This window comes from Lonchura striata, chromosome 1 (genome assembly GCF_046129695.1).
Source record: "Lonchura striata isolate bLonStr1 chromosome 1, bLonStr1.mat, whole genome shotgun sequence".
Classification (NCBI taxonomy): Eukaryota; Metazoa; Chordata; class Aves; order Passeriformes; family Estrildidae; genus Lonchura; species Lonchura striata.
The window spans coordinates 140,180,821-140,399,205 of record NC_134603.1 but is presented as its reverse complement, the minus strand read 5'-3'; the positions used below and the strand labels follow the sequence as shown (position 1 = coordinate 140,399,205).

At 39.6% G+C, this 218,385-nt stretch overlaps 2 protein-coding genes and 1 long non-coding RNA gene across 4 annotated transcripts; 1 reads left to right on the top strand and 2 right to left on the bottom strand.

Moving 5' to 3' along the window:
• Window positions 1–36,875: 36,875 nt before the first annotated feature.
• On the bottom strand, window positions 36,876–77,632 carry GAD2 (glutamate decarboxylase 2). Its single transcript, XM_021533111.3, has 16 exons — window positions 77,427–77,632; window positions 77,098–77,157; window positions 76,800–76,952; window positions 75,568–75,801; window positions 70,710–70,800; window positions 69,771–69,883; window positions 65,828–65,943; window positions 54,526–54,605; window positions 51,392–51,446; window positions 49,849–49,965; window positions 48,670–48,734; window positions 44,792–44,870; window positions 42,984–43,133; window positions 41,142–41,249; window positions 40,095–40,184; window positions 36,876–39,474 (listed from the first exon to the last, which is right to left on the bottom strand). Exons 1-16 carry the CDS (start codon window positions 77,500–77,502, stop codon window positions 39,301–39,303), a joined length of 1,761 nt encoding a protein of 586 aa, XP_021388786.1. The 5' UTR covers window positions 77,503–77,632; the 3' UTR covers window positions 36,876–39,300.
• Window positions 77,633–78,472: 840 nt separating this feature from the next.
• On the top strand, window positions 78,473–81,118 carry LOC144247564 (uncharacterized). 2 transcript variants are annotated; one of them, XR_013341204.1, is made up of 3 exons: window positions 78,473–78,687; window positions 78,790–78,889; window positions 80,893–81,118. It is a non-coding gene; the product is annotated as an uncharacterized LOC144247564 (long non-coding RNA). The 2 variants fall into 2 exon arrangements; XR_013341203.1 differs by having other exon boundaries at window positions 78,473–78,889.
• Window positions 80,306–217,713, bottom strand: MYO3A (myosin IIIA). Its single transcript, XM_031504179.2, has 35 exons — window positions 217,664–217,713; window positions 186,871–187,053; window positions 181,985–182,119; window positions 164,304–164,408; window positions 163,437–163,536; window positions 149,131–149,207; window positions 147,735–147,880; window positions 145,977–146,042; window positions 145,430–145,585; window positions 136,257–136,356; window positions 133,187–133,303; window positions 132,309–132,413; window positions 132,146–132,229; window positions 131,154–131,356; window positions 129,209–129,307; window positions 128,994–129,108; window positions 125,498–125,624; window positions 124,559–124,769; window positions 122,560–122,707; window positions 115,161–115,314; window positions 113,594–113,682; window positions 111,714–111,843; window positions 109,237–109,316; window positions 108,545–108,622; window positions 105,451–105,656; window positions 103,262–103,373; window positions 102,481–102,643; window positions 101,751–101,837; window positions 98,206–98,329; window positions 96,495–97,389; window positions 95,685–95,823; window positions 86,809–86,918; window positions 84,219–84,259; window positions 82,347–82,487; window positions 80,306–80,483 (listed from the first exon to the last, which is right to left on the bottom strand). The coding sequence occupies exons 2-35, from the start codon at window positions 187,036–187,038 to the stop codon at window positions 80,369–80,371; spliced, it is 4,926 nt and encodes a 1,641-aa protein (XP_031360039.2). The 5' UTR covers window positions 187,039–187,053; window positions 217,664–217,713; the 3' UTR covers window positions 80,306–80,368.
• Between the last annotated feature and the right edge of the window lie 672 nt (window positions 217,714–218,385).

Below are 218,385 nucleotides of genomic sequence, written 5' to 3'. Positions count from 1 at the left end.
CCTGGTATTCAGGCAACATGGTCTGTTGTGGACTGACCTAAATTTTGCAGTAAAGCACAACTGCAGGAACTTTTTGCAGCTTTCCTTAAAGCTTAATGGCAGTGAGGAAGACTATGAACTGAGTGGTGTTCGGATCGAGCAGCCAGAAGGAAAGTATTTCCAGAGCACTAGTTTAAGCAGTGCTGCTGAAGTGGAGCCCAGCCAAACTCTTTCTGTGTATTTGAGGAGCCCTAATCAATTCTGCAATCAAAGCAAAGACTTAAATATTTATGATCTTAATACCCCACTCAGTTTGTTTTGGTTGTCCCATGACACAGGTGCTGTAGCACTCAGTGCACAGATGTCAACAGCGATGCATTACCAAACCAACTATCGACCTACCTTTAAAATAATTTCTGTTTCTGACCCTTACATGCTAAGTTTATCTCATGATGGTAGAGCTATAAAGTTCACTGAAACTGGTGTTGTCAAATTTGTGTTTCATCAAGCATTGTATTCCATGGGTCATACGTGTGTCCGGGAGGGCTTCTCCTTAATTTCTTATATAAATAGGAATGGTACCAACAGAGAATTAATGAATGTATTCAAATCTGGGGTAAATTACAGAGACACATCGATATCTGCTTCTGGGGCCACAAAGGTTTGTGCTGGAGATCTGGTTAGCTTTGAGATACTTTCTCCTGCACAGTGTAATGTTCGGTATTTTGGAGATAATTCTGGAATTAGTATGTTCAGCCTCATCTGGATCCCTTCAGCAGTTTCTAGTGCTGTATCAGCCACAGTTTCTGTTACAGGTCTACCTACTGGAGCAGTGAGAAACAAACTGCTGGATTTCACCCAGGTCTCATCCAATGAGAAACAGATACAGCTGGTTTCTTCTGGACAACTTGCTCAGAAGTATTTTATTTTTACTGAAAAGGGAGTTGCCAGCGTTGCATTTAACTTAAAGCTAATCCATTCGTGCAGTGTGCTCAAAGTGACTCTCAATCAGTTGACCATGGATCACATGCAACCCACAGCAGTTGCTCAGCAGATCGGAGGTCAGATGCCAGAGGGAAGCATATGGACCAGTGTGTCCCTCCGTGCATCTTTTGAGGTACATAATGGAACATTGATATCAGTTTCTCTTGACTGTGTGCGTGGAAGGATCAACCAGATCACTCATGAACATGGAACCAGTATATCTATTTTATGGATTTCATCTTAATTTCTGCCAAGTGAAGTTAGCATGGAGTTGGAGTCTCAATTGTATTTGGATTCTGCTCTGGTTCTGACACTATACTGTGTTGATTTGAGCATATAATCCCACAAAATGCTCTCAAATTTAGGAATATTGAAATGTAATCTTAACTGAACGATCACTGTTTAAAGAAAACAAGAGCTTTCAGTCAAGATTTTAATTCTGTTTCTATCTACAGACAGGGGAATGTGGAATTCAGATTAAATTCCCTTATTTTAATAAAACCGTTTCTTAAAATTGATTATTTCTGGACCACAAAAAAAATTGCAGCTGGGGATAAACAACGTTTAGCACTGTAACTGAAAGCAGCACAGCCAAATAATTGAAACTTGCTTTCATTTTTTTCATGCAATGGACTAATAAAAAGACTAAATGTACTTTGGGGCTAATTTTTCTGCATCTTACAAAATGCTGTGCCTTCCATAAATTGAGAGAACATGTCTCATACATGTGATAATGTGGCAAGACTGGAATATACATTCTTAATATAGTGGAAAGGGACTGGGTCAAAAATAGAATATTTTTGCAACAAAAATAGTGGAACTAATGACTGCTCTAATTTCATTAAGAAGTAATCTGCATTTAAGTAATTTAGGAAGGTTTTTCTCTGTTTTTAGTTTTGGCAGTGAAAAGTTGCAGAATGAGAAGGATGGAAGTCTCTTCTAACAAGGAAGAATACATAGGCAAAAAGAAACATGTATTAAAAGAATGTATTGAAAATTAGACTTCTGAAAATTAAACAGATTTTTATTCTATTTCTTTTTAACAGCAAAATATTTTTCTGATCAAAACCCCCCATTATTCATAAGTCTATTTGTTTCACCAAACAGGTACTTACATTTAAAAGTTTTATTTTTTTGTCAAATTAGTCAATTCAATGAAATGTTGCATTCATCAACACTAATTTTTTTCTTCCAACTCTTCCATTGAACTAATTATTTCTTTTTCTAAACCATGTAGACTGTTTTATCCCATTTTATTATTTCTCCTCTACAAATGCTTTTTCACTCTCCTTTCTGATTTCTTTTTGTTAGGAGTAAAGGACATACCTTGTCACATCTCTTTCCAGCTTTTTTTCAGCATTCCTACAAAAGGATAGATGTTTGTGTCACAGATGTCACTACAGAAGAGGGACATTAACAGTGCACTTGCAGGCTGCCTTAAAGTAACCCTACTGAGAAGAAATTTTATGCACAATATAACTTTAATGTGTCTGCCTGAGTATGTATAGCCAAATATATGTACCTTGCTGTGTTTTAATCTTGTTTTGGGTTTGTTACACTATTTTTGCTGTATAATGGCCTCCTATAATTTTCTGTAATTGAATGAGTCCAAGTGCAAGACTTCTATCTGCTCATTGATTTAACTTGTTACATTATCATTGTATCTTTAACATCTGAAGTTATCTTTCCATCATTGCTTTTTTTCTTCAAGGATATGCTCAACGATTCAGGCTTTTGACAAACTGCTCTCCTGCTCCAAATAGAAAACAGTAGTTTTTCTTGCTTTCAGCTGCAAAATCTAAGCAGCCTGTCAGAGGGTACCTCATTGGACATTGTGTGGCAGCCAGTGTAAGTACACAAACCAGCAATCCTGGTGTCCCCAAATCTGTCAGTGACAGAGATCTTAGTGCCTGTGTGTAGCCAGTGTCTCATTCATTCTTGCAAGGTCATAAGGAAGCATGAATTAAAACTGCTATTGAAGGTGTTGAGCATTTGCACAATACTTCTGTCATTACAGAGGACATTTTGTGGTGGTAGAGAAGGACTTCTGGAATGAAAAGCATGTGTATGCAAGAGCTGTATTACCTGGGACCAGAGCAGTTTTTCTGAGAACTTCACTCTTGGAGTCTGCTAAGACTGAACAAAGATAAAATGGCACAGGAATGAAAGTTCTTCTGACATACCCATTCTGCTTTCTGTAGATGGGTGCATGTGATGTAGGAGAAGCTCTACAGAGAGCACACCTGGGTATTTTTATGTTAAGAGTTGAGGGAAAGACAGTGTTAGAGAAACGTAGACATTTTAGGTTTATGTTTTTATTTTAGAAGAAGTTAAGGAAGCCACTTTCTCACAAACAGAACCCCTTATTATCCTTTGCTGGTTTGTGCTGTGCAGTTCTGTTGAATGCTGTCACTTGCCAGAATGACAGCTTAAGACTCATTTAAACCTGTGTAGCAGAGATCAGAATCTGATGTTAGAAATAATCTGGTACATCTTTAGGAAAGTGCAGATGTTCCTTGAATATAATAAACATTTGTCTGCATATAGAAAATCTAATGGCATGATTAGTATGAGTATGCTTTATTTGAGTGGGATGGTGAGAGTAGTGGAGTTATACAGGGAAGAGAATGACACTACAATCCTGTATTATGCATGCTGGTGGTACTTGCATTTAAATGTACCATTATTAAAGGATACAGAAGCTACAAGGAAGGCACAAGTGAACATTATTACAATTGAGAGAAGTTCCAGAGTATAAATTCTTCAATGTAATAAAACTTTTTGGAGGATTCTGTGAGGAGTACCCATGATTTATCTTAAATTCAAAGTTTTTAGATGCACAATGGAAGAAACACAGTAGTTTGCATCCATCTGGTAGTGATAATGCATCTCATAATGTTTTACTCATGTCATCTGTGATAAGGCACTCAGAGAGTCGAAAAAAAGTCTTATCCAATATGTATTATTAACTGCAATTTACAGCAAGATTAGCTTTATTTCAAGCAAGAGAAGGGTGATCACTGAGCCTCTTTTAAAACTCTCCCTTTCAAAAAAAGAGAAGACTGGATCCGTCATTGAGGGCACTCACTGACCTTGGTTATAGCAACAGGAATTTGAGTATGTTGGAATCAGTATGGATTTATGATAGCCTAATTAATGGCATAGTATATAGCCTTTGCATCTATAAAAAAGATATATATTGCCTGATACCACACAACATTAAGTGGTGCACTATATCCTGAATAAGATAAGAGTTCAAGAGGAATCGAGGCACAGTGAATGCAAATCTTATGGCACTTACCCCATTTACTGTAATAAATTGCATGTTTTATTGACAAGTAGCTTATTAATTATATTTAAAAATTTAGAACTTTTTAATTATTATTTTTTTCCATATTTTCTTTTATTAATAGTACAATATAATTCTGTGAAGTATGGAATTAATTTAAAAACTTTTATTTTGCATCTTTTCATATATTCTCATTCATGAATATGGTTAAAATAGCTGGAGACGGGCTCTTCAATGTTTTCTGCCACAGAGTGTTTCCAAAGGAAGGATTCACAAAGTAACAGAGTATGAGGCTGGTAGAATCTACCTGTACAAAATGAGTTTAAGTTAATACATACAGGAAAGCAGGTGGTTATTTCACTGTGTTATGAAGATAATGGACAAGTTGTTGTTCTAGAAAACTTGACCATTACAAGAGGAAAATCATTTAGGTTGTATAGTGCTGCTCATACAAAAGAAAAAAATTGGCTTATAAAACCTGCATTGATTTGTGTTGGGAAACATTTTTCAAGTTCAGAGGTTTTACCTGAGTATGTTTATTACCTATGCAAATTTTTAATGCTTTCTGTCAAGTCAAAACTGGGCAGAATATATGAAGTCTATTTTAATATTGTGGATATTCCTCTGTTCTGTGGTCTCTGCAGATTGCAGTACACTGTGAAAACTGTACTATTTTCTAGTGGTGCTTTTTATGAAATTTCCTACTTTGAAATACTACCTTGTTTTAAAAATACTGTTTAGATACTTCCCTTTGTTAATATTTTATTGTAATAAATTTAAGAGAACTTCACTGAGAAAAAATAAAATAATAAAACTTCATTGGTATTCTTGTTCTGTTCTCAGGAAGACTAATGGTGGCTCTTGCGTTTTTTACCACTGACTCTCCTGGGGTCAGCATTTCACAGATGTTGTCTGAGTTAGTCGCCTGTGCCTGCTGAAGTGGCACTGAACAGGAACAGGAACAGTGGACATTTCTAGAGATCTGCTTGCCTTCTGTTCCTGTAGTTGAAACAGCAGATCTGAGAAAATGAAAATTGTCTTATGAGCAGTACAGGTTATCCTGGTCATTGCTAGTGCCTAGGTAACACAGAGAAGAAAGAAATTTGTCCTGCCTTGGTGCTCTATAGGCTTTCTGTTATATGTGAAAGCTTGTATGGTATCTGCTGCTCAGATCAGATGGTTGCAGTAGCACAGCCATGTTTCTGTCAGGGACTGGCCAAGTTAAAACTCATGTGTTCCCAGTAGAAACTTCACAAGTACTTTAGATTGTACATCCGTTTCTTCTTTTGGGGATGGTGTTGTTCATTGGATATGAACAGAAAGAGAGGTGCTGTCAGAAAGGGATTGCAGACATCATTAACATACTCTAAATTACCCAAAGATAGCATTCAGAGGAAGGAGAAAAGAAGTGTTTTTGAAATACTGTTGAAAGTAGGACCATCCTCCTCCAGGCTGGATCAAAACTGCCTCTTCTCTTGCCTTCAGCAGCTGACACTTTATGCCCTTTCCCTAACAGCCTGAACCATCTTGATGTTTGTCTGCTCCCCACGATGGCTCTCTCAGGGTCACCTTACATTTCTCTTTGGGGTTCTGTCATTCCCTTGTACAACATCCACATCTAGAAGGACACTGTGCCACCAAGCCTCGTGCCCCTTCCTCTGCTTGCAGGGTTTGCCTTACAGTATGGCTCTGAAGATATTAACTGTGTTACTGGCACTGCCTGGGCTGCTTTTGCTGTGCTGCCTGACAAAAATAAGTAGTGAACAGGCCCCAAAATAGCTGGGTTGCCCATCTGCTGGACCTCAGCATCTCCCTGTCTGTACCTGTCTTTCACTGTCTGGTTCTGCTTGTATGAAAGCCACATAACTGTAAAAGAGGGATCCAAGAAACTTGTTTGCATTAAATTATAGAATTGCTATTGCTAAAACAGTTTCTTGTCCAGCTGCAGTATGCACAGCTCTCCTCAGCCCTTGGAGCTCTGCAGGCAGATTGCATCTTTTGTTCACAGGCTCTTCAAAGGGAAATGAACTGCTCTCCAGACGTTTTAGTGCAATCCAGTTAAATGGCATCTCTTGAAAGTAGCCTAAAAAGGCTGGTTTTCCTCACTAGAAGGGTGTTGGTGCCTGGTTTTAGCAAAACCTTGAAGTAAAAGCCTGTCATGGTTATATGCATACATCCATACATACATAAATACATATCTACATATATATATATATATATATGTATATGCTTATATAATCATCTTGGTCTCAAATAGCATTTTCTCTAAAAGAAGAACTGTGAAAAAAACATTTTTGAAAGTTCCTGCATCGTCTTACAAAATCAATGTCTTCAACTTTCCCCTTTGCTGTTTTTTCACTGGAAACATAGAGGAAGGAAAGGGAAATTAAGAAGAGAAGATTGGGGGAATGGATGGAAGGGGAGAAAAGGGAAAGAAGGAAAAAGCAATCTCCAGTGTTTAGGTAACTCCATGTATAGGAATTTAAATTAGTTTTTGCCAGATCTTCTTGGGCTTTCAGTCAGTTGTATTTTAAACATTTGCTCAACTGAAAATTCGATCACATTTGGCTTCTTTTCTGTCTTTTCTTTGAAGCATTTCCCACTCACCAACTTTTGTAAACTAAAGTAGAGTATCCTGAATATGCTAAAGTACTTTGCACAGCTGGAACATTACATTGGGTAATTTGGTTAATTAAATGCCAGTTTATATTGGGAATTCTCTGGATATATTTGTGGGTTTTGGCATGGAAACCTCAGTTTTCATCATTACCTCTTAACTATGTTTATATTGGGAACTGCTGCTCATTAGATAAATGAGCCTTCTCTGGGCTTCACGTTAGCATCACTTGACTGCTAATGGTACCTTTAATTCTCCTTTGGGTATTTTTCTATTATATTGCAGTCAATAATCTAGACATGTACTAAGTGGCTTCAGGAGCTCTGTGCATGTGGAATGTTGACAGTGTCCTGATCACAGTTGGCTTTTCCTGACTTGCTTCATTGTTTTAAATCACAAGTTGTACTCAGTACAGAAGTCTGTATGATAGATAAGGGCTTTCAAAGCAAGTTTGGCCTTGTGAGTGATTTAAACTGGTAGTCACATCTGAGTTGCATGATTGCAGCTTTCTTTTGCAGAGTATAAAAAAACATCTGAGAATACTCAAGATTAAATGCATGTGTCTTGAGGAAAGAGCCAGAGGTACTTTACATCAAACTCAAATAAAAGCCTCATACTCTACTCAGGAGGTAAAAAAAATAAAAATATTTAGTATATACTGTAAAACACACTGTTTGTTCAAGGAGAAGTACATTTGTTGGTTTTATTAGGAGAGGAGAATGAAAATGTGTGCTTTATACCAAGTAAAGACGACAAATTGCTTAAGATGCCTTTATGCTCTATATTTCATTTCTTCTTGAACAAGTGTCTAGATTCATTTAAACCTTTGCTTCAAACTACTGCCACCTCAGTAACTTTAATACAGGCTTGATTCGTGCTAAAACCTTTGAGGATCTCTTTCCCCCATGTGCCAGACAAATGTAATACGTTTCAAACACCACTGAGCAGTCCTTGAAAAATAGTGTCCAATACTGCAAATCTCCCAAAAGTTACAAGCTCTGTGATGCTGTCTGAGGCAGCAGTTTTTATCCTCACCTGCCTCAGCCTCCTGAAGCCCTTGTCCCAGGGTGGTCAAGTTTTTCCCCACCTTTTGGCCTTGCTAGAGGTGTGCAGTGACAGCTGTATTGGGTGAGAAGCTGCAAATACTTAGGTTTGACTTGCCATAAATGTATTTTTCCCCTCTTATTTTATCCATTCTGCCTTTCATCCTCCTTTCATAGTTAGCCATAAGGCAAAAAGTCCACTGTTCCCACATCTCCACCCCTGATGTGCACCTGTACTTCTGCTCTCTCAGGTTTTGGTGTGTGACAGGGGTTTCTGTTCTTGGTTTGTTGTTGGCAGTCTTCCCTCTCATCTGTGAAGCACCACATAAACATCACATACCTCTGAAAGCTCAGATACTGCATAACCAAAGGGGATTTGTCCTGTGTGGACCTGTACAGCCCTAGGAGACAGGGAGGTGGCATTTTCATACCTAGAGATGACCTGTTTCCATGACAGTGCTCTTGCAGCATTTCACACTTTTGGTATCACCCCTTGCTCTTGAAGTACTTGAAAACTTCTTTCAGGTTCTGTGTTTGCATCTGCACTTGAGAGTTCACTTATATCCTGGGAGAAGAGGGAATACCTCTTTTTGTCTTACCTTTGCAATTACTCCCAAAGCCAACTGTATGGAAAAGATCTGCTTTCATCCAGGCTTCCTGGCATTTGGTTCCCAGAGGCCAGAATATAAAGTGTGTTTCCTATCTTGCATATAAGATAATAAATACCTACAGTATTATTGGTGTGGTGCTGATAAAATATATTTCAGAATTGACAAACTCAGAATTTGGCCAGCTCTACAGGCATATTTAAATTACAATGCAGGTATCAAAGTCTTTAAAGATTTATTTCTGTTCAGGTTGGGCACAATATTTCTTGAGAAGAAACAGCTTGGAAAGCACTGCTTAAACAGGCTAGGCTGGCTCTGGGAGAGGGACCCCTGCTGAAGCTCAGGAGGTGACATGACTGAGGGTCCTGCTACAGCCTGGCCCTCCCAGAAGCAGGAGTTTGTGGGACCTGAGCAGTCCCCAGCACATGCCAAGATTTTGGAATGGCTGCGGTGTGTTGAGATTATTTTGCTGTTATAACATTTTTGTTGCTCATTGCTGTACTCCTATGGGTGAATAATACTTTCCTTGGAAGGTTGCCTCTATTCAGTATCTAACAGCAGCTTAAGGGAAATTTGTTCCAGAAGCCCATCCTGGTTTGAATATCTGAACAAAATACCTAGAAATTGCAGATGATGAGACATGGATGTCTTCATGAAATGGGCTGAGTTTTCACAAATCAGTAGGAGCACAGGAAATGTCACTTGAATAGAGACTTAGGCTGGAACTGTAACAGATACCTTTTGTTTTTGTGCTTTCAAAACATGCTAAACCAAATGCAAGTATCCAGGCTAAGGTCTGTATTAGGGATTGGGGTATTCTTATGGGTAGTTCTTGGCTGATAAATAAAAACTATTTGACTTAACTCAAAGAAGACTTCATTCTGTCTGTGCTCTAGTTCACCTCATCTGTATCCATATCACAGTGCCTCCCAGGAAACCAGCAAATACAAATTCACTGGACTTGACACTGATGGTGAAGTGTTGAGGGCTCCTGGTCACATGTATCTGGATTTATGGAGTGAAATGTGAAAATCCTCTGCAATCATTCCTTCCAGCTATATGAAAGATCCATGTGGATCTGCTCTCTTCTAATAAATAACCACTGTGAAGCAGGAATTTTAATTACACTGGTTTTGGTAAATTGAAAATCCTCATTTCAGCAATGCTGTGGTTACTGAGAAGATACATCACTGAGGTCTGGATCATTGCTTCAGGGAGCAGATACTCAGTCTGTATTCAAGCTCCCAGTCCAGACTAAGACAAGGATACCCATACCCATCACTAAAATAGCACTGTAGCCCTGATTACAGCAGTGTCTTTGGAGCTGAACAGTGGCTGTTGCTACACCAGGAGGATGCTCCAGGACCATCTCCCACCCCAGAACACCTGGTGTCCCCATTCAAAAGCAGAAACTCACACACCCAACACTGACATTTCCTCTGCTACAGCAGCCCCAGCCCATGTGCAGGAACATGTCTCCAAACATCCTTTCAAACAAGCCAGGCCCTGCCTGCAGCATGTGCCCAGGCAGAGGGGTTCTCTATAAGCAGGAAAGGCTGTGGATGGGGGCTCCTGGAGCCTACTGAGGAACAGAGACAAGAAAGAATTTTTCTGGTTTCACTAAATGCTGATTGTGTTCATGTTGCCCTTGAGGTGTTTCTGTGCCCTTCAAGGCTGCTAGTAGAGGTTTGTCTGCTAGAGAGGACTTTTTATTTGTTCCAGTGAAATACTCTGAGCAGGGCAAGGTCTTATTTATCACTGCCTTGGCTGAGCACTCATAAAAGTGGCAATAATAGTTAGTGGATAAGAGCAGGAAAAAGGCAGGTCTCCAGCCCTGGGGAAGGTTTTGACAAATGACTGCTCACTGGACTGGAGGTGTTGCTGGCTGGGAGACAGATGGGCTCATCAGTTGTATCCAGGTAATGCTACAGGTAAATGAGAGAAATTACTGTAGGTGTGGTTGAGGTCATTACAGCACCTCTTTATCTGCCATTGGCATCTTTTGCCTTCATAACTAACTCATTTTTCTTTGAAGGAGATCAGGGAGTGAGGGATGAATGAACTCTCTAGGCACAAAGAAAAGTGTCTTGATTTTGGTGCCATGCATTAAACAGGTGTGTTTGTGACAAATTTTTGCCCCAAACTGTTTTGTTGCAAGTTACATGGGGTCCTGACTTGCAATCAGTTAATTACATATTTAGTCCTTTTAAAAATTTTTGTCTTTTCTATTTCCTTAAGTGTATCACAATAGGTATCAGCTGGTATTAACTATAATAATTTGTAATCATTAACTGTAACCATTAAAAATTTCTGTACAGATTTAGGTGAGTGATAATTGAGTGTTAAACCCCCATGAAGTCCCTTTCAAAAGGAGACAGACTGTAGCTTGCCTTGTACAAAATTTTGAGCAGTACAGATTTGTTATATTTCTCCTCTCATATTTTTGAATGAACAAATAATTGTAAAAAATGTAATGTTTCATGTATATTAGGGGCTTGAATCTATTTCTTAATGTGAGTATCTATGCTGATATGCTTTGGGTGCCCTGAGGTCAACAGTGAAGTCTTCAAAGATTAAGTTAATCTGACAAAAGAGAATACTCAGAGCAGAAGCTGTGAGAATGAAAACAGAGACGGTCAGTCACTCTCTTCCCTCATTTTTTGTGGATTCCAGCTAAACCTAAACTCTATTTGATGCAACAGGATGTGTTGATACTTTATTAGAAAGTAAAAGAGTGTGTGTGGGGGAAGAAATCTGAGAATTCCTACATCAAAGACCATGGAAATGTTTTTTGACTTAAGTTTTAAGGGTAGAAATATTTAAGAGTGTTTCTAAAGGCAGATTGGATGGGATCCTGTACTCTTCACACTCAATTATTTTGATTTCTTTTTGCAGCTTGTTCATATTTTAAATTTGAGGAAAAAATGAGAAAAAATATTTCTCATGAGCAGATGAAGAAGTTTCTGAAAAAAAGCAGGCAGTAGAGATCTTCAAAGATTTTTTTAGTACACTCGTATTTTTTCCTTTTTGAGAACTATTGAAATGAGGTGTGTATCACTAAAGACAAATGTGTCATCTTCAAAAATCTAAAAGTGAATTAATGGCCAGTTACCTATTTTGTCAGACCAGACAGTTAAAAGGGAAGCAGCACCTTTGACAACCCAAACAATGGCAGGACAGCCATTTCCCCTTGCCACTCCTCACCTGGTGCCATTGAGCCACAGTTTAGAGAACCCCCTGTTTTGGAGGAAGGCTGTTGCCAAGCTTTTTGAGGTTTTCAGAACAGTTTCTGACACTCAGAGCTCAGAACAGAGACACTGGACCCATCACACAGCCTGAAATCACTCTGGACTACTCTATGCACTGTGGGTGATTATGTGGCTCTTATTGGCGCTCTTTCTAGTAATCTCCAGATTTCTTAAAAAGGACTGAAAGCCCATTACCACAGCCTGTGTTTTCAGTGCATTCTCTGCCATCCACAGCATGCCCTGAGAGTCCCATGCTCTTTCTTCTTCTTTAGAAATCTAAAAAACTCATGTCTCAGCATAGCAATTTCTGCTATAAGAGTAATGAGTTCTAATTGTTTCTTTGTTTAAAGAAAACAGTATTTGCTGGACATGTGATAGACTAGGAAAGAAAATTGAAATACAGAGCAAGGAAAATATGGCCTGAGCACTGGGTAGATATCAGATAGCCTATTTCCATATAATGGGGCCATTCCTTCATCTTCCCTAAATTGAGAAGACTTTCCCCTTTCTTCTCTTCCAAGCTTACAGGGAGCTGTGCTGGTTTGAAGGCAGAAGTGAACAGAGCTTGATAAAATGTCAGACTTTTATGGGTAATGTCAGCTCATTTTGTTATCTCTACCTTTCCATTGAAATTTGAAATAAAACTGCTGATATGCAGATGAGAAGAGATTTTTCATGTACTGTTACTTGATTCTGAACTACAGAGCCTTGAACTGCATCCATGTTTCCCTGCTACATTCTGAGAAGGAAGTGTTGCAAATGCTTGGAAATGAACATGGAACCATTCCTTGGCAGTGGTCTGGTGGCCTGTAAGCTGGGGTTTTTGTTACTTTTACATTCTTCCCTAGCAGTTTATTTTTGACCCATCAAAGTTCACGGTGCTGGCTGGATCATGGCTACAAATGCTCTGTTCTTGTTTAGATTTCAGGGATTTTACTACAGACTGCTGGGGTGACTGGGCTGGTGGCTCAATCTATTTGCTTTTGATACTTTAAAAATGGGATAAAGGACCACTGCACCACTACAGGGGTGTTGTGAGGGTAAAATCTATTCCTAATGGCTGTGAGGTATTCAGATGCAGTGGTAATGAGGCTATATGGATGTCTGGAGTGTGTGCTTCACTGCACATCTGAAGCAAAACACGTCTGTTTCCTTGGCAACTCCTCTGCATCTGTACCATTGTAGCTGCTCTCCACTGGATGTGGAAATATCAGGCATCATTATTGAATTGTGCTCACATTTTGCTCCATCCACATTCTGCTATTAAAAAAATTCTGTTTCTTACATTGACACTGTGGGCTCTGAATGGTGCAGGCCTGTTCCCCCTCTCCCTTCCCTGTCTCCCTGCACCTCCCTCCCTCCAGCCCCCCTTTTCCTCAGCTTAGTGCTCTCTTCTGCTTACAGCAGAAGCCTTGAGATCACCCCACCTTTGGTGGAAAACAGCAGCACTGCTCTAAGCAGTGCACAAATAGGGTAATATGGAAACACATCATGTACATGTCCATGCACTGCCCTTGAGGAAATTAAAACAACATGAACTTCCTGAACAACAATTAGTGCTGCCATCTGTTACCGCCAGCAGATGTACACGATACCCTTGTGTTCGCTTTCTTGGAAAGGGCTTTGCGTATTTCACTTACGTGATCCACTAAATCTTTCCCTTTTTGCAAGGCAGAGATATGTGATATTATCTAGCAGTTTTAGCCTGATGTGTTGTGGTTGTATGAATACTTTTACATAAACCAAATATCACAGAGATCTGCAGCTCTGAGCTGTATGCAGTCACTGCTTCCAGACCAGTGGGAGTTTATATCCCATGGAAGTCCAAGGACTGCTCCTGTGCGGAGGTGCTCACCACAGCCTGGAAACTGTGCAGCCTCATCCTCCTCGTGCAGCCAGGGTCTCTGTCCTCCTTCCAGCTGCTGTGTGTGAAGATGAGTGGTGGAGGCCAAAGACCCAATCCTACATATGGAGAAAGGCAAATGCGTTGTGTTTAAACAGCTGTCATCAATTCAAAATAAAAACTTCAGGTTTTAGGGTTTCGGTTCTTCTCACTGTCAGTCTAGCCCAATTACCATGTAAAGATAAAAGGGAAATACAGGAAAAAAGAAGTGTTGAAAACACACCTAAGTCCAAATTCTTGTGCTCTGCTTATTCTCAGCACCTGCATCTCTTCCATTCAATTTCTCTGGGATCCATTGCTCTGAGCACTGCTTCACTTGCCTTCACCTCTGCTCATGAACAGGTTTGCAGCTCTGTACATTTGTGTTGGGTAATGTACCATGAAAAAATGCCTAAAAGGGTTAAGGTGTTGCAAGACTGAACATAAGAATCAATTTTTGTTTAAAAAATGGAAAATGAAGCACAGAATGTGGGCCACAAAGCCTGTTCTGTAAATCTGCCCAGTCATTCAGTGCTTATCTGAGCATGATATTACCACAATTATATCCTTAGTATGAGTGAGACCTCCATCCATTTTCTAAAACCTGGAATGTGAATAGATACAAAAGAAATGAGAATCTTCCTTATTTCTGGCAAGCACTGAAGACAGATAAAGGAGACTTTTCTCTGTCAGCTCTAGCAAGATTATCCTAACAGTTCCTCCTTACAGGTTAATGTTTATACATCTCCTTTTGCTTAAAATAGGTCACTGTCTACTAAACTCTGTTTTCTAGAGCAATATCTGCTGCAAATTAAGACATAAAGAATTGGTCTACAGTATCCTGAGATACCATTTTCCATTTTAAAATCAATGCTAATTAAGTTTACGTACTTTAATGTTGATATAAATCAGTTCCAAATTTACATGTTGCCAATACCTTACAAAACATCATTTACCTTGATTCTAATGAGCTCTTACCTCAGTGTATTTTGTGCAAGTAAATTAATTGCCTTTGTTTTTACATAAACATAGATACACACATATATAGTATCTACATATGAAGAGGAGATAAAAAATAATGGGGATTTAGGTCTTTTGGATGGATTTGATTGAAATTCCCCTTAGCTGTAAGAGTCCTCTGAAACCAAGTCTTCTAAAACATCCTAAGTAGGCTGTTGGGTAAAATCAGAAATCTCCTTATGTGTTTTTGTGAGAAGGCAGTGACATGGATGCCTAATTCTGGCAGAGTAATCAATTTCTGCAGCTCTCCTGTATGAATTCAAATTTCTGGAAGAAATAGAGCTCCTCCCCAATTCTTAATATTTCATGCAATCAGAAGTACTGATTTTTGTTAGGATGTTCTATTTCTCTGAAAAATATTAAAGGATTTGAGCATTTTCCCAGCAGGTAGTTTAAATAGCTGATCATGGACACAGCAGAAGAGCTGTACTATAGGAAGTGTACAGAGAACAGCAGAATGTTCTTTGCATTTGAGTAGGTAGCAAGAAAGGTTTGGCTATGTGACAAAGAGATTTTATGGTACACATGTCTACTTTAATGAGGGGCAGGGTAGGAGAACATATATACATATACATATGTGTGTATATATATACATACAAAAATATACCCCAGAAATATGGGAGCCATATGGGAGAACAGAGTAATTCCCTGTACTGGGAAAAAGGCTCAAGTGTGACAGAAATCTCAGTGAAAATAAACTTCAGGATACATTAGGCACTTCTGCATGGGATTAACAAAGCAAATGTAGACTTGCCTCTAACAAGAATCAGAGTCCCACATTCAATAAAAAGCAATTAGACCATTATATTTAGGTCATGGCAAAACTGTGAGAACCAAGGAAGCACACCCTTTCATATTATAGTTCATATTATAGCTGTGCACCACATTTCACATTGATTTGACTTCTAGATTGCCTCCAATCAAAAAAAAAAACAAAGCCCAGGCTTCTTGATTGTATGGTGCCTAATGGACTGAATTTCTGCAGGGAATCAAGTCAAGCCTGTGTGCTGCCTTCAGTGGGAAAGTTGGTTTGAGAAACTCCTTTCTTCCCTCATAACAGCCTTGAACAAGAATTGTAATGCTATGCCAAAGTTTACCACCTCCAAGGTGTGAAGTTATGGCTGGATTTGAGGCCACACTGTAAACCAGGTCACTGAGATGTTTAAAATAGTCACCAGAAGCTCCAGGGCAGACGGTTTTGAAGGCAGCTTTGTCATCACCACTAGCACTGCATAACTGCACAATAAATGTCATAGCTGAGTCCAAGTCCACAAAAGAAAAATGGAAATCCGTGGAAGCACAAAAAGAATTAAGAGTGCCGTCTACCCTTGCCTTCCAGCTGTATGGTGAACACCTACTGGGCACAGCTGCAAAGAGGAAAAGCAGCATCCAGACCTTGGTTTAGTTATATGCAGCACATCTGATCACACCACATTATTGGGAGCTACAGATTTGTTAGCAACCTGCAGTTGTTTCAGAATTTCATGTTGACTTTTAGAACTGTTGGTGGGAAAAGACCCTATGTGGTGGGAAAAGCCCCTATGTGATGTCTCAGGATACTCTTTTCTGATTATTCCTGCATGGAATGTTTAATTTTTATAAAAAGGTATTTTGATTAATTAAATTGCATTTTAATAAATTAAAATGTTTCTTTCAATTAATTTAAAATTAAGAAGAACCAGCAGATTTAAAATTATATCTAAATAGGTGTTTTATTTCATCCCAGCTCATCCTCATGCTTCTGCTGATAGGCTTTGGCAATTGTTTTGAGGAGTGGCTTAAAAACAGATGTAGAATCTTGTATGGACCCCAGTTTTCTTTCATAAAACTGCCTTCTTGCAAATACAGCAGTGATCTTTAATACATTGACTTAGACCTTGACCTATTGATGTATAAATTGACCTATGATTTCAGCATCTCCTAAACAATAATCTGGAATATCAGCCTTCTTGTTGGCAGCCCTCAAATGCTTCTGTAGGATTTAGGAATGTAGTCATAGTGTCCAGACCTCTGATTTTGCAGATTTTGACAAGCTGCTAGAAATGTACACTGGAAGCAGCTTTGGGACATTCTCACTTGAGTTCCTGCCCTACAAGCAGATCTGCAGCATGGAAGTTAAAAATCTCTATCCCCCTTCAGAACAAGGATCACTTAGTACAATCTCAGTGGGGACATGCCATAAGACACAACATTCAGTCTCGGTGTGTGGGCATTACCTTGCACCAGGCTTACTTTTAAAAGGTGCAATAATGCAGCAGTAACACAAGTGCTTTGCTGCTGGTGGGGCTACAAACCACTTCATGTGTCCAAGAGATTTCAGTGGGTGTGATGAAGGTGAGATATGGGCTGTTTATCTCACATGGTTACAATGCTGGGTCACCACAGGCACACTGAGAATGGAAATTTAACTATGTGCCAAGAGGCATTGCCTTCAGCTTTTGTTTTCCATAAGTTCATCTTTCTTTTTCAGTGACTGTCAAGTGTTATAATCTGTCAATTTGAAAAATATGATTCCTTTGAGTCTATTCTTAAAGAGAATATTCTTAAAGAGAATCTGTTCCAGCGGGCTAAAAGAGTTTAACACCATCATCTGCTCTATTCCTGGATCACTATGTGTGGGTAATTGCCTGGAATCCCAGCCTTTCCCATCTGTTTCCACTAAAGGAGAGTGTATCTCTGCCTTTAGGAGATTAAAACCAGACACTTACTATTTGAGCTGTGACCATCAGGCATCAGAAAGAGACAACACAAAAACTTAGTTTGAAACAAACTAAGTGTAACAGAAGCTTTCTTGGGTTGAGTTGCAGAGTCTGTGCATGTTTAACACATAAATGATGCTTTATGCTTCACCAAACCCAAACCTCCGAAATATTAATCATATTTGCACTGTTTGAAACTGTCTCTGGAGAAGTGCCCTAAAAAGTCTATTGAGAGGGTGGTAAATACTATTTTTTTCTTTACAGACAAAGATTGAGCTTTCCTGGGGACAAGTCTGAAAATAGACAGTCATGAAATTTTGGGTATTTCTTCAATCAATTTGTCTAAATTTGGCATAGAGCAGTAAGGAGGTTAAATGCCCAGTCATGTAGCATCCCAAACAATTCAGGACACACACATTCACAGATTCAAACACACAGAGCCTGAACAAGAGTGGTAACAGGGGAGAAAGCAAAATACACACGCAAAATATTACCTGCATGACTTGATGCACTGCTAGAGAATGTCCAGATTCCTTGGTATTACAGGAATACACAGCATATTATTTTAACTTTTTGTTCTGTTTTGCTTTTTAACCACACATGCTACATTTTTCTTGTATTTATGGATTTGTACTTATCCTTTATAGTCCAATTCTTCTTGCATTCAGATAAGGGCAACCATCTTCATTCACCTAAAAAGCAACTGCATCAGGGCACAGAAGATACCTGAAAGAACTACTAAAATCTTTGAGTCTGAAGACTTGCTGATAGTCCTGTGGATATCCTTGTGGATAGTCCTGTGTTCCCACCTGCCTTTGCTTCTGACTGGTCCTTTTCAGTCAGACCTGCAGGAGACACCCATGCCTCAGAGGCACAGCTGTGTTTGCCTGACTTTCACCTCACACTTGCATTTTCTGCTTCCCAAAGCTTCCTTGGGGTATGTTTGTAAAGTAGTGGATGGTGGTAGTTTCATAGACCTTAAAATACTGTGATGAGATATTTGTTTTTCTAAAAAAAAGATTTTAGTTTTGTTCAATAAGTTGTGAAAGAGGTGCTAAAACAAATTGGTAATTAGTTATTCACAAGCAAATAATGAAACACATAAAAATTTAATTCTGTTTCCAGCAAAACCAACGGCAAAGTTCCCGCTGACTACACTGGGGCAGAATCTGACATTGGGTACTTGACCTTCTCTCTTCTAAAAGCAAAGAATTTTTCCATGAATATAATGAACACAAAAATAACCACTAGAATAGCTGTACAACATCCAGGAACTAAGAAACTCAATACTCCTTGTACTTAATTAAGAACCAACCAGAAAAAAATTATGTGTCATTTGCTCTGCTCAAAGGAGGATCTGATTAAATTATATTTTCTCAAAGCTTTTTTTAGAATAATGACTTAAATGTCATTGTTCAATGAAATTGAATTACCAATACTGCTACTGTTTCTATTTGTTGTACTCCAAAGGGTACCATGGGTAAGCAAATGAAAGAAGGCTGTCAACACATGTATCTATTCAATACAGAACAAGCTCTATGTGCAGGTGTGTGTAGAGATGCAACATGTGTGTATATATATTAAAATAACATGTGAATGAAAAGACATAGACATTTGCTAATTCTCTTTAGGAAATGGGCACACTCATACAAATCACTCTGAACTAGAAGAAAGCATATTTCCCCCTAGGATAAATATACCTTTGTGGAGTGAGGCTCACTAACATTGTTTTACTCAAAACCCTTATATTTTTTACAGTGATAAAAAAAAAAAAGAGTAAAAAAAAGAAAAAGGGTCCAACAATAAGCACTTAAAAACTTATAGTGCAATGTACTTTTCCTTGAGGTATGAGATTGAATTAATTGAAGCAGAGAATGGAATGCTCTTGCCCCATCTCTGATGGAGGATGCCTGGATAAAAGACAGAACAGCATCTCCAAGACTCTGTCTGGCTTTTGCATGTGAAGGAAACCTATGGGAGGGGTCTATGGAAGAGATAGCAAGCAATCCAGTTTGTTGTCCAGAAAGGAGAATAGTAAACAATCCAGTTTGTTGTCCAGAAAGGACTGCACTGAGTGAAACCCTCCCCTGCACAGCCACACCAACATGCAGTTCCATGAGTTGTGCTCAGGACACCCCCTGGCAGCTCCTGCAGACTGGTCACACTGTGTGCCTCAAATTCCCTAATGTCTCAAAGTGGAGTTGTAGATTTTGAGGCTTTATTAATGATTTGATTTAGTTGCTTTTGCCCCATGCTTCAGTCCAAATTAAGCCTCTGGTTTGCAATGCTGAACTGGCCTCAGAAGTATTTCTGTTTAACTCTCTAGGCATTAGGAATCATACTGGTGTTTTGAGATACACATATTTCTAATGCTAATTGTTGTCACAACAACTAAATATACAAATATCACTGACACTTTTTCACAAAAAGTCCCCACCTCTTAGAGCTCTTGTCATAACTGTCTGGAGGTGATAGGTTTTTGCTTTATAAGTGATAAGAACAATATGGTTTTGCAGTGATTATCCAAGATACCCCCTTGAAGAAAAGCACAGTTTAAGCAGCTGTTGCTGGCAGGATTGTGGATGCATAGAGCAACTGGAATAAGCTCAATACAGCTTCTGGTGAGAAAGTAGAATATTTTATGTTGCCCTTTCTCACAGCTTTTCTTACCATACATTTTTTCTCTGGTGAGAATTTCTTGGTGCCCCTCTGACTCTGTCTTACTGCTGAAGCAGAACAGGAGCACAAGCAGCAATGTCCTTCCACATGCATCAATAGCAACATGAAAGAGGAAAAAGCTCAGACCAAAATATAATTTTCAGTCTAGTTTATTTAAGAAGAGTTTGCAGTGAATAATCACTTTGTTTTGTTTTTTTGGTTTGGTTTTTTTTTTTTTTTTTTGGGGTATAATTTTGGATTGATTTTTTTTTTTTTTAAAGAAACAATTACTTGCAAAATTTTCCAAACCAAAACCCATCAATTTTTCCCCAGGTAATTTTTTTTGTCAGTAGAAACGTATCATTACCTTTGGCAGAGTCTGAGTATGTTCACACTTGCCTTTGCACAGCTACTTGAGCTTTCTACAGCAGTAGCAGGTAAGATGAGGGTCAGTAACCAGAAATTGGGGTCAGTTTTCCAGATATCACATTACATAGCTCAATCACTCTCTCTAGAATGTTTCATCTAAAGACAATAAAGTTGATCTGCCTTTTAAAGCAAGGTCACTCAGTTTCTCCTGATTCAATCTCCATTCTGTGACTTTTTACACAAAGACCCAAGTAAGACTTGCTCACAGCTGTTTAGCATGTGAGTGGCTGTAGTTTGATGGGAGCTGATTTGACTATCTACAGAAAATGGAAACAAAGCTGAGTTAGTGCTCCAGTCCAGTCTCTTCTTAATTGAAAGGAAAGGGAATTAAACCTGAAAAAAATGCTACAATAGCACAGTGTGCTTTCTCCTGTGGGAATTTTGTGTACAAGTCACAATAAATGTGTGCAATTCAGAAAGCATATTTTCCTTCTGTCAGGTGCGAGAGATCAATACATGAAGTAATGGGATGATGAATAAAGAAACAGCAAAGAAACACTTGTTAAGTGTTGTGGAGCTACAGGGAGCACAGAACTTTCCCTGACATGTTGTAATGTTTGACTTTTCCCTGGGGGAATTCCCAAGCCCTGCTCTGACCCTCATGGAGGGTCCATCAAGAGCTGCTGCAGCCAGCCAGGGGTGAAGGGCACAGGCAGAAACAGGGCTGAAATAGGAATATCCCTGTGACTGACTCAGAGGGGACCCATGGAGCCAGCTCCTCTTCATTTGCATGCTATTCTTCAATGCTAGTCAGCATTTTTCACAGAAATTGTACAATGACAGAGCCCTGAAATATAGTCATTTGGTGACATCAGAGCAGTGAGATACAGCTCCTTGCCATTGCTGTCCAGATGATTTGTGCTTTTCATTACAGCAGTATAATAATAAAATCAGTGTCTGGAGAAGGAAAATGACAGACAAAAGCAGACGCTTGCTAGTAGTGTGGTATGACAAAGTCCCTTGTTCTGTCTGGAAATATAAGCCTTTTACATCAGTAGAAAGCTATTTAGTTCATTCTCATTAAATTTATTGGTAGGGTAACTTTATATGGGTCTGACAGAATGATTTGGTAAAGCTGGCAACTGCATTTTTCTAGGTGTCTTTTGCTCTAATGCTGAAATACCCACCAGGGAGTAAATCTGTCTTTAGTGGTCAACTTCAGCAATTAGTGGGAGAAAATAGCCAGAAGATGCTGAGGTTTGCAAAGCAATTCCTTTGTCATTTAATCATACCTTTATGGAAAGATCCTGAAAATCTGAGGATGTGCTACTCCAGGATCCAAGCTCCAGTACTTTTCTCTGTATGTTTAAGGATCTGTACTAGGGAAACAAGAAATGCAAGAAAAAAATGCCTCATCATTGAATGGTTTGGGTAGAGGGGAGAGGCTTGACCATTGCTCAAAACAGAATAGTAACAAATTGAAATTTAGAAAGGGTTTTTTTTTTTTTTTTCAGTGGAAAAAAGCTGATGTCCAGATCACAGCAATTTGTCACATTTGTTTGCAGGAAAACACAGGAATGAAAAACACAGTAGGGGTAAAACTGCAAGACATTTGAGAGGGATGTTTAATGAAACAGAAGCAGAAACAGAAGATAGGCCCCTTAGGTAAACTTTTGTAATGAAATAGAGTAATAACCCAGGAGCCAGGACAGACTGCTCATAGTGTGTAGCAGCAGCTCTCTGGCTACAGAGAGCAGGCACAGACCTTCCCAGGCATTTTCCTGGGGAAGGCTGTGAGAAAATCAGAGGAAAGAATGAGAAACAATTTATATCTCCACTTGTTGCACCTGCTGTTGCATTCATGTGGAATGTGCATGGAGATTTGTTTACCACAGGGTGATTTTTTAATTGGACACTGGATGGTGTTTGGATGGATTGACCAATTAAGACAAAGCTGTATGGGACTGGCTGTAGGGGTTACCGAGTTTCTTAATAAGTATAGTATCATATAGGATAAGATGATATAATAAGGCAATGGATCAGCCTTCTGCAATCATGGAGTCAATGCTAATTATTACTCAGCTGGGGGCCTGCAGCAACAATGGTGCTCATGGTTTTGTACTGCACGTGGTGGAAACAGACCTTACAGACTCTGCAGCACAGCAGGGACAACAGGGCTGCTCAAACCCTGTGGCACTTCAGCCCCAGCAGGGTGGCATTCCAGGGAGCAGTAAGATGGTCCACTGGCCTCACTCCAGCCCTTGGCTGTTCCCAGATATTGCTTTCCTTGCTCACTGATCTATGTCGTGCCCAGATCTTAAGGGACATTTGTTCCAACAGGAAAGGAAAGCCTGTTCTTTTGAGAAGAAATAGATTTTCTGCTTGGTATCCTGAAATGAGCAACAGTGCTGGTGACCATGCAAGGCTGAGAGAGGGAACACACATCTGAGCATGTGCCACAGCATCTTTTAGAGCATCCACAGACACTGCAGCAGTACCCAGAATAAGCCCAGAAGCAAAGACCGAGCTAAGTTAGTGCTGGATAACTTCTTGCTGCATTTAATTTAATGTTCAGTGTCTTGTGGTTTTAGGTAGAGGAAAGCTGGGAAAAGCATCAATAGTGCTCTAAGTTTGGGTTATGGTGCTGTTTGTTGTCCTTTATACATTTGGCCACTTGTACTGAAAGAAAAGTTACCTGCTTCCTGCAGAAGTTACCTGATTCCTTTTTGAAGAAGAATATTAAAGACTATGAAGCACCAACTAGAAAATGAGGACTAGTGAGTGCTCTGAACACACTAGGCATTATATAGCAAATACTCTAATGGCCACATGATTACTCAAGTGTTGAGTTTTGCAAGACTTTGTTTCTAGCACTTTATCCGAATAAGAAGCAGGGATAAAATACAGTAGGGTATGCTGTAAAATAGGGGTGGATCTGAAAATAAATACTTTTCTTGCACCATTTAATGACAGTTTAATTTACAAAGCATATTAAACAAACTGAAATCTATTAAAAAATAACAAGCATATGTCTAAGAAAATAATTGCCCATACTAGAATCAGACTAACAAAATAGTTTCCATTTGTAACTGCATATGCAGCCAAATCCTTGTAATTTTCATAGTAATCTGAAAACTGAATTATGACCACTTCAGAAATATCTTTGTCATCACTGAGTTTACAGAAAACTATAATGAGTTTAAAACCATCATTTAAAAACTGAAACACATGAGGGTTTTTTCAGAATACAGGAACTGGGAGGTAGTTAAAACTACGGTTCTTGTTTTTGTTTGGTTTTTCTCCCCCATTTCATGTCTGTGTAGCATGGCATGTTGCTTGCTTACTAAATATTATGACTAAAGACAGCTGTGTTTATTTTTTTAAGAAAGTAGCAGCTAGAAAAAAAAATCCTTGTTCTCTTTTAATTCACACTTAGAAAATGTAGTGATGTCCTTGTAATCTTAGTAGCTTATAAAGAGAAAGAAATCTACAGTATACTTCTAAGCACTTTCCAAGTTATTTTGATATAGAGAAAAGTAGCAGGTAATGCAGCTGACATACTGGAGCTTGTTTAAATACTAACAATCATTAGTGCCTGTTAAATAATAAGGCATACATGAATAATCCACTTTTTTCTAAACATGAAGACACATGGGCTAATGTGTATTCTGAAATTTTCATCATCCTAGTTAATCTTCTCTTTATCCCTGTCCTTCTGCTTAAAACATCTCAGGCACATTCCATCTAAAGTTCTTCTGACAGAAAACATCAGCTTAGGGTAGTGAATGAAAGATAGTGCTTCATTGACCCTGACAGAGTTACTTTACTTCAATTTGCTTTCAACAAACTCTTGATTTCTATATATATATATTTGTATATATATATACTAGGTTCTGAGCAGTGATGTTACCTATTCATGAAATATTTTCAAAAGACTTCTGTTACCCTTGCATTATGGAATTTTATAGGAAATAAACCACCTTCCAGAATTAACAGCAAATGTAATGCTGGACACAGAGGCCTTTATGGGGCTTAAAAAAACACAGGCAGGACCTCACAGTCTCCAATGAATGCTCCAGTTTCTATTTAGTTTTTAATATAGCAGTGCAGTGCTTCTATATTTACTAAATTTTCCAAATGCTTTTGAAAACATTAGAGAGTCATCATTTTATAAGTAATTTAAAGGCATTTCATGCACTCTTCTCATTTTCAGAAACACAAGCTTCCTCATTTAAATTTTGGTGAAGAATTATTTTGTCACAGTACACTCCACCCATAGTAAGAATAAGGGTAACAGCTCACTGTGCTGTCCAGGAGCTGGGTAAATTTACACAATTCAAATCCTTGTTTCTTTTTCTTGGAGCATAAATCAGCATTCAGCTTTTTGGAGAGTGGCTGGCAGGCTTCTCAGCCTTAGCCCTGGACAATGGACCTCCAATCTGTCCATCTCTGTGCTTGCCTGCAGATTTCAACCCATCACACTGCCTGGGAGCAGCAGGTTGGAAGCAGCTAATTTTACAACCTCAGCTCCTTTCTATCCTTCGTGCATGCCTTTAGCCAAAGGATGGCTTTAAAGTTGAGCTCTAAAAAGCCAAATTGCCATCCTGCAGCAAGCCTGTCCTCTTGGCAAGCACAGGGTCAGAGGTGGGTTCCACGTTACCCACTGCCAAAGGCAGCCACTCTGTCACTGGGGCTCGTGCCTGTGTGAAAACACCATCAGACCCAACCAGCTCCGGGGCCACCAAGCAGCAGAGGTTGGCCATTGGCTCCTGGGACTTCTGGAGTCAGCAGCACTTCTGTCTCTGACTTCAACACAGTCAGAATTACAACCACACATCAAATTAGACAAGTTGTAGGAACTTACTTGTCTGGAGTTAGTTTGAAAGCACCTCCTATACTTGTAACTTTTAATTTTAACATCATCTACTGACGTATACTGTCTTGATCTAGAGGAAAGCATTGCCCTAATAGCCAGCTCTGGGGTGTGCTGGGATGCTCACCTGTGCTGCAGCCCAGCCCCACGTTGCTGTCTGTAGTACTTGCAGCAGAAGCCTTGGCTGGAGGTGGTGGGACTGCACTCTCCTCATTCCAGCACAGCATCCTCACATCAGCTTGCCTTGACTTTTACAAAACTTTCTCACAGGCTTAAGTTTCATTGGAGCGGGATTGAGAAATAAAATGATGAGAAATGTCTCTTCTCTTTGTTGGTCTCCACCAAAATTAACACTCCTCCTCTGCTTCAGCCACTCCTTCTTAGCAGGCAATTAATGCCTGAAATGTGCAAGCTTGACTTCATGTCCTGCCTTAATCTCTCTGACTCACTCATCCTCAAACCCATCCACGTACTCATGCTTTGAGCTTTTCTTTTTTAAGCTTCATTATATAAAATATCTTCTACAGAAAAGAAAATGCTTCTGGGCAGAAAGTTAACTGCAAAGTTCAGCTAAGGTGTCTTTTATTAACAGCTTAGTATGTTTAATTGCTATTCATCTCTGTTGTGTGCCTCATTGATAAAAACATTGTAGACATATGATGGTAAAATATGAATGAAGTATAAGTATAAACATGAGAGGAAAAGAAATGCAAGAAAACCAGATACTGAGAATTGACACGTATTCATGCCTTAGAAATGTGAGAAAAAAAGAGAGAGGAACAGTTTTATTTAATTAGTTTATATATATTGTTTATTAAAATGCTTCCATGACAAAAATTAGGAATCACTGTAATCATATATAAAATAGTGTTTTATTGTACCAGCAGCTTTCTCCAGATAGCTAGCAATGAAGGGTGAAGTATATCTCAACTGCTAACAATATATTATTAGTCTGCTTACAAATGTAACAATTTAATTAGACAGTCCTGCATCAGCTCGTCTCTTTTAAAAATAGTGACATGAAGGTGAGAATGAAACAAAGAATTTCATGTTGCTATGGCAAAACTTTAAGGTCTCCTGAATGCAACAGAAATACCGAGGAATTGCAGGAAAGACTAATAAATAAACTCATCTTCTTAATCATGTCACATTTAGTGGCCCCCCTGCATGGGTACCAGTGTGTTTGGTAAATCCTTCAGGTCTTCTAGGCCAGTGGAGCTGTGCATGATTGATGTCAGGGGCTTACATCAGCTTTCTGTCCCTTCTGTAAGATTCAGGCTTCTATTAAGCAGTCAAACCTGCTACTCACTGAAGGTTCTTCTTGTGAGAACTAGATCACAGTCGTGTGATATAGAAAACAGCTACCTAGTCTGAAAACATTGTCCTTTCCATGGAGAAAAAGCCATCAAGCTCCAAAAGTCCAGCACATGATACCTTTCCTTTCCCTCTGCACCCAAGCGCTGCAAACACATGGCAATTGCTACCATTTGTCTCAGTGCACAGTTCAAAAATGCTTTACAGTCTGCAGTTGTGAGGGGTGGACATTTTTTGTCCATGGTTAATGACTGATCTCAGCATAATGTGATATTGCGGCATTTTTTATGCAATATGAGCTTTTCCTCCTTCTAATCCTTCAAACAAATTCTTAAAAAGGATTGTTGGGAGACACCTTCAGAATATTAGACATCTCCCCCCTTCAACCTTTTCCCAATTTAGAAGAAGCAAACTACAGTAAGTTAAAAACACATGTCCAAGTGGCAGTGGGTGTGCCTGTTGCCCTCCCTCCTGTCTCCTGCCATGGTTGTGTCTGTGCATTTCAGCTCTTACCTCTGATCTCTGCTACTGACTGATAAGATGTTTTGAAATTAACCAAGAGCATTTGCTCATCTTTCTCTCACTTCTTTTCAGGCACAGAAAACAGTGTCTGGTGTCCAGGGTGTGAGTGCAGGGAAGGCTGCGTGGTCACAGTGTACTTCACTGCTCCACCAAATCATCAGCGTGGTGCAGGGCAGCTGCCAGGCTGCCTCCACCTCTGCTAACACACCTCCAAGCAATCTGCCACACCAGGGTGAGAAATAGATTTATTACTTGATGAGACCGAAATGAGGGAATTTACCCTGAGGAAAAGCCACATCCAGTGCAGAGTTCTCCAGACTCAGCTTTAGTCACCGTGCAGTGGCTGATGGGTGGTCAGGTTTAAGCTGCCTACCCTCAGCAACTTGTCACAGGGAAAATGGCACAAAAAGGTAGAGCTGACTCTGCTTACCCAGTGCACAAATGAGGTCCCATCAGGAGGCAGTGTGAGAGAACCTCAATCTCCATCTGCCTCTTAGCTGGCTGTGATGGGCTCTTTCCCAGGGGCTTGGCAAGTGTCTGGGGCAAAGGAGGAACTCTTCTAGAAATGAAGTGAGGTATGAAGGGACAAAAAGGCCAAGTGGGCTCCAAATACAACTTGGATCAAACCAACTTCAACTGATCTTCTAGCTGTGATAGACAGAATTGTGGTTACAATCCCAACAAGTTTTGGATATGTTATTTCTGCATTTCTGAGATGAGTATGGGCCATTAATTCTTGAATAAATTTATGTTGAGAACCTTACCTGTGTAGAAAAATGGCAAGTTCAATAGACTAAATAGTCCCCAGAAAAAGCACATTAGTTTTAATATGATTTGGTTGATCAGAAATTAAACTGTGGAGAGACACATATATAGTTTTTGTTTCCTCAACACAAATTCATTCAAGTCAACTTGCATCGATTTTTAAAAAAACTTCTTTATCATATCATTGAACTGAAAATCCATTATTCCTTATCTAAGTTTCTTCGTTTTTTTTCTTATTTCTTTTCCTTTTCATTTTTTAATTAAGTAGATATATTTTCTTACTTGGACTGTCAGAACATAGTAGTTACCCAGTTTCTGGTGCCTCTTTTAATGTATGATAGTCGTATCTACAAATTAAAATTTGCCTCCAAAAATGTGTGCAGGTCAGGAACCCTTTAATTAGTCCCGTAGTAATTTGTAATTGTTTGGCAACACCTTATCTATCTAGAAAGCAGATGAACACCCAACACTGGGCACCACCTGCAACAGGGTGTGAGGACCTGGCAGGATACTGCAAGGATGGGCAGTAGCTGGTTCCTCCCAGTCCAGCTGACCCCAAAAGCAGCTCCCTGTTTGGGCAACCCCTTGGCTGGGAAGTGAAAAATGAACATGTGTGTCCTGCCCTGGGAGAGTTCCCAGAGAAATGGCTGGGGCTGAAGAGGTGTTTTGCAGTGACAATCCAGGTTTCTGTTTGACATTTTCCTGTCAGGACCTGCCTCGTCTCTGGGCTCAGCTGATTTGTTATGTGCCACAAATGGCACTGAAACAAATGGACATTAGCTCAGACAGCCAAGAGCTCCTGTAAATCGTGTCACTCATAAACTCTGTCCAAGTCCATTTGCAGTCAGTAGGAATTTTGTCATAGATTTGGGCAGGGCTGGAGGAAACTCAGCTTGTGTGGGTGGAGAGGGGTGAGATTTACAGTCAGTTTCCTTCAACACATATCTGTCAGTACCTAGGAATACAGGGGTATTTTATCACCTGTTCACAACTGCCGTGGGTTAATTTTCAAGGTGAGTCAGGCTGAGAGAGCATCCAAGATCATCCAGCTGGAAATATGAATTGGCATCATCACCAGGAGGATCTGGCTTCTGTATTTCATCCAAGACTAGACCAGGACTGTGCTTTGATGTGCAGCATCAGTGCCTGTCCCCCTTCTCCAGACCCAAGGGAAATGGTACCCCCTGTCCTGCTGCCTTGGTCCTACACCCATCCCTACTTTCTCCCTCCCAGTGCTCTGAAACCAGTGCAGGGAGACTGTCGACTCCATGACCTGTTTTATCTGCTTAAAATCTTACAGTAGCTATGTAAACAAATTATTACTGTGGTCAGAATACATGGACAAGACAAACAAACAAATTTGAAACAAATTCAGAAGGCTGAGATTGTTTCCCTACTCCCGTTTTTAAGGAATCAAGATGAACACCCAGGCTACTCCTCCAACCAGAACTGCTGGGAGTGAATTCAGACTCACCCCTTTCTTTCCCTCTTCCGCTTTTTATTTTGTTACATTCAAATTTCAGTCAAAATCTGGAGTTCTGGTTCTGACCTGTCTCACGGTACTGAAATTTGAGAATTTTTTAGGAAATTTCTGCTGCGTTTTGCAACAGTTAATGATCTAGGAGACAACCAACTCTATGGTTAAGGCAGGGTAGCAGCAGTCTGGGGAGCTGGCAGGTCAGCAGCCAGGTCAGCCTTTGCCAAAGGAGGGCAATAAATACAGCTCCTTCCATCTGTTATAACACTGTTTATCTGGGATCTCTACAGCTTTCTTGCTACAGTGGATTTCTGAAAAATTAACTTCATGCTGATCCACAGCACAGTCTTGAAAACTGTTGCTGAAAGTCACTGCAGGTAGTCACAGATCAACCCAGGGCTGCTGCCTTGAGGCACAGAAAAATGCAGCAGGAGGGTCTCAAAGAGAGTCCCTGGTCCATGCCTCTGCTTCAAGTGGGATCATCAGTTTCTTTGTTCTGAAGACCTCCAACATCCTGTGGTTTCCCAAGGTAATCTGTTTTCAGACTTTATTAGCTTTAACACTGAAAAGCTGTTTCTAATATTCATTTGCATCATTCCTGATGCAGTTTGAACACAATGTTTCTTTTCTGAGCCTTCATGACCACGAAGGAATAAAAATCCCTTCCTCTCTAAAGCAGTCTTCTAGATATTAGAGGTCTTCCATAATAAATTTGACAGGCAGTTTTTAGGCAGACCCTTCAAATTCCACTATTCCCTTGATGATTATGTGTTTTTAGATTGCTAATAATTATTGCTCTCTTCTTAGTATTTGCCTGGAAGTGTGATGCCTAAAACCGAGTATTATGTCCTCGTTGAGGCTGTACCAGTCCTCACTGTTGACTAGGTCTGAAGGATGACTCAGTCTGTGGTGCAAACCATTTTCCCACTCATATATTCCAGCCTGACTATGTACTTTTTCTCTCTGATAAAACATTGTTCAGCAATAATTGAGACCCTTTTTTGAAAGGCTGTTACATAAAGCACCTTCAATCTATGACTGTGATTACTGCCAAGGTCTTGGTAGCGGGGCATGCTACAGAAGTGGTTTCTGTGGGAAGCTGCTAGAAGCTTCCCCACATCTCACAGAGCCAATGCCAGCTGGCTCCAAGAGGAAAATCCACCACTGCCCAAGTGTGAGACCATCAGTGTGGTGGTAGGGCCTCTGGGATAAGATATTTAAGAAGGGGAAAAACAATGATGGAGGGAGGAGTGAGAATATGTGAGAGAACAGCTCTGCAGACACGAGGCCAGTGCAGGAGGAGGGGCAGGAGGTGGTGCAGGAGCCAGAGGAGAGATTCCCCTGCCCCGTGGTGAGACCATGGAGAGGAGCTGTGTCCCTGCAGCCCCTGGAGGGCCACGGAGGAGCAGAGATCCCCCCCCAGCTGTGGAGAACCACCCTGGAGCAGGGGGATGCAGCTGAAGGAGGCTGTGACCCTGTGGGAAGCCAGTGCTGGGCCAGACTCCTGCCAGAACCTGTTGACTTGTGGAGAGGAGCCCACAAGAGAGCAGGTTTGCTGGCAGGATTTATGATCCTGTGGGACACTCACCCTGGAGCAGCTTGTTCCTGAGGGACTGCAGCCCAGGGAAGGGACCCATGCTGGAGCACTTCATGAAGAGCTGTGGGAAGGACTCAGACTGGAGGAGCTGGCGGAGGACTGTGTCCTGTGAGTGCAGCCCCACCGTGGAGCAGGGGAAGAGTGTGAGGAATTCTCTCTCCCCTGAGAAGGAAGGAATGTAGAGACAATACAACAGACTGACTGAAGTTCCCCACCGACTGTGCTACTGCAGGGAGAAGGTAGAGCAAATCTGAAGTGAAACCCAGGAAGAAGGGAAGGGGGAGGGAAAGGTGTTTTAAGTGGTTTAAGATTAAGGTTTTATTTTCTCATTATCCTACTCTGATTTGATTGGTAATAGAGGTAATTAAGGCAATTTTTCTAAGATGTGTGTGTTTTGCCAGTGATAGCAACTGGGAGGGTGATCTCTCCCATCCTTATCTCAACCCATGAGCCTTTTGTTAAATTCTCTGTCCCCTGCTCACCTGAGGAGGGGAGTGCTAGAGTGGCTTTAGAGGCCAGTGTCCAGCGAGGGTCAACTGACCACAGTCCTGCTTGAAGTGGCACCCTTCACCTGCATTTACTGAAACCCAACCCATCTTTTCATCCTATCTTTCCAGGTTGTCAAGATTGGTTTGAAATCGGCTGGTACCTTTCCTCTGTTCTTCCCAGACTTCTGCCCCTCCTTGCACCACACCATCAAGTCTTGATAGACAGAGTCTGTATTTCAGTCTGAATCATTAGTGAGCAGCTGGATAAAATCAGGTCTGGGACAGACTTATGCAGAGCCATCTACAGAAAACTCTCGGGATACGTTTATTTACCACTTTTATGCCAACCCCATCACAGCTTCCTCGGATTATATGTCCACAAAAGGGATTAAGAGCATTTTTTGCCCCTATATGCACCAACTAACACTTTATTGGAGTGGGTTCAGATCTCATTTGACAAATTAGGTTTGGGCCCGAGACCTCATGATGTTATTTTTGAAAGTCCCAACCACCAAAACACCAAAAAAGAGAGAGGACTTTCCCTCTGGGCCTTTCTTGATCTTCAGACTATTTTTCCTGCTGTTCCTCTTATTGTATCTGTTCTTCATGAACATCAACTTTAAGTTAGTTCATGTTCAGTGACTACATAGTAATACAGCAGAGAATGATGGAGAGCACAGTGCTCTGTCTTGGAGTCATGGTCTAGTGGTGGACTTGGCTGTGTGAGGTGAATTGTTGGAATAAATGATCTTAAAGGTCTTTTCCAATCAAAAAAATTCTGTGATTCTATGAGTACCAAGAGGTCTCTGTTACAGCCTGCAGAATGTCATCTTTGTGCATGACTCCAGGGTATTTTTTGTGTACCCGAGAGAGAGCAGGAGTATTTTTAAATTGCAATGTCCTCTGTGATGCAGAAGTCCAACTTGGTGCAGCATTGGTGCTGTCTGCTTGGATTAGACTCTGCCAAATGTTTTCAGGTTTCCACAGAAGTGGTTTAATTGGTTCACTCTAAAAACAAGTGAGGCTGCCTACAATGTGAGCAAAGAGGAGGCTTTCTGTGCAGAAAATATGAAGGCTTGTGATCAATAGCTGCAATTAATTTAAGAGTTACTGCCCTTAAATTGTGTTCAAGGACTGTAATACATCAGTAATTTCAGCTGTGTTACAACTGAGGCATCTACAATCAGCTCCAATCACTGTAAGGCTTTTTGAGTTTGATCATTTTTGTCCCTTCTTTCATAATGATTGTAGCTAAACTAGCAGAAGAAAAGGAGAAAGTGATTGCAAATTGTAATCTGTAGAAGACAAAGTCTGTCACAGGGACAAAAAAAGGGCAGGATATTTCAGAACCAATGGCAAAATGGTGAGATGATCTGTGCATACCTCTTGGGGGCCAGTGTAATTTCAATAATACATTATTTACTTGTAGATTTTTCTGCAACACCAGCTCACAAAAACATGAAATAAGAGAAATGGCAATGGGAGAAATGAATCAATGCAAATTGAACTGTGATATGCACAAACAAGGCCCTAAGTGTGTGCCTTAACAGACAATTTTGACCACTACAGCAAATTGTAGGTATTTTGTATTTCACTTCAGTGTGATTATTTCTTTCAACTATTGAAATTTTAGTAAATGTGGTTAAGCAAGGAAAACACTTCTGTAGTAGTCAGTACTGCAATTCATTTGTATTGCAGGTAAAAGGACAGAGTGAGATATTGAGGCACTTGCACTATATCATAAAGCTGCCATTTGTCATTTGCTGTTGGATATGAATTCCTGAGGCAGCTTATTGGGTTTGCAGTCTTAAAACAGGAATTTATTTTTTTTTTTAATCCAAAGTTGTTACAGAAAATAGCACAATGATAAATGTCCTGTCTAAAAATTTCTATTAAAGCATCTATTCAGAATTGTCATGAATCTCACTTATGGCATTTTGCATTTTATTAATGTCCTGCTCATTAGTATCACTATTAATACAGTTTAATTCTCAATCTCCCAAATTTACTATAGATAGACTTATTTGGAGTAGCAGCCCAAAGTGTTGGCAAGTCAATAACCATAGGACAAGGGATGGGGATTCATAACTCATTTCTGTGTGTTCTGATCCCAGCAAGGATGTAAGTACCTGCTGCAGAAGGAAGGTGCACAGTCCCACCTGCCCCAGGAGTCCTCTCTGCAGGCACTGTGCAGAGCTGTTGTCCTTGTTTCTCTGAGCTTTCTGCAGCCAGAAGGGTTTATCATGCTGGTGGAAGTCATGCATTAACACTGTTGAGTCAGGGACAGTTCGGAATGACTCCAATGATCAGAAGGCAAAAAAGAGAGCCTTTATTAAGAAGTAGCAAGTCCTTTTGTGATCTGACTTGCTAAGGTGAAACCTGAGTGGTCTCAAAGTAAAAACCTTTCACACTATTTGCAACCTATGAATAGCACACTCTGGAGAATCATATCTATAAACAGCATGAATAGAAAGAGAGGTAATAATTGCTTTCATTCTTTCTCTCTAAGTTTCCCAGGCCTGAAGCCCGGGAGAATCTCTTTGACTGAACTGAGAGTCTCAACAATGCACCTGGGAACTGATGAAAAGAAACTACTTATGTCTCAAAGTCAGTTTCTTTGAAAGAGGAATCCAAACTTCACTTTTTTTTTTCCTAGAATCTCTATTGGTCAGACGGAAATACCGGTGAAAGAGAAAAATAATCATGTGAGACAAAGTCCTGGGAAAGTTCTGTGCCCCAAGTCCTTTCCATGCTTCTCAGTCTGGAGCTGACAATGTTACAGCTTTTACTGCTGCCAGGCTTGGGCTTCCACTGGCTACCAGTGCAATATGAAGAGCAGTGAGTGGCTCATCTGAATGGGGAAATTAGGTGGAGCTGTTTGGCAGGGACTGCTGTGGAGTGACTTTCCATGGTGGGCATTGCCCCCCAGCAAAGGAGCACCTGGGGAGCTCTGCTGGGCGGTCCTGGTGTGTGCAGTCCCCAACCACACGGCCCCATCCCTCTTTATAGATTGTCTTTAAAGAGCTGTGGGCTGCAGCTGACTCTTTCAATACAAGTAATTTCCTTTTAGCTTCTCAGAGCAACAAAAACATGTTTACATCAAGTCCCAACAATCTCTTCTTCCAGAACCACTTTCATTCCTGGGACAGAGGAGGATGGAGAGGAAAACAGAAATCCGTCATGCAGGGAGTGTAGAGGTGGGAGAAAAATGAACTTTAGTGATACAGGATTATATAAAATAATAACATTTTACAGGTTGATGGGACAAATTAAGTACACCTACTCTTACGCTCCCTGTCCCGCTTATTAGTTTAATGTTTGTATCTTTCTGTTGCTATATAATTAAAATCTGACATGGTTCTAATGTCCAGTGCAGGTCAGATGTCAGTAACACACTAGATCCTGTTACTTCTAATGGGAAATCTAGTGTTTTAGAAACAATTCCTTTCTATGGAAGGCGAGGACTCCTTTAGAAATTTCACATACTGCAAAGCAGTGCATTGAACTTACCCTTAATGATCATTGGTCACAGATCTATGGAAGATTATCCCTAGGGCATTACACATCACAGGCTAAAAGTGAGTACTCTACAGGACTGAGATTAAGCAATTTGGGTTAACATCATTTAAAGTTAGATATTTGAATGCTTTTGGAATTGTCAGCATCAGCTATTAGCTGGAGTGAGAACGTGTGCTGGGACAGCTGTTGAAGAGTATGGGAGAATAGAAGTTTCCATCCTTGCTTAACTTGCTACTTTTTTGTGCCTGGGGAAAACAGCCTTTCCTCTGTTCATGAAATGGGAATTTATAGAACAGGGTATTTTTCATCTTCACTTGCAATGCAAGAATTTCAGCAGCAAGGCTTTTATTCTATTACAAAAAGAGGTAAATATTCCTTTTCTTCTAATCTCAGACCCAATTTCTTGCTCCAAAGTACAGTGTAAAATCTATACACCTGCATCCTACAGTGCTGTAATGAACTGTGCCATGGCCTTTAGGTGTTCTATCTTTTCAGTGAAGAGCAAAGTCAGGTCTGTAATTCTTTCAGCTGCAGCACTTGGTTTTCCCTTGATGGCTGAATTAGTCCCTTTAGTTAGGTTGTCCAGGTAGAAACATGATAGTTAGACACTGTAGGACTCAGACATTAGCACATTAAAGACAGAGTTCTGTGGCTTTGTATGGGGCTTGCTTTCTGTCTAGAATGAATTTCTTCTTGGCAGTTAGCCTGGCTAAGTCAGATAAAAGGTACACATCTTGAGCTCTGTCTTGCTTTGTTCCTTCCTTAGCCATGCTGATACATGAGTCAAGTACAACTAACCTGATTCTTAAATCTGCCTTCCTTGGATATGTAGGCTGTTGGGTAGGCAAGGGGCTCTCCCTGGGTCCTGCCTGGAGGCCATCTGCAGAACCCACAAAGAGCCAAAGTCATCAAGAGGCAATGACCACATCAGCCACGTCCTTGGGTGGTCCATCTTGTCTTATCAGACTCAGCTGGGCTGACAACTTCCTCAGCCTCTTATCTGCCCCTCAGCCACTCTCATGGCTGACAATACAACACCAGAGCCAAGGATTTGCAGAAGCTGCACAAGAGCCCACCTACACTGTTTTTTTCTGCATTAAAGCCCAGCAACTATTAACTACTGGGTATTTTATTGCATAGGTATTCAGCAAGACAGTCACTTTTACAAGTCCAAGCTTCATCCAGTCCTGTGACGGTAGTGCTCAAAAAGGCTAAACCAGTGCTTCCCTTCCCAGTGCCAAATGGAGAATTTGACTGGGATGAGGACAGTAAATTATCCCCCTTTAACCTTAAATTCTGCTAGAGATTTAAAGAAAATATAGGAAAAAATCCCATTTCAGGCATGAGCTTCCAGACTGCTGTGGCTTTAACAGCATAGTTTAATTTCTGTGCTGCTGGTATTGCACTAGGCAGCATCGCAGAGGGTGGAAGAGAAATAGAGCAGATTGGTGGCAGACTTTGAAGGTAGGTTGCCTTGGGCTAAGAGAGACCTAAAGACTAAAATCTTAAGTTTTTGTATTGGCTGTTTTGTCTTTTTTACTTCATAGCCATTTTAAATTGTTGCCATTGTATAGTCTATGCTGTCATGGCAAGTGCCCTGACTGCTTTCACTTCTGTCCTGAAGGCTGATTTGAGTCTATGATTTATTTGGGGATAAGTACTTGTGAAATAAAAAGACAAAACAGAGCATAAAAAAAATTGAGGCTGTCTGAGGAGAAAAGAGCAACTAAATCCATCTTGTAAAGATAAGGTGCAGGAATACCAGATGGCAGATTTACCATTATATGCTGGTGCTGAGTATTGCCTCCAAAAAAGGTCTGGAGTACTGACTCAGAAAAGGTCTAGTGGTGGAGTTGTATTTTTATGTTACAGTATGAACAGAATGCATTTTGTAATGAAAAAATCCAGTAGGAGACATAAAAAGTTCCAATTAAACATTCTCTTTATTGGGGCCTTGCTCCGAAGTGGCACAAGTGATAAACGCTTAGAGTGCTCATCAGCTGCTAATGAAAAGACCCAGAGTCACATGTTACACTTTTATTTGGATTTAGATCAACACCACAGATAAGATACTTTGGTCAAACACAAGAACAGATTGCTATGCTGCTCCTTCCTGGCTGCAATAAGTACAGTAATGTTTTAAAAAAAATATGCTGGTTCTCCTGGAACACCAAATGTAAATCTTGGATTGGCACATACATCTAATAAATATGCTGTTTGCACTTAGCACTTTAAAACGTAATTGCACATGCAAGATGTAACCGGGCTACTGGTCACCTTTGTCATGGTCCCTGTCCTATTTTTACTTTATAAGTTCTTTGCTTGTCTTTTTCCCAGCAAGAAGAAGAATATAATTTGCTGCTCTACTCAGTATTTCAGTGATTAATCTGCTTATTTTGACACGTTTAGCAGAGGTCACATTGAGGCCTTTCTGACAGAATTGGTATCTCCTCTACAGCTTGGCTTCAAGCACAGTGCAGGCGGCAATGGAAGTCCACTGAGGTGAGGTGAGCGAGGGGCGTGCCCAGAAGCTGACGAGGAGAGGAGAACATCAAGCGGAGATACAGTAGAGGGACAGGCGTGAATGCAGTTCTTACAATATCAAGAGTCAATATCACTACCACACAAATAATGACATATCAATAATATATTGTACAAGCTTATACAGCAACACATGTTGGTTTGCAACATCATACAGTTTAAATCTAAAGTGCACAGCCTCAATCTGAGGTGACAAAACAGTACTATCAATATAATAAAGGCAACACAATTACAGACACTATTTATTTCCTCTTACTTTATGTCCTCATATTACATTGAATCAATACTCCATTTATCTATTTTAGATGAAATTAAACTCACATTGCACTTCTTTTTTTGTCTTCAAGTATTTTAGAGACAGCAAAACCATATTGCTTTACAAACACAAGTTGGCCATTTAGGCAAAGTTAAAACCAAAACTTTAGTAGGGTTATAAGTAGACAGGTCAAAGCTGCAGAACTCTTACCAACACTTCCAGATGTTGGGGGAGAAAGGATAAATTTAAGTTTCCATGCCAGAGACACCTCTAAAGCTAAGGAATGACGCAGCAAATAATTTCTGCAAGAGCTGTGCCCATGGTTTCTAAAGAGGTTGTGAGGCTCTGTAGGGGTTGTTCTTTGGCAGATAATATCTTGACTTCATTGTAGACAAGGATGGAGTCCAGCATTATGAAATCCTTTGACAAACCAGTCTGTACCTAGACCCCATCCCTGTCACTCAGATTACAGTCATATTTAATTTAGGCCTTGTCTTGCAGACCTGTATATAAGACCTATAAGAAGTCTTCACCTTCTTAATGTAGCTGTGAGGTTTTCAATGTAATTTGGGACTACCCACAGCAGCAATAGTTTTGAGATAAGAATTTACTCAGATGTGACCTTTTTTTTTTAAATAGGCTTTTTAAACACAGAACACAGAAACCATCCAAACACAACCTTATTTCAGTCTTGGTTAGCACTGTATATTGATTGTGCGTCTGCTTAGGCCACGTGGGAAACATAATTAGGAATAATAGCAAGCTATTGTTGTACTGTAATTGATCTTATTAAGTGGTTGTAAGAGCTGCAGTCCTCTTGAGGTTTTTCAGTAACCAACCCTGGAGATGTACAATCCATATGACATGGAGAAAGAATGTATTACGTGGGCTTGTCTTTTAAAATAAGCAGTAATAAATATTTGAGGCACCTCCATCAAAAGAAAAAGAATCCCAGTTAATTTTTAGCTTCTGTACTTGCAGTTTCATAACCCATATAAAATAAAAATATATAGTTTACAAAATAGGATTTTTTATATATATATATATTTCCTTTTGTAAAACTATACTTATTTAAATACATTTGAAATGTTGCTATAGGTAAATTAGAAATTCTGTTCTAATACTACGAAAAAGGCAAAATCCTTTCACTTTTAAACATACAGCATGTATATTCTGCATCTCACCACCCCCTCCCACTCCCCCCAATCTGATTTTGTCATAATTTTGGGCAACTTTGGCATCATTCAGTCTGATTGCTGTTAATTTAAAGGAATTATTATGTTAAAATTTGGGGTAAAATTTTAAGTATCTTCTGGTCTTCCTCATTTGTCTCAATGAAGCTTTTTTGTGCAGCTAATTATTAAGGAGGCATTCTAAAACTCAGGAAAGGACTTTAAAGGAGCCATGTTTCTTGATTTTAAACTGTACTCTACTCCGACGCCACAATATAGAAATAGATTTACTTTGGAACAAACTACAAATACATTCGCACAGTTTGTGACAACTTAATTGTCTACTTAGAGGTCCAGGAACAGACTTTCACACCCAGTTATTATAAATCTTGTCCCAGGCGTTCTATTTCGTCAATCAGGAAATCAATGTCTTGGTGAGTGGCCGCAGGGTTGGAGATGACCATCCGGAAGAAGTTCACTTTGTCTCCCAGGGGCTGATAGCTCACCATGGTCGTGCCATACTCCATCATCCTGGCTTTTATCACTGGTGCCACCTGCAGAGCAACAGAAAGTAGGGGATGATGATGATGACTATTATTATTGTCATTATTATAATTATTTTCATTACTGTCATCACCCTAATTGTTACTAAAACAGAATAGACTTCCTTTTTTTTCTTAATAGGAGAGCTACAAGCAGCTGAAATGAAATTACACCAATACTAATAAAAACATTAACCTCCAATAAGGAATAAATGTCACATTGAAAAGGCATTCAGTTTTTCCTGTTTCTTTGTCAGGCTCTTTAACTGATGGGGGAAATTTCCCTCTGCTACTTCCTCAATATTGCTGACAGGGACACAGTAGCTGTTTTTTGTACTGCTCATAACATGGCTACAATTGTTTTCTTATGCTCGGGTGCTGTAGTGTTGTTGAGCTTTTGCTGCCCTTGCTGTGTTCAGTGACTGCAGTGCTCAGTACCTTCTGTGCATAAACACGGAGCAAATACAGGCTCTGGACATCGGGAAAAGCCAGGAAACGCCCCACCTGGGGACCAGAGCAGATTGGCCTGCAGTAAAATGACCATGGAGCTGTCCTTTGCCAGAACCTCACTTGCCCTGTGCCCTGGGAGATCACTCTGGGGACTGCCTGCCTGCAAGGCTTTCACTGCTCACCTTCATCAGGCGGCTCGTTCTCTCTTCGCCGTCCTCCATTCCTCGCAAGCTGGGAGGTATGTACCAAAAGCAGACATTGGTGTGCTGAGGCTAAGCACAGAATAATAATGGTTTATGTTGTAAGAAATGCTCATAAGATCTCAATTGCAATTAAGTTCATGTCTTCTCTCCCTCTCATACATCATCTTGTGACAACAGTCAATGGTTTTCATTATTGTGGTCCACTGAGAGTCATCATCATTATTAATGGAGAAAAGATAATTCTAAGCAATTTATTCCCAGGGTGTCAGATGCAGAAACACATCATCCAGCTGGGCAAATATATTTACGCCTTTCTGAAAGGCATCTGGATTTTGCAGCTCCTATCCCCTCCAGGGGCTGAAGGGATTGTGTGGTTAAGGCAAGAGTCTATTACAGATAATTTAGAGGTGAGGACCGTGTCATTTACTCTTATTATGTGACAGAATAATACAGAATCTGATTGTGTAAACAGGAGCCACAGGTGTTGCATAAGATAGACTAAGATTTTCTTACATTTAATGAAATTTATTACTTCTCAATTTTATTCAGCTAGCTGCTGTATTAATATGCATGCACCACAGTATCTTATCTCATTTAATGTCTATGGGACCACTAAGCAGAAAGGCATAAAAAACTAGTTGACATTTTTTGCATTTTTTGTGCATTTTGTGGGGTACTGTACACCTACTCCTAACAGACCATGCTGTTAGCAAATTGCAACTTGTTTTTACAACATAAGAGCTGGTACTCATTGTACCTCTGTGTGCTGTGTTAGGCTGAGATACCGGTGTTTTGTTTTGTTTCAGCAGGGTTAAACTGAGCAAACTGAGCACTTATGCATAGCTGCCTCATCTCCCTTGTCCCTGCATTCCATGAGGAAGGGAGGAACTGGCACAACATGAGATTTTGTTACAAGGGTCCCTGCTTTCTGTCTCATGCAGCTTGATTTGACCTGTTGGTGGCATCCCAATAGGTAATGAAGCAAACACTGCTGGCCAACTGAGAAAAAGAAGTTGCACTACATACCTTTCCATCAAACACCATTTCATACCCTTCTCTGTTCTTTATTTTATTGTATAGGTATTCAGCAAGTTCCAAGCACTTATCAATTTGTGCTTCAAATCCTGTGGTTCCCTTTACAGAGAAATGAAGAAAAGAAGTTACATAAATATCTGTTCTATGAATTAAAAGGGCAAAAGGACCATGCAATACTTGCCAACACATCAGCAGAAGTCACCTCTCAGAAGTGTCTGTGAGATCAAGGATCTGATTCTATGTGATAAGGACACTTTGATAAGCAGAGCTCATTTGTCTCTAGCTCTTCCCACTGGCACCCCTATAGCAAACTCTGCAAAATAAGCATCAGATACTTGCTTGGTTCTCAGGAATATTTTGCTGAGAATCTGAATAGCACCTTGAAGGGTACCTTTGGCAGATTTTGCAGAGAGGCTGAGGATGGTTTTGGACAGCTTGGACTGGCATGGAGGGGGGTGGTCTTAAGGAGGTGTGTAGTTCCAGACGTGGGGAGTCTCCCATTATTTTCAGGATAGGGGATTTTCATCTTCCAGGAATGATATGCTGGGGACTTTCCAAAATTTTTTTTTCTTTTTTACTTAAGCACAGAATGAGTAGATAAACTTTTAGAGCCCTGTCTGATGCCTGTGGAAATACTCACTTTGTGTGTGCAATACCACCCTGCCTCTCTAGTGTTCTTTCTTCTTTTCTAACAGATACCATACAAACTCAGAAGCTGTGTTTTAAGAGCTGCAGAAAAGCCTGCTTTTTCTTCCCTGGCAGAAGTCGTAATCCTCTCAGTGACATCATAATTGTTTCTGCAATCCCCAGCTGTGATGCCTCAAACAAAGGACGCAGCTTCAAGAGGGAGGAAGGGGAATAAACAGCTGGAATAGACAAACTCTTTAAGAAACACACACCCTGTTTTGTAATGTTAATATTACAAGCAGAGTGTGAAAAGAGAAAAAGCCATACAAGGCATATTGAAAAAATGGGCTTTAGGAGAAATGTCTCTGAGTAATAGATGCATGTCCCTGCTAAATCTGTTCTGGCAGTGCAGAACTGGCTTAAAAGCCCATGTCATTATCCCACTGTGTATAAAGATTTCAAAACAGAGTAGAGGTAGCCCTGGGAGAAAGGCTTGGAGTAAAAGAAACATGTGGCTAAAATCGCCTGCCACTCTGCAGACCACAGTCAGCACTACAGCTATTGCATCCTCCTTTACAGACTCCCACACCTCATCAGAGGTTTAATGAAGCACATGAGAATCTTTAAGGCTTCCAGGAAATGAAAACAGTGACGTCATCTCCTCTGAACCAAACTTAGGCAACCTCACATAATAGATTAAATAAATACACACAAGAACTTATTTAGCAATATAGATAAAAGTAATCACGAGAGCTAGTGTTTACAGATTTCCCAGTGAAGTTTTCCTCTACTCCTTCAAAAGATTACTTCATATCTACTACATGCAATTAGATATTGCCTAGGTATTCCAGTCTTGATTTGCCATGTATAATTTCTGAATATAATTAAAACATCTTTTTATGTCCAGAAATCTTTGTAACAACATTCCTAGGCATATGATTTATGCTGTTAGACTCCTACAGTTACACAAGGCAAATGCTATGCAAAGCCATACAGTTCAAGTTTCAAAATCATGTGTGCTGCTTTGAAGCTCCATCCTTAAAAGTATAAAACCCCCAGAAAATAATAATGTTCTTTCTTTCATGTCATATATGTGAAATTCAGGTCAGGTATTTTCTAAAATTATGATTACAGAAAAAAATATCCCTCAAGTGTATCTGGTGTGCATTATTTTAATACAAACAAATGTGTAGCAGGCAGTCCTACCTTTGCCCTCCACATCAGCCATAGCTTGAAGACATCAACATGCCGTCCACACTGCAGAGCCTTGTCTCCCGTGTCGTAGGACAGGTCGTAGTGCTTGTCTTGTTGAAAGAGGTAGGAAGCATGCATCTGATTGCAACTCTGCATCAATCCCTTATGGACACAGAGACACAAGCACATGGACGTCAGCACAGATTTGACTACTGCTTTGAGGGTTGCTTTGGGTGAAAGAACACCCAAATTCAGTCGGATATATGTCCAAGCACAAAAAGAAGATCAAAAACAAGCACAAAATTACACTTAGTTGCTCAATGGATTAATCCCTATCAGTGCCTAAGATGCCTTGGTACCTGATCCAGCAATGTGTAATCTACTCCCAGACCCAAATAATTTTTTAAAAAAGCTGGACATTGTGCCTCCTAGCATTCTTATGCTTAACTTAATTTTTGGACCTTGCCTTTTATTCTGTATTCTGGTTCCTTTTCCTCCTTTCTTTTGAAGGCTTCTTTTCTGAGTCAGACCAAGACAACTGGTGACTAATCTAAATAATATCACAGCACTTTGCAATTGCTTTGGTCTCTAAAATTCTCATTTTTATTGTTTTCTTTCTTTGTAGGAACAGTTCTCTTCTGCAAAGCCCTCAGCTGTAGATTGGATGCTTCAGCAGTATAGAAAGCTTTGAACAGACAGAAAAGCATATGGCCTTTAAAAACCCAGCTAGACCTATTTCTGGGCTGCAACATACCATTTTAAGAGGTAACTTTGTGGGAGGGACAGAAGCCAACAAGGTGAGGAAGCCTGGCTCATGAAAGCACGAGGTTTCCTTTTTAGCTTTTTAAGTAAAAGGCAGAGAGCCACATTCTGGCTCTAGTTAAGATCTCAACCAAGTTTATGGTATACCTTAGGGCTGTTGCCTAAAATGGCTATTTCTAGTCCAAGAAGAATCATAACATGACTGTTTATCATCAAGTCTAATCTTTATGTGTAACTCAAAACTGAGATAGCAAAATGAGAGAGGGAAAATAATTGACTTTCTCCTAATCTGAACCATCTGTTCTCACTAGAAGTCAGGGATGGTAGACTTCAGCTGGGCAGGCTTTGTCTTGGTGAACTGACCCAGAGGGCAAATAAAAGACAGTTTCTCTCTTTCTAAGTGTGATCACTTTGTATACAATCTGTTGTACAGCTGTTAGCAAAACAGCAACCAGCTTTTTGATAGCTGATCTATTAAGTGGTGGCTGTATGACAGCTGTCCCAGTCAGCGATAGTTATATGAAAATTACAGGCTTGAAGGGTAATTCAAATTCTAGCACTAAATGAAACGTTTACTTTTTATTCCAAGTGCACTTAGTGTTCCATTTTTACTTCCATGTGCTCCCAAGTGGATATATAGATCAAAGCTGGGTAGGGATATCGTAAAAGTCTAGAAATGATGCCTCGATTCTGGACCAAATGTTGTGCTGTATGTAAACCATGACTTTCACCCCAGGAGGACCAGAGTTCACCTGCAGTTACATCTTGTGCTACACAGCAACTGGTGGGGTTACACAGTCATGCAGCCATAACTCATCCATGGACATTTAGAATGGAAAGTCACAAAACTCTGTACAGATATAGCCATTGAATGCCTCATTTTTTGCTAGGTATCTGCTTTAATTCTGCAGTCGTGGATGAGGTATTTTCTCAGTTCCTGTTATAATCCTCAACACATTAGCAAGTATTAGCTATGGCACAGTTAAGAAGAAAATATCCAGGATTTCCAGAAGTAAAATGCCAGAAAGAAGCAGAGAAACACGTATATTGTGACATACCTCTTCTCTTACCAGCAGGGCTGAACACTGCAGTGGGACACCCATCATCTTGTGAGGGTTCCAGGTTACTGAGTTAGCCCTGGGACAGAAAACCACATGAAGCTCAGACATTGTACTGAACATTGTACAGACACTCTCCATGTGATGAAACCCCAGAGGCATTTAGAAATAATTAGAATAATACCAAACATGTAGCAATACTCACTTTTTTTCCTTTTTCTGAGCAACCAAAGCTGAAAATATTCATGACTGATATTAGGAAAGTAATGCCTTCACAGGGGACCTAATCCACTCCAGTTGGCTTTTGGATGATAATCCTGGCAAATTACCACAGGATAATTGCTCTATCCACTAAATTTAATCAGCATTAACTTTCTGGGGAGCCATCTATACTTTACAAACATAGGGCAAACTTCCTAAACACACGCACTTGACTGATGAACTTTCTAAAATTGCACAGTCAATTAAAGATGCAGATAGGAGGCTGGCAACCTAGCAGATCTCCCTCCCTCTGATTCCAGTTTCAGCAAGATATTAGTAACTAGCTCACACAGGCATTTTGAAAAATTCTTTTTAATACTTCTGGGTATCACTAAGTCTCTGAGTACCCTGGAAAAGTTGGCCTGAAGTAATCTTTCTTGTTGCTCTGATGACGGCAGATTTTCACAGCTCCCTAATTTTTGCTTGGCTACAGCAATTCACACAACTACAGTAATAAGCATGGAACTGACCCATCTTGCCAGAAAAAAAGTCTGATTCTGCCTCCCTTCAGGACACGTGTTGGAAAAACAGCTGCCAGCCTAGGTTTTGGGAACAAACAGAGAACTGACACAATACAGTCTAGAGAAGAGACATTTGGGACTGTGGTGAGGGCTGAATGGAAGATTGTCCAGTTTTTTATTATTTTAATTTTGTATTATGCTTGACTGGCTATTTTATAATTACTATTGTTAATATATGATGAGTTAGCTGATAAATGTATGTATTTTCATCCTATTTGGCAAGCTGTCAAGGACACAGTGCATGTGATTTTATCTAGTGCAGTGATTTGTATTTTGATATTTTGATGGTGTAAATCAGTCACCTGAGGCATAGGAATACTTAAAGGACACAACACAGATGTGAACAGAGGTGAGCATGCTAAAATCTAGCAGTGTTTTCCTTTGTAAGACTTGGAGACAGTGCTACAGGTTTATGCACCTCCTGCTAAATTTCTTCCACTCCTTCAAAGCAAGTGACTTCAAAATTCACATGGACATCAGGCAGTCTTTCTTCTGTGCTTTCTTCTTTGCTATTTTAATGTGATTGTGCAAGTGCCTGGTGCAAAATCTGTAGGGAACAGTCTTCCACAGGCAACATCTGGCCACTTGGCTTGACTTTTTGGGTATTTGGCAGCTTTTAATCAGCTCAGTCAGTCATCTGATTACAACACCAAAACTAATGGTTCTGAACATCCACTCAGGTCTATGAGTTTCCCTTGATATGATAGTTTTTATTTTTATTTGTGTCTATGCAAAATCAGATGGAAACTCTTTAAGAGATCTCTAAGTAACAATAGTGGTATGCATTTTCTCAAGCAAAAGGGTTACTTACTGACAACAGCCAGATGGGAATTATATGTCTAAAACATTTAATTTACCCTACATTATTTACCTAATTACATACCAATTGCATACAGAAAAAAATAATTATGTAAAATAAAAATCCACCATTTTTCATGTGTTATCAGTTATTTTGGGCTTCTGTCATCAGTATGTGTTTGAAGAAATTGCTGACCAAGACAAACGGTGAAGTAAAAAAATCTACAGGAATCCACAGATGTTTTCCAAAACCATGTCATGTTTGCCCAAATAACCGAACACCAAGAACTTATGTGATTTTTTGGCTATGGGTCAAAGATAGAAAAAAAAAAAAAATTCCTTTACAGATTTCAGATTTCATCAAATGCATGATAGGATAGATTAATCACTGGCAGAATCTGGTCCTCAGCCATCATTAAATACAGACTGATGCAATTGTTGACCAGCCACAGCCCCGGGAAGGATGCCCAGACCCTCTAAGGGAGCACTCACCCACTGCACACATGTTTTTCTCATGTAGCTGTGACCCCCTGCCTGAGCCTCTGGACAGGGGACACCAGGCTGGAACTCTTGATGCTGGCCAGACCTATTTACTCCACACACTGGGGCTCGTGCTTCCTTCAGCACCTTGAAATGTGCCATGGGGAGACTGGAGGTCACGGTAGGGACAGTCCTGCAACTCATCCTCCTGTGACAGGAGTCTTTCTGCTGGGCTGACTGTTACCAGAAGGATGTGAGCACTCAGGGCACAGTGTGCTGCAGTAAATGTTCCCTCTCCCACCAAACATGAGTAACAGCTTCAGTTCTCTTCTACTCAGACCTGTGATGACTCCATTATTTACCATGAAACAGAAAGGTCCTTAGAAGGTCTACTCTATAGGTTCCCACACTTGAGATCTGGACAAACTAAAATGAGCTGTTGTGTCCAGCAAGGAGAGGAACAACATTCAAAATACCAAATTTCCTTAATTCACTGCCAAACATATTGAGATAGTACTTATCAAAGCATTTAATAAAATCCATTGGAATTCTGGATCTAAAGCTATTATGTGGAAAATGCTCCAAAATGTATTTAACCTGAACTTCTCATTCCAGCACAATTTGGACAGCAATTTGAGAGGCAAACCCTTTGTTTCATACTCTGCCCTCAAAGCAAATGAGGTAGATTTTTGCTTGCTGGATATTTGTCCTTTTAATGCATGATATATAAATCTGGAGTGCTGTAGGCAGTCGTAACTAAATGAAATCAAAGGATCATTGGCTACTTTCCAAATTTTGCATGAGAGATGTATGAGAAAATAACTGAATCATCAAGGTATCCTCCCAATCTCCAGGACCATGATTAGGAAGTTGTTTGTAATTTTAATTGGCAAGGAACAGCAATTTGATTTAGTGATAAAGAAGAAGGAAGGGAATAATGCTTTACTCTTAAACATCATGAGCTTCAGTAAGTACAGAAATGCAAGTGACTCTATCCAGCCCAGTATACTGTCTCTAGAAAGTGGACTAAATAGGTGACTGGGAAGAATACAGACCAAGGCAAGCAGCTCTGAAACTTCTCTAAATGCTCTCTGAGCTGCCACTCATTTGTGGTTCACAGAAATCCTGGATAATTGTTGTCTTTCCTTGAATGTAGATAAATCTTAACATCCTATAGAAAGGATTTCCACAGCTTAACTAAATGTTTCTGAGTAACCAGCTGGTTTTAAGTTCAAGCTCAGTCCTTCCAGCCTGGACTAGCGTCACTTACATTCATCTGCATTATCTGCAATGTTTATGAGCTCATGACTACAACTGTGTATATATCCAGGCACAGATTTACAGAAGACATCAATAACACAGTCTGGAGAGGTCTGTTCTCTCCAGAAGTGACAGAGCAGGACATCTGTCCTAACTGCACGTGCACTCACATTTTATACTTGAAGTTTTATACTTCAGTGTACAAGACCTACATGATTCACTTCTTAGAGAAATGAAATTGCTAATTCATGTTGGATGCTGAATCAGAGAATGCTGCAGAAACTACTCTGGACCTGTGAATGCATGGTGGGAGAAGCAAGGAACACAAAACAAGCAAGGAATGTCTGCTGTTCATACTTCAAAACAAGCTGCGACACTACTGCAGCACAAAGGCACTCTGCAATGCTGCTTCTACTGGAAGGGCAGTTTGTATGATTTCTCCCAACTGTATCTCAGAGATAACACTGATCCTTAATTTTTACAGGCATTGCTATGGTAATCACGAGTATGCTAAAATGCATTTAATAAATGTCTTTCATTGATACTAATAAACCTTACCTTTCGACGCCATTTAACTTCCATTTGTGTTTCCTCGACATCAGGAGCCCACCACCCCATGCTCCCTGGAAGACAAGACACATTATCTTAATGAGAGCTCTGCTTTCCTCCGTGATGACATCTGTGCCTTCCCATCAGTTTGAGACCCTTTTTATCCCACTGATGTGGCACATGCCAAAATGACCAGGCAGATGGGGCCTGAGACATGAGCTGTGCTAACAATTTTCTTCCAGTAGCTTGGAAGCAGCAGTTAATAGCCCCTAATCCAGGCTCCCACCCTCATCATCTGCAAACCCCTCACTCGTCCCCTCCTCTGACACTGGCACACGGGGCTGCCCCATTCTGTAATTAACGACTTGCAGATCTGCTCCTGGGTCAACTGCCTTTTGTCTTGTAGTCACTAAGTTATAACAACAAACCAAGCTGGGATCTCAGCTGCTCTGGGGGATTTTCATCATATTTTGGATGCACTACTGCTTGCCCTCTACTCATTTGCTTTCCTCACGGAGATCAGGGACAAGCAGGTATTTCATGTGACTGAGAAGTATTTAAGGTAAATACAAATTCTTCCTTTGAATGGACTGATTTTGGCTGACACAGTAATTCAAAATAAAGACTCCCAGACCTATGGGAAGTCAATTACCAAGCCTTTTGGAGAAAGGATTTGCAAAAATTACATAGAAGATATTCTAGGGCTGAAAGATGATCCTTCAGAAAGATTTCTTGGCAAGAGCCTGGATAAAGCTAAGAAGCCAATCTGATAAATTTCCCTAGCACTTGCATTAACCTGATCAGCAATTTGCAGTACTTTATTCCAGACAAATGTATCCTTTTCCTTATATATTTGTTTTGCAGCTGCTGCAGAAGCTGAGCCAGTGCTCAGTATAATTCTTACATATTTCTTTACTAATAGCATTTAAAGATAAAGCTGAAAACCAAAAGCACTAAAACTAGGTCAATTTAAGTGTCACAGTTGCTACAGGTACAACTTCAGTCCCAGTTCCTAAAATATCCCCCTGACCTGAGCCTTTCAGAGGAGTGGGAAATCAGTGCTTGAATGTTAGACTTAATTACAGGAACCAAATACAACGGGTTTTGATCAAGCTGACACTCTCTGAAATGAACAAACTAATGTTAATACACCTTGTAATCCAGCCGTCCACGTATGATGGTACTTACATCCACGTGCATCCAGATTTTGTATTTCTTGCAGATGTCTGCAATAGCTATGAGAGGATCAAATGCCCCATACACTGTTGTCCCAGCTGTGGCACTCACCAGAAAAGGAACAAATCCCTGCAAGAAAGCAAAGAGACATTATGCGTGGTCAGAGTGCTGCAGCCCCCTCATCCCATGGCAGACCCAGCTCTCCTTGTGCTGCCCCCACAGTGTCTGCCAGAGGCCATCCCTGCTGCGGTACACTGGTTTTCTCCACGTTTAGATGCCAGCGATATTATAGTTTCTACCTTAAGGTGGCAGCAAACTTCCAAACCAGTATCCTCCATTTATTACGCTGCATGAGATGGATAAGGGCTCAACAGAACGATTCTGCTTCACACCACCTGCCTGAAACAAAAAAGTCTGCACTGCAGGATGTCACATAAACAAACCTCAACCAGGCACCACGGTGAGAGAAGCATTTCTGGCGGGCTGTGCCCTGGGCTGCACTGCCATTATCCCAGCGAGCGTCTGGCCGTGTGGCGCCCCAGTTTTGTCAGGGAACATCGAGTCTGAGGGATGCTCCTGGGGCAGTGGGCAGGGGAGGTGTGGGGCTCCAGCCCTTCCCTCGGGCAGAGCAGCAGCTCCAAGGGAGCAGCCTCCACGGAGGCCAGGGAGCATCTCGAACTCCCTCTGCTAAATCCGTGCCTCACAGCACAGCGCTCACCAGCCATCACTTCTGCACTGGGAGAACTGGCGTCTGCTAGAATTTATAGCAGTGCTTCATTTTCATTTCATTTTTAGTTTTGTTGGTTTCATTAGGAGTATTTAGAGGTCAAGAGTGGCTACTTTTTTTTTTTTTTTTTTTTTTTTGCAGAACTGGGGTCCAAACCATCAAAAACTCCAAACTTCCTTCTGCGACAGTCAGCTGCTTTGAATGGCACTCTGTTACAATTTTGCCTTATTTTTTTAATCTACTGTATTGCTTTTATTGGAAAAAATGTGCTTTTAATGAAGATTTGTGTTATTAATCAGGTTTGGCTGCTGTGTGTCTAGTGAATATAAATTTTGAAAGCACTGAAGGGCTGAGTTCATTGCATACTTTAATCTGATGTTTTAATTCTAGTTTCTTCTAGTGAACAAGTACAAAAGTATGTGCATTTTTAAAAGGTACATAGATTTTAGTTCACCTTCCATTGATTTGGTGAGTCTATGAAAAGTATTTTCAAGGCATCAGAATAAAACAAATTTCCCAAAATGATGACTCAAGTTTTGACAATATTCAGCTGAGAACCTGCATCATTGTCTGACAATATAGAAGAGGAGGATGTTATGCAAAACATCATATAAAAAAGAAAGCCAAATAGCTCATGGATATTATAAAGTAGTTTTAAACCTATTTTATCAGCAACTCTTGCCTCATTAATTGGCAGGCTACATTTCTCAGAAATAAATCAAAACTTAATGGGCAAGCCTGTGTAGATTTACTAAGGAAAGCAAACAACTGGCTTTACCATTCTTCGGGGTTTTTCATCTTTGGAAGCAGAAAAGCTGGTAAACTTACTTTTTGTTTGGCTTCAACAATTCTTCTTTCAAGGTCTGATGGGATCATTTTCCCTCTGGAGCAAGAGAGAGTTATATCAGTAACTTGTTCCTGAAATCAACTTTTGCTGTTACTTCTTCACTTAACAGGAAACCCAAAGAAGGAGCAAAGTGACATTTTTTGGCCATGAGTTATGCTTCATTGAAGAGCAGAGAAAGACTCTGTCCATTAGGCTGAGTTTTTACCCTATTTATTTAGTCAATATTTGCATCAATATAGTGATGGTAACTGACAGAAAGTATCTTGTGGCCACCCCATTAAAGACTGATGCTACTCCTTGGAGCCTCTTGGTCCTGTCTGAAGTTACAGTCCTGGGAATAAGCTTCAGTCTCCCAGGGAGAGGCTCAGCCCAATGTCCCAAGAAGTTCACTGGGTGCCAAATCCCATGGTCCTCCCTCAGCAGGCACAGAAAATGCCAGCTGAGCTGCACAGCCTTGAGCAGTGCAGCTCAGTGGTGCTGTCAGCAGCTGTCTCTGTGATCCCTTCCCAGGGATGAACATGTTTCAGGGTGACTTTCCCACGGTTTAGTGAATTACATGTTTGCATTTGCTGGGAGCAGGGTGTGAGAAGCTGCCAGTCTATACTTGCTAAATGCACTGTCAGGCTCTTTGCACTGACTGTATTTGCAACACCTACAGTATGAACCATCCACTTCAGATTCAGTCAGGTAAGGCTTGAAGGCTAATTTAGGAAATCCTGTATATTAATTAGGTTCGAGATAAAACAGTGCTGATACTGAATATTAAGGCTATGGTTTTCTTTGCTTTAGACACAAGCAAGTCTGTAAAAGAAGAAGCAGTATGAATACCAGCAATACAAGCATGATAGTTTCCCGTGTTACAGAAATAAAATCTTCACTGGCTTTGAATGTTGTACATTTAGATTGCTATAAATTTTTAAAGACCTTTTAAAGACTGTCAGATTTTTCTTTCACTAGGCCCTCATTCCTGCTGCTATAAAAAAAAGAACCTTAATTAAAGCTCAAAATGAAGTGGAAACTAATAAACCCATTCGTTTTAGTTTTCTTTTGCATTAAACCCTTGAACTGTTTTCATGAAATTGGGATGCGTGTCCTTTTTTAAAAATTCTTAATTTATTGTAATAAAATACTATTGGTTTTGTAAGCTTCCATCCTCACATAGCTTACAGTAAGATGGCATTTTTTTAAGTAGAAATGGGTTTGTACTGCTGAGGTTTTTTTGCAAAATTTCTTCTGCACATTCAAAACAGTAAAATATGGAAAGAGGAACTAAAAATAAAAAGCTCTAAATCTAAAAATTAACCCAAATTTTTCTTGTAGAAGTGCAAGGAAGTTCTAAAGAGTAATCAATTCCTTGTGAGCTCCTCCCAGACACATCTACATGATCAGAGAAAAGCAGTAGTAGTCTAATGCTCAAAAAATATTCCTGGGATCATTAGAGGAATAAAGAAAATAAAACCATGTCAAAGGAGGGCAATGAGTTTCTCTTCAAAACATAATTTAGATGTTGATCTTTAATAGTTGCTGATTTAGTGAGCTTGTACATAGAAACATACGCAGAACTGAGCAGATGCTTTCACTGCCCAAATTTTTTTACCAAAACAAGAATTATCCAGCCCCATGTCACATCAAGTAGATGCAAAAAATACATGAGTGTCAGTGTCGAGCAGTGTCAAGGTTTACCAGCTAAACAAGGCAAACTTGGCAGGTGTGGGCCAGAATGGGATAGAGGCACCAGGAAGTGTGCTTGGTCACACGTTGAACAAGATACCAACGTGCTCCTTCCACAGACCCACATCTTCACAGAGGCTCTTCTCCACCACACCAGCCCACATCCTATGCAAACAATCTGCTCTGTCTCTGTGCTGTCTGTGGTGTCCCTGTGGTGTCTGAGACACACAGCAATCCTGCTGCTTACTTCAGCGTGGGCAGGCCAACCTTTGTGGTCTCCACAGAAAACCATGACGCTGAACTTGCACAAGGAGAAAAAGAAGGCAAGGCTTCATTGATCCACATCTATCTCTAGTGAATAGAAACAACTGGGGATTTATTTTGATATGTGTTGGTTGCTCTGACGTCATTAAATCCTCTTAAAGGTGTGTTCAGTCTTTTGTTAATAAAGAGATAATAGGACCATAAGTCAATATGCAGGCACTGTGATAAGCACTGTAAATTGCTTACTTGATGCTTGTTTTTTAATGTAGGAGTAGAGTACTTTGAGACCAGCAAAGCCTTCCATTTCTGTGAGAGATGTAATTAATTCAATACCTTATAACAGTGAGGGACTCAAATAGCATTTTTTATCAGAAAGACTATCAATAGAATCAGGAAGAATTGTTCTATTAATTTTTTGTAGCATAGAAACTGTTCTCCCTAAACCTGAAAATTTTTATCAGAACATGTTGATTTTGTTAATGTACTTTTTTCGCAAAATAGGTTTTCACAGAGAATTGAAATCTTTAAGTTGGGTGAATTAAGCAGTAAGTTATCTACCACCCTTTCTCAGAGGCTTTGTGAGCTGCAGATCAGCTGCCTCCTGAACTGTTGGTTGCCAGGGACCACCATCCTTCCTGGCCTATGCTTCCCACAATGCTGCCAAGATCCTTCTCTTCACATCCTATCACAAACACATCCCTACCAAGGGCACTGAGGGAAATGCAGTCCAGCTGAGAAAGATGAATTATGCTAGGAAATGTTCCTAAATATTTTATTCCTATAAAAGACCCACTGCAGCTCATTTTAATGGATCAAAATGTGAGAGTCTGACTTGACCAAAAGAAGCTTCCTCCTGGTTTCTTGGCACAAAACTAATATCAGTTACATTAGTTTGATATCCTGTTTCACATCAGAATGAAAGAAAAAAAACATATCAGTAACCTCTGAGGAAAGGAACTTTAAAGATATTTTATGAACTCTGAAAATGGACCAATAAAGAAGCTACTAACAGAGCCAGTTCCTCAAGTGGGATAAATTAGTGTAGAGCTGATGAAGATGACAGTGCTATGACAAATTATGCCAACTGCTGACCACATCCTGCATACTCTCTCTGAGATGAGCACCTGATGATCCTCTGTTTTGCACCACAATAAAAGGTGTATTTGACATCTTTACTTACCTTTCATCACATCTAATCAAAATCACACTATCTGTACCAATACCCAAGGCTGCAGCTCCTTTCTTCACAGAAAAGTGACTCTGAAAAAATAAATGTATTATTATTTATTTGTTTTATTATTTGTTTTTTAATCTAATATAAAACACTACACTGTTGCAAATCCTTCAGCAAAAAGTCCCACAAGGCATTCAAAGCCCTTTTGGAAACTGATCACTGTAATTTGAGGCTTCAAAGCAGGTCACTACCATCAGCTGGAGAAACAGTGATCACTCTAATCTGGGTTTGATCCTGGAATATTACATACACAACTGTGGTCCATGCTGGACCTTGATGCATACTTGCAGCTTCTATTACTTGTACAGATTCAGCTACGAGCTTGATTTAGTGAAACAAAATAGTCTTCCCTAGAGAATTAATTTACTTTGGGAAGTCCAGAATCATGTGCTACAATGTACCTTCTGCCCAGAAGAAAAGAGAGAAACGTATATAGGAAGCCTAATTGTGATGTCATGCCACTGAAAGCCAGAAATAACTCCTACTAATTAACAGAGCTACTGAAGTTTAAAATAAGAATAGGAGTATTATTATTATTATTATTATTATTATTATTATTATTATTATAGTAAGACTAAATAATCTGCATGTACAAAATAAAATGTGTACATTACATACTGGAGTGCATGTTGGCCTAATTTTCTCTTGCTCATAGGACTTAACTCCCAAGCCAGTGTTGGTGTATAATCCTAAATTGAAACCCAGTGACTACAATAATGTAACAGTTTTATATCAAATTATAGCCCAAATAATTTGATTTTGTATTAACTCAAACCCAGCTGTTAACAATATTGTCTAAAGTAATTTTAACTACAGTTTATTAAACATTTGAAAAATGGAAATTCTTTAGATACTACAGTATCATTAGCCTAGGATGCAACACTATAAAAAAGATCCAGAAGACAAAAACCTAATAAGGCTTTTTAAGTGTCCAGAGCATTAAAGAAGAAAGGAAGACCTGGTCTGCAGGTCACAAAGGAAAGAAGTAATCACTACTGCTTTGTGAAGGGAGTATTGGCAAGCAGCAGGGGGAGAGACTGGCACATGGTTACATGTGTGGACTTCACTTAAAGGCCATGAGGGCACAGATTCACTGCATGCTAAAGGACTCTATATATTATGAACACTTTGAAAATTACAGTAATTCTAAACCAACTTAATGAAAGAAGTATAAGAGTAGAAGAACTGCAACATGTACATCCAACTTCAGAAGTAAAAAACCTCTGTGTTTTAAAAATTGCTCAGGGAGTAGTTTTCATTGAGTCTTAAGTGCTATGGTTAAGATTGCTGTGGTTAAGAGTTTCCAGTACAAATTCCTTTTTTTAGTATGACTGTATTTTCACCATTTTGGCTGAAATTCTTAACATTTTCATGATGTCTGCTGATTTTTTCAATATCCAAAGATTTTTAAGAAGTTCAGATTGCTCTTAAGTCATGTTTCACTGATGATACATGAACAATTTGAAAATACTTTCTCAGGCAAATATTTTTAATACTAGATTTATTTTTTAAATGCACTGGGTTGGTACAGCTTTTGCCTGTGGCATATGGCTGCAGTATATGACCAATGTGTATTGAGCAGCCCTTGAACATGTTGCCTAGATGCAAAATCAGTTTTTGAAGTACTAGTACAGCAAACCACCCCAGTCCCTGAACTAAGCATGCTCTGAAAAGTAAGCATAGCACATTGGACCAACTCTCACATGAACTGATGATAAATGAAACACATACTCATCACTTAGATGAGCCACAGGGGATTTGTGCCTGTGCTTAAGTGTTCTGCTGTCCTAGACTTGGTCCCTTGCAGGTAGCCTAACCAAGCTAACATCACCAAGTAGGCTTCTTCTGGGGGGAAAAGACACCCCCAGACAAAGATTCATCTTTATAAGGGTGGCTGATTTGGAGTGGGTACTGAATGACATCAGGGGAAGAAGTTTCTACCCCTTCTCTCTGAACAAAGTCCTGTGATATCCGCTGTGGGAATGGGAAGTGTACAACATCTGCAGCCACCAGTGCTCCAGGCACTGCATATGTTTAACACCAGACATCATCCAGCCTATTAAAGCCACTGGCCACTTGTATGTTCACCTTGAAGTTTGCTTTGTTGTTTTTCTAAGCTGGGAGTCACAAGATGCTGGAAGTATTTACATACTGAACATCATAGCTCAGCCATCACACTGACATTTTTCATGGTATGTTATTTACTTCACAAAACTGAATTTTTGAACAAATGCATTTCTATGAGTTTCATCAGCTTCACTAAATTCAGTGGACTTTTTCCCAGCACAAATGCACTGTATATGAAGGCTTGGATTGTGACCAATCCAAAACCCTCTAAATATCAAAGATACAAAAGCCCTGTTCCCAGCCCTGTGGGCCTCCCTGAGCCCTATGGGGCAGCAGTGCAACTTTGTGAGAGCAGGAAGGAGAAGAGGCCATTAAATGCCTTTTGGCAGGAGGAGGCTTATAAAAAATTCCCAAGTTTAGGGAAGTATCTTAGAACTTTGCAAAAATTTAAAACAGAGCAAAAATACTGCCAGTATCATGACAGTTCACAGGTATGCTCTATGAAGATTGAATTGAATTAATATACTTAAAATTTTTCAATCTGTTTTTTATTCATGTACTACACAAACTGATGTGCACATACTGGTGGTGTAAATATATAATTGCAGGTAGAGATTTAGGATTGAAAAGTCACAGATATATTTCACTGGGGTTTCAGTTGATGACATTACATTCATTAATTTTGCTCCTTACTCCACACTAGTTAAAAAAGATTTACTGTTGCAATTTATTTTCCTACTAAAAACCAGAACTATTTAAAGTGCCTTAAAAAAAGAAAAGACAGATTTAAATGGTCTACTATGAGGAAAGAAATTAAACCCATGTGTTGAAAGGCATCTCATGGAATATGGCCAAGTACAGCTGCCTTGCTAAGAAGTCTCATGGCACTGTAAAAGAGCACTGGGGAAAAAAAATTAATGTAGTGCTGATAGCTCAGTTGCCTGAAGGCTTTTTACAGACTGAAGGGAATTCAGTGGTCAGGAACCAAGACTGGTTTACAGATAAATTGGGAAGAAATACAGAAGTCTATGCACAGAAGGGCAAATGCAATTACAATTTCTAAACAAACTGAATATGAAATCTGTGTACACAGTCACAGACATATGAATACTGTTCTTTCCATGTTTTAGGGCAACACCACAGGGATTACTCCAAGTGCTTGAGAGGCTCTGAAAGACCAAGAATGAAAGCAAAATAGAAAAAATATAGTTGTAGAAACAAAGAAAACTTTCACAATTATAAGTATTAAACTTTGGTTTAATATTCCTGTGATGGTGCTGAAAGTTTGGTTGCCTGTGTAATATAATGGCAAACACAGAAAACTATAAAGGTCAAAGAGACGAAAAGGTTTGCAGAAATAAACCTGATCAGACAGAACTATTCACAGATGATTTAACTGGGCTAACAAGGAAGGACATTAAATGTGACCCCTTTGCAAATACCAGGGCTACAGACTTTTCAGACACACCAAGAAGGGAGCTGGAACGCCGCCTTTCCCAACACAGCTGTGTAAGAGCTACATGGATCTGCAGCCTTATGGTGGGAGAACCAGGGAACAAAGGGAGGACAGGTACGGGCTGCCTGATGCCAGTCCTGATGGAAAAGCCAGGCCTGGGGACACTGGAAGGTCTGGAGGTCTGTCCTGGGCTGGCAGACAGAGGAGGACACACAGGTGAGAATGGGCTGTCACTTTGGCTTCCTGGTTTCCTCCCTCTCTCTCCTCATGCGTAGCAAAGAGTGCATGGAAGACTGCAAATACATCCCCAGTAGAGAGGAACTTAATTTCTATATGAAAAGAAATGTGGTAAAATTCAGTGGTGAAGAAGAAGGTATGGATATTAGTGACTAAGAGCGTACTGACAGTCAGAAAAAAAATCAGTGATTCTGAGCCAGGGGAATTTTCCCTTTATGTAAAATTTCAAATGCCGTTAGGTATAGGTTTGTTCCCCTGATAGCAATTTTTACATGGTTAGCTTTGTAAGGTAGAGACAATGTAAATGTATTACATGTGCAATAATGAATAGGCCTCCTGAAAAATGGAAGAATAATTAAAAATGCGATGATGCTGAAAAGTACAGCATTGTTATCTAAAGTGCTTCAATATACAGATGCTTCTATTTTTATAGCTTGCTAAATTACTTGCTCATCAGCTGGCATGGTTGAAGCTGTCACGAACAACCATCCTAATGCCATAAGCCCCACAGGGCATGGCTGTTTTTTCAGATTGCTGCTTCTCCTAGCTTACATAAATCCAGAGTGGCATGAGCTTTGTGGAGGTGGCTTATCAGTAACCAGCTCCCAAATGCTGAGAAAGCTAAGACAGACATCCTGCAGCTGAAACTCCCCCAAGGTCTGTCACTGGCAGCCTAGTGCCCAGAGACTGGGACCCTCAGCCTCACCTTATCACCTATTCACCAGCAAAGGAGAACACACTTTGCTATTTATTTCTCTTGGGCTTTAGGCATTGTGCAATCCCTGGATATGTAAGCTGGGCTATTTCTCTCTTAATAATCAAAAAATATGTTGCTAGTTCAGGCTTGTTGTTTGGGCTCCCACAAAGGTGGGGAAGAAAAGGTACCTCCAGAAGGCACTGATCTCTTAAGGCTTTGGCACCTGTTTTAGACTTAAGATGAGTTGCCTTCTGCAGATCTTGCTCTTTTTTTATTGGCCATAAAAAGTGTATAGACTAATTTAGATTAAATATTTACACTTCAGGTGATTAACATTAAGCAACATTAATCCTATCTTTATCATCTGATTTCAAGCCACAGCTTCTCCTTCAGTTACCTACAAAAAAAAGCATACTGTGTCCTATACAAATCTTAAATACACTGCAATGAGAGATATATTTGCTATGGTTTCATTTACCTACTGCTATTCATTTTTTAAAGTTACTTGTTTGTATCAGGTGAGAAATGAGGACATTAATGTTTCTGAAAATACTACTATGCACATCTTTGGCATTTTTCAAACACATAACTTCATGCTGCTTTTCTAATCAGAAAGAGTAATTTGTTTTTTTTCTAGTGCAGATAGTTTTGTAGCATTGTACATGATAAGAAACGTTGCGCTGAGTTCAGGAGGATATTGTAGCAGTGTAAAAGCCACAAGGTATTGACCAGATGAAGGATTAGACCCAAATGATGATTTTCTCCTTTAGGACTGACTACATTAGAACACTACTTTTCTAGAAAATGCTTTTACTTTGATTTGAATGGGATACCTGAATTAAGTTGTTTCTCAAATAAGACCAAATTTCCAGTTTCCCCCAGCTTCAAATACCACAAAAAATAATTTTCCAGTTATTATGCAGTAAGTAATGCAAAGAAAAAAATGTGTGACTCTATCAGTTTGATTTTAAATTTTCTTAGGTGGAAACAAATCTAATTCCTACTCACTCTGTATGCCGAGTGTAATTTACAGCTTTGTAGTCTATGCTACAAAATAGAAAACAGGACTTTCAGGCTCCTCAAAGCTTCCTCTGGAAGCAGCACCTCACACAACACCCCTTGGACTGCTTCTGGCAGGTGGCAGTTCTGCAGTGTCTCCTAACTTGCAGGGACAGAGGGCAACACTACGTATCATGGAAGTGGTAGACTAGAAATCAGATTTTCATTCATTGCACACAGAAACCAACCCAAAATCTTCCATAGCCTGTGTGAAATTGTCTATATCAAGCTACAGACACAGAAGTCACTTTTTAATTTCCTCCTGCATCAGCACCAAGAAGCTTCATAGTAAGCTTCTGGAACTGTTCAGATAAAAACTTCCTGAAGCCACTCTTCTCCCACAGATACTGGAATCATTTGACATACTCCCTACAACTAATGGGGTTTATTCACAAAGGGAAAGCAGCATGCATGAAGCTGAAGAGGTGATTTACTGCTAACTGCCTCCTCTGATCTAGCTGCTGTGTGGATGATGAGTGCACTGTTACTGGGAGGGTGCTCTGCTACCGCCCCAGACAAGCCACCTCTCCCAGTGCTCACCCATAGGATGAGGTTTCTCCAAGTGTGTCCAGCTCCAGCTGTCTACAATGCTGATACCTGGAGAGCCAACAGACCACCCTTTCCTTCAGCACATGCCAGAGCTGCACTCCTAGCGAAGACTTCAGCAGCAGTGCAGATGGAGAGATGCCAGAGGCAAGGAGAGCCCCCTCTGTGTCCTCTGTGGTCTCTAACTGGATGAAGGGGTCCCTTACTGTCAGATTAGACTGAATCACCTGCCAGTTCTTAGCTCTGCACTTTGTTTTCTAAACCTATGATAAGGAAGAGTGTTGCTATCCCCTCACTGAGCACCTGACAAGATGTTCCTTCTTAGGGGACTTCTAGATGAGCGGGAAAGTAAGAAAGCTGTTGTGAACTCCATGAGAATAGTCTTGCTGGGTTGGACAACAGAGAAGATGAAAAAAGATTCTGTCTTTCCAATTATGACCAGCCTTTTTTTCATTCTCTGAGCTATGGATTAAGCCCACACAATCCCCAATTAATCATGTCCACAGAAATTATGCAAGTCTCTTAAAGCCATTTTCCTACTATCAATGAAAAGGGACAAAGGCTGTTTTGTGACTTGAACCCACCTATCTCTCTACAGCTAAACTTCCCCTTTGCACACTTTTCCTCCTCAGGGCAGCATGACTGTCCTTTTGCCTCCTAATGCCTGCTCCATATAATTTCCATCTACTATTGGATACTCTTTAAGACAGTTCTGGTTGGGCAGGTCAAAATTACAGTAGGTAATTGGTTAAAATTTAATAGGCCTTCACAAATGGAACAACTAAAATATTCTGAGAAAGAGCCATCCCTTTCAGCAGCTTTCTCCATGCTGAAAAAGGGATGTACTCCTCTGAACAGTTACAGCAGCCTAAAGCTGATATGCTGGAACACAGTGGGAGGCCTCCACTTTAGATTTTTCACTGTATTTGAAATGATAGACTGAAATAGGTTTTTACAACTGGCATCCATCACTTTTCCCCCTCTGAGTCAAGGTCTCTTGCATCATGTGCAGTCCAGAACAGCTGCCCTGAAGGACATCACTGCTCCTGCAACAGTGCAAATGAAAGAAGACTGATGATGTCCTGATGAATACAGAGGACTGAATTAAATCCTGACTGCAAGTGTGTCTCAGTGAAATCAAACCTACCCAAGACCTACCCAAGTAGTTGCAGAGTACTTCACCATCACTAGTGAAACAGAAACAAACAGCAGCAGAGAGTGCTAAGTTATAGGCTGGGGAAAATTTGCTGTCTGGGAACATGCACAGTTGGAATAGTCACATAACCTATTTTAGGCACCAAATGTAGGTTGTGTTATATGAGGAGGCTCACTGGTCAGTGCACAGAAGTAGGTGAAGCCCTCCCAAAGGTGATTTAGAACATTGAAATCCATGAATATTTAGGTTCCTAATTTGGATGCTCTGAGTTTCTCTCCAGAGGTGCTTCTCTTCACTGGTTGTGCAGAGAGTGTAGCTCCTAATTTTGGAACATGATGCACTCCTAAATTAGGGAAGTAATTACTTAAAAGCTGTGAATTACTCCTCCCTTCCCTTCTTTCCAACTGGCAGCTGAACCTGTAATGGCATCAGACTAAGCCAGATTCTGATTACAGTAGTAGTGGTGGCAACTGTGACACAGCTTCATTCATTTATAGTACAGGAAGCTCTAGACATAGTAATGAAAATAAAGTCTCATCTGGGATGCTGAAATTCTTTGCTAAGAATTGCTGATATTAAAATCTTTGCATTTGACTGAAAATTTCAAAACCAAAATCTGAGTTTCTAAACACATACAGTTACTTTAAGTTTTGTTTACTATCACACCATGCATGCAGAGCATTGGGAAATGATACTATGGATCTGCTGCTCCAGCTAGATCCCTACAAATCTATGGGGCCTGATCTCTACAAATCTATGGGCCTGAATTCTCAAAGAGCTGGCTGAAGTAATCACAAAGCCTTTCTCACTGATTTTTGAGTGGTCTTGTGAATCTAGAGAGGTCCCAGCTGACTGGAAGCTGGAGAACATCATCCCAACTTCCAAGAAGGGCAAGAAGAAGGACCCCAGAAACTACAAGCCTATTAGTTTCACTTCAGTAGCTGATAAATTCACAGAAAAGATTATTCTGGGAAGTACTGAAACACAGCACCTGGAATACTGAAACACAACACCTGGAGGACAGCACAGTCATTGGTCAGAGCCAGCACGGCTTCATGGAGCCTTACTTGTCAAACCTGATTTCCCTCTACAACAGGGTAACCCACTGACCTAGGAAAGCCAGCAGATGTGCTTTGGACTTCAGCAAATCTTTCAATACTGTCTCTCAGAGTTTCCTTCTGAAGAAAGCATCCAGCTCACAGCTGGACCATCCTGTTACACAATGGGTGACCAAAGGGATCATGGGTTGGGCACAAAGGGTTACAGAGGATGGGGTGACCTCAAACTGGTGACCTGCTACTACTGGAGTTCCAAAGGACTCCATCCTCATCTCTGTGCTCTTTACCACCTTCATTAATGACTTGGACACATCCCTTCCACAATGACTTGGAAGGGATTAACTCCCTCATAGGCAGAGAGACCTCAATAAATTAAGAGGACTGGGAAATCACCAATCATATGAAGTTTGACAAGGGAAAGTGCCAGATTATTCACCTGGGATGGGGCAGCCCTGGTTGTGTGTGGAGATCGGGCAATGAGAGGCTGGAGAGCTGTGCCACAGAAAGGGACCTGGGCCAGCAGTGCCCAGCAGCCAGGAGAGCCAGCCCTGTCCTGGGGGGCATCAGGCACAGCATGGCCAGCTGGGCAAGGGAGGGATCGTCCTGCTCTGCTCTGCACTGGGGCAGCCTCCCTTTGGATATTACATGCAGTTTTGGGTGCCATAGTATTAAAAAGAAATTAAGCTGCTAGAGGGTGTCCAAGGAGAGCCTCCGAGGATGGTGAAGGGTCTGGAGGGGAATCTGTATGAGGAGTGGCTGGCTTCACTTGGTCTGTTCAGCCTGGAGGAGAGACTGAAGGGAGATCTCAGTGTGGTCTTCAACATCCTCACAAGGGGAGGCAAAGGAGCAGGTACTGATCTCTTCCCTTTCATGATCAGTGACAGGACATGAGGGAAGGCACGAAGATGAGTTAAGGGAAGCTTAAGTTTAATATCTAGAAAAGGTCTTTCACCCAGAAAGTGGTTGAGCATGGTAATAGTTCTCCAGTGAGGTGGTCACCAGCACCAAGCTCAAGAATCTTTTGGACAATGCTCTCAGGCACATAATGTGATTTTTGGGGTGTCCTGCAAAGGGCCAGGAAATGGACTTTATGATCCTGATGGATCCCTACCTACTCAGGGTGTTCTATGATTCTACAATCTGCTTTTTCCATGGCCATTGTCTTTCAAGAGCATCCAACTGTGGCAGAGAGAAACCTCAGTCAGGCCAAGAAGTCTTAAAGTAGGTAGATCATCAACATGATGTGATAAATGAGACAAATGACATTTGCATATCTGAAGTGTCTGTTCAGGTCCTGCATGACACTTCCTATCTTAAAAAGGATTGTACTTCCAGGCCTCTGTAATTTCTGCAACAGCTTCTGCTGTTTTGAGGGTTAAACCATGATCCCATATCCTTTGGACAATTAAGGCTTAAAGGGTCCTGTCTTCACATGATGCAGTTTCTTAACTTCTCTAGAAGATGAGAATATACTTTTTATGAAGCTTGATTGAGGAAGGGACAAAACTGCAGCTTCAAGATACTTTAAAAATGTAATGGATTTCAGATGCTGTCCTATGAATTCTCTACTATATTTGATTTTTGAATGTTTAATTTGCTAAGGGAACTGCTTCCTCCCTGGCATGAAAACACAATTACTTAAGCTCACTTCATTATTTTGAGACTGTTAGCACAATTTGGGTCATTGTTTAACACTCCATTGCTATGAAAACAATGAAATTCTCTAATGATTAATAGGATTTGCTACTTTAAATAATCATGTTGAACCTCATTTGCACAAGTAAGGCTTGTTACTTCCATATGACTGATGTACATCTTTGGAAAGTTGCTATTCATACAGCTTTGGAAAGTTGCTACTCATCTCTAGACTGTCCTCTTTAACTGTTATGGGGACAAGATTTTTGCAACGTAGAGCCCACAGCTGTGTATTGCATCTCATCCCATCCTACTGCTATGAAAGGCATCCTTGGAGAGATTTCCTCCTGCACTTCTGTGATAAACTTTTATGGTATTTTGTACTTATATAGAATTGCACATTCTATGGTAAGTCAAAGCAGGCACCAGGAGGACATTGTTACCTAACATGGACAGTATCCTGCTGAGCCTCAGCCACAAATGAGTCCTTTCTGGCTGAGCCCACACAGCTGGAGAGAAATTCAGAAGTGGACAATGAAGCCTGAAAACAGCTCACAGCCCCTCCTGGGGATTAACCTTCTTCTTTCTTTTCCGCCTGCACCCACATTCTCCATTCTATGCTGCAAGGAGTTCTAAATGGTCATAAAGCCAAAACCAACCCTCCCAACAGAGACTTCCATATGGCTGCACAAAGAGCAAAGAGCTCTCTTACAAGGAGTGCTCCTGTTTCTCTTGTGCCCACCTTCCCTCGCCTCTGGCACTGCCAGGTGCCAGCGGTGCCTGTGATGAACCCCATGTGCTGAAGCTTTTGCTCACAGGCAGAAACTCACAGCAAAGCCCAGCTGCCCAGCAAATACTGCAGCTGCTCTGCTGTACACACAGCATTGTCATATGGCTGTCTTCATGTATGTTATCACCTTCTCATTAAATAACAGCAGGAATGGTTTCAGATGGAAAGATTTTGACTCAAAAGGATTTTCTGTTGCCCCAGAGTGATCAGAACAGATGACATTCCTGGCAGAAAGTGCTGAAGCCCAATGACGAGCTCTCCTTGTTTGATGTGGTCCTTAACACTCACATCAACATTTATATGGACACAAGTGAGAGCAAAGAAATGGCAGTGGTTTGTAGAGACTGCTCTGCTTGGATTTCACCCATGGAGAAGTGCAGAGATCACCCCTCTATAGATAAAAAGTCAGCCTCTTCCCATGTTTTTATTCCTAGTGAAGGAATAACAGAAATGAAGACAGTTGTCAACAAATTCCTGTTCAGCTATTTTCTTCATCATAAATTCATACAAGCAGATGTAACAGACAGGAAAAAACAGAAACACATACATGTTCCGATGTGAAGGCAACCAGTCTGGGAATAGCTGCCATTCCTTTTTCTTTAACTTCTGGGAACATCTTGAAACGTGCAATCAACATAGCATACATGTTAGATATGGCACCACCTGGAGTCCACAGTAATATACTGTTACTTTTTCTATTCATTGTAATATCATTTCAGAACAAACAAGTCTTGCTATAGTTTTTCTATATAAATGTCTCTGCCTTGTGGCAGAAACACAGATTCTTCTTCCTGATGCTCCTCACAGCTGGGCTGTGTAATAACAGGATCTACTACACACAAAAAAACACTTATGCAAAAAGTACCACTGCAAAAAAGACTGGTGCTTCCTTTCACCCTCATTCTAACTACTATCTCACCTTCAGTCTTAGCTTTCCATGTGCTATCAACACATAATCCCACTCTATTCCATCTCCTAAGCAATGCCCCCACAAGGCAACTTCCTAAGGGATATCCAAGTGCCACCTAATTTGTGCTCTCCCCTTCTAAATCAAGGTAGTGTTTTATGCCCCAGGTTTGAGTAAACCCACTCACTGAGACCCAACAGCCACTATCTTCTGGATAATGGGAGTGGAAAGAGGGAAGAGAAAGGAAAGAGGATCATTCTAACAAAATTTTTAATTTTAATTCGTCTCTGATGGGAATAAGGGGAAAAGATTAAATGTCCCTAATACTTGCCTTAAAATCACTGGCATACATTCACTTAAAATAGCCATTTCAAGAAGGGTATTTAACCCACTTCAAGATGGGTATCAGATCTACAGCTCTGCAGTGGTCTGTTTCTCCTTCTTGAGATTTTTTACAAACTGAGTCTCTGTGTCTACAGTGGGGCAATGTTTGGCTTTACATTAGTGCTGCAAGAGCACTATGGGAATATAATACAGTATGTGAGTCAGAAGCTGAGAATTTTTACATTTGTATGCACACAAGCACACACATACAGAGATACGTATACATTAAATCTGTCAGGTTTACTCTGCATATATGTGTGTGTGTGTGTGTGTATATATACATATATATATATATTATACATATATATATGCATATATGTGTGTGTGTATATATACATATATATATATTATACATATATATATATATATATATACATAGATATTGATCATATATCCATGTTTATGCACATATATTTATATAAAGCAAAACTTTTAAATGAACAGGTTGAAATGCCAGTGAGGTAGAATTCAACTATTGCAACAGTCACCCATCTAAAAATGGAATGAAGAGCACAAGATGTGCACCTCCGGAGGATGGTTCAGCTCATCCTGTGGCAGCTGTTTGTGGTAGGTGGAACTTTCCCTGCAGACACATCCCCACTCTCCCTTGAATACACAGGAGTTGCTGTAACTAGCCCATGGTAGATACCCAATGCTTGGACAGCCAAAATGAGATAAGATAAAATCCATCCTTTGAGATGAGGGAAGCACTGTTGGGTATCTGTGCTGGCAAATTTAGCATTGTTTTGACTTTTATAATTCTTTTTCATGATAATGACTTTTTTGTTTTAATCTCACTGGAGATATAGATGCTGTTCTACAGCCCACACAAGCTGTGCCTTCATTTCTAATCAGTATCCTAGCTCTGCTCTTGCAGTGAGGCTGCCCTGCTGTGTGCTTTCCTTGACCTCACTGGCCCTTCTGTGAATCCAAGGGAAGAATGGCAATGCTGCCATACGGGTCAGTACAGATTGGGGTTTTTCTTCCCCTTTCAACTATATTGAGATATGAGCATATTTCAACACCTCTCTTCAGAAATGACAATGAGAAATGTAAAGATTAAGAGGAAATGCTCAGGTACCTGTCCCTAAAAATGCAGATGCCATGCAAGAGCTGCTATTGATGATTTAGGTGACTGAACTAAGTTGAAGTAATTTGGCCTATCTTGTCCAAAGTCATTGGCTCAGTGTCAAAAGAATCAAGACTGAAATGTTTAGTTTCTTCAATACCAAGTTTCCCTACTAGAATTTATCACTCAGTCATTTAACCTTGAATTTATTCATATGCCTGCATTCTGCTTTTAAATTTGTAGTTGTGTTCACATCCATAGTTAATTCCAGCTAACAAAACACACCTACAGAATTTGGAGAAAATAGTCAGGCTTCACATGGATTGATACTGTCTATTTCATTCCAGAGAATGCAGAGAGAAAGAAAGTTTTTTTTTTTTTTTTTTGCAATAGTAAGGTCTTCAGCTAAAGCCATGAAGTGGGAAGACAGCAAAGAAATTATTCTGATTATTGCCTAAAATGCTGAACCTGCATACTGAGTATTGCTGCCTTAAGAGAGAAAATTAGAAAGATGCACTTTGCACAAATCAGAAATTGCAGAGAAAGAAAGAAATAAATAAAGAAAGAATGAGAGGGGGCAGCCCTGCAAATGCCAGTGCAGGTACACCCTGCCAGAGAGCCCATCCCCACACGGGTTTTGGCTCGATGAAGCGAGCTCTGACACACCAACAATACCCTGGCCCCATGCCAGGCAGCACCTTTTGCAGCACCTCCTGAGGCACACACCTTCCCTGACTCACTCTGGCTGTGCCCGAGTGTGCCAGGCTCGGGCAGGTCTGGCACGCCAGCCTTTCACGCAGCCGCTGCCGGGCTGCTGGGCAGCACTGCTATGGCTCTGCTCTCACCCTGCCATCCCTGACCAGCCCAGGGGGAAGGTGAGGAGCTGAGGGCAGCTGTACCGAGTCAGGTCAGGCTTGGTAACCAATCACCAAGCAGTTTCCAAAAGCTTTCACTTTGGTCCTAGGCTTGTGACACACACTCAGATGCCCGGTGTGGTGGAGGCCAAGGTTTTCAGGGGGATCTCTAAGCACCACAATAAAAGCTGTCAGTGCCTTTGGTCTCATGCTTTTTAACTAGGAACTCATGAAAAAGCAGTATCAATTCTTCTCATCTATTTCTCTACATCTGTGGAAAGGGACAAAATAAAATTCCCACACCACTTCCCACATATGCATTCAGATGTGTGAAGCTGAAGGTGAGCCTTGCCTGACCTTCGCGGCCTCAGAGAGCTGAATGTCCTAGGCTGTTATCAGTGAGGCCTTACCTCTACTCAAGAGTGAACTCTTTCTCTCTCCATTAGGTCAACTAACTTCCCTTCCAGAAAGGCTCCTTCCGCAACAGCTAACAGTCTGTTCTCTTTTGACAAGCCAAGATATTATACCCAATGTAAATTCTTTCATTATTTTGCAATTTTGTAAGATAGACAGGCCAAAATTTTTGAGCAATGAAATTACAGAGTCAGGGAAGAGGTGACAAAGAGTATAAATCAAAAGAATAAGTGGAATGATTAAAAAAAAAGTCTTAACAATGTTTGTCAGTGACTTCTCTACACTAACTTTTTTGCCTTACTAACAACTTGCCCTGAAGAAAACAGGTTTCTAAGCCTTTAAGCACTCAGATTAACTAAGCACCCAAGAACCCCACTGAGAAAAACAGGTCAGCTTCACATGGAAAGCTAACAGCATGCTCTAATGCTGGCAGGGTCTCCCTGACTCTACTGAAATTGCTGGAAAGTATGCTACATTTTTCCCTGTTTGCTCCAATTTCCCCTGAGGTGATGGAGAACTTTGTTGTGTTTCTTCCCTCTGTTATTAATACAACAGTCTTTCTATTTCATGGAATCCATAAAAAGTGGAGGCAAAGCAAAACTGCAAGGCAAATGTCTCTTGTCATTATGCTTCCCATGTGCCATTACAGCTGCTCATCATGCAGAGCAATTTGCTCAAACAGACCCTCATAATCACATCCCTGAAATTCATAAACATGCAATACTTTATCTCAAAGAGGCCACTGGTGTTTACTAGCAAGTGTCCTCTCAAACATGCATATTTAATTATATTTACTCTTTAGCTGCAGGGGATGTCATATACCACAGTCTGAAAAATAGAGAAAGCTTGAAATGTCATGTACCAGGTGAAAATATCCCATCGCCACAGCCCCCTGGCCAGCCAACCATCTCTCTCATTTTCCTTAGTGTGACATATTCCAAAAGTACAAACACTGGAGCAATTTCATAGGTGAACCTGAAATGTAGTAATGTCCATATTTAATGCTTTCATCTACAAAACTAATACATCTTTTTCCAATATTACATTACATTATAGCCACAATATATTCTATCTTATACTGGATAGAGTTCTGTTTCACAATACTTTCCACAGTCTTCTTTCTGATTTGACATCAAATGTTTGGAAGGAGAAATGCAGGAAGTGCTTAAGAATCCATTTCCACCCACTTCAGTGAATAAAATCTTGCCCACCTCTTCCAGGCTCAAGGCTTTGCCCTTCATCCAAGAGATGCTGGGCAGAGCCCCTTTGCCTTGCACAGACTCGTGTGCATGTCTAGAGGCACGTGTCAGCAGTCCCATTCACTATGGCCAGAGAGTGCATGAAGCTAAGCAAATACACAAAAATGCTTCCTAATACCAAAGTGAAAAAACCCCACACTTTAAATTCCACATCTGTTTCTTACAGAAAGCAACAGCTTTGACTGCTCCAGGTATGAATCGTACGTAACATGAATGCAACTGCTCACTCAGTACCCCTTTCATTTTATATATTTATGCATGCAAAATGCTAATCTGTATATGTATTTTGTGTGCTTTTGGGAGGCAGCACAACCAACATCCTATCGTGATGATGAAATTTTATAAATTACAGCCTACAGGACAACACTGAAGGTCTTTCTATAAATAACTGTTGTAACCATTTAAAAAACAGCTTATTTTTTCCCCAGTAATTTTAACAAAAAATTATTCTTTCACTCATGTACAGGAACTAGTATTTTAGCGCATAACTGTGAAATTACATTAAATATCTATATATTAAATTAAAAAAATCTTCTACTTACATATTAGTATTTGCTGCTGATGTCAGCCAGTCTGCCGCCAATCCAACCATGTCCAACCCAGTTGAAAGTTGATTAAAATATCTAGGGTGCCCTGCATAAGATGGAAAATGTTAACAAAAGGCTGATGACTCTGAATGAAACTATTCAGTGCTGAACAGTATATTTACCTCCATATTTCTATAGAGAAGGAAGAGCTTTCAAGGTATGAAACAAAGCAAATGGCAGTAAATACATTTCTTGAAAAAGGCAGGATAATTTCTCTTCTTTCTCATCCCAAAGTCAGTAAAATCAGAGTAATTATACTCAACACAGAATAATTAATTCCAACATTCCCCATTATCCTTTCAATATGCCTTGAAAATTAGCACATTGCTGCCTCACAAAAATAGCTGTTTGCTCCCGTTAGCGTGTCACATGTTGTCACTGGATATGGTTTTGCCTGACTAGGTTTGAAAGGCACACATGAGACGCTATCTGAAAAGCTTGCCAGGACATATAACATCAGTGATGAATGGCTAATGATTGTAATAGACGGCGAAATGAGAAAATGGAATATTTTGGTGACTGCTTTGCACATGACTCAATGGCTGATGATTGTACAGGGATGGCAGGGAAGGTGGTGGTCCTTGTCATTTCTTCACTGTCAGAGTGCAATTACAAATAGCCCGGCTACTTGCAACTGTGATTTTAATCAAACGCTAATAAAAATAAGCACTGCTGCTCCAGCAGAATGATGCACAGGACTATATTCAGTGAGCTGATGCTCTCTTTACTTGGTTAATCTAATTGGCTCCTGTTTTTTTTCAAAATATCCTCCTAGAGATTTTCCTTAAAAACATGCCTAGAGCCATTAAACACAGGAAGCATTAAAATTCCATTTTTAATAGTTACTTCCCGCAAGCCCTTGGTAAGTGGCATAATTACTGGTACAAATTATGGATGGTCCACAATTACTTAAATGCCATCCAACTCAAGGGACAGCAGCCTCTGCTTGGAAAACACCTGTCCTGACCCTTAGACGATGTACTGTTATTGCCATCAGAGAAAACAAAAGATAGAGCAAGATGATTGAGGAAATGCAGACCCAGCACTGAGAGAAAACTTATCTTCGGTCTCTTGTGGCCTCTTATCAGGCATGGACACATGGCTGGCAGAGCAGCATGGGGAATTGCTCCCCAGCTCCCACCCTGCAGCACACAAAGGCAGAGTAATCAAGCTGAGCAGGCAGACCAGAGCTGAGGATATGGGGCAGGGGACACACACACAAATTCCTCTTGCCTGCGCCCTTAACCTGAGACCAGCCCTGTCCTATTGCCATCCCGCCTGACCGCATTTTGCACGGACCTCCCTCTCTCACTGACAGGAACTGCCACCTTTCCTTGGTCTGCGCTGCCAAAGACAGGCAGCCAAAGCCCCTGAACACCGAGGAATGATGCTCAGATCCAGCAGAATGAACTGGATCTTGCCCCCTGCTCTTCATATTCTTGAGTGGGCTCGGTGTACCTAAGACACATGCGCACCCCATCACCACCACCACAGCCTCAGCAATCCTGCTCCAGGGTCTCTGCCTGCAGAGAACTGCACCTCCCCCGATGGAGGAATTTTGAAGGAGAATTCCATATTTATAGCTTAGGTTCCATATAACAGCTGGATGACAAATTTCACCTGAAAGCAACAGAAAATTAGGAGCTAAAAGCCTTTACTGGATCAGGAGTACAGGAAGACTCAAAGGAGATAACAAAAATTCCTGTTTTGGAAATAAATCCACAAAGCTGGGGAATAGCAGAGTTTGTATCTGCAGCTGCAGTGTCTCAGCCGTTCTCTGTCAGCCCCACACCCAGCCCAAGGCGACAGCCCTGCTGTCACTGCTTGTTTCTTCAAGCAAACCTCCCAGCACACACCACCTGCTTTGGGAGCCGCCGTAGGAACGGGCCCGGGCACACGCAGGGCTCGGGCAGCCGTGCCCTGGAGCGAGCGAGGTGGAGGGAGCGGCGCTGCATCGAGAGATGTCAGGACAGAGAGGGCAGCGGCTGCTGCTGGGAGAGCACCCGGCACCCACACCTGTGACACAGCCCCTCCACCCGTGCCTTCCCTCTGCAGCGCGGCTGTAACACAGAAGGGCAGGGAATGTTCTGCCCCAGCCCGACCCCTGCCCCGGCTGCAGGGCTTTGCCTGTCCATGCGACGACTCACTACGTGAGCGAGCTCTCTTCCCTTGGCTAGATGGCCATGGACGGCTGAGGCTTTGCTTGGAATACAGGCTCCACTGGCCAGGTGAGAAGAGTTTGTGAGAGCTGCTCAAAAATCACTCCCCGGGTGCCTCTGTCTGAAATACAAATCCTTTGCTGAAGCTGTTCCTGAACAAAGAGGTACTAGAAAAGAGCTTGTGACTGGGCGAAGAATTGGTTGAGAGATGAAAACAGGAGAGTATTACTTAAGGGTTTGTTTAGCAATACACAGTGTATTCACAGATACCCCAGAGTAAATCGGGAGATGATGGCGAGGGACCAGGGCCAAGGCACAGGGACAGGCCGGGCTTTCCGCACTGAGGGCGTTGCCTCTGCCCCACACACCCTCCCACACACCCTCCCACCTGCAGCGGCTTCAGGCACGGTCTGAGGCACGGGCATGCCCAGCGGGAACCCCCGGCCTCCACAGCCCCCACAGGGAAGCGACGAGAAGGGATAAAGGCGCGGCTGGGATAAAGGCACGGCTGGCAGCACTGAGTCTGGCCGTGCTTGCAGCCTCGCTGCGTGCATGGCCAGCACCAGGGCTGCCAGGGAGCAAGGCTGGGCCAGAACCGGCTCCTCGCACCCTTCCTGGAGTTTCCAAGACATTTTTAAACGCTCATTTTCAATTGTCCAGAGCACAGGAACTGAATTTAACACCCATCTTTCCCTGCATCCGCAGTCACTGCCTTTTACATCCTCTCAGCGAGAATTCAGTCTCTGTGAAAGCGTGGCTTCCCCGGGCGCCCCAGTGAGCCGTGGCACGCAGGCAACACCTAGGAGCAACCCACACCTGCCCTTCGGCCGAAAAACCGGCCATCTGCCTCGCCGAATCCCTGGACCTGGGTATCCAGCTGTGAGGCTAATGCAGTACAATTTATTTTTCAATCAGCCTCCCGGGCCCCTGCAGCCAAACGCCGCCCAGGAGGGGCCGTGTCCGAGGGGCTTCTGCGGCAGGAGTGGAGGCTGACGCTGCCGCCAGAAACCTCCCCATACTGTCCTTGCTCTGAGGGTAATTCCAGTGTTTTACTCCTAAGCACACGCCGGAGGGCTCCGGGTGTGTGCCTCACGCATTTCGTGAATCGCCAGGCTAGAGGAGCAGCAGCCAAGCGAGGCGGCTCTGCACCCCCTGGGCTGAACCCCGCCACGCCACCACATTTCACAAAACCCCCAGCACCCGTTTTCAGACTTTAAAAGCATTATTTTCATTTAAACAAATTATAAAATGTCAAGATGGGAAAGCCTCCGATATTTATAGAGAGGAAGAGAAATGGTAACATTGTTTTAAATTGTCTTTTTTGGATACAAAAATTAAATTGGTCTGTTGTGTGAAAACAGGCTATAACAAAAAACGATTAAAGAAAATCAGCTAAGAAACCCTATTTTTCTGAATTCCCAGAATCATAGATCCCACATTCTTCATAATTTCTGTGCAAATACGTTTCCTATGCCCTATCCAGACACATCATATAGATCACTGGACTGATCGACTTTGCTCCCCTCATTTAAGATACCATTTACCTAACTATTTAATCCAGTATTTTACAAACATCTTGACAGCACCCGACCCATTCATCAAAACATGCGGATGGTCATTTCCACCACTAAACGAGGAGGATTACACAGATCCCTCACAATCTTTGCCAGGATCAGTCTGTTCTGTTCTCTTCTCAAAACCTGAGATGTTTTTGTTTTCCCCTCAACCTCTAGTCACAAATCAGCCTTTTGTCTCGTTCAGTAAATGGCTTCACATTTATTTTTAAGCAATTTCTCCGTAATTTAAATTCCCACTAAGAGCTCTCCGGACCCCTTATTATTTCCCAATGACAGCCGTAATTGCGGCTCCGGCTCCGTTTTCTGCCTGCTCCGCCGCAGCTTAAGGTGGCCCCGGTGCAGAGTCGGGCGCTCCCCACGCCTGGGTGAGCCCCACGCTACCTTCCCTCCACGAAGTGCACAGCGGGGCACGACTAACGCGGCATCCCAGCCAGGGAGGAGTCAATCCACCCCTGCTTTCCCCAGCGAAAACCAGCAAATGGCTGTTGAAACAAATCGGACTTTGGTTTTACTGCTTGAGCCTAAAGTTGAAACTAAATCCTCGATATTTCTGTGTAAGATTCTGCTAAATTCTCTTTTAATTTTATGTCTTGCAGGCGAAGTGACAGGCACGGCAAATGGCCTCTCAGAGCTCGAATTTACAGGCCGTTTACTGTGATTTCGGCTGCTAAATGGGCTGGAGTCCCTGCTGCCCCAGTGCAGGGACTCCCCTCTGCCCCAGCTCCGCGCCCGCAGGAGGCAATCGCCGGGCACCATACGTGAAATGATGAAAAGGCACGGCAGAAAGTGGGGAAGGTGGTGCAAAGTCTGCCCAGCGGCACACTCGCCATCTCCGACGCACAGACGCATTAATTTTAAATCGGAAAGGGTGTGCGAGGCTGCACTGACAGCTACAGAGATGGAGCTGCTGGAGTGCTTTATCATTTTGGAGAACGATTTCTGTCTCTGCTAGAAATTACTTGGAGCTGACAAAATACAGTTGCTGCTTCAGTCTCTTAACGTTTCAAGCTAAATTGAAATGACACCTTTAATCAATGGATGAAACCATACAGGGTAGAAAATGAGCATTGCTATTACCTGTTTTAATTGCATACTTCAGGGTTGTTCTGCAGTTCAATAAAATTTCTTCCAAGGTCTGTGGCTGGTCCGCCAGTTCCCAGTTATATTCCTGGAGCAGCTCATTTGGGTAATGGAAATCAATAACTTTTGTTGATCTATCAAAACTTTTCACCACATACTGAAGTAAAATGTCCACAACGTCTTGCAGGAAAGACATAGTAGTTATTTCTCCATTGCATGTCGGCAGAAGATCTGGGAATGGACAAATTTAGAAGTTAACTTCGTTTTATGACCACATGCATAGATTCTGAACAAAGCCTTCTCCCATTTATGTTTACAAAATCTTTACACTGTAGTCAATAAAAGCATGTTTTGTTTTCATTTAATAACCAAATTGGCAAGGTTGTATTTTGAGGAATGTTCTTAAACATAACAAGATTTAATAGTTTATCTAAATTGGCCAATTCTGTCCACAGTATATTTCAGAGTAATTTTTAAGACAGTGAGACCAGGGAAACAAGACAAAAGGGAAAACAAATCTCACAGAAAATAAAGATTGAGCAACAAATGCTACAAGCAGCGCCCTTAAAACTGTCATTTGCCTTGCAATAAAATACCTTCTTGGTGACTCTCCCATGCAAGTGACTTGTTGATAATTTTCTGAGGCAATGCTACACGGGGTCTTGGTGTGCAGAAAGCTTTTGTTTAAGAGCGATGGCTCAGTCAAAACCAGACTATAGTGGAAGCCCCTAATTTGGGGTCCCGGGCTGCTGAGCAAACGGGAGAGTCCTTGGCTAGTGTATGTCGGCGGGGAGCTGGGACCTATTCACTGGAGGAGACGATACCTCCAAGGTCAGAAAAGATGAACTGCAAAAATATCTCGAATTAAAGCAAATGAGTAGGAGAGTGCTCTGTCTCCCTCCTCCCCTCAAACCTTAATTACATCGCAGGGTCTTCAATGAGAAGGTCGATGCTTTCAGTGCTCCTTAGAAGGAAAAAGCTGCGGGCTCCAGTACGCGAGATTTTACTGATTTGGGTTTTTCTTTTCGGTATTTTTTGTTGTTTGCGTGATTTTTCGCAGATTTGAGAAATGCCCGGCGGGGGCCAGGGCTGAGGGCGCAGAGCTCCGCCGCGCACCGCCAGGCCCCCCACGGCTCCGCGCAACGCGGGCGGGAGCGATTTTCGGACCGAACCGCTGTTTTTTTTCTGGTTAGTTTTAGAGAAGCAGCGTGCCCCGGGAGCGCCGTTACCTGTTGAGTGCAGAAAGGCGTAATTCACGTCCGCTTTTTGACAACCGCAGGGCTTTTTGTCGCAGGTGCAGGTCGGCCTCGGCTCCGCTACCCCCGGGGCTGCTGCCCTGGCGCCGGTTTCCACGGGCTTCTCGGCATCTCCGTAGAGCAGGGCTTGACAGCGACACGGACAAACGGCCTCATTACCGGGGCATCGGCCCTCGTCCCCCGCCCCCCCGGCCCGGGGCAGGTCCCGCGGCGCTCCGTGGGCGCGCAGCCGCGCCCCCGCCGCGGGCTACCGGGGCCTCCCTGCCCTTACCACAGAGTTTGTTTCCGATCCCTCCCGTGAACTTCTGGGCAACCTGACACCAAGCTCTTGCTGTAAGAGAAAATCGAGGGGAGGGTCCGTGGGGCGGGAGCGGGCTGAGGGCGTCTCGCCCGACCCCCGGCCCCGCTCCCCAGGAACCGCCTGCCCCGCGGAGCCCCGCGGAGCCGGCCCGGGCTCGAGTCGCCGTCGGTCCCCGCCGCCCGCACCGCACCGCTTCGTCCCGCCGGTCGAGCTGTCACAAAGGGGCTCCGGCGACCGGGCAGCGCTGTCACGGCGGCTCCGTCGGGCCGGTCCCGCCCGGCCGCTCGGCGTCCTCCTACCTGTGCCGGGGGTCTCGGCGGCTGCGGAGCCCTCCTCGGCTCCGAAGGACCAGAAGCCGGAGCCGGGGCTTGCCATGGCGGAGGCGAACCGGCGGGGCGGGCGAGGAGCGGCGATCTGCAGCCCAGGCGGCCTGAGCGAGTGTGCGTGAGTGTGAGTGTGCGGGTGTGTAAGTGCGCGCGGCTGCGCCAGGCGGCGGCAGGCGAAGGGGCGGGAGCGCCCCGGGCACGCGTGGGTGGGAGCGTCTCCCGTGGGCGCCCCCGGGGCGCGCTCCGCCGAGCTGCTGCGGCCGCGCCCCGCAGGCGCTGCTGCCCGGGACGGGGCGGGCGGCCCCGCGGGAAGAGGCGCCCGCTGAGGCGGCCAGCGGCGACGGCGCCGGCTGTTCTAAGGCGTGTCCGCACCCTGCTGCAGCCGGGGAGCGGGGCGCGGCGGTGGGAGAACGGTAGCGCTCGGGGCAGATCCGAGCTATGGGTGCCGCTTGAGCTGGGGCTGCAGCTGCCCTGGGGCGCGAAGGCGAGCCAGGGTGCCTGTGCCGTCTTCACCCGACCGACGGTCCAGCGGCGGGGCGGGCGAAGGGGGCTGAGCCGCCCGGTGCCACTGAGCGGAGTGGAATGGTAGTTTTCCAAGCCTTGGCGGGGGCGGATGCGGTGGTCCAGCCTGGTACCTCGGGGGGAAGGCTGAGACGACGGGGAAGCGTCCTCGGTCCTTTAAGATGCAAAGCGAAGGGCGATCTCCCCACCACACGTCTCACTTTGTGAATAGACAGCCCCCGAGCCCCGCCGTCCCATCGGCCCGGCCCGCAGCCCCCGGCGGGAGCCCCGTCGGGCCGGGCCGCCGCGGAACAGGCGCTGGTGGAGGGGCCCGCAGCGGGCCGGGCTCCCGCTGTCCCTGCTGCTCCCGGGCAGGCAGGGGCGTCCTGGCTCGTAGGGACGCGATGGAGGAGCCTTGCGCGACGCCGCGGCTGCCCCCGCGTGTCCCTGCAGCCCCGGGGCGCTCCCGGGGACATCCCGCAACATTCCGACTTGGGGACCCTGGAGGAGCCGCCATCCTGGCTCCAGCCTCGGGGAGGCAGAGGGCCCGGCGGCCAGACGGGAAGAGCACGACAACTGTTCCCAGTCCCTTCATGACGTCTCTGAAGGCAACCAAACCTCCCTTTTCCACCCAGCCGGGTCTTCGCGGGAGTTTCCCTGCCGCAGCTGCCTCTCTGACACAGGAGGGATTTCAGACCCTGGCTTCGGAGCGGGGCAGGCAGGACCACACCAGGTGAGAATGTGGCTCTGCCGAGGGGGCTGGTCAAGCAGGGCCCCCACGCCGCTCGCAGCCAGGCCCTGTGTTCAGCCCGGGGCATCTTTCTGCTTTTTTTAGGCACCCACATGGTTATAAGTGCCTAACATGAGACCTCACAGAAATGGCTCAGTGCTTCAAAACACTGCTGTGGTAGGAAAGCAGAAGAAAACCAGTCCAGGTATCTCTTCATGTGAAATGTCTGTTCCAGTTGCTGCATCGCACTGGCTTGCATGTAGACAATAATTCCAGCTTTCCACGGCCAGAGGCTGCTGCAAGCCCTTCCCTGCCTTGCTCACTCATGCCCCAGTCCACAGTGTTTTGTTGGTTCCAGATGTAATTCAGACACAATCAACTGTATCACTGCTTTGTACATTTTTATTTATCGTTTTATTAACACATGACAAAACAACTTTGGAATAGATTTCAAAATTTTAACAATTTATAGCAAATTTTACATTGCAGTATGTTTTAATCCAGTGCACAGCCTTGTAACTAGTTACAGATCAGGAAGCAATGGTTATCTGTCTCTGGGGAAAAGGCCAAATGTGCATGGGGAATGGACAAAACCCAGCCCCTGTGGCTGACTGCTGCCGCCAATTGTCACATTTAGGAGAGCTGAGGATCAGGCCTTTATGCTGGCATCATGAAATTTGCTTTCTCTTGCTTTGCAGCTGGGAACACGCAATTATGAATCCTGAAAGGAAGTGCTGCAATTATCTGTGTGGTTTCTGTGAAATAAGGTCTTTTGAATACGGAATCAGAGGGAAATTTGAACACTGTGGCTATTGCCTTTATTTTCATTTAATTTCTAGTGGAACTGATTAAGAATGATCATTACATTTCAGCAGCAATCAACCAGAGAGTGTATTTCTATTCCTTTCTTGTTACCCCAGAGATTAAGATTCCTAAAAATCTAATGCAAATGAGAACAAAGCAAACATGATTTAGAAGTTCATCACTTAGTCACAAAGCTCAGAGGCAGAGGAGAGGGCTGGACATACTTCCCATAAATGGACATTTCCAACATAAAGATTATACACACAATATTGAACTTTAAAACTGGCTACTAGCTTTACAGTAAAGTCAATAATGAAATAAATTTCCCTAGTATGCTATTCAATTAATTGTTTACATTTTCATTAAAGGGACACTTGCCACAAACAGGTCATCCCAAAATTTGAGCAATGTAAACTAAAATAAGCAGAAATTCCCGCATGGTGCTCTTGTAATTTTTTCCCCTGTAGAACAATTTATTAAAAACAATAGCTAAGGTTTTCTGAAGGTGAATAGAAATTAGAAAGCTTAACTAGGGAACTATAAAGTAAATTATTATTTTGATTGGATGAGACTGATGAAGAGGAAAAAAAGAAATATGCACTGAGGAAAGTAAACTGGACTTAAGCTGTTTAATAATTTTAGGATGTAGCAATGGAACACAAAAGAAAGCTGATTTTTATATTAGGTAAGAATAAGATATGTGACTGACAGTGTCCCTTTGCAATGGTCTTGGGATGTAAACCATAGTAATTAATATTCATATGAACACACAACTTGAAACACTGGAGATTAAAAAAAAAAAAAAGGAAACGCATGGTATAAAATGATAAAAAAAATTATGCTAATAAAAGCCAAATGGCAGCAGGAGCAGCAGCAGCAGCTAGAACTGCTGGATAAGGCGCCGGCGCTGTGAGGTCTTCCGCAGCAGTCGTCTGTAGTCATAGGGATTATCTTCAGCTTTGCTCTCTTCCAGGGGTCTTTCTGCAACCCTCGACCTAGGGATTAAGCACAGAAGTGTTTTAGAAATTAAAGTCAAAACATTTACCTTGGCAAAGACTCCTAATCGACTGCTTAACCTCCACCCTTGTGGGGGAAAAATAAAAGGAGAAAGAAAAAAAATCAGCTGACTTTGCTAGGCCTCTTCCTGTGCTGCACAAAACAAGCACCTCGGAACAAACACATTATATGCTAGAAGCAGATGAACACAGAAGAACAACATGTTCTCCTATGAAGGGGACATAATGAAAGGACATAAAAACATGAAGAGCATGGGGATGCTTTGCAGCAGCATTTGCCTGATGGTTACTGCACCAGATTTTCAGTTGGCATAAATTTGTTTGCTCTGTATTTAACCTGCCTGTGGAGTTCACTGTAAGCGTCCATCTAATTTCAGTTTATTTTCAGATGGCAAGATGCATTTTGAATGCCACCTCTGACAAGCTGGAATAGTGATGTGGAATCAGCTGTTACCATGGAGCAAGATTAAAAAGAAAAGACTGTTATTTAAACAGTAAATTACTCTGAAATAATTACAAAATTTGTAGTGTTCTACAAACTTAAGATGCCCCCACCACTGGTCCTTATCCAATGTCAAAGGTAAACTGCTAAATAAAAAGTACTAAATGCTTCACTTCTTGAAGTAGTTTGGCATGTCTGTACAGTCACTGGTTGTACAGTCCTGGTGACCCTATTCAAGAGATCCTGAAGTGCAGAAATGTTTATTAATTGCATTCATCTTCCCTCTGAGGTACCTCTAAATTCAGAAGTTACACATCTTTTGTTTCACTATGTCAATTAGAACAGCAAACAGTAAAGGGTAAGAAATTGTCTCAGTAGCAAAACTCACTCACCTAAAACAGACCTCAGGGTGACAGATTTGATTTGGTGTAATTAACCACCTTAGAAATGCAACATTTTCTCATGGTTGTAAACTATATGGTAATTCCCTGATATTATTACTTTTAATTACATGTCTTCACTTTCCTGAAACTAATTTAGATCATACGTGAAAAAAAAGGCCAGAAATGAAATATGTAAGGTGCACAAAATATTCTACATTCAGAATGTTCTACAAGCATTTCCTCTATTACTACAGATGCATTTTCAAATTCAGTATTCATCCCAGGCTTAGCATTTCCCTTAAGACTTGGACCTAGATAGTTTTCCAAGCTTTTCTTACATTTAGGAACATGCAAGAAGATACAATTATATTAAGATACATAGATGTGTGTTTGTATGTGCAGTGTGTGTGAGTGCACTGGCAAGAGTGAGAATATGAATTTCCTTAGCCTGGCAATGGTCACCCTCTATTGAAGTCTATGTGGGAAGAAAGGAGGTTGAGCAAACCCTCCCTTTGGGGTTTTTCTCCTGGCTGTCCACCTTGGCGAGGTGCATGCAGGCTACAGACAACTGTGCTGCTACAGGACAGCAGGAGAAGCAGGCAGTCAAGCTGGAGTCCTACCTGCAGAAAACATGCAGAAAGTCTGGTGCACATCCACCCTGTTTAAAATCTAACAAATCAGAAATACAGTTTTTAGGTTCTGCCTCAGTTTAATTTTATTTTAGATCAGAGATGCAGAATGTCTGTTCATCTGGCCCTTGGGAAACCAAAAACTGGCAGGTAGGCTGAACAGCAATCACACTGGAATTTATCCCTCTTGCATGGGGAATATGTCAGATATTCCCATTCTGAGATGAAAAATTTTAGCTAAATGTTTTGCAAGGTAGTTTGGTAAAATTTAATCTCTAAAGTAATAGATTTATGTGTAATTTGAAAGTGTGTTTCTTTTCATTAATATTTTGAATATGTCAACAAGGATAATATTTATTTTTTCCTATTACTATTTTGTATTAATTACCGCTCAGTAGCTCGTAAAATGGAAGTCCTGCGCTCAATTGGGTATCTCTTCCTTCTTGTGGTAGTGCTGCTGTCCTTGGAGCTGGAGTCAGTAGATGAAATTTCTTGGTAGTAGATATCTAAATCTAGCACTTTGCTCAGACTGTCAATAAATAAGAACACTAAGTTAACAGTTGCACTTTTCACTATTATTTTCAGCATACAAATACAAGGCAGCCAAATATCATTATTCCGTTTATGTGTTGAGGATCTAAGGAAAAATATATATAGGCACAAAAAAATCAGTCTCTGAAGTGTGACTGCTGTACAACATAGATATTGAGAATTTTGAAATGCTAAGTACTTTTATATATTCATAAAGGAGACATGACTGAAATTTTTGGGGTTTGCCATTAGACTCAGTGGAGAGGCGTTTTTATGGTATAATTAATCTGATATATTTTAGATATTTCTTTGAGCAAGAGATGAATAATTTTCCTAAATATGACTACTTTTTTCTCTGAGTAAATTTGGCAGCAACTAGTTCAGATATGGGTGTCAATAATGCAGATATCTCTTATTTTGTTAGGTGAATGCTATCCAAGGTATTATACATACAGAAAAAAAAATCAATCCCAACATCCTTTTTAGAATGGCTAAGGAAAGAAATAATATCCTAAAAAGAAACTGAATAGAGAAGTTCAGAATTCAATCCTCATGTTGTTAGAAACCAGAAGTAATTAATTGATTTCACTTGCTATGTTCCACTAATACAGAGTTGGCACATGAGAGAACATGCAGTCGGAGAACTGGTTAACTAGATTTAAGATGAGTGAAACCTAATTGAGACCAATGAGAGAAAACACTAGGTTTTGGTGTGTTAGTTTTTCTTTTTCCCCCTAGACTGGAGTCAATAGGTGTGAAATTTTTTTAGGATCCAAATGACATGAGAAAAAAAGATGAAAGAGACCAAACTCCAGAGACACGGACATAGGGTCAATCCTTTAAGCTGCAGCATAATCAAGTGCAATTTAAACTGTGGTTAAATGAAGCTCAGTGCTGTGAGCATATTTTAAATAAATGTAATGTCACGCAACATCCTCTAAGATACATATTTGAGCCATGGAATTTGTATTCTGCAAGTTTGTATTGAACCGAGGACAGTGCAGAGAGCCCATTTATCTGGCAGCTATGAGCAGGCTGCCATCGCACACATGGTGCCACAGCAGTGCCACTGAGGGGGCAGCAGGAAAGCCTCAGTATTGAAACACAAATAAAATAAAGCTATGGTGTATGTCAGGAGCTACCAACCAGGTCTGCAGCACACATAAGGATCTAAGATACAGAAGGACAGAATAAACCTATTGCTTCCTTCTTTTCTGCAGAGATCCATCAAAATAGGTTAGTTACACTGGGAATAAACCACTTCTGGTTCAAATTTCAAGGGATACTCTTCTTTACCTGTTATTCATAGTTTTTGTTTTAATTTTTTATTATCTATTTCCAGACATTCATATATTTTTAGGAGAAAATTTAGACAGTCTTTGTATTTTTGCTGACAAAAAAGGACTGGTTACTCATTTGCTTTGACTAGAATTTTAAGCACCTTCGATTATTTTCTGTGTCAGAACTATCTTTGATGTGGACCTTATCTCATTATAATGCCTGTGTTACCATGGTAAAGGACCATGTTTTAGGAAAACTGAATGACTGAATTCTATAATGGATTTTAGTCAATGAAAATTGCATTTTAACTTTAACATGTATACATGTCCCCCTGTGAATCACCAAATTACCATTCTTTTTTCAATGCTTTATTCTCCTAGTTGAAGTACAGCTAGAAACTATTCTAGAGCACTGGAGTGACAATAGTGAGATAATGAAAAAACATTACCTTTCTTTCCTTGGTTTCCGTTTTTCATCTTGTATTGATTTCTAAGAAAGAAAAAGCAATTAAAAATACTAAAAGGAAAGCTTATGCAAATTTACAATTCATCAGTGTTAGGTAGGAGAGTGTTGTATATATTTCAATAAAAGAAATTATAGAAAATGAGCAAATGACCCAGAAAACCCTCTTTTAAGAACCTTTGAGCCTGCGAATGTTGTTCCCAAATTTGTTGCCATACTGTGAAAAAAAAGCCAAAGTAATGATGATCAGAACAGAAAAAGTAGATCTAAAACTTTCAAATAGCTATGGCTGTTTTAGTGAAGTTGACAACACTATCTCACTGAGGCATATTTACTGTGATGCCAGAAGAATTTCCATTAATAGAAGCAATACAGTGGAAAGAGTCCTATTCTCATTAATGCCAACGTAGTCTTCACACAGGTTTAGTAGAATAAAATGGACAAAGGCCCCATTTAAAAACAATATAATAAGTGACAAAAGAACCTTTAGGATACAAGATTTCTAAAAATGCAGAGGAGAAAAGATTTATAAAGAATATGAATAATTTCTTATCTCTAATAGAGTTCTATCCCTACAGCCAAAACAAAGCTATGTTGCAGCACCTAACACATCATACTTCAAAGGCAGTATTTTTTACTGCAGATTGTGGTCTTAATTGTGTTTCTTGCAAGTGAGTGAAAGTGTATTAGAACTAGGGACTGTAAAGTCACTGAGAATCAAAAATCCTAATGGACTTCAGTATGCAGGCAAATGAACATGACATATAATTCCAAAATGATATAATGATTTAAAGAAATATCCCATAAAATAAAATTCTTATGCCTTATATAAATAATGGGCTACTGTCAGGCTTAATTTATACTTGCATACCCCTGCAGGTCATCTGATAGGCAATGAGATGTGTGAGAATGTAAGGTGTCTAATTAATGTCTGTAGCATGATGTAAGAGAAATATCTGATTTTGCAAAAGACAGAGAATTTTTTTTAAAAATGCACTAATATATATATATATATATATATATATATATATATATATATATATATTTAATGAACTCAAGAAAAGCATTTCTTCACTTTCATATAATGTGGGATTGATAATAATCTGTGAATGCCTGAAGGTACCAGAGATTTTTAATAAGGTAGAAAATCTGTAACAGCTGGGAAAACTGACTGCCCTCTAAAGCTGACTACCCTCTAAAGTTAGAGCTAAATGACTTACCTAAGATCTAAGAATTTAGCAACTAGTAGGTCTCCTTTCTAAGCTTCAGTGTATAGATATTTATGTTGAACCTTTCCCTGAACAGTGAACTATACGCCAGGAAGACAAGTTTCTCTTTTTCACACCTTCTTGAAAATACAACTCATTGAAGGTAATATTGATTAATACCTTGAAAAGCTGTTGCTAAAAAATTGAATAAAAATCTCCTGGCACTACTGCAGTTTTTGTTTGCACTGATGCCGTGGCTGTTTTCTTGTACGGATCTAGCTATGTAACAAATTAGCTCTCAGAAAATACTATATTCCTGACCTTATAGTTTTTAGTTTCCTAAATAGGCATTTACTTCAGAATTGTGCTTCTCAGAAATTTCCAAATACAGATTCTGTGTCAGGCCTTTCATTTCAGTCCACAAAACAAATTTTATTGTTACATGCAAATTTTTTTTTAAAGAATGTAATTTCTTTTCAGAATATCACTGTTCCAAAGCTGTGCTATTTCAAAGTCCCAGAATAAAACATAGCTGTATTTGTCTTTTTTTGGTATGCCAGACACAACCGTCCCTACAGGCCCTGGTGACACCTTCTGTTGAAAGGAGAAGCAATTGCTACGGTTAGTTTATTAGCTGGGTTCTCACCGGCTGTTAAAATAGGTCACTAAGATACAGGCACCTCGAGCAAATCAGTTTAATTGCTTTTTTTGTTGGAAGTGCTTTCTGAGCTGCTTTTACATTTTCACTCTTTCTGCTTACTTTCTTGCCTTTTTTCCTATGTTTAAGGGCACTGAAGTCAAGAGGGGAAAGCAGCACTTGGTATCTGAACTTGGACCAAAGGCTATATATAGTGACACTCAAATCCATTAGTCTCCTGAGCTGTTGGTATTTGCCAGCGCCTTCATAATCACAATCTGACACATTTGTAAAGGAAGTTACAGTGTGCATACTAATACAATTTATTTTAGTATTTGCTCTCTCTGTAAGATCAAGTACTAATTTAGATCCTCAAAATAGCTCCAAACAAACCTGTGCCTCTCCTGGTTCTCTCCTGTGACTTACAAAAAAACTATGGAGACAGGGCATTTGATTTGTGTATTGAAAATGCAAATGCTACTTATTCCCATAATGAAAGTGTGTTTAGGTTCAAAAATAAATACTAGTCTGGCATAGCTCCCCAGACTGGGTAACTCTGTGCTTCCATTTCAAGTCTCGTTTGAAATTTGAGTTTTGTGGCCTGCCTCCTTTCAGCACAACACAGGTTTTATGCTGCATATGAAAATAATAATGGGAATTGGGCAATTAGAAAGATAGTTTAGGTGGGAATTATCTGACAGTTTTAGTCCAGGGAAGCTTCTTAAACTCACATGTATTAGAGTGTAGTAGGTGGAGTCTTCTGGATTATTTAATGTCTTGGGCTTCCGTGGCCTTCTGGGGGGTCTCTGCATTGGGCGAGACTCTTCTACTTTGGCCACAACTGTAAAAAAGCAGAAGACAGCAATGCTTATTTCTTCCAAAAACTGGAGGCCTTTGGAAAAACAGGAGAAAATTTCACCAAATGGAGAAAAAAATACACACAGCCATTTTTACTGCTTGCAGTAATTCAAGTAAGCAACTAGTTTGGACATTTTCATCAGCAGAGAATGGGTTTATCCATTTGAGTCCTGACTGCCCACAGGGACAAACACCACATAATGAATACCAGGCTGGAGCAGCCCAGAGGTTTGCCTAGCACAGGCCTCTCCTTCTGAAAAGGGCTGATGCTCCACATTCAGAAAAGGGCTATGGAGGGTAATGGCTACTGTGAGGCCATTGCCTTGTAATGGGGACCTGTGTGGCAGAGGTGATGTTTTTTTCAGACTCAAGTAAATCTTTAAGGTGCTGAATGAGGGAACTAGCATTAGGCCTCTGTTTCAGAGGTTGTCCTCTACTTTATCACAGTGAAGATTTTCCTCCAGGTCTCCTGCTAAGGCTTTTCATTTCAAGCCAAATCATGTGCTACTGGGCAACACCGCATGACTGTGTCCATCACATCCAATGTAGTCTATGTTAGTGTACTCAAATTTGGTCTCTATTTTTGCAAAAAAACTTTCTGCAAACATGAAAAATGACTTCACTCTAATAGAAATGAAATCAAGATTTTAACACAAAATGGAACTATTGTCCCCTGGCAGTCTCCCAATTCAGAGCGAGATACTGACTTGCAGATTACATTGGCTGGCACATAGATAACTAGAAAAATATCTTGAGTATTTGCTTGTGGAAATCTATATGCAGTTCTGACAGTGCTAAGATACAGGGCTGCTTGTGTTCCTAGGTCGTTTGGCACAGAGACAACAGAGTGCAGGTTCCTAATGCCTAGGAAGACCACAGAACTGGCCCTGGAGGGACAAGAGACCACAAATATGGTCACCTGGTGAGCTTGGTCTCCTTCCCTTCAGCTACAACTACCAGAAGTGTTAATGGCAACAGCAATTCCTTCATGATGAAGGAGAAGGGCTGCCCAGAGCAGAACACCAATGGCAGAGATGGGTCATGGAGACACATGCGGGGTGGTGAATGAAGTCCCAGCACAGTGAACCCGTTGTCTAAGGTATCTTGCATTATCCAGTGAGGTTTGATCTTGGCCCTTGTCCCATTACAGATATACTAAGGACAGTCCATGAGAAAAAACATCTCCTTATTTATAAATGGATATAGTGTGAGGGTGGAATGGGGATCTAGATCTCAGTGAATTACTAAAGTGTGTTTTGCTGATATGATGAACTTCCACATGAAGTTAAGTAAACTTTAACAACATTTTGTTTCCCTATGACCATCAGAAAACCTTTTACATAATAGAAAGAAAAACTCTCCCATGTACAGCAGACATCTTTTTAATTAAGGGTAAGGTAGCACAATAATTTTAAATGAGAAATGACCAGTAATACATCAGTGTTGACTCCTGCAAAATTAGCTGCTTAAATTCTTTGTTATGTGTGATAAATAAAGGCTTGTAAAGGTCATGAGTATACAGAGAAGCCAGAATGAATAATGTTAATTTAATTGTAGTTGGATAATGATTACATTTATTGTTTTAGTTTCTTATCTGAAATACAGACTGCTTCTTCTGTAATGAATGAGCAAGTATCTTTTTTGCATTTTGCACCTAAGAGAACAATGGTGTTTTTCTAAGCTAGTTTACAGATAATCCATGTTAAATAATGAATTTTATATGCAATAAATTAATTTCAGTAACCTGTATTAAATATAAGTAAGATTTCTTGATATCAATAGGTACAGCAGGCTTGACTGGGCTCTTAATATGGGCTGTTGCTACCTTGCTGCATTTCATATGGGCCACCTGGAGTTATCTGTCTTTCCATTTGTTTGAGAGAAGAGGCATACCTTCCCTATTTATTTTTAAACACAAGAGGAGTTAAAAGTGGAAACTCTACCTTAAAAAATCCCTTAAAATTCAGTGCTGTTGAAAAGAAACACCTAATGCCCTGTCTGTAGGACATTCAAAAATTTTGTCAGAGATCATGACTACATGAAAATCTGAAAAAACAAATTAAGCCAATTTGGGGGCACTAGGAAAATTCCCATGAAAAGGCTCTCATTATGCCTAAAGATTTTTTACTGTCTCCTAAGAATTCATCACTGTGTATACTGCTACATTATTTAATTCATCAATGTCAAACAGATAAAGCATTATTGTATTATTGATTACAATTATTCCAACTGAAAGTACTTGTATACTTATTGTGTGTGTGCTCTGCAAAGATTACTTTATACATTCAAAAATACCATTTTGACAATGATAAAGGTTTCAGTAAAATAAATGCTTTTCATCTCAGCTCTTGTGTTGTACATATGTGTAAGCTGTGCAAAAGAATTGGGGCATGTAGCTTTCTAAGTTTGGACCTCCATCATTCCTTTTTAAAATTGAATATAGGAATGAAAATGCATTTCAGAGTTTTGCCTCCAAATTACACAGTAAGGTTTTGCTTTTTTTGTTTCACCAGAAAGTGAAGCTGTGATTTCCTTTTGCACTTAGATTTGCATGTTCACTGCTACTGAAATTCATCAGATGTGGTAGCTACTTGTATTGGATAATACAAAGTAAAATCTGCTTTTTTATTAGTTTCTGATAAATACAGAAATAATTTACTTAGTAAAATTAAATACCCAAGTGTGATAAATAGTGAGTTTGACTGGGCTTGTTTTCCAGCTAGCCTATACCTTTCTGTAGCAGGCAATGAAGCAGAAAGGAGTGAAATAATTCACCTATTAAGAGGGCAATTATGTTACTTCTGTATTCCATTACAAAGAAAAGGTTTTTATTGAAGTCTCTTAGTCTTTTATTGAAGTCTCTTAGTATTGAAGTCTCTTAGTAAAGTCTCTTGTAGCTTATTTTTCATTAAGACTTAAAGTATCTTTAGCAAGATCTGGCCAAGTGCTTTCTATGTAAAAGGAAAACCAGTGTTTCTCCTCTAACAGTCATTTAAATGGATATTTTACAGCACTGGTACAAAAACCATTCACACAGAAGCTGTTGAAGTGCTTTGGAAGTGCCACGTTGGCACTACCATCCCTATCCTACTAGAAGGGTAAAAAAGATGCACAAAGATACATGGAGATTTGCTTAAGGCTACATCCTAGTTAGTCATTAGCAGAGCTAAGGACTGGAGAGCTGTGCTGAGGCTCCATCTCTGCTGCCAGCCACACCTTGCTGTTGTATCTACCTGAAGAGGTGCTGTCAGTGCTGGGACCTGCCTCAGGAGCAATGTGTAGGAGAAACTGGAAACTTTGATGTGACACAGACAGTCCCTAAAGGGTTTATCAGGAGGAAGACAGATTGAATAACAGGTTGAAATGGGAAGATTTTCCTCCCCAGACTTCCCAAGTGTATTGAGTCAGTACTTGGTTAGTCAAAAAAAAAAAAAAAAAAAAAAAAAGAGGTTAAACCAGTGATGAAGTTCTTCTCCATGAGAATAAAGAAAATACAGAGTTAAGGGTCAGGAAAGGCATATGAACAGTGTGGCTGCCAGATAACACTCAAGAAGATTTAGTAAATCTTAGAAAAATTCTTTATTCATATCAGTATCTCAGCTAGATCATTTAGCACTACCACAAAGGTTCCTATCTAAGTTGTACGCACACTCAATTCTACAACAAATAATTACTTTCATACTCAGCCCTCACTGAAAGCTCCAAATATGCTGAAATATGTATACAATATGCATGTGTATCCTGAACACCACCACAAACTACATGAACTGAGGAGAGCTGCATGTGCTTGAAACATTCAAGGATGAGCAAAAAATATTTGAATAAAGATGAGTCAGTATCAACAGCCCTTTAGGTTGAACTGCCTGTACCCTCTGACATACAGTGATAAGGTTGGAAGACAGCAATCTTGAAGAATCAACATCTGTGGAGGCTAATGTAAATTAACTATGACTTACAACAGATTTCATACTGAAGACTGGAGAAATAGTGGTTACAGCTGTGATAAATATCTAAGGGACCAAAGATCTCTATTTATTAAGCCACCTGGAGAAACAGACAAAGCCATCTTCACATCATTTAAGTGAAATGTTACATGTTTGATTTAGAGCTGTTCCACATCTTAGGGAGACAGAAGTATAAAGCCAGGCTCAGAATTAAGCAGGAAGGAAAACAAAAGGAAAAACAGTAATTGTATTGGTTTTGTAGAGGGAGTTGAAAGTAATCAGTAAAAATGGAAATACAGCAACTGGAATTCCAGGACTTGATGAGAAGTTAATAGTTATTACTGCTTACAACACCTATGTGCATTCCTTTTTACTGTTCTAATTGTACACAGCATGAGGATGCAACTACTCAAGTTTGGAATTTGCACTGAGAAAAGCACTGCTCTGCAACATTCTGGTTAGGAACTTTTAGGTATTTTTAATTCATGGGATGTTTAACATAGTCAGATTTGGGAATTACAGCTGATGGCTGCAAATTCTTAGTAATCTGGAAAAAAACAAGACGGATTACTCTGGCACAGACCTAGAAGTAGAAACTGCAAGAGACTGAGAACTTTCAGCTTGTGTACAGCAGAGGTTGTCAGTGTTTAATCTCTCACTCCTAAGTCCCACAGCCCCACTGAGGGAAGCAGTTTCAGTCTCTGGCTGACACTAATACAGAATGACAGAATTATAAACATTGGAAAAGACCTCTAAGGTCATCAAGTCCAGCCTTGACCAGGTAGATCATGGCATGAAGTACCATTCTTTAGCTGTTTCTTAAGTACCTCCAAGGATGGTGACTCCACCACTTCCCTGGGAAATCCATTCCAATGCTTAACAACCCTTTTGGTGAAGAAACTCCTCCTATGTCCAGCCTGCACCTCCCCTGGTACAGCTGGAGACCATGTCCTCTCGTCCTGTCTCCAGCTGGCTGGGAGAACAACCCAAACCTCACCTGGCTGCACCCTCCTTTCAGGCAGCTGTAGAGAGCGATAAGGTCACCTCTGAGCCTCCTCCAGGCTAAACTCCCCCAGTTCCTTCAGATGGTCCTCATTGGAGCTGTGCTCCAGACCCTTCACCAGCTTTGTTGCCCTTCTCTGGACTTGCTCCAGCACCTCTCATTTCTTCAAGTCTGGTGATCTGGGATTACTGCTTTTTAAGAGAGGATATTTAATGGAAATGGCTGTGTTCCACTTCCACAACCTCCCAGATTGTGTGCTCTGCCATGGATCTGGGCAACTCCCAGCACAGATCTTCTACATCCTGGCTGTGTGCCCAAAGGACCCCTCCTGTAGCTGAGAGCCACCAGCCAGCAGTGCTTGCCTACCGTTTTTCTCGAGTCCCATGCCTCAGTGCTCCCTGGCTGACTACTCACTTGCAAAGAAGGAAGTCTGGCTGGTGAATACTGCTCTGCTCAGCCAGCGCTACACAGGCTCCCTTTTCCTTGCAAAGCCTGCCCATTACATTCCCATAAATAGTGCTTTGACAGACTACAGCAGAAGGAATCCTGGATGAAAACCCTGCTTGTCTCATTGCCTCATTTAGTTGAAAATGTCCTTAGCTGCATTGGGGTTCCTCGTACCATGTAAATTTCATTCTAAATATAGAAAATTCTCTTCCTGGTATTTTTTACTTGGACTGTCATTTAGTAAGTAGAGGGATGAGCACTATGATTCATCTGGAAAAAAATGAAAGAAATTTCCTCCCATAATGATTAAATTCCCCTCACTTCAGGCTTTGATCTCAAAAAACTGACAGAAGCCATTTGTGCATCTGTTCTGACACAACAGCAACCCAAGGCTCACTAGCAGTCCAAGGGTGCAGTTCTGGGGTGCAGCCATTACATTTGCTGAAAGCATGTAAGAAGCAAATATAACCTTACTCAGAGATTCTAGACACAGGGAATTTTGTTTTTTTTCCAGGAACCTTGTGTGGCTTGGTTTATGCATTTTATAAAAATGAAGAAACTCATTTAAGAACAACTTAGCCTTGTGGATTTAAGATTAAATTAACCTTTTGGTCAGATATTCTTTGAACTGCAAGCTTTGCATTTTTATTAAAAACTAACAAGCAAACCATTTAAAAAATATGAACATTTGTCACAGTATGCCATCAGCTGTCCCCTCAGTTCCTCCCCTTCTATGGGTAGCAGATGTAATAAAATATTTTATCAGAGAAAGTGGTAAATTGTGTTACTGCACAATGGCCACCTAACCACAGACAAAGGCAGCCAAGCTCTCCTATCTAGCTATAAAATACAATTAATGTGCAATTCATTCTCTAAAACAACATATATAACTAGTGAAGTTGATGAAAAAGTGTAGATAAATGTAAATGATCAATGTAATTACAAATAGGTAAATACTACATGATTTAAAGAACACCTAAAGCTCAACAATCCCTTCCTTCATAAGAGTAGGACAGGAAAAGCAGCCATAGGACAGGGCAAGATGCAGTAAAAGCATATCCGTCTGTAAATGAGTGTGTATAAATCCCACTGTAACACATAATGTAGGCAGGTAGACAGGAAGTTTCCTCCCTGTTAATAAGGCAGTGGATCATCTCGTCTACCTGCTTCACTTTAGCATGACCATCTACAGGACCTTACCTCAAATCTTTGGGGGTTTTGTAGATATTTTACTATATTGCGTAGAGGAAGAAAATACGATATCCAGAATGTTGGTAATTCTTGTTTTAGATAGTGCAACTTAAATGAACTGAACAGAGGGATATCGTTACCCAAATATTCTCTGCATCTAGTTAGATCATGTTTGATATGATAAACATCTACTTAAGACAATGCAGCTTTGTGATAAAGCCAGTTTCCAACTGGTTTAAAGGCAAACTGTGGAATTACTGCAGTATATTGTCTTCACTATCTTGTGCATTGGTCATACCTGGAAAAGAAACAGCTTTCCTGTCATGGGAATGATGTTCAACTGTAGAAAAAGAAAGTTCACATTCCACACCAAGAAAGGTTTTCCAGTGGACAGGTTAGCACACTTTACCACTGGAAAGCTTCTGTGCTGTGACACTGCAGGGTTTTACAGCAGTCACACTTTCAGAGACAAAGGGAAGTGAAGTGGCTGACTGGTGACCCCTTTAGGCAGGGCTGGATGCAGAGGTGACAAACCCTGGCAAGCTTTTTTCTCCTGTATAGCTGCTTAAATTAATAGCAGTGTGAAGGGTAGACTTCACTGCATTTTGCACATGGCAGGAACATACTGGTACATTTTCACCTGGTTCATTCGTGCAAGTGATGAGATCTTTAACCGATCAAACAAGGATTTGTATATTCCCTTTCCCTCTATCTACCTCTTTTCTCTAGCTTCTGTTGGAAAATATGTTAGAACCAAGAGGTGTTTTCCAAAGCATACATTTTTAACTTCTCAGGTTTATCTTGTAAAAAAAGCAGCAGTATTTAGTAGAGAACTTAATATAAGGCCATTAATGACAATCACAAACCTTGCTGTGTCTTTAATGAAAGGTCATAGCACTTAGTTTTCCATTTCCCATTTATTTTCTCTTGCAGACTTTGGTCTTGGAAACAGACTGAACTACACAGATTACCTATCAGCAGCTGGTTTGCACTTAGAGGTGCAAACACCAAGCCCTCATTTTAGCAGCTTGCCCATTTGAGAGGACTCCTAAATGGGATTGAAGTAATTTTAAGATCTTTTCAATGTAGTCATGGGAACAGAAAGAAGATTCATCACACATGACAACTGAATCCACAATATTATAATGAAAATAGCACAACTAGCCCTGAGCAGTGAGAGGCAGTCCTAGATCTTATCCCAACCCTTCCCCAGAGGCAGTGCAGTGAGCTCACACAAGCTCTGCCACACAAATGGAGACACAGCCAGTTATCTGCGATACCTGCCCTCATCCTCCACATCTGCAGCCCAGGACATGAACTGAGAAAATTCCCTATTACATCTATTCCAACAGAAGAGGTCTGAGCAGCTCCATCAGTTCTTTGGGGTCCTTTTGCTGGAGTTCAGGTCTTAATGATCTGCATGCTCAGAATCCCCTGTCCTTTTTATTCTCCCAGTACTCTTTGCCACTGCCACCCAAACTGCTCCAAGCATGTTTGCATTTTGGGAACCTTCACTACCCATGCTAACCAGAATATAAATAACTCTGGAGGGTGTTTCTAAAGATCATACCCTCTTCAATGTGTGAGTTAAATGGATGCTGAATATTAATAAAACTTTACATGCAATTACAATACATGCAATACGTGCAACATACCCACCAACATGGGTAGGAGTTACAAGTTTTGAATAACCTCAATTTTATCTGTGGATAGCTAAAAATTCACTCAGCATATATGTCATAAACTTTAGCAAATTGTTTGACATATTACTTAAAAAACTGTTGTGCTTTGAAAGCATAGTCCCACATCAAACCAATAGCACACACAGTTGAGAGACAACTGAGTTAACAAGAGCCAATACGGAATTTTACCAAATAAAAGTATTCCTAGAGATTGTGTGTCTAGATTCATTCAGCAATCCTAAGCAGCACTGAACAAAAGACCAAAAAAATTGGTAAATGCACAAATCCCAACCAGGTTTGGGTATTTCTCTGGAAACTATGTTCCAGACATGTGCTGATATGAGGCTTAGTACAAAAACATACAGCCAGAGAAGCTGGAATTAACTCAGATACTTGTCATACTCCCTGGCATGACCAGGAGTAGCTTCTTCTCAGTCCTGTTTACAAATGAAAATTCTGCCAACAGTAAGGTTAAACATTACCTGACTGACAAACATGAGAAGAAAGCCGGCCATTAGCTTGCTTATCTTTGGACATCATCACAGGTCTCAGCTGATGGGACAATATCATTTCATTCAGTTTTTGCTGCAATGCTAAGTAATCTTCAGATAATTTTGATATCTGAAAAATATGTTTTTACATTATTATAGAAATAAGTATACATGTTCCAAGGTAATCAAATGTAAAATAGTGGACAAGAAAGTTAATTTAAAAGGTATTGCCCCACCGACTGCAGTGCACACATTTACCTCATTTCTTGAAAAAAATGAAGATGGGGAAAAAAAAGACACATAGGAAACTCAACACTGACACATAGGAAATTCAACACTGTAGTCCAGTCCTACAGCTACTTCTCATTGGTTCACACACATGGGCAGATGGTGCCTTGCTGATGCAAGATTGCTTCTACAGCTGTAGGCATACTTCTCTGCACATGTGCAAGTCTCTGACATTGGCACAGCAACTTTAGTTTCATTTACAGGGACATTTCACAAGTGTACTGAATTATGGACCTTGATGGGTAAACAAACATTTGAAAGACAAAGCTTCTGCATTTAATTTAAATGAGATTAACATTATTTTTGCCAGTACTCTTTGACTTTTCCTCCTTCCTGAAAAGGCTGTTTTCTCTTGCAAATCAAAATATGCATTTTCATAGAACATACATTACAAAGTCTCTGTCTTAGTTGAGAGAGCAAATCTTTGTGCCATAGAAGCCAGTAAAATAACTTTTCCATTCTGTCACTGGTCAGAGTATTATGCTCCATCTACACTGCTTACAAGCTTCTTACCTGTCGTGAAAAGGCTGCCAAATCACAAGCCTCTTTCTCTGAGTCTCCCTGCAGTGTCTTAGAGTCTTCTGCCTCTGTACTGGTGCTTTCCCTACCTTTTGTTGCTTGGGGATTGTTATTTTGAACGTGTACTGCTTCTTTTGGTTCCTTTATTGTTTTATCTTGACTTTTGCAAGGTAGTTTCCCTTCTTTTCTGAGTTGTCCTCTCCTTCTGTAACCCCGGTAATTGCTCTGAATTACTACTGCTGCCTTCTCTTTGTCTTCTGGACCTTGTTTTTCTGCCTCAGTTTGCTTCCACGAGCCTCTTCTTAGTGACTCTTTTCTTGTGATTCCTTTACCTCCTGTAGGCATCATTGCTTCATGCTTTAGGTAGTTTCTTTCCACATCCCTGTCAGTTCTGGGCTGGACCACAGCAGATTCTTGATTTTGCCAGTCTGCACTGAGTGTGTCTTGATTATCTTGCTCTTGCTGGGGTCTAGGTTCAGCTGAGGTTTTGACAGAAGATTTGCTGGGTAACTCTTCCAAAGAGTCCTGTTCTTCACCTTCACTAATCTCTTCTACTGCCTCTCCTTCAGTAGATGTTTGCTGTTGCTCCTCTCCATTCCCTGTGTCACTGTACCCTGAGCACTTGATGCTGGTGACAGCACCAGGTTCATCTTGAGTCTCCTCGCTTGCTACTTCTTCCAGTGTATCATTTTGAGCTGGCTGCAGTTGTGCTTCAAGGAATTCCACAGCAGATAATTCATCCTCTGCTATGGCAGCTGCTTCTTCTTCCACTCTAGGGAGGGCACTCTCCACTTCAGTTGGACTTTCCTCAGGATCTTGAAGTTCTCCATCATTTTTCTTCTTGCTAATGGTTGCTGCATTTTCAGTTTCTTGATTTCTAAGTGATTCCCTGAACAGAACAGAGTTTTGGGCAAAAAATTACAGCTGAAGGAGATGAAGAATAGAGACAACATTACAACTACCTTTGGTGGTCTTTGTGTATTAACTGAAAATTTGATACATTGCAACATGGGAAAGATTTAGTACATATAGCTGGAATTAAAGATAGCATTTTCTATTATTATTATTATTATTATTATTATTATTATTATTATTATTACTACTACTACTTAAAGTGAAAAGGGATAATATTATTATCATCAACATTATAATCTCTTAAGTTAAAAGGGACATCTCTGTTAAACTTCACAGAAAATTGTCAGGAAGACAATCTAGGTTGTGTGAGAGCTGATAAAACAGTAAAGAATTAATTTAAATGTTATCAAAAACATAAGGCATAAACCTCTTAACATTTCAGGAATGTATATATACACACAATCCTAAGGGTATTCTGTGTTTCCTCTGTCATTACCTTTGCTTATCTTGATCAGTGACTTAAATGAGAACAGTTCCTTGCAGATATCTATCTCATTCTTGTCTGAACATTTTTTTTATTATGAGCTAATTCCAAAAAGACACTCATCTATAGATTACATTAACATTACAGATAGGTACACTATTGTTGATGTGCCTTTATTCCTTGGGCTTGAAAAGCTACGAAAATTGGCTACTGCTATTAAAAACCTTCACATAAATATACATTACTTCTGCATACATATCTAGAATAATCCTAATTTTCTTCACACTTATCTTATAATGTTGTTATTCAATGCTGTAATTACTGGAAAGGGACACATTTGAATGACAGAAAAGAAAACAACACTACCTCTTGCTTTTGAAGACCTTCCTCTCCTTATATCCCCTGTAGTGAGACTGAATGGTTATTGCTGCTTTGTTTCTTGTTTCAGTTAGTTCTTTTCTCTTCTTCCTGAGTAAGTATCCTCTGGCAACTGATACAAATTGTAATGCAAAACAACCTTAGGCAACAAGCAATGGGTGCCACACATATTTCAGACAATCAAATACCAACAGCATTAAACAAACGCTGGTAAGGATATATAGGGTGCCTATTATGATTATGTTTCGTCTGAAATGATTCCCATAAAACTTTTTGAGATTTCAGAAAGCTGTACCCATTCTACATGAGGATACATACAAGCTCTTTCTTCATATTTTGTTGGACTGAAGAAAATATATGAAGATGTAGAATAAAACAGAAGCACAGAGCTATACAAATGCCTCTAGAACACAGTACTCAGAGCTTAATGTACCTGCTTTGACTGATTCAGGCAATTGATTTGACTCTGTCTTTCATTTCCATGGGAAATGCTTCATTATCAGGCTATAGAGATTACCAGGCTGTCACCTGGCACAGGCTTGGAATTAGCTGAACATTCAATATATCAGAGAGAAACTGGGAATTTTATAGCTCAGCAGTTACAGAAGACTTAGCTCATGTTCCTTCTGCAAAGACTGATTATTCAAAATGAAAAGGCTCAGCATGAAAGATATGCTAAGCTCCACAGTAACCAGGTGCACTGTGGCAGAGAAACTCCCTACCTGTGCTTTGTGGGAGGCACAAGATTAATTTTCTGGTCTGAACCAGAAATAAGGACTCAAACATGGGCCTTCCCTGGGCCATGTAGGTGCTGATGGGTCACTGGGGCCTTGATGCAGTTGCTAGCACGTTGGTATCTGGTGCCATCTGAAGTGCTCCAGGATAGCAAAGCATCCACATGGAGCTGGCGGAAAGAACAGGACAGATGGGACTTTCTGGACAGAAAAAGTTGGGTATAACAGGTGAAAGAAAGCTGGAGGCCAGACAAGATAACCAGGGCACCTCAAATGACACTAGATACCAGAATGAGGGCAAATGAGCTGAGCATTTGCTGATTTTGAATAAAATTATTCAAACCCTAGGCTCTACTGACTATAACAGCAGTTTAGACACCTAAATCACACTTAGACATCTACACTGAAGTGTCCTAATCAGAAACTGAATTGCATTCAGAATCTTGCTTCAAAAACTTTTGAACTTGCAAGTAATTTCCTAATGGGAGCTGGCACAGTCTCTACAGTGCTGTGATTTGGAAAAATCTGCAATTCCAGGGATTCAGCACAAATCTGCTAATCCCTGGCAAAATAAAAATAACATAGTGTTTTGTCAAAATATTTCTGTTGAACTGTAATACCAAATACAGTACCAAGATATGGGGATACTGGATTCAGGTGACTTAAATATCCTGTGGACGTGGTATATATAGGACTCTTTCTTCAACTCTGCTGAGAGTTTTTTGCATCACAGTGAAAAGGTCAAGCTCACTTGAAAATAAGAAGGGAGCATTAACATTCTGTTCCAACACATTAATATAATTTAGTGCTAAGTTTTATGTGCTTTAGCATTCCCTGCTCATAACTCAGGCCAGCTTGGGCTCCACTAGGTACAGTCAATCAATGTAAGAAGCATGATATAAAATGGGCATAAATGACACCTTGATAACTGGATATGGGACGAAGAAACACAAATACTTATTGGAAGCAGCACAACTGGATTTTATATTGCAGTCTGACAGAGCCTTAGAAAAGTGGAAATTGTAAAGCGCTTGGAATACTTCTTGAGTTTCTTGGACTTCTGAGGCAATTCTCTTTCCGTTTTCATGTAAAAGCAACTCAACAGGAGTAGTTTTGAAACAAATGAAGTTATCAATGGGCATGGCAATATAAGCTGCATCTGGTCTTTTTATACTATTCTTGTTCACTTTTGAGGTTTTCTGAGAAGTTTGTAATGATATAGTGTTGCACTACAACACATAATAACTCACACACACACATTAGATGTAAAAGAGGGAAAAAGAGGAAGTTTATTTCTGACTTTGCAATATATAGAATTCTAAAAGTGACAGTGGATTAGAGGATGAAATTGCTACTTCTCCAACTACACTAGTCAAACTAACAGTCTATTAATTTTCTCCTCCTACAAAGAAGAATGCAAAACAATCATTTTGCATTCACGCACATAACAGTGCGTGAGAGCTCTAGTAAAAATATGTAAACATTAGAAGACATAAAAAACTTTTAGAAAAACTTTAAAACTTTAAAAAAGTCAAAGCAATGATATAGTTCCTGTCTAAGCTTTGTTTTCAAACTGGAAGAGGAGTTTTGTATTGCTTTAGAAATAAGTGGTGGGGGGGGGGGGCGGAAATAGAAAGAGCTAAGTAAAAATGGACTTAATTTGAGTTTTGGCTTCTTGTGCACTGAAAAAGTTGAAATCCAACTCCAGACATGACAGAGAAGGCGGACAAAAAGAAACATTTGGGACATTAACAGAGTGAAGTGCTAAGTTTATACTTTTGCATTTGCTAAATATTCTAATATAATTGGCTGTGTTCAGATGTGTAATAGTTTTTGACACATTACTGGTTTTTATGCTGGTTTTACTGATGAAATTCCACCAACTGCAGTGAGGTGATCTTCAGTACACACTGGTCCAGTGAAATTAACAAATGCATCTGACAAGGATTAAACTAACACTGGTGGTGGTATATACTCATGAAGGTATATTTGATGTTGTTTAAATAGCCTGGGTACTGGCAACATTAGCTTATATTTGTGATTACTGAAAATGCTGTGCAGATTTGTGTCAGCTGTTTTTATAGAATCATAAAATCATAAAAATGGCTTGGGTTGGAAGGGATCCTAAAGATCATCTAGTTCCAACCCAACTGCCATGGGCAAGGACACCTTCCACTAGACAAGATTGCTCAGAGCCCCATCCAACCTGGCCTTCAGTCCTGTATCTCTCCAACTGTATTGCTCCTGATTTCAGAGCTGCCTAGACCGTGTCTAGCTTGGGGATGTCTCTGCAGGGACAGGGGAGACCAAAGTACAGGGAGGAAAAAGGGGTGTCCCATAGCAACACCTGAGCCCAGGGTCATTATGGCTGCAAAAGAGAAACAAAGCGATGGCAAAAAAGAAGAGACACGAGTGAATTTACAGCTTGCAGTCTTCCCAAATATAACCATTACTGACACATAACAATCCCTATTCCTAACTGAGCAGCACCCACACACACATGCAGTGGTGTGTGGGTTTCAACAATACCCGTAGCTGGGCAGCTGCAGTACTCAGACTAGGAGTGACAAGGTTTTGCTATGCATTTCAGCATCCTACTTCACAGCAGTGGAAAATGCCTAAATCACTCTGAGGTACAGGTAACAGAATACAGTGATCCATTTCAGCCACTGTATATAGACATATAAGTTGTACCTCAGAACATGCAAATGAACATAGTCAATCAGTGTAGCAAGAATCTGGGTCAACATATTGTGTATGGATAGCACATTAAAAGCCAAGAAAGCAAACAATTCTTACTTGCTTGAAATTTGGTAATGTTTTCTTCCACTTTTTTATTATGCTTTGCATTTTTGTATTCTTTACGAGCAACAAACCCCCTGTAAGCTGAAAAGAGATGTTAAAAACTAGGTAATCCACGAAGTACAAAAAATAATAAAAATATTCTGGAATTACAGACCTCTATTAAAATGTTCATAAATATTTTGCAGGCTTTATGTTTCAAAAAACATGGCAAACAAGCACAAATAGTAAATCTACATAAAAATACATCTTCTCGTGAATAAATTTATTCTGAAATAAATGAATATAAAACACGAGATAATCAGAATGTAAAATAAGATTACGTTTGAAAGTATTAAAAAAATCAGGTGATGCCTCCATCAACAGGGTAATTCGCCTTATTATCTAGGACAGTTAATATATTTTATTTTCATTATTACATTACACAACCTTGTCAGTGCATGCCAGAATATTATTAATAAGAGTATAATCTGTGCAATAACATCCTTCCATTCTTAAAATTGCCTTTTAAATATAACACTGATAAATGTAATTTCAGTAAAGAGATTGTCATAATCTGGTTAAAAGAAATTTTTCTTCATAAGAACAGATACAACCAAGTATAAGATATTTTGTCAAATGTAACAGCAGGAAAAGAGCAAAATCCACATCCAGCATGCACATTCATCTATCAACTGTACACATGTACTAGCTTTAAGAAAAATGTTAAATGTTTTAAAGCTATTACCTGACTGTATTTTAATAGCACTTTGTTCCCTCTGTTCCTTTATCTTTTTGTATCTCCTCGAACCCAGCCACCCTCTGACATAAGCTTGAATCAAAATAATCATGTCAACTGTCTCCTTCCGCATTAAATTCAGCTGCTCCACATGATAGTATTTGAGGAATACCTTTAAAAGAGAAACAAACAAAAGTTTTATTTACCTTCCCAGCCCTTTATTGACTTGATACATTTAAGAGTTACAAGTTGGTTTCAAATGATGAACAGACCCTTCAGTTGTAGTACCTAAAGGATCATTTTTTGAGATAGCATTTTCATTGTTTGCAATATTAGTTTACCTTACTCTTCTCTTCAGCATGTTTAGTCAGTCTCTGCTTATTAATTTGTTTATGGCAATATTTTTTAAAGTTCCAGTGCAAACTTTCAGTCTGTAACTATATTTTCAAAACTACAAGGCTGACAGTTTTGTTAACCTCACAAATCTAATTTAAGTTGCATAAATGTGATCCAAATCTGGAACCTTCAATTTCTCAGTTTCCCAATTTTAAACCTAAAGCATAGTTTATTTACTAAATTGTTTTTATCAAGCATGAAACTCACATAAGTCCTGAAAAGTGAATCCAGCACAAGGGTCACCAACACATTCCTGGTATATATTAAGGACTTTGCTTTTTAAAAAGAGTAAAGACCAAGAGCTATTCCAACAAAATTGGTGAGAAAACAAATTGTTTACTATGTTAACAATGGCATACTGGAATGAAGAAGATACAGTATATTAAAAAATTACTTTAGTTTTTCCAAGAACCCAGTTGTCAAGGTGGGCTTTTTCCAAGATGGCAGCACAGGTCTCTGGGCTTACTGGAGGATCATCATTTGTTTTGTAACAGATGAGGTAATACCTAAAGACAAATGCATGATTCTTTATTTGATTAATGGAGGGTAATAAATGCAAATATATTTAAACCATTCTTTTAAGTAATAAAAACAATTCAATGAAAGAAAACATAGCACTGAAAAAAACCAAAACAGCATATGAAAGAAAGTGCAGTTATTTATACACAGTATTAAGAAACTCAGTCAAAAGTGGATGAGTGACATATTGCACAGCCTGGAGGGTTTTTTAATTCTATACCAACACCAGAAGGTTTTTAAAAAGAATTCAACCCAAGCATAATAGCACACCATTTCTTTCCTGCTCACTACATTCTGTGAAAGTGATTTCAGCGGTAATATCAAAATAAAATAAAAATATTTTAAAAGCTTTTTGGCCTAAATTATATTATTTCATAATTAGAAATTTCACAAAAAATACCTATCTTGTCTCATGTGCTAGACCGTCTACCTTTGAGATACTTAATATCTCAATAGATGCTGAGATGCATCCCAGCTCTTGTTAGCTCCTTGGAATCAGTTTTGCAAAACCTTTTGGAACATGTAAGTGCCATTGTGACACATCATCTGTAAGCACTTAAACTGGCAAACTCATTACTCAGAATTATTTCTGACTAGGAACAGAGGTCACAATGCTCACTCATAAAAATTACCTCTGATACACCAGCTCAGCTGCTGGATAGAAAATACTTGTTTGTTCCAGGACTTTCCAAAATGCTCTACAACAAAATGAACCATCTCTATCTTGACTTTTTAATTTAAGAAAATTACATTAATTATGTGTGCTTCCTGATAGTACATTCTGCTTTTTTACTGTTATTCAGCCTTTAAACACAAAGCCTGGGTTTACCAGCTTTAAATGACAGTAACAGTTTGCTCATGGAATAATAAAAAAAAGAGACAATGTCGATTCTTCATTATCACCTACAGTTCCCCCTTATTTTTTTAACACAATGAATTGGCTTATTTTTATTAAAATCAAATAATGATGCCATTATCTCACGTCTACCCATAACTCTCAACTACTAAAAAAACCCAAAAATAAGACATACATTTAATAAAAATCTTTTTTTCTTTTGAGGGCCATGTCCTCAGTGCCAAGGATCTGCCCAGCCTCACTGCAATCAGGGGTACAGTCTCTAGAGAGTTACCCCATTATGTTTACTGCCTTTATCTATGTTACTTGAACAGTTAAGTTTGGGTGTTTTTTTTAATAAAAAGCTGTCACCAAAAGCTACAGCACATCTTGTAGTGATAACTATCTCTTTCCATGCTGCACCCATCTAAAAGCTGCATTCTTCCAAAACAGCAGCAGTTCCAGGATTATTTTTCCAGAAACAAGGCTTTAAAAACATCCCTTTGCTGTTCCCCTCTCATCTCATGCACCTGCAGCACTCTACTGCTCTCTCTTTCTAATGCTTCTGTCTAAATAGGTGATGCTTGCTTCTTCCCAGTTTTGATCTCCATTCCCACAACTCTGTTCTGATTGAGACAAGTACTCAGGGTCTTTATTTGTAAGAGAGAAGTGAAGATTTTTGGGATGGAGGAAGAAGGTAGTTAAAGGAATAATACAATAACACTGAGTTCAACTAGTTCTGCTTCTTAACTAATACTTAAAAATTGTATTTTAAACAACATTATGCACTCAATGAACTTGTCATCCCTAGACCAAGAGTCCAAAATTAGCATTTACCCTGCACAAGCAGATGTTGCACAGTGCTGAAGGGTGGGAGCTAGAGAAACTGTGGTGTTCCTTGGATGCTGTGGCTGCAAATTCTTGGCTTTAATTTGAAATAAGACATTTCTAATACTCAAATCCTTGAAGAAAATTGCAGAGTATAAGCAAGTAAATTTCTACCCAAATGCTCAGATAGCCTGAAAAATCATTCTGTGATTCATCATCTTTCCCTACCCATCAAAAACACTGTGCCTGAACTACTCTTGGTCATCCAGTCTATAACCTTCTTTGTCACAGGAAATGTCCTTGTTTTTCTTTCAAAGACCATGCCAAAAACACTGCTGGTGCTTAGCAAGCAATGGATGGCAAATGTAGGAGAGAAAAGAGCGGCTTCATGTCGATGTTACCGTTTTATGAAGTTAGCAAAGAGTATACGATGTGAATAACCCTGTCTTCGAATCCGCGCTGTCTCCAGAATTCCCGTGTAACGCAGCTGAACCAAAACCTTTTCTTTGTCAAACTTGTTTGCCTGCCGGTCGTTGTTTGGCTTGATGCATCTGACAAAATGGGGCTGGCCAACGACCATTTTGGATAACAAATCCATCAGAGAATACTGCAAAAAAGTAACAAGAGATCTGTCACCACAGTACTTATGTAACTGGTCCATGTGTAGCTGAAATTTTATTTCATATGATCAGAATCATATCCAAAACCATTTACATGTCATTAAGCTGATACTTTAAGAGTAGATGAAGTAAATGATGCAAAAACAATTCTAGTTTTTCTAAGCTACTAGTATATACTACTTGAGAGAAATACCGATTCCAAAAAAATGCACCAGATTTCATCCAGAACATTCTCACAGATTTCCATGATGTCCAACATATGACAGAACCCTTACATTCCTTACATTTACTTTCTTGTCTTGGAGCTTTGCTAGGTAATCACAGCCATTTTTCTTTTTATTGTTGTCACCTATTTGAAGACCCTTGTTCAGTCAGAGAGTAAATCATCCATCTACGGATGGGAAGTGGAACAGCAGCAACCTAGTAAATATTTCAATTCCTGCATTAGACTGGAGGAAACTAAGGCTACCCCAGAAGAAGGGCTGGTTGAACTGCTCTGATATTGGTGTGTCCTGTTCATTGTACAGACTGATGGTGATACTATAACTGCCTTGCCAAGAGGAAACTTCCAAGGAGGGCAAAGCTAGAAGATCACAATTCCAAAGCTGCATTTTTCCCACCTCACCAGAATACCAGGCTATCAGAGGGGATGCAGCCTGTAGCTCCTCATGCTAGCTGAAGGGAATCTGACCTTGACTGGTGTTTTGAAAAATTGTTTCATAGGAATATCTTATTAAAACACAAATGAAAAGGCTCATTCCTCAAGATTCAACCTGACTCAAAAGAAAGAAGCAGCCAGGAGGTAATGCAGCTCAGCAGTAGGTTGGTTACATGAAACCAGTGTAGGACATCAAGAGCCATATGTTTCCTATTAAAATGTGCAATTCCATTCTGGACAGAAGCTGAACCATACAGCAAAGTGCTTAATTAGCTCCATCACCAGTGTGCCAAGTGAACACAAACAAGTAGGACGCACTAATGGATATATTTTTTCCATGCAGTCTGAGGTGGCATATGCTTTTCTCAGCCACCATAGATTTCTGTGTATGAGTAAACCAGTGGGGCTGAAGGTGAATTTTCATTTAAAAGCATTAGCTATCATGATCTGAGCAAGGATGTCCATGGCAGAAAACAGTATCAGAAAAGTGTAAACATAATTAATTCATTTGCAGCCTCTGATGCTAGAAGTGCTGATAATGCACTGAATCACAGACATTAATTTGAATGAGATTCAATATTTTTTTCATCTAGAATATCCAAACAATATATAGCTTTGGACCACTGTGGTACCTAAACTGAAATTATCCTTCACAGTCCACAAAGCTGTGCAACTGTATCTAAAAAAGAGAGATCTGCCTCCTCATTGTTCTGACACAGATGTAAGTCATAAAATCATAGAATATATTGACTCGGAAGGAACGAATCAGGATCATCAAGTCCAACACATGGCCCTGTGCAGGACACCCCAAGAATGACACCATGTGCCTGAGAGTATTGTCCAAATGCTCCTGGAACTCTGTCAGACTGGTGCTGTGACCATTTCCTTGGAGAGCCAATTCCAGGCCCCAGCTATCCTCTGGGTGAAGAACTTTTTCCTGATATCCAACAAAAACCTCCCCTGATTCAGCTTAGTGCCCTTCCCTTATGTCCCGTCTCTGGTCACAAGAGTGAAGAGATCAGGTTCTGCCCTTGCTCTTCCCCTTGTGAGGGTGTTGAAGGTCACAAGGAGGTCTCCCCCCAGCCTCCGCTTTGCCAGGCTGGACAGACCGAGTGACTTTAGCTGCTTCTCATATAGCTCCCCTCCAGACCCTTCACCATCCTCATGGCCCTCCTTTGGATGCTCTACTCTAGTTTAATCTCTTTCTTACCCTGTGGCACCCAAAACTGCTCCCAGCACTTGAGGTGAGGTCACACCAGTGCAGAGCAGGACAATCTCCTCCCTTGTCCAGCTGGCCACACTGTGCCTGATGCCCCCCAGGACAGAGTTGGCCCGCCTGGCTGCCAGGGCACTGCTGGCTCAAGTTCAACTTGCCATGGACCAGGACCCCCAGATGCCTTTCTGTGGCACAGCTCTCCAGCCTCTCATTCCCCAGTCTCTACACACAACCAGGGCTGCCCCATCCCAGGTGCAGAATTTGGCCATTATCTTTCTGAATTATCATGTAGTTGGTGATTGCCCATGCCTCTGATTTGTTGAGGTCTCTCTACAGGGCCTCTCTGCTCTCAAGGAAGTCGAGAATTCCTCTCAATTTAGTGTCATCAGCAAACTTGGTATTCCTTTGAACTGTGCACTGAATTCATTGTGAACATCCCCAAAGCCACTTTATGGTTTGCTGGGAGAGATGACTAAACAAGAGTTGGAAATTCAAAGCATAACCAACTCTGTGTGCCACTTTGGAGGAAAGGATGCTCTTCACTGCTATTTGCTATTTTAGGACCAGCAGCACAGCCAGTGCTTGGGAAGGTCCAGAGCACTGCTAAAGGAACCACAAGGATGAGCTCTGGGCAGCCACTGTGCAGTGACCATCAAGAACTCCTGCTTCCAGTTAACTTCTCTCTCTTTCTTGAACTCTTGGACATTCACTAATGTCCAATCTCCCTTTATCTTGTTTGATGTAAAAACAAGCAAGTGAAAGATTAATACTGATTGTCATACATCATCAAGACAGCAATGTGGCTGTGTAATCAAGTACAATTAAAGATGAAACATCACAATCTCCTCAAAATATTTGTACTGCACAGACTGCTGCACCATATACACAGTTCATAAACTCTAAGTGGATCACTACTGACTCTAACTCAACAGGTGCATTTCAAAAAGTAAAAGAATAAACATTTTTATTAAACATATTTATTAAAATATTTGATATCTTACTCTAAAATAAGAAGCAACTGTCTGTGTTTTCATGCTGGTTGTTTCTCTTGGATGATGTCCAGTATCTCCTGCTTCATTCTATAAAGATGAAGGAAAAAACACTTTTTATCTCTAATTACCCTGCAGTACCCTTTCCAATGCCTCAAGAAAGCACCCCTCAGAGAATATAAATAATTAAAAAGTATTCTAAAGAGCAAAAGTTACAGCATGATCACTAGCACAAATCAGTTACACCAATACTTTGCTACACAATACACAAATATTCACACACACAAAGGGCACGAGTTGGTAATAGAGCATCTAATAACTGCCACAAATGACTGGACAATGTCTGAGGTCCTGTCTCTTATTTCATCATCACTGTTAATTTGATAGTTTTCTAAGGAACGTGGCTATACTTCACACTAATATTTTAATTTCTCTTTTTGCTACAATACAGCTGAGAAATAGTATTTTTTTCCTCCTGAAGTTGTTATAAAACATAGCCAGAAAGAAGGGAAATGTTAGGTTTTTACCTCGCGGAAGGAATATGAATTGCACAACACAAAGATATCCAGCTAAACAGAAAAGAAAATAAAAGAGGGAGAAAAACCAAGGAAGGGGTTACTCACTTACTTTCAATACCAAAACAGCTACTGCCTTTCTAGTTTAAATTAGGCTTCAATGCAGAATCACAAAATCTGTTTTCTTACCTTTGTATGACTGATTGATTTTTGGGAGGTCCACATTTGATAACTGATTGTAGTTTTGCTTTTGGTGTGTGCCAGGTTACCTATGGGAAGATGAAAGAAAATAACCTACCAAAGTGCTTACATCTCATCTAAACTAAGAATGATTTTGAACCCCCTTATTCATGCCTCAAGTGCAACCAGATGATTATAAACTCATTGACTTTTTCAGAGCATGTCTTCATTTCCCCTTTAACCTGTGGGTGGAATGAGCTCTGAAGAAGTTGCATGAACACAGAAAATGATGGTTTTTTCTCCTTCAGCTCATATATCATCTGCTACATAAAAAAAATGAACAAACAGACTGCTCTAGAAGGTAAGATAGATACACCTTAGAGCATCTATGTGTTTTTTACCCTAATAATGTTCTAGTTCTAATGCAACATATTAGTTAAAGAAAAATGTGCTAATACCCTTCTCTGGCCCTGAGGAAAAGTGACATGGCATGACTCAAGATTATACACCTAAACTCTACTCTTTACTACTCTTTCAACCCCTGGTAAAAATAAGATTGTATTTTTTCACAGAACTTGCTGGAAACCATCACTGGCCTGTTCTTCCTCTGAAGTGTGGCTGGGTATTCCTGGGTGGCTACTAGCTGAAATGGACCAAAACTGTCCCAGGGAGGCATTCTAACCATTAATCAGAATGAGCAGCCCTGTGGGAATGCTTCAGCCACTGTTCACTGACTCTGATTGGTTTATAGCACAGACAAAGTCTTAAGGCTCTAACTCTGGAATTCTAAGCCAAGCAATATCTTCATTATGATGACTTTGAAGGACTAGGTGCATTGACATGCTTTACACAGACACTGGTCTTTTCAAGGAATAATGAAAATTCTGCTGATCTTTCCATCATGTCTCTCAGTGTTGATAAACCCTAAACATTGCTGCATGCTGCCACTGCTTCTGCTAATAACATAACACCACTGGGATCTCCCTCTCCACTGGGAGAGCCTGTATCTCTCTGTGCTCAGCTACTATCAGGAGGAGGTGGATAAGAGTTGGACTAACAGCTGCAAATATGTGTCATGGTAATGCATCTGGTATTATGTGATGATATCAAGGCCTAAACCTCCCTGGAGTTCAGCTGAATATCACAGGGTGAGAAGGAATAAGAGAGGATTACTCACAGCTAACTTTAGCTATGTGAAATTGAGGTGTCTACAGGATCCCTGCTGTATTTAGTGGAGAGAGACATCTTCAGAGGAGATTTTGCCCATCCCAAGAGAACCACCTGAGATAAGAAGATGGGTTGGACTTTGGGTAATTCTCTACAATTACTCTGATTCTAGATAAATTACATGGATCAGAAACCTAACCTTCAGTTAGCTCTAGCTGGAAGGTTTGAGCCAGTTTTTGAAATGCTACATGCAGCGTTTCACAATATTTAACAAGAAGACTAAAACAGCCTTCATAGTTACCTTGCAAAACATTAAGACTTGGGATCAGTTCTTGGAGCCATTTGGATGCTTACTTGGACTCTAGGAAATTATGGTTTAGTATATTACCAGATATCAACAAGCCAAAAAGTTCAGGCAAGGGCATTGAGCTCTGTGCTTTCCCAGGAACACTCAAAATAAAATTCCAAAACCAAATTTTGCATTCTAATATCAAAGCTCCCTTTGTAAAGAAGCCTTGCCAAAACCTCAGCTTCTGTAAGTTATGATAACATTTTCATTTCCATTAGGCACTTTCAATTTTCTGCTAGAAATTTCTGCTAGAAATGTCTCCCATGTAATTACACAAGAAAATAATGTTGTAAAGTACTTACTGTATGGCATCAATGCCATCACACAGGGAGTACTACAACACTGTAACAAACTGGTTGTGAGGAAACTAACCCATAATCCTGCAATGGAAGGCAGGACACTTTGCAAGGACATAGCTCAAACAAGGTGCAATTTAGGAGCAATTTCTGTAGAGCCAGTTTTATTCCTCCACCTCTATTTAGGAATTTCTTCTGGAAGAGCTTACTAGAAGGACCCCATCAGTTACCTATCATATAGAACTCTAAGGCTGTAAATAAAGGAGTGTCTTCTCAGTCTTTGCAGCAGATGAGAGGAGCCCCAAGCTTTGTTCTCTACCACTTAGAGATAAATTGCATGGAGGCAATTTATATATGCCCTGTTCAAAACAGGCCAGTGACATACCTGATCCTTCCTGTTCAGTCCTCAGCTCAAGAGATGCACTCCACTCCCTGGCTTGATCCCCTACCCTGAAGAAAGGACCTTGAAAGAAGTCTCTACCACTTCCTTGGCACTTGACTAGACCACTATCTCCCTTGCAGCTTGAGATGGCTGCAGCTCCATTCAGTATAGATTGCATGGTTGGAAAGTGAAGCCACAAAGTGTGTAATGTCATCAATGAGTGGGCATATGAAACCTAGCAGTAGTCATCACGATGGCTGGAAAAAATAAGAAGATCACCACAAAGCAATACCTGTTTTTGTGAGAGGGTGAGTTACCAGCTGTCGTATCAAGTTGTTTTCAGATGATCGCAGTAGCAGCACAATATCAGCTGGCAGAGTATCTCTATTTTTGGCTAGGAATCCACTTGCATTATATAGAACCTGTTCAAAAAGTGCATTTATACATCTTCTTGGATTTTGAAAAGTAATTGTAAATTTAAGCTTTCTGGAATAGGACTTTAACAAGATACACAAATAGTTTTTCAGCTATCAGGCCCACTCTCACTTCTAGTCTTTTTTTTTTGGACCACTAAAAGTTCTACCTTTTCAATACTGAGATATGATGCAAATGACTAAATGCAAATCTGTAATTCCAAAGCAGCTTGAGACATTTATTTTTCCTAATGCAGGTAGTAGTTTTGACCTATGTGGCTTTATTACCAGGACAAGTGTATTGCAGTCCTCCTTTACACCTGTATATATGCTAATGCACAATTAAGAAGGCACTTGATTTCAACCACATCACACAGCGTTACCCATATGACTCTACAGTCTTTCTGTGCTATACATATTATGCTGCACTGGACCCAGGACTTGGCACTCTTCCTAGGGATCTCTGTATTAACTGTAGAGGAAGTTTGCAGAATCACAAACTGCATTATTGGCAACTGAAATGTCTCTAAAAATTCCAAGAATGGTGTACCTAATTCAAAATGTAACTTCAGAGTTCTATCTCGATGGTCTAAGGGGTTCACAAGAAAACTTGATGTGTCAAGAGGGGTAGAAGATACTGGGACATATAAGTTAGAAAAACCCATCACAGAACAACTCAGCAAAAGTCTTAAATGATGAAAAAGACTTGTAAAGGAAGAGGAAATAAATTGTTCTCCAGTTCCACAGTAAGGGGTAATGAATTTACATGGCAGCAATGAAGACATCAGTTAGACAGCATAAGAAACTTCCTAATGAAAGAGTTTTTTGAACACTGATGGGGCACTGGTGTAATTAGCCATCTTCAGTGGCTGCTAACAGGAATGGTAGAGGGAGACTGGCTTTTCACTCCTTCCAGTGAGTTATGCTATGCTGGTGAAATGCAACTCAGCTGGAGATGAGGTTCAGAGGAGTTACAAGAGGCTTTTGTAACTTGCTGTCTTATATTATGTAAGGTGTAAGGTATTTTCCATCAGTTGACGGGCAGTATTTGCCTCTTCCCAGCCCAGCTGCTCCAGCACTGCACAGACCCAACATGGTTTCCCATGTGAGACATCAGTGCTCACTCTGTACCCTTTAGAAGAGCTCAGAAGGAGGTGGGAGCCCCTGCTTTCCCAAGGCAGGTTCAGGTGAGCAGTGTCATCCTGCTGCAGTGTAACAGCAGCTCCTCCTGTGTTTGTGCAGCACGTGCAGCCAGTCACCTTGTGCAGGAAGTGAGGAAGGATGCTGCTGCTCTGCTGCTCACTGAATGAAGCAGGAAGCAGGGCCTGCACTCTCTGTCTGGCTGATGGCAAAGAACAGAACTAAGAAAGGTTGATGGTGTGTAGGAGGTAGTAGAAAGAATGGATCTGGGTGGTGGTTAGAAACAGTGGGAAAGTGGGAACAAGCATGGTGCAGGACTTCGAGGAACTAAGGGGAAGAGTGTTGAGTTGCATTACATGCCAGCTATGTTTTGTGTCTTCTATAACACACACAGTTCATTTACCTGGTGACATTTAAGAAAAATACACTCCTGCTATTGCTTTTTTTTTTTAATGAGGGATAATAACTTTTCAATTTATTTTTGATATGTAAGGCATTGCCAACATTCCCATGCCTAGACTGAAGAGACAATTGTTGAGAACTAACTCAGATGACCTCTTCTATTTCGTTCCAGCCCTACCATTCCACAGTCCCCAACTAACATCATCAGGTGTCTTACCTTTCCTGCATAATGATAAATTCCAAAGGTTAGATCTACTCTTTTTGGTCTCCAAAAATATTTTGATTTCAAATTATCTTCAAATTTTTCTGAAAGGAAACACATAGCTTATCTTACTGGAGTTACTCTACAAGCATTTTCTTCTGAACCTGTAGCCCTCCAAGGAGATTTCCTGACTTCTCAGCCAATGCAGAGGCACAAAACAGACACTGATGTTTGCAAGGACAGAGATACCATAATGTTCTTGTAACAAAAGAAGACACTGGATAGAGAATATGGGAGCTCTTGGACAAGTTACTTTGTTCCTATTTTTTAATCTGTGACCTCAGAAAATCATAGAATCATTACGGCAGGAAAAGATGTCCAAGCCCTTAATCCAGCACCACTCTGTTCACCACTAAACCATGTCCCCAGGTGCCACATCCACATATGTTTGCCAGGGCTTTCCTTTCCAAGATTTTTATCTACATATATGAAACAATGCAGAAATCATTCCTAAGGATTACTTGAGGAGTTATGAGGAAACATTTACTGATTGAGTGCTTCTGTACTGTAGGCTAAAAAGCATGAGGATAAAAGAACAACAAGCTCATATAATTGCATAGGCATTGTTATGGGATTTTATTAGGTCTTCTGATTGGGTGTTGGCTAAAACTCTAATTTGACACTTTGCCCATTCAAAAAATAGTAAACCCAGGATTTATCTGCACGGAAATACCACTGAAATAATTAAGTCAATGGTAATTGCAGCTACTCAACAGCACTGAAATATTCAGGATCTGAATTACAATGACTTTAGGTGTTTTAATTTTAACTGGTGAATAGAAAACACTCAGAAAGCATAATTTGCTGAAAGGTACTGAAGCATATTTGCAGTCATTACTCTTAAAACATATTGAATTTCTTGCTCAGATACAGCTCACAAAAATCTCAGAGCTGAGCACAACTGAACTTTGCAGTGTTCTTGGTCTATGAACCTAGAGTTTTAATTCAGTTTGATCTTTACTTTTCAAGCTCTGCAGCAAAAATTCCTGAAGGTGGGAGAGCTTTAAACCTGGATCAGCAGCTTAGGTTCATTTGCACTCTTGATGTTTCTCTATGAATCTCAAGGGCACAACCATCCCAGCATTCATGTCTCCCTCAAACACACTGTGACACTGAAATGGGGGCTCACTAAAAGCACAACTAGCATGTAGTCTGTCGCTATAGGACACATGAAAGCACGACGCGAGCCACCTGCTATTTGCAAGGTAAAGAAGAAGGTTTATTCTCCGACTCCAACTTTTATACTATCCCAAAGGTGACATTGGATTGGAGAGTGAATGGGCCACCTCTCCAAAGACATTGGACAAACCACTAGTACATCAAGTTTCTCCACCCCCATAAAAGAATGCAAAACAATATGTTGTTTATAGAAATTGTGTGGGAAAGTTCTCCAACAGAATGTAAACTCAGACGGCTTTAGAAAATCTTAAGAATCAGGGTGACAGTAGTCTGAACTGAATGTGCCAAACAGAAATTGAACAGAAGACAAGCTGTAAAACTGTGAAATGAACCATATACTTACCTACAAGTGTCTGATCTGTTGCTTGTGGGAATCGGCTTTCCTCATCCAGCAGAGACAAGAGACCCATTGGTTTCTGCAGGAACATATCTAGGAGGGGCCTGTTGTCCTCGTATTCTATAACTCTTGCATCAACACCTTCGTAAAGGTATTCATTCTGCAGCAAGAAACAGAAGGCATGCTTTGTCTGTGTATACAGAATAACTTCAGAAAATAATTCACAAACTGTCAATTGTAGCAAATTAAAGCTGCATTGAGAAAGTATGCCTCAGGGCTAAAGCCATCAAGGTTTTGCAGAAACAAATGTCAGCTGGGATTTTGGTTTTGAATACGTAAGTTCAATACTCCTATGGCATATTTGGTTAAATAAGATACTTTACAGGAACAGCAAGAATTAAAGAAACAGAGTTGAAGAAGATACAGTATATTGTTTGCAAATAGAGATGTCAGGGTCTATTTATTTCCCTGGTCTAAAATGTAGAAAATGTCTTAACCATTTAGAGCTATGTTTACATTTCCAACTCATTGCTTAAATCCAAGTGATGGCTAAGATTTACAAAAGTGACTACACGTTCCAGTGGCTTTACTTGTTTGATCACTCTCCTCAAATTCCTGGAAAAATTCTTAAGTGGAGAAGAAAGGTGCACATACTTTCTAAAATTAAAGAACTGTGCACATACTTCCTAAGAATTAAAGAAATTGCCTCAGATTTGCCTCTAACACATTTTCACTCCTTTTAAGGAACTAGGGAAAGCTATTCCCCAAGATCTAAAAACAACAAAAAAGCTAGTGGGGTGGATTTCTTTGTTTGCCTTTTTTTTTTTTTTTTTTTTTTTTTTTATTCTTTTGGTCTGGCTGTTTTTTTCCTGAAGACTGCAAATATCCCTGGATTCCTCCCAGACTAAGAAAAAACAAATAACAAATATGTCCACAGTGTGTTGTGGTGGTTTTGTCTTGACTATAATTTAGATTATAGCTGGAAAATACATGAACGACCTTCCTTAATCCTTTAGCAAGGCAGAGGAGAGCTGTAGATTTACCAAGAGAAGGTTGCTCTAGGGACTACCACCCCCCATTATTTTTGCTTGAATTAGGTAAAGCAATAGCAGTTTTCTACCACACAATGCTCCTGTTTGTGCCAGGGATGCCTTCAGTCCTGTGCAGGCTGTACTGTGAAACACAGAGCTTTTGATCTACTTTAAAAATCATACCTCTGCCAAAGGATAGGACTTAATAAGTGTTGTATTTATGTATAGTGTTAAGATCTCAGTTTTGCCATCCTGAATTCATTGTGAGAAGAATATCACAAAAATGAATGATGGCTAATACTAATGAGTTCAAAGACCTCTAACCTTGGAAGACCTCTCCTTATGTGTCATTCACTTGAGTCTGAATAAGTGAAGAAGGCAACACATTGAGCATTTAAAAAAGAAGTTCACTTTCATGTACAACAGAAAAGCATCTGTTTCATACCTCTTAATCTCAGAGAAACAACAAAAGGCATAAAATCAATAAGACTGGTCTAAAAATACAGGCACAAATAAAAACCTGCTGATCCATTTGAAAGAGGACACAAAATATATACCTAAACCTTTTCAGTATCCAGACTGATGTAATTTCCCAGGACACTTTTCAGTCTAAGGAAAGGTTATAATTCAGTTTATATGCCACACAAGGGTGTAATCAGTAAGAAGCTCACCTATAGCCCCATCAGGACTCCTCATTTGAGACAAGTAACATTAACCTCATTCATGTCTCCCCTGAAGCAGTGGACAGGTGGGGTTTTGCCTTTTAATTTAATCAATGACCTGAGTAGCAGGACAAGACAGGAGAATAATAAATGTATCACTGATATAGGTGAGAAGTTAATTATGTACCTGTAGGAGCTGGTGGCAGAAAGGGAATGTGTTATCTCCCAGAGATAACATGGCAGTAGGGGCAGTTTAACTGAGGGCTACAGCTACAATGACACATAGATGTTCATGGAACCAGCTGGTACTGCTTAGGATTATCTAGAGTAATCTTATCAAGGGGGCAAGGGGAAAAGACTTCTCAGGAAGGTCTGTCAGAGGAGAGTGTTTCTGTGACACTTGGACATCCTCAAACAAGCTCTCACAATCAACCTGTCTAATCATAAACCTTTTCCAACTTCAAATGCTTGTGAGAGGCTGGTTTAGAGAGCTGATAAAAGTGTTCTCCTTGAAAAAGAAAGGAACTCTTAAGAGCTGTACTGCTGTGCTATAACAGCAACATCTGCTCCTCTCCCTGGCCAGGCAGCACCCCGGGCCTGACCTCCAAGCCTGCAGTGCATGTGACCACTCAGTTTGTGTCCTTTGTGTCTGGACAACTGAACGAGTGTCAGCCCTGACAGTTTTGGAAATGCTGCCATCTCCCCAGCAGGATATGAAGGAGTTCACTCCATCACTTCCCATGGGCTCCTGAAGGACAGCTGATGACCAAGCCAGGTACCACTGTGACAGATGACTCAGAAATTATATTGTATTACATTTTCTGATGCAGTGCTAGTTTCAACGACAGCATTAGGATACAAGCAGCAAGTATAAAAGCTTTAATGACAGACATCATAAAACTGTAATGAAATAGGTCTTATTTGAATTAATAAGATGAATCAGCTACAGGATTTTGCAATCCCCTGTGATGTTTTTGACAAGAAAGCTTCACAAAATAGGTATTTCTTGAAATTCTAAAGCATAATCCATTAGAAAGTATTCCTGTGGATAGGATGTCAAAAGGAATAATCGAGTTATACTCAATCTCATCTTAGCATTACATGGTATCTTTCCTATGATCAAAACTATGCAACATTAGCTTGTACCACCTGGTTTCAATGGTAACAAAAGAATTACAAAATGCATTAGGGAATGGTCTTCATGTTTAATAAAGTAATGCCATTTTACTGGGAACATTTTACAATGACACTTTGGTTTAAGTGGAGACAACAGAGACTTATTCACAAGGAACCTTTTCCAGCTGAAACTAGAAGATAAATTGTCATGAGAATGTAAAATAAACATTGCATACATTTAATGCAAAAATTATCATTCCTTCCAGCTGATGGCAAACTTGCTACTTTCCAAAATGTTTTAGCTGCCATTAAACCTTTTACTTCTTATAGGGGAATGACAAATGAGAAAGGAATGGGAAGGCTGTCTTGCTGCACAATGTGACCTGCAGATCATGGGGCTGACAGAAATTAACTTACATCAGTATCTAATATGTAAGGGGAACACCTTGAAGGACAGGACTGAAGGTCCAAAAATTCTACTTTGCTTTATATTAACCAAAAAAACCCCCGCTGTACTAGCAAAACAAAAAGCAGGGACTAAGTTGAGAGGCCACATTCTCTCCTCAGTCAGTAGAGACAGGGATGTATCTATTTGTCTCCATTTACTATTGGGAATCTACACTATCATTATCTTAAACTATGTACCCACCAGTCTTTCTGTTAAATTAGTGAAAGGAGATTGCATTCAGGCCTAAAAGCCTTTATTCTTAAATGCAAACATTAAGTCAACAATAAAGAATAAATTCTCTTAATTTTGACTTGAGTTGTCCATGTTGGCCCACAGGCACTCCACTCTAGCTGACACCCTGAGCCTCAGGTTGTGAGAATACCACTGTTCCTTTCTTCTACCCCTGACACTACTGACTTTTTTTTTTTTTTTGTAGGCCACACTTCCAAGGAAAGCAAAATTGAACACTTTTCAGATTCAGATACAGAAAAGAAACCACTGACAAGGATAAAATAATGTCACCTGCAACGTTCAAAGCACTATCAACCTTAAGAGTGTATTTACTACTTGGCTTCATTGGTCAAATTACCAAAATATGATTCACCTTCTCTGTTGACATAATCACTACTTACTACTAGGTGAACATGAGCTAATGACAAACTAAACTGTAATCAACTGATTAGGCCTCAGCTTCCAATCAGATATGTCAAATTTCATCAAATTACATGTGATATGATATTCAACAGGGCAAAACAGGGAAAGGAATGAAAAGATAATGTATCTGTACATTTTACGTCTCTTGAGGGAAGTGTAAAAGAATTTAAATTCTTCAGTCTTCCTTGGGTATATCTAAAGCGTTCAATGCAGTCCTGTGTTCAATGCAGACTTCTGAGATGGCACAGGGCAGTCTGACATGTCTGTCTGGCACTGCACAGGGCTGTGAAGAGACACTAGCCTGGGTCCCCAGCAACAGGACAGCTCCAGCAGCACAACAGTCAGGGCTAAGGGAAAGTCAGCACAAAGGTCTTCGTGACTTCTGGCATCAGCCTTCTCATAAACATAACTTCTTTTTTTTAGACTCTAAGGCACAAACCCTTGCATATAAAGTCATTTGGAAAGTCAGGCAGATATATCAGCAAAGGGCAGAGGCCATCCTAATGTTTTACATTAGTGATATTTTTTGTTTTAGTTTACAATTAAAGTACATTACTGGTGTCAACGCAGCAGAGTCCTTACAGTGAACAGAAAAGACTCTGAAGCCACCTGCTTTCTCAAAGGCTGGTTTTTTTTATGTAAAACTGGGACAACCATGTAAAAAATAAATGAAAAGTGATGTCTTATAATGACTATGAATCATACCACAAATCATTCTGTGCCATTGGGTTGTAATGCAGAATAACACACTTCTCATTTCCTGTCTCTGAAAGGGGCAGATTTACACCCACACTTGCATGAACTTAATCTATATAGCTCCTTCTGCACTCTTGTAGTAATATCTTTGGAGACTGTTACAAGATAATATAATGAAGTTTGATTTAATCTGATGTAGTGGTTTGATGTACATTAAGGTAGACAGTCACTTGGTATCACAAGCTGGATGTGGACACTTGTAATAGAAATACTAGGACTGGTATAAATGAAATATGAATGGGAATGTGCATATAAGCACCAGAAAAAATAGTCTTAGAATAGCTGTGCCATAGCCTGTGATTTGAATGAAGAACATTTGCTCACAACAATAAAACTGAGGAAAGAGTTTCTTACATCAAGAACAGAAGGCCTTCACTTACATAAAAACACAGTGCAGAGAGTTAGTGAGTGGAACACTGAAGCTGACAGCAGGAGCATGACTGCGAGGTTATAGCACATCACACACAATTTTCTCACAAGCCCACCATGGAAATGGACTATAGGCATAAAAATGTGTATGTTCCAAACAAGTAAAGCCAGATAATGGCCTTGCTAAAGGTTATGGATGCTGAAGTAAATAAGGGTTTGAGGCAAAAAATGATTGCTAAAGGCTGTAAAAGATATGTCCAAAAGCTATTTCAGCAAGAAGAACCTAACAGACATGATGAAGACTTGCCAGATAGTGTCCATTATTCTAAATGTCACTCATAAAATTTTCTTGGCCAGACCATTTGAACACACTCACACCCACCCACATATACCATGGTGCATTCTATGTATCTGTGTGTCCATGAAATCTGTGAGAGAATGAATGGAAATGGATAAAATTTATGTACTTAGAGATTCTGTAAATAAAGATTACCTTCCCCTTCTATGGATTCTATAGAGGAGTTGTATTAATTTCCTACAGGGAGAAATGGGCAAACTATATATTGTCAAAATAAGAATTTTTCCCCCTATCTGCTCAGTAGCAGAATAACCACCCTGACCAGTGTGCAGGAAAGCACATGCAAGGGAGCAAACTATTCCTCCTACATGGTGACACCACAAACTTCTGCAGTAAGATAGGTCTGGCCAAAAAGTTCTGTAATGGGATATGTAGAAACAAGTAAAGGTCAATTATACTGAACTTGACTCTATTTAAAAAAGAGAAGGAACATTAAGACAATATTTGGGTGTACAGGAATAGGGCTAGGAAAGCCAAGACTGGCCCCTCAGCAACAAAAGGTAACTAGGGAGAATGTGGTCCTGCTGCTGAACACGTTTGTGGATGATATAGAAAAGGCTGAGATATTCAGTGCCTTCTTTGCATTGATCTTGACTGATAATCCCAGGTCCCTGAGACCAGGGGAAAAGTCTGGAGCAAGAAAGACTGAACACAGGTGGATCAATTAGTGAAAAGTGGACATATGCAAGTCCATGGGATTGGGTCAGTGCCTGGGTTTGACAGAAATAAATATTGTTGCTGCAGTCTGTGCTATTTCCATCTCCCAACTGTTAGAAACAGCAATAGCCAAGTGACCTTCTTTTGTGAACTTGTGTACTTTGTAAAGAAGATGCCAAAGTAATTACAGGAGATCTAGTTAAAATTTTCTCTGGCTTTTGGATGATATTAAAACCAAGAAAAACTTGTGTCAATAATCTTGTACATAAATCTATAAAAAAACCTACAAGATACAAGACTGCAAGACAACATTTCCTGAAATAAACGGGAAGAGGATAAAATACTGAGCCATTAAAAAAATTGTTATATTACACATAAATGCATTCATTTCTAGACTGACACAGGCATGTACATGCATGTACACACCTGCATACATAGACATATTCCAGACTTGTAGCTCATCCTTGAAACAGTGATTAACACTGACAAAATACTCTGTTTCCACTAAAAATTACAGTTCAGGAGAATTTTCATCCATGTATCATAAACATCACTAATTTCAGTAAAACAACAGAAGTACAATTTCACCTATGGTTTGAATTCTGACTGTTCTGCTGTATAGAATTCTGAAATATTTCAATTTCCAGCAAGATCATTTTTTTTTCCCTGAAAATGTTATTTCTTCAAATAACAATATTGAATGATGATTTAAAGGTGGTTAATTTAAATATCCTGGAATTATTTACAAAGCTGAGATGACTTTTTTTCAGGTTTTTCCCTCTCCAAATTAATGAACTTTTATATTGACAGTGTTATTCCTTTTCTGTTTTAAAATAAATTATTTAGATTAAATGTATCATTATTTAGCTGAGATGATCTATTTTCTCAAGAAGAACAAAACAATTGTGAAATTTGCAGTTTTTAATAATGTAATTTCAGTGATCATTAAGCTTATTAGTAAACTATTATGAACTTTGCACTTTCAAAATTTTGTTACCACTCATTTACTTTTTTACTATTGAATCATACATTATAACACTCATTATTCCTCAAGAAAACAACACTGCATTTGCATCAATCAGATTATCACAGTGCACAGTGTTATGTTGCTTAGTTACTGTAAATTTCAAGTTTAATGCATTTTATGTTAGCATTTTACTTGCAAATAACAAGCACTGCTTCATGGAAAACATACTTAAAAATATTTTTTATAATCTGCTATTTACAAGCTATCATGGAGAAGGAACAGTGTCGTTTCTTGAGACAAAGTTTTATATGTTCACTAATACTGAAAGCTTTATATGTTTTATGTGTTTAGTAATACTAAAGATTCATCAAAATAACCAACACATACCTGTTCCCAGGCAAAGACATGTTGATTGAAGTAGAACTGAATTTGCTCATTGGCAATGTTGATACACAGTTGTTCAAAAGAATTTTTTTTGAAATTCTCAAAGCCAAAGATATCAAGAATTCCAATATTCAAGCCATCATCATTTTCACTGCAAAGATGAAATATACTTTTCATTGTTGTATCTTCATTTTTCATTAACTACCTTCATTACTATTTCACAAAAGAAAATCATGGGCCAAATCTGTACACCAGTTAGACAGTATAAGTTTTGCTGAACCAGAGAGCTCTTAAATTGATAATAATTGTTAGTTTGAAACACATAAACACAGATAAATTCAAAGATTACTGCAATGCAGACCAGATATGCTAAACCACATAATGACCAAGTTAACTGATAAGTGAATAGGGGATTTACAATTTTATTTTTACACTAATATTTGTAAGTAATTATTCTAAAAAGCTGACAACAGTACAGAAAGAACATGCAGTTCCTTTTGTTTCTCTTGTAATAACACAGGCTTTAGTCACCAGTATCCTGAAATTAAAGACTGTTGTCATTACGTATTATTTCTTCATATTATTTACTCATAATAATTAAAACTGCTTAGTTTAAAGTAAAAAGAATGACTAGCTAGATCATTTATGCAGCTAAATAACTTTATGCACTGGGATGTGGTATGAATTTAAATTACCAATTAAATTCCAGAGAAGCACTGGAAAAACTTTGGTTTGATATTTTAAGTAGGGCATACTCAAGATATGTGATCACTTCTGCAACTGCAAAAAAGCTTTAATATTTATTTGCTGAAGCAAAAATTAAGAGGATATAATTTTATAACAAACTGAGGTTGACATTAGTGACCTTTCTAGGCAAGTAAAATAGAAATCACATTATTTCTATAAAACCTCTTTGAGGGGCTATCTGTAATAATTTTTTAAATAAAGATTTAGGAAGAAATTACAAATCAGCCTCAAGACTCACGAATAGCACTTAAACCTCTTTATGAAGTCCATCTCAAAAAAGGAAGCATTTCATTGTGGAGGGATTGGAATTTTGTGACTATTTAATCTGTCTCAAAATTACATTTTTGATGAATAGACTGCTAAAATTTATCTTCCCTATTCCATTTTCAGAGCTCATTACATTAAAATAGAAAATGCAAATTATGTTACTATCACAAAATCAAGCAAAGTTTGTTTGGGTTTTATTTATAGTGAGCATTTCAGGTTGAATTTTCTCCCTCTTCACCAGCATGCTAAGTAAGTATTCAGTTTGAAAAGGACTCTGTAACAGACAACTCAGAGAGGCACACAGGCTAGAAGTGCTGACCCATCTATCATGGATTTTATCCTATCACTTACTGATAGAAGTTCCGTTTATTGTTGCTCTGCTATAACCAAATACTTAAAAATTTAGACAAATTTTAGGATTGCAGCCTTGGCTCTCCTCTGATGTTTAAAAGAAAAAATCCAGGAAATCTACAGATCCAGGAGATCTGCAAACAAAAGCTATTTGCTATTGATATGTTGTTTAAAATGTCACCTTGTAAGTGTAAAGTGGACAACACCTTTATTAAATATGTTTAAAAACTATTCCCATTCATATATGAAACCATGCTCATAATAACAGTGACGAAAGAAACATCATCAGTGTAAATAAGGTAGAATTTGGCCTATGTAATCAACATGATGAATAAAAAGTTTACTCTGAAAAAATATGAAAGAAAAAGGGTTGAAAGTTAAAAGGTTTAGACATACAAAAGAAAAAGAATAAGGGTTAGATGAGTAAAGATCAACAGGAAAACACCAGATGCTTTTCCAACTATATCTACTGTATTTTCACTACATACTATGAACAGGACAAACCATGTTTGACATGGTGGGGTCATAAACAAAAAAGTAGCAGAGAAAAACAACTTCACTACACTAACTGCTCCAGTGTAAGACAATATTATTACCACAGGAAAAAAACACCCCTTTATTCTGCAAAATCTTTTACCTTAAATGTTTGTCAGGTTTGAGCAAAGTGTTGATGCGATTGACTATCCAGCTGAAGAGGCGCCCATACAGGGCTTTGGCCATGGCATCTCTGACATCAGTGGCTTTTTCCACAGTGTTGGGACGAATAATTGTTTCTCCTCGAGTCACTACACAGTGAGAGGTGAGGGCCTCTTGCAGTTCATCTGCCTGAATACACAGCAGGGATGCACCTGGGACGGAATGTCACAGGTATAGCTCAGAGACAGATTTTGGAAGGTGACTATGTTAGAAGTACCCAAGTCGTGAGGTGTGAATACCCCTCTCAGTTATAACCCACTCATACAAGTCACTGCTGTTCTCTTTTTGCTCCAAAAAAGGGATATTTCTTTCCCAGTTCCACAATATTTTTCTATGGCAAGGAAACATACAAGAAGATGGTGTGAAGACTTCATTTTTTCCCAGGTGTAATTACTAAGAAAGTGCAGCAAATTTCTGGAGAACCTTTGCCTCTCTGCCTCCTCTACCTCCTAGCAGCTTATAATGTAAGGAATTCCTTCTAAAGAATTAGTGAGCCATATTTCCACAGGCAAATGTGGGGAACATGGAATGAGCAACTGAGAAAGAAACTGGGAAAAAAATGCTCAATGTGTTAATGAAGTTCTCCATCAAATGTTCAAATAACCTTGGAAAAATTCCAAAGATTTTTTCAGGCATCTGCAGTATTAGTCATGTTTCCTGTATGCCAGTGCACTGGTTAGTCAAATAAGATGCATAATATGGAAATTTTTTTATTTTCTGCATTTGAATTCAGGTGGGCTTAGAATTAATCTACTTTCAGTTTTTAATTATTCTTGCAAAATTTCCATGTGAATACAATTTTCATTGATACCTCTCTTACTATAAAATAAATTTGCTATAAAAATACTAAAGAAAAAAATAGTTAAGAAAAAACACTCACAGTTTTCAAGGGCTACAGGATTGGAAATGTTGCTCTTGTCAATCATATGTTCAGATACTACTGCAGAAAATTCAATGTTACCCACATTTAAAATGGCAGCCAGGACACTGTACACACTTCCAAGTTCCTGAAAAGTATATTAAAAAAAATGCAACACTTAATAGCCAGGTAATTTGTCTCTGTGCTTTATGCCATGGGCATATGTGTGTGTTGTTTCCTGCTGTCTGCTATGTGCCCACTACTTCTAGGGGTGCTGTTCCAGTAATTATTCCCATTCTGTACTTAGCAAAGTCTTTCAAGAGTAAAACAGACAAAGAGGGCAAGACAAACCATAGCCTAACTTCTCTTCTCTACTTGTTGACAGGACAGAGCTGACCAGAAGTAATGAAATCAAAAACAGTGGTGTGCATACCCTCTTACATAGAAAGAATTCAGAGGTTATTTATATCTACACTTCGCTGTGCCTGCAGGTGTAAGCATGTCTAAAGATTTAATACCTAGATTAACAAAAAATAGAAAAAAATCTGTATTGATGTTTCTTGCATCATGGAAACAAAGGTACTCCAAATAATAGGTCTATATCATCTCCCACCCATGTCATCAGAAAAAGTTTCTCAGGGAGAAGAGTGAGGCCTCACACCTCCAATTTGGCAAAGCACTTTATCCTTCAAAATGTCAGTTAGGAACTCACCAAAGCATCTTAATGTGGACTTTGCTTAAACAAAACTAGATTTCAAATTATTTAGGAGGTTCTGCCATGGTTTAGTTGCTAAGGTGGTGTTAGGTCATAGGTTGGACTTGACTATCTCAAAGGTCTTTTCCAACCTAGTTAATTCTGTGATTCTGTGAAAAGGGACTCTGTCATGAAAAAGGCTGTTATTACTTTGGACAGTGAAGTGATATACAGTCAATATACACAAATACACAAATAAATTTAAAGTAATATTTGGAATTAATAAAATAATGCTTTCATTGCAGGTTGGACTTGGATTTTAGTTGCAAATTTTCATCTGAACAGTGTATGTTTATCATTATACCTGATGATCTGAGTGTTTTTTATTCAGAAAATTCTAGGTGTACCTGTAAAGCAGACTAGCAGTCTGTGACATTGTATTTTGAAGCATAGCATGTTTTATAAATAGCAGGTTGAAAACTTTTGTAGCAGTTTTATAAGAAGCAGTTCTTAAAATCTGATTGGTATTTTTTAACTATGAGCTTTTTATAATTGCACAGCATTTTATCCATATTATTCAATACTTTGCTGGTACCATGTCAGGCATCATTTACTCAGACAAAATCTCTAATTGCTCTAGAATACGTGAGCTTGTTTTCAACACTTTCAGAAGTTAATCTAGCAGTTAATAAATAGTGATTCTAGTGACAGCAAGACAAACTGGATAAGCTCACTCTAAAAAATTATGCTGAGGATAATTGGCACACAGTTTACTTAGGATTAAGCACTCATTTTCATTTTAAGCTTAGGGACACAGCTGAAATGCAAAGAAATGGATAGCTTAACTTCTGCCATCATGCTGTACAATATATATAGCTGCTGACATTTTTCTGCCCTTTTCCAGTGTGTTTGAAATCTGGCTTGATCTGTCTCATACAACATAATTATTGTTCCCCTCAGGCAGTCCTTTCTTAATATTTTTGCTGTGCAGCCTGAAATAAAACTGTGACTTTTAGACAGAGAATACTGACAGTAGTTACTTTTAAAGCCTGTCAGTCAGTTAAAAGCAAATTTCAAAGAAATAAAGCTTTGTTTAGGTCTCGGTTTTAAGAAGATTTTTCCTGTCCATAGCTTTCTGCTAATAAAACACTGAACATGCTTATATAGAAATTCCTCTTTGCACTGGGATGAATGTCAAAGCTTAAGGCTGAACTACTAAAAAGTGAACTTAGGAAAGAGATTCAATGTCCTATGGGGTATTTTTTTCACTGAAAAAAAATTGTCTTTGCACATGTATCCAATATCAGAACGTCAGTCAGGGAAGAAGACTCTTCCTTCACTCCAGCAAGCACAGCCTCAGACAGGTTAATTCACCCTGAGAGAGATGTAAGGCAGGCTGACATGGCTGGGGCTCACAAGTAGCCACAAGCAGATTGCCTGTGGCACTCGGCCTGCTTCTGAAACTGCAGGGTTCTACAGGTAGATAATTCTCCACAGAATCAGCTCCCAGTGGCTTGCTGAGTTAATCAAGTGAAGATCCACGCTAGAACTACACAATGCAGCCAGTGACCTGGTTATAAATGCATCTTCAATGTACATGGAAGGCCTCTTTTGGATGATCAAGATAATTGTTTCTACACATACAAGTGAACAAAAGAACTGGAAACAAAAACAGCCTTGCTGCTTTTCATGCTTTAAATTAGGACTTATCAAGGTCTCTGGTGCTGTGACAAAACTGCTATCAATGCTGAACCATGAATGTCCTTTCATGCTGCTTCTGAAAGGTGAAAGCACAAGTGAAAGGAAGTGATAGTACAGGTGTGATATTACTAAATGCAGTTGTGAATAACACATAGAGGAGAAAGAGACTGTGAATGCCACTGCTACTACAACCTAATGCAAAGTGACTCTGGAGGAACAAAATAAGTGAATACATCTGTTCTGCTAGCTATTTCAAATATTTACATTGAGGTAAGCCAGAAACAGTCAACTGAAGTGAGCAATTTTCTGTGAAATGCTTCTTACCACATACAGTTTTGTCAGAGAAATGAAAACATACATCCATTCTGCAGCACTAGTGCTGAATTTCATGGATACTGTATGGATCATACCTCTACTATTTATATTGTTTATAAATAAAGTCAGAGACAAATGACACCTGTGATGCACCAGTTCTTGTAAGGCAAAACTAGGTCACAGGATAAGATTTCTTTCCTTTACAAATTCAATAATTTTTAAATTTTAATTCTACCAAAGACTAACTGAGGAGAGGGGTTTAACAGCTAGCTGAACAATGATATGAGATCAAAAAGAAAAAATGGGTTCAGTTACTGTTTAGTGATGAGATTCATCTCCAAAGGGATTTAAGAACTTCATTCAACTTTGTCCCCGGAGCTGTGAAAATGTATTGAGTTCATCAATACTCAGATCAGCTCAATGCATTTTTAGAACTCTCACCATGGACTTCCTCTTAAAACTGAGATGAGGCTCATATTCACAGGCCTAAAATTATTGGCTAATAAACTGTTACAGCATAATTTTCTATGCATTAAATTTGTTAAAGTCTTCCCCCCCAAATTACTCAGCTGTGCTATGTTCACTGATTTCAAAGCCTTGATGGCTAATATAATTTTATTGGTTTACCAATGCCTTGAAATCTTAAAAATGAAATGTTGCTATATAACAGTAAGTTGACCATGCAAGATCCTAAAACATAAACACAATATGCTAAAGGAACAAGGGAGATTTTAATGCTTTATATAAGTTTTTCCTGATTAAGGTAGCTGGTGAAGTTCACAAATGAAAAGGGTTATCAGCACTCACCTCCAGTGTAAAACCTATGACTTTGAAGCACTGTTCTATTAATTCAAACTGAGACTTATAAAAGCTATTGTTCATGAAATCTTGCACTATTCTGAAATGATCATTTTGCAGATATCTGAAAGAGTTGATGGATACAGAGTTAGAATGTAAATGAGGCTGAGAATTCAACACCACCTTTCTTAGTAATCAATTTATGCAAAAATAAACTGCATTACCTGGGAGGTCTACATTCTGGCAGTTTATAATGTGCCAGTTTTTTCTTTTCTGCGAGACCAGCATAAATATAATAAAAAATATGGAAATTTTTCTCTCCTCTGAAACAACAGAAACAACAAACTGATTTAGTAATACAAGCATGCTACATATATTGATGACACACATACTATCACTAAACGCTATTTTAATAACAGGCAAGACTCACACAAAGTGACAGAGGACTCTGAAAGATGCATTATTACACCCTTTTCATGCCATTGTGTGTTTGTCCTGACACTGCCAGGGTGGCTGCTCAGTGCTAAAGGAGTGCTGCTCTGCCCTTGATGCAGTTGGTAGATCCTGCGTGAGATCTTGCACATTCCTCACCCACCCACACTGAAAGGGCTGCTTAACTCCAACTATTTTAAAAAACCTTCTGACTGTGGGAGAGGTATATGCTCTTGGTTCACTGAGTGCAGTAGGTCTGTTGTATTCTTTTGGCCCTGAACCAAGAAGTAGACATTCAGCAACAAGGACTTATGACTTGGCATGCTTTGCCTAGATGATACATGCCCAAACCTAGGACAGAGGTTTATTACATATTCAAGTGTGCTCCTTATGAGAAGAACTAGGTGAATATTTGCAACCATGACTGAGCCCTGAGTTGCCCAAGTCAGTCACTACTGAATGGCAAAAAGGAGTTGTGTTCAAACCCCTGCTTTGTGCATAGGCTTAGATTTATGTCTCAGGGGCACCATTAAATCATAGAACCATAGAATGGCTTGGGCTGGGAGGGACTTTAAGGGTCATCTAGTTTCAACTCCCCTGTCATGGGCAGGGACACCTTTCACTAGACCAGGTTGCTCAGAGACCCATCCAGCCTAGCTTTGAACACTTTCAGGGATGAGGTATCTCAGCTTCTCTGGGCAGCTTGTTTCAGTGCCTCACTACCCTCACATTAAAGAATTTCTTTCTAAAATCTAATCTAAACCTACTTTCTCTCAGTGTAAATCAGCCCCTTATCCTGTCACTATATGTTCTTGCAAAAAATCTCTCTCCATCTTTCTCGCAGGCTCCCTTCAGGTGGAAGGTGGCAATTTGGTCACCCCAAAGCCTTATCTTGTCCAAGCTGAACAATCCCAATTTTCTCAGCCATTCCTTGTTGCAAAGGAATAATAATAATAAACAAAACACTGAACATGCTTATATAGAAATTCCTCTTTGCACTGGGATGAATGTCAAAGCTTAAGTGCTCCATCCCTCCAATAATCTTGGTGGCCTTCTATGGAATTTCTCCAACAGGTCTACATTTCCTGTAGTGGGGACCCCAGAGCTGGATGCAGCACTGCAGGTGGGGTCTCACCAGAGCAGGGTAGAGGGACAGATTTCTCCCCCTGACCAGCTGCCCACACTGCTTTTGGTGCAGCCCAGTGCACATTTGGCTCTCTGGGCTGGGAGAGCACATTGCCGGGTCATGTGCAGCCTCTCATCCACCAGCACTCCCAAGTCCTTCTTGGCAGGGATCTTTGACCCATAATCCTCTATAAACAAATCCTACTAGATGTTCCAAAATGGAAAACGACCAAACAAATAAAGAAATAGGCTACAATACTACAGGAAATTTAGAGGAATTAAATCCAAGTGATATACTTAACACAATAACCCAAAATCCCACAATGAAATGTACACATGAACTATTAATTAGTTTCTAATTCTTTGCACATTCTTATTTTATATATCACATGGGCATTTTTATAAGATTTGTTTAAATAACCCAGGAAGCAATGAAAAAAATCTGGAGTAGTTTTCAGCTAGCTTCCAGATTCATAAGCTATCCATATACAACTTTTAAGGAAAAAAATCTAGGTACCTCATTCATCTTTGTGTTTTGAACCATGGTGATTTACTGCATCATAGGCCTACTATGTAACTCCCAATTAGGTCAAATACAATTTTCATACTTACACTGCCTGGTGGACAACTCTGGATTTTTCAAGGAGGTACTCTGAAATCTGAGCTCCTACTACAGTGCCACCACAAGTGAATTTCATTTCCAAATATTTTCCAAATCTGCTTGAATTATCATTGATGATAGTGCCTGCATTCCCAAATGCTTCTACAAGGTTGTTCACCTGGAGAATCTTCTCCTGCAGAGTCTTGTTATTAGCCTGGATATGAAAAAGATATTGCTTCAAATTATCAGTTATTATTCAAATTCATGCATTTTTAGGTGTTCCTTTAATCTTCTCATTGGTATTGTGAAGTGCATTGTGAAGTGTGACATAATCAGGGCACCTATTCCCATGGAAATTATATGGAGAAAAAGAAAGGCGCATATATATATATATATATATATATATATAATTAAATCTGTGAAAATATAGCAATCCACAGAACTAAGGCTGTTCTGGAAGAAATTACACACATAATGATAACAACACTATAAACTAATTTCTATGGTTTCTGTGTTTTTGTGGCTCTGAGATGGCCAATCTGCTTTTAGGATCTTTGTTAGCATCTGGTTACTGCTCCACTGCACCATACCAATCAAGTAACTTGCTTTTATCTCATCTTGGCATGCGAAAAATGGCATTTTATTTAGACAGTTATGGCCACCACTTCCCAGAATGACTATGTCCCACTGACAGCAATCTGGTTGTGGAAGGATGAGAAGCTTAGTACTGCTTGTGTAACTTGAAGGCACTCAATTAAACAGGGATCTGACTAAGTCACAACCCTCATTGCAGTGGTACTTTTTTTTGTGGAAACCGCAGTGTATTTCCAAGTGACCCTGGGAAGGAGGAAGGAGTAGATAGATCAGCATCATGTTCTAATGTTCTCAGGAAAATGTGTAACAGTCTCACCCCACAAGCAATGCCCTGTCCATAGGTTCAGCCCTTTAGACCCAGGATAGCAAAGCCCTAAAGCCTTACAGGGATATCCCCTCTGCCACTTACCTTGCCGAGGACAGTGAGCTGCTGAACCAGCAGATGGGCACTCTGTGTCTTGCCAGCTCCACTTTCTCCAGAAATAACAATACACTGCAGAGAACAGAGCAAGACTGAGCTCATCACATATCTCTCAGCTGGCAGAGGATGTATTTAGACACCTCATCCATACCTGATCAGAGTTGTATGTCACCATGGACTGATAGCCTATGTCAGCAACAGCAAAAATGTGAGGAGGGTTGGCAGTCCGTTTGGCTCCAATATACAGTTTGGAATGCTAAGCGTAAGAAAATAAAATTATTATCACTGTCCTTTAAAAACTTGGGTTTTTTAAAGTTTGGTTTTATTTTTAGATTAGTGTACAGCATGCTGAGGTTTCCAGCAGTGTTGTTTTCTGAGGGAGCTGTTACTGCACTCACTATACCATGAATCTGTATGTACTTAGGAATATAAGAACTGCTAAAACAAGAAGTGCAATTTTCTATAATTTTAGCCCTGATTACACTATGAAATTCAATTTATTAGAAGAAAATTTACTGTTGTCAGACATCATAGTTCCAACTTATTTAAATTTATTTGTGCTTCCCTTCCTATTAGTATCTCTACATGGTGTTGATCTTAAAACTTGAGATCTTTTCTGTACCTGTAGTATCTGATAATTAATAACCCCAAATTATTGTATGATCTGACTTTAATGTCTTTCCCCTTTTGTATAATAGGGAGACAAATTCCTTTTTGAATAATAAGGAGACAGATTTCACAGAAGTTAATATTTTACAGGATTGCTTTCTGCATGACCTACACTGTAGACATAAAGACACTAGAAATTAATTATTTTGGAGTTTCTCATTTCTGTGCTGAAATTCAGCAAGCATTAATTAAGAATTTTTGTCAATGTGCACTAGAAAGAACATCTCTACTGGTAATTCTGTTTTTCAGAGTAAGCTAAAATAAATCTCAAGAATGGTCTTACTTTATTCTTAACACAAATATTTATATTTTAGTGGAATTTGATGCTAGTTGAAAATAACAAAACCTAAATTTTCACACCTGTGAAGAATAAATATCTATGTTCCGAAATGGATTGACAGCGATGAGTATGTCCCCAACGTATGTGTAGATCTGGTCCTTGGCATAACCCTTCTGCAACTGTTCCGTTACTGTATTCTGATGGAGAGGGAATAGGATCCGTGAATCACATGGCGGGGAAAAGAATATTAAGAAAATGTATTAAATATTTATATAATTTCAATGAGAGAGGATGGGGAAGGAAGGTAGTTATAGTCTGGAGTACAATGGATCATGATCAAAAGTAAGTAATATCTTCAAACACACTGGCATTTCTAATTTTTTGTCTTTGAATAATACATACTTACAGATCCTCAAATGGCTGTAGAAAAAGGAGTTAATAAGTACTGCTTCCATTCAGTTCATCAGAGGTTTCCATGAGACAGTCTTGTCTACATTTCTACTACTAAAATTTCATGTAACTCATCACGCAAGAGATTGAGTCCATAACTGCCATTACAGCAGCTCTAACATTACTCTCAGTTATGATACAATGTGGGAACCCCAGCCTTGTTTTGGGGCCACATGTGGTGGTGAAATTCCTCCTCCAACCCGTGCTTCCAAAGAAAAACTCCGCAGGCTTAGCTGTTCGGTCTCAAGGCAGTTTATTGCTAGTTATCTAACAGATTATGTTCTTGGACTGCAGCTATTTGATCAGTGGCCTGGGTAGAGGCACACACACACACCCTGACATCCTCTCTATCTGCTGTCTTCTTCGTCTCTCTCCCCGCCCAGGGTTGCTGCTATCTTTTATAAGATATATTACGTATAACATGTTTACAATTATTCCCCAATACCTACTACCTACGTTGCCAAGTGTTTTTCTACTCTAAACCAATCTGTGAGTGCCAACATCACCAAGAACATGGAGGCAAGGAAGAAGAAGGAAGAAGGATGGGTTCAGCCCACTTTCCTCCATCTTAGAACTTCTGACCCCCATGTAAAAAGTAAAAACCCCCCTGTACATGCACTAAAACCCCCCTGTACAATACTAAAAAAATTTCCCCTCTACTTCGTAACTACTTATACTATACTATCTAACCTTTTGTGATTGCTTGTTCCACCTCCAAAGTTGGTAATTCATTCCATGGCTCAAACTCAAAATCACAGTTGTTTTTCAGCTGTCTGCCAGGGTCTAGAATGCTTCTGACCAAGGCCTGGAACCTCTAAAAATGTCTGAGAGACATTTTGAGTTCCCACAATACAACACAGATGTTCAACTGTTTCATCCCCAGTAATGTAAACAATGAGGCATCTTTCCCTAATAACAAGCAGCCTCTGCTGTGATTGTTCTTTGCTCGTGTAGAGCCAGTTCCCCCTGAACCAAAAGAAAGAAGGGCCCATTAGTGGCATTCAAATTTCTTGATGTAATTTCCCTCAGCTTCTTCTGCATACACAGCTGGGTATATAAAGTGCCTGGTTAGGTTTCCAATCAAAACAGGCCACAGAGCTGAATGAAGAAATTCAAACCAGCCTTGAGACTAACCTGGGGGTACATGTGAAAATATTTAGGCTCCATACCCACTGGAACAGACCAACTGGCAGCAGAGGACTACAGAAGGAATTTCTTTCCTTCCTCATCTATCTATTCACAGTGTTGTACATTGTGTCCTGTTTAATACACATACTAGCCGAATTCTCACCAGCTGCAGAGGCTGTATTTCCTTCATGAGAAAACATAAGGATAAAATTTTGATAAACTTTCTGGTTTAGAATGCTTTCTTTTCTTTTGGCCAGAACAAGATTCATGTTACAGAATTATTTCAGGGGAACTTCTGCCCTTTCTGAAATTACTTCTTGCACCAATAGAAGGTCTCTTGTCTTTCTCATATGATGGGGCTATCTAAACTGTAAGAAAAATTTGAGTGGAAGAAAGAATACAATTTTGAGAAGCTACCATTCACACATGAAAGTGGTTTTAAATTGGATTTGATTTAGTAAAAGCACATAGTCAAACAATGCATTTAGACAGAGGCTTCCTGAGGATTTCCATGAATGCTTCACCTCTGAGGAGATGGGATATGTACCAGTTTGTCTGCTTTTTTTATGTAATAAAATCTCTTTATCTTCTATTGTTTGTATGTATCATGGTAAAAGGAAAAAAACCCAAAAAGCCCACAACAGTCTTACTCTTCCCAATACTAAAAATGCTTAAACATGAACTTTGTCCAGTAGATGAATTTTGTGTTAGTTCAATTACAATTAACTAAACATCAAGCTACTATAACAAAGCTCTTAGGAAGATGGAGGATGTTCTGTGAGCTTTCAGCATGATACAATTTATCAGCTCAAGTGCCACAATGAATATTCTGGACTGCCAAAAGTACAATATACCAGAGAAGATTTGTGAATGTGAATTATAGTCAATGCACAGCCCAGTAGATGAAGAATGACAGTTTGTTTACAACCAGTGATGGCCTCCAAGACCTGCAGATAATGTGCTACAGCCTGATTCTTCTTTCTGGTTTTCAAGCTTAAAGCATAAACACAGCAGATTTCCTCCCTCCCTTATGTCATGTTTCCCTGCACCCAGTGGACTAATTTTTGAACTTTGACAAACCAGTGGTATTTGTATCAGTAATTTGGTCAAAGGCTTACCAGCAGGCATTGACACATAAGAGGCTCAGCTGACATAAATGAAACCTCATGCATTTCTACACCAAAATAAGTTAATTAGAACCCAGTCTGGGAGAGTATGGTGAGCTAGTTTAAGACAACTCTTGGTGTTCAAGCAACAGGGCTGGAAGGTCTTGGACCTAGACCAATTTCAGGTTAACACACCACTGCAAACTGGATACTTAGCTGTAATAAAATCCAGTGACATAAATCCTGTTTAGGCAATGGCGTTAGCTTTGAGTTGGAACATTTCTTACACAGTAAATCTTGTCTAAAATATTTGGCATAAAGTGGTGAAATGTCACTGTACACTTACACAACTGAAGTGTGAGAATACAGTTGATTTTGAAGATCAACAGCACACCATTTAGTATTGATTTGTGATTTAATATGTGATTACTCCTCTTCAGAAAAACAGGAAAAAAGAGGTTCTTACCTCATCCAGTACCTCCAAGGTTGCTAAATCATCTACCTCTTCTTGGTTTGAAACTAGTGACTTACTGTAGTTCCCTTTCTTTGTGTGAATACGTTCAAATCTAGAAAAGAAGAGATACAATCTCCTGACGTAAGGAAACAGAGCAAATCTTGCATATGCAACCATCTCGGAAGCCAAAACATTCTAGCTCTCCATTGTTCTAAATTTAAACACACAAAAAGGTTTGAAAAGCAGGACAGGAGTCAACTCCTTGGTACAGCACACCTGTACCTGACAGTTCAAATCTATGATTTGATCCCAGAACTGCTACCATGAAGAACTTTGTCACTTTATAGATCCCTGCTTAGATCACACTCCTACATCAGCTGCAAGACAGGAGCTTGGCAATACAAGTTAAAAAAAAAGAACGCATTTATAAAGCATGTAAGAGAGAAACTCTGGCACCAACATGCAAAAAGATCCTGCAAACAGTTATGTATAGGACAAAACCAGAGGTGTATGATGAAATAGTACAGCAAAGATGATGCAAACAAAGCACTCAGGATGGAAACATTTCTAGCTTAGCAATAACAGTGCTCTAAAGTCTGGCTGAGATGACCACACTATAGAGCAAAGTGCTACAGAACCACTGGGGTAAGTGAAATACATCTTGACCAAATTTTCTTGGACTCCCTAGGAGAAAAAGTCATACATGAGAAGGAAAAAAATTTTCAAATATCTTTCTTATCAGTTAAACTTCAAGTTTAACTTTAAATTTGTCTTAGATTTCTCCTTCAATCAAACCATAAACTCAACTTTATGCAGCCTTATTTTAATTAGCAAGAAAAATCCCAGAGTCTTGGATCATTCTTTATCCAAGAGTAAAGGCATTGCTAAATAGAGCAAATATAGCAGAGAATGCCAGGTTTACAATTAGTTATACTTGTTTTGTGAGATGAGGGAAAATAAGGGAAAGAGAAACTGCATAAGTAACAGCAGAGTTCACAAACTAAATCAAGCTCAGATATGTAGTAAGGCACAAGCACAGAAATACTATTAAGTAATTCTGATCTCCTGATATGACCTCGCTCCCTTTGATGCAACTGGTGGGAAGGCACCTCTCAAACACAAGGAACCCTGGTAAACTGAGACAGCCAGTTGTGTGAAGCACAGCCAAACTGTTGTGTGAAGCACAACACTCACTCTTTATCTTAATCCCAGACAAGACCAGGGAAATTCTTTAATTAATTTTGATATTTGGATATATGGCATAGGTAAAAGTAGTTTTTTACACAGGTAAGAATACAGTGAACAGATGACGGAAGAGAGAGTGTAGTCTCACCAAGATGGAAAGTTAGAGTGAGTGAGCATCACACAGATGTGGAAAGCTGAACACCCACAGATTTACTGCATATTTAATGGGCTGTACCTGTTCCATGAACATCACCTAGCTCATGAGTGCTGCTTCAGATCATGCTGGCTGTACACTGAAGAGGGATGTTGGTGCAGAAACTCAAGCAGGCACCAACTTGGTGCAATAACTAACTGCCAGGACTGAAAAGGGAGTGGAAGAAACAGGAAATTATGCCCTCCCAAACTGTAAGTGCACTCACAATCTGGATGATGGAAATCCAGACAGGAGTGCACTTCATCTATCACTTCTTTCAATTTCTCTTGTCTCTATCATTCCTTGAGGATGACAGAATGGCCGGTCCTCATCCTGGTGCCAGTTTCTTCCTTTTTATACAGGTGCCAGGTACCACTAGAGTTTTTTAATTGTCCACAATGTAAAGGCAGGAGCTTCACACCCATGGCTAACTAATTCTGCAACTTTAATATCTAGATACATATATAAGACTTCCTTGCAAGAGCTACCATAGTTTCACAGTTTCTGTGCCAAAAATCACAGCACAGTATCCACAGTGAGACAGCTAAGTCACCAGGAAGCAAAATGAACCAGAGGACTGACAGGATCTACATTATCCTAGGTTTGACCTATTCTTCCCTTTCCTTTGGAATCCAGTTTTACCAAGAGACCTGTCCTGTCCTTGCAACAACAATATGAGACCACTTTTGGTAGCATGTACCTCCAGGTTGTATTAAAGAAGAGGTGGTAATATAAAGATTTAATTTAACTCCTCAGCCTTACATAATCTGCTGCTGTTTGATTTGCATTTGGCAGCTAAAGGACGTTACTGAATCCAAAGTCAGAGGTGCAGACAATATCCTACCCTCTCAATAGAAATCCATCCCCTCTATAATTCACACTCCTATTTATGCCTCCTTTTAAAAGGTTCATTTGAAAAAAGTTAAATTTGGACAGCTGAAACGTTTTCTCCTTTGTACCTGTATGAAGGTTGTTTTGTGTCCAGAAGATGCATCTAATATCAGCGTGACTTTGAGAGAGAGCTATCAATATGCACACAAGGGAAAGATGTGGCAATTGCAGGACTATGTCAAGCTCTACTGTTCTGTTTTTTCTGTTGCTGAAGAAAGACCCTAAGGAAAACATCTGTCAAGCTTTGCTTTCCATTTCTGGTGGAACTGTTACACATTGAACACATTTTTTTTTAATATGTTAGATCTTAAATGTTACTACATATCAGTGAGAGAGTGGTATTTCCCAGGATTAGTTTCAATTACCATTTTTCATTTAATGTAAGAAACTAACACAATTGCTGTGCAGGAAGGCAGGAGAATGCTCCAGTCATGGACACTTTTCTTTTTTCTATTTTTTTTCTTTGAAGGAAACAGATCTCTGTGTATGCCAGGGAAGTTTAATTACATAAAATCGATCCTTCTGTAATCCTCTTCAGCTGACATTATGAGAACACTAGCGTCTGTTGGACTAGATTATATTCTCCATTCTCCAGAGTACATAAGAGTGGCAGATTTGCAGAACACTATATTTTTCCACTTTGCTGTCAAAGGGCACAGACCCCTCAAGGGCAGTTATACTGCTTCACTCCAACCACTTAAAAAAATCCCACGTCAGTGCTGTTGACATCAGTGCTGAAGTTTCATTAAGATCATGCACATAGACATTGTGAACTGAAATAACCATGTATCTCTGCTCTGCTCAAAAATATATTGGAGGCATTGGATTTTACAAGCATGCCCGACAAGCAATTCAGGCAGCTAAAGGCGAGAAACTTCAGTGCAGTAAGGACAAGAAAATGAGTCAAGGCAGCATTGTTTCTGTGCATTCTTAATGCTCCCCTCCCCCTACTTATCTTTCAAGAGTCAGTTAAATCAAAATGAAGCAACCACAGCTTTTCTTTTTCAAATTGTCAGAATGTATTTAAAAGATTTCTGATAGTTCCAAAAATACCATGAAAAGGAAAGTGTGACTCATGATGCCCTGCTGAACTCTCTGCCTAAACTGGTTAAAGAATCATCTACAGACTAAGAAGTGACAGGAAAAGGGTTGGCATTAGTCTGAGTGTAAAGAAGAAACTAAAAATAATGAAGTTTTTGTAAGGTGAAGGTGGAAACAGCTGTACACCTCCCAGAAGTTACAAAGAGCAGTAAAATGACAAAGAGGCAACATAGAGAAACCTCTACAGGATCTGTCATTGCTGGTGATTCTAATTGTCTGGAGGCTGAACACAGCAGTATTAATTCACACTTAAAATAATTTTTTTTTTCTTCACAGATATAGCTTGTGAAATCTGTTTAAATAAAACTACAGTCTGCTATTATGAAAAATTTGTACCTGACTTACAAAGTGTAACACTTCAGTGATAAGCCTCCAGCTGCATCTGCACAATGCTTTGCAGACAAACCTGTGCTCCCCTCTGTATTTAAATGATTGACAGCACTGAGACTACAGGCTGCAGTCTCAGGGAGCTGTGTTGCAGCTCATGCAATGCTTCTGAGAGCACACTGTTGCCCTGCAGAGCTATGGGGCTTTTGATTCAAAGGTGGCCTGTGCCCAGCTCTGCACAATCTGTTTAACAAAGTTCGTGATGCTTTTCCATGACCTGTAAATAAAGCAGATTATTATTCCTTCACAACAGCCTCAAGAAATCGCTGTATCCCTGACTAATTTCAGGCAGACGTATGTATTCTTAACTGAGCAAATAGGGGATCTCTAAAAGGACTCTGGGACTGGCTCCTCATGAGTCACTCCCACACACTGTGCTCAGAGCCATACTGAGACGATAAAGGGGAAGCTCCATGGGTATGAAGTGCCTGCTGAAGTGTCCCACCTTCAGGAGAAATAAGCTGCTGAGCAAGTGGACTGACACAACAGTACAGTACCACTTGCAGTGCATTTCTCCTGAGGAGTTCTGAATGCAGGAGGAACATCTTCCTCCTGTTTTCTTCATTCGGGCAGTGCTGTTGTCCATTGTGTTATATAGAAGAACATTATTCAGATATAGAGATGTGTTTCAGCTATGGGACTGGAGATCTGTTTATTCTAAGGCCTTTGTTCCCAGAACTCCCTACTGCCTCTACAGCCTGAGAGAAGTTTGCAGCACAGCCAGCCCTCCTACATAGGAGAGTCCTCAATGCAGAAGCACACACTTCTTGGTATAACAAAGGTCACACTGAGTTCCAGGAAAGGAAGAACTGGCCTCAAGGGATCAAAGATTGAACTGGAATTCCAAAAACCCCATTTCAGCCACTACTCCCATTCAGATATCTTCTAGAGACCTTGGCCAAGACAGCACTGGACTCTGTGTGTACTATCTTGTACCGCTTCTTATATTGTCTTTGTCACGCCAGCATGGTGATCTCCCATCCTCTCCTTACAGCCTGCCCTGCAGAGCTGAGCTTGAAGGATTGCTGTCAGCTGCTTTCCACTGGCAGCATGAGTCAGAGAGATTGGGACAGAGTGAACACTCAGCAAATGGGTGACACAAGTTTGTGTAATCAGGAAAAGTCACAAAAGGAAACTTTATGGTACTCCCTGCTTTTAATAGGAGTCAATAAATTGACAACCACCTTTGTGCATGTTGTACATGAACTTCTATGAAATTATCTCCCTGGCCTTTCCAAACAGTTACATAGAGCAACTGTTTAGTATTCTGTTACTGATTTCAGTGCCAACCCCATATGGCCAATACAGGAGGACAAACGCCTAAGAAAATAATTCAGCTCACCTAAAATTTTGCATCATTTTGCAGTAGAATAGGTCTCCTTCCCATAATTACTCAGAGTATATAAAGATAACTCTTAATCTGGGGACCAGAGTCATTTGCTGAAATCTAGGTACATTGAATACCCCTCGTATGTACAGCTCGTTTCTGGAATGACTCACAAGTCCCAGAAAATACACAATGTACTAATCATTGCATATTTCCACAGAGATTATTGTAAAAGCAGTCAAGAAGAAGACAGCCGAACAATTCAAGATAAAAGTCTTACAAGCTTGACTGTCAGGTGTAGATGCGACAGTTCTGAAGGTTGTTTCAAAGACAGCTATTTCTGTTGCAGAGTAAAATTCTTTACAATGCAGGGATTTTTCCCCTCTTTTGACCTAGCAAGAAGTGTATTTTTAGAACTGTTTTGGAGTATATGCTGCAGTACTCATTTTTAATAACTATTTTCATCACTAATTGTGTATTTTAACAGCTATACTGCTATACTGAAAGCCATTGTCAACCTCAGGGCCCCTGTCCTGAAAGTGACTTTCCTCACAAAAAACCCACCAAAATTAATTGTGCTTAGTATGCAACTTTGCCTGCTTCACATCTTCTCTAATGTGAACTTAACCCATATAGTATATCTCATACAGCATATTTGATAATATAGCATATATAATATTCCCAGCAGCATATTTTAAAGATGTTACAGTCAGGATGCTATGGGAAAATGCTAATATATTAAGGGATATTTTCTCCTGCTATTCCCATTCTTGTTTCAGCCTGAGTTCTGAGCTAGGAAAGGTTAAGTTGCAAATAGATATTTTTAGCATAAAAAATTATGATTTTAGCAAAAAATGTACTGCATTTGCTCAAAGTAAAAAAGTGGAATTTTGAATGAAGATCATTGCTAATATTCATGCTTTTTTGAGTCTTGAGTAGCACAAGATTCTAGCACAAGTGCTAGAACACTGCTCAAAGGCTACTGAAAAACTACTATTACCTTCTATCACTTTGATTAAACCTGGAAACAGGCTGTGGCACATTGCCATCTAAAGTTTTATCAGTGTTAGTTGAGATTTCTCTGGTTAGTCAGGCTCCCTTCCTCTTGTTTCTATTTTTCCACCTCTTGAGAGGATGCAGTAAAATGCAGGAACTAAACCTCGGTTTCTCTTCACTAGAATAACAACACTGGGAAGATTCTGAGGGCCCTCGTGACTCGGTGACTCCTCGGTGTTGGAAAATACCTCAGGAGCAATGGTGCTGATGGGAGAGACTTCAGGGTGGCTCCACTCCATGCCTAGATTACACATCCTTCCTGAGCACACACAGTGCACAAGGATCAGATCTGAGGGTAAGGCCCTCTGCAAAAATCCCATAAGAATGTGACATAAAGTTGTGAGCTTTTCTTTTTGAACTGTACCAATGGCACATTCAGCAAACAGCAAGGTAAGATCACAAGCACATCAAAAGACTGCTGCTGCAGAAAGCAGTCAGAACCAAATGGCACCTCAGCCCAATGGGCTAAGAAGTTGACTTGATTTTGAGTGAAAACAGAAATAGTGCAACCAACAAAACCCAGTGGCTGGAGCTCAACTATTTTTTTTTTTGAAATACAAAACTGCAATTAATGAAGTAAAATTCGATGAGGAGAGTAAATGCATACAAAGAAAATAACTGGATTCCTAATTTTCAGCTTTAACTCAATTACCAAGTTTATTAACTTTATATTCCAATGCCCATTTATACAACACAATACAGGTAGCAGGATTTCTTCCCTCAGTAGAAGGAAAAGATCTTTAATCCCTTAAACTACTTGCCTCCCACTGTCACTCCCATTGTCAAGAAGGAGAGTTACGCCTTCAAATTAAGGACTGAGAGAGTGTGAGCTCTAGATCAGAAAGAAGTTTTACAAGAAAAGTTGCCAGCAACCACTGAAAGTTCAGAAATTTCACAATAGGACCCTAACACATCAGTGTGAGACAGTGCTAGAATAGCATAAACAAGAACAGAGCAGCTCTTCCAGGGGACTTGTCACTATAACACTTATGTCTTGATTCTAAATCAGATTTACACGGTACTTCTGTACAGACATTGCTTTTAACACCTTTTGCTTTGTGCAGATTAAAGGTCAGAAGATACATATGATTAGTAATAAAAGACTTTTAAAAAAGCATGACTACTGAATTTAAAGATATTTGCATAATCTCTTATCATTGACAGCAGAAAAAAACCTACAAATGCTGTTCTGTAGTCAGTCTTACAGCGTATTTCACAAAACTACACAATCACAAAATCATTTGGGTTAGAAATACTACTTCCTAGTATTTTAAATTGCTAAACTGAAATATGGGCTTTGCTCAGTTTAACACTACCATTTCAATTATACTCTGAATTAAATAACTAAATTTTTTGCACAGATTCAAATAAGAAACTATGGGTTTTTTATTATTATTTTGAAAGAGAAAATTCTGTTTTCCTTTGGAAAATTTGATATAAAGGTTACACTTGATCAACTACAAAAGCATAAGAAACCTCATCATATAACTCTTAATCTAATTAGATTAAGATATATTCCATTAAATTTTTATGAAGACCCATCAGCTTATAAAACACAGTTTAAACAGGACAGAGAAAATACCAGTAGATCATCCTGTTCTTGTGCCACTTGACTGCTCTGTACACATGTAAATTGGGCCACCTTCTTTATGTTTCTATTGTACAGAAAATAAGAAAGTTCATGTAGTTTCCTTTATGAAGCATTTACATTAAAAAAATAGAGGAATTGGAAAAAAAGAATATGAAAACAAATGTGAGTTCTCTAAAATTGGTTAAAAAAATCACAATATCTGATTGAGTGAAAGCTTGATTTTTTTTCAAAATTGTTTAGGCTTTAAAAGGACTAATATCACAAGTGTTAACAATATTTCAATTCATATAACCTCGTGCTTTGGACTTAGTTTACCACATATCATTTCCCTGTGTTTTATAAATAAATGCTATTTAACATCTGAATTATGTTGCTGGTTTAGTGCTCAGCACAGACATCCAATAAGATTATTTGAATTCAAGAATATTTCTGGATTAAGCAAATGTCAAGTCTGCAATATATAGAGCATATAAATCCAGTTTGAAGCTTAAATGTAAGCCAAATGCATAGTTTTATACTTCAATGTCAGAAAAGAGAAAGCATTATTCCTCCCATATCCAATTAAAGTTGAAAAAATTTCAATATCATAATTATTTAGAAATATATTTTTATTATTATCTTCAAAGCATAGAGTAAACAGAAAATTCTCCATAACTAGAACTGAAGACTGCTGTATAAATTGTTACTCTAAATGTGTGAAAGGAAATGTGGCAGATTTTAAAAAGCTTTTTCCACATAGATGATAATGCTCAAATGTCTTTTAATTGTCATGTTCTATAAAAAAAAAGTAAAAGCACTGTGCCTTTCCTTGAAGCAGGAGCAGTCATACCAGTAGTACCTCAATACTACTCTACAACATTTACATCTGATACATGAGTGTACTATATTGAGTTTTTTCAATCGTAAAAGTGAGTCAAGACATTTTAAAGTATTTTAAATAAAAGCCATCAGGTGTCAAGGGATTTATTCAGAATTGATATCACTTAGATGCTAGTGGAAGAAAGAAAGTTTCCATCCAAGAAGACAAAAGATTTGATGTTTGCAAAACACAGTCTGCTAGGATTATCAGTATTCTCAGTCAGAAACATCTGTTTCCTGCAGGAACCTGACTAGCTGATTTTAGCATACTGGCTCAAACTAAACATTAGCTGACCATGCAAATATATGAAAATGCCAAATATTAATTTAATCTAATATTAGCATCCTACAAGCTGGGGTCTAAGACTATATCCTGAGACATGGATGAAATGGGAGGCACTCCTAAAGATTGTTTCATCCCGTGTGTGAATCAAGATGCCTCTCTCTTTCAACTGGCAATACAGTACAAATATTAAGTTTTCTGGTTTTTTGCCATCTAAAGTTGTAAGGTTGAATCTTTTTATGAGTTCTAGCCATTCTGAAACAGGAGAAGTATCAAAATTGACCCAACTGGTCCACTCTTTAGCTACTTTTACCTTGCCTTTTCAGTGACTCCCATTTGTTGGTGAACATCAATAAATTCCATGAGTTGCCTTTGTAGCACGTTTTCTTTTCCTTCAATTTGCTTAATAAAATCATGCTGCAAAAGAGTAGATACTGTTGGACGCTTCTCATAATCTTTAGTCAAGCACCTGTGCTGGCAGAAAAAAACATGATCATTGAGGGTTCACAGTTAAGTTTTGAAATGCTTGTCTGGAGCTCATTCATACCTCCATAATAAATGTATCTGTCTTAATCAAAACAGCTTTGCACTGAAAACTGATATGACTTCACAGAACTGATGAGTCCAAAAAGTCAAATTATTGCATTTTAAAACTAAATGTTCTTTAACTTAAAAAATCTCAAGGATGTTGAAATGCTATTTCATGTTTAAATACAGAGCCTCACTTGGAAGTCAAACTGGATTTACTAACTAGCCTTTTAGGGGAGAGTATTAGTTGCAACAGATTTCTACAAAACATATTTTACACGACATTTACACACATTCCGTATTCAACTGGAGTGGTCTCAGTTGTTACTCACTTGTTAATGAAGTCATTGAATTCAGGTGACCACAGTTCAGGCTGCTGTAGCGTTGGAGGAGGATTCCTGCAAAGGTCAGTGTAGTGATAAGTTAATAAGCTACTCACTTGACAAAAACAATGTGTGAAGGCAGGCTGAGTAATGAGTTTTAGAATGCCACCGAAAAAAGATATTGATTTCTGCTGGTAAAAGGAGCATGGGTAGATGATGCAATGCATGATTGGTTCTCCTCCTTTACATAACTAATAAGGAGAAATAGCATTAAGATGATCTACCAAGTATAGCTAAGAATCACTGTGATTTTTTTCAATCAAATCAATAAAAAGAAACTAAACTAACAACCCATTAATCACTATTCAGTTGTAATGGCAAGTTCCTTTTTTCAAGTCTGAAACAATATACTTAGAAGAAATTTAAAAAGGCAATTATATTTTAAGTTTTCTCAGAAGGACTGAATTAATCAACTTGCTGAACAAGGTGTCCAAAAGAATTGGTTCTTTATTAATTATTCCTCATTCCTCAGAAGACAAGCAGAATTGAAGGTTTAAATATAAATCTATTGTAAACGGATATACTGCTTTCTTGTCTATTGTAGAGTTGTTTACTCTAGGTGCTAATTTAGTTGAAACAGTCTTGACAGACTTCTTCTATTCAGAGACATAATTTTCACTATGTTCATGAAGACAAAGGGAATGACCAGTCAAGAGACAAGGTGGCTTACTGTCTCTTTTCAATCAACCATAACTCTTTTTCTTCAAGTGCTGCTTAATGTTTATTATTCTCAGGTTTTACTTAATGGAATGAAAGGGTATTGCTTGTATATTTGCTCCAGAGCAGAAAGGTGCCCAGTACTTGTAAGAGTATAAGCAAAAGGTTTTTTGAAGTCCTAGCTGCAGTGACTGACCAAAATAGTTTGCAACTGCTTTTTCCATAGCAAGCAAAGGTAGGAAGACCATTCATACTCTGATTCAGTGCCAAGTCAGCCAAGATTTCTTAAATCTAAAGGTAATTTAAATTAATTTGGGTGTCTTGGCTGAAAAGGACTCTAAGCACTTATACATGCTATGTGGGGCTCAGCTATTGTGGTACTGCTCCAGTTCTTAGGATGAAATCCACAACTACAACTGTATGATCAGACTTGGAGATTGATGTTGTACTACTACAGACTAGGAGATTGATGTTCTTTGAAATGCTGCAAGTGGCACTTTGGGTACTTATATTTTCAACTTCAAAGCAAAAAACACAAAATAAGTTGCTATTTGCACTGACCAAGGACAGCAACACCGGAACTGCCAGAAGCAGCACAAGATAATGAAAAGCTGAAGCCTAAATGTATGTGAGTGGGGGAACAACCTTTGCTTCAAAGGATAGAAGATAGCTCCTGTAGACAAATATGGTACCTGGTCACCACAGTGGCATGAATATGACTCTGTATTTCTAGTATACGTCATTCTTTGTAACAGATTGTACAAGACTCAAGTAAGTTCTGTGTTCATGTGGCAGCAGCTCACTCAGGAGAAGGCCCTTTGACTTCTTCTCAAGTGTAGCTACAGTCAGTTCTGAACTTTTCAATGTGCACACATGGTTAAAGCAGAGCCTGCAGAAGATATAACTGGGCAAAGTATTTTAAACCTACCTCCTAGTATAAATAATATAAAGAAAAGTCTAAGTTTGAAGAAAGCAAACTTTTGGGAAGCAAACTTTAAGGAAAAAGTTCAGTCTTTAACCTGTCAACAAACAAAGACATAAAGCTACTACCTTGGTATTTTGAAGAGTGCCCTCATGGGGTGCAAATCAGCAAGGGGTGGATCTCCATCTCCCAGCTCTATTGCAGTAATACCCAGTGACCATGCATCACATCTAGCATCATAGGAGCTATCTAGCTGCTGCTCACAGGCAATCACCTGTTGGAGTAAAAGACAGGGGTGGTTAAATGCCCACATTTAAGAGCACACCCACAGTTGGAGGAATCGTTTACAGAATACTAAGTGGTATAAACAGATATGCACACATTTAGAAAGCTAAAGCATCCATCCCATTGCCAAAACCCCCGCAGTATTTAAACTAGAGAAAGCAGGTGTCCATGAACACCACATTCTCTGGGCAGATGTTCTCTGATTTGAAGAAAGGGTACAAATCCATGGCTTTTTCAGTTGAATAAATTGCATCCCACAACAGAGGGAGTAGAAGGAAACTCAGGAACTCTACAACTCTAAGTGGCTTAGTCTTGCTAAGTAATTATTGTAAGTATACTTCTCTCTCTATGAAGTGAAACAATCAGGAAAGCAGAAGCTGGATTTACTATCTCTTATTGGGTCCTTATTCAAACAAATCAGCCAATTTCCAGATCAAGTGGATCTGGACAAAGTTCATTAGATCACAGCAAAGTATTTACCTTCAAATACATTTCAGCTCATCCATAATGCTGGATAAATCTAGAAGTTTTCATCCCATTAGCTGCTGATCTAAAACAACATGTATGCCACTAGTTATATAGCTAGACCTATGTGTATGAACAGAGTGTGCTGATAAAAGTAAATATATATAAACAGAGTAGTTTCATGTGCTATAAACAGATGTACTTGCATGTGTGTGCACACAAATACTCTAAGTAGATAAGCTTATTTATAAGGAAATATTTCTCCTGTCTCAGCTTAAAATGTATCTTTATATGCTTCAAATTCAGTTAGAAAAAACCTCCACAGAATCATAATGCATCTTCTTCATTCATAATAACCTTTTCCATTTTGTGCTGAAGCAAGTATGGATATATAGTATTAAAAGCATTCCAGGTGCAGAAGTCAAAAAATAGAGGCTATAATGTGTCACAGTACCATTCTGGGCTCTTTCCATCCATGGGGAGATATCTATAGTTTCAGAGCTTGAAAGGCTGGAAAGTATCAATAGTAGTACTCTGTTCTTCAACATTTTAGTATGCATTTCAGACTCTTGATCCCTGTCTCTAATCTTGGAATTTCAAAAACAAACCTCATTTTAACCTAATTCTTCCAAACATGTAAGACAGAAAGGTTTAAAACACTTTTTTAAAAGGGCATTGCTATTTCACTTGGTGAAAGGAAGGAAGAAAGACAAAGAGCAGAAATGCAGAATACAGCAGCTTGAGTACCAGTAACAAAATGCTTTGAAACCTGACCTCTGGAGCCATCCAGAACGGGGTGCCCACGGAGGTGTTCCGGCGGAGACGAGTGCTGGTCAGCTGAGCAGACACACCTGGAAGAATGAGGGGAAGCTATCATCAGGGCAGTGGCTGTTTCCATCCAAGACAGCCCTTCTGAAGGGTGACATCCTCGTCTTGTCATGCTACAACTTCCTGCACAGGTGAATCTCAGATACATCTTTCCAGTTCTCTGGAAAAAGAGGCCCAGTCCTGAAAGGTTCTCCGCATCCTTTTTTCCAGTGGCTTCAGTAGGACTGGGACTTAGTCCCAAATGAGCATTTGATTAGTAATCTGACTCCTTATATTTTGACTGGTTAATTAAAGGTTTTCTATATCCTGTTTTAAGACAGCAATAAAACACCTTAGGGAGAGTGGAAAAGTGCTGTACCTTCTACAGCTTCTAATGCTCAGTACTGACACTAACCCTCTGTTTAGTTTTATACATATATATATATATATATATATATATGCACATATATATATATCATGTTAATACTAAAAAAGATAACTATTCTAGTCTCTTAACAGCTCTGCCATAAAAAGAAGCAACGAAACAGTGAAACCTCAAAATTTCTTACAAAAGCAGAAGTCCCTCCATGCTCAAAGCACATTCTCAAAGCAACAATCCTGTAAATCAGCTTTGCAGTATGAGCTGTAGTTTAGGGAATTAACTATTTCAGGCCAAGGATTGGAAAGTGAATTCTGAATTTCAATGATTCCTTGCAGTTTTGAGTTAGAAGACACTGAAATATTAAAATTCAAGTGGGCTACAGCACAATTCTGAGCAGTCTGCCACCAATTTCCTTCCTTAAAAAACAAGGGTGTATTGGTCGGAAATAGCTCTAGTGCCTGCAAAGGGAAAATACAACATGGACAAAACCAGCCCCTCAGCCAGCATGCCCTATACAATTATGGATTTATGAGTCACAAATAATAGTGAAGTCCACACATGGAGAAAAACAGCCCTTCAGCTAGCAAGTCCTAAACTTTTATGGATTTGAGTAATAGCTAAAGTGAGGTCCACCAGAGGCATATTCTGAAGAGCTGATGCCATGGATGGCCAGAAAAGCCCTGTACTCTACAAACACATGCTCCAGCCTCAGTCTGGCACTGGAGTTCACTTATTTTGCCTCCATACATACATCTGCTTTTTCTTTAAAATGTAAAACAACTTGGTTTCACTCTGTGAGCTCTATTTCATTGTTCTGAAACAGATGAAATTTCAGTGAGCACCACTGTCCAGTTTCAACTCTGTGTTGTCTGGTTTGAAAATGCTTGCTGAAAAGCCTGCAGATAGTTCATAATAAGAGCAGTCCACATTATCTATCCAATGGGAATATTAACTAAACCTCTGGGCAGGGTTTGATTATTTTGGGTTTTTTTTCAGTACAGGTAAGAAACCATAGAGAGCTTGATCTGTTTTTTCACTCTAAAGCTACATGTTCAGCTTTGATTCACTAAATATTTGTATTTGGCTCTCACAGAAAAGTATGCAACATCTGAAAATAAAGACTTCAAGGAATACCCCACCTGTTCCTTTGAGATAAATGCAACCACTGTGGCTGCCTCCCTCTAGTATAAACCAGCCTTGAGAAAGTTTGATCTTTTTCTCTCTTTATGTCTGCAGAAGTCCAATACACAGTGTTCTGCATCATAGGAAGCAGGACAATGTGAGTCTTAGCACAAAGTCCATCAATCCTACTAAGCAGGGGCTTTATTTTTGCCATCTCAAGGAGTTGTCTGAGATCCAGCTTCCGGCTCACGGAGTCTGTGGCTGTTCTGGGCTCCCAGAAAAACATGTCACTCATCACCTCAGCTCTGAAACCACTGCAGGGATGCCAACAGACATTATTATGTGAGATCCTTGATTTCAGAGAGAGCTGAGGCTACTCTCCCTTCCTCCATGTCGTGGGAGTTGCCAGTGCAAAGCTCTGTTTTTGCCGTCTTGGACAAAGAGATGAGATCCTGATCTGAAGGCAAAGAAGGACACTGACTATATTTTTATGATTCCAGTGACAGATTTTATAAATAGTCATAACTTTCTGTAGAGATAAGGAACAAAATATAAAAGGCACATTAATGTGTTCAGTCTTCTCTGTCTATACACTGTTAGGTTTTTCCTTCTTCAAACTATAATTATTAAATGAAGATTTTTTTCCTCCTCAGCCTTCTTTCATTTCAGTAAAAAACTGATTTAATTTGAATTGTTCACCACTTTCTTTAGGCTCTCGGGGGTTTTGTGTGCTTTTTGTTTGGTGAGTTTTTTAAATCCTTTTGCTCTCAGCATTAAAGTGGCATTTTAGATTATGCAGTGTAGGTCTTATGACAAATGATATTTCCTTGGGCTTTTTCTGTGTATAGAGGAAAGATGATGTAAATCCACACTTAGTAACATTTCTTCCAGCATTTCAGTAACAAGTCAAGCATATAGCTGGCCACTTCTTTTAACCTACATATTTTCAAACAAAACCATCTTGCTCCTCCTCTCCCCATTTGCTACTGCTTTGTTGCAAAATAAGCCAAATATTATCCTAAGAAAATCTAAAATATGTCATAAAAGGATGTTTTATTACATACGAATTATTTTATCTTATAAAAGTTAAGAGCTTTATTAATAGTACCAAAGCACACCAAAAAGAAAATACTGTGTGTATAGCTGCATTTCTTCTTCTTTTTTTTTTTTTTTTCAGGCACCATTTTACTAATAAAAACTGCAGGACACTTATACTATGACTCTTTTTCAAGGTTTTAATTGTGAAAACAGGCATATTGAAATAACCTTGCAAGTAAAGCCATCTGCTTCTGACCTTAGCACTCAAAATAAAGAAAAAGGGCAGAAAATAGTTCCCTATTGTTAGGAAAGACTTGTCTCACAGTGCCCAATCTGAGCAGACAACATTATGATCTCAACTGGGAGGCTGTACAACATCCCTTTACGATGATGTCCTGTGACAGAAGTATGCCCATTTTAGTGCCTGATGCTAGTGAGGGAATGCCAAGCCCTAGTAAATTGTACTAATCTCCCATTTGACACACAGCAGGGGGACTGCATTCATAGATAACGACCTTGACCTTACCCCCACAGGCTTTCGCTCCTTTAGCTATTTCTTCCTTCTTTATTTGTGACTTCAGTGTACACTTTACTACCAAAGCATCCTCATTGTGATCTTCTGTAGATTAAGAACATGTAACTCCACCATTCCTCAAGGTAGTGAACCAAAAACGGCTCACACTGTTAACTCTGCAGATCTAAACAGGCCAAAATGCTTTGAAGTATTCCCCATTTTTTTTTAATCTCCTAGGGAAACAGACATGAAACAGCAGCAGTGTTTCACACTGCATTCCCCTTAAGCTCTCTGGCAGGTATATTTTGCCATTCTTGTTCCATGTTGTATGATGCAAAAAGTGGCCCCTCCTTCCACATCTCTTTGCTCAAAGGTCTTTTATAAATCACTCAATTACAGCTTTTTTAGTAGTTTTGGTGGCAGCAGATCCTAATGGTCCCAGGTTTTCCTTTAGCACCTTAAGCTTCACTTTAAGAAGAGGCCACTATTCCTGTCAGGATGCAGACAGGGAAGTAGCTATTTCCCTCTCAACATGGTGGAGTTATAACTCAATTCCTCTGCAATTGCTGATACCCTTGCCACTTTGTTTATTTCAGGTTGTATTGGTGTAATGATATATATCCAGACAGAATATTTCAGACAGGTCAGCTGATACGCATACAAAATGCTAAGAAAAATCTCAATCATGCAATTCCTTCGTACTACAAAATGACAAAAGACAACAGGGAAAGACCAATATTAAACCAAGGCAATTCTGGTACTCCAAATGACAAACATCACAATGCACCATGTATGTAACTACATACAACCACATATAGTGGAATCCCCACTAAGACTGTAAAAGGAAATCACAGAGCTTCTCCCAAGTTAAAATACTTATCACAAATAGAAAGCATAGAGACATTTAATTGAAAATGTTACTAACAGATCATAAGGACAAAATTATGGGTTTGATGACTTTACAAGAGATGCTTCAGAACCTTTTTGAAACACTGTCAATACTCAAAATTCGTTATGGATTATAAACCGACTCCAAAATAAACTTTTAAATTAAAAGAGCACAGAGACTATACAGCTTAACAGTGAGCTGTTGTGAGAAAAGCATGCTTGAGAACTTCTGCTCAGTGATAAGGGCTCAAATTAAGTCTAGAACTAAAAATTAGGTTGTGACCTATAAAATGGAAATAAAGAAATAGGAAACAAAGCTGAAATTATGAGTCCAAAGTATTAGAATTTTCAGCAGTATTTTACGTTGGAGAGTGTTAAGTTATGAGGAAGCATGACTTGCTTTTCATAAATCCATGCTACCTCCTCCCAGTCACCTTCTTGTCTGTCATAGTTTAGAAATTATTTACAGGATTATTGGCTCCATCACCTTCTATGATGGAGAACATATTTAGTAGTTCTGACCAGACTGTACTTCTCTGAAACCTTCTTCTTGCCTCTGTTGAAGATTGGAATGAAAGTAATTTTCTTCATTGCTTCAGGAATCTCCTCTAATCTCCAAGATGTTTCAAAGATTATTGGCAATGATCTTGTAATGACATCAGCCAGTTCCCTCAGCACTCTTGGGTGCATCCCAACATGCCCCATGGGCTTGTGTCCACCCAATTCTTTTAAATGCTCTCTAACCTGATCCCCCTTTACTGAAGGCACATTTGCCTTGCTCCAGACTTCCCCACTTGTCTCAGGGATCTGGGATTGCAAGATAAGACAAAGTGGCAAATAAGAGATTCAGTGCCTCCACCTTTTCCATGTCCTTTGTTCACATTCTCCATATTTCTGTATTATTTTGATGTACATAGTGTTTTACTGTTGAAAACAAGTATTTCCCAAACCCTCAGGAAAACACACACTGTAGATGCAAATTTTTAACTAAAATAGACATAACCAAAGGATAACCAAAAGGCCCAGAAAGATCAAAAGCTTAGTATCCAGGAAGACTGTATCTATAAACTGCCTAGGAGATGAAAAATACATGGCATGTACAAAACCAAGAGACATGGAGTAAAAGGGAATAAAAAAGTTAATCTGTACTGTCAAATACAGGGTGTATTAACTATAACTATAACTATAACTATAACTATAACTATAACTATAACTATAACTATAACTATAACTATAACTAACTATAACTATAACTAACACTAACTATAACTATAACTATAACTAACTATAACTATAACTATAACTATAACTATAACTATAACTATAACCAACTATAACTATAACTATAACTACAACTATAAATATATGTTAATGAAATGAAAGTCCATTGGCTTTTATGGTAAATACACCAGGAGGTTTCAAGTAAAAAAATATTTTTAAGCATACAATGAAAAAAATTAATAAACTAAATCTGGTGCAGAATCATTAAAAGGTACATACTGATAATAAAAAGACAAACAGTGCCCTAAATAAAAGGCAGAACTTTCACTACATTTGTGGGATACATAATCTCTTTTTAAACAAAAGGGTTTAATACAATTTCTTTCTTTAATAAAGCCAAGATCTTTCATTTACAGACTGGGCCTTCAGTAGAGCAGGTGACCACAGACTCCCCTCCACATGCTCCTGCCAGTTCAGTGCATCACACCGCCAACGATTCTAATCAAATCTCATGCTTCAGGGCTTCAGCTGGTTTCCTGAAAGGGATGCACAGGAACATTTGTTGTCCTGTTGCACAATTGGCCAGATGTACTTGGATAGGAGAACTATTCTTCTCTAGAGCCTCAGGGACTTGTACAGCTACACACAATCTGGTACAGTATGATGGTGAGGAAATTCCTCCTTCTGAGATGCTGCCTTTCTTATACCTTTGATTTCAAACTGACTGCTGCTTTGACCCCCAAAAAGGATTTTTTCCCCCATGTATGACTAGCAAAACTCTAAAGATTTTTATCATTGTTCTATCACATGCTTTTCCTGTTATGATAATCCTGGCAACACCTATGTTGTTGAAACAGAGTATTTAAAATACCTCAGGATTGGAATACTCCAGTATAAATAAGTCACTGGTTTCCATCTTCAGGTAAAAAATGAATGGTGCTTAGTATACATAGATGAGACAGAGATTTTCTAATAACCTCAAGAGATGACTGTTTTTTGACCTATGACAAAACCAAGTGGAAGCCTTTGCTGGCCAGAAAGGGCTATTTTCTCATTTCATGTGTCTCTGGCATCTGACACCAGCTTTCAGCATCAAGCTTCTTTAATGCTTAAGCCACCAGTGACATCCTTATGTGAATTAATAGAAGAAAATATTTTAAAGACCAAGTGAACAGCTTATCCTGGATATAGCATTTAGCCACATGATTTCTGTTTTTTATTACTGGACAGCACAAAGGTTTTCATTCAAACATGCCCCCCCCACCAAAATTTTCAGGACTAAGCCTTTAACAAAGAATTAAACATTCAACAATGAAAAAGCTCCACAGCTCAAGTCAATGCAATCCATCTTATCCCTGCTAACCCTGGGTTGAAAAATTTGGAACTATTACTTTGATTGGGTTCAAAGCAGTTTGACAAGCTGCTCATGAAGAAAGCTTTCTTTAAAGTCTTCTACTTTTATTGGCTTCTGCTATGTCTCCTGGTGCATTTTAGCAGCAACATGTGAATGTCATGCTATATGGTATGCAGAAATGACAACACAATAACAGCCTGGTTTTGATCTGAACCAGTGAAGCAGACAGCTTTATTATGGATGCATGCTAGAATGACTAAGACAAATACAATTCTTGCTATGACTCACTGCTTAAAGTAAGCTAAGGGCAGAAAGAAAATTATGTTATTTTTGAATATTTTCAAATTAAATTATTTAAATTAATTGTTTCATTTTTGCAGAATGATTCAGACAGCATTTATAGCTAATGCATGGCAAGCACAAAAGGACACACTAGGATATTCTGACTACTCCAGAATAAGTCATCTACAAAAGTTTGGAACACTACTCAAGGTCATGCTGAGTGCCTCTTCAGTGTCAGCAGGACATGCAAAGCTGGGAATGATGATATATATTAAAAGGGACAGAAACTGAAATGCCCCAACATTCAAACTTGGGTCATTCACAACTGACTTCTCAACCTATTCTCTGAGCACAAGATGGCTCTAGACTCCCTCTGTTGCAGCCTGACCGTGCCACGTGCAATCTGAGCTCCTTGGGAGCCTTCTTGGCCTCTGCAATGCCACATGGCACAGACACTTGCCAGGCTGAGCTGTGATCAGCCAACAAACTGCCTCTAACAAGGCTATTCGTGGTCATTTAGGTCATGCTAGGAATGGCTATAGCACTGTGTCACGGCAAGACAACGCGAGAGCCGGTGAAGTGTCATGGTGCAAGGATGACACCCAGGGCCACGGTTCCCTGCCCAACCTCTGACCAGAGATTTCACATGCTTTTTTCCCCACAAGACCAGCAGAAACTCCCTCATACACCATTAAATCAGAGCTGAATAGTTAAAGAGATGGAATTATCAAGATGCAGTTATACCATGGACTCATTATTCCATGGAGACTGTTCCCATTGTTTTGGACATGCTGTACAGTGTAACTGATTTTACTTCTCTTGCTTTGTCATTATAGCAGCTGCTGGCTCAGATTCAGCCTCGCTTCAAAAATTCAACTTATTTAGCACATTCACAGAATTTTATATATTTTGGCCTGTATTTCCATATCAGAATAGGCATAAATATCATGGAACAATATTTAACATAAACACCTGTGCATTCTAACTCATGTTGATCAATTGCTATTGATCATTAGTAGTGGTAAGGCACTACTACCAATCTGTAATTTGTAAGGAAGAGTAGTATACCACTACTGAGACACAATACAGAATGTTGGCAGAGTAACTCCTTCTAGGGGAAAACACCACAATAAATTTATTTTAATGACTCAATTGAATTATGAAATTAATACTTGCATTTAGTATTGCCTACATGAAATTATGAATATATTTTAAAGTAAACATAGAATGAATTTAAAAATACTCTACCAAAACAGTGTCTTGCCATTGACTAGTTTCACCAAATTGCAATTTTGAATAATAATAATAATAATTAGGCCATCTAGGAATGCCAGTATTAAGATTTCTTTTTTATTTCTTAACTTTGAAAGACTTTTAATAGTTTTAAAGGAAGAATGATCATTCTCTCCATAGCAGAATAATAACCCAATTACATTCCAAACACAAAAGCTGACATCTGTCTACCTGCAGCTTCCTAAATACATAGAAGCAATAGTTCAAGTATTAAGCAAAGCAAGATCAGTATGTCTAAATAGAGCAATATATATTCCCTTCCCCAATTCATTTCCCCCACAATGAGTTGTACTCAAGGTAAATATCTAGCTGACCCTGGCTACTATCCACGACAAAACTGCTAGCTATATGCAAAGTGGGATATCTGAAACTGCATTTGGAATGCCAAGACAATATTCACACACTTCTACCTCCAACACAAAAGCAGAAAAATGGAAACTAAGTGTGTTTAAAGTATGAAAATCACCCTACCTTCACTATATATTCCATTCATACTACAACATGTTTTAAGTATACAACCCATTTATCCACAGTGCTAAAGGAACACTTAAAGACAGTATTCTATTAACTGCAGCAACACAGTATTTTTCCACCATCTGCCAGCTGCAGTGAGATTGCATTACCTTTTTTCCATGTTTTCCACTGGAACCTGCTTTACATATTAAAAAACATAGATCTTTCCAAAGTATTGCTTATCTAGAGCCTCTAGTGATGGAGAGTTTTAGGTACTATTAGCAAAACACCTAAGAAGAAACTGAAAATGGACAGTGCCAACCCTTTTCAAGATCCACTTCCCCACAGTTCGTTACTGAGCAAACGATGAGGAATCATGGGATCTCTTGTGGCTAGAAGTAGGCTTGAATTCTAAAGATTTAATGAGTCTGCCCACATTTTATTTTCCTTACGGGTACTTGAATATTTCTAATATCCATCTAGATGTCTGACTTTTTTTCCCAATGACCTTTCTTAGAAATAACAGCAAAAGTCTACTTACATCTGGTATGAAAGTATGCTTGATGCATAGACAGGCATGGCCTTCAGAAAGAAACAGTGCTGCTGGAAAAATATGCTTTTCTTAAGTGGGGGAGTATAATTTATATATTTTTTCTGGACATTTCCAAGGCAACAGCTGTTCATCCTGAGATATTTCTAGTCTGGGAGAGCAGGTTTCAGTAGTCCTGAAGTATGAGCTACCTGTGCTCTTGGTAAAGATTATCAGCCTAAAGGTCAACCCTCAAAAATATAGCTAAAGAGAAATTTTCCATCAGTGTTACAGTCTCCTCTTTTTAGCTAAAAGAATCACTTTGCCACGTGACTGTAGGTGTTTCACATAGCTTTTAGTGGAAAAATGGTTCTTTCCTCCATGGCTTCTGAGACATCAGCAATTTGTCTAGTTTGCTGATAGGGATTTGTGTCCTCTATGATCCTCTGATAAAAAAAAATATATATAAGAATGAAAAGCTCTTGCTTTTGATATCACAAAAGCACTGAAATGGCAGGGGATTTCAGAAATAATTTCAAATCTTTCAAATTGAAATATCACTCAGACTTTTTCAGACCAAAGTTAAAGTAATAACAAAACAATAATAATATAGCTAAACTTCTTCCATTTTGAAACTGCACATCTGCACATGATAGAACTGTGCCTTAGAGTGACATTAATACATGAAAGGTCCTGTGCAGCATCCTGATTTCAAGAAAAGAAACTGAATTGAGAGGGACTATTCAAAGAAGCAAGTATTTGTCCACAAAAGCAGATGTTACACCTTTAGTATCCCATGAAATTGGATGCACATTACATGATGCATATGAACGTATGAATTTTTAATACAGATGAGGTGTGCTATATGTTCAAGTGACTCCAGGCCAGTTTTTTAACTGATGAAAAAGGTTCACATGCTGATGAATATTTAGGTAGCAAAAGTCGCAGATAAATTTGTCACATGATTTTCAAAAAGGATCTGGCATAAAATTAATTTCTTTAAATTCCATCACATTAGTTTCCTGCACCTTTAGAGGCTAAACATTCCATTTGAAATCTGTCTTTTAAACATCAATCCGCTGTGTGAAACTGAAGTTCTGAAATAGATGTAAAAGACTTTCTCCACAGAACAGTAATAAGAAACTGTAAATATAATTAGGAATATTTATCAAAAAGTAATTTAATCCACACCTTACTTGCCTCCAGTTCTTCTTACACAACAGATTACATAGCAGTCACTTTTTAAAGTGCTACAATAATAGCAGTCACTCTTTAAAATGCTACAAGAAATGTAATGTAAATGTATATTTTTATATCAAATCTCTATTTTACACTGAAAACATAGCAGCTCTACTTGAATATAATGCAATTATATGATTTGGTAGAGAGTATCCCTTGCTTGAAGCCTAACTGCTGCAATTCTGAGGCAGAACATCCTACCTCAAAGCTTTTCTATCAGAACAGCTTTGGAGCTAACTCCCACAAATGTTCAGGTAGTGAAACTGCCTTCAGTCAGCCTTCTCTTACAAAAAAAAATATGGACTATTTAGAAATTTATTGACTTTAAAGAAGCATTTAGAAGCTCAATGACTTTATAGATTGAATCTGTGATCAGTGGACATTTTCACAGTAGAACCCCTTGGCTGTTACTCATTTTCTGTAAAAAAAAAAAATTATTTTGTTTCTCTCTGCTGATCTAAATTACCGTATTGGATGGATGCAGGGCCAGAGGATCCATCCCTGGTAACAGTATTTCAAAATTTTTGCAGCTTGGACAGTTTCAACTAAAACTTTATTGACAGCTCCTGGATAAGCAACTAAGCTCGAGAAGCATTGTTGTAGGATATTACAGAATCAGAGAATGGCCTGGATTTCAAGGGACATTAAAGATAATCTAGTTGAAACTCATCTGCCATGGCAGGGACATTGTTCATTGGACCAGATTTCCCAGAGGCCCATCCAACCTGGCCCTGAACACTTCTAGGTATGTGGCATCCACAACTTCTCTGGGCAAACTGCTCTAGTGCCTCACCACCCTCACTGCAAAGATTTTTTTTTTTAATATTTAATCTAAAGTTACTCTTTTTCAGTTTGAAGCCATTCCCCATTGCCCTGTCCCTACATGTTCTTGTAAATAGTTTCTCTCCAACTTTCTTCTAGGCTTCCTTTAGGTATTTGACTTGATGTCATCATTAATCTATATTGGGATTGGGTGTTTCTTAGATACGATAATGTTACTGGGGTGATTAAACAATATTACAGCAGAATTTTATAGGAAAGCAAAAATTTTGCTCTTCAAAGCAATCTGAGTGAGGCATGGCTGTGGGGCTGTGGTATTTTTCCAAAGTCTATCTCTTTAACTGTCAGTACCTCTAGAAGGGCAAACTGTTCAGAGACTTAGCCTGGATTTTGGAGGAGCTTTTCCTTATATTTTCTGTGTCACCTCCAGCAACTCAGTCTCTCAAAGTTTCAGATACCCAGCTGTTAACTGGAAATCAAAGTTAATTTACTTCTCCATAAGGGTGTTGTGATGGTTATCCATTAGAAACTGTTCAGTGTTCAAAAACTATGGTCCTAGCATACGTAAATATCTATGATACAATGACTACAAAGCAATGTGTATAAATTGTGTCACAAAATGAAGCTTCTGACAAGTTTGTACAGCTGTGCAAGAAAGGACTCACCATGGTAGAACACTACACACCAAGTTCAAAGAGTACAAAAAGCAATAAAGGAATAAATAAGCCCTTTTCAAACATGACTTAATTCACTAGAAGGTAACTGTTTTTTCCACTTACGACTCTTAAAATGTTCCTAAATTTACACTAAAAAAAGGACAAAAAAACCTAAATAATTGCACAACACACACAGACCAAGAATAGGTCTTTTTCTAGTTTTGTATTCCATAAGGCACTTCACAAGCCCATGTTTCAGATATAGGATTTATGTTTAGAAGGAAAACCACCATAAATAGTATCAGGGGAGGACACTAAAAGCTTCTTCAGGAACATCTCACCAGCATCCAGCATGCAGGAGGATGGTGCAAATAAAGTTATCTTGGGAAAGGCTCACTTCCTTGGTCATGTGTGTTTGGTGGTTGAAGGAGTCCTTGATTCCCTGCCTCTGTTCCCCTCTCCACACAGAGAAGCTGTGTGCATGCTATGAAGGGTGATGTGATTAGCTGGGTTGGGATTTCTTGTGTTTGTTTGCCCCATGTAATAATTGGTTCAGCCTAAACCCAAAATTTTGCTTCCTCTGAGCATTTACTGGGTGAAAAAGACACTATATCTCCATGTCTATATTACTCTGTAGCCTGTTAATTTTTAAGACTTGTATAATAAAAGATGGTTGAGTTTAAGTCCCTGATCCAATAAATGTTTATGTACAACAGTGTGTAGCAATGCCAACATGTGAGATTTTAATCAACTCACATTCCTGGCTAAAAAATTATCTTGGAATCTGATTAATGTGGGATTAAATCCCCTTAAGTAGAAGACACAAATCCTACAAATCCTAACTGAATACCTTAAGCAGCAGCTTGAATGGTGAATAGTACATCTTCCATGATGATTTTATGAAGGCTATAAATTTATTCCGTCTGAAACTACTCATTATTGGCTTCAGACTGTTTTTCTTCCTGGGGAGGTGGGGGAAAGCCAGGGAAAATATCAATCTACTCCAAAGTTAAAGTGCCATTTGTATATTCCTTTGAGAGGACAGACTGCAGCTATTACAGGCCCCTTTTGAGCCCACATAAATGTGTGTGCACATATAAATTTTTTCTTGTGCATGTTCTAACCTGTATTTTGGCATCACATTTTTCCCACAAGAATTGAAGATTATTTTTCAATTACAGCTTTATCAGGACATTGCAGTACTGGGGAATAAAAAATTCAGGTCCGCCTTCCTACAGCTTGTAAGTTTTGATATCTGCAAAAGTGATTTAATTTTCAGAAGCATTGATCCTCTAATTGCCTCCAGCACCTTACAATTTTTTCCACAACAAATTAAAAGCCTGTGTGCAAAAATCCTGGTTCTTTGCCTCACAATAAACTTCCAGGCTATCAGAAAATACTAGTAAGTATATTGCAGATGATTTAGGAAACGCAAAGATTTTTCAATGGAAGATTTTATCTGAGGAATATAAAAGAAATACATGACATTTCAAAAGAATTACTAACCCTAACAGTTTGGGAATTAGTGTGCGAAGTCATGAAAATTCTATAAATACAACCTACGGGCTGGACGATACTGTACTAAAAAGAGTTAAAATCCCAAGATTAGTTTAAACAATTGTTGTATATCAATTGAATCAGAATCATTAACAAAATAGGAGGGCAAAGGAAAACCAAATTTACAGTTGTCTGCTGTGCTGCAAAATAGTGACCAATACACTTACTTTTAACCTAAGAAGGCAGTGTTCTACCTGAACATAGTATTTCATAACAACAAGAACTGCAAATTTTTATACTCCTTATATGAAACAAGAGTCAAACCCAACCTTTTAGGCAAATGACTGTGGTATTGCTGATAAATAACAGGTTGCATCCACTTATTCATGTCTCTACTCTTCCCTTTTGGTGGTGACACCAAAGATGGGAGCATTCAGGAATCCTTTTATGCCTATCAGGCTTCAATTGACCCATTTAATGCCAATTCTTAGAGTTAGATTTGCCAAAATCTGTCTTCCCAGACTTTAGAAAATGGGGATTACCTATATAATATTTCCCCCTCTGCTGCCTTCAAATATCTCTTGCTTTGTTTTAAATCAAATAAAGGAAATATATGAGCGCTCCTGTTCTTCAAAATATCTATTAAGTTTTAAATGCACGCATTTAAAATATGAAGCTTTTTACTATCAGCTCCTAATTTCACTGAACCAGTGTATGGAGGAACTGAACACCAACCTTATTTTGAATCCTTTTTTCTCACTTGCCATTTCACTTACTCTGTGCCTCAAAGCATTTGGCACTTACCACCACCCTATTATAATTTCTGTTTTTTAGCCATGCTATTGAAATAGCATTACCAAAATTACTAAAATATCTATCAAGTTTAATAAAGCAGCATTGGTTATCCAAGTGATTTTTAACAAAAATTAACAAAAAATTAACACAGTTAATATTTTCTGGTTTATTGACACTATTTTCCATACTTCAGGTGCAAAACATCGTATATAAAAGTAAAAATAACATACCAAAATCCACAAGCTTAACTCCTCCTTCGGTGGTCAAAAGGATATTATTTCCCTTAATATCACGGTGGATAGTTTTGTTTTCATGCAAGTGCTGAAGTCCCTGGAAGGCGAGATGCAAACATGAATTTTTAACAACAGCTCTGTCCTCCACACCACATTTGCAGAAACAACAAGGTAGTGGAAAAGTATGAAAAATACTTAAATTTTTTTTAAATCCAAAACAACAAGGATGTCATTCTTACTGCAAAACTACTTGCCACATGACAAGGAAAAATATTCTTTCATTGCCCCACTTTATGACAAATTGAAATTTTAAGATGAAAGCAGAAAAATATCGCTATAAACCTACCTATAATATCTTTAGAGCACAAACTCAAAGAAAACTACTAAGACCTAAATTCCACTGGAGAAATTAAAATTTCAGTTATGAGAAAATTATAAATCAAGACAGTTGACCCTAATGAGCAGAACCAAATTCTTGTAGCAGGGCTTGAATTTGCTAGATATGTGGATTATTTTACTATAAAAATATTTTGGATCCAGACATAGGAGGCTGAACAGTATTTTGATGGTATTTCTGCTATTTCTTAAAAGAAAAGCAATTTTGATGCTGAACTGTGTTTACTAAGAAAATTGATCAATGGTCAGAAATCAATTTTCATTCTCTTAATGGTGAAATGAACAGATTAACTGCTGTTTACCTTGCTTGCTTAAAAAGAACCATCCTAATTAAACATTGCCTTGATTTCATTAAATACTGCTATAATACAAGATAGCAAGCTGTGTTAGTAGGGACATGATCTTCATTCACGTCAAGAGAAATATGAGCTGAATATTGACTGCCTTTTCATTGAAAGCCTATCTTACCATCAGAGCTTCACGTAAAATGTAAGCAATTATAAGTTCATTCATCCTTTCACCTCTCTTCAGAAATCCTTTCACAAGATCAGTCACAGATCCACCATTGCACAGCTACAAAACATAAGGGGAAATAAAAAGGAATTAAGGAGTGTTGGAGTAGCCACTTGGTTTTCATTTTCAGTATTTTTATCTGTAGCCAAACAAGATTCTACTAAACTGACAAGCCACAAATTTGTCCTTAAGTGTACTATTTATACAAACAACATACCCAGCAATTTTTGTCAATTATTTTTCACTACTTTCTGCATTTAATTCTTCTTGTCCAAAAACAAGTATAGTAGTGTATCTCTCTGTTTTCCTATATCCATGATTGCTTTTCACTGAAAGAAGTAGATTACAGTGCAATAAATTAGCTGTGAAGGCATGTTTTGTGAGGCATACTAATTGCTTCTTATGTGCTTCATGTGGAACTCACCACCAATGCAGATAATTACAACATCAATTCTCAGGTACAAAAGCTATGTACAGAAAAAATGGATTTAAGGCATCAGAAGACAGGCAGCAGAGAAATTTCCCCAGTGTGAAACCTACCCAATGTGAAAGCTGCCCTTTTTGCCAAGCAGCAGAGGGAGATGTGATACACAAGGCATGGACATTGTGGAATATGATGAAAGCACTGTGGAAAGAAAAGTCTTCCACTGGAACAAGGTGTGCTGTGGGTGTAGGATTAATTATACTCTTTGTTGCATCAACCTTGTCAGCTCCTTGTTCCAGATGTAGAGCCACAGTCTGCTCTGGACAATCCTCTCCCACTCTCTAGAGAGAGCCCAGCCACACTCCTGCAAGCCCCAGACTCCTGCAAACCTCTTCATGTGGGAAGAAGAGACCTGGTCTTGCTCTCTAGAAAGGATAGTGAGCACACACTACCAGCAGATTAATTTAGACTGCAGTATTTTATATGTTCATTTTTATAATTTACAGTTTTTCTGCCAGAAGAAGCAACAGTAACTTTATGAGTACCTACTACTGAAGGAGTTACACTCTGCAAATATTAAATCGGCACTTAAGCCCTTAAACTATCCATAATTCACCTGACAATACTCATTGATTTGTCTCTGTAAGGAGTAGCTTCTTCCAATAAGACAGTAAAATAAACTTTAATTCTTACAAAGTATTATCATCCACTAGCTTTTCACATGAAACTCAATTTCCATGTAAGATATTTTAACAATGCAGCACTAAACAGTAATTCCTTTACACTACATTTGAAGTTTATTCAAATCAAGAGCATAATTGATCAGTAAAACCTTTCAACTGCAGAATTCTAGGCATCAGATTCTTTTATATATGCATATTTTTCATCTGTTCTTCTATACCCCTACATTTTTTCTGTGCTGCAATTTATAAAAGACTTGCACCTTACATTAAAAAGCATTTTTTATCCCTTTGTACCCAAACACAACAATAATTCTCTGACTACCTTTGAAACCCCTAGGCTGCACTGAATTTTCACCACAGGAATGCCTACAGAAATGCCATTCAATAACTCTTGTTGCAAGATGTGTCGCCCATCAGGGCGTCAATGGCTCTGGTCTGCCAGGGGCTGAGCCCTATGGCAACAGTCTTGGAAGTCACTTAACCTCACCCTTACCCAAGTGGGACAATATGCATGCTTAGAGAGGGAAGAACTCATACACTTAAATGATGGGATTAAATGCTTTGCTGGATAAGGATCAGATTCCCAAGCAGGATTTCATTTGTCATTAGCCATGTTGGTCTGCCTTCTACACTGACTTTTCCAAGTTAGTTATTTTTTCATAATGACATTTTCTTTTCAAGGTTTCTATAATTTTAACTTTGCCACATCACCAACATATTTAATCAAATCAAAAAGATTATGACAATTCTGTTTAATTTAAAGCTCTTGAATTCAGAGCACTGAAACTGTATGGCAAGTAACAAACTAATTGTGAAATACGTTACATGTATGATATTCTTCAAACCATTTTTCTTCATTATCTCATATTATATTTTGCCTCTTACAGATGGATCTTTTTTCTTTACACAGCTGCATACTGGTTCAATGTAAAGAAAACCAATGCAGAAATGAATATATTCTTTTTGCAGGCAGAAGAAGGGAGAAACTACACCTCAGAAATCATCCTCTTTAATGTTTAGGCAGTAAAGCCAATACTGAACTTATTTGCCTGGGTGAGCAACACTAATTTTCACTTTCTTTAACATGTTGCTCTAATTTTTCTACTACTTTCATAACATATAAATCCTTATTATGGGATAAATATCTGCATTGTAAGATAAAACTTACATAAAATATCAGATAACGTAAGATACTAAAGCTATGATTATTTTAGACCAAAGGAAAACTGAACCTCGGTATGTAAAAGGTCAGCTAAACAGGTCTTGAAATAAAGATCCCAGAAGTCATCCCTACCACCTGGAAACCCTCCACAAACTCCCAAGGCAGGGTGATGGTTTAGACAGAGCACAGCTGAGGATGTTATAGACACAGGTTCTTGCACGCACTCAGGACAACTTTCCTTTTGTTAATTTTGTGCCAAAGAGCTATACTTTCACTTACATCAGACAATAAATATTTTTCTAAGACCACCAGCATAGAAGGAAGAGGGGAAAAAGACTGGGTATTAGAATGCAAGCAGCTATAAGGAGGAAAAGGGATTATTGGAATACCACCACAATTAGAAAATGAGATTATAGCAGACACTGCAATACACTGTGTGGGAGGGAGGGGGAATGATGACGACAGCAATGACACAGGTTAGTATTAACTTTGTTCTATTTTTATCATCATGGGTAAAATCTTGTATCTGTCCTAATTTCCTATCTCTACTGTTCATTTTTTTGGAGGTGAAGCTACCACATATCCCTAAAACCTGCGCATAACTAAAGCTGAAATGGTGATTCTCCTGGTTCAGGTTATCAAGCTGCATGTGTACTCAATCCAGAGTTATACACACCTCAAAAAGTCCCTCTCCTATCAAGTCTGGCTCTTCTATCTCAAAACAAGAAGCTACAAAAAGTTACAATACTCCTGCATGATACAATGCTGGACTGTGCTTGCCTGGGAATTTGAGTAGAAAGGAAATAAATTATCCTTGGGGATGCTGATCAAGATCTTGTCCATAGAAACTTATAGGAGTAAAAAACCCTAAATCATTAAAAAAAAAGGCACATAACCTTGATTTATACAATCCTTTAATAAGAGATTATGGATAAACATTATTTAGCAGTACTGCTAGACAGAAAGTTTCCTGGGGTGTTGTTAAATATTGCAGCTTATAATTATGATATCTGCTGCTTCTTAGTAGCATGCTGTCACAGTAAAAACACTGTTCAGCCTCTTAGTAAAGCTGCTCAGTTTAAGTTAAGCCAACTGAAATGTTTGGATGGTAAGAAATCATGAAGGCAACAGAGAGAAATTTTTGGAAAGATCTTTCTAGTTTTCAGTGAAGAATCTAAAGAAGGGTGGTGCTGGTAGCTATTACTTTGTTGCAAACATTGTGAACTTACATGATCAGTCTGTGTAATTTGCTCTATAGCATTTGGTAAAATCTTCTCAGAACAACTAGATGACAGGCACTATATGCAGAGAACAACAAATGCACAGAGAACTTGGGACAGACATACAGCAGGAGCTATGTGTCTGTCTGAGCTCTGCCCCAAGGCTGCTCCCTGAAGGTCAAAGCAACTCGCCAAATAAAATGACCTTTCACCTGTCATGAGACATGACCTCTTCTGGAAGGAGAGGACCATAACTATTTTTCTATCCCACAGTAGAAACCCCCACACATTCATACACATTCTCTTCCATACACAGAAACATTTCTTGTGGTTTGTATCAGATGGAAGCCCCCATTTAGCTTTAAATATACTCAGCTTGAAGGGACAGACTCTTGGAATGTCCAGTCTGTGAGCCATAGGAAAAGAAGATATTCATGATTGTCCCACAGGGAAATAACTTAGAAATGTCAGAACTTTACACATGGGCAATTTTCATCAAATTAATATTGGTGACTTATTCTATTGTCCCCTTGTGATTTAGAGGTATTTTCCTTATCAGCAGTTTTTTCACTGCCTGCATTGATAGAATGCAAATATTATGTGCAAAAACAAGCAACTAAAAGGAGGGAAAACTGAAGCCTTGAGGGTACCTAAAATGGGGTGGAGAAGAAAAAGAGAGACTCTTCCTACTGTCACACAGCAAAGGATGAGAGGCAAAAACTCCCCACTGCAAGACAGGAGACTCCTACTGGACATAAATGAAAAATTTTCCCACTAACTTAAATTAAGTTAAGGGAGAGATTACACAGTGACTCTGTGTTACGTCCATCCTTGGGGATACTCAAACTTGAACTGAAAGACTAATCTGTAACATTTTAGCTAATAGTCTTTGAGCAATGGGTTGGACATATAACTTCCAAAGGTCACCTCCATGATGTACTTTTACATGATCCAGAATATATGAATTTTACAATATTCAGTTCCTAGTCTGGATTTTCAGACAGCAGAAAGAGTGGGGAAGAACAAAGAAAATCTTGCATAGCTAAACCAATGGAAAGAAAAAATAAATAGAAAGCTTTATTAATATAAAAATCTGCCTTAAAGAGCTGTAATTCTGATGATCATGCATGTACCAAAAGAGGTGCTTAGGAATCTTCTACAGTGGTAGAAAAGGGCTCCTCCCTTATGATTTTCTGGCACTCAAAAAGGCAAAGACTCATATTGGAATGACATGCAGTTCCCCACCCACCCATCTGCCACAGCCATGTGCTACTGTAATTGAGCTATTAGTATGCTAAGCTATTTTCAGCAAAAAAACTTAGAATAAAGTATGATCCTAAACCCATGACATGTCACTTAAAATTGCCATCACATTACAGTCATGCAGATGTTCTTTTTAGGTCTTAGTCACTCTTCACCTGACCCAGTTACACATTTCTCCTCTTGAGCTCTTCTTGATTCTGATGCCCATTGAAGATTCAGTATCAGCTACCCTTTTAAGAAAACCATCAGTTGCACATTTGCTAGGTCCATTAGAGCCTTTAATCATCCAACTGGCTCCTGACTTATGCATCTGTACTAAGCTGTCAGGTACTGTTTGCTTGCATCCTGCAGTTGTCAAGGTGCTTTCATTGCACTTCAGTAGCTTGGGTGCAAACAATGGGACAACTACAATTACTTCCTTCCCTATCTTTACAGGCTGCTCAGACATAAATGGTGCACATAACATATGCACAATTTATGTCACAAATGAATTACAGTTCTGGAAAAAAGTCCAACCTTGCTTTAATGTTATCACACATAGGAATGCTAAAAGCATCACAGGCATTAATCTCTATTTTTTCCCTGTTCTTAGAACAGATCACTAATCTGACCCGCTCTCCTAAGCAGCACTGCCAGTCTCCTAGCTGACTGCACCTTTCTTTCAAGACTGATTTCTTTAAGAACAGAAGATTCTTAGTTGTTGCTGGTTTGTAATCATAAAATTACAGAAGCACAGGAGTAAAAGGGATCTCAAGAAATCACTTAGTCTACTGCATATGCACTGTGTAGAGACCTGTATTTTCAGATATGTCCAACTTGCTACTAAAAATCTCTCATTGAGGAAGATTCCAGACTTTCTAAGTGACTTGTTTCTGTGTTTCTCTAGCCTGATAGAGCATTTCTCCTATTATCCAACCTGAATCCTTTTTGCTTACAACAAGACTGCATTTCTTTTTCCCTTCCTTTCAGCAATTTCTGATAATACAATATCATTATTTTCTATTTCCATCTCTGTCTGACTGTCATGATAGGCCATTTTTAAATATTTTTTAGGTTGCACAATGTTAATTGTTGTAACCTTTTGAAAATCTCCACATTTTCTCAATTTGGACTGCCTTCAAATTGCCACTGATGTTTGTCTCACATTTTGCCCCAAACTGCATACAGAATTCCTTGCAAGTCTTGTCTTAGCTGAGAAAATCTAAACAGAACATAATAATCTCCACTTTACAGAGAATCCCTTTCTGCAGAACCCCAGCCTGGTTAGGTATGTCCCATTTCTTCTTCCTATACTGCTGTATTTTGCATGAGTCTGTCTTCTGCGATTCAAAAACATTTCTCTGCTATTCACAACTGTGAATCTGATGTTATTCCCCAATGTGCCTGTAATTAAACTAGGTATCTACTCCAACTTTTTATGTGGATTTTTTTCCATCACGCAAGTTATTACTGAACAGAAACAGACCAAAAGCAGATGCCCACTTGAGGTTCTCCCAGCCTAAAAGTTAACTAAATCCAGTTTTGTGAAAAAGAGGTAATTTGTTTTATTGCTTTTGTGAAATTTCTGCATTTCCACATTTTCCTCACAAGCATGCCACATGGGACCAAATAAAATCCTTACAAAAGAAACAGTGTCCTGTTAAAAGACTATATTGTAATACTATAATTTGGTCCAGTCCAAGTTGACCACTTATAATGTTACTGGGTTCTGCATGTTCTATGCTGGTTTCTATTAATTTGTTCTGGAACTGTTGTGGGTATCAAAGTTAAGAAGGTTGCTCTGTATTTCCCTAGGACACTATTTTTTCTCACTTTGTAAACTCATATAGTATTCCTGTATCTCATTTCTCTAGTAACCTTTTCTTTACCACTCTCCACATTAGACCCTCTAAACTTGTCTTTAAATGTTTTACTGAGCATTTTTGTTTCTCCTATTTGAAGGCACTCAGAAATTGCATTCTTACTAGTCTCTTACTGTGCTTCTATTTTTCTCTGCACCAGCTAATTTTTTTGTTGTGTTTTTAATGTGTTTAAAGAACTGCCAGCTACCCTGGTACTTTCCTGCATTTTTACATTATTTTTCATAAGCTGAGGTACCTAGCAGCTCCTGAAGCCAGTTAAAGCATACTCTCCCTAATTATCTTTACCCTGCTGCCATCTTTGCCATCCTTTCTTTTCTTAGGTGAGAGAAAACAATTATTTTGGGGCCTTTCCCACTCAAATTTCCTTCCACCTCTTTTCTAAAGAGATCTTGTCTATTAGAACAGCACAGAATCTACCTCGTACAAGCATTTCCAGAGACACTTTCTTTGCCTTCTCTCTCCAAACAAGAACTACATGGGCATCTCACAGTTCAGCGGTGACCAGTAACTCTTACTCTCTGCCTACAGTGTGACATGTTTTCATTATTACTGCCAAAGAGCACATTCCACTGACAGCACTTAACACCTACCACCCATATCTGAAGGTTCTTGTGAAAACTTATAGGGAACTAAATCAGTTTCTTCAATGGGCCAAGTGGTTCAGTATGCAGCTCCTGTCTGTGCAGCACAGTTCTAGATTAATCTCCAGTGGAAGAAAAATGTGCACTGGAGCTCCTATTTTTCCTAATAACTGGACAAGACAACCCTTAACCAAAAGAAACCACAGCAATGGTTTCTCTATGCTTTTAGACAAAGTTGATTGCTTTCAATTTAGCGTGAACAAAACGTATCACTGAAACAGGCATCTTTCCTGAATTATTTTGCTCCAGTGATCAAAAACCTTGGGTATTTATGATTTTGTTATCTTATATCATCTAGCACCTCCAGGGCTGTGTTAGTCACAGCCTCACGGGTGTTTGTTGCTTCTGATTTCTTTCCTTTCAGTTTGGTTTTTAACTTCTCATTTTCTTTGCCATGCACATGCACTGACAAGACAGCCAGCCAGAGGAAAAGTTTGCCTGTTTCATGTTATGCAATACTGACCTTCACAAACTCATATTTCTCAGTCAGATCATAGATCTCTTCACATCATGGACAAAATGGAATGCTACAACTACATAATTATTGCATAAATTTATTCTTTTAAATTCAGCATAATTGAATGAAGCCAAGTAGGCTTTACACAAACAAGGAAAAAAAAAAAAAAACCCCTAACCCCCAAAAGAAGGATTTGTCTGTTCTTAAACATTTATAATATAGTGAAAAAAAAAAACCAAAACAACAACAACAAGGTGACAGTGCTGTTATAAAGGTTTAATGGACAGAGCCCCTCTCAAATCCCCTTCTAGCTCATCCCAATGCAAAATTTACATTACCCCATCCCATAATTCACAATCTTTATGTTATATTCACATCCCCATCAAGTTGCTAATGAAGAAATCAACCTGTCCACATCTTCTCAAAAGATTATACAGCTGAAGTGGTACCAAGTTATTATTTCAAGTAATTTTCTGTAAAGCAACTGGGAGTGAAATATATTTAAAACAGAAATTCTGAATGAGCTTCAACTATAGCTTCATGGCCTGGCAACACCATAGCACAGCTGTAATTTTTTAATAATCAAATAAATGTAAGGGTCATTTTGCAAAATAAGAGCTAACCTAATTACAAAATTGAGACACATTGGTCAGTAAATAGTCAGGACTTTCTGAGCAAATACAAGAGGCAGCTTACCAAGAAAGATTTTGATAAGCAAACTTAGTGCAATTCATAATTTTATCATACACAAGGAGCAGTGGTAAAAATAACATTTAGAGGGTAAAAACATTCCCTTGGCTAGGGAGAAAAAACAGAATACTAACTTTGGGATCCATTATGACAGAAATATTTCTACTGACTGCTGCAAACCTTAGCTGAAGCTCTAGAAAACACAGAAACCCCTAAGCAAATAGGGCAGTCTGTGGTAACAGCAGGCACTTCACAGCTTTTATTTCCTGCTCAGAGCTGCATTACTTTTGTTCCCTCTTCACCAGCTAAGAAACATTTCAAAGCACCTTCCTTTTCTATAGCATCATTTCCATATTATTCAGAGTTCAGATAGTAGTTCCAAGTACTGCCATGTCCATACTCCTCACAATCCATTTTATGTGTGTGTTTCTACACAAAGACAGTAATTTAGTCTAATTCACTGTAGTTTAAATTACTGCAATAGAAATCTTCCCTATTGAGTTTGAAATCATGGCTGGGGAAGCACAGATGCAAACAATGGGGCTTGTCTAGCTTTTACAAAAGGAGTGAAGCTGAAACCCACGCATCCCTAAGGCAATTTGTGTGGGACAGGAAGGAGCTAGAGGACTCTGTAACTGTCATAGGACCCTACTAAGCAAGCACACTCTGAAGAACTTTCTTAAAGGTAATTTTATAAGAACAAAATGATGCTAAACTCAAAAGCCATATTTTTCTTCTTTTTTTCTTATTTTAATGAACTACTGGAATGATTAACGCACAGAGACTAGATTGGACAGAATTAAAATTAGGAGTGTTTTGTAAGCCAATCTCTTCCTGTTAACTGTGTGTATGTAGAGGCAGTTCCCTGCTTCTAGGCTTTGATTTCAGCAAAGTCAGCAGAACAAATGCTGGCATTATTTCTGGCTCCACCGACACCTGTCTTGTTTCTGAACCTCCCAGCTCTGTTCCTTGTGATAGTACTTTTCTCCTTTAGTCAGCAGCTTTCAGCCACCTCTGTCTGACAAAGAATGACAAGGAGACCTCTCTCCCTACCATTGGAGTGCCTTCAGTCACTCCCTTTATAGAGACCCAGCATGTAAACTGAGCACAAAAGCAGCAAAATTGTTCTGTCTATCACACTTGAATTTAAGCACTTAACCATGAGGTGTCAGAGAGCAAACCCTCAAAGAAGGAACAAACAACTCTTAGTCCAAAGCATTCTTTCAATGAATGATGCTATTCCCCATTATAGATAATGATGCTATTTCCCATTCCCCAGGTAAAGGAGGTCTGGTTACCTGGGGCCTAATCAAACACTACACAAATGTGGGTTTTGGTGTTTTGTTTTATTTTGTTTTTAAATTACCTTACATCTTTGGTAAAATTGTGTTCAAAAATAAAACACACAGAAGGCAAAGCGATGTTAAATATTAGAATGTGAGAGGCATATTACTCATAGGCTACTGAATTAAATAGTGGTATGGTAAAACTATTTTCTGGGCTTCTGCTTTACTGCATGGTGACAAAAATTGCTAGAGGTTACTGAGAACCAGGTTTTTGCATGTGAGTATTCTCCAGCAAGACGGGCCATAACGAGTTGTTTAAAAGATGTAAACTATGCAAACCACAATGTAATATGAAATATTCATTCATTCAATATGCAGAGAAATTATAAGTATTTTATAAAAGTTTGAAGTATCAAATGATAGTTGTAGCCACACATCTTTGGTCTTGAGAAAATAGGGTATGATTCAAGAATGAAGAATTGCTATAATTGGGAAGCAAAGAGGGACACATTAGAAATAGAGGTCAAGCCCAATTCAGGCATGTAATGTATCAAAACATTCAGTATTGGTCTGAATAAAGCAATTATAACCAAAGACATTTCTGAAAAATGACCTGTGTTAAGAAATATGAAAAAGCAATTTTCAGTTGTTTAATTTTTCTGCTATATGTAATTTGAAAACAGCTAATAATATTTAGGCAAACAGCAGCTTCCTGCCCTTCACACAGCCCTTTATGAACTCTAAATGGACTTGTTATTTTCCACTATACTAATTGCCTGGAACATTACTGTTTTACAGCAAATATCACATACCAGATACAACTGTATAACTGTTTTCTTATTATAACTCTTATTATATATTCCATTAAACATTTCCATTAAAAACTTCAATTCAAAGCTTTTTTGAACTCCAGAAATTTGCCTTTATTCCTGTAGATGGAAACACATCTGCAAATAGTAACTCCTGTATCTAAAATAGCATACTGTAAACATGCCAAAGGAAAATCCTAAATAAATTATTAAATTGTCCATACCACAGGGTTCTCTATTTCATGCAAAAGAGAAGTAACTGATACAGGAATGTCTCTAGTTTATCTCAGGTAGGCTCATATTTTTAAAAGCCAAAGTGAGACTGTTGGATCTTGCTTCAAGGCACTCACACAAATTTCTGTGGGGCTCACTCCAGCCACTGCTCATTACTCAGAGAGGTGTCACAAAAAGTATCATGTGACTGAATTTGGATTTTTCTACTCTTGCTAAGCAGTCACAGCAACAAAAACAACACCAGTTTCTATACTTCTACCCATTCCCTATAGAATCATAGAATATTCTGAGTTGGAAAGGACCCACAAGGATCATTGAGACCAGCTCCTGGCCCTGCACAGGACAACTCCGACTCACACCATGTGTCTGACAGTGTTGCCCAAATGCTTCTTGATCATTATAATTGTATGATTTTTTCAATAAAAACTCTTCAGTCAAATGGAATTCAACAATTGAAATCCCAACACCTTCAATGGCATGGATTTGTTTGCTGAACTTTTGCATGATCAGCGACTTCCCACACTCTGTGCTTTCCTTGCAGGCTGCAGAACCCAATACTGTTTAGCCAAATATCTTTGCACATCTAGAATAAGAATTAGCTGCTTTACAACACTGACAGCCACTCCTCTCTTCCTCTTCCATGCACAGAGAGGTGCCACGAAGTGTGACAACACCATTATCTGAGAAAGGAAAAAGATCAAACAAATGGAGAGCAAATGCTTTACTGCCAGCCATCAGGACTTTTACACAGTGCTGGAAATCTCAGCAAGAGAGAAAGGCAGAACTACCCATCCTGCCCTGAGCTTTGCTTCTTTATGCCCAGCCTGCTTGGGCATAAACAGCCTCCTGAAGAGGTAGCCTGTGCCTGGAAAAGGAGCAGGGGATGGATATGGTTCTGGCAGAGTGTGCTGTCACTCCCACATGGCCAACACAACAAGACCCTGCACAAAGTCACTATTCCATACATGTTACAGGACTCTTTGCCCCTTTAGTCTAGTATATGGGAATGAGGTGAAAGCATCACAAGCTTGGTCAAGGAAGATTATCTATATTTTTTTTTTAAATATTGATCTATTTACCTAGCACACAGAAGTTATCAGTCTCCCTATATAGCTTAGAATATGTCAAAATTAAATGCATAAATATATTGCCATTTACTGCAAAAATTGAGGTGATTGTAAAAGTCAAAGTATCTGTCATGGTAGGTTTGGGTTTTTTTTGTTCATTGGGTTTTTTTGGGAGGGTGGAGAGCAGGGTGGTATTTGGGTTTTTACAGTTCCGTGTCTTTCTTTATATTTTACATCACCCAGACTTCTAGCTCTCAAACAGCTGAAGCCTCATTCAAGGTAAGGTATGCAACAGCAATGAAATATTTTAACATTCTTTTTTTTTTAATAAAAATTACAATAACTGGATCTTTGGACAGTTGTTTCTCCTCTTTTGTAGAAACCACACTGCAACCTAAAATTGCACTATTAACACCTCAGCTCCAAAGTAGGAAGAAAAATTTCCCATCCTTTCAGCCACTGGACTTGCTGACACTGTTATTACTTGACATGAACATACTCCATATTATACATTATACAGCAAAGCAGAGGATTTTTGTTGTTACAATAAGGAGGATGCACTTCTGTGAGCTTCCCCATCTATTAGAATTACATGCAATGTTTAAAAGACAACATGAACAGAAGTTCTTTCACATATTAAGCGCTTGAATTCACATATAGTGAGTCAATGAAGGATCCAAGACTATTAACCACACAAAATCTGGGCATTAATTATACTCATTTTTCTCTGACAAACATGTAAATTATGCTGTCAGTGTTCATTTATGAATATGTGAGGAAATTTTATAAATATTCCATTATATTCTAAGGCTCTCTTTGTGACCACAGTTAACATCTGGAAGCATCTGATCTGCTAAATTTCTCTCTCCAAAGAGCAGATATAACAGTGCAACAGCACAGCAGACTCACCTCAAGCTAGATGCAGCAGTGTACATGTATTGTACAGCATTCTTAATTTTATGTAGCAGTTCTTGCAACACCTTCTCTTGGCTTTAGTGAGTGCTGATCCCTAACCAGCCATCTCCAACTATGCTGTTATTCCTTTGAACCCTCACACTGGCTGCCCTTTCTCAATTACATCAAACATGAGCTGTTTTACCTGTCAAAGCCTACAGCAGTGCTAATGCCATTTCTTATGCAAAAAGAGATCTACTTTTATCTTTGATCAGGTCACAGTGGTATCCATCACTGGGTATCTGTAGGCATAACATTTTTTCCATTCTGCTTTGAAGGAGCAGCTAAACCAGAAAACCATAACACCATCCTCCTTCAAACCCTCCTTAATAACTTTACTGTACTACAGTGCTGACACATGCTTACTGCTGATTGGGATCATAACTGACTTCTGTTATCCATGCAGTTCTCCTTTTCCAAAGCTACTTGTTCTATTGCTTAAACCTCCGAAGAAAGCTCTCTCCTATGAAGAGTCACTTTTCTGACAAAAAAGGAGTGAATAACTGATACATTGTCATGGGTTCTCTGTCTCTAGGCAAACTCAAGAATGGTAGTTCTTCTAAAGGATCTACATAAAACAGAATGGAGTTCTATCAGTGATCTCAGCTTGTTACATTCTCATTTAATTTAAACACCTCACCAAAGGCAACTGCCCTTGTGATTACAGGCATTTTGGCAAGCTTTACTGGAAGTAAACTAGTAGTAATGGACTGACATAACCCTGGTATAGCAGGCTGGCAGTTTGATATACTGGCATTTTATTCCTTTTTTCCATATGGTGCTACATTTACAATTGTTACAATGTCTGTACTCTGATTAACCATGGGTTTTCATTTTGTGTATGTTTGTAGAAAGAGTGGAAGTGAACTGATGCACTAGTTTTCTGTATTTTGATTCACTTATACTAGTTTAAATCAAACTCTTGAGAGCTTCTACTTACCAGGTTTAAGATTTTTTTTCTTCTTTCTGAAGAGAACCCAACACAAATAAAAGCATCCCAAGGATATAAAAAGAGAATTTAGACATTGGTACATTCTACTTTTTTTCTTCTTAATGTTAACTTTAAATGATCAAAGGTAAGTAAAAAATCTGAATCACTTCAGGCAGATTTTAAATCAGTAAACATAGATGCCAACTGAATCACAATAACCCATTGTGACAATATTTCTGTAATTCTTTTGAGTTATCAGCATCTGGTTAGCAGGTTCAATTAACATTATGAAAAACATTTAGATGATGAAACTCAAAGTATACCACTTTGCAAAAAATCCAGAATTACACAAATTATCAATTTATTCAATGGTTTCTCCCATGTTAAAAGGTTGAGGGAAAGGAAAAGGCTAAAATGACACCTCTTCTGAAAAGCAGATTCAAAGCAGAAGCTACTCTACACTCCCACATGATTTCTCTGGTGAAGAATACACTAGATCAACAAAAGGTTCCACATGAGAACAAAGATAAATCAGGTTCATTCAGTCTGGATTGTGCACCTGTACAAATTGCATCAACTACTCTGAAGGTACTTTTTAACAACAGGGCTGGCTAGAAAATAGAGCCTGCAATCCACTGGAAACTGTAAGATATTCCCCCTTTTCATATGAGCAGGAATCTAAATTTCTTCACACTGAAATATAATTAGATTTAGAAACATTTTTGCCATGTTGAAAACATTATATTCTACTATGTGGAATATTATACAAATAGAAATCAGCATATAATAGTGATGCAAAAATTCAACTTGTATGCTCATAAGGAGATTATAGAGCATGCCTGTATCATCATCAGGCTTAGTGTGTCTATTTATGGATACTAAATTGAATAATCTGGGATATAGTCTGTAATAATGTGCAAAACAGCAATTATGGTTGCTGGAAAGCATGAGGGAAATGGACTGTAAAAACTGGACAACAAAGTCTTCCTAAATAGCATCTTCTAGTACCACCACAGTACACAGAAAGTTGAGCTACAAGGACCATTGGCCTAACTCCACAGGACACTGCATATGTTCTTAAAATGCTCATGTACACACTTCGGGGAAAAAAACCCAAACAAACACGTAAAAAGAATATTTTGTCAGTCTTTTTGACATTCAGCAGAGTGAAAGGGATGTATTTCTGTAACACTTCTTGTTACTTATTCCCTCTACCCTCTCCAGAAGTGAGAGGTTTCTACAACACACTTTGATATTACAAAGTTGTATTTTTGGGTGGAAAGTCATTCCTTCCAAAATTTTTCTCCTATCAAGATAAGTTTTAACCCACTAAATAAGCTGTGTTTTTTGTGGTTTTTTTTACTGTAAAAATAATGCATGCTTCCTCTATTTCCTATTAAAAATATATTGATGACTATAAAATACACAAGTGTACTTATGTGACCCAAATTCAACCAAATTAATCTCAAATAGGGTATGCATAACTTTGCACCTTTTGAAAATGGACTTCTTAAAAATTCTACCTGATCTCTGTAGGAATTGAACTGTATAAATATGTTGCCTTACAATTCTGGTTTACAGCAGCGAGTAAAAGCTGTGTAATACCTACCACTTACCTTGCTATGGCTTTTCAGCCTTCACTCTTGCTTAGGTTGTTCTTTGCACCAGGCAAGGCCTGTGCCATCTGTTCTCCCCACCTGTCCCCAGACCTACACACCCACCTGTAGGGGCCTGACACAATTCCTCTCTGCTCCATCTTACATCAGATGATTTCAAACTATCTCAGATATTTTCCCTTCTGAACTAACATCAAGAGCAGAAAGAAATGGGCTACAGCACACCCTGCCCCAGCTGTGTCATCATGCTGCTGTCTGCTGACACCAAACTGCTATGCTGATTTGTCCCAAATATGGGATTTCTTTCCAACACAGACTCAGTAGGACAGTTCCTCCTGCCTGCGTCTCTGGACACATACGGCAAAGCCTAATGGACCTGGCAGGAATCCTCCTTCATGCAACATTCTGTATTGCAATTACAACATCCAAGAGGAACAGATGTTCAGCTTATCTGAGTGCAGCCTACAGAGAGAAAGGCATTTCTGAACTGAGAGTCAAGAGTACTGTCATTCTGTACAGATGTTTTCTTGTTTCACTTTCATTCCCATTGGTAGTTTTCATAAAAATACATTACGTGGGACAGATCTTAAAAAGCCGAAGATTTTTTTCCCCTGGGAAAAAAAAAAAAACTAAACCCAAACATCTTAATATATGGATTCAAATGCTCCAGTGAATAACCTGTTTGGTAACCTGCAGTGGTGATTCTAAATGTATTACTAAATGCTGAGTTTTACCATCTATTACAACCCATTCCTAGTGAAATTTGAAAAACTTTCTCTCCAAATTGTGATGCCTATGTATCCCATCAAAGAACACAAAATTGAGATAATGAAAAGATACTCATTCTTATAAACTCCAGGACACCTTAATAGCTGCTGTGAGAAGCAAACTGCAACTGTAAAGCTGCACACAAGCTGATAAGAAGATGCCACTTGAACAGAGAAATCTGTTTCATGACAGTTTTCTTTCATGTACACTATTATTAATAGGAAAGCTTCACCAAAGTCAATACTGAAATTTATTTTCCTGCTTATGCATATCTACACATACCAGCTGAAATCCATTGCATTCAGAGATCTACATGTTTGTGGCAGAAAGCATCCAAGACTGTTCCACACATTCCATACTTGCACATGTATAGCTTGGCTTAAAAATAGTAAATATAAAACATACTCCACATGTAGGCCAGGCTCGTGTTTTTCACATAAAGAACATCATCCAATGTGAAATATAAAAGTTAAATATAAACACTTGACTGTTTCCCCCCAGTCTGTTTCAGTCTGGCTGTTTGGTATCCATCCTTTACAGGCCAGAAGTTTCACAGATGGGAGTTTCCAATGCCCAGGAGACACAACGAGTGCCCGATTTTCCAAGATGCTCATTCACAAAGACCTGATACCTTTTGGTGTCAGTCTAACCTAATAATTTGTTATAATTTGCAATGCAAATCATTCTTAAAAACATCTTCCAATGGAACATACAAGAATTTGGAATAGATTTTTTTTAGAGCTAATGCATTACTGACAGCTTGTTTCTAGAATTTGATACCATTGTATCATTGAAATATTTGGTAGGAGATTTGTATTTACTTAGCTGACAAATCTTAAAATACAACCATTTCTTCAATCTCAACCTTATCAAACCCTGATCAAATGACAGCAAAAGTCTTGATTCCTAGGAAAAGCACAATATTCCTGTCAGAGATATTCTTTGTTTTCCTCTGGATACAAGATGAAGTTTTTACACAATAGGCTGTGAATCTATAGAAACTGCTGTGATCAAGCTCTTTGCTCACAAATTACTCAAAACTAAAGACAAACACATCTTGCTCTCAATTTAATTTGAGGAAATCCTGCTGCTGTCAACTGCATTTGGGCAGTAGCTGCTTTTATTGGCTTATTTATCTATTTGTGCATTTACCTCCCATAGAGAAAAAAAGGAATTCAGTTGAATAATTTCTATAATTTCATTTGGAAAAAACCCACCATACTGTATTCTTTAACTGTTATGTCAAATGTTAGTGATATTTAAAGAAAAGCTGCTACAAGAAGATTCCCATGGCAAGCCTTTCACCAAAGAAAGATTTTAGGTAGCAAGTCCTATGAGTTTATATCCTAATTCTGAAGGCACAGGACTATCAGTGTAATTTCAAGATAAGAGCACTGAAAACTGAATTAAACAGACCAGTAAAAAGACTAAACAACAGCATTTATCACTTTGCATGCACCTACTCCTAAAAAAAGCATTACACAAATGACTTGCATCACATTCATTTTGTTTATACTCAACAATGGAATATCAACTGGAATAAGCCTCCTATTTTTCCATATTATTTACCTCAAGAACTAGCCAAAGCTGGTCTCCATTTTTGACATCTTTCTTATAGTACATTCCATAGAATTTGACTACATTGGGATGATCAGAGAGAGCTTTCAAAATGTTGTACTCGGCTTCAATTTCTTCATCAATATCCTAGTGTCACAAACAAGAAATACATAGCAGTTAACAAATAAATAATGATAGCCATTAAAAAAAAAAAAAACAAAAACAAAAACCACAAAGTATTTTTGTCAATTCAAATGTAGTTTGATATAATACAAAGAAAAAAAACCAAACAGAACATTAATATACCATTTAGAGAACTACAAAGCCTAGTTCTGTTTAGTGAATGCAAAACAGATTTTTTTTTTTATATTTTGTCTTTATCAGTTTCAACTAATGAACATATGGGGTACGACAGAACAACCCTCTGGAAGGAGCAAGGGTCCTGGAGGACAACAAGTTGTCCATGAGCCAGCAGTGCATCCTGGGGTCCAAAAAGGCTGATGGGGTCCTCAGCTGTATTAGGAAAAGCATTGCCAGTAGGTTGAGGGAGGTGATCCTGACCCTCTACTCAGCCCTGGTGAGGCCACATCAGGAGTGTTGTGTCCAGTTCTGGGCTCCTGACAAGAAAGACATGGAGCTAATGGAGTGGGTCCAGAGGAGAGCTACAAAGATGATGAAGGTGGTGGAGCATCTCTCTTATGAGGAAAAGCTGGGGGAGCTGGGCCTGTTCAGCCTTGAGAAGAGATGACTGAGAGGGGACCTCAACAATATCTACAAGTGTCTGAAGGGAGGGGGTCAAGAAGATGGATTCAGGCACTTCTCAGTGGTGCCAAGCAACAGGATGAGAGGCAATGGACAGAAACTGATGCACAGGAAGTTCCACCTGAATATGGGGAAGAAATTCTTTATTGTATGGGTGACAGAACACTGTGACAGGTTGCCCAGAGAGGTTGTGGAGTGTCCCTCTCTGGAGAGATTCAAGAACTCTCGGATATAATCCTGTGCCATGTGCTCTAGAAAGACCCTGCTTGAGCAGAAGTTAGATCATATGACCCCATCACTGGTCCCTTCCAACCTTAACTATTCTGTGATGTCAAGGCAAAGCCAGTGCAATCCACAAGTAGGCAGGTATGCAGATGCCTTGGGAAGTTACTGCTTTAGTCTTAATGGCAACCCCAACTAGAAATGGTGCAGCTGGGACAACCTCTCTATGTCTCTGTGCATGAACAAGTATGGCTGCAGCCACATCTTATTCCTTTGCCATCCCACTTTCTAGAATTATGTGGGAATTCTTCTCATTTTCTACTGTCATAAAATCTGGTGACATCCATGGTCTCTGTGCTATGCTACTGAACTATAATAATAATGGCTTTTTGTCACACTCTCATTACAAACCTTGGATTTCTTAGTGAGGGAAATCCTTTTGGAGGTGAGATATGAGGACCAATTTTGCCAACAGATGCACTGGGAGCTGTGCAAATCCCTTCAGACCAAAAATGGACACAGACATCAGCAGGCTTTAGCAGGCATTGGATGACTCAGGTAAACCTTTCCCACCCGTTCACTGGAATTGCTCATTGAGAGATGATGATTACACTGCATTTGAGTCATGCTGACAAAATATTCCATCCCTGCCCGATAAAGGCAAATATCTGCAAGCATTTTCCCCTTATTGTTTTGATCTCAAAAAAATGTTAGTGTACTTGTTTGAGACTTAAAACATTTTTAATACAATTTGCTATTTACAACTACACAAAAAGGAGTGAAAAATCTAGAAGAAGGCTCCCTTATGAACTTCACTATCCATATCAATGGATTTCATATCCATGGAAAGCATCTACTCAGTGCCAAAAACCTGTCTCAGCAAAGCCAAATAGAAGTGACCATGGCAGAGAAAGGGAAAGTTCTGTATTCCAAATGAATGATGCTCCTTCTCATTCTGTTCCACACACCTGCTCCAAGAGCACTTTGCTCACTTGTTTCTTGAACAGGTCTCTCCAATATCCTATTCAAGTTCCTCGCAGGAGCCTTTTCTCTTGAGACTAGCTTGACTGTTCTCCAAGAGCTTCCTCTGTTACCAGTATCATCATGAATCAGGCCATTAAACTTTCATATTAAGATTACCAGGATAAGTCTTCTCACAAGGAAGGATTTTAGAGATCTCGCTATTGGAACAACTGAAAAACAGCAGGAATTTTCCTCTTTCTAAAAAAGGGGAAACTCACTTTAAGGTAATTTTCTCTAGCACAACACAGAAGACAGGAAAAAAAATACAAGGAAGGAAGAAAGAACCAAAGTACTGAAGGTAGCAGAGAAAGGAAAGAGAAAGAAGCAGGGATGAAGACAGACAATACATCTGGCAAAAACAAAAGAAAAAAAAAATACAGTCAAAAACAAAAAAAAAATTTAAAAAAGCATACAATAGTTTTGACTGCCTTGGGGAAACTGGAAGAGAATTAGCCCACTGTCCTACTGTGAATTAATAGAGTTTTCTGTCTCCTGAGGGGTACTCACATTTTATAAAATTTTTATAATTATAAGGAGAAATTAAATGATAGAATATTCATTCCATGAAATATTTGGTTGAGTTTAGCATATTTGCCTTCATAAAAGAACTGTATTAGAAATGGCAGACTGAAAATTTTCATCCTATATATAGGATAATTTGACTAAGAGTTCTAAAGTACAATGGTGTTTACTTATAGTTCTAAGGACAAGACTAAGCCTTCTCATAACATCTTCATAAATTGTAATCTCAACATCTTTGCTTTCCTGTTTCAGGTTCAAAAAGATGAGCTGTTATCCAGCAAAAAGAGTCTGTGCTCTAAAGGATTAAATATTAAATGCTTATTTCAGTCTTGTAGCACCCATGATAATATAGGTTCCCAGTTTAATTTCAAAATATCAGTTAAACCAAACCATATTTCTTCTGCTTTGTTTCCCATCTACCTCTCAAGAGGCACAATTTTGAAACTATCTCCAAAGAAAAAGAATTGTAAAACATAAAGAAGAAAATACTTAAAGTATCTTTTCCTTCATTGCAATGGCTCCCTCTGCAGCCATTAATAATACTTTCAGTTTAAATAAAAAGAATTCATTTATTGCTTTCACTTTATTTCCAATACAGGATTGTCATTTTAGCAGTAACGTGGAGGTACAGCAGCTACTTCAGACACTGTAAATAGAAGAGGGCAAAGAAGAATAGTGCTCTTAGTAAAAAAAGGGTAAAACATTTAGTTAAGAGCTAAGTCTTGGAAGACTGATGTTGACTGCACTACTGCCATTTTTTCATTAAAATAAGGAAACAGTTTTCATCAGTTATACATTTTCCCATCTTCAATTTCTTATATTGAATCTTTATAAATCCTATTTCTTCCATCTCCTTTACATTCTATTCCTTTTTTCCTACTTAATCTATTTCATTTTCCTCTAGCATCAGCTTTACTATTTGTTTTTTCCTCCTATCATTATCCTTTAATCTTTTTCTGCACCCTCCAAAGTGTTAAGAACATTGAAAGTTTCACTGATTTCTTCAGGAATTCCTGCCACAGCCAGTTGCCACTTAAGAATCACTCCAGAACACTTCTGAAGAATAGGAAAGCAAAAGCATTTCCTGCCAAACAGGCATTTAGATGAACACCAATGGCAAGGAAGTCATACCTATTTATTGTAAGCACAAGAACCTTGTTTACGGAAAGCAATGGAGTCAAAAATAGTTTCCAATACATTTGAACTCATCAAGATGTTTATCACTTGGCAAGTTATGTTTCCTTTGGAAGAGGTTGTGGTATTGAATTGAGATGAGCACCCTTTTGTTGTTTTGAAGGCACACAAATAAAAAGCAGATCAGCAAGAAACGCAGCATAGATAATGGAAGATACTATGTATTCACCAATGTATTTCATATAATTTCAGTCTTTGGGATCATAATCCGACACTGTGTGATATGCAGAGGAAGAAGAGCCCTGTGTGGCTGTGCAGCTCCAGACCTATAGGGTCCACACCAGCATGGCATGCTCACTCATTCCTGCCTAGAGGTCATGCCATGGAAGCACGCACCCCCATAAAACCATACTGGGAGTGCAGAAGAAGAACTTAAAAGGGCTGCCAAAATAGGAACAGCTGCTTTGCCATGTTTTGTTCTCAAGAAAATCTCAAGCCACGCGCAGCACCACCAAAGTCAGTGGGGTGTGTCTGTACAAACCAAGACTAGTGTTCTTCCTTACTCTCTGAGCATTAATCTGCCACCCAACAAATGTCATTTATTGAGAACAAAACCATGCTCTACAATTTCTATAATTCCACCTCCCAGTTGTCTGGTGCTTTGTGTGTAGAGCTAATCCCTTTGCATTTACCATTTGAAAAGATGGATTTCTCTGTGAGACCTACATATTTTGGCACATTCCAAAAACACAGAATGAACAATAACAATAAAATATGCTAATTTATTTTTGAAGTATCACTCATAGGATGTAACTCAGGTACCAGCATGTACTCAGATGCTTGAAGGTACAGCTTAAGTACGTAGAAGTACATAACTTCCTTACTGGCCAGTATGTCAAAAACTTAAAAAAAGGAAAGGGAACAACAGTAGAAATAGAATAAGCTAGGACTCCTAATACTGAAAAGGAAAATAATCAGCTCTGCTTCTGAAAACAAGAGAGAAGAGGTAACAATGTAAAAGCAACACAATTTAGGTATATTTTCACAATTAGCCACCACTTCCAAGATCACTTATGTTAATAAAAATGCATTGATAGCTAGCTTGATACATAGCAGGCTGAAAGAGTTTATTTCACAGTCACTTCTAATACAAATTATCTACAAAGATTAAGAGAAAAAAAAAAAAAAAAAGACTACATAACCTCCCAATTAACCAAGTAATTTAAGTAACTTACATGAACAGGATCCAAAATTTTGACTGCTGCTTTGCTGCCATTTTTCTTATTTAACACCTTGAAAACTTTTCCATAAGTTCCTTTGCCAATAGTCTCAATTATTTCCCAGGTATCTGAAGGATCAGGAAAGCTATCAAATATTATTGTTTTCCCAGACAACGGAAGCATCTCAAATGATGGCTCCTAGGATAAAGAGATGTCAGTGTTTACTCAACAAATGGTTAATAGCAATTCGCTTCCTAGAAATGGGAAGAGAAACATACATTCCAGCCTCAAACACTAGAAATGTTTTTGCATATAGTGTGCATGCACAGACAGTACAATGAATAAGAACTGCTGTACTTTAATTTCCTTTCACTTCATATCATGTTGACTACACAATATCAAATGAAGGTATGTGCAGTCAACACAGTATCAAATGAAGGGAAATTCTAATCATAATTTGAAGCAAAATCAAGTTTGAGTGAAGCCAGTTTCCCATGCATTATAATGAATATATATTGTAACTCCCAGACCTTTGGAGGGACAGGAGAATAAGAGTCAAGTTCATAAAATTCCAAAGGATTTAGGTACATTACCAAGAATCAGGCAACAAGTGGAAAGAAACCCACACAAGACATCTTAAATAGTAGCATTAGGTTCATTCAAATTCTTACAGCATTTCAAAGTTTGTCTATGTAAGCTTTAGTTTTTTAAATTGAGGCTAACTATTTGTTTAAGATCTTTACTGGATACTACTAAACCTGTAACTAGTGATTTTTCTTATAAGAGGAAAAAAGTAAAAAGGTATAAATGGTTGCCTTTATAAGAACTGAGGCATCCAAAACATATTAAGTCTGTCTACACACAGATTATTTTCCACAGAATATGCAATTTTCCATTAAAATCTAGAGCCTGCTTTGTCTCACATTATAAAAAAACACAGGAGCTTCTGACCCAGGCAGTAGGAGATATGCAGTGCTGAAGGAAGGAAGATTTAATTCCTCCCTTTTGAAGATGAGGGCTTCTGACACAGGAACTCAAAGAACAGCTTCACATATTTAGACTGTGCCAGAGCCAAGCTGGGAACTCTGATACTTGAATCTTCAGATAAGCAAAGAACCACCCTGTTTCAGGGATATTTTAAACTAAGCAGAACACTCCAAGAAGCAACATTGCAACCTGCTGTTTCAGACAGCCTCCCAGGCTTCATTAACTTCCTATACATTGACAGATGAAGCTGAAATTCATTGACTCCCAGTATCAATTGCTTATTTGTCTGCAGAGACTGGTACAATGAGAACTGTTAAAGGACTAAGGAAACATGACCCTGCAGGTGCTATTAGGCTACTAGAGAAAAAGTGCTAAAGAAATTGCCATGTGCTTTTGTTTTCTTTTGAAAATCACAACACATCATCTAGTTGCACAACATAGTTTAGTTGCACATCATCTAGTCTTAAGAAAAGTCACCACATACTTAAAAATATGCATTCAATAGCTGTCATATTTAGTTCAATAATTTAAGAGTGCTATTCAATAAAAAAAAAATATTCACCCTAGTTTTTTCTGTGGATTTACAGCTTCAAAATGATAATTTGAATAAAATATTACGAAAACCATGTTTTCTCACTTTCACCAAGTTTAAGAACAAGTCCCTGCAGATAAATCGTTTATATTTCACTTACATTATTAAAAATATATTAAATAGAATGATTTCAAGTGTTCTACTCTGGATGATGGATAATGTTTTATTACATCTCAGTGAAGTTGTCAAAGCTGATAATGATTTAACCTCATATTTCAGCAATAAATTGGACTGCTCCTGGAATATGTCTGGATGCCCAACCAACTGGATAATTTATCATACACTTCACCATTAAAATTTTACTTAAAAGCCACCACAGTTTATCACTTGATCCAAACCTCTAAGCTGGGAATGTACCCTTGAACTGCTAGGAAAAAAAGAACTTTTTAAAATACTTCTGGTGTGTTCGGTGTGACAGTTCACTCAGCTTCTGCTCAGATTTTGGCTGACCTGCTGGTGAGCCCTGATGGATGCTGGGCACAGGGCCAGTAAGTCAAAGCAAGAGCACCAAGTAGGCAGACAGGTGGCCTGAAAGAGCTCAAGAGCCATTATGAGCATTATGCACCATTATCACTGGCAAATCTCTGTCTCCTGCCATCTTTCCTGTTGCAGTTTCCCCGTAATCTGCCCACTTATAAAACATGGTACAGGTCAAACCTCCAAGCTGGAAGGTATAAAATATCAGCTTACCCAAGAAGCTTTAGAAGCAAATCCAACAGGAGCTGGACTGTTGCGGCCTTCCTGCTACTTAGTGTGACAAAGGGAAAACTCGTCCCATGAGTCTCAGGTAGGTTTTATTTAAAAAAATAAAAGCCTTAGGTAGGTTTTATTTTTTTTTGTTTTGCTTGGAGGTGTACCAATCAAGAGTTATAGGTTATAAATTATGAAACAACTTTATGTCTTGAATGGTGCATAAATGAATTCACATGATAGACTGACCTAGGCAAAAGGAGATTGAGCCCCTCTTTTTCATGTTAGTTGTAGTTCTTAATGAGTTTGTGAAACAAAGTTTAAATCACAGAGTACATTGTCCTGTAAGTTAGAGAGAGCCAAACAGACTGACACAGCAATTAAATTCAGGATATTCAAGACAAGAAAATATAGATTTGGAGTTTCAAGTCTATTGTTCCAACAAAACAAGGCTTGGGGTTTTTTTGGTTTGTTGGTTGGTGGGTTTTTTTAATCTAAGACGAGGATTAGGTAACAGTTATAAGAACAAACTGGGTGAGAATTCTTATGGGCCATTCCTATATGCCTTTTCACTTCACATCAGACATATGTACCCTATACAGCAGACTTCAGGCCAAATGTTAGAGATACCCAGAGATGCCCTGTTCAGCAGATCTAATGACAGACCACTGCATTCTCCATCATTTTCAGTATCTAGTCAGCTTGGAAAGGGAAGGGGAAGCCTACAGAAGAGCATAGTATATCTCCTCTGGACCATCTCATTGCTGCCAAGACAACTCAGTGAAGTACATTTATCACACCCAAAGCTTCAGACACAAACCAATTGCCCTGTGAAGGGCTTTTTAGTCAAGGCCACAGAGCACTAGAGACAATACAGTGACATGGGAAAAAGCAATTGGTTTTGCTTCTGCCAGCTGGATTGAAATGGAGCAATGAACCTGAATTTCACATAGAATATTATATGTGGATCCAATATTTTCACCATTGTTTCATACCACCTAACTGTGCAACTTTCTAATAAACTTTCCCCCGCAACAGTTCCTGAATAGACCTTCATCTCAGTTGGATGAAAACATACCCATTTCCTCCATAAAGAGCTAATAAAATTAGAGCTCCTTGCCTCATGTCACTCATCTTCCTCCTCACAGGGAGCCTACAGGATTAGCAAAGCAGACATCTATTCACATTTAACTACAATGAATGCAGCCTTTATGTTCCCATCCGTCTCTTGTCTCCTGGCTACCTCAACTTCCTGGTCTTGAAAACTGGAACCAGGACCTCATTGGTTCCAGTTGAACCAATGTTCAAAACACACCTACTAAGGCTGTCTTCTGCTTTATTTGCCCCCATCCCTCTCTCCTTCACATTCTAAACATTCCTTATGTTTAACCAGACAGCTCTTGCACATATCCTAGCCTGAAATATGCCCGACATCTTCCTGTATGTCAGGACTGTCAGAACTGTATGTCCAGATGCCAGGTGTCAAGAGCACTGGCACACATGGCATATCAGGTCTGTTACTTCTCTGAAGGTGACACAATGCATTCCTTCAGATTGTGAAACTTCAACCTCTTGCCTAATGGATGCCAGAAAAAATAATCACCCTAACAAAAACAAAACAAACAAAAATTGACAGCTTGTTCTAGAAAATAAAAAACTCCATCTCACCTCACTTTTTCACCCCCTTTATTCAATATCTAATTTGGAAGTTCTTTGGTCTGGCACTAATCACAAGGCACAGTGGGGCCTTCAAATAGTTAATGCAATGGCACAATCAAATCCCAAACCACATTTCTTCTTATTTCATGAGTTATGCCACACTGACAAGTACTTAATAAGAAAGTTAAAGCCTGCCACATGGAATTCTCAAAACAAGCCAAAAAGCATGAGGCTACAATATGCCCTTCATCGTACTAGCACCTAGCAATTTCTAGATAAATAATTTGATTATTCAACTAAGAGCTTGGACTGCAGCTTATATTCTCAGCTAGAGCTAAAATAACTCATTTATATAGTATATTATCTTACTCATCATTCAACAAGTAAGTTTTGCTCTGGAAATTCAAATATCACCCCCATTCATTTCTGGGGGAATATCTGGCCTCTGATTTTGGTGGTGATGCAACCTATATCTGAATGGGAACTGTACCCAAATCTAAGCTCAGTGTGAACAGACTATCTAGTTTGGCCATTAGTTAAAGACAAGTGTTTGGAGGTTTGCAGACTATTTTTTTTTTTTTTTTTCATTTGCCAAAAGCTGAATGCACTTAGCATTATAATTTCACTCTAAAACAAACAGATCTGCATAATTATATAATTTTTGTACTCTCCATATGTCTAGATAAATTATCCTCTTCAACTGCACATCAATTTGCTTACTACTTTCTACTCTATATATTTCCCATTGCTTTCAATTGTCCTTCCTGTCTCCAAGAAACCTCCCATAGGGAAAAAAGACCTCTTTAGTCCCAGTTATGGTAGATGAAGAATAAAAATCAACAACCTTCTCTAATAGTCAGTCCATGTCTTTTGCTGTTGTGTGCTTACACCAGTAAGAAAGACACAAGACATCAATTAGATAGTCTTCACCTAAGCTGATGTGTAAAATACCCCTATTGAAACCTAAGTTAGATGCTTTAATTCCTTTTCAATCAAAGAAATAAAAATTTGATTCACCTAACCTGGTTAGCATTTATCTGAATAAGAGAGCTCGGTCTCCAGACACTGTTGATTTTACTTGCTAAGTTTCCATTGCCTACAACAGGAGCCCCATTACACTGCTTCAGATGCAGATATGTTGAGGTAAATTAATTCTATCTACTTAAATGGTGGAAATAAAATTTTAGCTTGGCAACTGACAAAATGAGTATCAGCTCCATACTACAGACAGAAAAACTGCAAGCCAGCCACATCTCATCACCTGAAGGCTGTCAGGCGACTTGGACATTGTCTGATGATGCACAAACAAGGCAAGCACCATGCAATGACATTGCAAAGCAAACTTTGAATCCAGCAACCAGGCCCTAAATTAATGTAAATGCAGGAATAAGTTGGTTATGTAAAGCATTTGGAGGCAAGGAGTGGTATTCAATTTAGGCAATATATCTCCTGGGCACAATTCAAAGTATATACATCAATCTTAGGGCAGTTCACAGAAGAAATTGATCTGGTTTTGAGGCCACTTTATGAAAGACTGAGTAAATGCTTCTTCTGTTTCTAAAACCACTTTTTTCTTTGGTGACTGTTATCCAATGACAACTTTCCCAACAAAGCAAGACAGCTTTCAGAGACATTTGATGCCTTTGGACTCCTTGACCTTTGTAAAACTTCTACACGCAGTAGAGAAGCAGTACTGTGTGGTATCAGTACCTGATCTCCTGCTATTGATAAATGCATATTGGGTGTCCACACTGACATTTCATCTGTGGATTATTCAGCTGATCTTGACATTTTGACTTGCTGCAGACTGAACTGGCCAGCCCTTCTTATGGGAGGCTCCAGCTCCTTGCTCTCTGAATGTTCTCAGAGGGCACAGATGTAAGGGATCTACTTCAGTGCTAGGTTCCACCTTGGTTTCCATCTATTCCCTGCCATGTCCCACCACAGCGAAAGTCACACTGCATGCTGAGGCTTACAGCTCTAAGGTAACTCCATCGGAGGAGGGGGATTTTTAAGCAACAGGTTAAAGAATCAGCCAGGGCTGTAAGCATGCAATCTATTCTCATGCAAATGAGCTACCCACTAGATTGCAATCCTTCAGAGTTTAAACCTGATACAAGTACAGAACCCAAACCTTTCTAAAAGCCAATCTTTAGTTAAACAAAGAGGGGATCAAAAGACCAAGGAAACAAAACACTAAATTTAATTACTGTCATCAATTTTAAAAGCTCTGATGTTTTGAAAACAAATGATAGCTAAAGATTTTTGTGGCAATTGTCATCCAACAGAAAATATTTTTGCAGGGCATTACAATAATGAAAGAAGATTAATAATGGAAGGGGGAATTGTCAAATTGTATTTGGACTTTGTGCCACCAGAAGTAATGAACTGACATTAGCAATCCATGAACTGAATTATAGCCAGCTAATTTTGTGGCTCCTAGAAGGGAGGCACTGCAAATGATGAGGATAATTTTTCAGTGACTAAACACTAGATCAATATATTAGCAAACAACTTGGTTTTCAAAGCTAAAGGATCATTTAATTTTCCTATTTTAACACAGTAAAACTTTATAAAGCCAAAAAAACCAGTACGGTGTGACCTCACTCACTCCGTATTTCTCAGAACTTCTTAACGACAGAAAAGTGGCAACTCAAAATTAATTCATCCACTGTATCAATGAGCTTTGTCAGGGCTTGAAATTAAGGCGATACAGTAACTTGATAGCAAGATAAGGACGGCATTGCAGACAACAAGCAAACTTGCTAGCACTTAGCATTAGCCGACAAGAAGTGACGGGGTGTGCGCGCACGGTGGGCACGGCACGCGTGCCCTGCGTGTCCCGCGGGCGGGCGGCGCTCTGCGCTCCCCGGGAGCGCCCGGCTGCCTCACCGCGGGACCGCGCGGGCAGATCTCCCGACTGTCTGCACGCGTACCCAGACACGAACTCACAAGGGAAAAGAAAAAAAAAAAAAAAACCCAAACAAACAAACAAAAAAAAAATAAACAGAAAACGGAGGGGAGAAAAATTAAAAAAAAAGAGGGGGTGGAAAAAAAGAAAAAAGAAAAAGTGGAAACACGCAAGATTCAGCTGAAGGAGAGACCGCAAAGAGCCAAGCCGCACATGCCCCGGGGCCGGGAGCTCCCGCTCCGAGCAGCCCCCGCCCGCCCCGTCCCGTCAGGAGCGGGGCTGCGGCGGGAGGCACCGGCCCGGCCCGGCCCGGCCCGGCCCGCGCCACCCCCGGGGCCGGGCCACCATGCCGCGGAGGCCGCCCCGAAGCCCCTCGGTGAGGCGTGGCCGCCGGGCAGCGCAGCTCAGCGGAGAGCCCCCTCTGAGGCACCGGGACTCGCCCTGGTGCCCTGCCCGCCGCTCCCGGCCGGGGATTACCCGCAGCGAAACCTCCGGTCCCCGCCGAGCCAGCCCGGCCGAGGGGGCAGGGGCCGCGCCGCCTCCGGCCGCCGTGCCTCGGCTTCGCCTCCTCCTCCTCCTGCGGACGGCCCCGGCCCAGCTGCGTCCCGCCTCGGGGTCAGCGGCGGATGAGCGCTTTGCCCCGCTAATCCCCCGCAGGCGCCGGCAAAGCCGGAGGGCTCGGCCCGCCCGGGCAGGGCGCGGCGGGGGCGCCGGGCGGCCCGGGCTCCGTCCCGGCGGAGCCGCTGAGCGCGCCCCGGGCCGGCCGCGGCGATCCCGGGCCGGCCGCCTCCAGAGCCGGGCCACAGCCCCCGCACCCTGATCCGCCCCGCGGCATCACACGGCGCCGGGCGGCCGCCGAGCCCCGGCGAGGCTGCTGGCCTGGCACGGGAGAGCTGCGGCCGTGCCCTTGGGGCAGCGAGGGCTGCGCTGCCCTGAGGAAACCTCAGGGACCTTCCGGCCTTCTAAAAGCAATTCACACCTGCTGCACGCCCCGAGCTCACGTTAGTACCTGTTGCAGAGAGGTGACTGCACCACAACAGCACAACATAAGTGTAATAACATAATAGCAGGGTGAAGTTGCAAGACAAAGTACTCAGAAGTTAGAAATTGATGAATTTTAGAAGTATAGCTACTATATGGTACACGAACCAGATTTTAATTATGCTAGTTAGGGTTTTTTTGCAAGATCCCTGACAAATTCACTGCAAAGAAGCAGCAAAACTCTGTCAGTGCTGGGGACCATGTACCTCTATCAGAGACTATGTCTGTGGAATTGAGTTTGTCTCCTTTCATTTTTCTGATGATATTTGAACCTGGGTTTTGTTTTCAGACAGGTCTGACATGAGGGGAACTGTTTCAGAGCTATCTATGTTTTACATCTTTCTCAAAAGCAGAGTAGACACCAGGTAGCTCCCTCTCCCTGAGCAAAGCTCTCATTGCTTTCAGTTGTGCTTGGGAGTGCCTAGCACCCCGCTGCCTTTTGGCTGTGTGTCTAGCGCCTGGCAAGTCATATACAGAAGCATGACAGTCTAATCCTCTGATCGTGCAGAATCTTGGCCAGAGTGCACCATCAGAAAAAGGCTACAAGCCTCCCAGTGGAAATTCAGGTGCAAAAAGGAGTGATGAGTACTCATAGCTCTTCTAGAAAGAGCTTGCATGCATCCACGACCTGGAACAAGGAGTTGAGAAGTGTTTAGACACAATCATGGGAACCAAAAAAGTAACATCAGTGATTAGTTTTTATGTTCCTTTCCACTTCTAGCAGTGCTGTCTTAAAACCATGGCTGCCCACCTCATCTAACTCTCGCTGTGTGTCGACGTTACCATCCCTTAGCTCTGAAGATCTAAAATTCTCCGTAAGCCCTCCCTCTGTCAAAGTGGCCTCAAAGGCAAAACCCCATAATAGGGCTCAGATAAACCACTTGAAGTATTGAACACATTATATCTTCTGCATTAATTAATTTTTCAGGTGAACTGTGAAACACCAAAAAACTCATACCTGTTTCATTTAGATAATCCTGAACAGAAGTAATGGCAGCCTGTTGCTGCAGAAAGGGTCCTAGTTTAAACCAGTTAAAGTTTCAAGGCCAATGTCCAAGGCCTACAGAGCCACTGTTGAAACAAACAGGGAATTTATGTCCTAGGGAATCTGTGTGTCAAATGGACACTGACATGCTGGAAAATTTAGTCATGAAATGATTATGTGACAGTCAGTGTCATGCAGCCTAGCCACATTCCTCCTTTGCCTTTATTTTCACTCCTTCATGTTCTTTTTCCAACTCAGCCTGCCTTGGCTGTTGCCCCTCATTTTCCCAAAAAATTACTGCTTTGCTGTTATCTAGAAAACCTTTCAGATAAGATTTCAAGGTTCTAGAGTAAATATGGGTATGTATATGCTTCCTCTGCCCCAAAATAAATTTGAAAAAATTAAGGACAAATATTATGTATTGACAATATCCAGATATATATATTAAAAGATAAATGAAGTGTGATCATCTCCAGCTGTACCTGGTATGAAGTTAAGTTTGCTTGATGCCACATGACAGCTCTATACTACTACATACATACTACTCTCTTTTTAACAGATTGTGATTAGATTAGTTTCAGACTTTCTCCTTGCCTTTCAACATGTTTTTTACTTTCATTAGAAGCATTGTGGGTGCAAGTCTGAAAACTGTTTTTAAATTACAATGTGACAAATATGAAAGCAGTATGGACAGCCTTCCAAAGCACCTTCAACATTAGATCATGTTAGGGAGTTGCTTTTAGAATGTCTTACACTTCATTATTAAAATGCAATGGACCCAAAACATACATAAGTATAATAGACCTTTTTTACTCCAGAACTGATACGTTCAGACTTCTACATTCTTAGAAGCTTCTAATAACAAAAAGGAGTGGGGGGGGCAGGGGTGGGAAAGATGCCCTTGTGATTAAGGCACCAAATTAAGGCTATAATTTACTTAAAGTAATATTTTCTATATCGTGAAATATCATGCTACATCCAAATAAAGTCAGATGCAGATAGGCAGGACACAGTGGACCCTCCCTACAAAAGGAGGTCCTTGGCTGCTGGGCTCCAAATCCTGGGCAGAATTCAGCCATAGAAAGTTTGTGGGACCTAAGACATATGTTCCTACATTTCATCTATTTTTCTCTTTATAATTGATCTTTTAATAGTAGTCTACTCAAGAGGAGTTGTTTTGATGGCTATTAAAGTACATATGCAAATAACAAGCGATACCCAAAAAGATCAGGAGGTCTATAAATGATAACTAAAGAAAATAAACAAGCATGCTTAACTAGCAGAAGACCACCACTATAAGAGCCAAAGAACTTACCTCTCTGGGGAAGTGCTTTTTGACCTCTCTGGCTGCTTAACCGAGCACAGTCTGTAGCAAATATAAGGAACTCCTCCCCTTTGGTGTTTATTACAGAGAAGCAGTACTTCCTGCAACACCTGAGTAAATATCCTCTAGGAAAACCACCACAGAGTTTGTCTACATCTAGCTCAGTATTCTTTTGATCATAAATACCATCTACCATAATGAATTATCAAGGATGTCCAAAAGCATAAGCTATTTATTTGAATGCATAATTTTCTCTAAAGCAACCCCTAAGCTCTAACAGATATTTTTTTTTTTAGTTGATCAAAAGAGCTCCATAACCCCTTTTGAATGTCTTAGATGTGTGATCCTTGTAATCACATTTAAGGGGCTGGTTAGCTCAGGAGATTGTTAATAGGATACAAAACCTTTAACATCCAACCCAGATCATTGCAGATGAAAAGCAGTGACTATTCAACAGCTTTTTCATGTTCCATGATCTAACTTAGTTCCTAAAGGAGAAATGTTTGTATTCCTTCAAATTTACAGAATGTGCTTTTCAGACTTTTTTAAACTGCACATATAATACAGAATATTTGGCAAACAGGAAAATAATTTAAAAGCTCAGTGGTAACTAATGAATCCAATTAAATCTGCAATCAAAAGAATTTTGGAATTTTCCACTCCAAAACTGTCTCCACAGTCTCAACAAGCCCATAAGCACAGAAATTGCCAGAAAGTAAGAGTGGTTTAGGAAGCTGACAGTTCTTCATTAAAATGTGCCTTTTTAGGTCCCTGTCATTAGACCCAGGAACTGCACATCTAGCATAGAAGTATTACCTTTGAATGGTGATAGTCTAACTCATGCTTATTAATTCATACCCAGTAAGGAAAAAAATATTACAAGTAAAATGTGCAAGGCATGTAATTGAAATTTCACAGCTGTTTCTATTTCACTGAGTTTGAAGTAGCAAAATTTTAGGGTTTCGCAGGTGTTGTTTCCCATCTAAGAAAGTCCTAAGTTAGACACAGCTTGAACTCTTGTCTCAAATTCAGTTTTTAAAAAGTGCTCTTAGTGTTTATCCAAACAAAATACTGGGAAAAGATGCATTGGAAAATGTGAGATATAAAACCTTCTACAGTTCTAAAAAATTGCAGTAGATAAGATCAGGGACCAAGTGATAACTGCAGAGAACTATGCTGCAAAATGTGTCCTGGCCTCTACTTACTTAGTACCCTTATCCTTTTCTTGGAACACACTGATCACTAAAATAACATTAAAGGATTTTGCTTACGTGCAGTGATGTCAACCAGTAAGAAGGTGTTGGGACATCTGAGGATTGCTGCTTTCTACATACCTGGGGGTAGTGGAAAGTGCCAATCTTGAAAATGTGCAAGTAAAGATCTGGGGTTGTGGTACTGCCATTTCCAAGTGTGCATAACATATCCCTCAGTCATTAAGCGATCTTAAAAATTGTGGGATTAAAAATCTAAACAAAGCAATAAACAACATCAGTCACATGGTAATATTGGTCACATGGGTCATCTTGTTAGTCATCTTGTTAATACAGCAGTTCCCAAACTAACTGCTTAGCGATTTCAGGTTTGGTTCTTTATAGTTTGTTGCAACATTTTTTTAAATCAGTTGTATGGGGGGGGTCTCACTTGTATCCTGGGGTAGAAGTGCCTGCCTTATGAGGTGTGATGTGCATTTCTTCACAGTTGTCGTTCTTCCCAGCCCTTGAAAGGTTAGGTGATCAGCAGTCTGACATCAAGTAAAATACCTATTGAACAAATACCACTATTGGCACTACTAAACACAAGTGTACTTTGGTATATAAATTGGACTGTGAACTAGTGAAGTATAAGCAGCATCAGGGTATTGATAACTGAAGCAGTTGAAGTGATTTTTGATATGTGCATCTAATTAGCATCTAGCATTCAGTCTCTTCAATTAATTGCAATCTGGGTCCTGCTATTTAACTATTTTTTAATAGAGAAAATAGAGTTATTTTTATAGCAGGTGATAAAAGAAGACTCAGTGTTGAACAAATGTATTTTTTCTTCTGCCTCTGAAGGGGTCACAGTGCAGAAATGGAAGTACACTGTGAAAGATGTCATTTTCTACAAATGAGATGGAGAGAAAATTTTGCTTGTTTGGTAGCCTGAGTACACACATTTCTGTACAACCACTAATGACATTATGGTTTATCTAACATCAACTTCTCTCAAGACTGTATCTGTTCCAATAGTCCTGGCAAGAGTCACAAGGCACCAGATCCTTGATCTGTGGATTAACTGGATGTTGTGGTTACCATTTGGAAAAACTATTCTACTAATCCTCATAATATATGAGGAACTGTAGAATGTAATTTAGGTATTCAGCAACAAGATGGAAAAGAATGGTAATTTAAGCAATTTCATGAGCTTTATTTGGCTATACCTTTTTTTAAATAACATTTTTAAAAGCAACTACCTTGATTTTGAATGGAAATGACTTGTGAGGTTTGCCAATTGGAGGCTCAAAATACTATTCTTGGACAATTTGAAGTTTGGAATATCACATGTCCAGAGTATTTCCAATGGATAAACAGAATGTGTCCAACATTGTTTTACACAATTTTTTGTCCTTGTTTCAGAATACCAGTAGCTTGCTGTCAGTCTACTCCTTCCCTTGGAGCCAGAGGTAACAATCACATTGCCAGACTTCATACACTTCACAAATTCATGTTTCATTAATCCCAAACATTTCCAAGAAATAAATAAAACCTTGAAAATTCTTCTTATTTCAAGCAAAAAAAAAGAGGCAGACACAAAAAAAAGAATGACAGCATAATCTGAGAATAACCTGGAAACCTTGTTCTGGAGTTTTTCTCTATAATTCTACCCATACTATTTTGAGTTCCTCAGCCTCCTAATCCAGAGGCATGCCACAAATATGTTTTATAAACAGTTTCCTATTTGTGAGCCTGTCATTAATCTGTGAAGATGTTCCAAAGATAGCCCTTAGAGGATTTGGATTTGTCTTCTTTTTGGTTTTAATCCAGTTAGGGAGTATAGCAAACAGTGACACAAACAGGATTACATTTGGAAGGGTTCTGTTCCTGGTTATGTGAGTGGCACACAGACATGCTGAGCTCTGCATTACTGCTCTACAGCTTGTCTTCCCAGCTGCTCCTCCTCTTCTTTTATGGTTGATTGTAAACACATTTTAAAAAATGTTTTGGAAAAAAAAAAAATCAGGTTAAAAAAAAAAAGAAATAAAGGAGGAGGAGGGAAGCTGTGTGCCATCCTGATTTTAAACTTACCTGTCTTTGTTACCACACTTGTGTACCAGTGCTCTAACGTTGGCTGGATGTGCATTTCCAACACTCCATTCTCCTGAATGATGTGACAGCCTTGTAATCTCGTCTGGTAGCAGGAGCAGGACCAAAGGTCCTCTGCTCCCACAGAGTACTTCCAACTGTGGTGGTAGTTTTTTAGAAGCAAATAGTCATCAGGATTTTTTTAGGTAACAAGCACTTTTTGAAATAAAGACTTGGATTTTTAAACACTGAGGGTGAGTTAAGACACTGAAATGAAATACAGAAGGTACCAGTATATTGTCCATTTCAAATTACTTTCAAATCAAGGTAAATATTTCAAAACAATGAAAAGCTGCTAAAGCATCAATAATTTTGTGTTCCTGGAAGTAGTAATTGCATATTGATTATGGCAGCTGGTGTACTAAATGATCCCAATTTCTGTATCTATGATCATCTCTCTCCATTATTTGTAACTCCCTCAATTTCTACCATTAGTTGCAAACTATATCAGAAAATAATTTTGCTTCCCAGCTATTGTCAGGAATAAAATTCTTTAGGAGACAGATTGATACAGACTTCCATTAAAAACATGCCTGTTTTTGAATGGTTTTTAATCTCTTAAGATTTTGAAACCTAAATGTAGCCAGATTCAAGACTGTCAAATGGTAATGGACTGACTTTATAGATTCTTTGGACTAATAGAAGATATCTAGAGGGACTGGCTTTGGTATATAAAGTAAATTGTTATAGGTAGCAAGGGTTCACATTTAAGAAGATGCCTGATAATATATTCTGTCAAAAACACTCATAAGATAATCAAGATAAACTTAATAACCTCTCATGTTTTCCTGACTAGAGGCCTAGTTTTTAAATATACCTTATCTGTACTATGTTATGGTTTTCATTAAAATAGTCACAGAATGTGTTTTATAGGAAGTTCATATATAATTTCTGCATTAGGTAGTATTGATTTTGCTGATGTACACTTACACTTCAGATGGTATCTGACATGATTCAGTATGAATTATAAGTCACAACAACATGGCAGTGTAAATCATCCAAATTAGCTCTGAAGGTTTCAATAAACAAGATCTAAACTAAATGAAAAAACCAATATTCAAAACCTCAAAGCCAACAGTCAGTAAAAATCAAGTAAATTTTTTTCTCCTTCACATTTTCTAGATAGGAAAGAAGACTATAGTTGGTGTGTTTGTTAAATAATACACCTTTGCAAAGCTGAGGTAAACTTATCTGGCTGTTCTTTAAAACATTTAAGTTGCAATTAGTATAATGGTCCAGCAGTTTCTGTGTCTAGCTGCCTTGCAGTGCCAGAGTTAGATTTTCAGTTTGCCTTTTAAAATGTCTACTTAAAAGGGATTGTTGAGGAAATCTGAAAAGGAGCTGTAATGGATCTAATTCTGTGGAAGTTTTCAGTCCTGAAAGTGAAAATGGTCTTTATGAAAGTGCTGGAAGGCTCAGGTTGAGTGGCATAAACTCTGTTCCTTCAAACTCAGCAGCCTTGGCAACTGCTAATGCTGAAAAGCCTCAGAGGAATGGATCATGCAAAGTTAAATTTAGTTTCAATCCACCCTAAATTATGAGCATCATGTAGGTGATGGGTTTTCCGTTATAGAGACCTATGTGAACTGGACTTTGAACTGGTTTTCCCACCATAGTACAGTGTCTCAAGAGGTGAGAGAGTGGCCCTGAAAGTGTGTTACTGGAAGTAGAGGTAGGGCTGTTTCACCCCCCCATTACAAGGATAGCACTGAGAAGAACAGCTGTTTTTAAGGTATGGTCTGGCCTCACTCAGGCAGTCTGAAGCACAGCCTATGCTTGACTCTGTGACCATAGTAATATTCTCTTCATCTAAGCTCTATATTTAATATTATATATATATCATATATAATAAAGATATATAATATTTTATAATAACTAATGCTCTTTTCACCTTCTTGACCTGTCCTTACACAACTGGGAATCCACAAACACACTATTTGGAAACAACAGACCATAAATTCTTATTCCAGGTGTCAAGCCAGTCCCAAATGAAAAATTAGGATGAGGCATTTCATATGGGATTTTCTTATCCCATCTCTGCCTGTCACAGTGGTTCATGCACCTTTCTTTGATGAAGCTGAAATTGCTCACTGTTGGAAGCCTGACCTTTGACTGGGTAGCCCACAAGTTTGGTTCACAGCTGTGAAAATGTGGTGTTCCTGCTGCAGCCTCCTGGCCTCAGGATTAGGGTGTTTTCCTACCCTGTTGTTGCCTGACACAATCTCCTGTGGAGAGCATCCTCAGCACCAGCCAAGACTGTCTGCTTTATCCCTTCTAGCTAAAACATACTAGTTAGTCATTGTTTTCACACACAATTGAGACAACAGTGCAGTTTTTGACTTTTGATAAGTCATGCAGAGGTCAGGGCTGCTGCTGCTATCTGCCATCCTCAATAAGCCTGTCTAGTGCATCTCTGTTCTCAGAGATGGTTTTGTGTCCTGAGGTTCTGACTTTGATTGTGGCAGCTGCCTTGCTTAGGAGGCACGGCAGGACACAGAGGGAAAGCAAATCAGAGCAGCGGGGGACGCCGGTGCTCACCGCTGGGCGCAGTGAAGAGCAGGGCCACCCACCGCTCTCCTGCTGCTGTCTGACAATTGAGCTCGGATTTCTACCTTCAGGTCTGCTTGAATCCAAAGAAAGGAGCCATGTGTAGCAGAAAATTGCATACAAACTTTACACAAATACAAACAATTATTTTTGTTTTGGTTGTCTGGGAGTGCTGGAAGGACAGTGAGCCTGACTCTATGCTCCCTGGGCTTGTCTGACCCAAGAAGAATCTCCCAAATTTGTTATGTGAAAGCTATGTCCTCTGGTTTAGAGTTCAGAATGCAACCACATGCAAGTATTGAATGCGAATTACTGTGTTGTATGATGGAATTCACTGTGGCACTGTTTTCTCATTGCGGGAGCATGTGTGTTTCTGATTATCAGAAGCACCTATTAAGATTTGCATTCCTAACCCCAATGTCATTCAAGCTAATAGTAAAACTGTGGAGTTGCGTTATTTGTATGTTTTATTATCCCTGTATTATGTATTGGTTTATTCCTTTGTACCCCCGTGTGCAACTTGGTTTATCCCCAGTTTTCCCGCCTTGTCCTCCCTTCCCGCCTTCCCAGTATCTATCCATCACCCTGAAAGAGGCATTTTACCCCCCCCGGGTGCCTTGTCTATCACTCAGTGCCCCTTCCCATCCATCCAGAAGCTTCTACTCAGGGCACCGGGTGATTGGGCGAGGACCTGGGGCTCCCCCCATATCCTTCCCCCATTGGACCCCACCATATCCCCCCATCCCGGAGCCACCCCCTATCCCTATCCCCATTGGTCGTTGGATACCCCTCCCTTACAGTTTATAAGCCAGTGCAAGCACCTTGTGCTTGTTCCTGTTGGCTGGCATCGTTCTAGAATATTTGGCCCCGTTGGGCTACAATAAACTCGGACTTAGCCCCCAGCAGGATCCGCTCTTCATTTACCACCGCAAGGCTTGCTAGCGCTGCCCGGAACTCACAAAGGCACTCTCCAAACCCCAGCTGGGAGCGGCGGAGGGTGCCTCCATCGCCCGCCCTCGCCCCACAAGAGCTAGCCGGGGCTGAGAGAAAAGGGATTTGGGGCGGGAGCGTGGCATAAAACTTGTGTTGGTTTGGAATGGATTGGGGACTGACACTTGACAAGCAATACTTTTCAATGAAAATGAGTTCTTCCCCTAACTGCCTTTTTAGATATAAGACAACAATAAGGAGCAATACTTTGCACTTGGTACTGTTATAAACTGGTACTGTTTATTCCCAGGATTTCTTAGTATGCTGCAGTCCACATGCACATCATCAGCCCATTGCCAAAGGTGTTGCAGTAGGGAGTAAAGATCTCCATGCTCACAGAGAGCAGGCAAGATTTCGCTTTGGAAATCTGATACAGAAGACCCATTGCACAGAAAGCACCAGAGCATCTCGGATGGCTGTCTCAGAAGGAGCAAGGCGCAGGATATGATGTGTTTTGCACCTGTTATGCAACAGAGAACAATTTGCCAATTAATTCAGGTAGAAGAGATAACATGTCTTGGATTTCCTGCTCTTAATTTATTGAACAGCTAAGCCCTTGAGACTAATAAAAAGTATTTCATCCACCTGCAGGAGGTTTGCAGTTTCTGATATAATAGAAAAATACCAACTCTCAGAATGGCCAAGTGTCATTAATTGATGCAAACTTTTCATTAAGAGTATTTCTGGTGGACTAATTAAATAAATATTCTACCTTACCTTCAATTTGTACTCCCTGATGAGCAAAATTATAAACAAGATATGTGGGTGAGCATTTCCTCATTTTCTTACCACTGTTTCTTGATCAGCCATGTGCAAACAAGGTAGGAAATAGCCTTTCCATCTTCTACTTTTTTTCTGGCATGTAGGTGACAGGAGACTTTAATTTCATTGGCATTTGTTACATAGGATTACATCCTAGGACCTAGGTGACAAGCTCAATGTACTAAACCATGACTGAGGGAATATGAATACAGAGGAGTCTATGTGTTTACTTAGGAAATAACTGAAAATAACTCATAAAAGATTAATTCACTTGCTAGTTTCTTCTTCTCTGCAGTTTCATTATACAAATTGGAAGAACAGGTAATACAATAGAAAGTCTTCTAGCTTGACAACAAATTCCCAGAATCTTCTCACTTTCAAACTAATAAATAAATCAAATGTTCCTTATTCATGAAGATGGGAGTACCATCTTACAATGCTTGCTGTGATGCCAAGTGCAGTTTAACTAAAACATAGGGCCTTTTTGTTTTTCACTTGGGGACAGAGGGCTTATTGAGGTCACTGGCTGCTTTAAAAGTGATAACATTTTTCTGCAAAAAAGCCACTAAAAAAAAAAAATCAATGTTGAGTTAATGTTCTTCAAATAATTGGGGTTTTTTTTGTTTGGTTTTGTTGTTTTGTTTTGTTTTTTTTTTTTTTAACTAGTTCTGTTTGTACCACATCTATTGAGCTTCTTCTGGAGGGTCTGTACCAAATCTCAGTTTATTATGCATCTCCTGATTTGTGGTCTTCTTACAGTTATGATTAGATTTATTTACCAAGGTACCAGTGGAGTTATGATCAGATAGACCAGTGAAACACTGTCTTGCCTCTTCTAGTAGATGCATTATCTCTTTTTCTCTCTTTTCAAAATAGGCATCTGTCTCCAGTAGTTTTGAGGACGCATCCTCAGTCTGAAATTTTGTTTTGCAATGTAGTGAGGTTCAGTCTCAGTTTTATCATGAGATTCATGACTGAAAGCTTCAAATCAAACTGCAAACATGTCTGTTTTTTAGCTGAAATAATTGTTCTTTCTTTCACAGACAGGAGGCTGTATCTGCTGAGATGTGAGATGTCACACATGAGATTCATCTTACAGAAAACTGAGAACCAAACAAAACCTGTTTAGTTTGCAAAGTAGCTGAGGTCACAGACCACTCACACTGAAGCACCTGATGGTGAAGTCCCCCAACACAAGAGGTTTATGTCCAACCTCCAGCTTTCAAAGCGCTTCTGAGAAGCCAAAGTGATTAATGTGGCTTCTAGGCAAACCTCATTGGCAGTGCCTTTCTTACCATTCTGACTGAAGCTGCTAAAAAAATTATTTTCAGTTTCTTTCAGGATTCTTTGAGTCTCCTTATGTTGGTCACCCTAGGTCAGGTTTATTTTCATCCAGGTTGGCTGTCTTGGATATCCTTGCCAGTACCTCAAAGGCTGCTCACAGGATAAGGGCCTTTGCTTTTGTTTTCTAGATAGCTTTAAATAATTTTTCTTCTCATGTATCATAGATTCTGCAGTTTCTAAATCTACCTAGGTGAAGAAGATGATCAGTCACTTTAATTATTGTTTATAACTTTGCCTCTACAACTTAACCAGATTCCTATTCAAGTAGAGAAACAAGAAATTTACATTAGGTACTCAGCAGAAATCTTTGTCCAGTTATACATAACACTGAATTTTTTTCTCCTGTCTTTATATGTTCCATGAAATCTTTCTCAAAGGGAAAGTGGTAATGGAATGTTTTTATTTACTATTTTTTTCTGTTTGCTGTTTTTACCATGTTTACTGTGTACTATTCTCTGTATTTGCTATTTCTCAATATCTCTGGATTTCAGGGTTGAGGTGTTGCTTGTTTTGTTGTCTTTTAAAGAGACAAAGATAAAAATATGGATTACAAAATTCAAGACTTGTTATTTTAGAGAATGCTCCTCAGTGCCAATACAGTTTCACTCTCAATTCTTCAACAGGGTTACTTGCAAAGAATCCAACACAGCACACTGAATCTGCAACACCATTTTTATTCATTTCACACTCATCTGTAGACAGCATCCAGCTTCCTCCAGAGCAGAATTAGGTCTGCAATGCTACTGAATGACCTGGCTAAGCGTCATCAAAAGATTTTTGCAAGCAGCTCCTATTAATGCTATTAGGAATGTGATATATTAATCTCTCATGTGCAGGGCAGAGAACAAATCCATTCAGTTGCAGAATAAAATTACTGTTAGTGTTTGAGGAACGGTAGGAGCCTGAATCATTTAACAACAGCAACAATCAACAAAACAATATTTTGGCTAGTTAGTATCATGCAGTACAGTGCAAATCAGTATAGGTACAAAGATAATGCAGTGTGTCCCTCCAGTCTTCCACCTCTGCTGGGATGTTTTTTGCCATTCTGTCATATTGTTAAATTGCAACAGCTTCTACAAAAAACTGGGAATGAATAATAGAAACATTTAGCCCATTGTAGAAGCAGAACTGAAAAGAAGACAATGAAAAAAAACTAAGGTAAAAAATAGGTGTTGGTTACCTTCGTTTTGATAAAACAAATTAATTTTGCATTCACTTGTTTGAGTAGATATTTTCATCCTATATTCATATCTGTAGTAATCTGCAGATATTTTCTGGTTTTATAGTGTGATTTCATACCAATGTATCTTCTAAATTTCTAGCTCCACTATTTAGAAATGGTAACTCTAACAGGCAGTATTATAGGGGCAACTGTGAGGAAGATTCGAATCTATTGACTGGTTAGTAAATGACATGTAGGTATCTAAACCAGAAAATAGAGAGCAATCAAATGTGGGTGACATCTGAAGATGATGCAAGGATAGATGAAATTCTGGGTCATGGATGTTTAAAGGTTTTGTATGTGCCTGTAAGAGACAAAAGTTTTTTGTTCTATTCTGCCACTGGTATATTCATGAGTAAACTGCCATATTATGAGAATGTCTGGTGCATGCTATGAACCAACACAAATCTCTCAGAGGCACATTGGGTGGCTTCAGAATGCCATCCTCTCCTGGATATATCTGCCCAGCAAAGGGGACTAGGATGTCTTGCCAGGAGTGTCCCTAGGAATGCCTTGCTTTCTATGGGTGAGACATGGAGTTGAACAGGCTCACAGACTGGCTGGGGGCACTGCAAGGACCAGCTGCTCCTCAGGTTTCTCCATAGAAGCAGTGGAAGCATGTATAAAACATCCCAGAGGCATCCTATGGACTGAACAGGGAAGGCCCTTCAAGGGCGCTGTTCCTTCCAGTGCACATGCAACCTTGCCTGACTGACACACTGGCAGCACTTCTTACTGGGAATGGGGAGCTAACCAACTCAGCCAGTTTTTCTGCATACATTTGAATCCAAATATAGTGCTGATTATACTAAATGTATAATATAACTTACGGCTGTAGCCTAATTCAAAGCCAATGAAGAAGACTCTACAAAATAACCAGCTAAGACAAATCTCCTCTGGTGAAATAAAAGTCAGCCCTGTGCAAAGCAGTGGGTTCCTTGGTGTTCTGCTTTGATGCTGGCTGGTGTTGAGTCAAGAGAACACCTGAAGAGCTGTGTCCTGCTGTCTGAACTGAGAACATTGCTAATGGGGGTGAAACTCAGAATGTCTCCTCAATGCTTGAAGACCTATCTTATGCGGCCTGTGGATGCCTTGGAGGTCTTCCAAGAAGATGAGTATCCCAAACAGCAAAAACAAGGTGTTTCTTGAGGAAATGAAAGGAGAAATAGCTCATAAGGAATGAGCTAGCCAACCACACTTGAAGAAGCTCTTTAAGCACTAAAATGAGGTAACTGTCATACATTTCTTGTCACTCCTACAGCTCCATGAAATTTACTTCTGTTTATACATTTTAACATACAAGACTGTGTTGGTTTTGCATGGCATGGTTCTTGTTAGTGGAGGGTAGGGGGGAACACAGAAGTTGCTTCATTTACTAAAGACTGTAGTCTGGCCCCACTAGAGGAAGTATGAACACTTGTGAACTCTTTCAAAAAAATAGTTGCAAAATTACAGCTCATCTTTCACCTACATCAAGTTCATTTACTATAGTTTTCGAACCTGTAAAATATATTTTTCTTGTGATTTATATTGAACTTTTTCTTTGACTCCCCTAATTTGTCTTCTGGCCTGCAATTCAGGCAGCATACTTCATGCAGTTCTTTGTCTAGACCCAAATCTTTCTGGCAAAGTAAAATCTCAGGACTCTAGGAGTTTTGTCGTTTACCATAACCCTGTTATGATAACATTCCATTCTGGAACCAAGAGCAGGGCAACTTCTGGGGCTAAATTCATAGACTACCTTCTTGGTTTAAAACATCCATAATGGAATTTCTAGATTTTGGCTACACAGATTTACCCATAAGCTCCCACCTGTCTTTCTATATGTGATCTGATGACCCACAGACAGTATTTTTACTATTAAAAAATGAGAAGTCATGCAAGTGGCTTCAACATCATGTCTGCGAGTTAACTCTATCATTCTTGTTAGCCTACCTAATTCTCCTTATAAAGGTCTCAGCTGATCTCATGTGTCCAGAAGAAACATTTTCAGCTAGCTGGTGGCTGCTGGGGTTGATTTATCTGTGGCTTTGATCTTCTCACCAGCATCTCAGATCCTGGTAGGATCAGGGGCTCTGCTTTAGGAAGGAGGGAGGAGGCTGCTGCAAGGTGCTTCATCTATCACTCTTGGCTGGTAGTTCAGTAATTTATCTTCTTCCCCTTTATTCCATGTCCTATAGACAGTCTAGAAACTTTACTTTCTCGCTTCTGCCTTGGATCTGCCCTCTGTCACTATGAGCTGCTAAGATAATTTCTTTAAAACTGCAGAAATGGAAAGAGGCCTTTGTAATAATCTCAGATCTATTTTGTCACATTAGCCTTGGGCTTATATTTGCATTTGAGGCCAACCTCCCTATTTTTCCTGCTGCCCCAGTTTTGGCACTCTGTCTTGAGTATGAAGAGCCGGGTAAGTCAAGAAACAGCAAAGCATTGGAGGATACACTTGGCTCAAGCTCAGCCTGTGTCTTGATATGGCCCATGCCCATAACCATCTTTGACAAAGTTCTGTGAGATTCTCTATTCAACACTGGATTAAAAGGAAATATCAGCTTATTCACTGAAGAATACCAAAACAAAATTGATGGAAATTGTGATATTCTAGGAGAAAAATGTTGTGCTTAGGAGTCCCAAGACAGTTCAGTTTTACAGCCAGAGACCTGGCCTAGGGAACCAGTCTGGAACATTCATGGTGTGTGTTTGTCATCAAGTAAGAAATGTGATCAGCTGCCAGAGACTGAGATATCCAGTAATGAAATCCAAAGGGGCAAAATGTATAAGAATTGTTCAAGCGTAGCCACATTTCCGTTTGTATAACCAGATGTTGGAACTCAAAATGTCTCTCAGACATTTTTAGAGGTTCCAGGCCTTGGTCAGAAGCATTTTAGACCCTGGCAGACAGCTGACAAACAGCTGTGATTTTGAGTTTGAGCCATGGAATGAGTTACCAACTTTGAAGGTGGAACAAGCAGTCACAAAAGGTTAGATAGCATAGTAAAAGTAGCTACAAAACAGAGGGGAAATTTTTTTAGTATTGTACATGGGGGTTTTAACATTTGTACAGGGGGGGTTTTACTTTGTACATGGGGGTCAGAAGTTCTAAGATGGAGGAAAGTGGGCTGATCCTGTTCTTCCTCCTTCTTCTTCCTTGCCTCCATGTTCTTGGTGATGTTGGCATTCACAGATTGGTTTAGAGTAGAAAAGCACTTGGTAATATAGGTAGTAGGTATTGGGGGAAAACTATAAACATGTAATACATAATATATCATATAAAAGATAGCAGCAGCCCTGGGTGAGGGGAGAGAAGAAGACAGCAGACAGAGAGGATGTCAGGGGGTGTGTGTGTCTCTGCCCAGGCTGCTGACCAAGCAGCTGCAGCCCAAGAAGACAATCTTTTAGATAACTAACAATAAACTGCCTTGAGACCAAACAGCAAGAGCCTGTGGAGTTTTTCTTTGGAAGCACGGGTTGGAGGAGGAATTTCACCACCATATGGGACCCCAGAATAAGGCCGGGGTTCTCACAACCAGAAACTTCTTTTCAGTGAAGACTAACTAAACACGTGGGTTTAGACAGTCACACACCAGCAGTCCTGTGATGGAGCTTGAGCTGCAGTGTGCTCACTCAGCATGACTTTCCAGATCACTGAATAACACAGAATAGTCATGGCTGTGGCTCCAATCATTACTACAATTTCCTTTGCTGTATCAGCTGACAACATATATCTACACCTGCCCATGTGCATAGGATGGCAGGAAGTCCAGCCCAAAGCAGTAAAATGCATTTAACAACCAAGACAGCCCAACAGATATGAGATCCATGTACTGGGCAATGTGAGAAATATGCATGGCAATTTTGATGGAAATCATCAGAGACAAAGGGCCAAACTTTCACATGCTTTTTGGGTGAGAGGCAATAGGCCATGGAGTAGCTAAAAGAGCCATGATATGTCAGAAATCTAAGACAGCAGAAACTGCTATGAGACTGCCTAACAGACATCCTGCTGCCAGCAAGAAAGAAAATTGGGCTATGGAGACAAGATGGAGAACTGCACCAATGCTACAAAATGGAGAAAGTGCTGAGCCTGCAGGAAAAACAGAAAGCATCTTTTTGATTTCTATCTGGCAATGCTTCCATCTTTTCAGGAGCAGTGAGGGCTCACCCAGCCAGCTAGGACTGTGAAATAGCCCCCAGAGTAACAGGCTCTGTGAGACAGCATGAGCTCTTGGTCTTTCTGTTTTGTGAATAAAAACAAACATTTAAAATTTATCATGACACCCAGTGTTAGTACCTAATAGGCTCCGTGTCCCTCCTTTTACAGTAGCTCTGCACAATATTTCCCCTTTACTCCATGTTGTTGGATTCTTGGGCAATTAAATAATTGATTTCAGGCAAATGACTTCTACCAAATTTTTAAAAATTTTATTTTAATTGCTATGTTGAAGAGTCACAAATCAATGAGTCGCCAGGCTACTAATGAATATTCAATGAAAATATAGGGCAGTCCCTCACCTACAAAGGATAAAACCATTTACCTATGGTGTCTATTCTCACATCCCCACAGCTAACCAGCTGGCAAACAAAACTTAGGGGTTTGTAAGCACTACTGTATATATTGTGCTGTCTCTGCAGAAAGGAGTCAAGTATTTAATTCAACATCCCAAGCATAATAAAAGAGGATTTTGAAACCAAAATTTTGTATTTAAATGTACAGATGTGTACATATACTACAGGTTGATAGCACTATGGCTATCAGAATGGCATTAACCAAAGCAGTACCTTCTGTCCAGGAAAAATCATACACAGTGAACCCTAGAAAGAAATATTCAAAAGCAATAGAGTACCACAGAGTGCTTTGAGTAAGTCTCTCTAGAACACCAAAGGACAGAAAAGCCAAGCATCAGCTTTTCATCAATGAATTAATATGTTGTCAAAGGTCTGACCACTGCTAACATGTCTTTGTATGGAAGAGAAACCTCAGCACCTTTTATCTCACTCCATGAGCACTGACTAATCTTTTCTGACTACATTAAATATCTACTGAACTAATCTAAACCTTGTGTGAATGTCTCTCTTCCTTAAAAGAAAGGGGTTTTCTGTATTAGATCTGGCTGTATTTTTTTGAACCAAGATAAATGAGAGTTGTTAAGACACTTTTCAAGCACTTTTCAGGCTTGAAAAATCAAGCTAAGTACATCAGTAAGAAGTCTGCATTCTGCACACACAGCACTTTTGTCACTGGATCATAATTCCCCCACCAGAGGATTAAATTCCAATGGACCTTGTCCTGCAAGTCTTACAGAAGGTAATTAATGAAGAGAGGCTATATGAAAAGATAAAATTTGGTATTAGAATGAATGATCACATACAGGGGACCAATATGTCTCTTGGTGCCTCTCATACTTGGCTTGTAATTAATTATGAAGTGTTAGGATATGAAGAAGTCCAGGTGGTCTGTTAGCTCTGCCTTTTCTCTAAATGCTCAACTAAACTTTTGTTTAGTCTGCTCCAACCCCTTTCTGGAATCAAAACTCTATGACTTTAAGCGTCTTTGTACAGTAATTCAAAACTTTAACTACTGCTTGTAATGAAAATACTAAATTTTCCTATGAGCAAGAGATTTAGTTTTCCAAATTGTATATGTATGTATGTATATATATGTTTTATGATACTGCATTGGATTTGTGTGGCTGGGTTTGGTGGCAGTGGGGGGAGAGGGCGACAGAATACAGGGGTGGCTTCTTTGAGAGTCTGCTAAAAGCTTCCTCCATGTCTGACAGAGCCAATTCCAGCTGGCCCCAGGACAGACCTGGAGCTGGCCAAGGCTGAGCCCATCAGCCATAGTGGCAGCACCTCGTCGATAACATGTTTAAGAAAAAAAACAGGTTTTGCACAGAAGCCATTGTAGCCAGAGAATAGAGGAGTGAGAATATGGGACACAACTAATTCTGCAGACACCAAGGTCAGTGGAGAAGGAGGGGAAGGAAGTGCTTCAGGCACCAGAGCTGAGCTTCCACTGTGACACGTGATGAAGGACATGGTGAGGCACCTGTGCCCCTGCAGCCCATGGAGGAGTCCCACACTGGAGCAGGTGGATGCCCAAAGGGCTGTGACCCTCTGGGGAGCACATGGGGAGCAGGTTTGCTGGCAGGACTTGTGACCCCATGGGGGGCCCATGCTGGAGCAGCCTGTTCCTGAAGGACTGCAGCCCATGGAATGGACCCACACTGGAGCAGCCTGTTCCTGAAGGACTGCAGCCCATGGAATGGACCCACACTGGAGCAGGTCAAGAAGAACTGGTGCATGTGGGAGGGACTCATGTTGGAGAGTTTCATGGAGGACTGTCCTGTGGTAAGCACCCCCTTCCCCAGACTGGAGGAGGACAAGAACTCCTCTCCCAGCAGAGGAGGCAGAGATGAAACCAAGGTGATGAACTGACTGTAAACCCCATTCTATATCTCCCTGCAGTGCTGGAGGGGAGGGGTAGAGAATTAGGAATAAAAGTTAAGCCCAGGAAGGAGAAAGTCAGGGGGAGAAGGACCTGTTTTACTTTTCATTATCATACTCTGATTTTGATTAGCAATGAATTCAACTTACTTTGCAAGTGAAGTCTGTTTTGCTCATGATGGCCACTGGTGGGTGATCTTTTCCTGTTCTCATCTCAACTTAAGAGCCTTTTGTTATATTTTCTCTCCCCTGTTCAGTTGTGGACGGGAGTGATAGAGTAGCTTTGGTGAGGCCCTGGCCTCCAGTCAGGGTCAAAGCACCATAGATATATAGGCAGGTTGTCCTTCAGAGCAGTCATTGGGTTGGTTTGGACATTGCTGGACTACTTGGAGTCTTATGGCTCATGCTCGGGACAGAGTACACACTTGTTTAGTGAGTGATTAATTTTCCCCTATTAAAGCTCACCTTGAAATTTCAGTCAATAATACAGTAAAGCAGAACTGCAAATGCTCTAATCAGCTCTATCAGCACCAATGTTTGCAAAGAGTATTGTAATGGACTTAATTGTGTTGCTCTGTGCAGTAAACTGCTCCAGTAAAATGGGGCAGGTTACAGCTAACACCTGGCAAATGGTGCGAAACAGGCTGGAAACTGTAATGATCACACAGTAGCATGTGTCTTGTATTTCAAGAAATTACTTCTGTCCACCCACAGTATTGTTTTAAGTGAAGTACTAAAAGACCCCATAGCTCAATTGGTCTGTGTGAAATATTTTAACAGTCTAAATGTTCTAGATTAGACAAGTCCAAATGCAAGTTGCAATGTACATATGTGCAAGAAAAATCACTTTAGCCATATCTGAAATAGAGTTTATTAGTACAACTCCTGGAGGTTGATTACAGTTCATACTCAGATGCACAGCAGATTACCATGACCAGGTGAAATTGCAGGGGGCATTTTACTACAATAGGACACAGTCATGCAAAGACAAAATGGGAAGTTGAGCCTAATGATCCTTTCATATACCAAAGATATATATGGTAAGAAATCACAGACAGATAAGCCCAAATTTCTACAGTGCCTGAAGTATCTCTTCTTGTTTTGTAAAACTAAAGGGACATGATGTTCCTAAACTATCCTAAGGTGCCACATGAGACTGACAGAGAAGGAAGAATGCTACCTGCTGCTTTTTTGAAGGATCCAGGCCTCCTTCATTCAGTCACTTACCCAGGCTGGCCATATTTATATTAGAACTGATACAGCCGCAACCTATGCAGGCAAGTCTGGAGAACCAGCCTGGGCAGCTAGAGATAGTGCCACAGATCATAAATATAAAACTATTATTATATAAGGTCTCTGAAAACACCTGAAGCTAAAAAGTGCCTATGACCATTTAGTGAATACATAGGTTTTATCATGACTACGGGCATATAATTTTATTTATATATTTCCTGTTTCCTTTTGTAGCGGTATTATTCTTCAGAGCCATTAAGTACTTATTGATAATTTCTATAATTTCAAATTCATTTTTTACACATTGGTCTCAGGTAATTTTTCATTTTTGTTTCCTGCAAGTTTATGTTCATCCACAGTGAAAGGAAGGAAGACTTTTATGCATCCAGGACAGGAGTTATCAGCCTGAGCATTTGAGTGCCCAAACTTAAAGTGACAGACAGCATTTGACTTAGTTCTCCACTTGAGGAAATACTCAGCCTCAAACAAGTGGGCAAGAGAAGCTGGGTCTGACAGCATCTCACTCTCCATCTAATGACTTTTCAGTGGTTTCTTGTAGTGCAGAATCCTATTTTTCTCAATATTTGGCTTCCTTGCAGGATTTTTTGCATTCTCCTCAGCCTTTATGCCCCATGCCCTGCCTGCAGGTGTCTGGGAAACACCTCCATCCCCTAGCTGGCTGCGTGGCCCCAAGGGATGGCACAGTCTCCTCTTCCTCTACAGGTTTCCTCAGAACAGGAGGGGACCATCAGGATGAAGAGCAGCCTTCCACCCTGCTGCCCTTTCTCTCAGGCCTTTTCACAGAAACATGTTAACACACAATATGCAAGAAAGCATTTTAAACAGCTGTGCCACCCATTCACCCATTTAAGCCATAGTTTCCTAGATGGAGTCTGCCCTGGCTAGTGTGAAGTGCACTGAAAGGGCTGTGGTGGCAGCTGGCTACCAGAAGACTTTATCTACTTTATCTACTAGAATTTCCAGACCCATGAGACATGGATGCAGTTTTGGCCCTGCAACCTCTGACATGAAATGAGCAAAACTTCTTATATTCAGCCAGAGGTGTGCACAAGGGGCCAAGAAGGCCAGTGGCATCCCAGACTATCTAAAAAATAGTGTGGCCAGCAGGACCAAGGAAATGCTTGTCCCTCTGCACTCAGTGCTGCTGCTCAAGCAGCATGGGTCCAGTTCTGGGCCCCTCATCCCAAAAAAGACATTGAGGTGCTGGAGCATGTCCAGAGATGGGCAGTGAAGCTGGTGGATGGTCTAGAGACTGAGTTATATGAAGAGAAGTTGAGGGAGCTGGGAGTGTTTAGCCTGGTGAAAGGGAGGCTCAAGGAACCTTATTGCTCTCTACAACTGCCTGAAAGGAGGGTGTAGCCACATGGGGTCAGCCTCATCTCCCAGGCAACCAGTGATGGGACAAGAGGATGACCTCAAGCTGTGCCAGGGGAGGTTCATGTTTGACATCAGGAAGAATTTTTTCACCGAAAGGGAGGTTAATAATTGGATGGGATCTTCAGGGAGGTGACAGAATCATCATCCCTGGAAGTGTTCAAGAAACAACTGGATGTGGCTCTCAATGCTTTTTTTTAGTTGATGTTGTGGTGTTTGGTCAAAGGTTGGACTTGATGATCCTGGACATCTTTTCCAACCTTAATGATTTTATGAATCACAGGGGGCATGGCAGGCTGTGAAGTGCCTGGGTTTTCCCTGCTTTTTTTCCAGTGAGTGGAAGAAAGAAGTGTCAAGATCTAAAGAGCCTTTCCTACAATAAAAGGCAGCCCTGCTTTAGAAATCCCTGGTGCCATTAGAAATCATTTTTCAGACAAGGACCATCAAGATGGCAAGGGAGCTGATGGCCAGCGGTGAGTGGGGAGCAATGCTGTTTCTGGCTCCTTGTGCAGGGACCCCAGCTTGCCCTGGCCCAGCAGAGGGCAATGCCAGTAAACAGGAATCAGTGCTGTTGCTGGGGTTCAATCTCACTGCAAAAATGAAAGGTTGAAAAAGTAATAGAGCCACAGCTACCCAGCTGCTTGTGCCCTGGCCCCTGGCACTCAGCCTGTGAGTGATTGTGAGGTAGGAGCTGGGAGCATGGAATGTCAGGAAATGGCCCAATTTATGCCAGTTTTGGGTCAGCCTGTGACCTCAGGAACTCTGCCCCTTTCAAAGATTTGATAGGATCAAGCCCTGCTGGAAAGACAAATTCTGAAAAGCAGCCAAATTCTGCAGACATAGGTATATGCAAAGATCCAGGAAGAACCATGCTATACCTTGTTTATACTTCTCTTTTTCTGTACACTTTGTACGTCAAAAATTTTTTAGGCCTGGCTGGAAGAATATTTGCAAGTAAAAGAAAATCAAAGCAGCTTAGTAGTCAGACAGTTTCTGGGTGCTTATTTCTGCTAATAAATGAAGTGACTCACTTCTAAGCCTCCAAGTACACTGAGTTTACTTTCCCACACACTGGCATCAGCAAACATTTTCACTGTAAAGCATATTAGCTAGTCATAATCTTTTTTGCCTATAATTTGATGCAATGTGTGCAAACCCCTGCTCATCTAAATCGGAACTTGTTTGTTATTCTAGACAGTTGATTAGCACTGAAAGCCAGAGCCACCACAGAAATCATGCAATACCAAGAGTCACTATACCACTTTTCTGTATAGAAGGGAACTTAATTTTCTTAGCAGTATAAGCACACATGAGAGAGATCACAGAAAAAACACATACCTATTTGAGGTAATGTTGCAAGAAGGCTTTTGCTGTTCCCTCCATCAGCAGCACTGCTCAGCAAATGACCTAAAACAGTTCCAGTACAGCAGACAAACCTGGCAGAGACAGAGTCATGGATGAATGCTGTAAGGTCTGCAGTTTCTTGGCCAGCCAAAGGTGATTAACACAGCACAGAATTGTGTACTGCTCCTTAAAAGCTGCTGCAGGAAACCAGGCTGGACAGGACAGAGATAAATCCAGGGAGCACCATTAAGTGGAGATCTGTAGCATTTGGAGAGGGGTCTTTTCCAGGGCCACCTCTTGTGAGGAGGAAGAAATTGCCTGGGATGTCTTGATATTTTCATACAGGCTTCATGTATCCCACACTGCCAATGGGTTCAGGAGGGAATGGCCTTTGAGGTACATCTTCTTATATTTTCTCTCTGACTTTTAGTCACAGGATAAGATCCACAAAATCCCTCAACAAAGGAATACAATTGCTGAACTCATCTCTTCATCCCATCATTGGAGAAAATCTACTAAAATGCAAGTCTTCAAGTAATGAATTACCCCAAGCCTCCTAAAAATATATATTTATATTATGTATGCAAATAGAGATATAGATATATACATATAGATATATACATATAAAAATTATACTTACAGAAAAATTATATATATATATATATAAAATGTATGTATTTGATACCATTTTCCTAAGCATCCTGATGCAGTATGTC

Excerpts from the sequence above, each read along its gene's own strand:
- GAD2 (XM_021533111.3), bottom strand. The coding sequence starts at position 77,502 with ATGGCAAGCCCCGGCTCCGGCTTCTGGTCCTTCGGAGCCGAGGAGGGC. Across the intron at positions 77,158-77,426 it reads CGCCGAGACCCCCGGCACAG|CAAGAGCTTGGTGTCAGGTT; the intron begins GTAGGAGGACGC and ends TTTCTCTTACAG. Across the intron at positions 51,447-54,525 it reads TTGATTAGATGTGATGAAAG|AGGGAAAATGATCCCATCAG; the intron begins GTAAGTAAAGAT and ends CTCTTGCTCCAG.
- MYO3A (XM_031504179.2), bottom strand. The coding sequence starts at position 187,038 with ATGCTTCCGTTGTCTGGGAAAACAATAATATTTGATAGCTTTCCTGAT. Across the intron at positions 182,120-186,870 it reads AAATTTTGGATCCTGTTCAT|GATATTGATGAAGAAATTGA; the intron begins GTAAGTTACTTA and ends TTGTGACACTAG. Across the intron at positions 133,304-136,256 it reads CCTTGGAGGTACTGGATGAG|AATACAGTAACGGAACAGTT; the intron begins GTAAGAACCTCT and ends CCTCTCCATCAG.